Raw genomic sequence first — 270,198 nt, 5'->3', positions numbered from 1 at the left:
CGGAGCACAAAAAATTAATAAAATTTAAAAAAAGAAAATCATTTAACAATTTTATTGATTCAATTATCACCCAGAGAAGGAATATGATCACCTCAAACATGTTTCAAGAGCAAAATGTTATTTTTGGATGGTGACCATGTAACATGTTTGCCGCAACCATGTTATTTTCTCAGAAATTATGTATATGTTTTCGGAAAGCATGTTATGTTTGGCGAGAAAATAACATTTTTGCGACAAACATGTTCCATGGTCACCATCCAAAAATAACATTTTGCTCTTGAAACATGTTTGAGGTGATCATATTCCTTCTCTGGGTGATTATACCCTAAACCACATGGGGTTAGGGTTTAATAACTTTGATCGCCCTAAAAGTATGCCTACCAGAAATATTGATTATAACAGGTTGGCTGATGAGTCCCCGGTCTGACTCATAGATGGCGTTGATAGTATTAAATGCATATTATTTTTATACAGTACCAACCTTCAAATGATTCGTGACAGAATTTGACGTCTGTAAGCCAATTAGTTTATGAGATAGAGCGTCTTTTGTGAAATAAAAATACTGTTTTCTGAAGGGAAAAATACGGTGAAAGCAAAAGCTTGGCTTGATAATGAGTTTCCGGACTCTGTCCCAGGGAAATCAACAATAATTGATTGGTATGCAAAATTCAATCGTGGTGAAATGAGCACGGAGGACGGTGAACGCAGTGGACTCGCGAAAGAGGTGGTTACCGACGAAAACATCAAAAAAATCCACAAAATGATTTTGAATGACCGTAAAATGAAGTTGATCGAGATAGCAGAGGCCTTAAAGATATCAAAGGAACGTGTTGGTCATATCATTCATCAATATTTGGATATGCGGAAGCTCTGTGCAAAATGGGTGCCGCGCGAGCTCACATTTGACCTAAAACAACAACGTGTTGATGATTCTGAGCGGTGCTTGCAGCTGTTAACTCGTAATACACCCGAGTTTTTCCGTCGATATGTGACAATGGATGAAACATGGCTCCATCACTACACTCCTGAGTCCAATCGAAAGTCGGCTGAGTGGACAGCGACCGGTGAACCGTCTCCGAAGCGTGGAAAGACTCAAAAGTCCGCTGGCAAAGTAATGGCCTCTGTTTTTTGGGATGCGCATGGAATAATTTGTTCGATTATCTTGAGAAGGGAAAAACCATCAACAAAGACTATTATATGGCGTTATTGGAGTGTTTGAAGGTCGAAATCGCGGCAAAACGGCCCCATATGAAGAAGAAAAAAGTGTTGTTCCACCAAGACAACGCACCGTGCCACAAGTCATTGAGAACGATGGCAAAAATTCATGAATTGCGCTTCGAATTGCTTCTCCACCCACCGTATTCTCCAGATCTGGCCCCCAGCGACTTTTTCTTGCTCTCAGACTTCAAAAGAATGCTCGCAGTGAAAAAATTTGGCTGCAATGAAGAGGTGATCGCCGAAACTGAGGCCTATTTTGAGGCAAAACCGAAGGAGTACTACCAAAATGGTATCAAAAAATTGGAAGGTCGTTATAATCGTTGTATCGCTCTTGAAGGGAACTATGTTGAATAATAAAATCGAATTTTAACAAAAAAATGTGTTTTTCTTTGTTAGACCGGAGACTTATCAGCCTCACAAAAAATATACCAATCTATTCCGAATCACCTATTGAGTCGATCAAGCCCTTTGTGCCCGTCTGTCTGTCCATGTATTTGTTGTTCGCAGGATTCCGGTCGCAACAATTAACCGATTTTAACGAAATTTTGCACAAAGTGCTTTTTTTTGGAACAAGGACGAACGCTATTGAATCGGATGAAATTTAGATATAGCTCCCATGTATCATATTGTATTACTATCCGATCGTCGTCAAATTTGGCACAAAGTAACCTTGTTAACCACCCATTCAGTGTGCAAAGTTTCATCGAAATCGGTTCAGATTTGGATATAGCCCGATTTTTCCAAATCTTACTCAAATTTGGTGCAAGGTAACCTTCTGTGGTATAATCTAAACCTGAAAAATTTTGGTTCAGATTTAGATCCCATATATATGTATAGTCCGATTTTCAAAAATTTTGCCCTACACTGAAAAAAAGCATGGCCGGTTCCAAAGATTTTGTCTTCACTTTAAAAATTTTGGTATTGATTCCGAGCCTAAGAAGCGGAGAATACAAGTAAGGACACTTTTAAGACACAATTCTCTTTTAAATTTGGGTTTTGTGTACTTGCTTGTAGGAAGCAAATTTTAATTTTTCGCTTTTTCAGTTTTTTTTCTTCATATGCAAAGTTCTTTAAAAACGAGTTAACGACAACTTTATTTTCCAAATTAAGACTCGACTTCCAGTAGAAATTATGCTATGTTTCAAGTAAAAAACGTCTTTAAAATAAAGATATTTGAACGATTTTTTGCTTTGTAGTCAAGATGCCAAAAAAAAACAACAAATTTAAAGACAATTTCATTAAATTTAAAGAATTTTTCTGAATTATTAAAGTCAAGTTGACCTTGCCCCAAACATTTTTTCTTTCACTTAATTGTAAGGACAATACGACTTCATTGAAAAGTTTATCGACTTTTGGATAAGGAAACTTTATATTAGAGAAATGCAAGGTCGTGGGTTCGATTCCTGCTTCGACTGAACACCAAATAGTTTTTCAGCGGTGGATTATCCCACCTCAGTAATGATGGTGACATTTCTGAGTGTTTCAAAGCTTCTCTAAGTGGTTTCACTGCAATGTGGAACGCCGTTCGGACTCGGCTATAAAAAGGAGGTCCCTTGTCATTGAGCTTAACATGGAATCGGGCAGCACTCATTGATACGAGAGAAGTTCACCAATGTGGTATCACAATGGACTGAATAGTCTAAGTGAGCATGATATATCGGGCTGCCACCTAACCTAAACCTAAATTCTTATTTATTAACCGATCTTGCTCAAATTTAGCGCGAGGTAACCTTCTGTGGTATAAACTAAACCTGGAAAATTTCATCCAAATCTTCATACACTAAAAAAAATATTTACGTGATACCAAAGATTACGCAACCTCAATTTTAGGATGCGCAATTTACACACTATTCAGGACAAATTTCTTTAAAATAATTAAATTTTAATTAAGCGAAAGTTTATAATCTTTGCTTCAAAACTTTTTTCCATTAAATTTAGGACACACATTTTAAAAATTTGCGTCCCTTAGTTAAAGTTGCATGTCTTTAAGCTAAGTCAAATTTTGCTTAAAGTAAAGAAACACATTTTTTATTTAAAGAAATCGTCCTTAAATTAACTGAAATATTTAATCTTTAGATTTAAGATAAAAACACTTCAAATATAGGCTAAGACTTATTTTGAGGTTTAATTTTTTTTTTTTGATTAAAAAAATATTTTTTACTTCGAAGTATACGTCATAATTTAGATTTTTGAACTGGCATTTGTTTGTACGTGAATAGCTTTATTAATATACCGGATAAATAGAATGGAAATTAGATAAATGACATGTGTATCCTAATATTAATTATATACATCCTAGATTTAAAGCCAGATAGGTCGCAAACCATTTTCCTTATTTTAAAGAACCCGCATCTTTGGCTCGGAATCAATACCAAAATTCTTAAAGGAAGGTCAAAAAAATTTGGATCCAAGTAAACTTTTTTTTGAGTGTAGATACGTATGGCCCGATTATCAAAAATTTCGGATATGATATAGTCGACCCCATCCGACTTTCTACTTTACGCACTTGTTGAGTGTGCAAATTAGTAATGCTGTATTAAAAAATAACTTCCGTAATTCGTGATATTCGCATCAGACAATACTGAATTTATTCCCCATATTCCGAAATTCGGAATCGTAAGAGTTTACTTCTCCTACAGCGAAAAAATAGAGATACTCGCGTACTTAAATCAAATGCTTAGCCTATATTTCAAGCTATTTTATATCCAAACCAAAAACTCAACAACTCAGTTAATTTAATTTCGTTAGTCCAAAACTGTCTTCTTTATGGCAAAGAACATTTTTCAATTCAGTTATTGAGTATGCAAATTAGTAATGCTGGATTATATCTATCAACCAAATATCAGAATAAATTCGGGTAATTCACTAAACCCAAAGTGAATTACACTTGAACCTCCCGAAAAAAGTCTTTGATAGTCGGCTTTGCCTAAACAAATTTACAAGCTGCAAGTAGAGGATGCTGATGAGGAATGTGGTAATTCCCAAACGGCTGTCCATCAACCAACTTGCAGTCTACAAGGCTTTACCCAAATAAATTTGACAAGCATACTTTTCCTCTGTTGATTAAGCTACTCTTGTAGTTCTGTCAACGCATGGTTTTAAGCTGAAATCAAAACAACAATAATGATTAAAGAATAAACCAACAATAAGAAACAAAACGGCATTCAAAAATGTTTATATTTAAATAAAGAACTGAACCGAAAAAATAAAATTTAGATTATTTTTAGAAAATTTTAACAAAAAATTTTAACTAAACTAAACAAGCGCAGATGTCACGCCGACTTCGGAAAAATATTTAAATATTTTTCGAAAAATTCAAGAAAATTTATTAAACTGAGTACTATGTTCACTTTTCAAGCTGAAAACCAGCTTGTTTTCACGGTTACTTTTTATATACTCCACCATAGGATGGGGGTATATTAACTTTGTCATTCCGTTTGTAACACATCGAAATATTGCTCTAAGACCCCATAAAGTATATATATTCTGGGTCGTGGTGAAATTCTGAGTCGATCTAAGCATGTCCGTCCGTCCGTCCGTCTGTCCGTCTGTCCGTCCGTCCGTCTGTCCGTCTGTCCGGCTGTCCGTCCGTCTGTGGAAATCACGCTAACTTCCGAACGAAACAAGCTATCGACTTGATACTTGGCACAAGTAGTTGTTATTGATGTAGGTCGGATGGTATTGAAAATGGGCCATATCGGACCACGTTTACGTATAGCCCCCATATAAACCGATCCCCAAATTTGGCTTGGGGAGCCTCCCGGAGCAGCAAAATTCGTCCGATCCGGTTGAAATTTGGTACGTGGTCTTAGTATACGGTATCTAACAATCATACAAAAATTGGTCCATATCGGTCCATAATTATATATAGCCCCCATATAAACCGATCCCCAGATTTGACCTCCGGAGCCTCTTGGAGGGGCAAAATTCATCCGATCCGATTGAAATTTGGTACCTGATGTTAGTATATGGTCTCTAACAACCATGCAAAAACTGGTCCATATCGGTCCATAATTATATATAGCCCCCATATAAACCGATCCCCAGATTTGACCTCCGGAGACTTTTGGAGGAGCAAAACTCATCCGATCCGGTTGAAATTTAGTACGTGGTCTTAGTATACGGTTTTTAACAACCATGCAAAAATTGGTCCATATCGGTCCATAATTATATATAGCCCCCATATAAACCGATCCCCAGATTTGACCTCCGGAGCCTCTTGGAGGGGCAAAATTCATCCGATCCGGTTGAAATTTGGTACCTGATGTTAGTTTACGGCCTCTAATAACCATGCAAAAATTGGTCCATATAGGTCCATAATTATATATAGCCCCCATATAAACCGATCCCCAGATTTGACCTCCGGAGCCTCTTGGAAGAGCAAAATTCATCCGATCCAGTTGAAATTTGGTACATGGTGTCAGTATATGGTCTCTAACAAACATGCAAAAATTGGTCCATATCGGTCCATAATTATATATAGTTCCCATATAAACCGTCCCCAGATTTGACGTCCGGAACCTCTTGGAGGAGCAAAAGTCATCCGATACGGTTGAAATTTGGTACATTTTCTCAATATATGGCCTCTAACAGCCATGTAAAAATTGGTCCATATCGGTCTTTAGTTATATATAGCCGATGACTTATTACACAAAAATTGGTCCATATGGCCAAAAATAATCTACCAAAACTTTATTTCCATAGAAAATTTTGTCAAATTTTATTACTATAGAAAGTTTTGTCAAAATTTCATTTCTATAGAAAGTTTTGTCAAAAGTTTATTTCTATACAAATGTTTGTCAAAATTTTATTTCCATAGAAAATTTTGTCAAAATTTTATTTCTATAGAAAATTTTGTAATCTACCAAAACTTTATTTCCATAGAAAATTTTTTAATTTTTTTTCCATAGAAAGTTTTGTTAAAATTTCATTTCTATAGAAAGTTTTGTCAAAAGTTTATTTCTATAGAAATGTTTGTCAAAATTTTATTTCTATAGAAAATTTTGTAAAAAATTTATTTCTGTAGAAAATTTTGTCAACATTTTATTTCTATACAAAATTTTGTCAAAATTTCATTTCTATACAAAATTTTATCAACATTTTATTTCTATAGAAATTTTTGTCAAAATTGTATTGCTATAGAAAATTTTGTCAACATTTTACTTCCATAGAAAATATTGTCAACATTTTATTTCTATAGAAAATTTTGTCAAGTTTTTATTTCTATAGAAAATTTTGTCAAATTTTTATTTCTATAGAAAATTTTGTCAAAATTTTATTTCTATAGAAAATTTTGTCAAGGTTTCATTTCTATAGAAAATTTTGTCAAAATTTTATTTCTATAGAAAATTTTGTCAAACTAGATTATATACGTATTTAATCGGCCTTTTTTTGTTTAATATATACCCCGTATGGGCTAACTTACAATTTAGAAGACAATGTTAAAAAGTTTTACGATACCTTGCCATCGGCAAGTGTTATCGCAACCCAAGTAATTCGATTGTGGATGACAGCCTTTAGTAGAAGTTCCTACGCAATCCATGGTGGAGGGTACATAAGATTCGGCCTGGCCGAACTTACGGCCGTATTTACTTGTTTTAATTAATTAATTTAGAAATATAAAATTATTTGCAAACAATTCCTTGGATCTTTTTCATCCTATATTTGGCAAGACTTGATCAAAATAAAATCGTCTTCATAAATATATTTGTACTTTTAATTTAGTGTTTTGATGAAAAATCCGAACATAGTACTCACCTTTAGACATAATTATTTTTTTTCACTTGTTAAAGAATATTTTGTAGTTTGAAGGAAAAATTGCAAGCATGTCTTTAGTGCGATACGAAGTTAGAGAACTTCCATTTTTTTGTTTGCTGGAAGGTTCTAAAAGGGAGCCTCTTTATATTATTTGTGTATCAATCTTTGTTCATTTTTAGGTAATTTAACTAACTTCGTAAAAAAATATTTTAAACTTTCTCAAATAATATTAATTCCTTGAACAAAATTAGACTTATGTTAAATTGACCTTAGTGCTTTTGAGGGTTCACTTTTTTTTTGAGTATAGTCTTATTACATCAATTTATTATTTTTTTCAGTGCACTTTCATTTTATTTTTGATTTTATTGTGTACACTCAAAAAAAGTTTACTTGGATTCAACGATTTTGACCTTCAATTAAGGATTTTGGTGTTGATTCCGATCCAATGATTCGGCTTCTTTATAATAAAAACGTTTTTGGGAACCTCTCTGGCTTTAAATCTACGATCAATAAAAATAATATTGGATACATATCTCATACATCGATTTTTTATTCTCTTTTTGCGATGTATTCATAAAGATATTCATGTATAAACAAATCCAATTTGTAACAGATATTTCAAATTAAAAAGAGATTTCTTAATTCCAAAAAATAAAACTAAAGATCCAAATCCTTAAAGTAATTCTTAGCCTATATTTGAAGTGTTTTTATCTTAAATATTAAGATTTATTATATCAGTTGATTTAAGGATCCGTTCTTTACATTAAAAATATTTTTCTTTACTTTAAAGAAAATTTGCCTTAATTCAAAGGCCTCCGACTTTAACAAAGAGACGCAAACTTCCAAAAATAGTAATTAAAATCTTTCGATTACAGTGTAGAATTATAAATGTTAAAACATAAGCATACCCAGAGAAGGAATATGATCACCTCAATCATGTTTCAGAAGCAAAATGTTATTTTTAATGGCCATATTTTCTTTGTAAATCAATTTATGTATGTAGAATATTAAGGACTTGAAATTAATCTGGGTATTAAAACTAAATCAATAGCTTTCCAATTAATTTTTAGATTTTAGAACTCAAAAGAAAATAAATTTAGCGTACAATTTTTATTTCCCCACATAAAATTTTCCGCACCCTGTATGTGAATTATTTTCTTATCAAAGCTAACAAATTGGAACATTTGTGCTGGCTGGATATATGTCTCCACATACAGTGTGAGTGTGTTTGTGTGTGCATTTGTTTGGGTCACAGTTGTGTATGTATCCTTCATACGATATATTAACACAAAGACCTGCTTAGCTTCTCTCGCAATCCGATGTAATGAGTTGGTATTTGGCGAGTCATTTATTTGTGCGAGGGTTGCATCCTGATAACTTGACATTTTCTGTATATGCAAAAGAAGACAGAGGCGTATTCGATTCTCATATCATTTGTGAAAGCGCCATACGAAGTTCTTGATGGACGCATTTTTGGTAAAATTGACAAATTTAAGGAATTCCTTAACTATTATATGGAAAATACGTAGGAGATCTCATGCTCCATTTCCGTATATCCTTTCTCTTTTTTAGTTCATTAAACTAGTGTACACCAAAGATTATTAAAGTGTAGGAAACGTTCTCATGGAAAACAAGAAAAGCAATAATTTGGCTTTAGTGCCTTGGTGAGTTCACTGTTTTTTTTTTTGTGGTTAATTGTAGAAAAATTAGATTATTGTTAGAAATTTTTCACTGTACTATACTAAAAACGTACACGGACGAAAAAAACTATATATGTTTGGCTGTAAAAATTATATGTTTAGAACTCAAATTTTTTAACACAATATTTTTAAGTGCAAGCATATAATGTTCATAGACTAGCAACATGTTTGTAAATATAATATGCTTAGATGCAAACATATATTAATTTGGAAATAGCCCATAAACAAATATGTGTTTAGAAAGAGAGACCTAGAGAGTATGATGCAAGTAAAATAATGGAAGTAACCAATTGGCGCCTTTAAAATATATCCACACAAAAAAAATTCCTCTGTAACATATACTCCCAAACATATTCTGTTTCAAGCATATATATTTTCAGAATTTGTACAAACCAAAAATTGTTTTTACTGTGCAAACATATTTTATGTTTCACCATAAGCACATTTTTTTTATTTTAAAGCTCCGAATGCACAATTTTGGTATTACACATTCAGTGGCACACATAAATATTGGCACAGCACCCTAAACCACATAATTGTCATGGTATCTCCGAACAAATGTGCCTACCAGAAATATTGATTTTGAGCTGCATAAAATATATATCGACCGACTCAGAACCTCCTCCCTCCTGAGTCGGTTTAGCCTTTGGTGTCCGTCTGCTTGACCATGTATTTGTTGTTCGCAGTATTCAGGTCACTATTATTAACTGATTTTGATTAAATTTGGTACAGTGTTGAGGTAAGAATGCTTCATTTGTGTATAATTTGTTCCCATTATTAGTTCATTTAACTAAGGAACGTAAAAATTTTTTAAAGTCGAGTAAACTTTCTCAAAATATAATAATTCCATGAACTAAAATAGCATTAAATTGGCTTTAGTGCCATAAAACGAACTATTTGTTAAAGGAAATATATGAATAATCGTAAGACTCTTTGACACCTCCTCTGATTTCCATAAAATCTGAATACTAAATGAACTAATTCTTCGTCACTGAATACAATGAACATGTGATGAACTTTCTTAACAAAGAACGCATTTTTATAATAAATTTTAGTAGCAGCGTTGTTCGTTTGTAAGACGATCCATTGTTTAATTATAGACCAAATTTAAAATTTTTGACAGTGTAACAATTTACGAAACGTTGCCAAAAAGATAATAGTTATACAATCATCCTTTATAACTAGTTTTTAAAAGCATCGTATAATTGTCAGTTGCTCGCTTATTTTCCCATTTAAGGTAATTAAACTTATATGTTAATTTACTTCTTTGAGGTAATTAAGCGAGTATTACTTAATGCCTTAGAGGCTTGGAGATTTTCAATGAGGTAATTAAACATGGGGATAACTCTAGTAGTGAAAAAGTGAAAACTACTTTTATATTTCTTATATGTGTGCATCTTCCGTTAAATACTAAATTTCAAAATTTACCCTTCATTTCGAAAATGTTTTAAACGTTCCCTTTATGCCACGTCTCTGATATTAGTAATAATAATTGTTGATATAAAATACACTTGAGAGTCTCAAACACACCCCTTCAACCATTCATATCATTTACAAATGATGGCCGTAAAACTAGAGGGTTGGTTGTTTACCGACAATCAATTAGGATAAATGCCACAGACACTTCACTTAGGGGGTCGGCGGTTCTTGGTGGGAATTATTGGCGTCATATAAATTGAGGGATTTATCGCTAAATTTGCTTACAACGACAGAGAGTAATTTGAACAATAAATACCTGACAATTGTAATCAAACGCTAACAGACATTTGATTTAGATTCAACGAGAAGCTTGAATAAAAATAGTAATTAATTTATATGGTTGTATGAAATAATCAATGTTTGGTGTGTATGTGAGGGAGAACGTAAACAAAAAGTAATATGGCTCCAATTAGACGCAATAATGATTTGCGAAAATATTATCAGCTGTTTGTTTGTTGTTGAAAACTGAGGACAATTTCTTACGGTAAATATATTTTGGAAGAGAATTCTCTTCATCACAGCTGTAGCATCAGTGATTGGTTTTAATCAGATTGTGAGTTTTGAAACATCCGTTAAACCAGAGGCTGCGTATTCGAAGAGAATGAAGCAACAGGTTTTTTTCGAAAGAGAGAGAGAGAGCGACAAAGAGAGCAATACATCTATGGTACACGTGTTTTCATTCATAAAATATTATAAGAGCTATGTGTACATTTTATTACTTCTAGTAAAATTTTAACACAGAGTCGTAGCATAATGAGGGGAGGGACGAAAACGTGTCAATTGGAAATGATTGAAAATCCACAAAACACAAAAATTTGGGTTGAATTTCTTTCATCCGTCTGGTCTTGGAGGTGAAATTACATTATTATGATATTTAAGTTATTAACTCATTACGACACATTTTCACTAATTAACATAGCGTAAATAAATCATTTATTATTCATCGATAAGACTGATCAATTATGGGTCTTGTACAATGCACCGATGATGTTCAGTTCCATATCTACCTTCAGTAAACGAATATTTCCAGGTTAAAGTTTCATACACCCAGAAAAAAGTGCCTTCGAAACTAAAGGAAAAATGTTCATCAATTTAGTTTAGCCATTTTATTTCCATTAAGTTAAATTTTTGTGTGGACTAGTAAAATTTACTTGTTTCAGTCAAAAATTCCTAAACTGAAAGCAGTTAGGAATAGTTCATAAAATAGGGTAAGGCATGGAATTTTACAAATACTGTTTTCTTCGCTGGGTATAAGAATTTACTACTGAACAAGAAAATTTTATTCACTTATAACAAAGCATTCGTAAAAATAAACAAAAACCGAACTAAAACCAAGTTTCCTCAAATTTAGTAAAAGTTCTTATAAAATGATAATTCTGACTTCCCTTATTATAGAAAGCTTATCATACACTGAGAAAACAGTGAAGCCACCAGGAAGAAAACTTTTGATTAATATTAGAAAATTTTGAATATTTTTAGAAATTTTTAACTAAACAGTATTACACGCGCTGGCATCGCGCCGATATCACAAAAATAAGTAAATATTTTTCGACAAATTCACGAAAATTTATTAGACATAAATAATTTTTTTTCACTTTTTAACGAAAATTTTGTAGTTTGAAGGAATTGGAGTTCAAAATTGCAAGAATGTCTTTAGTGACATACGAAGTTCACAATGGACGCTTTTGTAGTAAAATTTACAAATTTGAGGAAATAATGAACTATTTTATGACATATACGAATTTAGTAAATCTCTGTCCTTAACTTGTGTATAATTTTTTCCCGTCTTTTAGTTCATTTAAATAACGTGCGCAAAAAATTATTAGAATAAATGAAACTTTCACCAAATATAATAAGTTCATGAACTAAAAAATAGTTAATTTGGCTTTAGTGAAATAGTGAGTTCACTTTTTTTTGAGTGTACATACGAATAACACTTGGCATAGAAAAATATTTTAGTTCTTTCGCACTAAGAAGTATTCAATCCTTTCAAAACTTAAGAAAACAACAGGAAATTTTCCTATATTTCGTTTATTACTGCAATCGATATCTGCCATCGATGTAATCGATATGTTTGCGCGTGGAATTTTAATTCAAATAAAGTTTATAATCTTTGCTTCAAAAATTTTTTGAAATTTGCGTCCCTTCGTTAAAGTCCCATGTCTTCGAGCTAAGGCTAATTTTTCCTTAAAGTAAATAAACCTATTTTTGATATGAAACTTTAGTTTTAAGATAAAAACGCTTCAAATATATTCTAAGGCTTATTTTGATGATTTAGCGATCATTTAATACCATAACAGGTTGGCTGATATGTCCCCGGTCTGACAGATAGTTCGCGTCACTAGTATTAAATGCATATTATTTTTATATTGTACCAACCTTCAAATGATTCGTGTCAAAATTTGACGTCTGTAAGTCAATTAGTTTGTGAGATAGAGCGTCTTTTGTGAAGCAACTTTTGTTATTGTGAAAAATATGGAAAAAAAAGGAATTTCGTGTTTTGATAAAATACTGTTTTCTGAAGGGGAAAAAATACGGTGGAAACAAAAACTTGGCTTGGTAATGAGTTTCCGGACTCTACCCCAGGGAAATCAACAATAATTGATTGGTATGCAAAATTCAAGCGTGGTGAAATGAGCACGGAGGACGGTGAACGCAGTGGACGCCCGGAAGAGGTGGTTACCGACGAAAACATCAAAAAATCCACAAAATGATTTGGAATGACCGTAAAATGAAGTTGATCGAGATAGCAGAGGCCTTAAAGATATCAAAGGAACGTGTTGGTCATATAATTCATCAATATTTTGATATGCGGAAGCTCTGTGCAAAATGGGTGCCGCGCGAGCTCACATTTGACCAAAAACAACAACGTGTTGATGATTCTGAGTGGTGTTTGCAGCTGTTAACTCGTAATACACCCGAGTTTTTCCGTCGATATCTGACAATGGATGAAACATGGCTCCATCACTACACTCCTGAGTCCAATCGAGAGTCGGCAGAGTGCACAGCGACCGGTGAACCGTCTCCGAAGCGTGGAAAGACTCAAAAGTCCGCTGGCAAAGTAATGACCTCTGTTTTTTGGGATGCGCATGGAATAATTTTTATCGATTATCTTGAGAAGGGAAAAACCATCAACAGTGACTATTATATGGTGTTATTGGAGCGTTTGAAGGTCGAAATCGCGGAAAAAGGCCCTGTATGAAGAAGAAAAAAATGTTGTTCCACCAAGACAACGCACCGTGCCACAAGTCATTGAGAACGATGGCAAAAATGCATAAATTGGGCTTCGAATTGCTTCCCCATCCACCGTATTCTCCAGATCTGGCCCCCAGCGACTTTTTCTTGTTCTCAGACCTCAAAAGGATGCTCGCATGGAAAAAATGTGGCTGCAATGAAGAGGTGATCGCCGAAACTGAGGCCTATTTTGAGGCAAAACCGAAGGAGTACTACCACAATGGTATCAAAAAATTGGAAGGTCGTTATAATCATTGTATCGCTCTTGGAGGGAACTATGTTGAATAATAAAAACGAATTTTGACAAAAAAAATTTGTTTTTCTTTGTTAGACCGGGGACTTATCAGCCAACCTGATATCATGCACTTTGGCTACAATTTCTGTTGTTGTTACTGTTTTTGGACGTCCACTACGTGGTTCATCTTCAATGCTTGTACAACCCGTTTAAATTCAGCAACCAAATTTTTTACTGTTGCATATGAAGGAGCACTTTCACCTAACACATTCACCATATCATTATGCATTTCTTGTCCCGGTAAACCTTTTTTATGTAATGTATACCTAGGACTCTACTGATAAGATGTTTACATCTGTTAATCTAAAAAGGGACAGTAAAATTAAAGAGAAATGCAATTCAACTAGACATACACTTGAGAAAGTAGATAAGTGACAATTCTGTTCGAATGCTATTTCGAACACACACAGAAAAAATTTCACGAAAATTTTTCAAATTAAAGTATTAATTGAGTTTTAAAAAATATTCAATTAAAAATTTAATTGATTCAACAAATTTTTTAATTGAAGCAAAAATCAATCACAAAAATAAATAGTATCAATAAATTTTTAATTAGATCAATTAATTTTTTACTTGACTTTCAATAAATGTTTTAATTGATTCTATCATTTCTGTGATTGAAGACATTGCAATTAAATATTAATTGGATCAATTAATTTCGTGATTGAAGACAAAAAATATGGTTTTGTATCCCAGCAAAAAAAAAAATGGTAGTTGTTCCACAAACATTTCTTTTAAAGCGCATCCCGGAATCCCCCATCGTTTTTTTTCTTCAACTTCCGATGCAGTTCTTTTGGACAAATCCACAAACATTTCTTCTAAAGTGCATCGTGGGATCCCCCAATGATTTTTTTTCAACTTCTGATGCAGTCCTTTTGGACAAGTCCACAAACATTTCTTCTAAAGCGCATCGTGGGATCCGCGAATGAAGTTTTTCCACTTCCGATGCAGTCCTTTTGGACAAATATTATAAAGTTCGCAATTATGATATTTTAAGTGCACATTTAAGTTTTGGACAATAGAATTTCAAACAAAAAAAATAGAAAATTAATAAAGAAGTAAAAAAATCATCCCCGCTGGGGTTTGAACCTGTGCCGTTTGACTTTTTCGCTTCCATGGAAGTTTTTTTGAGAAGGTTTTGCAAATTATGAGAATTTTTAATTTTTTTGTTGATTTTTAACGGAAAAAATATATTTATACAAAAATATACGACGAAAATAAAAACGTCGTTTTCACGATGTATAAAATAAAAAATAATAATTTTTTAGAAAAATATTTGATAAAAGAAAAAAGGACATCTCGAGGAGCAGTTATAATGAAAGGCCTTGGTGTCGTATTACGATCATATCACAAACATTTGAATTGACGTTTCGACGCTTTGTGTTCATTGGCGTTTGTGGCTGAGTGTACTAAGGCGTTCGGTTATGATGCCAACAAACCCAGGTTCAACCCCTGGTCGGAGCGAAAAAGTTTTTCAAATTGTACAAATTAGAAAATACGAAAATAACAGAGTAATAAACAAGTAAGGAAAGTCTAAAGTCGGGCGGGGCCGACTATATTATACCCTGCACCACTTTGTAGATCTAAATTTTCGATACCATATCACATCCATCAAATGTGTTGGGGACCATATATATAAAGGTTTGTCCCAAATACATACATTTAAATATCAATTAGATTATTAGAGTCATTTTTACAACTTTTCGACTAAGCAGTGGCGATTTTACAAGGAAAATGTTGGTATTTTGACCATTTTTGTCGAAATCAGAAAAACATATATATATGAGCTATATCTAAATCTGAACCGATTTCAACCAAATTTGGCAAGCATAGCTACAATGCTAATTCCGCAAAATTTCAACCAAATTGGGCCAAAACTCTGGCTTTTGGGGCCATATAAGTCCATATCGGGCGAAAAATATATATGGAAGCTATATCTAAATCTGAACCGATTTCAATCAAATTTGGCACACATGACTATACTACCAATTGTACTCCTTGTGCAAAATCAAGCCAATCGAGATAAAACTCTGGCTTCTGGGTGCATATTAGTGCATATCCGGCGAAAGATATATATAGGAGCTATATCTAAATCTGAACCGATTTCTTCCAAAAACAATAGGGTTCTATTCTGACCCAAATTAGGAACATGTGCCAAATTTGAAAGCGATTGGACTTAAATTGCGACCTAGACTTTGATCACAAAAATGTGTTCACAGACAGACGGACGGACGGACAGACGGACATAGTTATATCGACTCAGGGACCCACCCTGACCATTATTGCCAATGACACCATGTGACTATCTCGTCTCCTTCTGGGTGTTACAAACATATGCACTAACTTATAATACCCTGTTCCACAGTGTGGCGCAGGGTATAAAAAATATTGATGCAAATAAAAAGTGAAATTGGTGAAAAATTTTTTTTCGTTTTTTAAATCTTCATTCAAATGAACTTCCAAGGCACAACTTCTAATGCAATGCAAAGGATCCAAAAAGGGAGTACTTCCGTCCTATGACAAGCCCATGTAAAATTCATTGGAGATTCTCCAAGTTTGCACTACTTCCGGATCACATATTGCACCCAGAGAAGGAATATGATCACCTCAAACATGTTTTAAGAGCAAAATGTTATTTTTGAGTGGTGACCATGTAACATGGTTTTCGCAACCATGTTATTTTCTCGAAAATCATGTATCTGATTTCGGCAAGCAGGTTATATTTGACGAGAAAATAACATTTTAGTGACAAACATGTTACATGGTCACCATACAAAAATAACATTTTGCTCTTGAAACATGTTTGAGGTGATCATATTCCTTCTCTGCGTGTGGGGATCCAAACTACTTTTTTGGAAGCTCTTTTTTTTTGGTGAGATGGGTCCTTAAGCTTGCTGTAAACAACACAAATAGCGCTCGTATGCCAAACCTTTCTGAGTACATATAACCTCAAAAAGAAGCTTTACGATAGAGCAGATTGCAACACTAGGGTTGCCCCATCCCGAAATATAAAGGGCAACGCTCTGATCTGGTCATGGTCAAATTTTTAACACAAATGTAGAAATTGATAAGCGTAAAGGTTCTTATGTCTGTCGGATAAAATAAAAGTATGCGTTTTATTAGCCAACAGCAGACCGGCAAAATTTCATAAATTTCGCATTTCCTATTGCAAAAACATTTCCTGATTAATAATCTGTAACTATGCCCCGCAAGATTTATTTGAATGAGATTTTTTTTTGTAAAATATTTGATATAAATTTCAAAAATCTACAGTATTATGTTTACGGTCAAGTACAATGAATAAATGTAAATTTATTTCAACAAATTTAATGAGTATTGAAAATATAAATCCTTAACATTTTTACGTAAATACGTTTTTACAGAAATATTCTTACATACTTATTTATATGTACATCATTGTATGTGGTCAAAAGTGTGTTTATAAATTGAACTCATATTCGATCACATTCATTCAGACCATCCACATATATATGTATGTGTGTGTGTATGGTCTTAATGTATGTTTATGCAATTTGTTTACAAAAATACTTATGTATATACAAATGTATGCGTATACATGAAATTAATGTTAGTTTTTGTTGTAGTAAAATGTTTGTTTTTGTTGTACATATGTATATACAAAATTTTATATCTACACGCAAAGAAAAAAAACGTTTGGAAAACGTGTACCGAAAACGTTTTTCTTTTGTTAGAGTTTTTTGAATTGCTTCGAAAATTTTAAACTTTTATCACCAAAAAAATTCGTTTGTTACAAAATTTTTATTTTTTCAATAAAAAAAGTTATTTTTGAAATAACAACACAGTCCATTTCGTTTATATCAAACACTGTTCTTTTCTGACTTTAGGTCTTTAATAAGACACATTTTACAGTTCAAAATTTAATATAGTACAATGTAATGTTGAACATTTTTTCGGAATCTTCCGAATATATCTGGAATATATGTAAAAAAAAAACAAAAGCAAAAAAAAAAACTTTGGCCGAAGCAGGGATCGAACCCACGACCCTTGGCATGAGAGTCAGACGTAGCTACCACTGCTCCACGGTGCCAAACTAACTGTTTGTTTCTGTTAAATAAACTTTGTTTATTCGGTTCGTGGGCGCCGCAAGCTATGCTATATAAATATAACTTATATGGATATTTATCTATTGATGACCATAACAGGTACATAGCTCAGTGGTTAGTGTGTTGGCTTACAATGTGCATGGTCCGCGGTTCGATTCTCCGTCCAGGCGAAGGGTAAAAAAAAATTTTAAAAATTTATAAAATCGTATAATTTCTTCTACATTGTTGGTATTACAGGAAAAGGTGTTAAGAACTAAAAATCCTCGTGGATGTGAGAAAGACATCCTTCTTCCAAATACACTTCCTTACAGCGAAAAGCAAATGAGAAACGAACTTTGTTTGTCTAAAATTTCGTTTGGGAGGAAAGAATTATTTTTTTGCGTGTATTTTGGCCGAAATACCATAGAGATGACTACGTTGATTGTTCGTTTGTTTTTGCTCTCTATACGGATCGCCCCCTTTTTTATTTCGTGGGTGAGTGGACATACGAAAGAGAAGCCTGGCAACCAAAGTATTGCCAGATCGAATTTAGACATTTATGGCTACGGAATCGAAATGTATAATAGTGCGTTTACATACATCAATACTATATATTTTAAAATTATTTCGTGAGAATTTCCACAAAACATAGGTATATACAATTGTGTATGTGTGGACTTTGACAAGTCATATAGGTGGTATAGGTGCTCAGCCAAGAAATTTAAATGGAAATTTGGCTGGACTTCAAATAGACAAATATTTAATTGTTTTTCCCTATGCTTACGTATATCGATTAGATGCAAAACAAAAATGAAACATTCATTACAGATCCGCAGAAAAAAACTTTATTAGATAAATTCATAATTCTATTTATAGATATATTAGGTGGGATTTTTGTTATTTATATAATCTTAATAATTGTATGTAAGTGCTTCCGCAGTGAAATGTATAATAAATGCTAAAATAATAAATCTGTATTGAAATTTTATACGGAAATGTATGTGGAATTCATAGATATGATATATGAGACCTACACTCAAAAAAGTGTAGGTCCAGGAAGGAAAATGTAGAATAATTTGAGAAACTTAACTTCTAAATACAACAAAACTCATTAAATATTTTTAGATAAATCTTGGAAAGTTTATTAGAATTTTTTTCACTTGTTGTCTGTAGCATCATATGAAGTTCATGATGGGTGCATTTTTTTATTTCCACGGTTTATTAAAATTTTACAGAAACTAACACATTCGTTTAGTATTTCAGGTATTTTAAGAACCAAAACGATAGTAAAAGATTTAGTAATTCAATAGAAACAACAAAACTTTTCTTTATATTGGGACACAATTTCATAATGATGGCTATATATCGGATGAAATTTGCTGCTCCAAGAGGCTCCAAAACCAAATCAGGGTATCGGTTTATATGGGGGCTATATATGATTATGGACCGATATGTACCAATTTTGGCATGGTGGTTAAAGACAATATACTAACACCACGTATCAAATTTCAACCGGATCGGATGTATTTTGCTTCTCCAAAAGGCTCCGGAGGTCAAATCTGGAGACCAGTTTATATGGACCGGTTTGCATGGTTGTTAGTGTCCATATAGATGCACAAACACACAAAATTTCAACTGAATCGGATGAAATTTTCTCCTCCAATAGCCTTCAAAACCAAATCTTCGGATCGGTTTATATGGGGGCTATATATGATTATGGACCGATATGGACCAATTTTGGCATGGTTGTTAAAGACCACATGGGAGCCACCGTGGTGCAATGGTTAGCATGCCCGCCTTGCATACACAGGGTCGTGGGTTCAAACCAAAGCGGTGCATTATCCCACCTCAGTAATACTGGTGACATTTCTGAGGGTTTCAAAGCTTCTCTAAGTGGTTTCACTGCAATGTGGAACGCCGTTCGGACTCGGCTATAAAAAGGAGGTCCCTTGTCATTAAGCTTAACATAGAATCGGGCAGCACTCAGTGATAAGAGAGAAGTTCACCACTGTGGTATCACAATGGACTGAATAGTCTAAGTGAGCCTGAAATATCGGGCTGCCACTATACCTAACCTAACCTAAAGACCACATACTTACACCATCGGATGAAATTTGCTTCTCTTAGAAGCTCCGCAAGCCAAATCTGGGGATCGGTTTATGTGGGGGCTATATATAATTATGGATCGATATGGATCAACTTTTGCATGGTTGTTGGAGGCCATATATTAACACCATGTACCAAATTCCAGACGGATCGACTGACATTTGCTTCTCTTAGATGATCCGCAAGCCAAATCTGGGGATCGGTTTATATGGGGGCTATATAGAATTATGGACCGATATAGAGCAATTTTTGCATGGCTGTTAGAGACCATGTCTAACACCATGTACCAAATTTCAGCAAGATCGGATGAAATATGTTTCTCTTATATACGTAAAAATGGACCGATATGGCCCATTTGCAATACCATCCGACCTACATCAATAACAACTACTTGTGCCAAGTTTCAAGTCGATAGCCTTTTTCGTTCGGAAGTTAGCGTGATTTCAATAGACGGACGGACGGACACTCTTAGATCGACGCAGAATTTCACCACAATCCAGAATATATATACTTTATGGGGTCTTAGAGCAATATTTCGATGTGTTACAAATGGAATGACAAAGTTAATATACCCCCATCCTATGGTGGAGGGTATAAAAATGTGCTTGTTTGTTGTCAATGAACTCGAAGAGCAGTTAAAACCACTTCCTAACTTCAAAGTAAATGAATTTCAATTTCTACATTACACACAAAAAAGTGAACCCACCATAAAAGAAATGTGCACTGAAAAAAATATTGTCGTGAAGTCAAAGATTTCATGTCTTTTAAAATACGATAATAATTCAGAAAAAAATCTTTAGATTTAATGAAATTGTCTTTATATTTGTTGTCTTTTTGCATCTTGACTACAAAACAAAAAATCGTTCACATATAAGACATGTTTTTCAACACTATATTTTAAACTCGTTTTTACTTGAAACCTAGCATAATTTCTACTGGAAGCCGAGTCTTAATTTGGAAAATAAAGTTGTCGTTAACTCGTTTTTAAAGGACTTTGATAGCATATGAAGAAAAAAAGGCTGAAAAAGCGAAAAATTAAAATTTGCTTCCTGGAAGCAAGTACACAAAACCTAAATTTAAAAGAGAATTGTGTCTTAAAAGTATCCTTACTTGTATTCTCCGCTTCTTTAGCTCGGAATCAATACCAAAATTTTTAAAGTAAAGACAAAATCTTTGGAACCGGCCATGCTTTTTTTCAGTGTAGGTTAGGTTAGGTTAGGTAAGGTGGCAGCCCGATGTATCAAGCTCACTTAGACTATTCAGTCCATTGTGATACCACATTGGTGGACTCTTATCACTGAGTGCTGCCCGATTCCATTGCAGCGTCCGACATTGCAGTGAAATCACTTAGAGAAGCTTTGAAACCTCAGAAATGTTACCAGCATTACTGAGGTGGGATAATCCACCGCTGAAAAACTTTTTGGTGTTCGGTCGAAGCAGGAATCGAACCCACGACCAAGGCGGACATGCTAACCATTGCACCACGGTGGCTCCCGTAGGTTATATAGTAAATAGTTTTAACGTGCAACATGTTAAACATAAGCGAATACTTTCTGTCAAATTGAAGAAAATTTATTAAAAATAATAGTTTTTTTTTTCAGTTGGATTTAAGAATTTTTCAAATATCCTTAGCGCTGTACGAAGTTCACGACAGGTACAATTTTTGTAAAATTTACACATTTAGGAGACTTATGAACTAAGTTTAAGCAAACTTCTCCCATTTTAGGGAAATATGAACTATTTTTTTATATTTTAGTAAAATTGTGCACTATATTTGTAAATAACTTTTTTTCCTTATTTTTAGTTCACGGCGTTAGGAACATTTGCTCACATTGGGCAAAATTTAAGTGGAATCATCTAATCTTCATGAACTAAATAAAGTTCAGTTGGCATTAGCGCCTTCTTTTTTTAGGTGCAGCTCTAAAAGAAATCTAAAAATGACTTCCATTACAAATTGATTCAATATTAAAGGAAATTAAATTTTTCAATCCTGAAATGGCATTGGAAGTGGCAATAAAATATAATTTCAATTTAAGTTGCAATGTAAACAGGGCAATATTGGCATAATTTTTTAAAACTCATCGAATGTCTTTTGGCATCCATCACAATATTTATTCAGAATATAATTTGGGCCTAACGAATATTTTCTACAGTAACCGTTGGAGGAACAGAGAAGAAAAATAAGTTAAATGGCGAAATAGTTTCAAATGTTCCTTAGTCATTATAATAGAATGGATTCCAAAACATTTTACAACAGTTTAAACTTTATTAATTTACATTATATTATATTTTTTATATTTATAATAAAGAAACTAAAATTTATACAATAAAATATTCGCCTCACCGCCTATAGGGTTTTAGTGAGGCAGTCGACAATAATAAGAAAGTGCCAGTATTTATGAAATTGAATTTCAAAATAGTAATTTTTTTTTGGAATTTTATTAATTTTTTCCGTAGGCGAAATTGTAGGGAAAAAATATTTGGGTGCAGTGGAAAAAGGGAATTTTTTGAAGTTGCGTAGAGAATTTTCAAAATCCTTCTGGCATCACTGAATGAAGCAAACTTATCACGGTTGTTTTCAAAATCACTGCAGCTGATTGTCTTGCCGTCTTTGGAAATCTCGCAAACGAATCATGGTATCGACTTGAAACTTGGTATAAGTAGTTTTTATTAATGTACACTGAAAAAAATATTGTCGTGAGGTCAAAGATTTCATGTCTTTAAAATACGAATGCAAATTTTGCTTAGCAGAGAAGGCACATTTCTCTAATATAAAGTTTTTTCCTTGTCCAAAAGTCGATAAACTTTTCAATGAAGTCGTATTGTCCTTATAATTAATTAAAAAAATATTTGGGCTAAGGTCAACTTGACTTTAATAATTCAGAAAAATTCTTTAAATTTAATGAAATTGTCTTTAAATTTGTTGTCTTTTTGCATCTTGACTACAAAGCAAAAAATCGTTCCAATATAGGACATATTTTTTAACACTTTATTTTAAAGACGTTTCTTAATTGAAACATAGCATAATTTCTACTGGAAGTCGAGTCCTAATTTAGAAAATAAAGTTGCCGTTAACTCGTCTTTAAAGGACTTTGATAGCATATGAAGAAAAAAAATTGAAAAATTAAAATTAGCTTCCTAGAAGCAAGTATACAAAACCCAAATTTAAAAGAGAATTGAGTCTTAAAAGTATCCTAACTTGTATTCTCCGCTTCTTTGGCTTGGAATTAACACCATCATTTTTAAAGTAAAGACAAAATCTTTGGAACCGGGCATGTTTTTTTTCAGTGTAGGTCGGATGGTATTGCAAATGGTCTGAAATGGCCATGTTAGGTATAGCCCCCAAACCGATCCCCAAATTTGACCAATGAAACCTCTTGGAGTAGTAAATTTCATCCGATTCGGTTGAAGTTATGTTATATATAACCTCCATATAAACCAATCCCAGAACCGTGCAAAAATTGGTCCTTATCGGTCCATAACTATATATAGCTCCATATATAGCCTCATGAAAGAGCAAATTTAATTTGATGCGCTAGAAAATTGGCCCTCTAATTACCATGCGAAAATTGGTTCATATCGGTTCATAATTATTTCTGGGCACTTCTCTAAAAAGATAAAGAACTAAAGAGTCTTAAATAGGTATGTATTCTGCCTTTTTTTATCTAACATAGACTCCATATGTAATAATATACAATTTAGAAGACAATGTTACACTCAAAAGAAATTTTACTTGGATCCAAAAATGTTGACCTTCCCTTAAGGATTTTGGTATTGATTCCGAGCCAAATATGCGGCTTCTTTAAAATAAAGAAATTTTTAGCGACCTATCTGGCTTTAAATCTAGGAACAATAAAATTAAAATAAGGATGCAGATCTCATTTATCAAATTTTCATTCTCTTTTCGCGGTTTATTAATAAAGGTACTCACGTACAAACAAACGGCAGTTTAAAAATCCAAATTATAACGGATAATTCAAAGTAAAAAATGTTTTCTTAATTCAAAAAAAAAAAATCTTTAAACCAAAGACCCTAAATCCTCAAAATAAGTCTTAGCCTATATTTGAAATGTTTTTATCTTAAATCTAAAGTATCAATATTTCAGTTAATTTAAGGACAATTTCTTTAAATCAAAAATGTGTTTCTTTACTTTAAGGAAAATTTGCCTTAGTTCAAAGACATACAACTTTAACGGAGGGACCAAATTTTTCATTATTTTAAGGAAATTTGTCCTTAATAGTTTGTAAATTTAGCATCTTAAAAGTTTGGTTGCGTAATCTTTAAAATCACGTAAATATTTTTTTTTCAGTGTAAGAAATAAAATTATATCTTGCGACGACAGCTGTGATAACAGTATTTAGTATTTCGTATTCAGGATGACAGTCTTTGGTAGAACTTTGTACACAATCCATGGCCGACCGTATAGACTAGTTTTGTTTGTAAGCCAAATATTCGACGTCTCAGTCGATTTAAAGATTATTTCCATAAATCAAAATTTTTTCTTTACTTTAAAGAAATGTTGCCTTACTTGAAGTACACAGAAAACATAGTCCGTAGTTAGAGCTAAGTTAAACTTATTTAGTTGCAAAACTTTTTTTATTTGTAGTTAAATTTTACTTTTTTTCTAGAAATTTTCCACAGCCCAATCAAATTTTCCTTGTCTCAAAAATTTTATAAACTAATCGTGGGTAAAAAGTTCAATGAATTAAAGCAACAGAAAATTTTCGTACGATTCCCAAAAATAGTAAGAACTACTGTATGGTTAAAAGGTGAATGCACTCAAAAAAAAAAATGACCCCAGAAGGAAAGAAATTTTTGGTTAATTTTAGAACCTAAACTGTATTACAAACGCAGTTGTCATGCCGGTATCACAAAACAAGTAAGTATTTTTCGACAAATTCAACAAAATTTATTGGACATAATTACGTTTTTTCACTTGTAAAACAAAATTTCACGAATTTAGCAAATCTTTATACATGAAATCTATAGGTATCTTAAGTGAGTAATTAGTTATGCCAAATTTGGTAGATGTAGATCCTTGCGTTGATATAGTCTTCAAATAGATTACTCTTCCGACTAGACTTCTTTAGGGCATAGAAGCACGGTTGCCACTCGTGCCAAAAATCTAACAAAAAGTGAAAGTTACTACTTCTTTAAAAGGGGAGAACTATAGAAAATGTTGTCAACATTTTATTTCTATAGAATATTTTGTAAAAAAATTATTTCTATAGAAAATCTTGTCAAAATTTTTTATCTATAGAAAATCTTGTCAAAATGTTATATCTATAGAAAATGTTGGCAAAATTTTATCAAAATAACAAATGTTGTCAATTCTATTTCTATAGACAATTTTGTCAAAATTTTATTTCTACAGAAAATTTTCTCAAAATTTTATTTCTATAGAAAATTTTTTCAAAATTTTATTTCTATAGAAAATTTTGTCAAAATTTTATTCCTATAGAAAATTTTGTCAACATTTTATTTCTATAGAAAATTTTGTGACCATTTTATTTCTATAGAAAATTTTGTCAAAATTTTATTTCTATAGAAAATTTTGTCAAAATTTTATTTCTATATAAAATTTTGTCAAAAATTTATTTCTATAGAAAATTTTGTCAAAATTTTATTTCTATAGAAAATTTTGTCAAAATTTTATTTCTATAGAAAATTTTATTTCTATAGAAAAATTTGTCAAAATTTTATTTCTATAGAAAATTTTGTCAACATTTTATTTCTATAGAAAATTTTGTCGAGATTTTATTTCTATAAACAATTTTGTCAACATTTTATCAAAATTTTATTTCTATAGAAAATTGTGTCAACATTTTATTCCTATAAAAAATTTTGTCGAGATTTTATTTCTATAGAAAATTTTGTCAAAATTTTATTTCTATATACAATTTTGTCTATAAACAATTTCTATAGACAATTTTGTCAACATTTTATTTCTATAGACAATTTTGTCCAAATTTTATTTCTATAGAAAATTTTGTAAAAATTTTAAATCTATTGAAAATTTTGTCAAAATTTTATTTTTATAGAAAATTTTGTCAAAATTTTATTTCTATAGCAAATTTTGTCAAAATTTTATTTCTATAGAAAATTATGTCAAAATTTTATTCCTTAGAAAATTTTTTTAAAATTTTATTTCTATTGAAAATTATGTCAAAATTGTATTTCTATAGAAAATTTTGTCAAAATTTTATTTCGTTATTGTTGTTTTTTTGTTTTTTGATCTCAGCTTAAAGCCATGCATTGACTAAACTACAAGTGTAGCTTAACCAACAGAGGAAAAGTATGCTTGTCAAATTTATTTGGGCAAAGCCCTATAGACTGCAAGATGGTTGGATGTACAGCTGTTTCGGAATTACCACATTCCTCATCAGCATCCTCTACTTGCAGCAAAACTATCAACCAATTATCAGAATAAATTCGGGTAATTCACTCAACCCAACGTGAACTACACTTGAACCTCCCGAAAAAGGGTTTGATAGTCGGCTACTGCCTAAACAAATTTGCCAGCATATCTCTTTTCCTTTGCCAAACTCAAATCATTGATTTGTATGTATTTGGCTGGGTTTGTTTTTGAGCGTGCTTCCTCTATCTTCATTCGTTTTGTTTGTTATTGTTGGCTTCTCTTCAATCGTTATTGTTGTTTTTTTGTTTTTTGATCTCAGCTTAAAGCCATGCATTGACTAAACTACAAGTGTAGCTTAACCAACAGAGGAAAAGTATGCTTGTCAAATTTATTTGGGCAAAGCCCTATAGACTGCAAGATGGTTGGATGTACAGCTGTTTCGGAATTACCACATTCCTCATCAGCATCCTCTACTTGCAGCAAAACTATCAACCAATTATCAGAATAAATTCGGGTAATTCACTCAACCCAACGTGAACTACACTTGAACCTCCCGAACCTGCAAGTAGAGGATGCTGATGAGGAATGTGGTAATTCCGAAACAGCTGTACATCCAACCATCTTGCAGTCTATAGGGCTTTGCCCAAATAAATTTGACAAGCATACTTTTCCTCTGTTGGTTAAGCTACACTTGTAGTTTAGTCAATGCATGGCTTTAAGCTGAGATCAAAAAACAAAAAACAACAATAACGATTGAAGAGAAGCCAACAATAACAAACAAAACGAATGAAGATAGAGGAAGCACGCTCAAAAACAAACCCAGCCAAATACATACAAATCAATGATTTGAGTTTGGCAAAGGAAAAGAGATATGCTGGCAAATTTGTTTAGGCAGTAGCCGACTATCAAACCCTTTTTCGGGAGGTTCAAGTGTAGTTCACGTTGGGTTGAGTGAATTACCCGAATTTATTCTGATAATTGGTTGATAGTTTTGCTGCAAGTAGAGGATGCTGATGAGGAATGTGGTAATTCCGAAATAGCTGTACATCCAACCATCTTGCAGTCTATAGGGCTTTGCCCAAATAAATTTGACAAGCATACTTTTCCTCTGTTGGTTAAGCTACACTTGTAGTTTAGTCAATGCATGGCTTCAAGCTGAGATCAAAAAACAAAAAAACAACAATAACGATTGAAGAGAAGCCAACAATAACAAACAAAACGAATGAAAATTTTATTTCTATAGAAAATTTTATCAAAATTTTATTTCTATAAACAATTTTGTCTATAAACAATTTCTATAGACAATTTTGTCAACATTTTATTTCTATAGAACATTTTTTAAAAATTTTAAATCTATTGAAAATGTTGTCAATACTTTATTTCTATAGAAAATTTTGTCAAAATTGTATTTCTATAGAATATTTTGTCAAATATTTATTTCTTAGAAAAATTTTTTTAAAATTTTATTTCTATAGAAGATTTGGTCAAAACTTTATATTTATAGAAAATTTTGTCAAATTTCATTGTTATAGAAAATTTTGTCAAAATTTTATTTCTATAGAAAATTTTGTCAATTTTCTTTTCTACAGAAAATTGTATTGTTCTACTAAAAAATTGTATTTCTATAGAATATTTTGTCAAATATTTATTTCTTAGAAAATTTTTTTAAAATTTTATTTCTATAGAAGATTTGGTCAAAATTTTATTTTATATTTATTATTATTATTTGTATTTATAGAAAATTTTGTTAAATTTCATTGTTATAGAAAATTTTCTCAAAATTTTATTTCTATAGAAAATGTTGTCAAAATTTTTTTTCTATAGAAAATGTTGTCATTTTTTTTTTCTACAGAAAATTTTGTCAAAATTTTATTTCTATAAAAAATTTTGTCAAAATTTTATTTCTATAGAAAATTTGATCTAGATTTTATTTCTATAGAAAATTTTGTCAACATTTTAATTCTATAGACAATTTTGTCAAAATTTTATTTCTATTGAAAATTTTGTCAACATTGTATTTCTATAGAAAATTTTGTTAAAAATTTTATTTCTATGGAAAATTTTTTCAAAATTTTATTTCTATAGAAAAGTTTGTGAAAATTGTATTTCTATAGAAAATTTTGTCAAAATATTATTTCTATAGATTTTATTTATATAGAAAATTTTGTGAACATTTTATTTTTATAGAAAATTTTGCAAAATTTTATTTCTATACAAAATTATGTCTAAATTTTATTTCTATAGAAAATTTTATCAAAATTTTATTTCTATAGAAAATTTTATCAAAATTTTATTTCTATAGAAAAATTTGTCAAAATTTTATTTCTATAGAAAATTTTGTCAACATTTTATTTCTATAGAAAATTTTGTCGAGATTTTATTTCTATAAACAATTTTGTCAACATTTTATCAAAATTTTATTTCTATAGCAAATTGTGTCAACATTTTATTCCTATAAAAAATTTTGTCGAGATTTTATTTCTATAGAAAATTTTGTCAAAATTTTATTTCTATATACAATTTTGTCTATAAACAATTTCTATAGACAATTTTGTCAACATTTTATTTCTATAGACAATTTTGTCAAAATTTTATTTCTATAGAAAATTTTGTAAAAATTTTAAATCTATTGAAAATTTTGTCAAAATTTTATTTTTATAGAAAATTTTGTCAAAATTTTATTTCTATAGCAAATTTTGTCAAAATTTTATTTCTATAGAAAATTATGTCAAAATTTTATTCCTTAGAAAATTTTTTTAAAATTTTATTTCTATTGAAAATTATGTCAAAATTGTATTTCTATAGAAAATTTTGTCAAAATTTTATTTGTATAAACAATTTTGTCTATAAAAAAATTTCTATAGACAATTTTGTCAACATTTTATTTCTATAGAAAATTTTGTAAAAATTTTAAATCTATTGAAAATTTTGTCAATACTTTATTTCTATAGAAAATTTTGTCAAAATTTTATTTCTATAGAATATTTTGTCAAATATTTATTTCTTAGAAAATTGTTTTAAAATTTTATTTCTATAGAAGATTTGGTCAAAACTTTATATTTATAGAAAATTTTGTCAAATTTCATTGTTATAGAAAATTTTGTCAAAATTTTATTTCTATAGAAAATTTTGTCAATTTTCTTTTCTACAGAAAATTGTATTGTTCTACTAAAAAATTGTATTTCTATAGAATATTTTGTCAAATATTTATTTCTTAGAAATTTTTTTTTTAAATTTTATTTCTATAGAAGATTTGGTCAAAATTTTATATTTATAGAAAATTTTGTTAAATTTCATTGTTATAGAAAATTTTCTCAAAATTTTATTTCTATAGAAAATGTTGTCAAAATTTTTTTCTATAGAAAATTTTGTCAATTTTTTTTTCTACAGAAAATTTTGTCAAAATTTTATTTCTATAAAAATTTTTGTCAAAATTTTATTTCTATAGAAAATTTGATCTAGATTTTATTTCTATAGAAAATTTTGTCAACATTTTAATTCTATAGACAATTTTGTCAAAATTTTATTTCTATTGAAAATTTTGTCAACATTGTATTTCTATAGAAAATTTTGTTAAAAATTTTATTTCTATGGAAAATTTTGTCAAAATTTTATTTCTATAGAAAAGTTTGTCAAAATTGTATTTCTATAGAAAATTTTGTCAAAATATTATTTCTATAGATTTTATTTATATAGAAAATTTAGTGAACATTTTATTTTTATAGAAAATTTTGCCAAAATTTTATTTCTATAGAAAATTTTGCAAAATTTTATTTCTATACAAAATTATGTCTAAATTTTATTTCTATAGAAAATTTTGTCAAAATTTTATTTCTATAGAAAATTATGTCAACATTTTATTTCTGAAGAAAATTTTATCAAAATTTGATTTCTATAGAAAATTTTGTCGAGATTTTATTTCAATAGAAAATTTTGTCAAAATTTTATTTCTATAGAAAATGTTGTCAAAATTTCATTTTTATAGAAAATTTTATTTCTATAGAAAATGTCAAATTTTTTTTCTATAGAAAATTTTGTCAAAATTTTATTTCTATAAAAAATTTTGTCCAATTTTTTTTCTATTTGTCCCAATTTTTTTCTGTCAAAATTTTTTTTTACAGAAAATTTTGTCAAAACTGTATTTCTATAGAAAATTTTGTCAGAAAGTTTTGGTAAAATTCAACCAACTGTAACAACTGTGCATGGAAGCCGTCATTTTCATCCGATTTGCTTGGAATTTAATATCTATCTTTGACCTTGTGAACGTTTTTTCCAATATCTGTCCAGGTGTCCCTAACATATTGTAAAGCAGGTTAGATCCATCTAACCGCCGTGCAGCCTAACCAATTTGACAATCACATTTTTACTTCTTTGGTTATTTACTCTTGTGGTTTAAACGACACATGATTTTATGTTCAAATTAAAAAAAAAAATAATAATAATAATAAATATTTTTTTTTGGTGATTAATGATAATTTCGTCTTGGGCATGATTTACATTTTTTAACTAGAAATTAAAATCATGTCGGAATCTTGCTTTGGTTAATTCATCCGTTTGATTTATTTATGCTTGTTTTCATGACAGATTTCTTAAATTTCTTAAATTGAGTCAGATGGATAACTCAATTTAAGGCATTTGGACCAATCTTCCGTATTTTATAAATTAATTTTTAGGAAAAATTGTGTGTGTTATAAAATGACTTTGTTTAAATTTAAGATTATGATAATCATATGATAATTTGTATAACAATTTATTTAGGCAAAGCCGACTATCGAAAACTCTCTTTGGGTAGGTTTAAGTGTAATTTACTTTGGGTTTAGTGAATTACCCAAATTTATTTTAATAATTGGTTGATAGTTTCACTGCAAGCATAGGATGCTGATGATGAATGTGGTAATTCCGGAACAGCCGGAAGAGCTTTGCCTACATTCAATTTGACAAATATACTTTCCCTCTGTTGGTTAAGCTACTCTTGTAGTTTAGACAACGTTTGGGTTTAAGCTGAAATCAAAACAATTATACTGAATTATGATAATCTCTATAAAAATATCATGACTTCCCATGATTGGAAATGGAAAATTATTGATTTACGCATATATTAGACGTTTTAGGAAGAACTTCCAATTATTTGTTTCTAGGAAAACTTTTGGTCTTATATTTGGAATCTTTTGAATCTTTAGAATATTTATATACTGCAAAAGATAATGAAGGAAGCAATCATATAAGAAGAAAGGTATCTACGTTTAAGCGTATCCAATAATAGTTTCACAAAGTTGGGCCAAGTCTAATATATAAGTAATATTAAAAATAGTGCCATTGTACCTAACATAACCTAACCTTAGAATCAAATAATAAAATGTATTTACTTTTATTAAAATAGTAAATTAAAAGTTTTGTAAATTTTGCAATTTAAACTTATTTGTTTTAATAATTTAAAAATGTAATTAAATGGAAAAGGATTGATTTTAGCATATATGGTATTAGAAGTTTTAGGAAGAACTTCCATTCATTGATCTCCGCTCATATTTGGAAATTTCATATATTTATATATTGGAAAAGATATTGAAGGAGGCAATCTTATTACAAGATTTGTACATTTAATCATATTCTATTACAGTTTCATAAAGCGGGACCTACACGCAAAAAAATAATTCTTTCCTCCCAAACGAAATTTTAGACAAACAAAGTTCGTTTCTCATTTGCTTTTCGCTGTAAGGAAGTGTATTTGGAATAAAAGTATATACTTTTTGTGATAAACGTTTATTCTTTTCCAGGATGTAAAAAAAATTTCATAAAGACTACCTCAAAAAAAATTTTTTTTTAGCTAATTGCATTTTCCCTCACACCTTTCTCACTTCCACGAAGTTTTTTAGTTATTAACACCTTTTCCTGTAATACAAACAATGTAGAAGAAATTATACGATTTTATAAATTTTTAAATTTTTTTTACCTTTCGCCTGGACGGAGAATCGAACCGCGGACCATGCACATTGTAAGCCAACACACTAACCACTGAGCTATGTACCTGTTATGGTCATCAATAGATAAATATCCATATAAGTTAAATTTATATAGCATAGCTTGCGGCGCCCACGAACCGAATAAACAAAGTTTATTTACCGGAAAAAACATTTAGTTTGGTACCGTGGAGCAGTGGTAGCTACGTCCGACTCTCATGCCAAGGGTCGTGGGTTCGATCCCTGCTTCGGCCAAAGTTTTTTTTTTTTTTTGTTTTTTTTTTTTTAACATATATTCCAGATATGTTCGGAAGATTTCGAAAAAATGTTCAACATTACATTGTAGTATATTAAATTTTGAACTGTAAAATGTGTCTTATTAAAGACCTAAAGTCAGAAAAGAACAGTGTTTGATATAAACGAAATGGACTGTGTTGTTATTTCAAAAATAAATTTTTTTATTGAAAAAATAAAAATTTTGTAACAAACGAATTTTTTTGGTGATAAAAGTTTAAAATTTTCGAAGCAATTCAAAAAACTCTAACAAAAGAAAAACGTTTTCGGTACACGTTTTCCAAACGTTTTTTTTCTTTGCGTGTAGTTCAATATATAACCTAATTAATTTATTTTGTAGTTGCATTAAAATACAATAAAAATTTTTGTACATTTTCTATTTTAAGCTCGATTGTTTTAATATTTTAAATATGTATCTATTTACAATTTTCATTTTATATAACTTGGCATAGATTAAAGACAATCATAATGAAAACATCGAGTGCAATAGCAATAAAAAGTTGGCAAGGTCATTCTCAAATTATTGAACACTTAAAAGAGACTCATAAAACTCGAACTAATCAACACAAAAAATGGCGGAAAGCATAACAACAAAAAAAAAACCAAATTATTTTCTGGCACAAAGAAGAAAATAATACGAAAAACCAATGGAAAATTATATGTCATAGTAAACTTTCGAAATTTTTAAATAATGATATTCAACACGGTAAGGACAAGAAATTAAAAAAGAAAAACTATAATAACAACTACAACAACAAGATATTGTTAGTATTTCAGCTAGTGAATAACAACAATCTCAGTGTGGCTACATTAACAACAGAGAGTGATGAAAATTATTTTCTATAAAAATAGATCACCAAAGGCAAGGCAAGTTGGAGACGTAAATAGAAGAGCAAAAAAAAAACATTTTTTTTGTTTTAATAGGAAAAAAAATCTACTTGACTGACTGGCAACTACTCATACAAGGTGGAGGTGGTGGCATGAATGTTACCCAAAAATGATTATACATATGAATTATACAGATACCAAAAACATACACACATACAGCCAAACATTTAAACATCTACACGTATTTCTGTATGTTAATGTGTTTATGTATGGACCAAGTCAATAGAAATGCTTGACTAACAATAAGGCTATCTAGCCACCTAGTATTAAGCATTCAACGTTTACTCTATTGAACCAACAACAGGCGGTCGTCTCTTTATTGTTGTTATGTGTTCTTTCTATTTTGCTTGGCGTCTTAGAATAGAATGAAAGAAAACAAATCCAAAATTTCTCTATATGCAGAGCAAACATAAAGGCATACTGCTGCTGCTGCTGCCACCACTATTTGGGTATTTTCGGATGCTTTTGCTATATGCGCAATCTGGTCAATAGTATGTGTATAGTCGGTTATTCTCTTTACTTGACGATCGGTCTCTAGGCAAAACGAAACGATGACTAAATGCCTTCGTTAAATCACAGAGATCCCTATGCCAAATCTCACTATGTATGAACATGTGTACAAGAGAGTATAAATCTTAAAGAGATTTCGTCATTTTATTTTTGTGGATCAAGAGAGTGAGAGTGTATGGTGGGTGGGTTGGGCAACGACGAACTAGCCAAGGTGTGGGGGATATGTATTGAAGTATTTTGCGAAATATTCAGTATGGAGAAAATACGCTGTATGCTTGGCAATACTTAATGGTCAATACTTGTGTGTGTGTATGAGTGTATTGCTCATATTTGTATTGGTGTGAACTTTTGGTATTGGTAGTTTCTTTCCCTGGTATTGGTATCCAAGAATCCACCTTAGAATTACCTTTACAAATTGTTGGCGAAGCAAAGTGTTCAGTCGAGACCGAGCTCATCCGCGAGTTAGTTGCTTTTTCTCAAACAAACATTCAAAATGGTGAGTGTGTTTTGCGTTCAAAAGTGAATGAAGTTGAAAAAAAAAACTGAATAAAATACCAAAGTTCTTTAAAAAAATTAACTAGAAGTGTGAATATTTGTTATATATGAAAAAGAATTTCACAAAGGAAATTCTTTAAAAAATACAATTCTAATAAAGAAAAATCTTAAAAATATAACAAATCTAAAAAAAATAAATAAATGCTGATTTAAAAAAAAAATGTTAACTAAAATACCGCATATTTTTCTTTTTTCGATTCCTTTTACTTCGACATCAATCAAATCTACCTGTAGGCCGATGTACCAAAACGTGAACAAGAAAGTAAGTTTAAAATTGCAACCAACAGCAAATACCAATGGGATATTAAAATAAAACTAAATAACTGAAAATAGTTTGCATCTGCATTACGCAGTCATCTTGGAAAATTCTAACCTCAAAAAAGTTTTTTTAAATTTTTCGAAACCGAAATAAAAAGAACTAAAAGTGTTTAAGTGATAATCAACTAAAAAGTTATGATATCATGGTCATTACAAAAGGACATTTTAGTAATAATAAACAATTTAAAATCAATTTTATATACGATGATATAACCGATATTGAGAAACAAAAGTGTTACCCTATCTCCATACTATAAAACCTACTCTATATGGAATGATCATTTGATCACAGACATACTTAAAGACATTAGAGAATATTGGAAGCTGATGAGGAATATTTTGTGGAAAGTTTGAAAATATGATTCTATTTTAACCTTGTTAATTTTTGTGAATAATAAAAAATATTATATTGTGTTACTTAGAGAAGTATTAGTTACTTTTTTTTTAAGTAACATAATATTATAGAGGTTAATGTTATTTAATTTTAATGCATCATCTAATTTGAAAAATAGGAAATTGGTAAAACTATTGAGAACAATGAGATAAATATTTGATAATTAATTTTTTATAATTATAAATATTAAAATAAAAATAAATTTTAATAACATCATCAAACACATTAACAAAATGTGAAAAAAACAAACAGGAATTAAAATAGGAGCAAAAGTTTCCTTTGTCATAAACCATTAAATTTAAAGGCAAATAAATTAGAATTTATGACAACTATTGTTTCAAATAGAATTTATTAACTCTTTCAGAACGTTAGTTTACGTTTTTGAAAAATGAAAATATTTTTTTTAGCTCAAATAGCTGGATATATAAGATTATTCTTATATTTTTAAATAATATATATTTTTTAATCAAAATATATATTACCTACACCATAGGATTAAAATGAACAAAACAGTTTTTTTTTAACAATTTTTTTAATTGAATAATTTTATTGTTGATAAGTTAAATATTTATTATAACTTGAATATGATAACAACTTCAAGGTCGATTTACGTTATACATAGAGAGGTGTAATTTTTTTATACGGTTACAAAAATATTAAAAATCTTTTTAAACTATTCTCATCTCAAAAAAAAGAAAGAAAAATTACAAGAAGTCGCCTCTTTGAAACAAAATTCTAACCTCACTTTTTTTTACCAAATTTCTATACCACATATAACCTTTGAAAATTTCCTTCTGAAAAAAATGTGCGCCATATATTTTGGCAATGGAGCTTTTAAAAGAGTGGAAATTTCTATTGATTCAGGCAACTAAAAGGCCTATTGAAATGTATAGGATTGAAAAATCTAAAAATGCCTAGAATATACAGAAAAAAACACATACATTTTTTGAGCTATTTTTAAAAGCCTGTGAAAAAACAAACAATCACGAAAAGCAATTATTTTTTCCCCCAAGATTTCTTATTTTCCTTTTTTTAGAGCTTTCCACATAGTTCACATAAACAAAATGAAGAGAATATACTGAAACTACTCTCACACGATTAAAAAGAGCATCATAGAGATTTAAAACAAAAACAACAATCATAACATTTGTATATGCCTTAACATAAGCATTATTTGACCGACATCTGCATCGAATACAGCATCCAAATTATTTGCATATACACATAAATGTTGGGAGCTAACATATATACCAAACGACCCCCAATGCCACATAGATCAAATATAGAACGAACGCATACACGAGCCTCTGCTCACCAAAACGAATGATCGATCATTCGAACGAATAGTGATTGTGTATCCATAAACTACTACTTGTGAATGTATGAGTACGTGTGTGCGATTTTGTGTGGGCCAAAAAAATGTATGTCTAATTTGGGCAAAGCATATGATTGTGAGAATGTAGAGAGAGTCTTTTTCTCTATCTCGCTCTTTAGACTATTGTTGGCCAGAATTATGCTTATATGAGTGTGTTCAAAGAATTTGTAGTATAGACACATTATTTTGGGGTGTCGAATTTCCCGTATTTGTATTTGTATGACATAATACTGAGAAATATAAATACATGTATGTATATGTTTTATATATAATTATATATTATATAGGATATTTACAGCATATATATAACGCCCTCATTGTATTTTTCTGGTATTCATATCTTTCTGCAGTTGTGTATACATATAGAAAGATTTTCACTGTCATTATACAAGAATTTCAAATAATGACCATAGTTTTTTTTCTACAATTTTATTTTTAGAAATTATTAAAAAATGTTTTTTCTTCGAATATTTTAAATATGCAAGAAAATCATATTTTTTTTTTTATTGAGAGGTGAATTTTTTTAAGTTGCATATATTAATCCATTCAATGTGTGTTTACACATAGTTATGCATGTTATGGTATTTAGGCCATGGAATCCCAAACAATACGATTTTATTGATTATGTTTTAATTGAATTTGGCAAAATTTTATTGCAAACAATTTTGTTAAATTTTTGGGTTAAGTATATACGCATAATGGTATAGCCTTTATGTTTTTAATTAGAAACCGATTTGTTTACACTTTGTGCTCCTTTGTATGAGTACGAACTTACGAATGTATTGGCAATTTTAAATAATTTATTATGAGTTTCATAATTTTCGTTTTTGAAATATTTTTCAAAATATTTTGTATTAATTTTTTATGTTAATAAGGAAGGACAAATACTTAAAATCAAAAAACCTTAGTGGACCGGTGCAACGCTTATGCAATTTCGAAAGAATTTTCCAATATTGGATACTCATTTAATTGAAATCCTTAAATATTATGGAAATTCCAATCAATTTTGATATGAAATGCTAATACGCATTTGGGCAAACTCGTGTATACTTATTTCCTTATGAACCAAGTAAACTAATACCATACACATCTCCATGTTTACCATTATAATTGTAGAGAATATTTTTACTATAAGAATCTTCAAGCCACCGTAATGCCTTGAGCGCCTTGAAGTTCAATGTTTATTGATTCTATGCCGGACTCTGATATAACAAAGAAAATGTACTTAAACCTTTCATTAATGTGAGTCACAATCATTACTGATTGTTTGCTAATGCTGCAGTGAATATTCTTGGTTTGTGAAGGGCTAATTTCCATACCGTTCAAAATTTTGAGTTTTCGGTGGTTGCGTATACTTATTACTACATATACGCTAGCTAAATAAAATAAATCATACGCCTAGTTTTACAATTGCATCTTTCTACAGGAAAAAAGTAACATTCAGTTAAAATCAACCAGCTAATTAATTTTTGTTAATTGGCTTGACAGTTAAAGCCTAACGCAACGACATGAAAATGACCGTAAAAGCTCTCTTAGATTTTGCCCCCTACGAATTTTTCTAATTTTTTTCGTTTTCTCTACCAATAGTTTTACAATGCTCGAATAGAATTTTAATGTTTTTATTATAATACATATTTCCCGTTTTGTTTTTTAATGTATTAATGTTTAGTAGTCATACTTTAGATAAAAATATTATTTCTTCTTGAAATATTTGTATACGCCCCAATGCACAGATGTCTGTATAATAAAATAAATCATACGCATTAATGGTCGTCACTTCGAAAATTTTGACGTTTCACGTTTCGAGTTTCGAAATTGCTTTTTTAATGGGACCACCAACTACCAATTATAAAATTGTAAAAACAAGTTTGATTTATGTCCATGCCTGGCTTATAATTAGAAACGTCATACATGCATCGCAAATATTGTGGTTAAAATTAGGTCATAAATTATCAATAATTATTCAATTCCATTTAGTTTTTCTTGCTATTGTGAAGAGTATTTGTCATTATCATAAAGGAGTAACTCGCAATTGTTTTTTATTCAATAACCTATTTTAATTTCTATTTAAGAACAACTTGTATGTTTGATATTTTAAATTAAGTCCACTGACAAAATTGTGCAGGAGTGCGTATACGTATTATAATCTGCTTGCCTGTATAATAAAACTAATTATACGCATCAACGTTCGAAAACATGTTTTTTAGGTTAGAATCCTAGACAATGAATCAAAATTCAAAATCTTTTGCAATCTAATAAAACAAGGCAAACTATTTTCCATAACATATCCTTTTTGGTATAGTTATTATTTCTTCTTATATACATCAACAAATAAATAACATTTTTTTCTATTCTATGAAAACTCTAGATATCGAATTCGTATTCGAAGTCATGGGCACTGGTGCCGATGGTATTGATGCCTACGACTTGGGTGATGCTCTTCGTTCCCTCAACTTGAACCCCACTTTGGCTTTGATCGAAAAGATGGGTGGCACCAAGAAGCGCAAGGAGAAGTACATCAAGTTCGATGAATTCCTCCCCATCTACTCCCAAGTCAAGAAGGAAAAGGAACAAGGTTGCTACGAAGATTTCATTGAATGTTTGAAATTGTACGACAAGCAAGAAGATGGCACTATGCTCTTGGCTGAATTGCAACACGCCCTCCTCTCCTTGGGTGAGTTAATACAAAAATAAAAAAAAAACTGATGAACAGAAAATCTAATGATTGTTTGTGATAATCCACAGGTGAATGTCTTGAAGATGAACAAGTTGAAACCCTCTTCGCTGACTGCATGGACCCTGAAGATGATGAAGGCATGATCCCCTACTCTCGTAAGTTTTCTTCCAATTTTGTTTTCTTAAGGAGGCAAAAATGTTTTCAAACCCGATTGTCATTGTTTTGTTTATATATCAATATCTATGGTGTCCTATAAAATGTTTTTTCTCTATTTTTTGTGTATTTCATGTTTTATTTATGTATGTGTGTGTGATACACCTGGCACCTTGAAAATCCCATTTTGATTTGTACCTGGCACTTGTGGCAACCAACTTTGAATGTGTGTGATCTTGACACCAATTTATTTTAATGTGCACCTATGTTATCCCTCACCTCAAAACAAAACAAAAAAAAAATGAACAAAAATATCGCAAATGCACTTTTTCCTGAACCACCACTATCCATCCCATCCCGATACCCTTGATATCACAATCCCATGAAATTCTATGCACTACCATTCCAACGAACCACAGAATTCATCCAAAGATTGATGAGCGATCCCGTCGTCTTCGAATAAACTGTAAGTATTTTTTTTTTTACAAAACAAACATGGTAATAAAAAAATTTAGCAACTGGTTTAAATGATAATATTCTAACTACGTTGAGGTATGTTTTAGGGATTTAGGTTGAATATGGTGTTGAAATCTACGTTCCAGTTGTATCCCTTAAATGTTATGTTTGTTTTTTCTGTGATCCATCGAATCCATTTGTATGTTCAACAAACATAAAGACATTATAAAAAGAAAAATATGTAGGGATAGCGACATCTATATATCAGAAAATTGTTGATTTTTTTATAATTAAATTTTTTTTCCATAATTCAAATATTAGCAATAAATTAAAAAGTTAAAGTAAAACTTTTTAGTTAATTTCGATATTCAAAAATATAAAAAAGTAATTGGTCTTTAAACAAATTGATTAAAAACATTTTTTCATTGATTTTTTGTTTTAATTAAAAAATCAAATAAATTTTTAATTGGTAATTTTGTAAAATTCAATTAAAAATTTTATTGGATAAAAATTTGGCAATATTTTTTCTGTGTGGGTATCGATGCTTTTACCCAATCAAAGGTATTGCTTTTAGGGATATATGAAATTAAGAAAAGAGGAGATAACTTACAAAATATATTAACATTTGAATTCATTAATTGATTTATGGAAATTAAAAACGTTTTAGAGACATACATATACATATATACATATATAACATATACAGAAAAGATTTTAATTCTTTCCTTTTTTTCAATATTTAAAATAGAGCAGTTATTCTAAGCAAAAATAAAAAAAGTCATGCTATGAAAATTAAGAGAATATTTCTCTTAGGTTAATAAATTGTACACCCAAAAAAAGGGGCTCTAATTCCAACTGAACTTTATTTTAATTCATGAAGATTAGTTGATTTAAATTTTGCACAATATGAGTAAATGTTCCTTATTTGAATAATTTTTTTCTAACTTTAATGACGTGAACTAAAAATAAGAAAAAAGTTGTATACAAATATAGTGCACAATTTTACTAAAAAATAAAATAGTTCATATTTTCCTCAAATGACAGAAGTTTGCTAGAATTGAGTTCATAAGTCTCTCAAATGAATAAATTTTACTAAAATTGTACCTGTCTTGAAATTCGTACAGCGGTAAAGACTTTTTAAATCCATTTTTTTCTTTCAACATATGAAATTTTCTTAAATTACAGAAAAAATTAATTATTTAAAATAATTTTTCTTCAATTTGACAAAAAGTATTAACTTATTTGTAACATGTTGCAATTAGAAAACTATTTTAGTTAAAATTTTCTAAAATAAACCTACATTTTCTTCCACGGGGGGTTCACTTTTTTTGGGTGTAGTATTTTGGTTGAAGCAACCTAAGTTTCGGCGTTCAACTCTATATTCGAAAATTTCTTGCCAATGATTATTCTTTGAGATCTGACATATAATCTTGAGCAATTGGAAATAATTCAAAAATAATTTTTTGATTTTATAACTGATATAGAAAACATTAAAATTATCAATGTAAAATTCCATATGTTAAATGTCAAAGATTGTCAATTATTTTTTTTTTTCAAAACCTTTCTCAATTGCTTTGTATTGAGAGGAGTTTTCACTTTTAGCTATAGTTTTTTATACGATTTTCCAAATGTCAATACTAATATACCCATTTTGTATTTTCTTTTTTTTTCTTCAATTACAGCATTCCTTGCCAGAATGTGTGACAGACCCGATATGCTATAAATTTTTGATCGAACATCTTTTTAAAAATTCAAATAGCTACCCAGATACCATTCTCCATCGATGTTATTCGACAACAACAATATAAAATAACCATCACTACTCTCTCTCGTAATAATTAATTTTAATAATTTAATTAAATTAATTAAAAGAAACATGAAAAAAGAAGAAAAAAAACAAACAAAATCATAGTTTTGATGAAAATCATGAAAAGCAACTACAAACAAAGAACATCATTAAAGTTACAGCTAATTTGCTCGAAACATCTGCAAATTTAAATATTTTCATTTTTTTCTAAGAATTTTTTTTAAGAAAAATAAATCAAATCTTAAGAAAGCAATAATTATTATAATTTTAACACACATAAAACAAATACTTATATGAAACATGATAAAAAATCGCAAAAAAAAGAAGAAAAATTTAAAAAATTATTCTGTTGTTCATTTTTTTCAAAGAGAAAAATTAAATTAAAATACCATATTTTAATAAAAACTGATATAGTAAACCAAAAAAAAAAACCCTAAAAAAGAGAAGAACAATAACAACATAAAAAAGTGTAGGCAAAAATGGAATAGGACTTCAAATGTTGTTTGGTTTAACAAGAAACTACATTCAGCTACTTCACTTCTTCCTCCTCTCCACACACACACAAACACACTTTAGCACTCGCAGATCATTCTCAGATACTCTCTACTTTTTTCCCCACACAGGCTTCACTCGCACACAAGTAAAGTACTTTAAAGTTACCATCTGTGAAACCCAACCCCATTTTTCTTCTCGTAACAAAGAAATAACTACATCATCCAAAGGCCATTTTTTTGAAAAAAATTCTAAATAAAATATCCCATAAATTTGTTTTTGGCTAATTGGTAAAAAAACCAGATCTTCTAACATTCTATAAGTTAGCCAACCAATTGCTTTTGTTACGAGATATTCTAAAGGGTCTGGTTTTTAAGAAAGGTTTAGCTTTTATATTACACTTAAATTAGACTTTTTTTAATTTAATAAATTTCTGGATAAAAACTACAAACACTTCAACACATTTATTTATGAACAAGGTGAAGTTTGTCGTGTGCTTGTTCTTGAAGAAATATATTTTTGTCTCAGAGAAAGGTTGCTATGGTCAAAACGTTTCTAACATGCAATAGAGATGAGTTCTCTTTAATTGGGAGAGTCAATGTTAGGCCTGTAGATGTCACTGAGAGTTATATGAGTCATATATAATATCTCCAAACGTCAATACCCAAGAAAGCACAAAGAGAGAAATGTTCTCCAAGACTCAAATTCATTTATACACACATAACACGATCCCCTTTAATTTGCCTCTTTTGTCATATACTATACTAGTGGTGACATTTAAGGAAACAAAATCGAACATACTGGGCAGTAGAGGGCTTTGCAGCCACATTGGAAACGTATTTGGTGAAAAAACCGAACATAGTACTCACCTCAAAGCATAAATATTCTTCAAACATATAGTAGCTTTAAATTTGGTACAGATTAGTTTTGTTATACCAACTAGGGAACCACCGTGGTGCAATGGCTAGCAAGCCCGCCTTGCATACACAAGGTCGTGGGTTCGATTCCTGCTTCGACCGAACACCAAAAAAATTTTTTTCAGCGGTGGATTATCCCACCTCAGTAATGCTGGTGACATTTCTGAATGTTTCAAAGCTTCTTTAATTGGTTTCTCTGCAATGTGGAACGCCGATCGGACTCGGCTATAAAAAGGAGGCCCCTTGTCATTGAGCTTAACATGGAATCGGGCAACACTCAGTGATAAGAGAGAAGTTCACTACTGTGGTATTACAATGGACTGAATAGTCTCTGTGAGCCTGATACATCGGGCTGCCACCTAACCTTACCTAACCTAACCTATACCAATTATCATGGGATGGTGATGGTGGGAGTATAATAAGTCTTCTATTCCGTTTGTAACACAGGGAAATATCGATTTCCGACTTATAAAGTATATTTATTCTTGATCCGGGTGAATCTATAAGAAGACCTAACAATGTCCGTCTATTGTAATCACGTTACAGCCTCCAGTAACAGGTTGGCTGATAAGTCCCGGGTCTAACAAAGAAAAACACATTTTTTTTGTCAAAATTCGTTTTTATTATTCAACATAGTTCCCTTCAAGAGCGATACAACGATTATAACGACCTTCCAATTTGTTGATACTATTTTGGTAGTACTCCTTCGGTTTTGCCTCAAAATATGCCTCAGTTTCGGCGATCACCTTTTCATTGCAGCCAAACTTTTTTCACTGCGAGCATCCTATTGAGGTCTGAGAACAAGAAAAAGTCGCTGGGGGCCAGATCTGGAGAATACGGTGGGTGGGGAAGCAATTCGAAGCCCAATTCATGAATTTTTGCCATCGTTCGCAATGACTTGTGGCACGGTGCGTTGTCTTGGTGGAACAACACTTTTTTCTTCTTCGTATGGGGCCGCTTTGCCTCTTTCGGGCGTTCACCGGCCTCCGTGCTCATTTCATCACGCTTGAATTTTGCATACCAATCAATTATTGTTGATTTCCCTGGGGCAGAGTCCGGAAACTCATTATCAAGCCAAGTTTTTGCTTCCACCGTATTTTTTCCCTTCAGAAAACGGTATTTTATCAAAACACGAAATTCCTTTTTTTACATTTTTTTTACAATAACAAAAGTTGCTTCACAAAAGACGCTCTATCTCACAAACTAATTGACTTACAGACGTCAAATTTTGACATGAATCATTTGAAGGTTGGTACTATATAAAAATAATATGCGTTTAATACTAGCGACGCCATCTATGTGTCAGACCGGGGACTTATCAGACAACCTGTTAATCACCATGTACATTTTTTTCGTGGCCATTGAATTGTTCGATTCGTTTGTATAAAATACAATATTGTGCATAGTTGTCTCAGTATAACAACCTATTATCGTCCTAAATGCGCTCATATTATAAGACAATTTGTACAACTTTATGGGCATTTTATATAAAACTCCTGACAACGTATAAGAGCATCCATTGGTTTGTTTAAAATCCCAAAATAGTTGCATTTGAACTTGTTATCAGAACGGTGCATAAGCATGAACGAATAAATGTACATGTGTACTTACCAACAACAGATGGCGCCAGTTATGTTTCTTAAATGGGAGATGACATCCAACAAGCTCCTGATATGTAAAGAAAATCTTTTGATGTCTTCATATAATTTTTATAGTTACACTGGAATTAAATTCAAACAAATTAAATTGAGTTAAATATAATTAAACTCAATTGAATTAAACTAAATAAATAAATTTACTACTGTGGTTTCACAATGGACTGAATAGTCTAAATGAATCTGAAATAAAGGGCTTTTATTTCATTATATACAACCTAACCTAACATAAATCAGTCTTTATATTCGGCTCAGTAGCTCCTATTATCTATTATGTATGGTCAACGTACATGCAATAAGAACACCGAAAAAATTTCCGTAGTAAACTAACGCAAAATTTAACTTATTTTTATTTTAAATTTTTTTTGTAGTGAAATTTTATTTTTTTTTCGAACATTTTGACAGCCTAATGAAAATTTCCCTTTCTATGTATGTCTCAAACATTTTATGTACTAAACTTGGGTATAAAGTTCAATGACCGTACACATAAATTCAATATCAACTAAATTCAATATGAACCTACGATTCCCAAAAATATTAAGAATGAACTACAGTATGGTTAAAATGGTCATGGTTTGGCTCCAATTATTGTTATACCCTCCACCATAGGATGGGGATAGCCCCCATCCTATTAACTTTGTCATTCCGTTTGTAACACATCGAAATATTGCTCTAAGACCCCATAAAGTATATATATTCTGGGTCGTGGTGAAATTCGGAGTCAATCTGAGCATGTCCGTCCGTCCGTCTGTTAAAATCATGCTAACTTCCTAACGAAACAAGCTATCGACTTGAAACTTGGCACAAGTAGTTGTTATTGATGTAGGTCGGATGGTATTGCAAATGGGCCATATCGGTCCACTTTTACGTATAGCCCCCATATAAACGGACCCCAAAATTTGGCTTGCGAGGCCTCTAAGAGAAGCAAATTTCATCCGATCCGGCTGAAATTTGGTACATGGTGTTAGTATATGGTCTCTAACAACCATGCAAAAATTGGTCCACATCGGTCCATAATTATATATAGCCCCCATATAAACCGATCCCCCGATTTGGCTTGCGAGGCCCCTAAGAGAAGCAAATTTCATCCGATCCGGCTGAAATTTGGTACATGGTGTTAGTATGTGGTCTCTAACAACCATGCAAAAATTGGTCGACATCGGTCCATAATTATATATAGCCCCCATATAAACCGATCCCCCGATTTGGCTTGCGAGGCCTCTAAGAGAAGCAAATTTCATCCGATCCGGCTGAAATTTGGTACATGGTGTTAGTATATGGGCTCTAACAACCATGCAAAAATTGGTCCAAATCGGTTTGTAATTATATATAGCCCCCATATAAACCGATCCCCCGATTTGGCTTGTGAGGGTTCTAAGAGAAGCAAATTTCATCCGATCCGGCTGAAATTTGGTACATGGTGTTAGTATATGGTCTCTAACAAACATGGAAAAATTGGTCCACTTTGTTCCATAATTATATATAGCCTCCATATAAACCGATCCCCCGATTTGGCTTGCGGAGCCTCTAAGAGAAGCAAATTTCATCCGATCCGGCTGAAATGTGGTACATGGTGTTAGTATATGGTCTCTAACAACTATGCAAAAATTGAACCGCATCGGTCCATAATTATATATAGCCCCCATATAAACCGATCCCCAGATTTGGCTTGCGGAGCCTCTAAGAGAAGCAAGTTTCATCCGATCCGTCTGAAATTTGGTACATGGTGTTAGTTTATGGTCTCTAATGACCATGCAAAAATGGGTCCACATCGGTCAATAATTATATATAGCCCCCATATAAACCGATCCCCAGATTTGACCTCCGGAGCCCCTTGGAAGAGCAAAATTCATCCGATTCGGTTGAAATTTGGTACGTGATGTTAGTATATGGTATCCAACAACCATGCAGTCCATAATTATATATAGCCCCTACCAGTCCATAATTATATAGCCCCTATATAAACCGATCCCGATATTTGGTTTTGGAGCATCCTGGAGAAGCAAAATTCGTCCGAGTCAGTTGGAATTTGGTACATTGTGCTAGTATATGACCGTTAACAACCATGTCTAACTAGGTCTATATCGGTCTATAGTTATATATAGCCCTCAGATAAATCGATCCCCAATCACACAAAAATTAGTCCATATCAAGTTCATAATTGTATATAGCCCCCATATAAGCGATCCCCATATTTCAATTCTGACTCCCTACGTACCGTGCAAAAGTCCATATCGATTCGTAATTATTTGTAGACTTACCTACACATACCTTTTTTTGTCTAATATATACCACGTATGGACTAACTCACAATTTAGAAAACGATTTAAGATACCACAACCCAAGTATTTAGATTGTGGATGACGGACTTTCGTAGAAGTTTCTACGCAATCCATGGTGAAGGGTACATAAGATTCGGCCTGGCCGAACTTAGGGCCGTCTATACTTGTTTTTTTTTCAATTCGACAACAACTTTATACAAATTATTTAATTTTTACGTTATTATTACAAGAAACATAACATATAAAATACTATTACACTGAATGTATTATTCCTTAGTTTATTTTCAAACGTTAATTTTATTAATTTTTTACAATAAAATGTTTAAAATTTGTTTTTTTTTGTTTTAACCCGTTTTGGGCAAAATAAAAAAGCGAAAACCGATTAAAAAAAATTGAGTTTCGGATAAACCGAAAACGTTTTTTTTTCAAAACAAGATTACTTGGACACTCTAATTAGTCCCCACAAATCATATTTTAAAATATTTCGTGGGCAGTTAGTATCAGCGTTGCCAATTTAGCTTTTTTCCCGCTAGATTTGGCTTTTTTTTAAGACGTTTAGCGGGGAAAAAATGCATTTAGCTTTTAGCTTTTTTTCTGGCTTTTTTTCATTACCCTTTTAGCTATTTTTGGCTTTTTTTATTTTCGACATGTTTCTATTGAAATATGGATAAATCGGCGTTTTTATCTAAGCCTTGCTGCAAGTATAAGGGTTTCCACATGTTTCAAAGCTCAGTTGAAATATTAATAATGAGTCCAGCCATTATGCGGGCATTCTTGTAGCAAATACACCTTGTAAAGTTTTTTCATTATATACATAAAAGTTATCGTAAACTTTAAATCTACTATTACCATACAAATTTGTTAGATAAACTGTCAGTAAATTATTGGGAATATTATCATTTGACTCGCTTATCCTTTTTATGTTATTATAATATTCTAAAGTTATTACGATATTACTAAATTAAAATAGTAGATGTGAATAGCTTTGTGCACTGAAAAAATACGAACGCGAATTTTGGTTATAATAGCATTTGTGAATTTCATTTATATAAACTGTTTTCCTTGTCCAAAAGACGATAAAGTCGTTTTGTCCTTATAATTAAGTGATTCAACTTAAAATGGGTATGTTTTCATGAAAGAAGGAAGAATTAATGAAATAGTCTTTAAATGTGTGGAGTTTTTGCATCTTAACCACAAACCAAAATAGCGTTCAAAAAGAGAAGATGTTTTTCAACACTTTATTTTAAAAACGTATATATACAATAATTTCTACTTGAAGTCGAGTCTGAATTTGGAAATTTAAGTTGGCATTAGCACGTTTTTAAAGCACTTTGATAGCTCATGAAGAAAAGGAAAATGTTTTTACTGGGAAATGTAAACTATAGGTATTTTCTACAATTTAAATAAAAGTAATGTATTTCGAATTTTCACAATTTCAAAACCAAACTAAAATTTTATTTAAAAAAATGACAAATCATTTTTTTACCAAATCCAAAGCATGCTTAGATCATTTAATATTTTAAAATAACAAGTAAATAAAATAGAGGTGTTGGGAAGGTAGCTCCCACAAAACGAAGGACTTCCAGTAAAAAATTTGTGATAGTAATCAAAATGTATCGAATACGCAAACAGAGCTAAATGCCTTAGATATTGTTACAGTCTCACAGAAGTGAAATTAAAATGAAAATAATATGCATTGTAAGTGAAATAAAGCCTTTAAGTTTGTTAAATTTAAATCAAAAATGTGACTTTTGATACAAAAAAATTTAGCTTTTTTTCTAGCTATTTTTTAGCATTTTTTAGCTTTTTTTAGCTATTTTTTTGGGCAAATCTAGCGGATTTTGGTGAAACAATTCTGGCAACGCTGGTTAGTATATCTAAATCCTCTTGAAATATAATTAAGTTTTACATCGCTTGTTTACATTAACAATTCATGTTGTCTTTTGTATACCACACCGCCATCTGTGGTGTGTAAACATACTACTGCACTGTTATAACACTATCGACATCTGGTCGTCAACGGGTATATAGAATGTACTAAACTTTAGCATAGAACTGTTAATTTAACAGAGAAGGCATTCAAATTGTATGCCGCGATTTCTTGTATAACCTCTGTTACTAATCTAATGACGGATGTAAGAAAGCTTTTAATATATGTTAAACAGAGCAGCACATAGGAAACTTTTTAGTGGTAATGTTGTGTTAACGTCGACGTCGTCGCATTTCGAACGTTAATTAACAGTACGCTGGTGAAGACAAAATCAGTTGAATGCGAGATAACAAACCTTAAACAGATATTACGGTACAACCTTACGAAAAAAAAAACTAAACGGCGGCTATCAAAAAAATAAGCAGCTTAAAGATATTAACAAAAGAAATAAAATAAGGAAAAAACCCATCTGAAAATAATCTCACCATAACCAGAAGAGGTGCCATAAATACCAAAAACAAAAAAAAAAAAAATAACAAAAAATAGTTTAGAAGCAAAAAAAGAAAAACACGCTAATGAAAATAAAACATATTTAAAAATAATAAATCGTTGTGTAGTCATAAAACTAAAGCAGATATAGCGGCGAAAACCGGTCCAAAATAAAAAATGAAATAATTATCCAATTCTTGAAACAATTTCCTTTGCACTTTGCCAAGATTGAAAAAAGCAACTACACTTTTTTTCTTTTTTGCGTCTTTTGCATATGCCTCATTATCTCAGGTATTTGAGAATAAAAGGAGGCTAGAGATGAGTTTCAATGAAATTTGCGAAATTATTTCATTTCTTTTTTGTGCGTCTTTTTTTTTGTATTGTGTGTGTATTCATTAGTTCTTGTAAAAATTTGCCTTCAATCTTTGCTATAGCTTTTCGATTTTTATCTAAATAACTACAACAATAACAACAGAAAAATAGGGAAATCCCATAAAGTGCAACATCATTCCATTTATTTACAACTACCAAATTATATAATTTATTGTAATAAAAGTACAATAAATTTACAACAGCAAGAAGGAGTATAAAAAAACCGAATATAGAAAATCCAAATAGAGAATTTCTTTGCATATACATACACTTAACACAAAATTAAGACAACAAAGTCCAAAGGATTCTCTTGATACATCACATACCGTTATAATATCCATATTTCCAACCACATCCTCTGTTACTCTCTTTTTTTACTCTAAGCTTCCGCTATTTATCTCGACTGAGAAAAGCATCAACCAGAGTGCTAGATAGCGTGTGTGTGTGTGAGTTAAGAGATATCGAGAGAATCTCTATTGCTGTCTGTGAATTTGTGTTTGTACAACCAAAACAAACCGATTTAACTCTCATCTCTGCTAAGAAATTCCACTAACATCTCTGTACTATGGCGGATGTTATGAATAACGGTTCTGCTCTCTTGGATGCTGCAGTACCAGCTGCTACGGCAGAGGCTCCACTTTTATCATTTGATGATACACCAAATGTTAAGGAGCAACCAAAACAGGAGGTTCCTTTGCAAAAGCAGGACATAGTGGAGACCCAGAAACCCATGCAGCAACAAACTCAGGAGCTTTTAAAAGAGGAAAATCATCAACAGGAACATAAAGTTACCGAACAGCAGCAGCAGCCTCAACAAACACAGCAAATTTTGGATATAAAACAAAAACAAGAGCAGCAGCAGCAACAACAACAACAACAACAGCAGAAAAAAGAGTCAACTCAACAACAGATGTCGGATACAAAACAACAACAACCCCAGCAATTGGAATTAAAAGGTAGGATTTTATTTTATTTTAAAGTGAATCTTTAATGATAGAATTTTTTTGTAATCGATCGATCACCTGTTATCGGGCATTAAGAAATTCATCGTAATTATTGGGGGAAAAGGAACAAATTAAGCTCTTCTCTATCGAAGAAACTGATATGATAATACCCTTTCTTCTCAATAATAATGTTGTCATAGGCTTTTATAAGCTGTTTTAAGATCTCATCAGTACGAAGTAACAGGTTGGCTGATAAGTCCCCGGTCTAACAAAGAAAAACACATTTTTTTTTCAAAATTCGTTTTTATTATTCAACATAGTTCCCTTCAAGAGCGATACAACGATTATACCGACCTTCCAATTTTTTGATACCATTTTGGTAGTACTCCTTCGGTTTTGCCTCAAAATAGGCCTCAGTTTCGGCGATCACCTCTTCATTGCAGCCAAATTTTTTCCCTGCGAGCATCCTATCGAGGTCTGAGAACAAGAAAAAGTCGCTGGGGTCCAGATCAGAAGAATACGGTGGGTGGGGAAGCAATTCGGAGCCCAATTCATGAATTTTTGCCATCGTTCTCAATGACTTGTGGCACGGTGCGTTGTCTTGGTGGAACAGCACTTTTCTTCTTCATATGGGGCCGTTTTGCCGCGATTTCGACATTGAAACGCTCCAATAACGCCATAACTATAATAGTCACTGTTGATGGTTTTTCCCTTCTCAAGATAATCGATAAAAATTATTCCATGCGCATCCCAAAAAAAAGAGGACATTTCTTTGCCAGCGGACTTTTGAGTCTTTCCATGGTTCGGAGACGGTTCAACGGTCGCTGTCCACTCAGCCGACTGTCGATTGGACTCAGGAGTGTGGTGATGGAGCCATGTTTCATCCATTGTCACATATCGACAGAAAAACTCGGGTGTATTACGAGTTAACAGCTGCAAACACCGCTCAGAATCATCAACACGTTGTTGTTTTTGGTCAAATATGAGCTCGCGCGGCACCCATTTTGCACAGAGCTTCTGCATATCCAAATATTGATGAATGATATGGCCAACACGTTCCTTTGATATCTTTAAGGCCTCTGCTATCTCGATCAACTTCATTTTACGGTCATTCAAAATCATTTTGTGGATTTTTTGATGTTTTCGTCGGTAATCACCTCTTTCGGGCGTCAACTGCGTCACCGTCATCCGTGCTCATTTCACCACGCTTGAATTTTGCATACCAATCAATTATTGTTGATTTTCCAGAGTCCGGAAACTCATTATCAAGCCAAGTTTTTGCTTCCACTGGTTTTTTCCCCTTCAGAAAACAGTATTTTATCAAAACTCGAAATTCCTTTTTTTCCATTTGTTTTCACAATAACAAAAGTTGCTTCACAAAAGACCCTCTATCTCACAAACTAATTGGCTTACAGACGTCAAATTTTGACACGAATCATTTGAAGGGTTAGTACTATATAAAAATAATATGCATTTAATACTAGCGACACCAGCTATGTGTCAGACCGGGGACTTATCAGCCAACCTGTTATAATGCATTAAAAATCATAAAAAAAATTAAAAAATTATTTATTTGTCAAAATTATACCAACAATTCTTAATTCACATCCAAAACCCTGAATTCACCTCACACCTTAAGAAGTGATGCAAATTCAGTGCAGCGGCTGCTGAAATGGTGGGCATCCGTCCTATGACAAGTCCATGTTAAATTCATCGTTTCTGCGTCAATTTGGCACCACTCCGGGATCCAAAAAGAACATTTTCACTACTTTTTTGGCGACGCTTTTTTGCTAGGTAACGCTAAATTTAACTTATTTTTATTGGGAAAAATTTATTTGCTTGTAGTTAAATTTTATTATTTTTATCGAAATTTTCCACAGCTTAATGAAATCTTACTTTTTTTAAGTATGTCTCAAAAATTTTATGAACTAAACGTGAGTATAAAGTTCAATGACCGTACACATAAGTTCAATAGGAACTAAAGCAAAAGAAGATTTTCGTACGATTCCCAAAAATAGTAAGAATGAACTACTATATGGTTAAAATGGTCATGACTTGGCGCCAATGATTTTCTTCTGTACTTTTAGTTAATTTTTTCTTCTATGAGATGATGTAATTTCGTGAACTGCAGTTAAAAAGTACAACAGGACATTAAAAATTCCTGGTTTTAACAACACTTTGTGGAAATCTCAAAATGTGAAGTAAAATTTAGTTCAATTTTCGTGCGAGGTAGTTCATTCTTCCTATAAAACAGTTCACTTTTTTTCGGTGTGGGTTTGTCATTGTGGGGGTAAATTTACACTTTAGGACACGTCTTGGACTCATTCAAAAGGACACGTCCTGGGACAATTTAGTAGGAGCACCTCATAGACAGGTACACATGAACCAGTCAAGGACAAACTATTTGGAATCTGTTTCCTTTTTGGCACGAATCACATCAGAAGTGAAAAACTTTCGAACTATTTGAACAATATGTTAGGTTATTCTGATAATCGTAATTTCAAGCGAGTATGGAAATCAATAAATTATGACTATTTTAAAATTGCGACAAACTGGAGCACCGGTACCAGTCCTGTGATATGTCCGTCAGTGGCAATTTGCACCTATTTCCCGTAGGGTACTTACACTGTAGAAGACAATGTTAAAAAGTTTCAAGGTACCTTGTCATCGGCAACTGTTAGGTTAGGTTAGGTTAGGTTAGGTGGCAGCCCGATGTATCAGGCTCACTTAGACTATTCAGTCCATTGTGATACCACATTGGTGAACTTCTCTCTTATCACTGAGTGCTGCCCGATTCCATTTTAGCTTAATGACATGGGACCTCCTTTTTATAGCCGAGTCCGAACGGCCTTCCACATTGCAGTGAAACCACTTAGAGAAACTTTGAATCCCTCAGAAATGTCACCAGCATTATTGAGGTGGGAAAATCCGCCGCTGAAAACTCCGCTATTTTTTTTTTTTTTGTTTCGGCCGAAACTCTTATGTATCCACAATCGTGGCTATTTGGTATATTTCAAGTTTTTAACTGTAGTCTAGTCTAATTTGTCTCTTAAAGGCAATTGCCTATATAATGAACTAATTACGGAGATTGTACCACAAGGACATTCGCGAATGGTAAACCAAGTGCAAGCATACCACACCAAAAGGTTAGCAAACCCGTCTTGTAACATTTCTATCTTTATTGTTCACATCATTCCAGGGGGGAATGATGTGTGGTTATGTATATTCAACCATTTAGAGAAAATGAATTTACATAATTTAAAGCAAGTCATATTTTGTGGGAAATGGGAACGGTATGAAGGTGTGACGACAATGGAGCTATATGGAATTATTTATGTACTTCAAGTGTCGTATGGGACACGTCAAACAGCAGGATGGCAGGATATCTGTCTTTCTCATAATTTGCCTGTCATATGGCTAAGTGTTTAAATTCTGCAAACGTAGACATTTTTCATATTTCTCTTTTTCCCTTAGTTGGGAGTTCACATGCAGCAGGATACTAAAGACAAGGACAATAACAATGATACAGAGACTTACAGAACAAGCCATTGAAATATGATATTAGGAAATGTAAAACAATGTTCATAACATAAACTCATATCCTCTATTACAACCCACCACACCATTTAGTTCTCCAAAGCCACCCTCATATACCCACCCAATCATTGTTTTGACTGAATGTCGCAGACATGTTTTAACTGCTGACTTGACATTGTTCAATTGCTTGTAATCGTTGTCTGCTCCTGGATATCTTAATACCATTGTCACATTACAAATGGACAAAGTTCTATGTAGCAATACACGGAGAAGAGGCCGAGTTGCAATGGTTCGTCATTACAAGTTAAGAAGTCTAGAGTAGACATTTTTAAGCTGAGTCATCAGAGTAGTTACTATCCATATTCCATATTAAGAAAATATTTTCATTGTGATTTAAACATTTCATTTCGCCAAAAGTAATATTCATTGGAAGATAGATTTTCTTTAATATGGGATAATCCATTGCTGACGCTATTCGACATAAGATGCATGAGATCTTGGGAAGTACAATACATTTCCCACAATAGTCGTTCCTTCTTTCATGGAAAATTTCGTAAATCAAAACATTTAAAAGGCGGGTAAATGAAATGAAATGAGATGAATGAAATGAATAGGAACAGTTTTATTCAGAGTGCAGTTGCATGACATAGCAATATCGACACGATAGCGAGAGCTTTAGTAAGTTTTGGAAAAGGGTTTCCCCACGGTCAACCATGGTTAGGATAGTTAGGTTAGGTGGCTGCCCGATATTTCAGGCTCACTTAGACTATTCAGTCCATTGTGATATCACATTGGTGAACTTCTCTCTTATCACTGAGTGCTGCCCGATTCCATGTTAAGCTCAATGACAAGAGACCTCCTTTTTATAGCCGAGTCCGAACGGTGTTCCACATTGCAGAAGCTTTGAAACCCTCAGAAATGTCACCAGCTTTACTGAGGTGGGATAATCCACCGCTGAAAAATTTTTTGGTATTCGGTCGAAGCAGGAATCAAACCCACGACCTTGTGTATGCTCACCATTGCACCACGGTGGCTGCCATGCTCGGCTCTAGAAGAGAGATCCTCGAAATTACAGGAGCATGGGGAAATGCCGGATTTTAGACATCACGTATCGGATCCGATGAAATTTGCTCTTCCAGAAGGCTCAAGGAGTCAAATCTGATAATTTATATGGGGTCAGTATTTAATTATGGACCATTTGTTTCATGGGGTTTCAAAGCGTATAGTAACATCACGCTAGTATGCGACACCAAGAGGCTGGTTGGTTTCAAGGACGATTTAAGGTAATCGCATTTGAGGACCAGAGGTCTATAGAATGTTTTAAAGCTGTTTTATTTGGTGAAGTTTGGGAAAGAGCTGCTCTAGAGTTAGTCGAGAAGAAGAAGACTAACTCTAGAGCAGCTCTAGACCTAAAGCACATGCATGGATACCTGCAAACACTCCTGACCCTGAATCTATTTTAAATAGGCTGAAAGAATGCTATCCAGATCTTCCAACAGCTGATTGGAAGGTTGCCCGTTTGGATAAAGTGGATGGACCAAGACGGCATGAAGTGCTTATATTGAATACTCATGGTTCCTTCTTTTATTTGTCTTCATTTTGTCTGTACAGAGTGCGCATTTTTAAAATGTTACCAGCAACCTAAAAAAATGCTATCATTTCAGCGCGAAGAAAAGAATTCAAAGGAGGAAACAGGGCAATCGCGGAACTATCGTTTGTCGGCAGTGTTGAAAATGCCCGCAATTTGCCTCTATACGTTGCACTATTTTCACAACAGAATTCGAAGCCTTTTCGCACTTTTACCTGTCTTTCTAGAAAAGAACCCAGTTAGTTAGTTAGTAATAGTGGCAGCCCGATATTTCAGGCTCACTTAGACTATTCAGTCCATTGTGATACCACGGTGGTTAACTTCTCTCTTATCACTGAGTGCTGCCCGATTCCATGTTAAGCTCAATGACAAGGGATCTCCTTTTTATAGCCGAGTCCGAACGGCGTTCCACATTGGAGTGAAACCACTTAGAGAAGCTTTGAAACACTCAGAAATGTCACTAGCATTACTGAGAGGGGATAATCCACCGCTGAAAAACTTTTTGGTGTTCGGTCGAAGCAGGAATCGAACCCACGACCTTGTGTATGCAAGGCGGGCACGCCAACCATTGCACCACGGTAGCTCCCTAGAAAATAAGTACATTTTCCTGGCCAAATGCAAAAAAGGTGCGCATTTTTTTACGCGAAAAGAAAACGCCATCAGTCTTTGCTACATCTAGCAAAGTCCCAGGGCCGTGTATGTTATGACTGTCATTATATCCAGATGAAGGTATATAAAAACGATCAGCTAGATGATTCAAGAATGGACAAGCCTCTGTGTGAATCAGAAATAAGCAGATTTTCTTGAGAGGGAGTTGCCAAAGATGCAGAGAGTAGGTTTCTACTGCCTTAAAACTCACCAAGATTGAAACAATGGTTATTGCGAGAGTCACCTGTGAAGAGGACATTCTAGATGACTCGATTTCAATCGATGTGACGGTTGTTAAAGGTCTCGATGGTTCTACGGATCCTCCAGATAAATCTTCACCATTGTAAGACTACTTGTGCTGCCTTAAAAGATCTCCTAATAAAATGGGACATAGATATAGTTCTTATCCAAGAACCATATGTTTATAGAAACAAAATATGTGAATTAAGTACTTCGGGGTTCAAACTATTGCAGTATACTGGTAAAGATGTAAATCGAACCTATATAATTGCTAAAAATGAGCCTAACCTGTTTCTGCTTCCTTTAATGTGCAATGCAGACACTGTCGTTGTCAGTTTAGAAATAGCCAAATGCAGATATTGGGTATCTTCGGTCTACATGGGACATGATAGGGAGATGCCTCCATGTGCCGTTAAGACCTTAGTTGAGGAATCATTGAAAACAAAGACAAAACTCATTATGGGATGCGATGCAAATACACATCATATGTTAGTATATGTGGAAGTGATGGCATTAATACAAGAGGAGAATCACTCCTAGAGTTTAGTTTGCGTACTAATTAGGTAGTTTGCAATAAGGGAGATGCCTCAACCTTCGTCACTAAAGGGTGATACGGTCAAAATTTGGTCAAGGGAAAACGCGTGTAAATCGGTGAAATCGTTTATTTAAAAAATCAAATTAAATTTATTTTTCAAGTTCAATTAGTATAAAATTCAGGAAAAATATTCAGTTAGACTTTCGCTTTTCCAAATCCGAATTGCCGGGCCTCACGCTTGACACCTGCCATCAGATTTTGTACAGCCAACTTGTCCACCTTCTTCGCCGCAGAAAGCCAGTTTGCCTTGAACTGCTCCTCGTCCTTAGCAGTTTTTTGGTCTTCTTTAAGTTCCGCTTGACAAAAGCCCAGTATTTCTCAATTGGGCGGAGCTCTGGCGTGTTGGGAGGGTTCTTGTCCTTGGGGACCACGTGCACGTTGTTGGCGGCGTACCACTCCATGGCCTTTTTTCCGTAATGGCAAGATGCCAAATCCGGCCAAAACAGTACGGAACAATCGTGTTTCTTCAGGAAAGGCAGCAGACGTTTATTCAAACACTCTTTCACGTTGACAGTCCCGGAAGCTATGAAAATGCTGCTTTTCAAGCCACAGGTACAGATGGCTTGCCAAACCAGATATTTCTTTGCGAACTTTGACAGTTTTATGTGCTTGAAAATATCTGCTACCTTTCCCCTTCCTTTTGCCGTATAAAACTCCTGTCCCGGAAGCTGCTTGTAGTCGGCTTCGACGTAGGTTTCGTCGTCCATTACCACACAGTTAAACTTCGTCAGCATCGTCGTGTACAGCCTCCGGGATCGCGCTTTGGCCGTCGTATTTTGTTTATCATCGCGATTTGGAGTCACTACCTTCTTGTAAGTCGATAGTCCGGCTCGTTTTTTGGCTCGATGCACGGTTGTAGACGATACACCCAGCTTATTTGCGGCATCTCGGAGAGAGAGGTTAGGGTTTCGCTTGAAACTACCGGCAACTCTCTTTGTCGTCTCAGCGGCTTCCGGTTTTCGATTTCCCCCCGATCCAGACTTCCTGGCTGTCGAAAAACGTTCCCCAAATACTTTAATTACATTTGTAACGGTTGATTTGGCAACTTTTAGCGATTTTGCCAGCTTTGCCTGCGAGTAGCTCGGATTTTCGCGATGCGTGAGCAAAATTTTGATACGCTGCTCTTCTTGCTTGGACGGCATTTTGACAACTGAAGAGTGAATTCCAAAATCAAAATAGGAGCAACATTCTACACACACACACCTTCAAAATGAGGGGTGTTCAGGTTTTTTAAATGCAAAATTGAAAGAAATACGTCAAGTTTATATTGACTAAGTTTTTACCGTATCACCCTTTAAAAACAGGCAAGAGGTTTTGGCCTCGCAAGCCAAGGTGACCTATAAAACAACTACTTATGCCAAGTTTCAAGCCGACAGATAGATTCATTTGGAAGTTAGCGTGATTTCAACAGACGGATTCACTGATACCATATATACAGGGTGGCTCGTACTTTGGGTTGCTATCATTTCGTCTGACAACTGACAGCCAAGTGACAGTTCATTTCACTATTTATAAGCTTACAAAAGTATTTTGATCTATTACATTCAGAAATAAAGTTATTCGTGATTGAATTCAAGCATAATTGTGTGATTGCTTTATATTTGGCTAGAAATCTACAAGTGGCTATCGTTGCAGCATTTAAATGTGATAAGTCCGTTGCGATATTGGCAGTGTTGCATTGTCCAAAAACTGTAACAACATCCGAAATTATCTGAAATGAGAAGGCCAGATTTGATCAAATCTAAATTTGTTCGTGAACTGAATATATCGCGAGAAAGGATGCAAAACATATTGAAAAAATGAGCCGAAATAAGATACATGATTTCCGAGAAAATAACATGGTTGCGAAAACCATGTTACATGGTCACCACCCAAAAATAACATTTTGCTCTTAAAACATGTTTGAGGTGATCATATTCCTTCTCTGGGTGTGTAATTCAGGTGACATTTCTGAGTGTTTCAAAGCTTCTCTAAGTGGTTCTTCTTAGGGAAAGGCCGTTCGGACTCGGCTATAAAAATGAGGTCCCTTGTCTGCTAAACATCGGGCAGTACTCATTGATAAGAGAGAAGTTCACATGTGGTATCACAGTTTCTCGCTTCATTTCTACCGCACAATAGCCATTCAAAATCTCCGGATCTCAATTCGCTGGACTTTTATTTATTTATTTATTATCTTGGCGAATCTGAGCCGCGAGGCCATATATGGATTCCAAATCTACAAAACCATAGCAACAATTAAAAATTATAAAAATTAAGATCTTAAAAACTAGAAAAAAGTAACATAAATAGCATTAATAACTGACTAATAGAATTTGAAACAAACAGATACACAATAATTAAAACAATTGAAAAAAATTATTAAAATTACGAAAAAACAAGTAAAAAAATAAATTTAGTTAATTATTAATTTAAAATAAAAATAAATTAATTTAAAATTAAAAATAAGAAAAAAAAACATGAATGTAAAACTACTTTTGCGCTTAGAACATTTTTAAGAGTAAAGTTGGCACTAAAAATTACCAAAGTGTCGATCATCTCAAGACGGCAATTTCAAAACCACCTAAGGAGATGAGCTTAACCGAGGGAATTTTTCGTTCTTTGCCGTACATGACTAGTTCTGTCTTTTCAGGATTTACCACTAGACCATTTTCCTTCGTTTTCTTTGAGTTTTTAATAAAGCTGATTAGTTCATGCAATGCGGTCCCTGCCCTTCGAGTATGCATGCTGTCGTTTCGAGAGCAATCTTGAATTGACTTTAGTTCTAAGATAAATACCTATCATCCTCGCCAGAGTCTTAAGAACGCAGAAAAATATTTCACGAAAATTTTTCCAATTAAAATCTTAATTGAGTTTTAAAAAATATTGAATTACAAATTTAATTGATTCAACAAATTTTTTAATTGAAACAAAAATCAATCACACAAATATCAATTAATTTTTTAATTGGACCAACTAATTATTTAATTGGCTCTCAATTAATTTTTTTAATGATACTATCATTTCTTTGATTGAAGACATTTCAATTAAAAAATTAATTGGATCAATTAATTTCGTGATTGAATCAGAATTTTTTTGTTTGAAGGAATGAGGATAAGCTGATTGGTCGGAAATCCTTCGCTGGCTTTTATCACCTTAGGTATGAAAACGACTTTTGTTTCCCTCCACTTTCCTGTAGAGCTATATTAAATCTCAGACAAGCATGCTTCAATTGGCACATTGGACGACAAATTTAAAGCATTTACTTGTGAGATGCCAATATGCCGAAAATTTGACTAAACGGATGGTCCATTTGAGGCGCAGTCCCAGTCATCATTTGTATGAAATAATCTTCACATATTAAATGTACTATCGGTGCAAATATGTATTTGAATCTTATGCGTTGTTTAAAAAAAACTTATAGCTCTTTACAAATCACCCTTTAGAAAGCGTGAAGTCATTGATAAGAAAGAAGTTCAATAAGTGTTGTATCACAATGGAATTAATAGTCTAGGTGAGTCTAAACTAACAGACTGTATTTCATGTTAGCCTGATACCGAACCAGGCAATTGACGTCCAAATGCATTATATCTAATTATAAAATTTTTTTCGAGCTTTATGGACAGATATAGATTAAGGAACATGGTTAATAGAGCCATTGAAAAGAAAACGCCAGATACAAATCTATACACGCCTGGACTGTACATGTTTCGGTTCAGGCGAATGAACCTTTCCACACCCTTTAGTATAGATCTGGCTGGGAGAGATAACTCAATTTTGGGCCCTTTATGCTAACTCCTTATGGAGAAAACATTTGGGAATTTTCCTCTTACAAATGTAATCATCTTTTCTCCCACTGTACATCATCTTTTCATATAACTTACAAGTCCCTTAATCTTATTTTTATTTCGTTTTGTTACATGTTCACCAGACAATAAAGATCGCGATGAAACATTAGTTTGCTTTTCAATGGCAATGATCTTGTCATGTAGAATAATCTCAAGCTAAAACTTGAGGCAATTAAATTATTTAACACAAATTTCCTTAATATCCAATTAAGGAACCCAGTAGTAATCTAATTGCAGCTACTGAAAGTTAGTAACATTTTTTACTTTAAATTTTGGGCATAAACTAATTAAATTGAGGCCAGCGAATTTCCTAAAAAAACAGAAACAAAAACAAGATCACACGACACAATTTAGATAAATGCTAAATTAATTCTAATATCGATAGAAATAAAGACAACAGCAAAAAATTCAACACCTCGCCTCTATTTAGAAGATTTCATGTTTTCTTATTTTGGGTGTGATAAAAATAGCCAATATATTGGAAAGGTGGTCGGTCGGTCGATCTGGTTTCATTTCACTGTCGCACCAATCATCCATTCATGGCAAGTGATGACTCACTCACTCTGAGACTTCTGTCAAATGCCAAAACATCTTTTGTTTTGCGCGTTGTTTTTACACTCTATTGCAATTCACTTAGCACTCGCGCAGTGTTTAAATATTCGAACAATCATCATTTGAATGGGATTTGTTTTTTTTTTGTTTTGCTTTTGTGGCACAGCACTGCCAATAAAATCGGCAATAAACCAAGTTTCAAAGATTAATTAAGCAACTACAACAGAAGGAATGAATGCGAAAAAAACATGACAAACGAATATTTTGTGTAGAAAATCGCTAATAAATGTTTAAATAATTTAATTAACTAAAAAGCATTGCCCCGACGTCACTATGACCTTTGGTCAAGGCAACAAACCCATTTCTGGTTCTGGTTTATTTTTTGGAAAATTTACTTTAACTTGGATATTCATTTTCAGAGTGACACTCCTTGCTTGTATCCTTAGAAAATTGCTGAGGATATTAATGGTGACACACCTCTATTTAACTCCATAGATGGATGATAATCGGGTAGATGGTGTTGGATAGTCCAGAGACGAAGCAACAAAGCGACCAATATTAACTTAAAGCAATAAAATATACAGCCATGAAACCTTCAGGGGTTAGCGGGATCTAATTTATGGTATTTTCAGACGCCAAATGAAAATTTTGGTTTGATGGTTAGTGTAAAACTATTCAAGGATTTGTTATAAAGAAAAATGAAAATATAGATGGAAGATTTAAAATTTGGATACGCATAAACGTGCAGAAATGTATTTGTGGAGATCATATTGTAGAAGTAACATATGTTACACTACTATATGTTTGTCTTTTGCCTTTTACCTTTTGACAAAAAAAGTTTAGACAAAAAAGGAATGAAAATTTCCTTTGTGGATTCGGATGTGGTCAAAATCTCTGGTCCGAATTTGTTACTAATTTTTCTTAAAAAAATGAAAGTTCTTCTAAAGGTACAACTTTAAAAACACTTCCAAAAATGTCCTCCCAAAGATGTTCTTTATTTTAACTCACAGGAAGTCCTTTTAAATTAAATTTTTATAACTATTTTTTCAAATTTTTTATGTGTACATTTAACTTTTTTGTTTTAAATACGTTAAAAACAGAGTAAGAATTTATATGGTTATTATACCCTGCGCCACACTGTGGAACTGGGTATTATAAGTTAGTGCATATGTTTGCAACACCCAAAAGGAGACGAAATGGACATATGGTGTGTTTGGCAATATTGCTCAGGGCGCGTCCCTGAGCCGATATAGCCATGTTCGTTTTTCTGTGAACACATTTTTATGATCAAGGTCCAGGTCGCAGTTTTAGTACGATCGACTTCAAATTTGGCACAAGTTTCTGTTTTGGGTCTGAATAGAATTCTATTGATTTTGGAAGAAATCGGTTCAGATTTAGATATAACTCTCATATATATCTTTCGCCTTATATGCTTTTATATGACCCAAAATTATTTATTTGTGAAAAATATTGCAAAAATTTTTAATTCACATTCAAAACACAACAGCCGAGAAGTGGATAGCAACTCCTTTTATATATATATATATTTTTTTTTTAAATTTCCATCCTTATACCTTATATCCTTATATATATCTTAAAACTTCTTAACTCCGTATATATTAAACAAAAAAAAGACCGATTATATAGGTATATAATTCAGTTTAACAAAATTTTCTATAGAAATAAAATTTTGACAAAATTTTCTATAGAAATAAAATTTTGGCAACATTGGCTACAGAAATAAAATTTTGACAAAATTTTCTATAGAAATTGAATTTTGGCAAAATTTTCAATAGAAATAAAATGTTGACAAAATTTTCTATAGAAATACAATTTTGACAACATTTTCTATAGAAATAACATTTTGACAAAATTTTCTATAGAAATAAAATTTTATTTTGTAGAGTTTGTAAGGCTTGAGGTCATGTACTAATAAAACAAAATAAAATCTTAGTTTTTTTATAGTGTTTTATTTTTGTTTTCTTTCCAATATTTCGAACATCATCGTTGTCCGTCTTTAGGGAAATTCAATTTTGAAACTGGTGGTCCTGTTGTGACTTGCTCGCCACTACGCTTGAATTTACTCAAATTTTCACACAATTTTCTATAGAAATAAAATGTTGGTAGATTATTTTTGGTTCGAGTGGCAACCATGGTTATGAACCTATATGGGCGAATTTTTGTGAGATCGACCCAGAATTTCACCTCGACCCAGAATATGTATACTTTATGGGGTCTTAGAGCAATATTTCGATGTGTTACAATCGGAATGACAAAGTTAGTATATCCCCATCCTATGGTGGATGGAATAAAAACATTACCTTCATGGCCTTAGTCCCTAGATAGTCAAACAAAATGTTCTTTCATGTTAAGATACACATTTTTAAGTCGAATCACTTAACTACAAGGATAAAACGACTTCATTGAAAAGTTTATCGATTTGTCGACAAGGAAAAAACTTTGTAGCGGAAATGCTTCTCCAGTGTTAAGCGAAATTCGCATTCGTATTTTAAGGACATGAAATCTTTGGTCTCACGACAATATTTTTTCAGTGTAGGATGCATCTACTTGATGTGGAGTCTGAATTTGGAAATTTAGGTAGTCGTAAAAATGTAAAAAAAGCTTAAAAAATTAAATTTTTTCCTAGAATCAAGCGCACAGAAGAAATATCAACAAAACATTTCCAATTAAAAAGTTGATTGAAGTTTAATTTTTTTTCAATTAATAAATTAATTGATGCAATTAACTTTTTAATCAAGATAGAAGCATTGAGTTAGTTAAGTCAATGATTGAACATTTTTAATTAAAAAATTAATTGATACAATTAATTTTTTAATCAAACTCGTAAGACTATGCCAGTTAAAAAAGTGACGGAAATTTTTTTAATTAAAAAAAATATTTGAAACAATCAAATTTTTAATCAATCACAAGTCAAATAAGAAAGTAATTGAAAATAGTTACGTTTTTATTTCATGAAATTAATTGAGTTTTTCAATCAACATCATTTAAATATTTAATCGAATCAATTAAAAAATTAATTGAAATTTTCACATCAAATCAATTAATTTTTTAATCAAATAGTTTTTTATGCCCAATTAAAACTGTGATTGAATCAAACAATTTCTTTTGTACAGAAATGTCCTTGTATATGTAATAAATGTATCCTTACTGGGATTCTTAGCATCTTTATCTCGGAACCAATACCAAAATCGTTAGTGTAAAGACAAAATCTTTGGAACCGGGTATGTTTTTTCTTCAGTGTGATTATCTAAAAGTATACAGGTGGATACTTTAGAATTGAATGGTGTATGTCAATTAGGATGTACGATGAATATATATCTAGTGGGCAAAGTTTATGTTTTAAGATGATTTCCGATTTCAAAACATAAAGTTATTGTGTCCTACACGGAAAAAAATTCACGAAAATTTTTACAATTAAAGTGTTAATTGAGTATTAAAAATTTTCAATTAAAAACTTAATTGATTCAAAAATTTTTTTTAAAACCAATCACCAATACTATTGAATTAAGTTTTTAATTGGATCAATCAATTTTTTAATTGACCTTCAATTAATTTCAAATAATTGATACTATCATTTCTGTGATTGAAGACATTTCAATTAAAAATTAATTGGATCAATTAATTTCGTGATTGAATCAGATTTGTTTGTGTGTAGCGACAGGTCAAATTGTTTTAGTACATAACCAACGTTGCGCGTACTGAAACGTGTTAAATAATGTCTTTATCCGATTTTTTTTCTCGTCATTCTTTTCAAATTACTTTGCTAGGTTGATTACTTGCTATTCAATAAGTCTATCATTGTGTCTCATTGCTGGATTTTCAGGTCATCCTTTGATATCATAAAGCAGATCAATTAGATGTAAAATCGAAGAAAAACCTATTCACCTAACCCCCATGAACAATCTAACTAAGAGTAGCTTTTTTCTAACACTGACGTCATTAGCACCGATGGTTTTTGGTAGACTTTAGTGGGCGATTAGCACAATATACAAGAAAACGAACAAAAACAATAGAATTATTTTTCAAATGACATTCACTTCTCGGTGTCCGTATCAAATAATGAAAATCAACGACAAACGGAAGGGGAACAAATTGAATAGGCAGCCGTTCCACATACTGACAAACACACACACACTCATCATGGCACTGCTCAGCTTGTAATGAAGCACAAGACAATTACCCGCCACCTCCATATGAGACCAAATTAGAGGAATAGGGGTCAAGAAACCCAAAGTGTGACAATTGCATACTTTTTCCTACTTTGCGTTTTTTTTTCCTCTTCTTATTTTTAGTCGGCTTTTTTATTTGGATTCGAAACTAATGCCTTCTTATTTTTTTTAACTGAAGACATCAGGCATCATGCGCATATCTAGACCAATGGTAACAATGGTGAAAAGAAGTATCTATTAGATGCATTCTCAGTGGGTTCTGCTCATTAGAAGAAACACACAGTGTAGGGATGTCATGATGAGGATTTATGGCATCGTAGGGAAGCTGAATGATATATTGGAGTATTTGAGATCTGAACATTGTTATATTGTTTTTATACCCACCACCATAGAATGGTGATGGGGCTATAATAAGTTTGTTATTCCGTTTGTAACACATCGAAATATCGATTTCCGATTTCCTGAAATTTGGCACAGATTCGTTTTTTGTTTGCGGACAGGTCAAGTTCGAAGATGGGCTATATCGGTCCAAGTTTTTATATAGTCCCCATATAAATCGACCTACCAATTTGGGGTCTTGGGCTTATAAAAAACCGTAGTTTTTATCCAATTTGCCTGTAATTGGAAATCTAGAGTTATTTTAGGACCATAAAAAGGTGTGTCGAAAATGCTGCCTATCGGCCCATGTTTTGGTATAGCCCCCATATAGACCGATCTCCCGATTTTGCTTCTTGGGAATCTATCCGATTTTCTTCAAATTGAGAATCTAGAGGTATTTTAGGACCATAAATTAGTGTGTCGAAAATGGAGTATATCGGTCCATGTTTTGGTAAAGCCCCCATATAGACCGATCTCCCAATTTTAATTCTTGGGCTTCTAGAAACTTACTATCCGATTTGCCTGAAAATGAAAATCTAAAGGTATTTTGGAACCATAAAGAGATGTGTCGAAACGGACGGTTCATGTAGACCGATCTCCCGATTTTATTTTTTGGTCTTCTAGAATACGTAGTTTTTATCCAATGTATTGCAACCAACTTCAGGTTGCTATCATTTCTAAACTGACATATTTATTGTTTATAAGCTTACAAAATCATTTTGATATATTGCATTCGGAAAGTTATTCGTGATGAAATTCAATCACACTATTGTTCTAAATTTGCCTGGAAAACCTGGCTGACGTGGCCAGATTTGATCGAAATCCACTCTTCAGTGGTAGAAAACTTGCTCGTGAGCTGATCATATAGCAAAAACAGTTGCAACACATATTGAAAAATTAGCTCGGAGTAAAGACTTTGAAATCCCAAAAAGTGCTCAGAACTCACCGATGCACAAAAAAAGTTAGACTGGCATCTTAAAAAGTTCTTAACATCATCTTCTAAGCTAGTCCATGCGGGATATATAGTAGACAAAAGGTCGATTAAATACGAATATATTCAGTTCTTAACCGGTATATATAGGGAAGAAATAATTACGAACCGATATGAACTTTTGTGCGGTAATTATGGAGCCAGAATTGAAATATGGGGGTCGCTTTATATGGGGGCTATATACAATTATGAACACGAGTCTACCAAAAATGGCAAATTTTTTAGTGTTTGTTATATTGGTAGAATTCTTGACGTTTTGAAAGATTTTGCAAAATATTCATCTACAACTATGAAAAACTTAGGTTAGGTTAGGTTATGTGGCGTTCCACATTGCAGTGAAACCACTTAGAGAAGTTTTGAAACCCTCAGAAATGTCACCAGCATTACTGAGGTGGGATAATCCACCGCTGAAAAAGTTTTTGGTGTTCGGTCGAAGCAGGAATCGAACCCACGACCTTGTGTATGCAAGGCGGGCATGCTAACCATTGCACCACGGTGGTTCCCATGAAATACTTCATAAATTTTCTATAGAATTTACATTTTTACAACATTTACTACAGAAATAAAATTCTGACAAAATTGTCTATAGAAATAAAATATTGACAAAATTTTCTATAGAAATTAATTTTTGACAAAATTTTGTATAGAAATTTAATTTTGAAAAAAATTCCTAAAGACATAAAATGTTCTATAGAAATAAAATTTTGACAAAATTTTCTATGGCAATAAAATTTTGGTAGATTATTTTTTGCTCGAGTGGCAATCGTGATTTTTCTGTGATTGGGGGGATCGGTTTATTTGGGGGCTATATATAAATAGGAACCGATATGGACCAATTTATGCATGGTTGTTAAAGACCATATACTAACACCACGTACTAAGTTTCAACCGGATCGGATGAATTTTGCTCCTCCAAGAGGCTCTGGAGTTCAAATCTGGGGATCGGTTTATATAAGGCCTATATATAATTACACGCAAAGAAAAAAAAACGTTTGGAAAACGTGTACCGAAAACGTTTTTCTTTTGTTAGAGTTTTTTGAATTGCTTCACAAATTTTAAACTTTTATCACCAAAAAAATTCGTTTGTTACAAAAATTTTATTTTTTCAATAAAAAAAGTTATTTTTGAAACAACAACACAGTCCATTTCGTTTATATCAAACACTGTTCTTTTCTGACTTTAGGCCTTTAATAAGACACATTTTACAGTTCAAAATTTAATATACTACAATGTAATGTTGAACATTTTTTCGGAATCTTCCGAACATATCCGGAATATATGTAACAAAAAAAAACTTTGGTCGAAGCAGGGATCGAACCCACGACCCTTGGCATGAGATTCGGACGTAACAACCACTGCTCCACGGTGCCAAACTAAATGTTTGTTTCTGTTAAATAAACTTTGTTTATTCGGTTCGTGGGCGCCGCAAGTTATGCTATATAAATATAACTTATATGGATATTTATCTATTGATGACCATAACAGGTACATAGCTCAGTGGTTAGTGTGTTGGCTTACAAAGTGCATGGTCCGCGGTTCGATTCTCCGTCCAGGTGAAAGGTAAAAAAATTTTAAAAATTTATAAAATCGTATAATTTCTTCTACATTGTTGGTATTACAGGAAAAGGTGTTAAGAACTAAAAAACCTCGTGGATGTGAGGGAAGAAAACAATGTTTTTTTTTTTTTTTTGAGTTTGTCTTTATGAAATTGTTTTTACATCCTGGAAAAGAATAAACGTTTATCACAAAAAGTATATACTTTTCTTCCAAATACACTTCCTTACAGCGAAAAACAAATGAGAAACGAACATTGTTTGTCTAAAATTTCGTTTGGGAGGAAAGAATTATTTTTTTGCGTGTATGGACCAATTCTGGCATGGTTGTTAGATACCATATACTAACACCACGTACCAAATTTTAACAGGATCGGATGAATTTTGCTCCTCCAAGAGGCTTCGGGGGCTCAAATCTGGGGATCGGTTTATATGGGGGCTATATATAATTTTGGACCGATGTGGACCAATTTGTGCATGGTTGTTAGAGACCGTATACCAACACCATGTACCAAATTTCAGCCAGATCTGATGATTCTAATACTCATTATAAGATATATATCTTTTGTATTAGGAAACCAAAATAAATAAATGAAATGAAAAAGTGAACCGATATGGCCAATCCGACCTACATCAATAACAACTACTTGCGCCAAGTTTCAAGTCGATAGCTTGTTTCGTTCGGAAGTTAACGTGACGGACGGACGGACATGCTTAGATCGACTCAGAATTTCACAACGACCCAGAATATATATATATATATATATATATATATATATATATATATATATATATATATATATATATATATATATATATATATATATATATATATATATATATATATATATATATATATATATATATATATATATATATATATATATATAGTTTATGGAGTCTTAGAGTAATATTTCGATGTGCTACAAACGTTTTATACCCTCCTATGGTGGAGGGGATAAAAAAAAGGTTTTCGAATTTCTCCCATATTTTTCTAAAATGAGCAAATTTTCACAAATTGTGCCTGTCTTGAACTTCGTATGGAGCAAAAATTATTTTAAAAATTTTCTTAAACAACAGAAACAATTTAATATTTTTAATAATTTTTTTAATTTAATTTTAAATTTAATGTAATATGTTTAATATTTTCTTTCATGGTGGATTTACAAAAACGTATAGACTTTTATTTTTTTAACAGCTTAGGCCAACTTGGTAATATCTGCATTCAAATACCATATCTCTCATTCACCAAAATCAATGGATGGCAACTCTGTCAACTAGTCATATTAAACACAGATTGTAAATGTACCACAGCGTCGGTGTGCCTCTTTGAAAAGAAGCGAAGAATTTCTATTATAATGAAATAAGTGCATACAAAAATACTTTGTGGGTAAAACATCACGAATAACACCACAAAACAAATTGAAACATGCAATTAACGTGCAATCATTTTCACAATTTTATCACCATTCGCTTCACTCGTTTCGCGCTGATAAAAATAATGTTACCATAAAAAATAAATAAACAATAAAAACTGAAGGCAACAGCTGATGATTGATAAAGCAGAGGGTGCAATGCTAATCAGATCAGCATGTTTTCGCCGGTATCGATGATAACAGGTGATTGATAAGTATTGTGGAATTATGCGATCATAGATGAACAATTAATATGTTCAACGATCGAAATATAATGCATGAGTTTAATACCAAATTTCAAAATGTCTTGGGCTTAGGGCGATTGCAGCACCAGCGGACATCCTGGACCGTGTCGTAAGTCTTAGCTCATCCACAATCTTCCTTAAAATTCTAATGACAGGCGAACCGGAGACCTACAAGCGTCGTACGGGGGAATTCTTCGTTTTTCCTTCTATTCGTAGTAGGACTCTAAGAAGAAATATTATGTTATTTGACCTCATCAAGGAGGAGAGCGATGGGTTCGCGCGGGTAGGTCTCGAGGACAGCGGTTCTGAGTTGTTGGTGTAGGCTGCGGGTACATCGTGTGTCGTTTGTTTTGGACGAGTAAGGGTGATGTAGGGTGTGATGGCGCTTGTGGCAAATTCTGCATCCGGATGTAGTGAAGAAGAATCTGCAACATTAACGCTGTAACCTCGATTTTTTGTATTATTTTCTGCATGTGCGTAACAGGTGAGGCAAGCCGCAAAGGCGGCATGTGTAAGATGTAGCCTTGGCTACTTTATTTCCAGAGAATTTCGGGTTGATGGTGATCTGGGCTATAGAAGGAAGAAAGAAAATTTGGTGTTTTTGTTTTGTGGAAGAACAATGATTTTCGTGAGGGATATTCATAATATTATCTTCGCCTGTATAGGGTTTCGCGCCTTAAACGCCAGGAATTCGGTGGAAGATTATCGTCCGGAATAACGACCAGAGTTGGGTCCCTTATACTTCCCCTGTAGTCTGCCACTTGTGGCTTTTTTAAAGCTCACACAAGTACTCTGACTTTCATCTAATAAAACCTAACTGACCTAAGGACCGAAGATAATTCTCTTGCAAAGCCTCAAACAATTGTCAAATATTGGAATGGAATAATTCTTTCCCACAAGACTTGATATTATACCTAAACTTATTCATTGCAATTTTATTTATATGCAAATATCCATTGCAATGTGCTTTATTTGGATTTACTCTATATAGTTATTATTATCAATCAACTCATTTAATGCGAGGAGTACAATCAACATATAACTATGGTCTCTTATTCGCCAAGAACAAAATCAGATGCAAACTCTTTAGGTACAATAATAGAATTGACTTTGACAATGATATGACATTTTCTCAATTGAAAAATTCAAAGAAGAAAAAAATTATTTGTAATGGGTTGCATGGTTGAGATGTGAAAATATATTTTAAATAATAGCCATGTTTTTTTTGGGGATTTAAAAATTTAAACAAAATAAGAAGGCTACAATTGGCTGCAACGCGTTTTTCTATTGCGTTGAATGAATTAAATTTAAGGTGCCAGCTGATATAATGTGATTTCCTAAGAGATGCTTACATCGATTAAATGAAGTAGGTTAGGTTAGGTGGCAGCCCGATGTATCAGCTTCACTTAGACTATTCAGTCCATTGTGATACCACATTGGTGAACTTCTCTCTTATCACTAAGTGCTGCCCGATTCCATGTTAAGCTCAATGACAACGGACCTGCTTTTTAAAGCGCAGTCCGAACGGCGTTCCACATTGCAGTGGAACGCCGTTCCACTGCAATGTTTTCCAAACGTTTTTTTTCTTTGCGTTAAGCCTCGTCAAGTCTTCGTTTGATAAGCCGTTCGAATAATTTTCCAGATGTGTCCAGCAAGTATGCACAACGATGGCGGCGCTGGGTCGCCCTTGCTGATCTTCCACGTTTTGTTCTTTCCATGCTTTAGGGAAGATTCCTCCTATTAGTGTTTGGTACCTATTTCCTTAATTACCTCTGCCATCAGGACCAGGACTTCTTGTCCTTGAGGCTTTTGGCGGCATTTTGCAGTTCCTCTGTTGTAAAGATAGGGATGCTTGTTGGTTGATCCACGACAACGCCAGACCCCATATTGGCCAAGTCGTCAAAACAGCAGTGCCCTTTTTAGTCGAATCATCATGGGAGATAAGAAATGTTGAAGCAAAGAAAGGAGTTTGGGGCCACCCACTAGGGACGCCGAAACCGAGAGTTAAGCTATTTATTCATTCAAAAAGATTGAAGATATTGGAATGCGTGGTACACTGGCGAATGTTCGAACGTAACACCACTATCAATAAGGAACACATTGTTCAGCTGAACCGTGTAAATTAAGCTATTCGCCTTAAAAGACCCGATTGACAAGATCAAGCCATCTTGAAGCACAACTTCAGTTCGACAAAGCAGGAGTCCAAGAGCTCAAATGGGTGATCCTTCAGCTTCCTCCATACATGTCCTTGTACCTACCGAATATCACATTTTCCACTCTTGACCAATCCCTATGGGAATTGGTAAATGGCGAAAGAACCCTAAAATATGGCTCAAAAACTTCTTCACTACACTAGACCGGATATATTTTGGCGAAACGGCACCAACGATTTGGTGGAAAAGTGTCAGTTTAGTTGTTCTAGTTGGAAAGATATTTACCAGTGTATGGCCAATTTAAAAAAATAAATCCTCTGGAACGAAACTCTCCTTTGTTATAAAGCATTTTCTTTTCATTGATTGTATCTAGACTTTTTCTATTTGCTTTTAAAGAAAGTTTTTTGTTTTTTGCGTCAAAAGAAAAGTTCGTTTATCTTAAATTTCGTTCCACAGAAAAGAAAAGACAATGATGCAACTGTCGAATGTTACTAAATGTGTCTGGAATCCTGCACTCCTGGTCGTACATAATTAGTAACCTTTTTACAGTGTTACAATTGAACTCTTATTATATCTTCTATCCCATGTTATGCTTTTAATGACCATATAATGATTACTGGGGCCATGTTAAAAAAACATTGTTGATTTGCGTATAATAAACAAATTTTCACCAATTTTGTACACTCATCTGTTACAAGAAGAAAAATCTAAACTAGGTTTGATTCATTTGCCTAATTGATCTTATAAACCCTCTTCAGAACTGTGATTAATTTATCTTCTATGCAAATTTCAACGACATTCCCATTCATTGATGGACATATGAGCTCATACAGAATAGTTAAAATGTGAAAATTTCACCAAAAAACACATAAAATATTATATGGCGCTATTGTTAAAGAGAATGAAGTGTACTTAGCGAGTCAGTTGGGAAGGTGGCTAGTAAGTCAGTCAATCGGTTATGCGAACAAATTTATTTAAATTAGAAATACAGCTTTTCCCTCTTCCCTCACCGCCTAAACTAGATATTAGATTTCATTGTAGTGTGAATGTAGTAAACATCCACATAAACACCGGCATGAAGTCATCATCACCAACATAGTCGCCGCCGGCGACAACGTTGACGTCTAATAGATTAATAAATAGTCTCGCTGAGAATGGGTCCATATGTAGGTCTAGTGGCTTGTATGCGCCTTTCCTCCAACATGTCTGTCCGTCTGCCTGCATGTCTACCCATAGAAGCTTGAATGTCCCATTTGTAAATAAGAAATATAGTTCTTGAACACGCGTATAAATGCTGTAGTTGATTCTGTTTTTTTTCTCAATTTTCTCAAATTTCTAAATATGTTTATCAGTAACCACATTATTATAAAGCATGAAAAGAATGTTGTACTGCTGCTGCTGCTGCTGACGATGATGCTTGAATGAGAGGGACGAACTATCTACAATGATGATTGATGTCGTTGCTGGTTGTTTCCTATGTTTGATGCACTATCTAGACCATTTGTATTCTGTACAAATAAAAATATGGTCGTACTTTTTTACACAGCATCTAAATTTAGTTTGATTAGAGAAAATAATGTATTAACAAATCAAGGACAATTTTGCGTACATGAAATGACCAAAGATTATTTATTTTATTTATGGTTGACCTTTTTATTAGATATGTCGTCATACTGTTGATTTCTATCCAAAATTGCAATAATTCTGCAATTTTGTATCAGGTTACAGATGCAACTAAGGTAATTTTCTCATTGTCCAGTTATTACACTGAAAAAATATTGTCTAGAGCACATAGACTTCTTGGCCTCAAAAAATACAAATGAGAGTTTTGCATGCAGTTAGGCATGGTAGAGGCATTTCTTTGAAACCAAGTTTTTGTTTGTGACAAAAAGTCGATATACTCTTCATAGAAAGCATTTGTCTTTACTACAGTTGCTTTTTCTATTTCGGGATTAGAGAATAAACAAAAATATATTACCCGAAAATAGCTTTATTGTTTTTAAAAATATTCCCCATTAAGATCTATGCACTTTTGCATGCCTTTGAAACTATTATCGAAGCAAGTTTGTCACTCTGATTGCGGTATCTTCAAAACATGCATTCCGCTTCTTAAGGTATCGAAAAACGTTGATCTTTCAGTTAATTTTCAAGAACGGGAATAAAACGAAGTCATTCGGTGCCAAGTAAGGACTAAATGGTGGATGACCCATAAAATCGATGTTTGAGTACTCAAAAATGCAATTGTTTATGCCGCTGTGTGAGAGCTCGCATTGTCGTTGTGAAGATGTGGAAGAAACTAACATTGCTCGTTTACCGACTGTTCCTAGTACTACATCAAAAAACTAAATGTCGATAAATCAGGAAACGAATTATTTCAACGTTCGATGATTGAATAATAAATAGTCCCACCTGCATGTAGATAACAGGTTGACTGATAAGTCCCCGGTCTAACAAAGAAAAACACATTTTTTTGTCAAAATTTGTTTTTATTATTCAACATAGTTCCCTTCAACGATTATAGCGACCTTCCAACGATACAACGATTATAACGACCTTACAATTTTTTGATACCATTTTGGTAGTACTCCTTCGGCCTCAGTTTCGGCGATCACCTCTTCATTGCAGCCAATTTTTTTCCCTGCGAGCATCCTTTTGAGGTCTGAGAACAAGAAAAAGTCGCTGGGGCCAGATCTGGAGAATACGGTGGGTGGGGAAGCAATTCGAAGCCCAATTCATGAATTTTTACCATCGTTCTCAATGACTTGTGGCACGGTGCGTTGTCTTGGTGGAACAACACTTTTTTCTTCTTCATATGGGGCCGTTTTGCCGCGATTTCGACCTTCAAACGCTCCAATAACGCCATATAATAGTCACTGTTGATTGTTTTTCTCTTCTCAAGATAATCGATAAAAATTATTCCATGCGCATCCCAAAAAACAGAGGTCATTACTTTGCCAGCGGACTTTTGAGTCTTTCCACGCTTCGGAGACGGTTCACCGGTCGCTGTCCACTCAGCCGACTGTCGATTGGACTCAGGAGTGTAGTGATGGAGCCATGTTTCATCCATTGTCACATATCGACGGAAAAACTCTGGGGTATTACGAGTTAACAGCTGCAAACACCGCTCAGAATCATCAACACGTTGTTGTTTTTGGTCAAATGTGAGCTCGCGCGGCAGCCATTTTGCACAGAGCTTCCGCATATCCAAATATTGATGAATGATATGACCAACATGTTCCTTTGATATCTTTAAGGCCTCTGCTATCTCGATCAGCTTCATTTTACGGTCATTCAAAATCATTTTGTGGATTTTTTGATGTCTTCGTCGGTAACCACCTCTTTCGGGCGTCCACTGCGTTCAACGTCTTCCGTGCTCATTTCACCACGCTTGAATTTTGCATACCAATCAATTATTGTTGATTTCCCTGGGGCAGAGTCCGGAAACTCATTATAAAGCCAAGTTTTTGCTTCCACCGTATTTTTTCCCTTCAGAAAACAGTATTTTATCAAAACACGAAATTCCTTTTTTTCCATTTTTTTTCACAATAACAAAGGTTGCTTCACAAAAGACGCTCTATCTCACAAACTAATTGACGTGACATACAGACGTCAAATTTTGACACGAATCATTTGAAGGTTGGTACTATATAAAAATAATATGCATTTAATACTAGCGACGCCATCTATGTGTCAGACCGGGGACTTATCAGCCAACCTGTAAGTTTTGGCTTCAACTATCAAATTATTGCTTTTTCTGAAACCTGGCTTCAAAATAATGTACTAGACTCTAAAATTTTCTGTAGTAAATATCACATTTATAATTGTGTTCGAGAAAACTGGAGGAGGCATTTTTATTACAGTTCGTTTCTTGTTCCTATATTCCACCCTCTTCAAAAGAGGATCTATATACAGAGATGGTCTGTATCAAACTTCTTGAGGTTTGCGACTTTCGCAAAGTTGTAAACGTCACATACACAGAAAAAAATATTACCAAAATATTTTCAATTAAAAAGTTAATTGAAGTTGAAAATTTTTTCAATTAATAAATTAATTGATACAATTAACTTTTTAATCATGATAGAAGCATTAAGTTAATTAAGTCAATGATTGAAAATTTTTAAATTTGTAATAAAAAAATTAATTGATACAATTAACTTTTTAATCAAATTCGGAAGACTAATTCAGTTAAAAAAAGTGCTGATTTTTTTTTTAATTTTTAAGTAAAAATGTATTTCAAACAACCATTTGTTAATCCAAATAAAAACTCTAAGCCAATTCAGAAAGTAATTAAAAATAGTTACATTTTTTAATTAATAAATTAATTGAGTTTTGCAATCAACATCAATTAAATTTTTAATTGAATCAATTAAAAAATTAATTGAAATTAATTTGAAAATCAATTAATTTTTTAATCAAGAATTTTTTCTATGCCCAATTAAAACTATGATTGATACTATCATTTTCGTGATTGAAGACATTTCAATTAAAAAATTAATTGGATCAATTAATTTGGTGATTGAATCAGAAAAATTTTTTTTTGTGTGTACGCGTCGTAAATGTAGAAAAATTAACAAGCGTTCTTCCACAAATTTCTGCAGAAACTGACGGCGAAGAAAAATCACTGCTTAAGAGTGACTTTTTTAGAGCCAATTTCTATAATAATTAAAAATTGTCAAAACTTTAGCTAGTCATTCGTTGATGCAACGAAATCTTGGATGAACATTATGGACCACGCAAAATCCCAATAGTTTGAAGTAGCGAATGCGAGATGTAAAACTACCCAGCAAAAAAAAAAGCGTCGCCAAAAAAGCAGTGACAATGTTGTTTTTGGATCCGGAAGTGATGCAAAATTGGCGCAGAAGCGATGAATTTAACATGCACACAAAAAAATATTTTTTTGATTCAATCACGAAATTCATTGATCCAATCAATTTTTTAATTGAAATGTCTTCAATGACAGAAATGATAGTATCAATTAAAAAATTAATTGACACTCAATTAAAAAATGAATTATTTTTTAATTAGATCAATTAATTTGTGTGATTGATTTTTATTTCAATTAAAAAAATTGTTGATTCAATTAAATTTTTAATTGAATATTTGTTAAAACCCAATTAAGATTTTAAATGAAAACATTTTCGTAAAATTTTTCTCTGTGTGGGCTTGTCATAGGACGGATGCCCACCATTTCAACAGCAGTTGCACTGAATTTGCATCACTTCTTAAGTTTTGATCCGAACTCAGTGTTTTGGATGTGAATTAAAAAATTTTGTGATATTTTGCTAAATAAATAAGTTATATAATTTTTTTTAATGATTTTTATGCATTCTAACGCTTGTCTGAAACGTTTGACTTTAAAAAGTTTAAAAAATTCGAAATTTTTCTGGAATGGATATTGCATTTATTTCGACCACATTTTAGTAATTTGTACTTTTTTATTATTTTTGATTCTATTTTTAACCTATTTGAAACAAAGAAAAAGTTAAAACTACACATTAAAAATATGAAAAAAGCGAGTTATAAAAAATTGAATTAAAGGAACTTCCTCTGTTGTTAAAATAAAGAACATTTTTGGGAGGACATTTTTGGAAGTGCTTTTAAAGTTGTGCCTTTAGAATAACTTCCTGTCACAGAATGCGACAGGCAAACCCTGTCCAAATAGTAAACATGATCCGTCTTCTGTCGTTGGTTTTCCTGAGTTTTTGGAAGACAAATGTCAAACAAATGATTATGTACCACTCAGAATTTACTGTTTTGGGTTGTTCTAGTGGTACTATTGCAATATGTACAGTTTTTCTGAAAAAAAAAACAGGCTATCGTTTGCTTGGAAGTGCTTCGTGTGTTACCAACTTGGATGGCTCAACTTGAAACAGCCGTACAGAGACTGTAAATTTACAGTTTATAAACTATTTGGAGCATCTCTTTCGACAAATCGACACGAGCCTTTTCTTCAACGATTGACAAATTGTTTAGGATCCAACGCGAACTAATTTTTGACGGTCAAATATTCATGCAATATTGATTGTATGCTGAACCCATTAATGGCTAAGGTTGTCTCAATATCACGTCATAGCCACATGACGATCTTGCAATATCAATTGGCGCACTGCATCAACGGTTTCCGGAACAAAAACTGATTAAATTCACTATATTTATTTATTTCATTTTTTATTATCGATAAATACTGGCCCATTAATTTTTGGCGATGAAGCTCCGTCAATCATCGCCAAAAATTGAATTAAGTTCATTGATGAATCTTTGAAGTTACTGTAAACAACACAAATAGCGTTTGTATGTCAAAACGTTCTGAGTACGTATAACTTCAAAATTGCCGAGCTTTACGGTTGAGAGATTGCCTAGGTTAGGTTAGGTATAGTGGCAGTCCAATATTTCAGGCTCACTTAGACTATTCAGTCCATTGCGATACCACAATGGTGAACTTCTCTCTTATCACTGAGTGCTGCCCGATTCTATGTTAAGCTCAATGACAAGGGACCCCCTTTTTATAGCCGAGCGCGAACGGCGATCCACATTGCAGAGAAACAATTTACTGAGGTGGGATAATCCTCTGAAAAACGTTTTGGTTTTTGGTCGAAACTGGGTTTGACCCCACGACCCTGTGTGTGCAAGGCGCCCATGGTAACAATTGCACCACGGTGGCCAGGGTTACAGATGCAACCAGGGCCATTTTCTCATTGTCCAGTTATAAAAGTGGAAAAATATTTATTGTCCTTAAAATATAAATGCGATTTCTCCAATTTTAACTATTTGAACCGATTGTCTTGACCTCAAATGTCCACAACAAAGTCCCTAAGTATCTACAACAGATCCGATATTAACCGAATTTGCACCATTTTTTATCCAATGCAAAAGTGGTTATATGTATGCAGTATATATATCAATCCATTACGAGGAGATGTTTTCAAAGAAAATTATTGTATGCGTTCCGAACTTTTGGTCGTATATATTTTTTCTCCTACTTTAAATGTATCTATGTTTACGAACGACTCGAATATTTTATATCCAACTTTCAATCATCATTCATTAAAAAATGCATTATCGTATTTACCTGTGTGGCTATTACTCATCCATCGGTCATCCATTCATTTTTATTGCCGCGCCCAGCACTTCTAATGATGACAGGTGCTTTCAAATATTCTATTTTAAATTATTAGCGTTATTAAAAAAAATAGGAAAGTAAATAAATAAGTGATACGATCATACTTAACGATAAGAGTGTTGTTGTTCTCTATTTATTTTGATAAGAAGTGAACAGTGTTTTCGTCATCATACTAAAAAAGTTTATTTACATAATTTGCATTCCCCAATACCTATGATTGTTTGAATTATGTTAAAAAGTCTTTATCCACTTGAGAAGTAAATTTTGGTTAATTAAGTTAAGCATAAGTAGCTAATCAATAAGTGGTTGATATGTTGATATTAAATAGGCATTCTAAATATAAATATGATAATTCTGCTAATTCGATCAACTCTGTTTTTAGCATAACTTATTTAAGTTTAGTAATTTAATTGTAAAAAATTTGTGTTTTTTTTATTTTCAGGTTGGTCTCTTATTTATCACCTAATATCAAAAATATATACAAAAATACAATCCTTACTCGTAATGTAAGTATTGAAGAAATATATATCGAAATAATTATTGTCCACTTTTTGGTGCCATGAACCTTCGCCATGAACCTTTGAATACAAGATGGGAATACTACGCCACGATGACATTTACAATACAAGATTCGAAAATATCCCTGAAGGAAATGTCAATAGTGAAACTGTAGTGAATCACTACTGACCATGTCACCAATACTACTGACAAAATATATCCCATACAATGTATTTTGCTATAGACATTTAACATATGCTTGTCATTGAAAATCCACTACTGACAGTAGACCTACTGACTAGATGGTACTTATGAGACCATAACGAGACATTGATACTAATGAGTCAGTAGTACTTTATCGCTACTTTAGTCAACACTTCTGGATTTTTTTTTTTGCAAAAAAGGTTACTTTGTTGACTTAAATTATATTATTTATTTTTTGTTTTTTGCAAAAAATTAACATAAAATCAAATCATACATGGATCCTATAGCTTGTTCAATAAATAGATCATGTTGTCCTCGTTGTCATCGCTTCCATCTTTTTTATGTTGTGACTTGCTTCTAGTAGGCTGCTTGAAATGTAGCTCTTAAACATTTATCTGACAGTGGTGCAGAACTGTAAATAACGACTGAAAATAGAAAAATTAATAATATATACGGTCATTTTCATGTAGCTCCGTTAGGCTTTAACTGCCAGTTTACAGAAGGAAAATTGCAAATAAATTTAACAGAAAAATGTTCAGTTAAGTTCCTATTGGCATATGGAATATATAGGCAAGGTGACAGAAATGTCCATAGTATGGTTTAAAAGTTCGTTAGCTAACGTAGCACTAACGGAGCTTCATGGAAATGGGGGATAATATATTACGTTGTCTAAACAGATTTTACCTATCATAGCCGCAAATAACTAGTCTTTATTTCTTTAACCAGTAGATCCTCTGGGCAAATTCTGGTTGGTGCTGTTTTGATTAACCACTATTTTGACTCGATAATTCTGATTTCTGTTGTTTCTATCCATCAAAGACGCAATAAAATGTCCACCGAACTCTGCACAGGCTCACTGTCCTCTCTTCGAAGTTTTTTTTGCAAAATTTTTATACGATTGTTTTTCACTAGTCTTTTTAAATTTCTTTTGCTCATATTACAGCTGTCAAAAATGTCTACCATCAAACGCAAGTGTAGACCATTTGTTGACTATGTCACCATAATAGTTGACAAAAGTGGTGACTTTAAGATACTAGACCCCAGTCTTCCTACAGGGATACTTTTCGACTATTCGAATTTTTATCCAAAAAAGTCGATGTCGACTTTTGTAATATTCAAACTTGACTAATCGACTTTTGGTATTTTTGAAAATTGAGACGAAGCAAAAAGTCGAAATCTTGTCATTAGATTTGGAACTCTGATAGTATCTGTACTCGACATTATATATTTGAAAAAATATTTTGGAAGGTATACATGTGTCGAAAAACCTATTGTTTCCAAATTTTACAAAAGCCGAAAACTTGACTTAGTAGTAATGTATCTCTTTATTTCTAAGGTAAATATATGATTACATTTTATGGTGTAATAAATCAAGAAATTGTATGATTTCATTCAAATAAAAAAAATAGAGTAAGAGTAAGTTAAAAAGTTAGAGTAAGAAATAAGAAGATATACGGCTCTGACAAATGTCGTCAGCTGGCCCAAATGAATATTGCAGTTCAGTATAAAGTTGAAAATTATCTTTGTATAAGAATTTTAAAATCCAATGATATTCTGTTATAATCAGCTGTCTATAACGTATCGCCGCCTTAATATAAGTAATCAGATTCAACCAAGTTTGCGATTATCCTCCATCTAATATTTGATAACTTCATCCTCCGATAGTTGAGATTTTTCAAAATAATGCTGCCGATATAGACCCAGTAAAGGACATTTTGCAATAAAATGTTGTAAAGTTTCATTTTCCCGCAAATTACATAGGTACATTGTGTGTTCACTTCAGTTTGGTTTGAGTATGTATTTCCGTTGAGGTATAAATATTAGGTCACATCTGGCTTTCATTAGGTCACATCTGGCTTTCATTGACTTTTGCATATCTTGCAAAAGTCGAAAGGTCGTCTTTGTGATTTTTATTACAATCCCTTTTAGGTTAAGTCGTTTTTTTAAGTTTTGTGATCAGACCTTTTTACATCAACCATAATTGGAATAATCATAGAGAGAACTCTCTGCATAAAATTTCTAATTTGTATGGCGATTCCTCTCTGGTTTCAAGTTTCATATTCTCTCCACATGCTATCATCTTTTGATCTACTACAATGAAGCGCCCCAAGCCATCGTGGTAGGTTAGCATACCCGCCTTGTATACAAAGGGTCGTGGGTTCAATTCCTGCTTCGACCGAACACCAAAAAGTTTTTCAGCGGTAATGCTGGTGACATTTCTGAATATTTCAAAGATTCTCCAAATAGTTTCACTGCAATATGGAACGCCGTTCGGACTCGGCTATAAAAAGGAGGTCCCTTGTCATTGATCTTAACATGGAATCGGGCAGCACTCAGTGATAAGAGAGAAGTTCACCAATGTGGTATCACAATGGACTGAATAGTCTAAGTGAGCCTGATACATAGGACTGCCTCCTAACCTAACCTAACCTTGTACATAATATTTCGTGTTTCAGTTCATTCATCCAACATCTCTTTTCATTTCCAAAGCTCTAGCTGAAGTCTGAGTTCTTCTGGCGAACAAGTATGTTTGTATCACAATGGACTGAATTGTTTAAGTGAGCCTGAAATATCGGGCTCTCGCTTAACCTATATTCAGGTCCCTATGTTTCCCGGTAGGATCCCGGTAGGATCCGCTCCATTTTTATAGACTCCTTGATCCATTTGATTGGTAATGTACGATTATCTTCTTTACATAACCTGTTATACGGTGAAAAGTAGTATCTTATCCAATCGTCTCGTATCGATTATGGATCTTAAAGGGTGATACGGTCAAAATTTGGTCAAGGGAAAACGCGTGTAAATCGGTGAAATCGTTTATTTAAAAAATCAAATTAAATTTCTTTTTCAAGTTCAATTAGTATAAAATTCAGGAAAAATATTCAGTTAGGCTTTCGCTTTTCCAAATCCGAATTGCCGGGCCTCACGCTTCACACCTGCCATCAGATTTTGTACAGCCACCTTGCCCACCTTCTTCGCCGCAGAAAGCCAGTTTGCCTTGAACTGCTGCTCGCCCTTAGCAGTTTTTTTGGTCTTCTTTAGGTTCCGCTTGACAATAGCACAGTATTTCTCAATTGGGCGGAGCTCTGGCGTGTTGGGAGGGTTCTCGTCCTTGGGAACCACCTGCACGTTGTTGTCGGCGTACCACTCCATGGCCTTTTTACCGTAATGGTAATATTCCAAATCCGACCAAAACAGTACGGAACAACCGTGTTTCTTCAGGAAAGGCAGCAGACGTTTATTCAAACACTCTTTCACGTAAATTTCTTGGTTGACAGTCCCGGAAGCTATGAAAATACTGCTTTTCAAGCCACAGGTACAGATGGCTTTGCCAAACCAGATATTTCTTTGCGAACTTTGACAGTTTTATGTGCTTCAAAATATCTGCTACCTTTCCCCTTCCTTTTGCCGTATAAAACTCCTGTCCCGGAAGCTGCTTGTAGTCGGCTTTGACGTAGGTTTCGTCGTTCATTACCACGCAGTCAAACTTCGTCAGCATCGTCGTGTACAGCCTCCGGGATCGCGCTTTGGCCGTCGTATTTTGTTTATCATCGCGATTTGGAGTCACTACCTTCTTGTAAGTCGATAGTCCGGCTCGTTTTTTGGCTCGATGCACGGTTGTAGACGATACACCCAGCTTATTTGCGGTATCTCGGAGAGAGAGGTTAGGGTTTCGCTTGAAACTACCGGCAACTCTCTTTGTCGTCTCGGTTTTCGATTGCCCCCCGATCCAGACTTCCTGGCTGTCGACAAACGTTCCCCAAACACTTTAATTACATTTGTAACGGTTGATTTGGCAACTTTTAGCGATTTTGCCAGCTTTGCGTGCGAGTATCTCGGATTTTCGCGATGCGCGAGCAAAATTTTGATACGCTGCTCTTCTTGCTTGGACGGCATTTTGACAAGTGAAGAGTGAATTCCAAAATCAAAATATGAGCAACATTCTACACACACACACCTTCAAAATGAGGGGTGTTTTTTTAAATGCAAAATTGAAAGAAATACGTCAAGTTTATATTGACCCAATTTTGACCGTATCACCCTTTAGAGCATTTTTTCATAGACATTTCGGTAATACCATCCTCACTGTAACATAATAACTTCCATCATCTTAGCTTCGTTTTCGTCTATTCACGGAGCCACCGTGGTGCAATGATTAGCATGCTCGCCTTGCATACACAAGGTCGTGGTTTCGATTCCTGCTTCGACCGAACACCAAAAAGTTCTTCAGCGGTGGATTATCCCACCTCAGTAATGCTGGTGACATTGCTGAGGGTTTCAAAGCTTCTCTAAGTGGTTTCACTGCAATGTGGAAAGCCGTTCGGACTCGGCTATAAAATGGAGGTCCCTTGTCATTGAGCTTAACATGGAATCGGGCAGCACTCAGTGATAAGAGAGAAGTTCACCATTGGGGTATCACAATGGCCTGAATAGTCTTAGTAAGCCTGATACATCGGGCTGCCTCCTAACGTAACCTAACATATCCCTAAGTTTGATGTCCTACTCATCCATCTTCTTTAGACGATCCTTATTGTAAAACGTTCGGGTGTTTTTCACAATGTTTAGAATCTCTTTTTCCTTGCCATCAATGCTTTTACTAGTTACGCCGATTGCACAGATTGATAAAAATCTCAAAATACTATATTTTTATCAATCTTCGATATCCATGTACTGAGATTAATATCAAGTGAATGAAATAGACGAAATTTTTCCGTCAAGGTTATTACCTATATTTGTTCGCCCGGAAATTATTCAGAATTTTGAAATTGGACTTGATCGCTTCTGTTAATGTTAGTACTATCCGAAGCTATGGTGTTAGTTAGAATTGTTTCCTACTAATACTTCGTTACCTGGAAGTTTGATTTCAAATATCAGTTGTTGTAATTCCGATGAAGGTGATGATATTTACGAGTAGTTTTACAAGTAGAATGGTATCATGTTTAATTTTCCATTTTACTTTTTCAGCCCATGACATCCTTTGTTGAAAACTATAAAGAAAAAATAAAAAATATAATTTTTATTTAATTCTCTGAGTTGATCTTTGGAATTTTGAGATTTTTCTTTGATTTAAATCTTAAAATAACGAAAACGCTGTTGCTGTGGTTTTTCTTTATTTTATTCTTGAAAATTTGTTTGTTTTTTCTCGGATATACCGTCGATGATCATTTTTAGCGAAATAATATATTTTACAAAGCAAATAACTTTCAATTTGAATAAGAACAAAATCTTGCCAAATACATTTTGCGTAGGTCAAAGTACTCCCAACATATTATATGTTCACATAAAAGAGATTTTTCGGCATTATAAAAACTATATTTTTGAGACATAGTTATGCTAAAAAAGCGAGAGTGCATAACCAGAATAAAAAAATCGTTGGATTAAATTAGGTCCTTTGGTTTGGTATTTGAATGGGCCATGGATGGTACAAATATTTCAGGATTTACAGAATTTGGGAATCCTTTCATAACAGCTATGGATGTGGTAAACCAACATTTTGTAATCAGCAAGAGATTTTATGATTATTGAATACAGATTACTTCATCGAATAGGCCATGGTGCGTTAACACCACCTATCTCGCAATGGTCACAAGTCAATAACCAGAAATGCTTCTGTTGGCAAACAATCAGACAAACAGACATACGATCGGTCAAAACATAATTCTCTTTATGGTCAGTCAACTTGTCTTACTCACAACCACAATTGGTGAACGATGGAAATATGGCAAATGAAAATGAAAAACCAATAAAAGAAAATTACCTTAACAATTTATGGCTATTAAAAATTATACAGCTAACCAATGTAACTGTACAAAAAGAGTTAAATAGCCAGAAGACAGTTAAAAAGCCGGCATGGAAATGCGTTCAAATATTTATTTTTCTATCTGAGCCGCCAATATTCCATCTACAGTGGCTAGGTCAGTGCATAAGTTTAAGTGGTTGCTGGTGGTAACCACCAAACACCATAATAGATGCCATACCTCCCCCACAGAGACACCCTATCTCCTTCATCATTGGCGTTTTTCACAGCACAATTCCATAGCGAATGGAGAGTAGCAGAAAAAGTAGTCAAGCTGTCAAAACTAGTGGCGAAAGTGCATAATTTGTGATTGCCTTTGCCTCCTAAAAATCAGAAAAAAATGAAAAACTAAACTTGAATTAGTTTCTTTCTTTTTTGGAGCAAAAGGAAAAACATTAGATGACACAGTGGAATCAAATTGAGTGATAAAAAATTAAATAAAAATTAGTGCATTTAAATTTAATTTAATTTAATTTAATATAATTTCAATTTTAATTTAATATTAAAAATAATTTATAGTTCAAATATCCTCATTATCCACCCCTAAGACGTATTTAATCGTTAAATTACCTCTTTTGCCATTCACTGTGCTGCAGTATTTCTTCTTGTAAAGGGTGATTTGTTAAGAGCTTGATAACTTTTTTTTAAAAAAAAACGCATAAAATTTGCAAAATCTCATCGGTTCTTTATTTGAAACGTTAGATTGGTCCATGACATTTACTTTTTGAAGATAATTTGATTTAAATGTTGACCGCGGCTGCGTCTTAGGTGGTCCATTCGGAAAGTCCAATTTTGGGCAACTTTTTCGAGCATTTCGGCCGGAATAGCCCGAATTTCTTCGGAAATGTTGTCTTCCAAAGCTGGAATAGTTGCTGGCTTATTTCTGTAGACTTTAGACTTGACGTAGCCCCACAAAAAATAGTCTAAAGGCGTCAAATCGCATGATCTTGGTGGCCAACTTACCGGTCCATTTCTTGAGATGAATTGTTCTCCGAAGTTTTCCCTCAAAATGGTCATAGAATCGCGAGCTGTGTGGCATGTAGCGCCATCTTGTTGAAACCACATGTCAACCAAGTTCAGTTCTTCCATTTTTGGCAACAAAAAGTTTGTTAGCATCGAACGATAGCGATCGCCATTCACCGTAACGTTGCGTCCAACAGCATCTTTGAAAAAATACGGTCCAATGATTCCACCAGCGTACAAACCACACCAAACAGTGCATTTTTCGGGATGCATGGGCAGTTCTTGAACGGCTTCTGGTTGCTCTTCACTCCAAATGCGGCAATTTTGCTTATTTACGTAGCCATTCAACCAGAAATGAGCCTCATCGCTGAACAAAATTTGTCGATAAAAAAGCGGATTTTCTGCCACTGATTTTGGTAATAAAATTCAATGATTTGCAAGCGTTGCTCGTTAGTAAGTCTATTCATGATGAAATGTCAAAACATACTGAGCATCTTTCTCTTTGACACCATGTCTGAAATCCCACGTGATCTGTCAAATACTAATGCATGAAAATCCTAACCTCAAAAGAATCACCCTTTACTACCTAGCAAACTTGCATGAATGGATGGTTGGTTGGTTAGTTTGATGGCTGCTTCGGTGGTTTTTACGACGGCATACTCAATGTCTGGTTAGTTGGTCTGAAACCAAATTAAGAATTGTCGTTTTGGATGGGTGGTTTGTTTAGCTGTTAGATTATGCGGGAATTTTACCTTTTTCGAATAAATCACCTTACGTTGTACATTCGACGACGACTGCGGCGGCGGCAATGGCATCAACTTCAGACGTATACAACATAAATTATGTGCGAAATATGTGTTTTGGGAATAGAGTTGGGCATTTTAGTGGAGTTTGTGAAAACGTAATTCGATTGTTTGTTACTTCTTTTGGCACCTTGTAATTTTCACGGGATGGTTATGACAACATCGATATACCATATTGGTGCAGGTCGTTGTGCTAGTTTGACGAACTATCTGATTTGATAAAGATATGAGTGTAGATCCCCAAACAAAACAAAATTGGATGGTTTTACTAAAGGCTCTGTTTATTCTGAGACTTATTGAGGTCCATGACTAATTGAGATCTATGACTAATTGAGGTCTATTGACCTAATATCTAATAACATAGATAACTAACGTTTAGCCGCGTTCCGGGTAATACACGGCATCTGATAACTGGAAGTTTTATTCTGTGGTTCTTGGTATGCCCAAAGCACGTAATGTAAATGCAACCCAATCTTAGGGCGTTTTCGTTTCGCAAAAAATATGTTGCCCTGGTGTTACACTACTTTTTCCCCCATTGTATTTTCGCTCAAATAATAGTGTCATTCCAAAGTGATTGTTAATTCATAATATTGCGAGGGATACAGGATCCAAAATCTATGACAGTGTCCTTTATATTTGGCAATCAATTTCGAGAATGTTGCACCTTTTTTTCCCAATCGAAATCGCCATTAGAATACTTTTTAAAACAGCACATGTAAACCTACAAAAATTGACATTTGTCTTGGTAACAACGGGACCCAACCACCATTCTGAACCTGCGACATACAAGCATCTCCGACTGACTCCTCTAGGACTGACTCACAGATTCCCGATCTATGTCAACCATCAAGATCCCTCAATCACAAAATTTGGAAGAGTTACATGTATCGATGCGTTAATCAGTTTCACAAGTAGTTTAATCTATATATGTGGGTGGTGCGATAAACACTTAGTTTCACCGCTTGATGTGAGAATTATTTACTATTCCATTCTAGTAAATGGTTACTACCGTGAGTTTAGCCGGATCGAATCGTATTTGTTATTTTTACGTGTGTGAACGAGAATGTTTTTTTTTCTGTTACCGAGAGCAGCGGTAACATCAGGCTGTTTTGCAGGTATCCATGCATGTGATGTTGTCCTAGCCGGTATATATTTCTACCCGACAAACTAAAAACCTTTGCAAAATCCACCTGTAAAGAGGCTTTATAATATTCTCCATTAACATCGGGACATCAAACGCTATTAGCTTAAATCGCTCTTACAACAACCAGCCAACATCTAGGCTTGGGCGAAGATGTGTTGCAAATAGATCAGATCAGAAAATGAGGACTCAATTTCATTTCATTTGGTTTTTGGAACCATACTATCCGCAGCGTTTATGTTTACAAAGGCCAACACTCCAGGCTGTTTTTGGCAACTGAGAAAAAAAAACGTTCATCCGTTTCAGATATTGGCGTCTAATCTGGTGATCATACTATTTACCAGTTTCAACAAATCTGGCAAATAATCAATTCCAAGGAGTTACTTCCCACATATAGAGCGATTACCTTTTTTTTTGTCAACTCGACGGTTGAATTTCTCGCGTGACTAAAACAAGTTTTAGTAAATCGCATATTAGACGCTGGGTTCGGATGGGTTCAGCGGTAAAAACTAGAAGTGTTTATATGTAATAGGTACTTTTAGTTAATGTGGTGTCACAATGGATTGAATAATCTAAGTGAGCCTGAATTAAATCTGGCTGACTACTTCAACCTAATCTAACCTAACCTGACGAAAATTTAAAATTGACAATATATTGTCTTTTAATGTATAAGAACTCACAATAGTGTATTCGTGTAATGCCGTACGAGAAGTCCTGTCCTTAGAGTAAACCGTTGTGCCAAATTAGAGGCAAATTTGCCACTTTTGTGCTACTTTATTGTTGTGCCACCTTTTTGCCATGCTGTGCCGCTTTAAAATTAATCCCTTTTTTAGTTCAATGGTTTTCGTAAATTAGTATCCTGGATATCTTTAAAATTACAGTGTCTAACGTAAACTCAACCTAATGCGTCCAGTACTACACATTTTCCTTTTCAAACCATAGTGTTATCAAGCGGATAATCATGGCGCCTGAAAATATGCAAAGCAAATTGCATACAGATTTCTCCCATGAACTGTTAATTTCAAGGATTAATTTTCGATAAAATGATTGTTGGATTTATTAAGATTCAATTTGAAAAGACAATGCGATATTTCATAGAAAAAACATACAAAATTCATTTACATCTTATTTCATCTTTATAAAGACGCGTGCCACTTTTTAATAAAAAACTTATTGAAGTATAATCTTTACTTCAATAAATTTTTTATTAAATTTAGGACACAAACTTGGGAATTTTTGCATCCCTCCGTTAAAGTCGTATGTTTCTGAACTAAGGCACATTTTCTTCAAAGTAAAGAAAAACATTTTTGAGTTAAAGAAATCGTCCTTAAATTAACTGAAATATTGAATCATTAGATTTAAGATAAAAACGCTTCAAACGTAGGCTAAGAAGTATTTTTTATAATTTTGATTTTTAAACTGTAATTTGTTTTTACGTGAAGATAATGAAAATTCCATAAATGAGATCTGTATCCTAATTTTAATTTTATGGGTTCTAAAAAATCTCCTTATTTTAAAGAAATCACATCTTTGGCTCGCAAAATCCTTGGAATCCAAGTAACCTTTTTTTTTTAGTGTAGACTCCAAAAATTTTAAATTAAGAAATTGAACTCATGTAGCGACTCTTCTTTTGCGATATATCAACAAAGGTGTTCATGTACAAAAAATCTCGGTTTAAAATTCAAATTATAACAGATACGTCAAGCAAAAAATGTTTTCTTAAATTCAAAAACAACAAGTAAAAATATATACAGCAGTAAGTTCGGCCGTGCCGAATCTTAAACATCCACCACCATGAATCAAATATTAGGGTTTCCTTTGAAATTTCAGAGGGTTTGAGGACAGATCAAGCAGAGCAGTTCAACCAGTACACTTCATGAAGATAAATATAAAGATTTTGCCTATGAAGACTATATCAGATTCTGGATTTATAAGAACCATTTTTGTTTGAGTTTTAGAGGAATTATTAATATCTCTTGTAAGTGTGCAAGAAAATTATAAAATAACATCTTGATTTGAAATCTTAAATCCGTAGATTTTCAGCCGAGAAATAAAATCTGGAAATTTTACATTGAGTTTCAAGCAATTTTCATGATCAGTGCGCCTTCTATACTCTCAAGAAGTGAAATCGGTCTATATGGAGGCATTGCCAAATGGACCGATAAAAACTTAATCTGATACACGTTTTTGTGAACCTTAAATACCAGAATATTTACAATTTCAGGCAAATCGGATAAAAACTACGGTTTCTAGAAACCTAAGGAGTTAAATCGGGAAATCTTTCTTATGGGGGCTATACTAAAATACGGACCGATACTCACCGTTTTCGGCACACCTCTTTATGACCCGAAAATACTTCTAGATTTCCAATTTCGGGCAAATTGGATAAAAACTACGGTTTCTATAAGCCCAAGAAGTAAAATCGGGAGATCGGTCTATATGTGGGCTATACCAAAACATGCACCGATACTCACCATTTTCGGCACACCTCTTTATGACCCGAAAATACCTCTAGATTTCCAATTTCGGGCAAATTGGATAAAAACTACGGTTTCTATAAGCCCAAGAAGTAAAATCGGGAGATCGGTCTATATGTGGGCTATACCAAAACATGGACCGATACTCACCATTTTTGGCACACTTCTTTATGGTCCTAAAATACCTGTAGATTTCCAATTTCAGGAAAATTGGATAAAAACTACGTTTTCTATAAGCCCAAGAAGCAAAATCGGGAGATCGGTCTATATGGGGGCTATACCAAAACATAGACCGATACTCACCATTTTTGGCACACCTCTTTATGGTCATAAAATACCTCTAGATTTAAAATTTCAGGCAAATTGGAGAAAAAAAACTACGATTTCTATAAGCCCAAGACCCAAATCGGGAGGTCGGTTTATATGGGGACTATATCACAACCTTGACCGATATAGCCCATCTTCGAACTTGACCTGCCTGCAGACAAAAGACGAGTTTGTGCAAAATTTCAGCACGATTGCTTCATTATTGAAGACTGTAGCGTGATTACAACAGACAGACAGACAGACAGACAGACAGACGGACATGGTCATATCGTCTTAGAATTTCTCCCTGATCAAGAATATATATACTTTATATAGTCAGAAATCGATATTTCGAGGTGTTACAAACGGAATGACAAACTTATTATACCCCCGTCACCATTCTATGGTTGTGGGTATAAAAAAAAACTTTAAGGAAAGATGCAAAATTCTCCAAATATGTTAACATACGTACTGACGTATTTCGAAGCTTCTAATTTTGAAGATTATTTCTTTAAATCAAACATGTTTTTCTTTATTTTAAGGGAAATTTACTTTACTTCAAAGACATATGACTTTAACAGGGACACGCACATTTCAAAGATTAACGTCCTAAATTTAAAGAAAACATTTCTTAATGCAAACAATTAAGAACTTTCAATTACAATGTTTTAACTTTGAAGAAATTTTTCTTTAATTCTGTGTAAATTGCGTATGCTAAAATTAAAGATGAATAATATTCCATATTAGGTTAATATTTCGTAGATCACTATCGCAGAAGAGTTTTTACCTTTGATTTCATTTTAGAGTGAGCTGCTTAATGTGACTCATATTCATATCTGTTTCGGGGCTATCAAATAAATCCTTCGATGCGTGATATGGTCCCTGTGGAAGTTTCTGACTTTTATTAATTCATAACTCTGTATCTTACCTCATCTCAAATATAATATTTAATGACTACGTATACTAATTAGTACAAGAAGTGATAAACCATCATATTAGAGATCATACAAAATATAGATATATGCATTAATAAAACTGAAATGAGTCAACCGAGACCTTATCACGTACATAAGGGTTAAATTCATATGTATCTTTCAATTAAGTATTGTACGCCTCAACTTTTGTATTATTTTAAATTTTTAAAAAGTCGACTGTCCGCACTGAAAAAACAGTGAACCCATTTCCATTGCAAAATGAACTAAACTGTAGTAATATTGACCATGATTTAGCCCTTAAGATTTTTTTCAACTTGTCTAGTTTATAATTCTCTTAAATTTTAGTTCATCTATAACATTGTATTTTAGTTCATTTTTACAACACCATAAGATTTATATACCCCTACCAAGTTAAAAAGTCAATATTCGTTTGGTTTACTTGCTTATTTTGTGGGAAACCCGATAATAAAAATTGGTTTACAGTCTCCTTAAAATGTCGACGACTAAACTATTTTTAAATCAATCCTTCCACAGTACAGAGAAATTAAATAATTAAAGGAACAACAAATCGTTTTACTATTATGAAAATGTTCATACATTAAAATTAAACTTTCTTTAAGCAAAAGTACTTTATTATAAAAACTTATGATGAATGTTCTTAATACAATGTTTTTTGTGAATAAAAATTATGACCACGTGGAACAGAGAGTAGTTCATTTGAACTCGCTGTTTGGACATTTTGACTTATCCTTTTTTTATTCATCGTAGGTAATTTTTTCACATATCTTGCTGGAAAAAAATGGAAGCAATAATGAAAATTGTTAAAAATTAACACCATGTAATGAAATATAAGTTTTTAATTCTTTATATTAGCTTGTAACTTACCATATTTGGGTGCATTTTATCAAATGGTGTAAGGAATTCAACTTTTCTTTGGAAAACGTATCTCATAAAATTTGTAACTGAAACAATTAGAGAAATAATGAAGTATTTTACATAAACTCATAAAACTGTGTTGTTATCGATGTGAAGGATATAATAAAATAAATATTCTAGTTGAAAGAAAGACAAAGTTTTAATATAAAACTTACCAATTCTCTATTAAATTGTACGCTGAGGGGAAATATAAAAAGTTGTCCAAATTTATTTGGGTTACTCTGAAATTAAATATATATTTTTTACATTAATTAAAATTATTAAATAGGTTTCCAAAAAATCTAATGAAAAATATAATAATATGGATAAAAAACCAAATATTCTGGTTAACCCAGACAGTCATCATTCGTCAAAATGACGACATTTCATTTTCGATTTAAAATGCATTTTAGTCTATTGGGAAATGGTAAATTTAAATTATACTAATTCTACCGTTTTATGATCTTTTTTGTTTTATACTAATTAAAACCAAATTGAATAAGAAAATAAATTCAATTTTCGCTCACGATCAAAATTATAGCGTCTTGAAATGAGCCGTAGTCAAAATGACGAAGGATGACGTTAATGTACAAAAAATAAGGATGACTGTCCAGGGTTAAAAGAATGTCAAAGAATCCTTACCAATTCACTATTAAATTACAAGCAAAGGAGTACTAAAAATTTTTCCAAATGTTTAAGGGGTTATTCTGAAATTAAATATTTGTTTTATACATTAAAAATATTACATTGGTTTAAAAAAAATTATTTAAAAAATACTAAAATAAGGTATTAAAAACCTGTAATTTTGATGATTAAAATGTAAATATTCTAGTTGGAAGAAAGCCAATTTGTAAAAGAAAACTTACCAATTCTCTATTTTTTTAAATTTGTTCGAATCCATCTGAAGTTGTTCTGAAATTAAATATTGCTTTTACAACAAAGAAAAACATTAAACTGGTATCCAAAAAAATTAATTAACAAATAATAATATACATAAAAAATATTATTTTTAAAAGAAAGCCATATTAAAAAAATACTTACCAATTTATGACTAAACTATACGCTGAGATATTACAAAAAATTTTCAAATTCATCTGGAATTGAATATTAATTTTTTACATTGAATAATAAAAATTTCAATACACTTTCAATTTCAACATATTTTCCTAAATATTCTTAATAACTTTTTTCTAAACTACCTTTAAAATATTAATAACTTTCATTTAAAAGGTTTAATAAACAAATACCAATAAATGTCTCAAAAATACAAAATATTCCATGCCTTTATATTTCCTTGTTGCATACCTGCTTAAAAGATGCAACAACCCACGCCAACGCCAACTGTACAACTGAAGCATGCCAAACAAAACCAAGCAAAGCCAAAACATCCCTACAACAACAAAACCACATGTGCCTTTATTGAAAACAACACCTCATCCAGCCAAATAAACCATCCACGAATAACAAACACACACACAAACCACTAAATGAACAAAAATAAAAACAACCCCACGCTCATGTATACACAACAAAACTCAAGTAACATCATCTCTACATTAATCACATTCCACTATGCCGATAAAGATCTCTGTACTATGCATTAGTTCATCGCATCTGCTGACAATTTACTCTAAGAATAATATTCATAAAGGCACACCAGTTTACGAACAATGAAACGTTTAACTTAAAATTTGCAAAATTTTCAAGAAATGTTATCTACCACTTTTTGACGAAAATGTCTATAAATTTAATTACATGTGAACTAAAAATATTTCATTGGGTAATTTTTTACCAACAATTATTAACTATAGGAATTGTCAGTAAGAAATTGCTATCCACTTTCAAGTTCATTTTTCGTAAAAAAATATTTTCTCATACAAAAAAATCTTATAGTAAATGGCACTTATTATTTAGAAAATACTTTACATTTCACAAGTAGTTTTATAGCATGACAAACGAATTTTTAACTACCAGTTAAGAAATTTTTTAAGGAAATTTCCATCGTACTTTGTAGGCCATGAACTAAAGGATTGCTACTTAGAATTTGTAAAATTTCCTTTCGAGTAGTTAATTTTCGTTGAAGATACGAAAAATGAACTAAAATTCTGGAAAATTCTTGTAATAAATTATTGTAAAAATCTTCTTAAATTTACGAGATAATTTTTTTCTGTGCGATTTTTTTTAATAAAGTCATTTAGTCTAAAAGTTTCTATTTTTGTATCCCTCATCTAAATTTCTCACGAAAACTTTTAATATACTACATCGATTCCATTAAGTGCTATTCGTTACACCCCATGTTACGTATTAAACCTTGCAACATACATAAATTACAAATGTTTGCTTAATTTACACAAAAAATGGCTCAATGAATTTTTACAATTATGTGAATTTGAATGTACGTCGTATACGTAAGTATATTGTTTCCTTGTATAAAATTGGGCTAAAAAAATCAACATGCAGTCATGTCATAAAACCTTAAGTTTAATGAACTGTAGTGAGACAACATAAAGGTATACTTGGTGGTAATTACAATTGAAAAGTCATAGAAAAATAAAAAAATCTTAAAAATCAAGGAGTGTAGTTTGTGTTAAAAAGACCACCCATATTCTTGTGCATAAGCACGCACATCCATATGTATTCAACATAAAGTGTATAACAACTATTCATTGTATTGTAATCGTTTATAAAAAAAAATTCAATTAAGAATTTCTTTAAAAAATTGATTTTTACAAGCATCATTTGTGGTTACTACCATGAGCTATTTAATGAAAACCAATCAAGCTATAAAACTAATTTTAAAGTTTTATTTTATAGGGCCCACTCCCCCTATCTGGTACATCCGTCATGTACCATAAAATAATCAATTTATCATTCCCTAACAATTTGACTTTAATTAGAATTGACGAATGAAGAAAGATTTGAAAAAGTTTGGAGGAAATGACACTACAAATGCTAACAATTAAACTTTAACGCTTGATTAGGCTCATCTATTTCTTTTGCTCTTTTTTTTTTGGTTGGTTTGGTTTTTTTAACTGTCTTGTGGAACATTCTCCCTATTAGGAAAACATTGATATCATTAATTTCGTATTGTCTACATTTAAATGACTCCACGGGCAGATGTTCGTGACCTTAAATGGATTATTATATGAGGGTATCATTTCTTTTTGATTGTTTATTATGCAGTTCAACGGAAACATCAAGACTACTTCAAATAATGGAAATATATTAATTTCCTGCTTACTTCATAAATAAATTTGGTGGCTTTTTTAATATTTATTTGTGTACAAAAAATTAGGTTAGTCCAGGCTAATGAGAAATGCTGGCTGGAGTCGAAGCCGCAGTCGAGCAAAAATGGCAAAAACCCGTTGCCAAAAAAATACTCTTTTTGGATCCGAAAGTTGTACAAAACCGCATCAAAAGCAATGAATCTTGCTCAGCCTTGCCATAACCTGGAAGTCGTTTTTTGTATGTAACCGGTGCAGCTAAATCTGCACAACCTAAATTTTAGGATGCGCAATTTGAAAAATATTAATGACAAATTTCAGTAAAATAATGAAATTTTAATTAAAATACAGCTTTGCTTTATTTTTTTCAATTTTTTATTAAATTTTGGACACAAATTTCGCTCGTTAAACTCGTATGTCTTTGATCTAAGGCACATTTTCTTCAAAGTAAAGAAAAACATTTTTGAGTTTAAGAAATCGTCCTTAAATTAACCGAAATATTGAATCTATAGATTTAAGATAAAATCGCTTCAAATATTGGATAAGACTTATTTTGAGGATTTGACATCTTTGGTTTAAAGTTTTTTTGGAATTTTGATTTATAAACTGTTATTTACTGCGAAGAGAGAATGAAAATTTTATTATTTACCGCGAAGAGAGAATGAAAATTCGACAAATGAGATCTGTATCCTAGTTTTAAATTGATCCTTTATTTTAAAGAAAACCCATGTCTCGGAATCAATACCAAAATTCTCAAAGGAAGGTCAAAATTTTTGGATCCGAGTAATTTTTTTGTTTTTTGGGGTGCAGACCTCATTGGTAGGAAACTTAATCACAATCGCGAGAACAGATGCAACAAATATTGAAAAATGAGCGTGGACTAAAGCCATTAAATTTCCAAAAAGTACACGCAAAAAATAATTCTTTCCTCCCAAACGAAATTTTAGGCAAACAAAGTTCGTTTCTCATTTGCTTTTCGCTGTAAGGAAGTGTATTTGGAAGAAAAGTATATACTTTTTGTGATAAACGTTTATTCTTTTGCAGGATGTAAAAACAATTTCATAAAGACTAGCTCAAAAAAAAAACATTGTTTTCTTGCTAATTGCATTGTCCCTCACATCTTTCTCACATCCACGAGGATTTTTAGTTCTTAACACCTTTTCCTGTAATACCAACAATGTAGAAGAAATTATACGATTTTATAAATTTTTAAAATTTTTTTTACCTTTCGCCTGGACGGAGAATCGAACCGCGGACCATGCACATTGTAAGCCAACACACTAACCACTGAGCTATGTACCTGTTATGGTCATCAATAGATAAATATCCATATAAGTTATATTTATATAGCATAGCTTGCGGCGCCCACGAACCGAATAAACAAAGTTTATGTAACAGAAACAAACATTTAGTTTGGCACCGTGGAGCAGTGGTAGCTACGTCCGACTCTCATGCCAAGGGTCGTGGGTTCGATCCCTGCTTCGGCCAAAGTTTTTTTTTTTTTTTTTTTTTTTTTTTTTTTTTTTGCTTTTGTTTTTTTTTACATATATTCCAGATATATTCGGAAGATTCCGAAAAAATGTTCAACATTACATTGTACTATATTAAACTTTGAACAGTAAAATGTGTCTTATTAAAGACCTAAAGTTAGAAAAGAACAGTGTTTGATACAATGGACAGTGTTGTTATTTTAAAAATAACTTTTTTTATTGAAAAAATAAAAATTTTGTAACAAACGAATTTTTTTGGTGATAAAAGTTTAAAATTTTCGAAGCAATTCAAAAAACTCTAACAAAAGAAAAACGTTTTCGGTACACGTTTTTTTTCTTTGCGTGTACAAGAGCTCACCAATACACAAAAAAGTTAGACTGGAAAGAGCTAAGTAGTTACTTCTATTGCACGAAAGTGGACAGTTATCGGTTTTCTGGGATTAGAAACCGTTCCACCAAAAATGTCGGGTTTACTTGCCAAAAAGGTATGCTGAATATTTAAACCTTCGATTGGCAACCATAACTCAAGCACTGCCGATGGTAGCTCGTATTCATTGAACGTGGGGTCAAAATAAATGCCGAATATTATCAGAAAACAGAATTAAAGCCCTGGGCAGACAAACATTGCGCAGACATGTGAAATTCAAACATGGCTCAGCACCACCCAGCAAAAGAATTCCAGAAGATGCACTTCCAATGATGTTCTTTATTTTAACTACCCAGGAAGTTCTTTTAATTCAATTTGTTATAACTTGGTTTGTTCATACTTTTAATGGCCAACTTTAACTTTTTTTGTTTCAAATAGGCTAAAAACAGAGTAAGAATTCATAAAATGGTACAAATTATTTAAATTTTGTCGAAAAAAAAATGCTAAATCCAATCTGAAAAAATTGTGATTTTTTGGAAATATTTGAGATCAAACGGTTCCGACAAGCGTTAAAATCCATTAAAAATGATAAAAAATTATAAAAATTATTTGTTTGCCAAACTATCACAGAATTTTATAATTTACATCCAAATCATGTTAAATTCATCGCTTCTGCGTCAATTTTGCACCACTTCCGGATCCAAAAAGAACATTTTCATTGCTTTTTTGGCGACCCTTTTTTTGCTGGGCAGTGTTGCCAGTATTTTTTGTGGCTCTTGTCCCCAAATTATGATGTTTTTGTCCCCAAAAATCCTCAATTCAAACTTAAATTCCTCACAAAAATCCCCAATACATTTTGACAAGTTTTTTTTTTTCGAAAAAAAAAATAAGTAAAAGGCTCTGTTGTATCAAATCAGTAATGATTTAAAAATAGCCATTTTGTCAAACACAGCACGCTGCAATAAAATCAGGATTTCGAACCACAACACCAAGAGAGTGGTTAGGTTGCACCACGGTGGCTCCCAAATGGTGACTTTATATTTATGAACCAAAATTTACTTCTAAATCTTCACGTAGTAAAATTAGGTGATAGACATGTTGCCAAAGTTGGTAGAATTTCAAAAAAATTGTATATTTTGTTTTTGTAAAATTATTGATGATTTTGAGAAAATTTTCTATAGATATAAAATTAAAAAAAAAAATTCTATAGATATAACATTTTGACAAAATTTTCAATAGAAATAAAATTTTGACAAAATTTTCTATAGAAAAAAATTTGAAAAAATGTTCTATATATAACATTTTGACAAAATTTTCTATGGAAATAAAATTTTGACAAAATTTTCTGTAGAAATAAAATTTTGAAAAAAAATTTTCTATAGAAATAAAATTTTGACAAAATTTTCTATAGAAATAAAATTTTGACCAAATAAATTTGACAAACATTATTTTCCTCTGTTGGTTAAGCTACACTTGTAGTTTAGTCAATGTATGGTTTTAAGCTGCAATAAAAACAACAACAATGCTTAAAGAACAAAACCAACAATACAAAAAGAATGGAAAAAGAAGAGGAAGCACGCCTAAAATAAACCCAGCCAACTGAATTCAAATCGATGATTTGACAGTGGCATAGGAAAAGAAATGTGTTTGTTTTGAATTTATTTCGGCATAAGCCGGCTATCAAGGTAAAGTCTTTTTTCGGAGGGTTCAAGTGTTGTTTATTGTTGGGTTTAATGAACTGCCTGAATTTATTCTGATAATTGGTTGATAGTTTTGCTGCAAGTAGAGGATGCTGATGAGGAATGTGGTAATTCCGAAACGTGCGTCCATCCAACCATCTTGCAGTCTATAGGGCTTTGCTCAAATAAATTTGACAGACATTCTTTTCCTCTGTTGGTTAAGCTACACTTGTAGTTTAGTCAATGTATGGTTTTAAGCTGACATCAAAAAACAACAACAATGCTTAAAGAACAAAACCAACAATAACAAAACAAAACGAATGAAAAAAAGAGGAAGCACGCTCAAAATAAACCCAGCCAACTGCACTCAAATCGATGATTTGACAGTGGCATAGGAAAAGAGATATGTTTGTACGAATTTATTTCGGCATAAGCCGGCTATCATGAAAACCCTTTTGTCGGAAGGTTCAAGTGTGGCTCATTGTTGGGTTTAATGAACTGCCTGAATTTATTCTGATAATTGGTTTATAGTTTTGCTGCAAGTAGAGGATGCTGATGAGGAATGTGGTAATTCCGAAACGTGCGTCCATTCAACCATCTTGCAGTCTATAGGGCTTTGCCCAAATAAATTTGACAAACATTATTTTCCTCTGTTGGTTAAGCCACACTTGTAGTTAAGTCAATTCATGGTTTTAAGCTGAAATCAAAAAACAACAACAATGCATAAAGAACAAAACCAACAATAACAAAACAAAACGAAATAAAATGTTGACAAAATTTTCTATAGAAATAAAATTTTGAACAAATTTTCTATAAAATGTTATATTTTGAAAAAAAAAAATTCTCTGTAGAAATAAAATTTTCTGTAGAAATAAAATTTTGATAAAATTTTCTATAAAAAAAAAAACAAAATGAGAAAATTTTCTATACAGAAATAAAATTTTGACATAATTTGTATAGAAATAAAATTTTGAGAAAATTTTTTATATAGAAAAACAATTTTGACAAAATTTTCTATAGAAATAAAATTTTGACAAAATTTTCTATAGAAATAAAATTTTGACAAAATTTTCTATAGAAATAAAATTTTGAGATAATTTTCAATACAGAAATAAAATTTTGACAAAATTGTCTATAGAAATAAAATTTTGACAGAATTTTCTGTAGAAATAAAATTTCGAAAAAAAAAATTCTATAGAAGTAACATTTTGATAAAATTTTCTATATAAAAAAAAAACAAAAGGAGAAAATTTTCTATACAGAAAAAAAATTGATATAATTTTCTATAGATATAACATTTTGACAAAATTTTCTATAGAAATAAAATTTTGACAAAATTTTCTATAGAAATAGAATTTTGAAAAAATTTTCTATAGAAATAACATTTTGAGATATAAAAATACAATTTTGACAAAATTTTCTATATAGAAATAAAATTTTGAGATAATTTTCTATGTTATACAGATATAAAATTTTCTATAGATATAAAATTCTGGCAAAATTTTCTATAGAAATAAAAAATCCCCACAAAAATCCTCAAATTTAGGGAAATTCCCCACCAAATCCCCAACTCCGAAATTCCGTCCCCTTTTACGAAAAAATATTCCCAATTTGGGGGAAAATCCCCAATACTGACACGCGTTAATATAGAAAGACTAATTTCTACTGCACACCAAAATCTCCGCAGCTCAATTAGTTTTAATTATGCCCGGGGATTTTTTGGGGAATATGGTTCCAGCGCTTATTCTGGGATAGGCCAAATTACCGCGGAGCTACTTTTGTGAAACGTGTGATGGCTTTGTCGTCCTTTTGAAGGTCATAATTTTTGTCAAAGGTGGCCAGTAGAACAAAATTAAACAGATTTAAAAATTTTAAGTTATTTCCGAAATGTTTGCTTAAAAAATATTCGGAAGAATTCTGGCATGAATTATAAGAAAAATGATGCGGGAAGTCAACCCAAGTTCCTAAATATATGCAAGTATGCAATATCATTATTTTCGTTATCTTTTTCAAACGCTTCTGTTGAAAGGGCAATTTTAATTTAACTTAGCAGTTAAATTTTTGGCCAATTACTATAATTTTTGTTTATTTTTTTATTTCCATTATTTATACTTTATAACCCATTTTTTTCAATTAATTTGATTTAAAAGATTTATACATTGAATTATTTTGTTTTGTCTGCTTTCCTCAGGGACGAAAAACGAAATTCCCTTTTGTTATAAAGTATTTTCAAAAGAAATTTTTTTAGCATCAAAAGAAAATTTAGTTGTCTAAAATCTCGTTCCTCAGAAAAGAGACCTCTTCTTTCAGTAGGTGTATATATTTGTGCTAAATTTAATTTTTAAAGTGTATGACTTAATTTTTAAAGTGTAGGATTTGTAGAATCAAATATCATCTGGCACCACTGGCTTGAATAGTTGCATAGACAAATTAGAAGAAGACGCAGTCTCGTCATTGTAAAACTGAAGCACCAGAGACCTCTGCCTACAAAATATCATGAAGTCTGCGTCGACGTGTCTCTCAAATGTACTGCTGTTTGCGTCGGAAAATATCATAACATTTGTGTTTTTCATAAATTTCTGAATTAAAACCCATAAAATCAATACCAAAACAATTATAGAAAATTAAATTAAAATAAATGTTAAAGCGAATATTTATTACGGTTTTATGTAAATATTGCTGTTTTAATTTATTCCTGGGCAGAGCTGCCTTGGAAAAAAATTGACAAATAAAACAACTTTTTTTCATATCCCTCTACACCTTGACATTTTTTTTCTCTTTATAAGAGCACACGGCTTAATCTTGTTATTCTCAATTATCTTTGTAGTTTTTAAGAAAGAGCTAAAAGTACTTTTGGTTCTTTCGTTTAGCAAAGCCGATACCATTATTGGTCCATAATCATATAAAAAATAATTACACATAATTTAACGACACAAAATATTTCTCTGCATTAATCTTCGATTCGTCAGTTCTCGACCCATTGTGCATCGCTCAGATTCGTTCATAACAAAAAAATATATTTATTTCTTTTCTTTAATAATTTAAACCAATCCTTAAAATACTACCAATATGTTTTACACATTTTCAATGTTGTTTCTCCATTATGCATTCGTCATTTGAATAACAAATGAAATGGAAAAGTAGGCTTTCGTTTTACTAAACAATTAAAATTTTCCATTTAAAATGAAACGGAAAGTTCAACTCAAACAAGTTCGCTTGGTAATCGCTCTATACTGAGTAACTTTTTTTTATTAACTGCAACAAAGCAGTTTAACCTGTGGAATTCGCATGTTTATTGGATCAACTTAGTTTTCAGTTTGTAACGAATAATTTTTTTAAACAATTTAAAGTTGTTGTCCATCAAAAATAATAATACAAACACGCAATCTTTTAATTATTAAAAAAAAAAAAAACATATTGATCAAACTTCGTTTTGTTTTTGGTAGTTTTTCGTTTAAGTCATTTATTAATGTAAACTTATGTTGAAAAAAAAGAAATGTTCAAATATCTTGACAGTTGTAAAGCTAAGGGGAGTTCTGTCGCAATTATTAAAATTAATTAGATTGAAAATGCCCTTGGTAATACTGCAATATATGAACAACTTTAATATTTATGTTCGTTTATTAAATTTAATTTTTATATTAAATATAATTTAAATAATATAAAATTATAACAAATTAAAAAAATAATTTAAATGACCTAAATTAAATGAATAAATTAAATGTATTTGTCTTTTATTTATTCTTTTATTTTGTAAGTGTATCACTTTGCCAATGGCTTGTAAAACAAAACTTCAGTTTATTGTTATCCCATTTCATTGCTAGAAAGTGGCTAATTAATTACACGTGCATCTCTTCGTAGACGTAGCCATGGCAGTGACCATTACATTTTAAAGAAAAATCACGTTTTTATTTGAGCTTGTGCCAGCTTCTTTTTCCACTTTGAATGTTCTTTTATGCAAAACACAATTTGTCCACGCTCCAATTCCACCTCCACAATGATGGTGAAGAGCCAAACTAACAATGACGTTGATGGAGACCACTTTTGTTATGCTATTCTGTGTTTTTCCGGACAGGTACTTTCTACATTGATGCTTTACCTTGTCTTACATATTTCTCTATGGTCATTCCTTATTTGTGGTAAATTTCATTATGCAAATTTGAAGAATGCTTGATTCAGAAGCATTGAGTCACGAATTGCTGGAATCTATGAAGATGATTTTTTTGGTTGATGTTATGCTGTAGAGGTGTATTCACGGTTGGCATTCGAACCAAATATAATCTATCAAAGTTTGGAGAAAATTTTACCAAGAAACTACAAAACAAAAAAAATTATTTTGTCAAAATTTTATTTCTATTAAAAATTTTGTCAAAATTTTATTTCTATAGAAAACTTTGTCAACATTTTATTTTTATAGAAAATTTTGTCAAAATTTTATTTCTATAGAAAATTTTGTCAAAATTTTATTTTTATGGAAAATTTTGTCAAAATTTTATTTCTATAGAAAATTTTGTCAAAATTTTATTTCCATAGAAAATTTTGTCAAAATTTTATTTCTATAGAAAATTTTGTCAAAATTTTATTTCTATAGAACATTTTGTCAAAATTTTATTTCTATAGAAAATTTTGTCAAAATTGTATTTTTATAGAAAATTTTGTCAAAATTTTATTTCTATAGAAAATTTTGTCAAAATTTTATTTCTATAGAAAATTTTATTTCTATAGAAAATTTTGTCAAAATTTTATTTCTATAGAAAATTTTGCCAAAATTTTATTTCTATAGGAAATTTTGTCCAAATTTTATTTTTATAGAAAATTTTGTCCAAATTTTATTTCTAAAGAAAATGTTGTCATAATTTTATTTCCATAGAAAATTTTGTCAAAATTTTATTTCTATAGAAAATTTTGTCAAAATTTTATTTCTATAGAAAATTTTGTCAAAATTTTATTTCTATAGAAAATTTTGTCAAAATTTTATTTCTATAGAAAATTTTGTCAAAATTTTATTTCTATAGAAAATTTTGTCAAAATTGTATTTCTATAGAAAAATTTGTCAAAATTTTATTTCTATAGAAAATTTTGTCAAAATTTTATTTGTGTAGAAAATTTTGTCAAAATTTTATTTCTATAGAAAATTTTGTCAAAATTTTATTTCTATAGAAAATTTTGTCAAAATTTCATTTGTATAGAAAATTTTCTTAAAATTTTATTTCTATAGAAAATTTTGCCAAAATTTTATTTCTGTAGAAAATTTTGCGAAATTTTATTTCTATAGAAAATTTTGTCAAGATTTTATTTCTGTAGAAAATTTTGCCAATGTGCAAAAGTCTAAGGGTTTGAGATCCGGAGATTTTGGTGGCCACTGTGCGCTAGAAATGAAGCTAGGAACCTCCTTTTTATGCCATTCGTGGTTGACGTGTAGTGAGTCCTGTTGGCGTGGCTATAGTGTGAGGACTAAATGTTGTCTGCCCATGGCTTCAATGCTGTCTTTAGAAAATTTTTTTCTATAATATTCGGCATTTATTTTAACCCCACTGTCGATGAATACGAGCGGGGAGCCACCATGGGCCATTACGGCGGTCCACGCCGTTACCATGGGCGGTGCTTGAGTCCTTGTGGTCAATCGAAAGTGTACATTTTCAGCTGACCTCTTTGGCAACTAAGCCTGATCATTTGTTTTTTGTTCACAAACTATTCAAATGACTTCTCATCGAAGAACACCAATGAAGATTTCCTTACCCGTCATGGAAAATGAGAAAATGAATTGAGTGATTTTGAATAACAACTGACGTTAATTATTCGAATTTCAAGATTACAAAAATGTGGGGTTTTCGGGTAAGTGCTCATTTTGAAATATTAAGAAATCCAATCCAAAACTCCAGTAACGTGCATGTCTCTGTTGCAACATTGTATGGAAAACTTCATGTAAATAAACCCTCTCCCATTTTCTTACGTTATTTTAATATTCATTGTTTGCTAGACTCACACCTAATGTCTAATCATTAATTAAAGTCTCAATTAAATTAAAAACAAACGGAATCCACGAAGAAAACATCATTCAGTTGTGTAGACCAACATGCATTTCTTAATTGGATTAACGTTTGAGTGAAACTGAAACACAAACAACATCAGCATATATAGGGGTATTGCATTACGTTGGTGTATAGTGAATTTAACCAATATCGTATATACCAATACTTAATGTCATAAAAATCGGGATGAGGAATATTGTAAAGTAGGTTAGGTTTAAGTGGCAGTCCTATTTATTTAAGGCTCACTTAAGCTATTCAGTCCATTGTAATACCACACTAACTAAAAATACTTATTACATATAGGCACTTCTAGTTTTTACCGTTGAACTCTCCCGATTAGTTTTTTCTCTTGAAACAACCTGATTATTGCAAAAACTTTAGCAGACTGTTTAAGTTAACATTTTCCAAAATTCGCTTCAGCCTTACACAAAATTCCGGACATTCACACAAGAGCTCTTTAAATGATTTCGTTTCCTCCACCTCATGATCACGGTTGCCATTCGTGTCAAAAATAATCTACCAAAATTTGAAGAAAATTTTACCAAAAATCTACCAAATTCAAAAAAATCTTATTTTTGATCCATTTTTTGTAGTTAGTATGAAAAAAATGTTTTTTCTTCGAAAGAAATGTTTTATTTTTTATTTTAGTACTTTATTTCAATATTTGCATATTATCTATTATTATTTTTTGGGTGTATCCCTTTATCCCTTACATTGTGTGTCGAATTTTAAATGTTTTACGATTTTAACATAAACCAACAAGGAAAAGTTACTAATTCTACAAAAAGATAGAATTTACAATGAATGACTTTGATAGAATGACCGAAATTTAAAAAAACTAAAATTTTTAAAGATATTGAATTTATAGAAAATTTTGTCAAAATTTTATTTCTATTGAAAGTTTTGTCAAAATTTAATTTCTCTACAAAATTTTGTCAAAATTTTATTTCTATAGAAAATTTTGTCAAAATTTTATTTCTATAGAAAATTTTGTCAAAATTTTATTTCTACAGAAAATTTTGTCAAAATTTTATTTCTATAGAAAATTTTGTCAAATTTTATTTCTGTAGAAAATTTTGTCAAAATTTTATTTCTATAGAAAATTTTGTCAAAATGTTATTTCTATAGCAAATTTTGACAAAATTTTATATCTATTTGGTAAAAATTTTACTTTTGTTTTGTCAAAATTTTACTTCTAAAGAAAATTTTTCAAAAATTTTATTTCTATAGAAAATTTTGTTAAAATTTTATTTCAGAAAATTTTAAAAAAATTAAAAAACAAATTTTTAAAGATATTGAATTTATAGAAAATTTTTTCAAAATTTTATATCTATAGAAAATTTTGTCAACATTTTATTTCTATGGAAAATTTTGTCAAAATTTTATATCTATAGAAAATTTTGTCAAAATTTAATTTCTATAAAATTTTTTTTATTTCTATGGAAAATTTTGCCAAAATTTTATTTTCATAGAAAATTTTGTTAAAATTTTATTTCTATAGAACATTTTGTCAAAATTTTATTTCTATTTTATCAAAATTTCACTGCTATTTTATCAAAATTTTACTTCTAAAGAAAATTTTGTTAAAATTTTTTTTCTATAGAAAATTTTGTTAAAATTTTATTTTAGAAAATTTTAAAAAGATTAAAAAACAAATTTTTAAAAATATTGAATTTATAGAAAATTTTGTCAAAATTTTATATCTATAGAACATTTTGTCAAAATTTAATTTCTATACAAAATTTTGTCAACATTTTATTTTTATGGAAAATTTTGTCAAAATTTTATTTCTATAGAAAATGTTTCAAAATTTTACTTCTATTTTGTCAAAATTTTATTTCTAAAAAAATTTTTGTAAAAATTTTATTTCTATAGAAACTTTTGTTCAAATTTTATTTTGAAACTTTTAAAAAGATTAAAAAAACAAATTTTATAGATATTGAATTTATAGAAAATTTTGTCAGAATTTTATTTCTAGAGAAAATTTTATCAAAATTTTATTTCTATAGAGAATTTTGTCAAAATTTTATTTTATAGATACTTTTGTCAAAATTTTATTTCTGTAGAAAAATTTTTTAGAATTTTATTTCTATAGAAAATTATGTACCTCTTGGTTGGAGAGGTATATTTTGCAAAATCTACCAAAACACCAAGAATTCTACCAATCTACCAAACAGAAAAAATCTAGCATTTTTGGTAGAATTCTACCAACTGTGGTAACCGTGATCATGACAGTTCATGCAGAAGTCAATATACTTCAAGCCAATAGTTTTTGCAAACTCGCATATAAGACAGCTACCCGTTATGGCAGATATCAGGAGTGATATCTGGCGTCTTGAAAACACTACGGTTTAAGTTTAAATGGGACCATATTGCAACCCTTGCAATTCACCCATCGGATATTCGTCATCATAACAGTCTTCACACGCAGTATGATTTTGAAGGTAGCCAGAGACATACCAACAAATTCTAGTTTTCGTGGAATATGTATGTTAAGGTAGTACCTAGCCTTGCTAACACCTCCGCTTTCCCCGATATGTTCCTGTGACCAGGCACCCATATTATATGAATATTATACTACTCAGCCATATCGTTGAGAGATACCTTATTTTTATTTTGTTACATTCCTCATACGATTTCTATCTTTAAATGACAATTCTTTAAAATATGTCACAAAGATTCAACAATCATATTTTCTGGACTTGCAAGTTCTGAATTGTCTGTGCTATGCAGATATCTCTATGGAAAAATATTGGGTGACCAAGTTAGTAATGCGTGATTAACAACAGAATGCGTAGTTCGAAATACACACATCAGACAATACTGAAACTATATTCATGTCATAACCCCATTCCACGTAATTGGGTTGATATCCCGTTTCGACCGAAAGTTTTCCAGCGGTGGTTTATCCTCTAACTAAAGCTGGTGATGCCGGACTGAAACTACAAAAACGAAGTCCATTTTCATGGAGGTAAACATAGAATAGGGCGGCACTCATTGATCAGAGAGAAGTTGACCACTGTGGTATTACAATGTGATATCGTGATATGAGCCTGAAATAATGGGCTACCAATATAACTAAGAGGGCTAACATAATTGTTAGATGCCATAGACTAACATCTCGTACCAACTTTCAATCAGAGGAAAGAATTATTTTTTCCGTGTACCTTGTAGACTTTCCTTACATGTTTTATTATCATGGCGTATTCTAATTTGCGGTTCTTTATCACTTCAGACGAGTAATTTTAATAATGGTGGAAATAATTCCAAAACTGAAACTTAATGCATCATCTATTAGCACATGTCATCTGTCGTCTCATTGTACTTAGAAAACCTCAAATTATATCTAAAACTATAAAAATTTTTGTAATAATATTGTATTACAAAAAAACACTTAACCAAATACACAAATAAGCTGCCGTTTTAATGGTTATGACAGCTGTCATTTATCTAATTCAACCGTAATTATTAAACAAACCTCTTTGGATAATAGTATAATGTCTTGTTTAATTATAGTAGTCAATTGGTATTTGTAGTACTCATATCAAATTCATTGACAACGGGTTGCGGGATATACGATGTAAAAACATGATGACTTTTACATTCGTTTGGGGTCCACTAGACCATTGGGCATATTATCTGCTCCCATGACCTAAGATGTGATAAAGAAAAGATGACAATCTTTAAACAAAAGTTAATTGAAGATTTAAACAAAAGGTTCTCAAACCAATTACTCTTGGGAATTATGCAAATTTTTCGTGTATACATGGATATTTATTATCAGTACATTGTTCCAATTCACATAATCTAATGACCATATGCAGATTTAGATGCAAGAGAAAAAGCAAAAAATTTGGCCTCTCCCTTTTTGAGACAAATAAATAAAGACAATTATAGAGAGAGCTTCATAACATTCAAAATTACTACGAATTATTTTTTATTTTTTGAGTTTTAATTTTTAAATTTAATCCGGACCATTTAATAAGGAAAACAAAATAAATAAACCACACTTGATACATAAAATTGTGAGTTGTAAACAACGTAACAAATCATATAAATTTACGAATAGTATTCTCTCAACAAATAGTATTCTCGGTCTTCATGGCAGCTATGCCAAAATATTGACCAACATAAACCAAATACATATCGTCTTATGGACCTATAATACCTCTTAAGTTGAAAGTCAAAGTCGACTTTTTGTAATCTTGAAATTCGGCTACTCGACTTTTGAAATTTTTGACAATCGAATCATCTCGGCTTGTGGTGTTGGCCAAAATTGACTATAGAATGTCGAGTAGCCGAAAAGATGACATTTTCCAGAGATGGATTTTTACAAATGTAAAAAAAAAATAGAAAACCAAAAATTTTGATCCTAATTTCAGTTGCTAATTCACATTAAAACTTTTTATTATACCATACACCATACACGGACGGAAAAGACTGTTTTTCATATGTTTGAGTATAAACATTATATGTTTGGAACTCAAATTTTTAAACACAATATTTTTGAGTGTAAACATATAATGTTCATAAACTAGCATAATATGTTTGGGACATGTATGTTAATATGTTAGAACATATTATGTTTGGGACATAAAATGTTTGTAAATATAATATGCTTGGATGCAAACATATATTAATTTAGAAATAGCCCATAAACATATATGTGTTTACAAAGAGAGACAAAGTGTATGCTGGAAGTAAAATAATGAAAGTAACCAATTGGCGCATTACAAATATATATACACAAAGAAAATTTCATTAAATATAGGAAAAATACTATGTGTGAATGTAAACAAGTATAAATTTACATATTATGAGTAAACATATATATGTTGTGATATAAGACTTCGCCAAAAATTTTATATGCTTAAGTAAAATATTAAAATGAGTATTCGGAGAGAAAATTCATTTGGAACCAAGATAAAATTATATTTGAAAAAAAGAGCATGAGTTTTGTTTATCATTTTCGCATTACGGACACAATTTTTTTGTTTCGTCAAAACAAATCGGAACGTAGGACGAGTAAGTCAAAATATTCAAACAAAGGTAATTAAAGGGATCTTCATAAAAACTAACGAAAGGGCACTATACACTGAACAAAAAGCATGTGTCTCCACTTCAACAATTTTGATATTGATTCCGAACCAAAGAAGCGGAGAATACAAGTAAGGATGCTTTTAAGACACAATTCTCTTTTAAATGGGGTTTTGTGTACTTGACTCTACGAAGCACATTTCAATTTTTCGCTTTTTCAGCTTTTTTCATATGCTATAAAATGTCCGTTAAAAACAGGACTTCCAGTAGAAATTATGCTATGTTTCAAGTAAAAAATGTCTTTAAAATAAAGTATTGAAAAACATATCCTATTTTTGAATGATTTTTGCCTTGTAGTCAAGATGCAAAAATGCAACAAATTTAAAGACAGTTTCATTAATTTTAAAGCATTTTTCTGAATTATTAAAGTCAAGTTGACCTTAGTCCAAAATTTGTTCTTTCATGTTATGATACCCATTTTTAAGCCAAATCACTTAATTATAACAACAACACGACTTCATTGAAAGTATCGACCTTTGAAGATCTATAAAAACAAAGATTAGTTCCTTTTTATTAATGAGTAGTCCAAGAGGAGTTGACGGATTTTTTCGAAAATAAAAGCGGGCATTGAGTTCGAGTTTTGCCTCTAAAATTATTTCTCATTTTAGCGGCAAAACCAGAATAACATTACAACTTTTTCCGGTAAATTGTATTATAACATGGTGGGGAAAGATCCAAAGCAACAATTGAATAAGTTTATTTTCTTTAAAAGAAATTATTCAAGAAAAGTAAAAGGGTAAACATGGCCATTTTAACGTGATAATGCCAATTTATGCCGGCCTTAAGAATTAAATTAAGTACAAAATTATTCGTTAATAAAAATTCATATTTATTTGTATTTCTAAATTAATGGTGTTACATGCTAGCAAACAATTGTTCACACCAAAATAAATTTATGTGCTGTTTTAAAATTACTGTTTAGAATTTAAATATAACGTGCTTTTGAATGGTTATCGTTAACCTCGACTTCACGTTCTTCTTTTGTAAGAGTTTTTGAATTTCTTCGAAAATTTTAAACTTGTATACAAAAACCTTTATTTGTTACACAATTTTTATTGTTGCAATAAAAAAATAATGTTTGATTCGACATCAGTCCATTTCGTTTATATCAAGCATTTTTCTTTTCTGACTTTAAGTCAGTCAGTCACACTTTACAATTTTGTAGTAAAAATTTAATATAATAGTATGTAATGCTGAAGACCTTTTCGGGAACTTCCGAACGTATCTGGAATATATGTTAAAAAATATATTTAAAAAAAAATGGTGTTGGTCGAAGCAGGGATCGAACCCAGGTCCCTTGTCACGCAAGGCGGACGACCAACCACTGCTCCACGCTGCCAACAAATGTATGTTTAACAATGGTATGTTGTTAAACAAAGTTATGTTTGCATCGGCTCGTGGGCGCCGCAAGCTATGCTATATAAATATAACTTATAATGATAATTATCTCTTGATGACCATAACAGCTACGTAGGCCAGTGGTTAGAGTGCTGGCTTACAAACTGTGTGGTCCGCTGTTCGAATCCCCGTCCGGCAAAAGGTAAAATTAGAAAAATATATAAAATATAATAATTTCTTCTAAAATGTTTGTATTACAGAAAAAGGTGCTAAAAACTCGTGGAAGTGAGAAACATGTGAGGGAATATACAATTAGGCAGAAAAAAATTTGAGCACAATCTTCTTTGGGAGAAAATTCTTCTAAGCATATAATATTTTTGGGTTCAAAGTGTTTTCAAACATATTATATGTTCACATAAGAACATATAGTTTTTTGGAAGACAACATTACTGAATTTGGATGGAAAAATACAAAATGTTTGGAACTTAGACTACCCAAACATATTATATTGTTTAGACAAATATGCTTTCAAACATATTATATATTGGAAGAAATCAAACATATAAATGTTTGGGCAATACCCAAAAATGTATATGCTTGAAGCAAAATATGTTTGGGAGTATATGTTACAGAAGCGATTTTTTTTGAGGGTGTAGGATGGGGATATATTAACTTTGTCATTCGGTTTTTGACACATCGAAATATTGGTCTCAGTGCCCATAAAATATCTACATTATGAGCCGTGGTGAAGTTCTGAGTCGATCTAACGGCCGTCGCAACTAGCTATAGATCTGAACACTTGGCACAAGTAGTTGTTATTGTATTTTAGATATAGCCCCCAAATAAACCGAACCCCAGAATTGGTTTGCGGAGCCTTTTGGAGGAGTGAATTCATCAGATACGGTTTAACTTTGATACGCAATGTTAGTATAGGCTCTCATGAAAAAAATGGTGCATACCGGTCTTTAAATATATATAGCTCCCATATAAATCCTCTTGGAGTAGCTAATTTCATCCGATCCTGTTGAAATGTGTGCAATGTTAGTATATGCTCTCTAGAAACCATGCAATTAGGTCCATATCGGTCTATAATTATATGTATATATATCGATTCCCGAAGTTGCCTTACGGAGCCTCCTGGAAGAGCAAATCTTATCCGATCCGGTAAAATTTGGTACGTAATGTTAGTATATGCCCTCCAACAATTTTGCAAAAATTGGTCCATGTTGGTCCATAATTATATATAGCCCCCATATAAACCAATCCCCAGATTTAACTCCGAAGCCTCTTGAAAGAGCAAATTTCATCTGATCTGGTTGAAATTTGGTAGTGATGTTAGTAAAGGGTGATACGGTCAAAATTTGGTCATGGGAAAACGCGTGTAAATCGGTGAAATCGTTTATTTAAAAAATCAAATTCAATTTCTTTTTCAAGTTCAATTAGTATAAAATTCAGGAAAAATATTCAGTTAGGCTTTCGCTTTTCCAAATCCGAATTGTCGGGCCTCACGCTTGACACCTGCCATCAGATTTTGTACAGCCACCTTGTCCACCTTCTTCGCCGCAGAAAGTCAGTTTGCCTTGAACTGCTGCTCGTCCTTAGCAGTTTTTTGGTCTTCTTTAGGTTCCGCGTGACAATAGCCCAGTATTTCTCAATTGGGCGGAGCTCTGGCGTGTTGGGAGGGTTCTTGTCCTTGGGAACCACCTACACGTTTTTGGCGGCGCACCACTCCATGGCCTTTTTACCGTAAGGGCAAGATGCCAAATCCGGCCAAAACAGTACGGAACAACCGTGTTTCTTTAGGAAAGGCAGCAGACGTTTATTCAAACACTCTTTCACCTAAATTTCTTGGTTGACAGTCCCGGAAGCTATGAAAATGCTGCTTTTCAAGCCACAGGTACAGATGGCTTGCCAAACCAGATATTTCTTTGCGAACTTTGACAGTTTTATGTGCTTAAAAATATCTGCTACCTTTCCCCTTCCTTTTGCCGTATAAAACTCCTGTCCCGGAAGCTGCTTGTAGTCGGCTTTGACGTAGGTTTCGTCGTCCATTACCACGCAGTCAAACTTCGTCAGCATCGTCGTGTACAGCCTCTGGGATCGCGCTTTGGCCGTCGTATTTTGTTTATCATCGCGATTTGGAGTCACTACCTTCTTGTAAGTCGATTGTCCGGCTCGTTTTTTGGCTCGATGCACGGTTGTAGACTATACACCCAGCTTATTTGAGGCATCTCGGAGAGAGAGGTTAGGGTTTCGCTTGAAACTACCGGCATCCCCCCGATCCAGACTTCCTGGCTTTCGACAAACGTTCCCCAAACACTTTAATTACATTTGTAACGGTTGATTTGGCAACTTTTAGCGATTTTGCCAGCTTGGCGTGCGAGTAGCTCGGATTTTCGCGATGCGCGAGCAAAATTTTGATACGCTGCTCTTCTTGCTTGGACGGCATTTTGACAACTGAAGAGTGAATTCCAAAATCAAAATAGGAGCAACATTCTACACACACACACCTTCAAAATGAGGGGTGTTCAGGTTTTTTAAATGCAAAATTGAAAGAAATACGTCAAGTTTATATTGACCAAATTTTGACCGTATCACCCTTTATATGCCTTCTACAGCTTCTACATGTTCAAATTGGTTCATATCGGTCCATCGAGCAAATTTCATTCGATAGGGTAAAAATTTTGATACATGATGTTAGTATGTGCCCTCTAAAAGTTATGCAACATATGTCCATATCGGTACATAATTATATATATAGCCTCCATATAAGCCGATCCTTTGATGGTGGGTCAACCCTGCCTCTCGGAAGAGTAAATTTCATCCGATCGGGTTGAAATTTAATACGAGAAATTAATAGTAGCCCTCTAACAATTATGCAAAAATTTGTCCATATCGTTCTATAATTATATATAGCTTCCATTTAAACCGACCCGCCAAGGTTTAATTTCTAAAGCGTCATGAAGAGAAAAATGCAACTGATCCGGTTGAATTTTGGCCCTCTAATTACCAAGCAAAAATTGGTTCGTATCGGTTGATAAATATTTATAGACTCCTCTATATAAAACGGTCAAGAACTTAAAAGGCTTACATATGTATTTATTCTATCTTTTTTACCTAACTTAAACTCCATGTACACTAACATAAAATTTAGAAGACAATGTTAAGAAGTTTTAATATATCTTTCCATTGGCAACTGTTACCACAACACAATTATTTTGATTGTGAATGACACTTTTTAATAGTACCTTGAACGCAATTCATGGTGAAGCGTACGTAAGATTTGGCCTGGCCGAACTTAAGGCCGTATTTACTTATTTTACTTTAATTTTATACTAAAAGAACGAAGTACAACAATAACTTACCTTTATGGGCTTTTTTCTATGAAATCGGAATTTTGGTCCAAAATAAAATTTCGTTGTGACAACGCAAGCGGACTCCTACGTTTTTTTCTTGATTTCCTGAAATATTTAAAATATATATAATATAAAAAATATAAAACACTACAGAAACAGCATTCAACATAAAATTATACAAAAAAAAACAGTTTTAATAATGTGACTGTAATTTCTTTCAAACAAATTCGATCTTTGTGTAGTCTCTCAGAGTCTTATGCTAATTTAGGAAAATATTTAATAGAGCGACCACACCTTTAGAATTTTAATGTTGGCTTAGAAATAGAGGTATACAACTGTTTAATGTATGCCGGCAAGTTGATTTCTAGAGAGGAAGAGAGAGAGAGAAATATCTTAATGTCTGGCAATAACCATGATCACTATAAATGCCATCGTCGCATAAAGAATGCAGAGCTTCTGACAGCTGGATTTAATTTTTTTATTTACACCCCTTGTTCTCTTTACTTATCATCCAATATATTTTATTTTTGGACAAATATTGTAAATGAGGGGGGGTTGTTCTAAAATGAAATAAATGAGTAATTTAAACCCCCACCATATTTAGAATAAAAAGTGGTGATGTGGATGCCGGTGGTAAATGTGTTCATGGGGATGGTTGTTGTATCTATGGTGGCGAATGGTTTATTTTTCACTGCAACAACAATAACAAAAACAACGTTTATTGTTACTTTTAAAGTGTATAACCGATTTAGATCTGACTACCATCACGGCATTCAACAAAATTTAAGTGTATGAACAATTACAATTACATTTCTATTTTATGTGCCACACAAAAATAATCAATGAAAATTCTCTCGATTAGTATTAGCGAGAGGAAAGTGTTTTTGTTCGTGTTCGTGTATGCGTATGTGTATTTGTGTGCATTAAAAGGGAATGGAAAAATCCCTCTGTCCATAATCCACACCCCCCATCCTGGCATAAACATGGCTTAGTAAGGGAAGCCAACAAAATCGTGTATTTGTCATTTCTTTTTTTTGTGTACTGCTCTTCTCGCATTGTTATTTTCATTTTCAGTTCAGTTCAGTTTTTTTTTAATTTTCATTTTATCCACTCCTCTATGTCCAAGTAAGTTAACGCACCCTTCTACGTGCCTCTGAGCATTTACATACTTAGGCTACATCAATATTCCTCCACATATATGTATCCCCCAATATCTTTTAAATACCTACATACATACACACATTCATACATGTGGACATCCATACAAAATGACATATAATTTCATGAAATAGACAAAAGCAGCAGAACGATAACAACATCGCATCGTGCATATTAACGAAAAAATATAAGAAGGAACAAAATACAAAAAAAATAAAAACAAATAAAGTAAAACAAAACAACAGCGGTCACATTAGACATCCCAGAGAGGGTGGACTTTTATCCAGAGCTGAACTTAACAGACAACAGTGTCATAAGTGTCCATAGTTAACATACATTACTCAAATGCTGTTAAATCACCCACCCTTATCTAGTGCTAAATAAAATATCTACATAATATCTTATGGATACAGATATGGGAAAAAGCTATTGTATGAAAGCATTCATGTACATATGTGCTCTCTATTAACTTTACCTCTCTGTATTAAAGCTTTTATTCATAAAATTTTAGTACAAATTACTGAAAGCTTTAAGTGTTTATTTAGCCAATTTAGTTTGGGAAATAGATAGAAAAATTGTAAGTTACAGATGATTTTTAACAGATGGCGCTGATACATATTTTTGGTTTTTTTGTTGGGATTTGTAATATCCTCTACCATACACGCAAAAAAATAATTCTTTCCTCCCAAACGAAATTTTAGACAAACAAAGTTCGTTTCTCATTTGCTTTTCGCTGTAAGGAAGTGTCTTTGGAAGAAAAGTATATACTTTTTGTGATAAACGTTTATTCTTTTCCAGGATGTAAAAACAATTTCATAAAGACTAGCTCAAAAAAAAAAAAAACATTATTTTCTTGCTAATTGCATTGTCCCTCACATCCACGAGGATTTTTAGTTCTTAACACCTTTTCCTGTAATACCAACAATGTAGAAGAAATTATACGATTTTATAAATTTTTAAAATTTTTTTTACCTTTCGCCTGGACGGAGAATCGAACCGCGGACCATGCACATTGTAAGCCAACACACTAACCACTGAGCTATGTACCTGTTATGGTCATCAATAGATAAATATCCATATAAGTTATATTTATATAGCATAGCTTGCGGCGCCCACGAACCGAATAAACAAAGTTTATTTAACAGAAACAAACATTTAGTTTGGCACCGTGGAGCAGTGGTAGCTACGTCCGACTCTCATGCCAAGGGTCATGGGTTCGATCCCTGCTTCGGCCAAAGTTTTTTTTTTGCTTTTGTTTTTTTTTTTACATATATTCCAGATATATTCGGAAGATTCCGAAAAAATGTTCAACATTACATTGTACTATATTAAATTTTGAACTGTAAAATGTGTCTTATTAAAGACCTAAAGTCAGAAAAGAACAGTGTTTGATATAAACGAAATGGACTGTGTTGTTATTTCAAAAATAACTTTTTTTATTGAAAAAATAAAAATTTTGTAACAAACGAATTTTGTTGGTGATAAAAGTTTAAAATTTTCGAAGCAATTCAAAAAACTCTAACAAAAGAAAAACGTTTTCGGTACACGTTTTCCAAACGTTTTTTTTCTTTGCGTGTAGGATGGAGGTATATTAACTTTACCTTTCCTTTTATAACACATCGAAATATTGGTCTCAGGCCCGAAAGAGGTGGTTACCGACGAAAACATCAAAAAAAAACAAAAAAAAAAAACACAAAATGATTTTGAATAAAATAAAGATATCAAAGGAACGTGTTGGTCATATCATTCATCAATATTCGGAGACGGTGAACCGTCTCCAAAGCGTGGAAAGACTCAAAAGTCCGCTGGCAAAGTAATGACCTCTGTTTTTTGGGATGCGCATGGAATAATTTTTATCGATTATCTTGAGAAGGGAAAAACCATCAACAGTGACTATTGGAGCGTTTGAAGGTCGATATAACTTTGCCTTTCCTTTTATAACACATCGAAATATTGGTCTCAGGCCCCATAACAGGTTGGCTGATAATTCCCCGGTCTGACACATAGATGGTGTCGCTAGTATTAAATACATATTAGTTTTATATAGTACCAACCTTCAAATGATTCGTGTCAAAATTTGACGTCTGTAAGTCAATTAGTTTGTGAGATAGAGCGTCTTTTGTGAAGCAACTTTTGTTATTGTGAAAAAAGGGGAAAAAAGGAATTTCATATTTTGATAAAATACTGTTTTCTGAAGGGAAAAAATACGGTGGAAGCAAAAACTTGGCTTGATAATCAGTTTCCGGACTCTGCCGCAGGGAAATCAACAATAATTGATTGTAATGCAAAATTCAAGCGTGGTGAAATGAGCACGGAGGACGGTGAACGCAGTGGACGCCCGAAAGAGGTGGTTACAGACGAAAACATCAAAAAAATCCACAAAATGATTTTGAATGACCGTAAAATGAAGTTGATCGAGATAGCAGAGGCCTTAAAGATATCAAAGGAACGTGTTGGTCATATCATTCATCAATATTCGGAGACGGTGAACCGGCTAAATAATGGCCTCTGTTTTTTGGGATGCGCATGGAATAATTTTTATCGATTATCTTGAGAAGCGAAAAAGCATCAACAATGACTATTATGTTATATGGCGTTATTGGAACGTTTGAAGGTCAAAATCGCGGCAAAACGGCCCCATATGAAGAAGAAAAAAGTGTTGTTCCACCAAGACAACGCACCGTGCCACAAGTCATTGAGAACGATGGCAAAAATTCATGAATTGGGCTTCGAATTGCTTCCCCACCCACCGTATTCTCCAGATCTGGCCCCCAGCGACTTTTTTTTTGTTCTCAGACCTCAAAAGGATGCTCGCAGGGAAAAAATTTGGCTGCAGTGCAGATACTGAGGCCTATTTTGAGGCAAAACCGAAAGAGTACTACCAAAATGGTATCAAAAAATTGATAGGTCGTTATAATCGTTGTATCGCTCTTGAAGGGAACTATGTTGAATAATAAAAACGAATTTTGACAAAAAAAAGTGTGTTTTTCTTTGTTAGACCTGGGACTTATCAGCCAACCTGTTAACGTATATATATTCTGGAGTCGATCTAGCGATGTTCGTGTATTGAAATCATACTAATTTCCTAACGGAAGAATCTATCGACTTAAAACTTGGCAATTTGCATATAGCCCGATCTCCTGATTTGACTTCTTGGGCTTTTAGCCATCCCAATTTTTATCCGATTTTCCTGAATTAAAAAAAAAATATTATTTATAATAAATAAATTGATCCAATGAATTTTTAATTGAAATGTCTTCAATCGCAGAAATGATAGTACCAATTAAAAAATTAATTGATGCTATTAATTTTTGTGATTGATTTTGGTTACAAATAAAAAATTTGTTGAATCAATTAAATTTTTAATTGAATATTTTTTAAAACCCAAGTAATTAATTGGAAAAATTTTCGTGAAATTTTTTTCTGTGTATCGGTCCATAGTGTGGTGTAGCCCGATCTCTCGATTTACTTCTTGGGCTTCTAGATACCACAAGTTTTAACCGATTTTCCAGATTTAGAAGTATTTTGGGTTCGTGAACAAGCGTGCCGAAGATTGTGTGTATCGGTCCATGTTTTGGACCGATCTCCCGATTTGATCACTTGAGTGTCTAGACATCCCAATTTTTTTCCGATTTGCCTAAAATTCAAAATCTGGAGGTATTTTTATATGCACCACATATAGGCCGATCTCCCAATTTGACTTCTTGGTCTTCTAGACACTGTATTTTTTTCGTTACTCACTACCAAACAAAAAATCTTCAACACACTCAAAAAAAAAAAAAAAAACGTTTTTACTAAAGCCAATTTAACTTTATTTTAGTTCATGGAATTATTATGTTTGGAGAAAGTTTAGTTTACTCTAATATTTTTTTGGTTACGTTAGTTAAATGAAATAAAAAACGGGGAAAAAATAATACACAAATTAAACATAAAGATTTTCTAAATTCGTATTTCTCACAAAATAGTTCATTATTTCTTTAAATTTGTAACTTTTACCAAAAATGCGTCCATTATGTACTTCGTATGTCACTAATGACATTTTTCAACTGCAATTGTTTCCTTCAAACTACAAAATTTTCTTTAACAAGTGAAAAAAAATAATTATGTCTAATAATTTGTGGAAAAATATTTACTTATTTGTATGATATCGGCTTGATGCCAGCGTTTGTAATACTGTTTAGTTAAAATTTTCTAAAAATATTCAAAATTTTCTAAAATTAACCAAAAGTTTTCTTCCTGGTGGGTTCACTGATTTTTCAGTTTCACAATTGACAATTTTAATTCTGTAGAAAATTGTATCAAAATTTTATTTCTATAGGCACTTTTGTCAAAATTGTATTTCATATTTGTTGTTTTGATCTCTGATCTGATTTGGGCAAAGCCCTATAGACTGCAAGATGGTTGGATGGATCATCAAAATTTTATTTCTATTGCAAATTCTGTGAAAATTTTATTTCGATAGAAAATATGGTCAAAATTTTATTTCCATAGAAAATTTTGTCAAATTCTATTTCTATAGAAAATTTTGTCAAACTTCTATTTCCATAGAAAATGTTGTCAAAATTCTATTTCTATAGTAAATTTTGTTAAAATTTTATTTCTATAAAAATTGTGTCAAAATTTTATTTCTATAGAAAATTTTGTAAAAATTTTATTTCCATAGAAATTTTGGTCAAATTTAGTTTCGACAGAAAATTTTTTCACAATTTTATTTCTATAGAAAAATTTTTCCAAATTTTATTTTTATAGAAAATTTTATCCAAATTTTATTTCTATAGAACATTGTATTTCTGGAAATGTCAAAATTTTATTTCTGTAGAAATTTTTCTTAAAATTTTATTTCTATAGAAAATATTCCTAAAAGTTTATTTCTATAGAAAATTTTCTTAAAATTTTATTTCTATAAAAAATTTTGTCAAAATTTGGTTGCTACATATATTTTTGTCATAATTTTATTTCTATAGAAAAATTTGTCAAAATTTTATTTCTATACAAAATTGTGTCAACATTTTGTTTCTATAGAAAATTTTTAAAAATTGTATTTCTATAGAAATTTTTGTCAAAATTTTATTTCCATAATAAGTTTTGTCAAAATTTTATTTCTATAAAAAATTGTGTCAAAATTTTATTTCTATAGAAAATTTTATCAAAATTTTATTTCAATAAAGAATTTTGTCAAAATTTTATTTCAATAAAGAATTTTGTCAAAATTTTATGTCCATAGAACATTTAGTCAAAATTTTATTTCTATATAAAATTGTGTCAATATTTTATTTATATGAAAAATTGTGTCAATTGTTTCCATAGAAAATTTTGTAAAAAATGTATTTCCATAGAAAATTTTGTCAAAAATTTATTTCTATATAGAATTTTATCAAAATTTTATTTCTCTAGAAAATTTTGTCAAAAATTTATTTCTATAGAAAATTTTGGCAAAATTTTATTTCTATAGAAAATTTTGTGAAAAATGTATTTCTATAGACAAATTTGTCCAAATTTTGTACTGCTCTGCCATCTCGATGAGAGATTTATGGTCGTTCTCGAGTTGAGGAATACGGAGTCCCAGGATTTTATTGCAGGTTGCCCGTCTGACCATATACTCGTATTTATGCCAACATTTGTTGGAACATTACTTCTCAGTTAATTTTATTTCTATAGAAAAATTTGTCAACATTTTATTTCTATAGAAAAGTTTATCAAAATTTTATTTCCGTAGAAAATTTTGTGAAAATTTTATTTCTATAGAAAATTTTGTAAAAATTTTATTTCCATAAAAAGTTTTGTCAAAATTTTATTTCTATAGAAAATTTTGTCAAAATTTTATGTCCATAGAACATTTTGTCAAAATTTTATGTCGATAGAACATTTAGTCAAAATTTTATTTCTATAAAAAATTGTGTCAATATTTTATTTCTATAAAAAATTGTGTCAATATTTTATTTCTATAGACAATTTTGTAAAAATTTTATTTCCATAGAAAATTTTGTAAAAATTTTATTTCCATAGGAAATTTTGTCAAAAATTTATTTCTATATAGAATTTTATCAAAATTTTATTTCTCTAGAAAATTTTGGAAATAATTTATTTCTCTAGAAAATTTTGGAAAAAAATTGTTTCTCTAGAAAATTTTGTCAAAAATTTTTTCTATAGAAATTTTTGTCAAAATTTTATTTCTATAGAAAAATTTGTCAAAATTTTATTTCTATAGAAAATTTTGTGAAAAATTTATTTCTGTAGACAAATTTATCCAAGTTTTGTACTGCTCTGCCATCTCGATGAGAGATTTATGGTCGTTCTCGAGTTGAGGAATACGGAGACCGAGGATTTTATTGCATGTTGCCCGTCTGACCATATACTTGTATTTATGCCAACATTTGTTGGAACATTACTTCTCAGTTAATTTTATTTCTATAGAAAAATTTGTCAAAATTTTATTTCTATACAAAATTGTGTCAACATTTTGTTTCTATAGAAAATTTTGTAAAAATTTTATTTCTATAGAAGAGTTTATCAAAATTTTATTTCTATAGAAAATTTTTTGAAAATTTTATTTCTATAGAAAATTTTATTTCCATAAAAAGTTTTGTCAAAATTTTATTTCTATAAAAAATTGTGTCAATATTTTACTTCTATAGAAAATTTTGTCAAAATTTTATGTCGATAGAACATTTAGTCAAAATTTTATTTCTATAAAAAATTGTGTCAATATTTTATTTCTATAAAAAATTGTGTCAATACTTTACTTCTGTAGAAAATTTTGTAAAAATTTTATTTTCATAGAAAATTTTGTCAAAAATTTATTTCTATATAGGATTTTATCAAAATTTTATTTCTCTAGCAAATTTTGTCAAAAATTTGTTTCTATAGAAATTTTTGTCAAAATTTTATTTCCATAAAAAATTTTGTCAAAATTTTATTTCTATTGAAAATTTTGTCAAAATTTTATTTCTATAAAAAATTGTGTCAATATTTTATTTCTATAAAAAATTGTGTCAAAATTTTATTTCTATAGAAAATTTTGTAAATTTTTTTTATAGAAACTTTTGTCATAATTTTATTTCTATCGAAAATTTTGTCAACATTTTATTTATTTCTATAGACAATTTTATCAAGATTTTATTTCTATAGAAAATTTTGTCAAAAATTTAGTTTTATAGAAAATTTTGTGAAAATTTTATTTCTATAGAAAATTTTGTGAAAAATTTATTTCTATAGACAAATTTGTCCAAATTTTGTACTGCTCAGCCATCTCGTTGAGAGATTTGTGGTCGTTCTCGAATTGAGGAATACGGAGTCCCAGGATTTTTTGCAGGTTGCCCGTCTGACCATATACTCGTATTTATGCCAACATTTGTTGGAACATTACTTCTCAGTCAATTTGCCACCTATTTTAGTCCTAATATTTAAGCCTGAAAATACTACAGTGTTAAGGTTATCTTTTTGTGATTTTATGTACCAGTTCTTATGATCGCTTATGATTCAATCTCAAAATTATTTTAAGAGTTTTTAGTTTAAACCTTTGGTTTGACAATTCGTTTTCACAAACATTTTATTCATCAATAGTATATCTTATTTAATTGCATCTATTTATCTTCTTCTCATTTCAGGTAAAATAAATTTTCAAGAAATCGGTAAGAAATGGCTTTAGAATTAAAGATTATTAAAAAAAAAAAAAAAAAAAAAAAAAACAATATTTATTTATAAATCAATCGAAACTTTAACCTTAAAGCTCTTTTCAACTAAAAAAACTATCTCAAATAAAATCATTGAGAAAACGAAGGTTGGGTCTTCACATCCTACTATTTACCGCTATTGATTCATTCTAACAATGAAAAATTCGAATGCCAAGTTTAATTGCTGCACATAGCATTGCTGATTAAGTAACGCTATCAGATATGACCGACAATGAGGTCGAAAAAGTTAAAATAAGTAAAATAACAAAGTAATTTGAAATCTACCTCATCGTCATATATAGGAAATGGGAAACTTCTGTCTGTGTGCACAAAAGAATGTAAGAAAACTATCAGACGACATTCGATATTAGGCAAGGACTACATCCTAGCCTAACCCCATTAGCATTGGAAAATAGAAATCCTTACGTTTCCAAAGGACATAAAATAAATATGCCAATAATACCAAGACTATAAAACAAACCCAGTTGTTTGGGAATATAGGAGAGAAACATGTTTTTGCATTCATATATTCAATGTGAATATATTAAAAAAAAATATTTTTGGAATATGGTTTTTATGCATTGAAAAAAATTGATGGACAAATTTTAGCTAAATCAAATTATGGGTTATTGGTCTAAAACAAACATTAGAGTTCAAAGTTTATGCAAATGTGAATTGTACATAAAATGTTAACAGGCATAGTGCACATTAAAAACTATTTTTTCATCTAAAGTCAAACGAAATTTTCTTTTATTGGTAAAGTTGTCTCTCTAAAGGCAAATAAATCTTTGTTTATCGTGTCCTGAGATATTCCAACAAAAAGTGATTCTCTATTTTAGAAGATGAGGTGATCATATTCCTTCTCTGGGTGCAGTATCGTGGTAACGAGCAATGGTACGAGAATCTTAAGATTTATTCACATTTAAATGCTGAAAGGATCTAACGATATTCACTTGTGGTTTTCCAGTCAAATATAAAGCAATCACACTATCACTCTTCAAATCCATTACGAATAACTTTATTTCTAAATACAATAGATCAAACGCCTTTGTAACGCCTTTTATCGTGTTGAATCGGATCCAAAAAATGCCCGAAAAAACAGCACCAGAAATTATCCGAAAAGTTAAGGCCAGATCGAAATTCACGTTGGAGTGATAGAAAAATGACCTTAGACTGAAGCCCTTGAAGTTCCAATAGATTTAATTGAGTTTTAAACAAGTAAGAAAAGTCTAAAGTCGGGCGGGGCCGACTATATTATACCCTGCACCACTTTGTAGATCTAAATTTTCGATACCATATCACATCCGTCAAATGTGTTGGGGGCTATATATAAAGGTTTGTCCCAAATACATACATTTAAATATCACACGATCTGGACAGAATTTGATAGACTTCAACAAAAATCTATAGAGTCAAAATTTAAGTCGGCTAATGCTCTAGGGTTGAGCACAATGCTAGTAAAGAAATATGGGAAACATTTAAATCTGAAGCAATTTTAAGGAAACTTCGCAAAAGTTTATTTATGATTTATCGCTCGATATATATGTTTATTAGGAAAATTAGAGCCATTTTTAAAACTTTTCGACTAAGCAGTGGCGATTTTACAAGGAAAATGTTGGTATTTTGACCATTTTTGTCGAAATCAGAAAAACATATATATGGGAGCTATATCTAAATCTGAACCGATATCAACCAAATTTGGCACGCATAGCTATAATACTAATTCTACTCCCTGTGCAAAATTCCAACTAAATCGGAGTTAAAAATTGCCCTCTGTGGTCATATGAATGTAAATCAGGCGAAAGCTATATATGGGAGCTATATCTAAATCTGAACCGATTTTAACCAAATTTGGCACGCATAGCTATAATGCTAATTATACTCCCAGTGCAAAATTTCAATTAAATCGGAGTAACAGATTGGCCACTGTGGTCATATGAGTTTAAATCGGGCGAACGATATATATGGGAGCTATATCTAAATCTGAACCGATTTCAATAAAATTTGGCACACTTGACTACACTACTAATTGTACTCCTAATGCAAAATTTCAACCAAATTGGGGTAAAACTCTGGCTTCTGGGACCGTATTAGTTCATATCGGGCGAAAGATATATATGGGAGCTATATCTAAATCTGAACCGATTTCAATAAAATTTGCCACACTTGACTATAGTACTATTTGTTCTTCTTGTGCAAAATTTTAAGCAAATTAGGGAAAACTCAGGCTTCTGATGCTATATAAGTCCATATCGGGCGAAATATATATATGCGAGCTATATCTAAATCTGAACCGATTTCTTCCAAAATCAATAGGGTTCTATTCTGAGCCAAAACACATACATATGCCAAATTTAAAGTCGATTGGACTAAAACTGCGACCTAGACTTTGATTACAAAAATGTTTTCACGGACAGACGGACATGGCTATATCGACTCAAGAGCCCACCCTGAGTATTTTGCCAAAGACACCATGTGTCTATCTCGTCCCCTTCTGGGTGTTGCAAACATATGCACTAACTTATAATACCCTATTCCATAGTGTGGCGCAGGGTATAAAAATTCGCAATTTTTCTAGAATGAATTTGTCATTTTCTTCGGCAAAATGTAAATAATTTTTACCATTTTATTAATTCTTAATATATTTTTATCCTATTTGATACAAAAAATTTTAAAATTTCCGCTACAAATATGAAAAAGGTGAGTTATAAAAAAATTGACTCAAAAGGACTTCCTGTGCAGCTAAAATAAAGAATTCCTTTGGGAAGACATTTTTGAAAGTGCTTTTAAAGTTGTGCCTTTAGAAGAACTTCCAAAATTTTTTCCTGGGTCGCAGAGGCTTGTTTGAATTTTCCAACAGCCATTAAATTTTTTTGTGACGTAGCCATAGCGCAATTTCACACTGTGGTCCCACACAGTAATCATTACCCCGCTTAGCATTATTTCGGGGTGGGGTTTATTTTCTGCACTCGTCAGGATCACCTTTATCTGCTCCTCCGTTCTATGTACGGAATTTTCTCAAAATGTTCTTTGTCACTAAGCACCTGTCATAGACAGAAAGCCACCTCACCATTAGTTCTATTTATCAGGCTCCTAATGTTCAGAATAAGTTTGTAGGTCTATAAACTTTGCCATATATGTCCCATCTCCTTTGCCATTTATCTAATTATTCCGGCGAGGATCATTGATGCGGACGTAGAGACAATTCACAGAAAAAATTTCACGAAAATTTTTCCAATTAAAATCTTAATTGAGTTTTAAAAAATATTCAATTTAAAATTTAATGGAATCAACAAATTTTTTAATTGAAATAAAAGTCAATCGCACAAATTAATAGTATCAATGAATTTTTTAATTGGATTAATTAAATTTTTAATTGACTGTCAATTAATTTTTTAATTGAAATAAAAGTCAATCGCACAAATTAATAGTATCAATGAATTTTTTAATTGGATCAATTAATTTTTTAATTGACTGTCAATTAATTTTTTAATTGATACTATAATTTCTGTGATTGAAGACGTTTCAATTAAAAAATTAATTGGATCAATTAATTTTGTGAATCAGAAAAATATTTTTTTGTGTGTTGCTTCAAACGCCTGCAAAATTGTACAAATCTTAATGGAGAATTGTTTGAAAACCCATAAAGCGATTTTCAACGGTATTTGTTTTTGTTCTCTAATCGCAAAATATAAAAGGTGTCAGTATATACATATTTAAAAAGTTTGAGCTTTAATATGATTATTTTTTCTTCTATTAATTTATCAAAAGTTATGACGCTTCCAACATTGATGCAAAAAAAAAAAATACTATATATGACAAAAAATGGCAAAGAAATTTATCCGCATTTGATTCATGAATTGTGATATTTTACATTAAATTGTCTATGGTAACGATCGAATTAAAATCGAGCATTGAAATGCCGGCATGTCAACTCCATCTTAAACAATATATAATTGTTGCAAATCCTTAAAGATAAAACATTGAAGTTTTCAGGGTGTAGTTGTAAGCAATTGCTAAAATGCGTTTATACGCAGATATATACACTTTCCAATGATAACCACCCTCAACTCTAGCAAGATATTAGATTCCTTCTAATATAGGTTGGTTATTGTAATATTGGTTTGTTGTTGTTTTTTGTTTTTACCGATTTTAGTAGGATCGCATGTTGTCTAGCATTTAATGTTAGCAATTAGCTGCAGTATGGAAATTGTGCAAAATATTTCACAGATCCCCCAACGAAAAGAGAGCTTTCCATTTCGTAGACATACACACACACACACTCACATCCATATGTGGAGTCAACGAAAAGAAATTTGAAGGCAATGACTTTCATGTTAGCCAAGATTTTTTTCGACAACACAAAATCCAAACAAAAGGACTTTGAGCACAAAATAAATACACGGTCATAAAAATGAATGGAAACGCATTTAAGACAAATGAAAAACTAAAATGAGACATGATATCTGACAATAGAAATGATCTGATTTAATATAACAAACATTTTGCCACACAATTTGAATAGATTTTAGGCTTTGAGAAGGATTGGTCTTCTGGGGGAAGGATAACTAAGACTGGGTGGTGATATTTCTCCAATATTACAGGAGAATTGTAGCATTGTATGCAAAAGTTTAAACCCTCTCTTAGGTAGTGATAGCCCCCTTATTTCAGGGTCAATTAGGCTATTCAGTCCCGTTGTTCAAATTGCGGTACAACCACTTATGGCGATTCCGGTTGAGAAAAAAGGTGCAATATTCTTGAAATTGATTTCAAAATATGAGGGATACTCTCCTAGCTTTTGGCACATGTATTCCTCACAATATTACTAATGAACAATAACTTTGGAATGACGGTAACATTTGGCCGAAAAAAATGAGGGAAAAAGTAGTGCAACACCAAGGCAACATAGTTTTAGTGAAAAGAAAACACTCTTAGTGAAGCTTTGAGACCTCAGAAATCTCCAGAAAGACAGAACGATTCTTAGTGGTTCATAAGGCTAACGACAATACTATGTTTGCCCCAAATAGTTTCAAATATTTAGCTACTATCTTAGATGAAACATTCATTGAGAAGTTCCACATAGGAAACAATCGGAAAACAGAGGTTGGGTACTAGGCCGAGAGGCAGTAGATTCAAAATGAGCCCTGAATCGAAAGATGACCCTCGGGAAAACTTAACTAGACGGAACCTAGCATACGAGTCCTGGCATAGAAATGAATTTTTGGCAAAATTTTCTATAAAAATGTTGACAAAATTTTCTATAGAAATTAATTTTTGGCAAAATTTTCCTTGGAAATGAAATTTTGGCAAAATTTCCTAAAGAAATAAAGTTTTGACAAAATTTTCTATAAAAATACAATTTTGAAAAAATTTTCTATACAAATTAATTTTTGGCAAAATTTTCTATACAAATTAATTTTTGGCAAAATTTTCCATGGAAATGAAATTTAGGCAAAATTTTCCATGGAAATGAAATTCTGGCAAAATTTCCTAAAGAAATAAAGTTTTGACAAAATTTTCTAATGAACTAAAATTTCACAAAATTTTCTATTGAAATAGAATTTCTACAAAATTTTCTATAGAAATAAAATTTTGACAAAATTTTGTACAGAAATAACATTTTGGCAAAATTTCCTAAAGAAATGAAGTTTTGTCAAACTTTTCTATAGAACTGAAATTTTGACAAAATTTTCTATAGAAATGAAATTTTGACAAAATTTTCTATAGAAATGCAATTTTGAAAAAAATTTTCTAATGAACTTAAATTTCACAAAATTTTCCATTGAAATAAAATTTTTACAAAATTTTCTATAAAAATAAAATTTTGGCAAAATTTCCTAAAGAAATGAAGTTTGGCAAACTTTTCTATAGAAATAAAATTTTGACGCTATTTTCAATACAAGTAAAATTGCGACAAAATTTTCTATAGTAAAAAAATTTTGACAAATTTTTCTGTAGAAATAAAATGTTGATAAAATTTTCTGCAGAAATAAAATTTTGACTAAATTACCGTAGAAATAAAATTTTAAACAAATTTTGACAAAAATTTCTACAGAAATAAAATTTTGACAAAATGTTCTATAGAAATAAAATTTTGACAATATTTTCTATAGAAATACAATTTTGACAATATTTTCTATAGAAATAAAATGTTGACAAAATTTTCTATAGAAATAAAATTTTGACAAAATTTTCTATACAAATAAATATTTTGACAAATTTTTCTGTAGAAATAAAAAGTTGACAAAATTTTCTGTAGAAATAAAATTTTGACAAAATTTTCTATAGAAATATAATTTTAAGAAAATTTTCTATAGAAATAAAATTTTGACAAAATTTTCTATAGAAATAAAATGTTGACAAAATTTTCAATAGAAATAAAATTTTGACAAAATTTTCTATAGAAATAAAATTTTGACAAAATATTCTATAGAAATAAAATATTGACATTTTTTATAGAAATAAAATATTGACAACATTTTCTATAGAAATGAAATTTTGACAAAATTTTCTATAGAAATGAAATTTTGGCAAAATTTTCCATAGAAATAAAACTTTGACAAAATTTTCTATAGAAATAAATTTTCACAAAATTTTCTATAAAAATAAAATTTTGACAAAATTTTCTATAGAAATACAATTATGACAAAATTTTCTATATAAATAAAATTTTGACAAAATTTTCTATAGTAATAAAATTTAGACACATTTTTTTTTGTAGAAATAAAATATTGACAAAATTTTCTACAGAAATAAAATTTTGACAAAATTTTCTATAGAAATATAATTTTGACAAAATTTTCTATAGAAATAAAATTTTGACAAAATTGCCGTAGAAATAAAATTTAAAAAAGTTTGACAAGATTTTCTATGGAAATAAAATGTTGACAAAATTTTCTATAGAAATAAAATTTTGACAAAAATTCCTACAGAAATAAAATTTTGGCAAAATGTTCTATAGAAATAAAATTTTGCAAATATTTTCTATAGGAATAAAATTTTGACAACATTTCCTATAGAAATAAAATTTTGACAATATTTTCTATAGAAATAAAATTTTGACAATATTTTCTATAGAAATAAAATTTTGACAAAATTTTCTATAGAAATAAAATTTTGACAAAATTTTCTATAGAAATAAAATTAGGCAAAATGTAATGCCTAACAATAGAGAAAAATGGGGATGAGTTAAGCGAATGAAATGAGAATGAGAGAAAATGTATTTGCTTAATACGACAACTGGAAAGAGATTAAAACGAAGATCGCTAGGTCAGAAGATAGAGATTTACGATAAAGAATTTAGGAAGGATGTGGAAGATGGAAAGACAAAAAAGGAAAAGTACCCAGCAAAAAAAAACACAACGGGGCTTATAAGACCCAATTTGTGATTATAAAGTATAGAGAATTTGTATCCTCTCCAGTCAATTAATAATAGTTGTCATAAGACGGAAACGTTATCGGATCTTTCGTATTGCTTTAGAAGTTATGTTACAAGTTGACATTCCAGAATTGTGAACGGATGGTAAGAAAACGAAACAGTAGCGTTCACGAAAGATCAAAACGCAATATTCTCAATTTCATTCAAAATTACCAAAGAATTATTAATTTTAAAATTTAGGCCGATGGTCGGACCAAATGGAATTTAGTTGTTTTTGGTCCATTTTCGTCAATTCGATAATTTTTTCAAAATTTTCTATAGGAATAAAATTTTGACAAAATTTTCTGTAGAAATAATTTTTTTCAAAATTTTGTACAGAAACAAACTTAAAAAAAAAAATTGTGGAAGAAAATTTTATATAGAAATAAAACTTTGCGATAACTTTCTATATAAATAAAAGTTTGACAAATTTTCAATAAAAATAAAATTTTGCCTAATTTTTCAAACTTGTATGGCTAAATTTTCCATGGAAATGAAATTTTGGCAAAATTTCCTAAAGAAATAAAGTTTTGACAAGATTTTCTCTAGAAATGAAATTTTGACAAACTTTTCTAATGAACTAAAATTTCATAAAATTTTCTATTGAAATAAAAATTTCATAAAATTTTCTATTGAAATAAAATGTTTACAAAATTTTCTATTGAAATAAAATTTTGACAAAAGTTTCTACAGAAATAAAATTTTGGCAAAATTTCCTAAAGAAATGGAGTTTTGACAAACTTTTTTATATAAATGAAATTTTAACAACATTTTCTATAGAAAAAAAATTTTTCAGTAGAAATAAAATGTTGACGATATTTTCTTTAGAAGTAAAAATGTGACAAAATTTTCTATAGAAATAAAAAGTTGATAAAATTTTCTATCGAAGAAAAATTTTAACTATTAAATCATATTAATTTAAATTGGAAAAATCTTCCGCTGGTACGAATTTTGGTCCAAGTTTGGAAAAAGGTTGGTCCAAAATAAAAGTTCATTGTGGCAACGCTGTTGAGGATATTAATTTTCTTAATGAGACAAATATGTAAAAAACGGGAAGATAGTATTGATGCGAACAGAAAGACAAATGTGGTCTTAGGTTTATATCTGTCGCAATGAGGCAAAGCACGATCGATTTTCTTTTTCAACTTAGCCTATACTCAAAAAAAAGTTTACGTGGATACAAAGATTTTGTTCTTCCTTTAAGGATTTTGGTATTGATTCCGAGCCAAAGAGGCAGCTTCTTTAAAATAAGACAGTTTTTAGCGACACAGATACAGACCTAATTTATCGAATTGCCATTATCTTTTCGCAGTATATTAATAAAGTTATTCACGTACAAACAAATGCCAATTTAAAAATTCTAAATATAACGGCTGTTTCTAAGTAAAAAATGCTTTCTTTATTCCAAAAAAATCACAATGGACTGAATAGTCTAAGTGAGCCTGAATCTTAATCGGGCTGCCACTTTAACCTAACCTTATTCCAAAAAAACTTTAAACTAAAAATACATCCAAATAAAACTTAAACCATATTTGAAGCGTTTTTATCTTCAATCTATAGTTTCAATATTTCAGTTAATTTAAGGACAATTTCTTTAAATCAAAAATGTGTGTCTTTATTTTAAAGAAATTTTGCCTCAGTTCAAAGAAATACGTCTTTAACGGAGGGACGCAAAATTCCAAAATTTAATAACAAAAGTTTTTGAAGCCAATATTATAAACTTTATTTTAATTAAAATTGCATTGTTTAAACAAAAATTGTCTTTAACGGAGGGACGCAAAATTCCAAAATTTGTGTCCAAAATTTAATAACAAAAGTCTTTGAAGCAAAGATTATAAACTTTATTTTAATTAAAATTGCATTATTTAAAAAAAATGGCATTAATATATTGTAAATTGCGCGTCCTATCACGTAAAAATTACGTAAATTTTTTCAGTTTTAAGCCCATAAAACTAAGGATCGATATCTGTGCATTTCTATCTATTTTGCCTGTATTTAGAAAATTTCGCAAATCATATTTGACGTGACCACTAACAAAAACGGATTGGTGTCCACTTAGACCATATACATCAATTGCGTTAGCTAAAACTGCTTTTATCTGTTTCCACACATCCCAATATTCTATTTGACTTCAATGCCTACATTCATGACATTATTACTCTCGACTATTGACACATGGCATTCATCCTCAGCCAACAATCTTTAACACAATAAAGAAATCAGGACTCTCTATGACAGTTTAACCTATATTTTGCAAAACATTATAAATCAAAAACACAACTAAATATCCCCACTGCCACCACCATGATGATGGCATGTCAATGAATTCGTATTCCACATAGCAAAAAAAAAGGAATACCTTAGAAAAGGAACTAAAAACGTGAGAAAACCAAATGTGGTGAGAGTGTACTCCAAAATAAGGGGTCGGCAATGCCAAACAACAATCAACGATAGCAGGAAGGTACACTGGAACAAATTTAATAAATTCTTTTTTTTCCGCCTATCAATTGTTTAGGAAAGCTTACTTATCAGGGGGTTAGAATAGTTGCGGTTATAGTAACAGACCGTTATATCAGGCTTACTTGGACAGTCAGTCAATTGTAATCACAAACTCACAAACAAAGTTTACATGGATCCAAAGACCTTCCCTTGAAGATTTGGTGTTTATTTTCGGCCAAAAATGCAGCTTCTTTAAAATAAAGTTATTCTAGATAGTAATCTAGATTTTTTTCTAGGTACAATATAAATAAAATATAGATCTCATTTATCGTATTTTCACTCTCTTCTTGTGATATAATATCAAAGCTATTCATACCCAAATAAACGAACAATTAAAAATCCAAATTATAACAGATAACTCAAAATAAACGTGTTTTGTTATTGCTTAAAAAATATATATTTACAGATAAATCCATTATTAGGCAATTTTTCTAAAGTTCATTTATGATTTATCGGCCGATACATGTGCATTAAAGTTAAGGCCTTTTTGACAACTTTTGGTACTTATCTTAACCGATTATGAGAAGCCATTGCAGTAAGTAGAATGTGAATAAAATATGGGGAAATCATCATTGACGTTGTGTGTAAATGTGGGTACATATTATGACTATTTTTGCCTAAATCGGACGTACGTTCACTGAAACAAATATTGTCGTGAGGCCAAAGATTTCTTGTTCTTAAAATACAAATGTGAATTTTGGTTAGCATAGAAGACGCATTTCTCTTTCACTTTATCTTTTAAGATACAACCAGTATTTTTTGCAAAAAAAATTTCGAACAAAATGTGCTATGCAGATTTTTTTTGCATATTATATATTTTTCGGAGGAATCGGTATTCTTGTGCATTTAAGGGTTTAAACAAATTTTGTTTGACTACACTCAACCAATAATTTTGAGATAAAATACTTCAGTTAATTTAAGGACGATTTACTTAACTTTAAGAAAAATTGGTCTTAATTCAAAGACATACGACTTTAACAAATTTCCAAGATTTGTGTCGTAATTTCAACAAAAAAAAATTTTTAACAATGGTGATAAACTTTTTGTACCACATAGTGGCAAAGGTATAATAACTTTGATCTGCCAAAAAATGTGTCTTCCAGAAATATTGATTTAAGACCCCATAAAATATATATCGATCAACTCAGAATCACTATAATTTTTACTATAACAGGTTGGCTGATAAGTCCCCGGTATAACAAAGAAAAACACATTTTTTTTGCCAAAATTCGTTTTTATTATTCAACATAGTTCCTTTCAAGAGCGTTACAACGATTATAACGACCTTCCAATTTTTTGATACCATTTTGGTAGTACTCCTTCGGTTTTGCCTCAAAATAGGCCTCAGTTTCGGCGATCACCTCTTCATTGCAGTCAAATTTTTCCCTGCGAGGTCTGAGAACAAGAAAAAGTTACTGGGGGCCAGATCTAGAGAATACGGTGGGTGGGGAAGCAATTCGAAGCCCAATTCATGAATTTTTGCCATCGTTCTCAATGACTTGTGGCACGGTGCGTTGTCTTGGTGGAACAACACTTTTTTCTTCTTCATATGGGGCCGTTTTGGCGCGATTTCGACCTTCAAACGCTCCAATAATGCCATATAATAGTCACTGTTGATGGTTTTTCCCTTTTCAAGATAATCGATAAAAATTATTCCATGCGCATCCCATTACTTTGCCAGCGGACTTTTGAGTCTTTCCACGATTCGGAGAAGGTTCACCGGTCGCTGTCCACTCAGCCGACTGTCGACTGGACTCAGAAGTGTAGTGATGGAGCCATGTTTCATCCATTGTCACATATCGACGGAAAAACTCGGGTGTATTACGAGTTAACAGCTGCAAACACCGCTCAGAATCATCAACACGTTGTTGTTTTTGGTCAAATGTGAGCTCGCGCGGCACCCATTTTGCACAGAGCTTCCGCATATCCAAATATTGATGAATGATATGACCAACACGTTCCTTTGATATCTTTAAGGCCTCTGCTATCTCGATCAACTTCATTTTACGGTCATTCAAAATCATTTTGTAGATTTTTTTTGATGTTTTCGTCGGTAACCACCTCTTTCGGGCGTCCACTGCGTTCACCGTCCTCCGTGCTCATTTCACCACGCTTGAATTTTGCATACTAATCAATTATTGTTGATTTCCCTGGGGCAGAGTCCGGAAACTCATTATCAAGCCAAGTTTTTGCTTCCACCGTATTTTTTCCCTTTTTATTTTGTATTTTATCATTTTTTTCGCAATAACATAAGTTGCTTCACAAAAGACACTCTATCTCACAAACTAATTGACTTACAGAGTCAAATTTTGACACGAATCATTTGAAGGTTGGTATTATATAAAATAATATGCATTTAATACTAGCGACGCCATCTATGTGTCAGACCGGGGACTTATCAGCCAACCTGTTAAAGACGCACAAAAATAATGTGACCAAAATATATAGAAATAAAATCGGACTTTTTTTCTTTTGTATTATTTTCTTTTCATGTTTCTTTTTGATGTGTATCCATTTATTTTCGTCCTTTGCTAATTTCGTGATTTTACATTGAACTGCGCAAGGATACTAGCACCAACCTTCCATTGGGTTCTGCCAAAAACAAAAAAAAAAACGAACAGTAACAAACATTTATGTTAACATGTATGTATGACGATATGGCTGGTTGAGTCTTTGCCCCCTTTGGAATTGTCTAGCCTAAGTTAGGCTAGGCCAAAATAGGGTGCATGCTAGTCTAGTCTCAACCCTTAAGTTCAGATAGGCTTCAATACATTTTACGTCAGTAATTGGATCTAGTTTCTTTCGAAATCACAAGTAACGAAAGTGTAACCAAACCGTGAAGAAACCAATTTCACCAAAAAGAAGCAAATCAAACTAAAATCACAAGAATCCCCAAACAACAAGACCACTAACAAAAACAACTATAACAATAACAACCAATTGCAAAAAAATAATAAAATAACAAATCCAAAGAATTTCTAAGAAATTCTTAGAGACCACAACATAAGTGCCACGTCCCTGTGGCACATTTCAGTTGAGTTTTAACTCTTCAAGCAGGCAGTCACTACGATAGTTTGTGTTCTCAAATAAAAATAAAAAAATAATAAAAACAATAAAAAAAAAAATAAACAATATTATTGAGCTAAAATTTAACAAAGTGATTTTACCTGTGTACATTTAAATTCGTGAGAAAAAAAGGTTGGCCAAATATCATTGAGTTAAATTCTCAAAAGTGCATTGTCCTATTTTATTCGGCTGGTTATTACTCTCTCAGTGGAGAGTAACAAAACCTAAATAAAAAATAACAGCAACACTAAAACAAGGAAATCGATAATTTCTTCAATTTAGTTTTATTTAAAAATACAAACACGTTGTAAGGATTGCGTGACAGACCATGTGAAATGACCAGTTGCACCCCGGAGTATTAATTAAATTGTCCATAAATGACCGGCATTTAAATTTAGAAAATATTATTGTCATTTTAGTTTGCTGTAAAAATGGGGACTATTAATAGGGGAAGTTTTAACAAAAAAAAATGCAGATATGATCAATGGCCACAACATTGTAGCGAAACATAATGGATACTCGGTTTGGCCAAAACCATTGTAAAAATTTCGTAGAAAATGTTACGATTTCTTTTATTTCCAATATACCCGTATGATCGGGTATAGTGAAAGTCCGTTATTTCAGGCTTATTTTGAATTGACAGTCCATTGTGATACAACAGATGATGAACAGATTCTCTCCTATCAATGAGTGATGTACTATTCCAGGTTTAGCTCAATAATAGAGGACCATCAAAACACTCGGAAATGACACCAAAATTATAAACATCGCTGAAAAATTAGTGTTTGCCCGGAACTGGAATGGAACCCAGACCTTTTATATATAAGACAGGCATGCTAACCATTGCTGTACGGCAGTTTTTGCGAGACATTCAGTTCCGAGGCTTTTTAACAGATACCAAGGTGTAATGGTTCGGAACCAGATTATTGCTTTATTTTGAGGAATGAATAAACCTCATATTCATAAAAGTTAATGACAACTTTAAACCTACTATTACCATACAAATTCCTCCGATAAACTGTCACTAAATTATTATGAATATGGGCATTAGGTTATAGTTTATTAAAAAGGATCTGTTAATATTTTGAGAACCGTACACTGCGCCGCTTTTAATTTTCACACACATCCATAGTTCGCATAGCCTTACAGCCCTTTGGGTGCACTGAAGAAAAAACATGCCCGGTTCCAAAGATTTTGGTTTTTCACTAATGATTTTTGTATTGATTCCGAGCATAAAAAAATCGAAGAATTGAAGTAAGGTTACGTCTAAAACACCTCTCTCTTTTAAATTTGAGGTTTGTGTACTTGACTCTAGGAAACAAATTTTAATTTATTCGTTTTTTTAGCTTTTTTCTTCATGTGCTATCAGAGTTCTTTAAAAAAGTGTTAACGACAGCTTAAATTCCGAAATTCAGACTCGACTTCAAGTAATGGTTAGCATGCCCGCCTTGCATACACAAGGTCGTGGGTTCGATTCCTGCTTCGACCGATCACCAAAAAGTTTTTCAGCGGTGGATTATCCCACCTCAGTAATGCTGGTGACATTTCTAAGGGTTTCAAAGCTTCTCTAAGTGGTTTAACTGCAGTGTGAAACGCCGTTCGGACTCGGCTATAAAAAGGAGGTCCCTTGTAATTGAGCTTAACATGTGATAAGAGAGAAGTTCACCAATGTGGTATCACAATAGACTGAATAGTCTAAGTGAGCTTGATACATCGGGCTGCCACCTAACCTAACCTACGTTATGTTACAAGTAAAAACGTCTTTAAGATTGAAATCCATTTCCTATTTTTTAAACGATTTTTTGCTTTCTAGTCAACACATAAAAAGTAACAAAAATTTAAATACAATTTAATTAATTTTGAAGTATTCTTCAGAACTATTAAAGTCAAGTTAACCTTAGTCAAACCAGATTGTTTTTAATGTGAAGACACCCAGTTTTATGTCGAATCACTTAATCGTATAAGAAAAACACGGCTTCAGTTTTTGGGCAAGGAAAAAACTACCAGAGTACTTTTGTGAGCAATCTTGAATTAACCGAAAATTCTTCTCACTCGAGGAGTTCTCTATTCAATAATGAAATGGGGGGAAATCGTGTCCGCTAACTTAAAATGTTTATTACAGTTTAAAGTCACATTAATGGAGATCCCAATATAATTTCCTTGACTGTAGAAAACCTTGAAGTCTCTATGTTATTGATGGCAGAAGGTTCAGCCATTAACTGGGTGAGACTGGAAGCCAGGGAAGTGATTTCAATAATGCAAAAGTTATGTTGAACTCATTTCAGTTCTAACTTACTCGTATATCTGCCCACGTTGTAGACACAGTCTCAAAAATCGGGAACTTCATTGGACATCGTCTTCTTAGAAGGTTTTCTGCAAAATTATTTCATCCTACTGAACATCATAACAGTCGAGTTTTGCTCATTAATTTTATCCCAGGGCACACTGCTTTAATAGTTGAAGGATTTCCTAATCCGCTTCACAGCTGGTTCGATTATCTCGTATTATATTCTGGACATATTGAATGAGTAAATAAATCATACCCATACTTATTCATACTGCTTTCCCAAAATTTTCTGGAAAAATGGTCTTTGCGTACACCCAGAAAAAATATGTTTCTCGAAATTAATGGAATAATATCAATGATCAATGTCAATTTAAAAATGATGTATTTGGTTTTTGTTTTATTAAAAAAATTTAATTGAAAAAAATTATTATTTATAACGTACATTTAGTGATTTTTTTTTGGGTATTTAATCAAATTAAAAGTGATGTACTGATGATCTGAGAAGCTAAACCCAAATAAAAAATATTTTCCTCCGTGACGACATTTCAATTACAAATTTATTGGATCACTTAATTTCGAGTTGGAAACCAAAAAAAAATCTTCTGCGAATTCTGCAAAAATCATCCTTCCACCAAATATAAGGAAAGCAGATTGAAACAAGAATCGGAATACTTCAATTTTATTATGTTATTCAATATAAAATGATGGGAAAGACCCGAGCTTGTTCGATTATCCATACAAAATAATTAAACAAGCTGTGCAGTGGATTATAAAGTACTTCAATATCTTTCACATAAATCGTTTTGTGCGACTTTTTTAGTCGCACGCATGTGACTAACATAAAGTCGCACAAAAGGGAAGTGCTTCAATTCGAAGCAATTTTTATACGTATGTATTATAAATAAAGGAAAATTTGAGTCACTTTTACAAGTTTTCGACTTAGCAGTGGCGATTTTTTTGTCCCAAATACATACAGTTAAATCTGACTCCAGCTGAACAAAATTTATAATCAATATACTTAAAATTTAAGTAGGCTACCGCCCTGGGATGGTACACTATGTTAGTAAAAAAATATGGGAAACATTTTAATCTGAACCAATTTTGAGGCAACTTCGCAAAAGTGTATTTATGATTTATAGGTCGATAGATATGTATTAGAAATAAAGGAAAATTTGAGTCACTTTTACAAGTTTTCGACTTAGCAGTGGCGATTTTATAAGGAAAATGTGGGTATTTTGGACATTTTTGCCCAAATCGGAAAAACATATATATGGAAGCTATATAGAAATCTGAACCGATTTCAAACGAATTTGACATGCATACTTAGTATTTTAATTGTACTCTCTGTGCACAATTTCACGTAAATCGGACTACAACTTTGACCTCTGTGGTCATATGATAGAAAATCGGACGAAAGATATATATGGGAGCTATATCTAAATCTGAACCGATTTCAATAAAATCTAGCACACTTGACTACAATACTAATTGTACTCCTAGTGCAAAATTTCAACTAAATTGGGCTAAAACTCTGGCTTCTAAGGCCATATAAGTCCATATCGGGCGAAAGATATATATGAGAGCTATATCTCAATCTTAACCGATTTCACTCAAATTTGGCACACATGACTATAGTACTTATTGTTCTCCTGGTGCAAAATTTCAAGCAAATTAGGGTAAAACTCTGGCTTCTGGGTCCACATAAGTGCATTCGGGCGAAAGATATATATGAGAGCTATATCTAAATCTGAACCGATTTCTACCAAAATCAATAGGGTTTTATTCTGACCAAAAACAGGAACTTGTGCCAAATTTGAAGGCGATTGGACTTAAACTGCGACCTGGACTTTGGTCACAAAAACGTGTTCACAGACAGACGGACATGGCAAGATCCACTCAGGGACCCAAACTGAGCATTATTCCCAAAGACACCATGTGTCTATCTCGTCTCCTTCTGTTCCACAGTGTGGCGAAGGGTATAAAAATATTTACATGGTAATAAAGACTATATAACCTAAATTTTAGGACGCGCTATTCACACAATATTATGGACAATTTTTTTTGAAATAATGAATTTTTAATTAAATGAAAATTTATAATCTTTGCTTAAATTTTTTTTATTAAATTTAGGACACAAATTTTGGAAATTTGCGTCTATCCTTTAAAGTCGTATGTCTTTGAATTAACGCACATTTTCCTTAAAGTAAAGAAAAACATTTTTGAGTTAAAGAAATCATCATTATATTAACTGAAATATTGAATCTTTAAGGTTTAGGTTAAAAAGGCTTCAAATATAGTCTAAGACTTCTCTCACCACTGTGGGCTCACAATGGAGCCTGATATATCGGGCTTCCACTAACCTAACACACAAAAAACTTTTTTTCAGACCCAATCACAAAATTAATTGATCCAATTAATTTGTTAATTGAAATGTCTTCAATCACGAAAATGATACTCGTAGTATCAATCACTGTTTTAATTGAGCATAAAAAAATACTTGATTAAAAAATTAATTGATTTCATTAGCAAATTTCAATTATTTTTTAAATTATTCAATTAAAATTTTAATTGATGCTGATTGCAAAATTCAATGAATTTTTTAATTAAAAACGACACTATTTTTAATTGCAATACTATTTTCCAATCAATTTCTATCTATAACCAATTTTAATCCTTTTTAGTTTGACTCCAAAATTTATAGTTTCAAAAAAATTTTAATGAAGAATTAAAAAAAAAACCTATAATTTTTTAACTGTCTTACTCTACCGAGTTTGATTAAAAAGTTAATTGTACCAATTAATTTGTTAATTGAAAACTTAAAGAATTTCAATCATTGACTTAATGTTTCTAGTTTGATTAAAAGGTTAATAGTATCAATTACTTTTTTAATTGAAAAAGTTTTCAACTTCAATAAACATTTTAATTGGAAATATTTTGGTGATATTTTTTCTGTGAACCTAACCTAACCTAGGCTAAGACTTCTTTTGAGGATTATATATCTTTTTGGATTTTTTTCGGTATTTTTTTACTTTGAGGTATCTGTTATAATTTGGAGTGTAAAAACTGGGATTAGTTTATACGTGAATAGCTTTATTAATATATTGCGAAAGAAAATTACTAATATTAATTTTATTGATCCTAGATTTAAGTCTAGATAGGTTTCAAGAAAATTTCTTTTTTATAAAAAAAGATGCATCTTTGGCTCGGAATCAATACCAAAATCCTTAACGAAGCTCAAAAACTTAGAATCCAAGTAAACTTTCTTTTGAAAGCAACAATAGGTGTACACTTTTTTACGTGCATTTCTTATTAAAAGGCCAAAATAGGCGTGTCGCCAAACTAAAAACTATTCTAATTCCTTGGCGGAAAATGGGATAGTATTGTAATCGCTCAAATGATCAAATCATTGTATTTATCACTTTTTCTTGTAATATCTTACCAAATAACAATACGTTACATGTGTTTATTCAAATATTTAAAAATCAGGATATATTGACATCAATAGAAGGAAACGAGGAAATTTTTGCGACAAGGAAGTTCGCTACTGTAGTATCACAATGGACTGAATAGTCTAAATGAACCTGAAATATCAGACTGTCACTATACCTAACCTAACGATGCTTCGCCTACCGCCTATCACTATGGTAATGTTTACATATTAAACCATTTTTTTTTTATGTCAAGATTTTAAAGTTTTGTCACCTATAAAAATTTGAATGTTTGGTTAAGTAAAAAATCTTTGTATCAATGAAATGCGTCTTCTATGCAACGCAAACTAAATGTTGTTCATATTTTAAGAGCATGAAATGTGCCTTAGACAATTTTTTTCCAGTGTATTTGTAGCCGCTCTCTTCGGACGAAATTGAAAGAAAGATACACTGTACAGTATAATTTTTAACTATTTAGTTTTGTGTATATCTTTTCATATAATAACCAAATCAATTTTTTCCAATCTAACCTAAGTCATAACCGTTTACATAAAAATTGAAGCAATCAACATTGCAAACATTTTTTTTCTGTAGAATTCAAGTTATATGAAATTCCATAGACAAGGAATAACTTTATTATTTTATGTTCATTTTTTTATCAGAAATATGTTTTAAAAAATTTCCATAACGTCCCCTGAGGAGAAAAATGGAAAACAATTCCAAGTAAGTGATAAAAATCTCTTGAATGCAACACGGAGACGAGTACAAAGAATATTGCTGGTGACAGCCCGCTGGTTTGTGGGCTCTCAACATGAAAACTGACAGGTGTAGGCTTTTGTAGTGAAATGACATAACCAAGATATGTACGACGTGCCTATACCTTGTTCTCGATGAGTTAGAAGAAAACCACCACTAAAGACTTTTGTTTTGCAGGCAAATAAGACTGTAACAGTTCTAAAGATATTTACAAATGAAATGGAATGTTCAATAGAAATTGAATAAGAATGAGTTCACATAAAGAATATCCATTATAGTCGTTAAGCTAAGAATTATGTTCGAATGCAAATAATAATTGTTTCTTTTTTGGCTTGTCGTGGAGGGTACATTTTTACTACTTTATTTTTAGTTCAGAATCGACTGTGGCGGAAGATGGGATGGGGTTTATCGGTCTATAATTAAAAGGGCACATTATATGAACATTCAGTGAATACCTATGGTCATAGTGGTTTCAATAAAAATGGCTCACTATTCGGAAATGCATTTGACTGTGAAATTAGCCCTATTGGGTGGTGTGGTTGATTTATGACTCTAGCACATGGTATTTGAATTTAAACTCGGGTCTTTATTTAGTATACGAATGATGCGAATGGGAATGTGTGTTAATACAGTCATAATGGGGTTTTTTTATTTTAAGCGAGAAGTACAAGGGAGCGTATGAGCTCTTATTCTTAAGATTCAAATGAATATTCATCATAGGCACACACACACACATACACATACACTTCTCTCAGCCACTCTCGATTGTTTCTTCAACCATGTGTGTATGTACAAGGAAGCGTATGAGTATTGTTTTGTGTAGCGAGTATTGTGTATACGCTCATTACCATATGTCTGTCTCTGCGTTTGAATATTATTGTTTTGTTTCATTCAATGGAATTGAATTCATAATTTAAATAAAAATAGCATTTTACAATTTTATTAAGGTAACGGATGTAATACTCATTAAAATCAATGACATTTTGTAAATGTTTTAACAAGATTTTGCCGGGTTAGGTTAGGTAACAGGTTGGCTGATAAGTCCCCGGTCTAACAAAAAAAAAAAAAACATTTTTTTGTCAAAATTCGTTTTTATTATTCAACATAGTTCCCTTCAAGAGCGATACACCATTTTGCTAGTACTCCTTCGGTTTTGCCTCAAAATAGGCCTCAGTTTCGGCGATCACCTCTTCATTGCAGCCAAATTTTTCCCCTGCTAGCATCCTTTTGAGGTCTGAGAACAAGAAAAAGTCACTGGGGCCAGATCTGGAGAATACGGTGGGTGGGGAAGCAATTCGAAGCCCAATTCATGAATTTTTGCCATCGTTCTCAATGACTTGTGGCACGATGCGTTGTCTTGGTGGAACAACACTGTTTTCTTCTTCATATAGGGCCGTTTTGCCGCGATTTCGACCTTCAAACGCTCCAATAACGCCATATAATAGTCACTGTTCATGGGTTTTCCCTTCTCAAGATAATCGATAAAAATTATTCCATGCGCATCCCAAAAAACAGAGGCCATTACTTTGCCAGTGGACTTTTGAGTCTTTCCACGCTTCGGAGACGGTTCACCGGCCGCTGTCCACTCAGCCGACTGTCGATTGGACTCAGGAGTGAGAGATGGAGCCATGTTTCATCCATTGTCACATATTGACGGAAAAACTCGGGTGTATTACGAGTTAACAGCTGCCAACACCGCTCAGAATCATCAACACTTTGTTGTTTTTGGTCAAATGTGAGCTCGCGCGGCACCCATTTTGCACAGAGCTTCCGCATATCCAAATATTGATGAATGATATGACCAACACGTTCCTTTGATATCTTTAAGGCCTCTGCTATCTCGATCAACTTCAATTTACGGTCATTCAAAATAATTTTGTGGATTTTTTTGATGTTTTCGTCGGTAACCACCTCTTTCGGGCGTCCACTGCGTTCACCGTCTTCCGTGCTCATTTCACCACGCTTGAATTTTGCATACCAATCAATTATTGTTGATTTCCCTGGGGCAGAGTCCGGAAACTCATTATCAAGCCAAGTTTTTTCTTCCACCGTATTTTTTCCCTTCAGAAAACAGTATTTTATCAAAACACGAAATTCCTTTTTTTCCATTTTTTTCACAATAACAAAAGTTGCTTCACAAAAGACGCTCTATCTCACAAACTAATTGACTTACAGACGTCAAATTTTGACACGAATCATTTGAAGGTTGGTACTATATAAAAATAATATGCATTTAATACTAGCGACGCCATCTATGTGTCAGACCGGGGACTTATAAGCCAACCTGTTGTAGTGGCATCGAGAGAATTAAGCAAGATCACTTTTTGTCGGCTGCGGCTGACACTAAGTTTTTGCTAATTTTGGAAATAATTCTGCAACTTTTGAATGCATAAAGGTTTCAATATATTTTTTTCTTTCTGTGAAATCTGAGGACATGCTTATAGGCGTTGGAAGTTGGTCACATCAGGTGTATGAAATATTGTTAATTGGCAATTATGAACCGATTTTCATAAGTTTCTCTTTGCTGGATAGAATTTGGAAACCCCTATAAAAAAGGTTACAAAATTTTAACAAAGTACTATTGGGAGGATTCTGTTTTTTACCTAACTGCATTCTTTACAAAATTCTACGTATTTTAGAAAAAAAAAAACAAGTAAGGAAAGTCTAAAGTCGGGCGGGGCCGACTATATTATACCCTGCACCACTTTGTAGATCAAAATTTTCGATACCATACCACATCCGTCAATTGTGTTGGGTGCTATATATAAAGGTTTGTCCCAAAGACATACATTTTAATATCTCTCGATCTGGACAGAATTAGATAGACTTCTACAAATTCTATAGACTCAAAATTTAAGTCGGCTAATGTACTAGGGTGAAACGCAATGTTATTAAAAAAATATGGGAAATATTTAAATCTGAAGCAATTTTAAGGAAACTTCACAAACGTTTATTTATGATTTATCGCTCGATATATATATGTATTTGAAGCTAAGGAAAATTGCAGTCAGTTTTACAACTTTTCGACTAAACAGAGGCGATTTTACAAGGAAAATTTTGGTATTTTGACCATTTTTGTCGAAATCAGAAAAACATATGTATGGGAGCTATATCTAAATCTGAACCGACTCCAACCAAATTTGGCACGCACAGCTACAATGCTAATTATACTCCCTGTGCAAAATTTCAAGTAAATCGGAGTAAAAAATTGACCTCTGTGGTCATATGAGTGTAAATCGGGCGAAAGCTATATATGGGAGCTATATCTAAATCTGAACCGATTTCAATCAAATTTGGCACACTCGAATATACTGCTAATTGTACTCCTAGTGCAAAATTTCAATCAAATTGGGCCAAAACTCTGGCTTCTAGGACCATATTAGTCCATATCGGGCGAAAGATATATGGTAGCTATATCTAAATCTGAACCGATTACAATCAAATTGAGTACAATTAACTGCACTACTAATTGTGCTCCTAGTGCAAAATGTCAACCAAATTGGGCCAAAACTCTGGCTTCTAGGATCCATATCGGGCGAAAGATATATATGGGAGCTATATCTAAATCTGAACCGATTTCAATCAAATTTGGCACACATGACTATACTACGAATTGTACTTAGTGTGCAAAATTTGAACCAAATTGAACCAAAACTCTGGCTGCTAGGACCATAATAATATCGGGCGAAAGATATATATGGGAGCTATATCTAAATCTGAACCGATTTCAATCAAATTTGGCACACATGACTATACTACTAATTGTACTCCTATTGCAAAATTTCAACCAAATTGGGCCAAAACTCTGGCTTCTGGGGCCATATAAGTCCATATCGGGTCAAAGCTATATATGGGAGCTATATCTAAATCTGAACCGATTTCAATCAAATTTGGCAAACATGACTATACTACTAATTGTACTCCTTGTGCAAAATTTCAAGCTAATCGGGATAAAACTCTGGCTTCTGGGTCCATATAAGTGCATATCGGGCGAAATATATATATGGGAGCTATATCTAAATCTGAACCGATTTCTTCCAAAATCAATAGGGTTCTGTTCTGACCCAAAAAAGGAACACGTGCCAAATTTGAAGGCGATTGGACTTATATTGCGACCTAGACTTTGATCACAAAAATGTGTTCACAGACAGACGGACGGACGGACGGACGGACGGACGGACATGGTTATATCGACTCAGGGAATACCATCTGAAATCCTTAAAATTTCTTGGATGCTAGTGGTTTATGTTGCCATATACATATATTTCAATATATTTTTACAAGTTATCGACTTAGCAGTGACGATTTTACAAGAAAAATTTGGATATTTTGGCCACGCTCAAAAAATAGTGAACCCTATATTTCACTTAAGCCGATTTAATTTTATTTTAGTTCGTGGAATTATTACGTTTTAAAAAAGTTTCCATGACCTCAATAATTTTTTGCGTAAGTTAGTTAAATTAAACAAGTAAGAAAAGTCTAAAGTCGGGCGGGGCCGACTATATTATACCCTGCACCACTCTGTAGATCTAAATTTTCGATACTATATCACATCCGTCAAATGTGTTGGGGGCTATATATAAAGGTTTGTCCCAAATACATACATACGTATCACTCGATCTGGACAGAATTTGATAGACTTCTACAAAATTTATAGACTCAAAATTTAATGGCGTTTTCTTTTCTTGTAAAAAATGCACACTTTTTTTGCATTTTGCCCGGAAAATGTACTCTTTAGGTTCTTTTCTAAAAAAACAGGCAAAAGTGCGAAAAGGCTTCGAATTCTGTTGTGAAAATAGCGCCACGCATAGAGGCAAATTACGGGCATTTTCAGCACTGCCAACAAACGAGAGTGCTGCGATTGCCCTGTTTCCTTCTTTGAATTCTTTTCTGCCCGCTGAAATGATAGCATTTTTTTAGGTTTCTGGTAAGATTTTAAAAATGCGCATTCTGTACAGACAAAATGAAGGCAAAGCACTTTTTTCAGAAAAGAAAACACCATAAGTCTGCTAATGCACTAGGATGGAACACAATGTTAGTAAAAAAATATGGGAAACATTTAAATCTGAAGCAATTTTAAGGAAACTTCGCAAAAATTTATTTATGATTTATCACTCAATATATATGTATTAGAAGTTTAGGAAAATTAGAGTCATTTTTACAACTTTTCGACTAAGAAGTGGCGATTTTACAAGGAAAATATTGGTATTTTGACCATTTTTGTCGAAATCAGAAAAACATATATATGGGAGCTATATCTAAATCAGAACCGATTCCAACCAAATTTGGCACGCATAGCAACAATGCTAATTCTACTCCCTGTGCAAAATTTCAACTAAATCGGAGAAAAAAATTGGTCTCTGTGGTCATATGAGTGTAAATCGGGCGAAAGCTATATATGGGAGCTATATCTAAATCTGAACCGATTTCAACTAAATTTGGCACGCATAGCTACAATACTAATTCTACTCCCTGTGCAAAATTTCAACCAAATTGGAGTAAAACTCTGGCTTCTGGGACCGTATTAGTCCATATCGGGCGAAAGATATATATGGGAGCTATATCTAAATCTGAACCGATTTCAATAAAATTTTGCACATTTGACTATACTACCAATTGTACTCCTAGTGCAAAATTTCAACCAAATTGGGGTAATACTCAGGCTTCTAGGGCCGTATAAGTGCATATCGGGCGAAAGATATATATGGGAGCTATATCTAAATCTGAACCGATTTCTTCCAAAATCAATAGGGTTCTATTTTGACCCAAAACACATACTTTTGCCAAATTCGAAGTCGATTGGGCTTAAATTACTACCTAATCCCTTGGTTACAAAAATGTGTTCACGGACAGACGGACATGGCTTTATCGACTCAGGAGCCCACCCTAAGCATTTTTGTCAAAGACACCATGTGTCTATCTCGTCTCCTTCTGGGTGTTGCAAACATATGCACTAACTTATAATACCCTGTTCCACAGTGTGGCGCAGGGTATAAAAAACTAAACTAAAACAGAGAAAAAAATTATACTCAAATGAAGTATAAAGATGAACTAAATTCGTATCTCCCCCAAAATAGTTCAGAATTTCTTAAAATTTGTACATTTTACAAATAATGAGCCCATCATAAACTTCGTATGGTACTAAAGACATTTTTGCAGTTTTTGACTCCAATTTTTTTCCTTAAAACTTCGATTTTTTTTTAACAAGTGAAAAAAGTGAATTATGTTTAATAAATTTTCTTGAATTTGTTGAAAATTATTTACTTATTTTTGTGAAAACGGCGTGACTGCGTTTCTAATGCAGTTTAGTAAAAATTTTCTAAAATTTATTTTTTTTTCTAAAATTAAAAACATTCAAAATTCGCTCCGATGTAACATGAGTCTAAATCGGGGAAAGATATATATCAAGTACATCGGAGCGAAATTTTAGTCTCTGTGGCCGGATAAGTGTCAATCGGGTGAAAGATATTTATTATTTATCTAAATCTGAACTGATTTCAACCACTATTGATAGTGTCATTCTTTATGACACTATTAATAGTACTCCTTGCGCAAAATTTGAAGCAAATTCAAATGTTGCACAAGGAGTACAAATAGTAATATATTCAAGTGAGAAAAATTTGGAGGAAATCGGTTCAGAGTTCGATAATACTCCCATAAATATATTTCTCCCGAATTAGACTCATATGACCCCTGGAGACCAAAGTTTCACTCCATTGCACCATGGTGGTTGACGTGGTAGTATGCCCGCCTTGCATACACAAGGTCGTGGGTTCGATTCCTGCTTCGACCGAACATCAAAAAGGTTTTCAGCGGTGGGTTATCCCACCTCAGTTATGCTGGTGACATTTCTGAGTGTTTCACAGCTTCCCTAAGTGGTTTCACTGCAATGTGGAATCGGAATCAATACCAAAACCAAAAAAAAAAAATATAACGGATACTTCAAATTAAAAAATATTTTCTTAATTCCAAAAAAAACTTTAAACCAAAGATGCTAAATCCTCAAAATAAGTCTTACCCTATATTTGAAGCGTTTTTATCTTAAATCTAAAGATTCAATATTTCAGTTAATTTAAGGACAATTTCTTTAAGTCAAAAATGTGTTTCTTTACTTTTAGGAAGCTTAAAGACATGTAACTTTAACGAAGGGACGCAAATTAAATTTTCAAGATGTGTGTTCTAAATATAAGAAAAAAATTTAGAAGCTAAGATTATAAAAATTAAAATTTCATTATTTTAAAGAAATTTGTCTTTAATATTGTGTAACTAGCTCATCCTAAAATTGAGGTTGGGGAATCTTTATCATCAATATTTTTTTCAGTGTACTTTTACTATGAATTTTTTTTTTGATTAACTCATGAAATTAAGAGACCCAATTTTTTTTATTCACATCACTGAATTAATTAGAAGTAAAAGCAATTTAATTGATTAAAAACTTCGGCACTCCCAATTATTTTTAACTGCTTCAATTACAAATTTAATTGATTTTTTCGCAAAACGCAATTAATTGATTTTCTACATTTCAGTCTTTACCCAAAGCAATGCTTTTATTGGTCTATTTACTAAGGACCTTATTGTAATAGGGCCTCAATTTTAGTGTAATGATGTTCACAACATTTATAGAAAATGAGTCAAATGTCTTTGGTTTAAATTGGAATTCTTTTGATATGTTTGGGGTTTTCATAAAAAAAAAAAACATTCAGAATAGAAGCAAACCCATAATCATGTATTCATAGTACATCCCCATTACCACCTATATCCTTGTCAGACTTTATTCAATTTCCGAAAAACAAATAAACGTAACCGCATAGGGAAAGCCATAAAGTAACAAACTAAACGGACTACACTAACAACAAACAAAAAACAATGACGATATTCACTAAGCATGCGACACCCTAAGCTTATCGATATAAAAGAAAACTTTCCCTTTTAAGTTTCTCATCCCTACGGAGGGGAAACACATAAACCACATAAGGTTTAAACAATGATATCATTACATAGGATGGGTGGAAAATAGTAAGTGGACTGTTTCCAATTAAAATTAAGTGAAATTTTAATTACAATAAATCAAAAAGAAAATAATAACTAATTTATATTGAAATTACATTAAAATAAAAATAAATTAAAAAATAAGTAATAAAAACAATTTTGAAAGGACTTTTCTACAATACTGGACTGAACAGTCTAAGTGAGCCTGAAATTTAATCGGGCTGCCCGTTGAACCTAACCTAATCTACAACACTGATGACAAGTGCTTAATATTAAAAGAAAAATATCAATGGAAATGGTGTAAATTCATTTGTGCTATAGTAAGACTTTAGTAAAAATTTTTTGATTTCATGATTTGGTTTTTACTTGTTTTTCTTTTTTTTCTACTTCTGCCTTTCCTTTGACTGTTTTTACTAAAGTTTTACTGGGACTGTCTGGTGCCGGGTATTTCACACGTGGTCTGACGTTCAACATAGTTAAACGTTTTTGTATTCCACTAAACTATAATAGAAAACGTGTCAATATTACGAACGAAAGGAAGTAAAGGAAAACCAACTTTATTATATGTACACTTTTCAAACTTAAGAGCCGGTGAATTTAAATTGCGTGTTTTTATTGTGTTGAAACCAACTAGAATTTTGTAAATTTTTCATAAACCTGAAGATCGCCAAACGCCCATATTTCTTTAATCAAGAAATTTACATCAATTTGTCTGCAAAATTTTTAACCACTTTTTGGCTTTCTACCTATTTGGAGTAATTTAATTAAAAAGTTGTTTTCATATAAATTACCAAAAAAAAACAAAATTCAAGCAATTATTTAAATAAAAACAAAACAAAACTTATTTTTTTTGCTTTTCTGGAATTTCCCATTTTATTTGAAATTACGTCGTTGTAACTGTCTAGAACTGCAGCGATTAGTCTAAAAGCAATTCCACACCAATATGGGTGATACCGATGCGGTAAGTTTTGTGCATTTATGAATTGTAATAAAAAAAGAAGTTTTTCACTAAATTCACAATCACAAAAAATATTCAGTGAAGCAAATGAAATGCTATTGCACATTTTTGCACAGTAGTTTGAAACTATATAGAGTAGCTTTTTTTTAAATTTCCACAATTTTCAACCTGTAAGACCAATGTTGAAGAGGATAGCCTAAACGGCAGAGTTCGAAATACTCAAGTTTCCTTCAACCCTTGTCGAGAGTTATATACACAGAAAAAAAATTTGTCTTCGATTCCGGAAATGATAGTATCAATCGCCAACATCAATTAAAAATCGTTCTTCTTTTCATTATTTTAAATATTAATGGACACAATTAGTCGTCACGAAATTTATTGTTCCAATATATTTTTATACCCTCCATCATAGAATGGGGGTATATTAACTTTGTCATTCAGTTTGTAACACATCGAAATATTGCTCTAAGACCACATAAAGTATATATATTCTGGGTCGTGGTGAAATTCTGAGTCGATCTAAGCATGTCCGTCCGTCCGTCCGTCCGTCTGTTGAAATCACGCTAACTTCCGAACGAAACAAGCTATCGACTTGAAACTTGGCACAAGTAGTTGTTGTCGATGTAGGTCGGATGGTATTGAAAATGGGCCATAACGGTCCACTTTTACGTATAGCCCCCATATAAAGGGACCCTCAGATTTGGCTTGTGGAGCCTCTAACAGAAGCATATTTCATCCGATCCGGCTGAAATTTGGTACATGGTGTTAGTATATGGTCTCTAACAACCATGCAAAAATTGGTCCATATCGGTTCATAATTATATATAGCCCCCCATATAAACCGATCCCCAGATTTGGCTTGTGGAGCCTCTAAGAGAAGCATATTTAATCCGATCCGGCTGAAATTTGGCACATGGTGTTAGTATATGGTCTCTAACAATCCTGCAAAAATTGGTCGACATCGGTCCATAATTATATATAGCCCCCATATAAACCGATCCCCAGATTTGGCTTGCAGATCCTCAAAGAGAAGCAAATTTCATCCGATCCGGCTGAAATTTGGTACATGATGTTGGTATATGGTCTCTAACAACCATGCAAAAATTGGTCCACATCGGTCCATAATTATATATAGCCCCCATATAAACCGATCCCCAGATTTGGTTTGTGGAGCCTCTAAGAGAAGCATATTTCATCCGGTCCGGCTGAAATTTGGTACATGGTGTTGGTAAAGGGTGATTTGTTAAGAGCTTGATAACTTTTTTTTTAAAAAAAACGCATAAAATTTGCAAAATCTCATCGGTTCTTTATTTGAAACGTTAGATTGGTCCATGACATTTACTTTTTGAAGATAATTTGATTTAAATGTTGACCGCGGCTGCGTCTTAGGTGGTCCATTCGGAAAGTCCAATTTTGGGCAACTTTTTCGAGCATTTCGGCCGGAATAGCCCGAATTTCTTCGGAAATGTTGTCTTCCAAAGCTGGAATAGTTGCTGGCTTATTTCTGTAGACTTTAGACTTGACGTAGCCCCACAAAAAATAGTCTAAAGGCGTCAAATCGCATGATCTTGGTGGCCAACTTACCGGTCCATTTCTTGAGATGAATTGTTCTCCGAAGTTTTCCCTCAAAATGGCCATAGAATCGCGAGCTGTGTGGCATGTAGCGCCATCTTGTTGAAACCACATGTCAACCAAGTTCAGTTCTTCCATTTTTGGCAACAAAAAGTTTGTTAGCATCGAACGATAGCGATCGCCATTCACCGTAACGTTGCGTCCAACAGCATCTTTGAAAAAATACGGTCCAATGATTCCACCAGCGTACAAACCACACCAAACAGTGCATTTTTCGGGATGCATGGGCAGTTCTTGAACGGCTTCTGCTTGCTCTTCACTGCGGCAATTTTGCTTATTTACGTAGCCATTCAACCAGAAATGAGCCTCATCGCTGAACAAAATTTGTCGATAAACACATTTCGAACCGAACACTGATTTTGGTAATAAAATTCAATGATTTGCAAGCGTTGCTCGTTAGTAAGTCTATTCATGATGAAATGTCAAAGCATACTGAGCATCTTTCTCTTTGACACCATGTCTGAAATCCCACGTGATCTGTCAAATACTAATGCATGAAAATCCTAACCTCAAAAGAATCACCCTTTATATGGTCTCTAACAATCATGCAAAAATTGGTCCACATCGGTCCATAATTATATATAGCCCCCATATAAACCGATCTCCAGATTTGGCTTGCGAAGCCTCAAAGAGAAGCAAATTGCATCCGATCCGGCTGAAATTTGGTACATGGTATTGGTATATGGTCTCTAGCAACCGTGCAAAAATTGGTCCACATCGGTCCATAATTATATATAGCGCACATATAAACCGATCCCCAGATTTGGGTTGCGGAGCCTCTAAGAGAAGCAAATTTCATCCGATCCGGCTGAAATTTGGTACATGGTATTGGTATATGGTCTCTAGCAACCGTTCAAAAATTGGTCCATATGGGTCCATAATTATATATAGCCCCCATATAAAACGTTCTCCAGATTTGACCTCCGGAGCCTCTAAGAGAAGCATATTTAATCCGATCCGGCTGAAATTTGGCACATGGTGTTAGTATATGGTCTCTAACAATCATGCAAAAATTGGTCCACATCGGTCCATAATTATATATAGCCCCCATATAAACCGATCCCCAGATTTGGTTTGTGGAGCCTCTAAGAGAAGCATATTTCATCCGATCCGGCTGAAATTTGGTACATGGTGTTGGTATATGGTCTCTAACAACCATGCAAAAATTGGTCCATATCGGTCCTTATTTATATATAGCCCCCATATAAACCGATCTCCAGATTTGGCTTGCGAAGCCTCAAAGAGAAGCAAATTGCATCCGATCCGGCTGAAATTTGGTACATGGTATTGGTATATGGTCTCTAGCAACCGTGCAAAAATTGGTCCACATCGGTCCATAATTATATATAGCGCACATATAAACCGATCCCCAGATTTGGGTTGCGGAGCTTCTTAGAGAAGCAAATTTCATCCGATCCGGCTGAAATTTGGTACATGGTATTGGTATATGGTCTCTAGCAACCGTTCAAAAATTGGGTCATATCGGTCCATAATTATATATAGCCCCCATATAAAACGTTCTCCAGATTTGACTCCGGAGCCTCTTGGAGGAGCAAAATTCATCCGATCCGGTTCAAATTAGGAACGTGGTGTTAGTATATGGTCGCTAACAACCATACCAAAATTGGTCCAATCACACAAAAATTGGTCCATATCGGTTCATAAACATGGTTGCCACTAGAGCCAAAAATAACCTACCAAAATTTTATTTCTATAGAAAATTTTGTCAAAATTTTATTTCTAGAGAAAATTTTGTTAAAATTTTATTCGGTTCATAATAAAATGTTCATCATTGTCAAAATTTTTTTTCTATAGAAAATTTTGTTCAAAAGTTTATTTCTATAGAAAATTTTGTTAAAATTTTATTTCTGTAGACATTTTTGTCAAAATTTTCTTTCTATAGAAAATCGAGCCAAAAATAATCTACCAAGATTTTATTTCTATAGAAAATTTTGTCAAAAGTTTATTTCTATAGAAAATTTTGTTAAAATTTTATTTCTGTAGACATTTTTGTCAAAATTTTCTTTCTATAGAAAATTTTGTGAAAATTTTTATTTCTATGGAAAATTTGGTGAAAATTTTATTTCTATAGAAAATTTTGTTAAAATTTTATTTCTGTAGAAAATTTTGTCAAAATTTTATGTCTACTTTGTCAAACTGAATTATATACGTATTGGATCGATCTTTTTTGATTTAATATATACCACGTATGTACTTACATACAATTTAGAAGATGGTGTTAGGAGGTTTTAAGATACCTTGCCATCGACAAGCGTTACCGCAACTTAAGTAATTCGATTGTGGGTGGCAGTGTTTAGAAGAAGTTTCTACGCAATCCACATAAGCTTCGGTCTGGCCGAACTTACGGCCGTATATACTTGTTTATATCTGTGTAATTTTAATTTAATAGAGCCTATCTTTAAGGCCAAGTAAATGGGGTGTAGTGTGAACATATGCTAATTATATATAGAACAGTTAGTGGTAAGGAAAGAAGTAACACGCAGAGGAGGAATATACTCACCTCAAACATGTTTCAAGACCATCATGTTAATTTTTCCCGTGACAAAGTAGCATTATGCTCTTGAACATTTCTGAAGTGATCATATTCCATTTCAGGGTGAATATGATCACTTCAGAAATGTTCACGGGGTGGATTTTCTTCTGTACATTTGATGGGATGTGACTTTTCTTCTGTATTTTGACCTGCTGAACTCGACATTTTGTTTTTTTTTTTTAATTTTTCTATGGGAAACATTTTTGAGATATCCCGGTTTTTCGCTCTTTTTTTCACTAAAAAAAAATACATCTCGAGTTAGAAATGTCCGGTTATATCGCTGTTGGTACTTAATGAAAGGAGATATCTCACAAACTGTTCCATAAAAAAAATTTTAACATTTTTTTGAATTCAGCAGATCAAAATAAATAAGAAAAGTCACCTCTCATCAAATGTACATTTTCAGTGTAAACTAGTGTTACATTTTGATTTATTGCATTCAGAAATATATTTAATCGCGTTTTAATTATTAAATATTTTACTGATTTTGGTCGAAAAACTTAATTAGTTTTTTAATTGAGGCAATTTTTATTGTATTTCTGTTTATTTACGCTTTTGAAAAGAATTAATAATTCACCTTTAGTTTCACAGAAAATTTTTCAATTAAAGTTTTAATTGATTTTTAAAAAATATTCAATTAAATATTTAATTGATTCAACAAATGTTTTAATTGAAACAAAAATTAATAGTTTGAATTCACTTTTTAATTGGATCAATTAATTTTTTAATTGATACTATCATTACTGTGATTGAAGATATTTCAATTAAAACATTAATTGGATCAATTAATATCGTAATTGAACCAGAAATTGTTTTTGTGTGTTCGATTTAAAAATGTGTTTAATTTTTTATTTATTTGACAAAACTACAATACTGCCAACATGAAGTCTCGTTAGTGCTAAGTTAGCTAACGAACTTTTAAATCGTACTATGCACATAACAGGTTGGCTGATAAGTCCCCGGTCTAACAAAGAAAAACTAATTTTTTGTCAAAATTCGTTTTTATTATTCAACATAGTTCCCTTCAAGAGCGATACAACGATTATAACGACCTTCCAATTTTTTGATACCATTTTGGTAGTACTCCTTCGGGTTTGCCTCAAAATAGGCCTCAGTTCCGGCGATCACCTCTTCATTGCAGCCAAATTTTTCCCCTGCGAGCATCCTTTTGAGGTCTGAGAACAAGAAAAAGTCGCTGGGGGCCAGATCTGTAGAATACGGTGGGTGGGGAAGCAATTCGAAGCCCAATTCGTGAATTTTTGCCATCGTTCTCAATGACTTGTGGCACGGTGCGTTGTCTTGGTGGAACAACACTTTTTTCTTTTTGCCGCGATTTCGACCTTCAAACGCTCCAATAACGCCATATAATAGTCACTGTTGATGGTTTTTCCCTTCTCAAGATAATCGATAAAAATTATTCCATGCGCATCGCAAAAAAAAGAGGCCATTACTTTGCCAGCGGACTTTTGAGTCTTCCCACGCTTCGGAGACGGTTCACCGGTCGCTGTCTACTCAGCCGACTGTCGATTGGACTCAGGAGTGTAGTGATGGAGCCATGTTTCATCCATTGTCACATATCGACGGAAAAACTCGGGTGTATTACGAGTTAACAGCTGCAAACACCGCTCAGAATCATCAACACGTTGTTGTTTTTGGTCAAATGTGAGCTCGCGCGGCACCCATTTTGCACTGAGCTATATCCAAATATTGATGAATGATATGACCAACACGTTCCTTTGATATATTTAAGGCCTCTGCTATCTCGATCAACTTCATTTTACGGTCATTCAAAATTATTTTGTGGATTTTTTGATGTTTTCGTCGGTAACCACCTCTTTCGGGCGTCCACTGCGTTCACCGTCCTCCGTGCTCATTTCATCACGCTTGAATTTTGCATACCAATCAATTATTGTTGATTTCCCTGGGGCAGAGTCCGGAAACTCATTATCAAGCCAAGTTTTTGCTTCCACCGTATTTTTTCCCTTCAGAAAACAGTATTTTATCAAAACACGAAATTCCTTTTTTTTCATTTTTTTCACAATAACAAAAGTTGCTTCACAAAAGACGCCCTATCTCACAAACTAATTGACTTACAGACATCAAATTTTTACACAAATCATTTGAAGGTTGGTACTATGTAAAAATAATATGCATTTAATATTAGCGACGCCATCTATGTGTCAGACCGGGGACTTATCAGCCAACCTGTTATAGCCCCCATATAGGTCGATCCCTATATTTGACCTCCGGAACCACTTGGAGGAGCAAAATTCATCCGATTCGGTTGAAATTTGGTACATTGCGCTAGTATATGTCCGCTACCACCCATGCCAAAATTGATCCATATCGGTCTATAGTTATATATAGTCGATCCCCAATCACACAAAAATTGGTCCATATGGCCAAAAATAATCTACCAAAATTTTACTTCTATAGAACATTTTGTCAAAATTTTATTTCTATAGAAAATTTGGTCCAAATTTTATTTCTATAGAAAATTTTGTTAAAATTTTACTTCTATAAAAAATTTTGTCAAAATTTTATTTCTATAAAAAATTTTGTCAAAATTTTATTTCTGTAGAAAATTTTGTCAAAATTTTATTTCTATAGAAAATTTTGTCAAAATTGTATTTCTATAGAAAATTTTGTCAAAATTTTATTTCTATAGAAAATTTTGTCAAAATTTTATTTCTGTAGAAAATTTTGTCAAAATTTTATTACTATAGAAAATTTTATCAAAATTTTATTTCTATACAAAATTTTATTCTATACAAAATTTTGCCAAAATTTTATTTCTATAGAAAATTTTGTTAAAAGTTTATTTCTATAGAAAATTTGGTCAAAATTTTATTTCTATAGAAAATTTTGTCAAAATTTTATTTCTATAGAACATTTTGTCAAAATTTTCTATAGAAAATTTTGTCAAAATTTCATTTCTATACAAAATTTTGTCAAAAGTTTATTTCTATAGAAAATTTTGTCAAAATTTTATTTCTATACAAATTCTGTCAAATTTTATTTCTACAGAAAATTTTGTTAAAATTTTATTTCTATAGAAAATTTTGTTAAAATTTTATTTCTATAGAAAATTTTGTCAACATTTTATTTCTGTAGAAAATTTTGTCAACATTTTATTTCCATAAAAAATTTTGTAAAAATTTTATTTATATAGAAAATTTTGTCAAAATTTTATTTCTATAGAAAATTTTGTTAAAATTTTATTTCTATAGAAAATTTTGTCAAATTTTATTTCTATAGAAAATTTTGTCAAATTTTTTTTCTATAGAAAATTTTGTCAAAATTTTATTTCTATAGAAAATTTTGTCAAAATTTTATTTCTATAGAAAATTTTGTCAACATTTTATTTCTGTAGAAAATTTTGTTAAAATTTTATTTCTGTAGAAAATTTTGTCAAAACTTTATTTTATGTTATTACTATAGAAAATTTTGTAAAAATGTTATTTCTATACAACATTTTATCAATATTTTTTTCTATAGAAAATTTTGTCAAAATTTTTTTTCTATACAAAATTTTGTCAAAATTTTATTTCTATACAAAATTTTGCCAAAATTTTATTTCTATAGAAAATTTTGTTAAAATTTTATTTCTATAGAAAATTTTGTCAAATTTTTTTTCTGTAGAAAATTTTGTCAAAATTTTATTTCTATAGAAAATTTTGTCAAAATTTTATTTCTATAGAAAATTTTGTCAACATTTTATTTCTGTAGAAAATTTTGTCCAAATTGTATTTCTGTAGAAAATTTTGTCAAAACTTTATTTCTATAGAAAATTTTGTTAAGAGTTTATTTCTGTAGAAAATTTTGTCAAAATGGTTTTACTATAGAAAATTTTGTTAAGTGTTTATTTCTATAGAAAATTTGGTCAACATTTTATTTCTATAGAAAATTTTGTCAAAATTTCATTTCTATACAAAATTTTGTCAAAACTTTATTTCTATAGAAAATTTTGTCAAAATTTTATTTCTATACAAATTCTGTCAAATTTTATTTCTATAGAAAATTTTGTTAAAATTTTATTTCTATAGAAAATTTTGTTAAAATTTTATTTCTATAGAAAATTTTGTCAACATTTTATTTCTGTAGAAAATTTTGTCAACATTTTATTTCCATAAAAAATTTTGTAAAAATTTTATTTATATAGAAAATTTTGTCAAAATTTTATTTCTATAGAACATTTTGTCAAATTTTTATTTCTATTGAAAATTTTGTCAATTTGTCAAAATTTTTTTTCTATAGAAAATTTTGTCAAACTGAAAGTAATTCGATTGTGGATGACAGTCTTTAGTAGAAGTTTCTATGCAATCCATGGTGGAGGGTACATAAAAATCGGACTAGCCGAACTAACGGCCGTATATACTTGTTTTTTAATTGAAATATCTTCAATCACGAAAACGATAATACGACATAAAAAATTAATTGATTTGAATTGAAAATTTCAATAAATTTTTAAAAATTTAATTGATGTTGATAGCAAAGATCAATTAATTTTTTAATTGAATCAATCAAAAACTTAATTGATGTCGTTAGAAAACTCAATCAGTTTTTTCATTGATTCGATTAATAACCCAGAAAAAATTGTTCTTTTAAATGCAGAACTTTAAAAGCACTTCCAAAAAATGTCTTCCCAGAGATATTATTTATTTTAACTGCACAGGGAGTTCACTTGAGTAAATTTTTTATAGTTCGCTTTTTTTATATTTTTTAATAGGAAATTTCGCAACATAATTTTTTCATGTGTAGAAAAACACTAGGATTTTTAGACATTTTATTTTCGTACTATTTCAGCCATATATTTTCACAAACTCTTAATTGAGGTTGACAAAGATTTTTTTTTGGCATTGACACTTTTAGTGTCTTCACACCGCACTATTCCTTATCGACGAACTTATAAATAACTCTCCACTAATAAAACACAAAAAAAAAAACAATAAAAAGCATAACCCTTTCGCCATCAGTTACAACTCTAATAAATTTAAGGATGTGAAAATATTTTTATTGGAAAAACTTTGTGGTTAGTTTTTGAAACCAAATACCAACCACGAATAAAAAAACACCCAAATCAAAAAAGAATAATAAAAAACAAACAGACCCAAATCGAGAACTTTGTTGAATCAATAAGTGATTTTAACTACAATACAAATTGTATTGGAATCTACGACAACTATGAAGTCAAATTTCCCAAGGAAATATAGAAACCAAGCACCTGACATAATGATTCAGCTCATGTTACAGGGGTAAACAGAATTTCATGACAAAAAAAGTAAATGGATATGAGGACTTGGTTTTTATTTCCTTTGACAATCATACAAATATGGTTTTTATTTCATTTTTGGGGAGGGGGTAGTACCCTCTCCATCAATTCATGCTTTGAGATATGCAAATGACAAAATTTATATGACAGCCATCAAATTGTGAATAGAGTTTTGGTATGGAATAGTAAAAAACAGTGAAATTATTAGGAACGCTCATATGCATCCATTTGCACCGTTTATTAGCAATACACGAATCTAGAATGTAACCACATATGTGTACACATGATCCCACACCTATTTCACATATGAAATACAAAACTCAAGAACTGAAATCATTTGCACCAGTAGCCATAAGCCAACAACACTGTCAAGACAATGGACGGAACTAAACCAATACGAAATACCTATTTCCCTCCACAGATGAGACCACCTGGTCCACCACGTCCACCATTTCCGGGTGGCATGCCTCCAAGACCCATGGGAGCACCGGGACCACGACCAGGAGGTCCTCCTATGCCCGGAGGTCCAGGAATGAGACCGGGTGCTCCTCCACCCTTGCGTACAATGGATAGCCGAGGAAATCTACTAATGGGTCCTGGAGCACCTGGTCCTCGACCTGGTGGTCCCCCACAGAATAACCAGGTTCGACCGCCCAATAGTAATGGACCACAAAGTCCCACGGGCCAGGGTGCACCACGACCCCAAGGTGCATTTCCATGGCCACCTCAGGCGCCCGGACAGCCACAGCAGGCTGGAAACCGACCACCAAATCCATTTCCCGGTAATCAGCCTGGTGCAAGGCCCCCCTTCAATAGGCCTCCGGGAGCACCCGGCACACAACAGCAACCACCTCAGAATCGACCTCCAGCCCCCCAACAACCACAACGACCACCTTCATCGCTGGCGACCAATGATGATGATGATGTGATAATGGGCTCGGCTGTCACACCTCTCAAATCAGCACAGTTCAAAAACGATCCTATGGGTCCATCACTAAACGAAGAGGAGGAACCTTCATTTCAGGATGAGTCTCCCATGTCAATGGTTAAGACCAGCGATCTATCACTAACATCACCCGATTCATATGCAAATGATTCCAGTATTTCAAAATCCCTCAGTGGTGACGGGAAGGGTTCAAACAGCAGTAAGATTTATAGCAAAATAAAGAAATTAAAAATATTCTGAAGCCATTTCTAAATTCAATTGGATTAATTTCATTCGCAAATTATATATTTTTCTAATATAATTAATTCTTTGTTATTTCTTATTTCCAGAGGGTGACAATGACAGTGGGGTCGACGAATCAACTCAAGAGAAGGTAAGTTCTAAACATAATTTGTATCATTTGGTATTTGATTTGAAAAAATAATTTCAATTGATATATTTTCACCTGGGGATCTCGTTCTGTGAAATAAATCGGTTTCTATTAAAAATGAATAAAATGGGTTCCAATGGGTCATTCAACTATCCCGTCACCATATCAAACGAATATGTTTATACTTGAATCGGAGGAGCTCCCCATTTAAAAAATCATGTGAATTTTTGTTTTGTTAAGAACTCTAATTTTGTCTCTTAAAAATACAAATAAATCTGAGTTTTTATGTTGGTCTTGAAAAACTCACATTATCTTCCATTCAAGTAAATTGCTTCGGACAAATAGGTTTTACCATCCATTCCATCAATTCCATATGTGTTCGAGAATATTTCGAGTAAATCGGTTAATCCCTGGCAGGACCACCGGGGAATAAAAAATGAGTTGACAAAAAACCATATCAACCACGTTTTCCTTATCGGCTTACGCCTATGCCAGTATTTAGTTTTTCTACGTTCAAACTCATCGTTTTCATGCTACTATTCCTTCTCTTCTTATAGGAAAACCAAAACCTTAACCTCAATTTGTTTTCACTTATAACAACATTCCAATTTTTTGATACCATTTTGGTAGTACTCCTTCGGTTTTGCCTCAAAATAGGCGTCAGTTTCGGCGATTTTCCCTGCGAGCATCCTTTTGAGATCTGAGAACAAGAAAAAGTCGCTGGTGGCCAGATCTGGAGAATACGGTGGGTGGGGAAGCAATTCGAAGCCCAATTTATGAATTTTTGACATCGTTCTCAATGACTTGTGGCACGGTGCGTTGTCTTGGTGGAACAACACTTTTTTCTTCTTCATATGGGGCCGTTTTGTCGCAATTTCGACCCTCAAACGCTCCAAGATAATCGATAAAAATTATTCCATGCGCATCCCAAAAAACAGAAGCCATTACATTGCCAGCGGACTTTTGAGTCTTTCCACGCTTCGGAGACGGTTCACCGGTCGCTGTCCACTCAGCCGACTATCGATTGGACTCAGGAGTGTAGTGATGGAGCCATATTTCATCCATTGTCACATATCGACGGAAAAACTCGGGTGTATTACGAGTTAACAGCTGCAAACACCGCTCAGAATCATCAACACGTTGTTGTTTTTGGTCAAATGTGAGCTCGCGCGGCACCCATTTTGCACAGAGCTTCCGCATATCCAAATATTGATGAATGATATGACCAACACGCTCCTTTGATATCTTTAAGGCTTCTGCTATCTCGATCAACTTCATTTTACGGTTATTCAAAATCATTTTGTGGATTTTTTTGATGTTTTCGTCGGTAACCACCTCTTTCGGGCGTCCACTGCGTTCACCGTCCTCCGTGCTAATTTTACCACGCTTGAATTTTGCATACCAATCAATTATTGTTGATTTCCCTGGGGCAGAGTCCGGAAACTCATTATCAAGCCAAGTTTTTGCTTCCACCGTATTTTTTCCCTTCAGAAAACAGTATTTTATCAATACACGAAATTCCCTTTTTTCCCATTTTTTTCACAATAACAAAAGTTGCTTCACAAAAGACGCCCTATCGCACAAACTAATTGACTTACAGATGTCAAATTTTGACACGAATCATTTGAAGGTTGGTACTATATAAAAATAATATGCATTTAATACTAGCGACGCCATCTGTGTGCCAGACCGGGGGCTTATCAGCCAACCTGTTATGCCAGTATTCAGTTTTTCTATGTTCAAACTCTTCCTTTTCATGCTACTATTCCTTCTCTTATTATAGGAAAACCATAACCTTAACCTCAATGTGTTTTCACTTACTTCTTCCGAGCTGGACCAGTTTCTTAAAAACCCATTTCCCCATGTGGTGGGATCGTGGGATTAGGTTTAGTGACAGCCCTTAATTATAGGCTCACTTCGACTGTTCAGTCCATTGTGACAACACAAGTGGTGAACTTCTCTTTTATCAATGAGTGCTACCAAATCCTATGTTTAGCTCAATGGCAAGGAATCTCATACACACTCAGAAATGTCATCAGCATTACTGCTAACTTTGATCGTGATTGCATGGCAATGACATACAAGGTGCTCCAAGATCTTATTATAATCACGTCCTATACACAAACATTATCTTCAGCCGCTCCTATTCGCGCAGATGTGGCCGAAACTCTATGGCGTGATTCTTATGGTCCAAGTAACTGTCTCTATACTTTCCTTCAATAGCTCATAGTATTTTTCATATTTCAATCACAGTTGCATTATTTCACATTGCTAAATTTGCTAATTGCCCATTAACTCTACTCAGTCCACATGACATTCATTCATGGGTCTTTCGTCGTTTTTTCCTTTGTACCCTAGCAACACCAAATTGCCGGAATGAAAATGAGTCCAAGAAAATCAACTCATGAGAAATATGGCCTCAAAATTGGAGCGGCGCTCCAATTTCGCCTTCATCTGGCGTTTTCTTTTCAATAACTCTATTGATCAAGTTCCTTCATCTTTCTTGTTCATAAGGCTCCAATAATAATTAATTGTAAATTAAGATCATGCATTTGGACGTTAATCGCCTTTTTCGATATCAGGCTAACATGAAAATGACATCAAATTCGTATTTTGAATGGTTCGTGGTTTAAGATTTTCTCCTAATGCAATTTGGTCTAATGCAATTCCAAAGAGATAAATATAAATTATGAGCTTCTTTAAATAAAGTCTTAAAAGACATCTTCTATATTGTAAAACATTTTATAAACGAACTTGACTATAAGCTCGCCCTTCGACGATGATTTGTAACTTATGTAAATTATCTTACTTTTATGTAAAAGTACCCATTTCAAAATCGAATCCTTTAATCCTATAGACAAAATGCCATCACAAAAAAGACTTAATGTATCCAATCTAATTTTGGTCAAGTAAAAAACTTTGTGTCAGAAAAACACAGCTTCTATACTAAACGTTGCATTCATATTTTACGGACATGACATTTTTGGTTTTTTCGGTTTAGCAACTTTGCCTCATATTTTTCGCATATCTCCTCTCAAACACGAGATTTTAGAATCTCCTGGAATTCAGAACAATGACAAAGGAAACGTTCCAGTTATGGTGTCGAGTTTGTTTTCTCTAAGATTAGCTCCTTGAAAGGATTGGATCGAACTTCTAGAGGTTCTAGTTTATTCCACTTTTTCCATTATATCCTGAAAACCAAATAATGTTTAGTCTAACCTGTTTCATCCTTTTGTATTTCCAATATATTTACCATTGATGCATTCCGATCGTATTACAACTAGGCTTGCCAAATGGTCGGGATTCGCCTGGATTGTCCCTGTACAGTTCTGTACAGTTGTCTCTTATATTTCATAAGTCCTGTTATCTTTTATATTTAAAACATCTTCTTAAGTGCCGCCAGCATAGTTTTCTTTTCCTAAAAATTATTTGTGCATTATGTGAATTGGTGTGCATAGGGACCAGGGATGGAAACTACAATTTTTAAGAAAGTACAAAAACGGTATCTTTTTGAGCGAAAAAATACTTCTCACTAAATTTCAACAAAAAAAAATATTGGAAGATTATTGTCCAGAGCTCCTTGAGACTAAATTTTGTTTGTCAACTCCTCAATTTTAAATATTCTTCTTTTTCTTACAAAGACTACCGTAATTATAATCGCGGTTGCCACAGTTGGTAGAATTCTTCAAAAAATAGTAAAAAAAATAAAAAATAAAAATAAATTTTTGACACAATTTTCTATAGAAATAAAATTTTGACAAAATTTTCTATAGAAATAAAATTTTGACAAAATTTTCTATAGAAATAAAATTTTGACAAAATTTTCTATAGAAATAAAATTTTGACAAAATTTTCTATAGAAATAAAATTTTGATACAATTTTCTATAGAATAAAATTTTGAAAAAAAAATTCCTATGGAATAAAATTTTGGTACAATTTTCTATAGAATAAAATTTTGACAAAATTTTCTAAAGAATAAAATTTTGACAAAATTTTCTATAGAAATAAAATTTTTACAAAATTTTTTAAAAGACCATTAGTAAATAAGTTCATTAAAGACTTTCTCAAAATATTAAAACATTTTGTCAAAACTATTGTAGCATAAGTCTGATATCGGCTCAAAACTGTATACACAGAAGGTACTAAATCATTCTCGGGGGTACTACGGTACTGACCAAGGTGAAAAAGTATTGAAAAAAGTACTATAGTACTGAATTTTCCATCCCTGATATGGACTAGTCTGTAGCTTGAAGTATTATCAGCCGTCTGCTTAACTATAAATAAAACCATTAGAGCTAAGAATATTCAGAAAGATACGCTGCACATGCGCAGAGTAATAAAACCCTTGTGAGGGATATTGTGGACAGGAAGAAGACAGGAACATAAGAGACAACACTTAGGTATAAGTAGGTTAAGAATTATATGACTAGCTAGTATATAAGGAATTGTTATAAATAAAATAATTGAGTTCGAAGCCAAACCCCCATGCGTTAGTGTCTTGTTATTATAGCTCGTAGTCGGATAAATAGTCCCGGAATTTCATATTTAGGAAGTGTCCTGAATCTTTCACAAAATTTGCCAAATATCCCGGAATTTCAATTATTCAAGGCATATATTTTAATTTTTTCCTATTTCCTAGAGAAGAAAACGATTTGTAATTAAATCGTTTTCAAAAATATTTTTGGTTTTCGATTGTCATACTTGTTGAATGTCTGTACCATTTCATTCAATCTCATCGCTAACAGAAACAAATCAAATTATCATCACTGTCTTTCCAGACGTAAGCTGTCACGTAAGCAGTATATATAAAAATGTATACAAAGACGTGAGTCTTTCTGTATTTTTACAAATTATAATAATCAGTTGACATTTAGTGTCCAATTCTATTCAAGTCTGCATTCCCTGCCAACATTTCAAAGTAAGAGTTTATCCCCATCACTACCATAGACTCCTTAGTTACACTATAACAATCGCCAATTACGATGCGAAATGTTCAAATTCTCAGTATCGTAAGGCACTACAAAAGAATAGGGGATTGCCACCTCAGAACTAATGTTTGTTTGCCATAACGTTATCCACAGCTTAATCTACAACAGCATAGATTTATTTATTTACACGGCTAATAGCCACCGTGGTGCAATGGTTAGCATGCCCGCCTTGCGTACACAAAGTCGTGGGTTCGATTCCTGCTTCGACCGAACACCAAAAAGTTTTTCAGCGGTGGATTATCCCACCTCAGTAATGCTGGTGACATTTCTGAAGGTTTAAAAGCTTCTCTAAGTGGTTTCACTGCAATGTGGAACGCCGTTCGGACTCGGCTATAAAAAGGAGGTCCCTTGTCATTGAGCTTAACATGGAATCGGGCAGCACTCAGTGATAAGAGAGAAGTTCACCAATGTAGTATCACAATGGACTGAATAGTCTAAGTGAGCCTGATACATCGGGCTGCCACCTAACCTAACCTAACCTAACCTAACGGCTAATAGCAGCCGGGACATTACAAAATATAACTTATTAATTCAATTAAATATAATTCTATATTCGAAATGGGCCAGAAGGGACCTTATAGGTCAGTATATACTCCAAATGGGCCAGAAGGGACCCTATAGGTGCCAAGACATATGAATCTTGAAAATATAGCCCGAAAGTAATATGGCAGTAAATATGAATTTGGGTTTCCGACTTTCAGGAAATAATAACATTTCTAAAAATTTCGACAAAGTCTGCACACAATAACGACTATGACATGACGTTTATGCAAATTTACCAAAGAGAAACACCAAGTGATAAAATATGGGTATATATTTTCGAAAAATTTGACTATTTTTTCTTGTCCCGACAAATCCCGGAATGTACAGCGCAATGTCACGGATTTCGGAACGCTGTCTAGTTCGACGAATAGAACAGAAACTACCCTAAAGGGTGATACGGTCAAAATTTGATCAATATAAACTTGACGTATTTCTTTCAATTTTGCATTTAGAAAACTTGAACACCCCTCATTTTGAAGGTGTGTGTGTAGAATGTTGCTCCTATTTTGATTTTGGAATTCACTCTTCAGTTGTAAAAATGCCGTCCAAGCAAGAAGAGCAGCGTATCAAAATTTTGCTCGCGCATCGCGAAAATCCGAGCTACTCGCACGCAAAGCTGGCAAAAATCGCTAAAAGTTGCCAAATCAACCGTTACAGATGTAATTAAAGTGTTTGGGGAACGTTTGTCGACAGCCAGGAAGTCTGGATCGGGGGGAAATCGAAAACCGGAAGCCGCTGAGACGACAAAGAGAGTGGCCGGTAGTTTCAAGCGAAACCCTAACCTCTCTCTCCGAGATGCCGCAAATAAGCTGCGTGTATCGTCTACAACCGTGCATCGAGCCAAAAAACGAGCCGGACTATCGACTTACAAGAAGGTAGTGACTCCAAATCGCGATGATAAAAAAAATACGACGGCCAAAGCTCGATCCCGGAGGCTGTACAAGAAGATGCTGACGAAGTTTGACTGCGTGGTAATGGACGACGAAACCTACGCCAAAGCCGACTACAAGCAGCTTCCGGGACAGGAGTTTTATACGGCAAAAGGAAGGGGAAAGGTAGCAGATATTTTCAAGCACATAAAACTGTCAACGTTCGCAAAGAAATGTCTGGTTTGGCAAGCCATCTGTACCTGTGGCTTGAAAAGCAGCACTTTCATAGCTTCCGGGACTGTCAACCAAGAAATTTACGTGAAAGAGTGTTTGAATAAACGTCTGCTGCCTTTCCTGAAGAAACACGGTTGTTCCGTACTGTTTTGGCCAGATGCCAAACATCTTGCCATTACGGTAAAAAGGCCATGGAGTGGTACGCCGCCAACAACGTGCAGTTGGTTCCCAAGGACAAGAACCCTCCCAACACGCCAGAGCTCCTCCCAATTGAGAAATACTGGGCTATTGTCAAGCGGAACCTAAAGAAGACCAAAAAAACTGCTAAGGACGAGCAGCAGTTCAAGGCAAACTGGTTTTCTGCGGCGAAGAAGGTGGACAAGGTGGCTGTACAAAATCTGATGGCAGGTATCAAGCGTGAGGGCCGGCAATTCGGATTTGGAAAAGCGAAAGCCTAACTGAATATTTTTCCTGAATTTTATACTAATTGAACTTGAAAAAGAAATTTAATTTGATTTTTTAAATAAACGATTTCACCGATTTACACGCGTTTTCCCTTGACCAAATTTTGACCGTATCACCCTTTACGGGAAATGAATCAACAACAGAATCGGTACAGGACTAGTCCCTGGTGTGTATGGACCAGTCCCAGTTCTGGTCAAAACGTATGGAAGGGACCGGTCACTTTAACATGGGTTTGTCATTGACAGGGTAAATTTACATTTTAGGACGCGTCTTGGACTCATCCCAAAGGACACGTCCTGGGACAATTTAGCAGGAGCACCCCATAGACAGGTCCTCAGAAACCAGTCTCGGACAAACTCTTAGAAATCCGTTTTAATTTGGGCATCCCAATCGAACCCGAAATAAAACAAAACAAAAAAACAGCTTATATGGGCGTATGTACCATCCACCATGGATTGCGTAGAAACTTCTACTGAAGACTGTCATCCACAATCGAATTACTTGGGTTGCGGTATCACTTGCCGATGGCAAGGTATCTTAAAACTTCCTAACACCGTCTTCTAAATTGCAAGGTAGTCCATATGTGGTATATATTAAACTAAAAAAGGCCGATTAAATACGTATATAATTAAGTTTGACAAAATTTTCTATAGAAATAAAATTTTGATAAAAGTTTCTAAAATAAAGTTTCTAAAAGAAATAAAATTTCTATAGAAATAAAATTTTGTCAAAATTTTCTATAGAAATAACATTTTGACAAAATTTTCAATAGAATTAAAATGTTGACAACATCTCTAGAGAATTAAAATTTTGACAACATTTTCTATAGAAATAACATTTTGCCAAAATTTTCTATAGAAATAAAATTTGACAAAATTTTCTATAGGAGTAAAATTTTGACAAAATTTTCCATAAAAATAAAATTTTGACAAAATTTTCTAAAAAAAAAAAATGTTAGATTATTTTTGGCTCGAGTGGCAACCATGATTATGAACCGATACGGACCAATATTTGTGTGATTGGGGATCGGCTATATATAACTATAGACCTATATGGACCACGTTTGGCATGGTTATTAGCGACCATATACTAACACCACGTTGCAAATTTCAACCGGATCGGATGAATTTTGCTTCTCCTAGATGCTCGGGATGTCAAATCTGGGGATCGGTTTATATGGGGGCTATATATAATTATGGACCGATATGGACCAATTTTTGCGCGGTTTTTAGAGACCATATACTAATACCAAGTACCAAATTTCACCCGGATCGGATGAAATTTGCTGCTCTTAGTGGATCCGCAACCCAAATCTGGGGATCGGTTTATATGGGGGCTATATATAATTATGGACCGATATGGACCAATTTTTGCATTGTTGTTAGAGACAAAACAGTGTCACTATATTTCACTATATGCAGATGTTCGGTCAATATTCCCAAAAGGAATACACCATCTAAGTTTGTAATTAATGTAACTATCATAATAAAAGTTGCCATTTTCATATTTCATAAACACATCATTGTAATAATTATGAAAATATTTTGAAATTATGCAATTGCAAAAGTGCTTATATAAAGTAAAATGACCATTGTTTGTAAAAGTTTAATTAGTCTACCAGCCTATTGGAATGTCGTTTTACACAAATATGACGATAATAAATTAGGAAGAGCAACCTTCTTTTAAACAATTGGGCGGCCGTTAGAACCTGGCTAAAACCCACGACTATGTATGTCGGACAAGGCAACTATTACTACTTGGCAACATATTCAAAAAGGAGAATGCAATTTCGAAAGTATTTGAAAATTTTTACGTAAATTATTTAATTTCCAAAAACAATTAAATTATTTTTTATATTCCTCTCTACTTATGCTAAATTATACCCATTGAAATCCCTTATTTGCAAAGAAAATGGCATTTGAAAAGTAGTTAAAGTAGATTTTGGAAGTGTAATGAGAATGATGTATTTACCAAAAAAAAAAAATGTTTTTGTATTATTTATCCCTCAATTTTATATAAAATAATGCAAAGAAAAATTCCCGGGAATTCCTGCACTTAATTCCCGGGAAAGCGGAAGTGAAAAAATAGATAATTCCCGGGTTCCCATTCCCGGAAAAACAACCAAGATCCATTGGAAGTTAGCATATAGGACCCAAATTGAGACATCTTCACTAGCTATAACATCTATACTAGAGACTATGGAAATAGCCACTCGCCCGGACTGAAAAAGGTATAGTCAAACATGTATAGATTTATATTTGTATCAAGTCCCTTAATCATCTTTGTCCATTAGGACGTGTCCAACAGACTGACCTATCGACGTATCCCCTGTTCTGGTTTACGAATTCACAAAACTCGAAATTGTTCTCAATCTTTATTTTCCGAACCATTACAATATATAATAATTTTTTTTTTTCAGTTTACCCTCAGACATTTTTTATAGCCGATTTACCTTTATTTTAATGCTGGTGACATTTCTGAGGGTTTCAAAGCTTATCTAAGTGGTTTCACTGCAATGTGGAACGCCGTTCGGACTCGGCTAAAAAAAGGAGGTACCTTGTCATTGAGCTTAACATGGAATCGGGCAGCACTCAGTGATAAGAGAGAAGTTCACCGATGTGGTATCATAATGGACTGAATAGTCTAAGTGAGCCTGATACATCGGGCTGCCATCTAACCTAACCTAACCTTTATTTTAGGTCATGAAAAATAGCCAATTTTAGTTAAATTTTTCCAAATGTGAGAAAATGTTCTTTATATTAATTATTGAATTAATGATGTGAACTAAAATTGAGAAAAATTTGTATACAAATGCAATAAGTTTCTGAAATGACTAAATTTTCCTAAAATTGTGTCTGTCTTGAACTTCATATAGCGCTAAACACATTTTAACAATTTTTAACTCAATTTTTTTTCCTCCCAAATGCGAGATTTTCTTAAATAACAGAAAACAAAAATAGTTTAAAATTTTTTAAGTTTCTCAAATTTGATTTGGCTTGCAGGCTCCGCAAGAGAAGCATAAGAGAAGCATATTTCATGCGGTCCGGTTAAAACTTTGTACGTGGTGTTAGTATATGGTCTCTAACAACCATGCAAAAATTGGTCCACATCGCCCCTATATAAACCTATCCCCAGATTTGGCTTACGGAACCTCAAATAGAAGCAAATTTCATCCGATTCGGTTGAAATTTGGTACGTTGTGTTAGTATATGGTCTCCAACAACCATGCCAGAATTGGTACATTTCGGTCCATAATTATATATAGCCCTTATATAAACCGATCCCGAGATTTGACCTCCGGAGCCTCTTGAAGGAGCAAAATTCATCCGATCCGGTTGAAATTTGGTACATTTCGCTATTGTATGGCCGATAACAACCATGCCAAAAGTGGTCCGTATCGATCTATATTATATATAGCCCCCAAATAAACCGATCCCCAATCACAGAAAAATCACTCGAGCCAAAAATAATCTACCAAAATTTTATTGCCATAGAAAATTTTGTCAAAATTTTATATTTCTATAGAAAAATTTTTTATGCCTTTAGGAAATTTTGTCAAAATATAATTTCTATAGAAAATTTTGTCAAAACTTTATTTCTATAGAAAATTTTGTCAGTTTGTCAATTTTATTTCTATAAAAATTTTTTAGCTTAAGTTGATATATTTTAAGAGCATATACATATATTTCTATTATTTACTGTTCGTATATATATTTACTCTAACTAAACACATATAACTAGATTTAAGCATATATAATCTCCCGTTTACCGTATTTAAAGATCAACATTCGTCTCTTTCTAAACTAAACCATAAAGGAACATTGTGACATACATCATGGTAGAGCAGTTAGCTATAAGTCATTACTAAAGTTGTAACCTAACAGTGAAGACGTGCGTTTTGCTTTATTGGAAACCTACTAAAATTCTATGTCTATAGGAAATTTATGAAGCATTTCAAAGTTGGAGAGGAATATTTTGCAAAATCTTCCAAAACATCAAGAATTCTACCAAAACTGCTATTTTTGGTAGACTCGTGTTCATATAAAGCACCGCACAAAAGTTCATATCGGTTCGTAATTATTTCTTCCCTATATATACCGGTCAAGAACTGAATATATACACAGAAAAAAATTTCCGTAGTAAAACGAACGCTAAATTTAACTTATTTTTATTGGAAAAATTTATTTGCTTGTAGTTAAATTTTATTATTTTTATCGAAATTTTCCACAGCTTAATGAAATCTTACTTTTTTTAAGTATGTCTCAAAAATTTTATGAACTAATCATGAGTATAAAGTTCAATGACCGTACATAAGTTCAATATGAACTAAAGCAAAAGAAGATTTTCGTACGATTCCCAAAAATAGTAAGAATGAACTACTGTATGGTTAAAATGGTCATGATTTGGCGCCAATGATTTTCTTCTTTACTTTTAGTTAATTTTTTCTTCTATGAGATGATGTAATTTCGTGAACTGCAGTTAAACAATACAACAGGGCATTAAAATTTCCTGGTTTCATTTCATTCTTCCTATAAAACAGTTCACTTTTTTTCGGTGTACGTATTTAATCGTCCTTTCTTTTGTCTACTATATATCCCGCATGGACTAACTTACAATTTGGAAGATGATGTTACGAAGTTTTAAGATGCCTTGCCATCGGCCGCAACCCAAGTAATTTAATTGTGGATGACCGTCTTTAGTAGAAGTTCCTACGCAATCCATTGTGGAGGGTACATAAGATTCGGTCTGGCCGAACTCACGGTCGTATATACGAGGGCAGTTTGGAAACTCCTTAGCCTAGCACAAAAATCGCAGTATAATCAGAAAAAAGTTAAGTGTTTTGGAAACTTCCATATGAACACATTTTAAATTTTGTTTCGATCTGGCAATTCCTTCATATAGAAAAAATAAAAAATATTTACATAAAAAGGTTTATCGGAACAAGAAATTCATAATGATATGGTGAATCTGTTAGGTGAAAGTGCTCCTTCATATGCAACAATAAAAAATTTGGTTGCTGAATTTAAACGTGGTCGTACAAGCATTGAAGATGAACCACGTAGCGGACGTCCAAAAACAGCAACAACAACAGAAATTGTAGCCAAAGTGCATGATATGGTATTAAATGATCGACTAATAAAAGTGCGTGAAATTGCTAATATCATGGGCATCTCAAATGATCGAGTCCATTTAATGTTGCATGAAGAAATACAGATGAAAAAACTTTCTGCAAGATGGAATGCGGCACGCATTCGTTAACCGTCGATCAAACACGCATAAGAATTAACATTTCTCAAGCTTGTTTGGATCGTTTTAAGCGAAATAAAATGGATTTTAAGCGTCGTTTCATAACTGTTGATGAGACATGGATCCACCACTATACTCCAGAGACAAAAGAACAATCCAAATAATGGACTGAAGCTGGAGGAAGTGACCCAAAGAAGGCAAAAACAATTCAATCGGCTGGTAAGGTTATGGCAACGGTTTTTTGGGACTTCAAAGGTATTTTATTGATTAACTATCTGCAAAAGTGTAAAACAATAAATACAGAGTACTATTGCAGCCTTTTGGATCAATTAAATGTACAAATTCGAGAAAAACGCCCTGGCTTACAACACAAAAAAATAATTTGATATCGACATATACAGTAGAATTCGGTTATAGCGACCGCCAAGGGACGGAAATTATACGTCGTTATAAGCGAAAGTCGTTGTATCCAAATAAGTGTACACAATATTTTTAAGTCTTTTTATATCGTGTATATTCATATTTATTGCGATTGGATATAGTTTAGAATTGTGGTTTGTTTTCTATTTACAAGAATTTCTTTTAATAATTTACTTTCAATAATTTCAACGGAACTATATAAACGCTCTGATATATCAGAACCCCCAAATCGTAAATACAGTTTTATGTGTGCACCGCCCTCAAGGTTTCTGTCCTAGTTGGAATTTTGATTGGCCCATCTTTTTAACGTCCAAGTAAAAGTGCAGCACGCAACCTTACCTGCGTTTAGTTGAGCTGGATTGCAGATTCTTATGTAAATAAAAAATTTCTATAACACCGCTGGTAATTAAAAAGTGAATGTTTATTCGTCCATCAGCTTTTACGACTCAAACTGGTTTGAATATTTCTTCTTTGTCATTTGCACCTCTGTTTGGGATAGTCGAAAACAAATTCTGTGATTCCCCGCAGTATATGTTTCTTTATTTGGTTAATATATGGTTAATGTCTCATTTGATTTCACGCCGATGCTTTGTTTGCGTTGATGGCTCAAAATCTATGGAATATATAGCAACCTCCGGTGTGCCTCAGGGAAGTATACTTGGGCCCTTATTATTCATTTTGTTTCTTAATGATATAACTAGCGCATGTTCTTTTTCTAAGGTTTTAATATTTGCCGATGATATCAAGCTTTTTGCAAGAATCAATTGTGTCGCTGATACACGCTTGCTTCAGGCTGATATTGATGATGATAAACATATCATCTTGGTGTATAAGGAATTTATTGCCACTTAATGTCTCAAAATGCTTTCATTTACCATATACTCGTAGGACACACTTGATTGAGTCGTCGTACTTTATTAATGATAGTGAACTTCAAAAAGTGCTTAGTATTCGTGATTTGGGAATTGTATTTGATTCCAAACTTACATATAAATTACATATTGACTATATAATGCCTAAGGCATATTCTATGTTAGCAGTTGTGAAGAAGAATTGTAAGGAGTTTTTGGATCCCTATACCAGGAAGTCTCTATATGAGGCCTATGTTAGGTCTAGGCTGGAATATGCTTCCATTGTGTGGAATCCTATATATAAATTGCATTGTGAACGGATTGAAAAATTACAGAGAAGATTTATTAAATTTGCTTTAGTATCTGTACCTTTTACGGAGCCTTTGCCCTCATATCAAGCTAGATGCAGATTAATTCATTTGGAATCCCTTGAGAACCGTAGATTAAAATTTTCTGTTTTGTTTATTTTTAAGGTAATTAATGGATTTATAGATTGTCCCCCTCTTCTAGAGATTATTGGTTTTAATATACCAGTACGGAATCTTAGACGTCATGACTATTTTAATATTCCTTTTCATAGGAGTAATTATGCTTCTTGCGAGCCCATTTTGAGAGCTTTAAAAGAATTTAACAAGTTGAATAATATCTTTAATTTAGATTTTTCAATTTCTCTAAATAAATTTATTAAAACTTTAGATTTAATTTATTTTTAAGATTGCTAGTCTGTAAGGATTGTAATCCATAGACTTAAATAAATAAATAAATAAATAAATTTATTTAGTATTGGCTGACGACAAAAAATGGAATGAAACAAATAAAAATTAGTACACAAAACTTACATCGTCGTTATAACCGAATGACCATTCCAAAGCAGACGTGCAAATTGGTCGTTAAAAGCAGATGGTCGCTAAAACCGGATTCGTTCTAAGCGAATGCTTGCGCATGTACAAACTATTAAAAACCAAACTTGCTTTGAAAATCCGTCGTTATAAACGGATGGTCGTTATAACCGAGGTCGCTATAAATGAATTCTACTGTATATCCTAATGTAATCCTAAGGTTGCTAAAATGTCTCTATTTTAAAGAAGTCGCATCTTTGTTCGGAATCAATACCAAAATTCCTAAGGGAAAGTCAAAATCTTTGGATCCAAGTAAACTAAGCGAATGCTTGCGCATGTACAAACTATTAAAAACCAAACTTGCTTTGAAAATCCGTCGTTATAAACGGATGGTCGTTATAACCGAGGTCGCTATAAATGAATTCTACTGTATATCCTAATGTAATCCTAAGGTTGCTAAAATGTCTCTATTTTAAAGAAGTCGCATCTTTGTTCGGAATCAATACCAAAATTCCTAAGGGAAGGTCAAAATCTTTGGATCCAAGTAAATTTGTTTTTGAGTGTAGAAGAAGGTTGCTAGCCAATTAAACATTTTGCCAATGTTTAACTGACAATTGTATCAAATAAAAATTCAATATAAAATAAGAAAATTAAATATTCAATTTGCTTTATAATGTGACAGAAAGGAGTCGAAAAAATTGTTATCCTAAGTGATGATAAGAATATCTTCAATTACTCTTGCGAACCGCAATATATTTCCGCATATTCCGAAGCAACCATAAAAAGCTGTCCAGATTTCCTCTGTTACAAAGTTCCCAATTGCTGGACAATCTTTCAATTTGACTGACAATCAAAATTACAATATGTTGTTTCTGTAATACTGAAAGTACTTTGCTTAATATGCCTTAATGCGTGTATACTACGCCATCTGTTGTCAATCTCGCATTACTGATTTGCACTCCCAATAAATGTGAACAAATATTGAAAATAAATTAAATAACAATCAAAAACATTGATCATAAATCATTTATGGGGTTTTGCTTTTTATCTTCAACCATAATATTGTCGAATCCATCATAAAAAAATGACGTTACACGTCACGCTTAAATAGTTTCATCAAAGACTAGCCCAAGACAAGACAAAAAGTAATAGCTTTCGCAAAGAACATTTAACCACCGAAGTCTTTAGACGCATTGCCAAAAACTTTTTATTCTCGCATTGTAAACTTTCGTTCTTCTCTCTGTATATTTGTGAAAAAGTGTTTATTCGCTTGTGAATAAAAGTAAGAGAAAGAGTTTTCTTGATAATATCGTATAAAATATTTTAGCAATATTGCTACGGATGTACATTTTGTCCAATGAACACAAACTAAATGTGGGAAAACGGTGATAAATCTAAACGTATTAATGTGTTTCACCAGCCAAAACTATATTATAAATAAATAAATAAATATTTTGAAAACTTCATACTCACGTTGTGATGGGAAAGTAATACTATCGTATTTGTACACTGTAAGAAAATATTTAAAAAAAAATGGAAATGTATTAGTACTTAGTGAAAATATTTTCGAAAAATATGTACATTCAACCAAAAATTCCTCATAATTTAAAAAGTTCAACCCTCACAGAGACAATCTGTCTATTAGAATAATTTCGTGTGATGCAGGCAAGTTAACCATTGTACCACAGTTGCTCGCAGTACTTAGGTGCCGGCAGTTTTTTCCGATTTGCCATACAGTGTGATGTATCAGACTTATTTTACAGTGTTGCCAGTATTGGGGATTTATCCCCAAATTCGGGATATTTATTCGTGAATGGGGACGAAATTTCTGAGTTGGGGACTTGTGGATTAGTTGGGGAATTTCCATAAATTTGGGGATTTTTTTTTTCGAGAAATCTATTTAATCTTTTTTAACAAAATGTTATTTCTATAGAAAATTTTCTCATATTTTTATTTCTATAGATAATTTTGTCAAAATTTTATTCCTATGTAGAAATTTTTGTTAAAACTTTAATTCTTTCGACAATTTTATTTCCATAGAAAATTTTGTCAAAATTTTATTTCTATAGAAAATTTTGTCAAAATTTTATTTCTATAGAAAATTTTGTCAAGATTTTATTTCTATAGAAAATTTTGTCAAAGTTTTATTTCTACAGACAATTTTGTCAAAATTTTATATCTTAGAAAATATTGTCAAAATTGTATTTCAATAGCACATTTTGTAAAATTTTATTTTTATAGAAAATTTTGTCAAAATATTATTTCTATAGAAAATTTTGTCAAAATTTTAAGTCTATAAAAACATTTTGTCAAAATTTCATTTCTATAGAAACTTTTGTCAAAATTTTATTTCTATAGAAAATTTTGTCAACATTTTATTTCTATAGAAAATGTTTTTTTTTTGTCAATAAAAAATTTTGTCAAAATTTCATTTCTATAGAAACTTTTGTCAAAATTTTATTTCTATAGAAAATTTTGTCAAATGCGCATTCTGTACAGACAAAATGAAGGCAAAGCACTTTTTTCAGAAAAGAAAACGCCATAAGTCTCAATTTTTTTCAAGCAATTTATTGTTAATAAAACTAATATCACTAAATTAATTCAGAAAGTTATTGAAAATAGTTACCGTTTTTCAAAAATTAATTGAGTTTTGCAATCAACATCAATTAAATTCTTAATTGAATCAATTAAAAAATTAATTGAAATCAAATAATTTTTTCATCACTTTTTTTGCCCAATTAAAACTGTGATTTTTACTATCATTTTCGTGATTGAAAACATTTCAATTAAAAAAATTAATCGGACCAATGTTTTTTGCACTTTTATTTATAGGTGAATACACAGAATACACAGAATTTCAAGAAAATTTTTCCAATTAAAATTTTAATTGAGTTTTAAAAAATATTCAATTAACAATTTAATTGATTCAACAAATTTTTTTATTGAAACAAACATCAATTACAAAAATTAATAGTATCAATTAATTTTTTAATTGGATCAATTAATTTTTTCATTTCTGTGATTGAAGACATTTCAATTAAAAAATTAATTGGATTAATTAATTTCGTGATTGAATCAGAAAAAAATTTTTTTGTGTGTAGCTTTTTTAATCTCGTATCGTAAAAGGGTTAGGAAAATTCGAAAAATAGAATCCATATCCTAGGGCGATATCGTTTCGCAAAAAATATGTTGCCTTGGTGTTGCACTACCCAGCAAAAAAAATTGGAAGTTCTTCCAAAGGCACAACTTTAAAAGCACTTCCAGAGGATGCAATCCCAATGATGTTCTATATTTTAACTACCCACGAAGTTCTTTTCATTCAATTTTTTATAACATGTTTTATTCATACTTTTAATGGGTAATTTTAACTTTTTTTGTTTCAAATAGGTTAAAAACAGGGTAAGAATTCATAAAATGGTACAAATCATTTAAATTTTATTGAAAAAAAAAATTCTAAATTCATTTTGAAAAAATTGTGAATTTTCGAAAATATTTGATGTCAAATGTTTCAGACAAGCGTTAGAATCCATTAAAAATTATAAAAATTATTTATTTGACAAATTATCAAGAATTTTTTAATTTACATCCAAAACATTGAATTCGGTTCACACCGAAGGAAGTGATGCAAATTCAGTGCAACGACTGTTGAAATGGAGGACTTCCGTCCTATGACAAGCCCATGTTAAATTCATCGCTTCTGCGTCAATTTTGCACCACTTCCGGATCCAAAAAGATCATTTTCATAACACTTTTGGCTACGCTTTTTTTGCTGGGTACCTATTCCCTCTTTGTATTTCTACCTTTTAGTTAGAGCCATTCCGAAATTACTCTTAATTCATAATATTGTGAGGGATATAGGACCCAAAAGCTATGTTAGTGTCCTTCATATTTTCAAATCAATTTCGAGAATGTTGCGCCGTTTATTCCAATCGAAATCGCCAGTAATTTGAATTTTATGGCGACTAGATTTAAAGCCACTTAGCTCCCACATCTTTGGCTCGGAGTCAATACCAGAATCCTTAAGTGAAGGTCAACAGCTTTGGAACCAAGTAAACTTTTTTTTTTAGTGCAGGTCCATATTTTGATATGGCTCCCATATGGACCTTTTCGACCCAATGAAATTATTTGTTATTGAAATGAATTTTCTATTAACGAAATATTTGATCACCTCTAACATGTTTCACGAACATAATATTCTGTTTGGAATATGTAACATGTTTGTCACAGCCACCTTATTTTCTCGGAAATTATATATCTGATTTAGGCAAGCATGTTATTTTTGACAAGAAAACAATATTTTTCCGACAAAAACTATTCTACGTTCTACGTTCAAAAATAACATTATGCTCTTGACACATTTTTTAATTTCTCATAGTGTTTCTCAGCGTGTAGCTCCTTGCTCCTTGCTTACATATGCTACCATATAATATTTCTCTTGTTATGCATATTTCCATCAACATTTCGTGTAGAAACCGAAAATGTATCCTTGTATTTTCATATCTAAATGAAGGAATTGTTGAAATTTCATTCATCAAACTATTTGGGTCTTACTTGTTTTTGCCAGCGGAAGGAGGCAATTTGTATAGATAATGGCAATTTATCAAAAGAGTTTCGTCAAAGTTAGTTTGTTGATATTTATTCAAGGTATCCAAAAAAAAGAAAAAAACGTGTATATATTTGCTGAATTCGGCACATATAAAGCAATGTGAATTAGGATGGTTAGAAAATATGGAAAATCACACACGTTACTAAGAAGTTAAATGACATCGAAATATACAAAATATGGTCATATTTTAATCAACTCACAATCACCTAGTGAATGGTTTCTACAACTGCAGCAATACACACAAATTTGGGAGACGGTTATCAAACGTTTGGGAAACGGTTATCGCAAACGTCGCTCTTTTTTTTAATTCTTCAAAAATTTTTATCGCAAAAAAAGCATTTTTTCGTTTTGATGCAAATAAAAAAATGTTATTCCAAATTCCCAACCGATTTCATTTATATAAAGCAACATTCGTTTCTGAGAAATCAACGATTTTATGGCATTGAGGATTCATAGTACTATACAATGCCACACGTCCTTTCGAAAACTTGTAAAATTTTTTCGAATTCATATAACATTGTAATATTTGTATTTCCAAAAGTTGGTGTATTTCGTACAAATTTTGGCGGAAGAGCCTAGTGAGTGATATCGAACCATAGGCTAACACGAACTTCAAACGAAAAGCGTGGCCGGGGTTTAAAATTTCCTCCTAGGGACTGAGTACAAAGTGGGGTTAGGTTAGGTGGCAGTCCTATGTATCAGGCTCACTTAGACTATTCCCGATGTATCAGGCTCACTTAGACTGAGTGCTGCCCGATTCCATGTTAAGCTCAATGATAAGGGACCTCCTTTTTATAGCCGAGTCCGAACGGCGTTCCACATTGCAGTGAAACCAATTAGAGAAGCTTTGAAACCCTCAGAAATGTCACCAGCATTACTGAGGTGGGATAATCTACCGCTGAAAAACTTTTTGGTGTTCGGTCGAAGCAGGAATCGAACCCTCGACCTTGTGTATGCAAGGCGGGTATGCTAACCATTGCACCACGCTGGCATGTGACCTTCGTCCGGGGTTTAAGACTTCCTATAGATAGGGTCTAAAGTGGGCTAATGCGAGCTCAAAGTGAAACGCGTGGTTTGAATTTTCCTCTTATGGACCGGTCATGTTGGTCCGCGAAACAAAAGTGTTACGCGGGTATTTTTTGAAAAGTAATCTCCCTCAAGGATGTTTCTATAGGTGTTTTGTTTAAAGAATTCGTAGGGTACTTAAAATTGGCATAAGTATTATATTGCTTGAACAAGATTATATGAAAGGATTGATATATTGTGCAATAATAGCAAATTCCAGGTCCATTTAATTCGAAAATAGGCCTTTCCAACAAAAAAAAAATTGTCCATAAATGAAGTTTCTTTACAACTGCTTGTGTATGTCCAACAATCTGGTCTATAAATAGAAATAGTGGCATGTTGAAAACATGACGGAGTGGATAGTGTGTTTGCTTACAATTCGTAGGGTCCGCGGTTCGATTTTCCATCCCAACAAAAAGGGAAATTAAAATCGAATATTTGCTGCTAGATTGTTTGTATAACAAAAGAAAAAGTGATGAGATCTAAATAATGAAAATGGATATGAGAATTGAATGAATTAAGTAGGAATTGTAAAAGTTGAATTTACGGCATTTACAAATTTTTGAATTGCGTTTAAACCGAATAATGTTATACTTTTAAATTATTTTTAAAACAAATGATATCGTGTACACTTAATACCAGAAATATCATAAAAACTTTATATTATATTTCCTTTTCCATCCAATGTCGACTTTTCTTTTTTTCATTGAAAGTCGGTTAGTCGAAATCCACTAACCGACATCAAGAGTCGATTTTCAAAAATATCAAAAGTCGATTAATCGAATTTGAAGATCGCAAAAGGTCGACTTCAACCTTTGTTCTTCCAAAGAGTAGAGATTCGACGATTTTTTACAAAAAGTTTGGACTTTTGTATCCTGGAGATGACTTTTGTATCCTGGAAATGACTTTTGTATCCCGGAGATGAATATTTTTACTTAGTTTTTACAAAAGTGTTTTCACGTTAACGTTTATTCCAAACATTTTACAATATTCTTCCAAACTAACATTTTAGTAAATAGAAAATGATGTTCGTTTGTTTAAAATTTCCTTCGGGAGGAAAAATTATCTAATATAAAGCAAACTTGGCTGTTCACCCATCAATTCATATAGTCCTTGTTCGCCAAATAGAGTTCCTAATTTTTATACGATCTTTATGAAACTTGGTGTATAAGAATTGGAATCAGTAGTTTGTCCTACATAGAAAAAAAAATATGAAAATTTTTCCAATTAAAGTCTTAATTGAGTTTTTAAAAACATTCAATTAAAATTTTAATCGATTCAAAAATTTTTTTAATTGAAACAAAAATCATTCACAAAAATTAATAGTAGCAATTAATTTTTAAATTGTGTCAATTAAATTTTTAATTGATACTATCATTTCTGTGATTGAAGATATTTCAATTAAAAATGAATTGGATGAATTAATTTCGTGATTGAAAACAAAAAATATTTTTTGTCTGTATAAATAGAACTGAAGAGGATGTGAACATCTCGATATTTATTATAAGTTTATTTATTGCATGTACAAAAGCTACGTTTTTCATTTCCATTTTATAATATTAAGAATATTTGTGCGGATTTTCACATCCTCATCAGTTTTCTTTAGCCAGACAAAACGGACGAGCTTCAAAATTTTAACTTGTTTAGAAAAGGACATGTTGGGGTTTTGAAGCTTGATCGCTTCAAAACCTTGGTTGGCAACACGTCTAAAAATTGAAATCAGTCCAATAAAGAGAAATTATGAAGATGTGAAAATACTAAGAGCTGTGTTTTCGTCATTTTTTACTGCATTTTTACCCTGGACTACTCTGCAGGGTAAAAATTCAGTGTGATCGACACATGGTGTCTTTGGCAATAATGTTTTGTAATCAAAATCAAATGAAACCTTTTTCGAATCATTTGATATTCATGTAAAATGAAACCTTTTACAATTCAAATGAAATCATTTGGAATATTTCATTTGAAATGAAAAAGGTTTCATTGATTTTGAAAGAGATTCATGGTTTGCAAAAAACTTTAATACGAATTGCAAAATGTTTCATTTGAAGTAAAAATGCTATTATACACTGAAAACAATAATTCCCGGAACCAAAGATTTTGTCATTACACTAATGATTTTTATGTTGATTCCGAGCCAAAGAAGGGGAGAATCGATGTATGGTCAAATTTAAGAGACAATTACTCCTCTTTAATGCTTTTTTATACCCTCCACCATAGGATGGGGGGTATATTAACTTTGTCATTCCGTTTGTAACACATCGATATAGTTCTCTAAGACCCCTTAAAGTATATATATTCTGGATCGTGGTGAACTTCTGACTCGATCTAAGCATGTCCATCCGTCCGTCTGCTGAAATCACGCTAACTTCCGAACGAAACAAGCTATAGACTTGAAACTTGGCACAATTAGTAGTTATTGATGTAACGTATAGCCCCCATATAAACGGACCCCCAAATTTGGCTTGCGGAACCTCTAAGAGCAGCATATTTCATCCGATCTGGCTGAAATTTGGTACATGGTATTGGTCCATATCGGTCTATAATTATATACAGCCACCATATAAACCGATCCCCAGATTTGACCTCCGGAGCCTCTTGGAGGGGCAGAATTAATCCGAACCGGTTGAAATTTGGTATGTGGTGTTAGTATATGGTTTCTAATAGAGGTCTGCATCGAATAACTTTTCAGTACATGTATGCAATTCGCTGTCGAATATAGTACATACACTGTCTTTCTCTCAGAGCGCAAGTAGTGAAGTGAAGAGAACACTTGCTTGTCAAATACCACCAAGTACTTATCCGAAACAATATGTGTTCCGAAAATAAGGAACAATAAAAATGTAAGTACTTGAGAAAAAGTACAACATGGATTCTCTTCACTTCACGTGGTACCACAAGTATTTCTCAGTTATGTGCGAAGCAAAACTTTCCATTATTATTAATCATAGATATGTGTGTATATCACATATTTCATATATTTATATATGTCACACACTTACCTTAACGTTTGCCGTTCTTTATAACAAACCAAAACATATATTATGGAGATTAACTGTTTTTTGTATTTCTGAAACTGCACTTGGTACATGGAGTACTCTAAGAAGTTTTGTTCTCGCAACATACTCGACGTGATCACTCTGAGTACACTTCAATAAGAGAGAAAGAGGAATATGTGTTTGTTGGTAGTGAAGACATCAGAGTAGCAACAAGAAGTTACTCGTGACTTTTGGTGTTCATCAAAATGTGTACCAATAGTTTTGCGACTCTCTCAAATAGATGTACTCATGTAGCAAGTACACGTGTACTCTGCATTTACAAATGGAATTGTGCAGACCTCTAGTTTCTAACAACCATGCAAAAATTGGTCCATATCGATCCATAATCCATATATAGCCTCCATATAAACCGTTCCCCCGATTTCATCTCAGGAGCCTCTTGGAGGAGCAAAATTCACCGATCCGGTTGAAATTTAGAACATGGTGTTAGTATATGACCGCTAATAACCATGCCAAAATTGGTTCATATCGGTCTATAGTTATCTATAGCCGATCCCCAATCACACAAAAATTGGTCCATATCGGTTCATAATCATGGTTGCCTCTCGAGCCAAAAATAATCTACCAGTTCTATAGAAAATTTTTTCAAAATTTTATTTCTGTAGAAAATTTTGCACCATTTTATTTCCATAGAAAATTTTGTCAAAATTTTATTTCTATAGAAAATTTTGTCAAAATTTTATTTCTGTAGAAAATTTTGTCAAAATTTTATTTCTATAGAAAATTTTGTCAAAATTTTATTTCTGTAGAAAATTTTGTCAAAATTTTATTTCTATCGAAAATTTTGTCAAAATTTTATTTCTATAGAAAATTTTGTCAAAATTTTATTTCTATAGAAAATTTTGTCAAAATTTTATTTCTATAGAAAATTTTATCAAAATTTTATTTCATAGCCACCATATAAACCGATCCCCAGATTTGACCTCCGGAGCCTCTTGGAGGGGCAGAATTAATCCGAACTGGTTGAAATTTGGTATGTGGTGTTAGTATATGGTTTCTAACAACCATGCAAAAATTGGTCCATATCGATCCATAATTATATATAGCCCCCATATAAACCGTTCTCCCGATTTCATCTCAGGAGCCTCTTGGAGGAGCAAAATTCACCGATCCGGTTGAAATTTAGAACATGGTGTTAGTATATGACCGCTAATAACCATGCCAAAATTGGTTCATATCAGTCTATAGTTATTTATAGCCGATCCCCAATCACACAAAAATTTGTCCATATCGGTTCATGGTTGCCACTCGAGCAAAAAATAATCTACCAAAATTTTATTTCTATAGAAAATTTTGTCAAAATTTTATTTTTATGGAAAATGTTGTCAAAATTTTATTTCTATAGAAAATTTTGTTAAATTTTATTTCTATAAAAAATTTTGGTAAAATTTTATTTCTATCGAAAATTTTGTCATAATTTTTTTTTCTATCGAAAATTTTGTCAAAATTTTATTTCTATAGAAAATTTTATCAAAATGTTATTTCTATAGAAAATTTTGTCAAAATTTTATTTTATCAAAAATTTATTTCTATAGAAAATTTTGTAAAATTTTTATTTTATCAAAATTTTATTTCTATAGAAAATTTTTTATTACTGTAGAAAATTTTGTCAAACTTTTATTTCTATAGAAAATTTTGCCAAAATTTTATTTTTTATCAAAATTTTACTTTTATCAAAAATTTTAATTTTTTATCAAAATTTTATTTCTATAGAAAGTATATGGCCGCTAATAACCATGCCAAAATTGGTTCATATCGGTCTATAGAACGTGGTGTTAGTATATGGCCGCTAATAACCATGCCAAAATTGGTTCATATCGGTCTATAGTTATCTATAGCCGATCCCCAATCACACAAAAATTGGTCCATATCGGTTCATAATCATGGTTGCCTCTCGAGCCAAAAATAATCTACCAGTTCTATAGAAAATTTTTTCACAATTTTATTTCTGTAGAAAATTTTGCCACATTTTATTTCTGTAGAAAATTTTGTCAAAATTTTATTTCTATCGAAAATTTTGTCAAAATTTTATTTCTGTAGAAAATTTTGTCAAAATTTTATTTCTATCGAAAATTTTGTCAAAATTTTATTTTTATAGAAAATTTTGTCAAAATGTTATTTCTATAGAAAATTTTGTCAAAATTTTATTACTGTAGAAAATTTTGTCAAAATTTTATTTCTATAGAAAATTTTGCCAAAATTTTACTTTTGTCAAAAATTTTATTTTTTTTTCAAAATTTTATTTCTATAGAAAGTATATGGCCGCTAATAACCATGCCAAAATTTTATTTTTTTATCAAAATTTTATTTCTATAGAAAATTTTGTCAAAATTTTATTTCTATCGAAAATTTTGTCAAATTTTTTTATCTATAGAAAATTTTGTCAAAATTTTATTTCAAACTGAATTATATACGTATTCGATCGACCTTTTTTAGTTTAGTTTAGAAGACGGTTTTAGGAAGTTTTAAGATACCTTGCCATCAGCAAGTGTTATCGCAACCCAAGTAATTAGATTGTGGATGACAGTCTTCAGTAGAAGTTTCTACGCAATCTATGGTGGAGGGTACATAAGCTTCGGCCTGGCCGAACTTACGGCCGTATATACTTGTTTCTTTTGAATTCGTTATTCCATTACAACCGGGAATTTTTTAAGTTAATACAATTTCGGTTAAGTTTTAACCTTGACACAGCGCATAAAAAGGCCATAATTTTTAAATATCCGGGCAGTTTGCCGTTCGGAAGTGTTAAAATACACAGATTTTTTCAGTGTATCTCACTCTCCTTTTATATTTTTCTGTTTAACCATAATGGATTTTCTAGAAACTTTTTGGCATTTTTTTTATCCTGGCCATTTCGTAACAAATATCCAACCAAAACGAAAAAGGCAAATTACTTAAGAATGTGACGTATAAAGGTAATATGGTTGAAAAAATTGCTTTTTTTACGCTAAACAAAATTATGGCAAAAATATCGTATCACCCTAACAAATAGTATGATGGTATTATAATATACCAAAAACAATAGTTTTTATACATAAATATGCAATATCACATGAAAACATTCATATAAATCAGATTGAATACAAAAATCACAATGAAATTCTTTGTAATGCCAAAGAAGGTGGATAAAGAGAGGTAAAATCGTAAATGGCTGATACGATAGCACTTTTGCCATAGTTAGGCATAGCATCGATAAAACAATATAAATATTACAAAGATAGCAACAACGAAAAATTAAGAATTTCCATATTTTCGTTGGCTTTATGTCCTAAACAAATCAGGCAATAATAACATTTGCAAAGAAAACGAAGATGGCGGGGGGGCTAGTAGGGTTAAGTTTGCAAAGAATTGAAGATATCACCGTAGTCTTCTTTTTGTGTCGTAGTTTTCGTTGCCGCCATAGGCACATAATCAATTTGAAAAGCAACGATAAACGAAACGCATCTCTGGGTTATTAAATTCCTATCGCAAGTACTCGCAAAAAATTGAACGAAAATATCCTCAATCCATATTAATTGAATTAAATTATATAATAAATTCACAGAGGCTATATTACGATAAAAGGCGACAATTTTTTTAAATAGCCAACAAACGGCATGCAGTTAATTATATCAACTAGCACCAATTGGTTTCTTGTAATTAAGAATTTGAAAAATTTTTATAGATTCTGAAAAAAAAAAATTATTTTAATTTAATTTTATTTTTTTTAGGATCGCAACGGTCCTGGTACACCCAGCTCGCCAGCCAAGACACCCACTTCGGTATCATCCAAACCTGAGAAAACTGCTGCCTCTCGCCCACCCAGCACTACACCATCCAATAAATCATCGAAATCTCGTAGCACTTCACGAAATCGTCTACTATTGAAGACTCCTGAACCGGAACCAGTTAAGAAAGGTAAGATTTTTTCCCCCACATAAGGTACAATCTGTGAAAAGTTTTATTTCTTGATAGTGTCAGGGTAGCCCTTGGGACGTCTCGCAGGATATTTTCCTATGGTGTTCTAACAAAGCGTCTGTTATATGTATTTAAGAATTTTCAATATTCACGTTCTTTACAAAAGTTTTTTGTGGTTTACAAAAAAAAAAATCGAACACATAAAAAAGGCTTGTCCGTTTTCAAAAATTTTGCATCTTCACTAATGATTTTGATATCACAGAAAAAAGTAACTTGTAATTTATGACAAGTTTTGAACTTCAATTTAGTTAATCACACTTCTCTACCCAGTTACTACAAATTTCAAAAATTTTATGAAAATCTCGTAATAATTATTATTTTTAATTCTTTTGCTGTTCGTGCGATTACTTAAAATTAGTTACAAATTTTACTTAAAATAGTGTACTCTGATATAGTTTGAAATTACAAAGATTTGGTCAGTTTTTCGTGCCAGTAACGAAATTACAAAATATTTTCATACCAGTCAGTTCAATTTCATAAAAACTTTTTTTCCTAAGTGATAGTAAAAATGATTTGGCCCTTAAGACAGTTTTACCACCAGTAAGTTTTTTTTTGTTATGGTGCACTTAATTTTTAAAAATGTTAAAGAAATTTTCTACAATTAAGTAAAATCATTAACTTGGTGTAAGTATCGAAAATGCTTTACGATTAACTAAATTGGAGTTCAAATTTGCGAGTTACGTTTTTCTGTGATTGATTCCGAGCCGAAGAAGCAGAGAATTGTACTTAGGATGGATTTAAAACGCAATTTCTTTATGCGAGGAAACAAATTTAAATTCTTTCTTTGTGAACTTTTGTCATTACGTCGCATTAAAATCCTTTAAAAACGTTCCAAATTCAGACTCGTATAAACCAGTGCTGCCGCTACTACTTCAATCGAAGTATTTTGCTTCATTTTCACAAAATTTACTTCGTCACTCCTTCCAAAAATCTGCTTCACTTTTTGTTCTGCTTCAAATTTTTTTTTTTTACACCATGTACCAAATTTCAGCCGGATCGAATGAAATTTGTTTCTCAGAGGCTCCGGAGGTCAAATATGGGGATCAGTTTATATGGGGGCTATATATAATTATGGACCGATGTGGACCAATTTTTGCATGGTTGTTAGAGATCACATGCTGAAACCATGTACCAAATTTCCCCGCAAGCCAAATTTGGGGGTCCGTTTATATGGGGGCTATACGTAAAAGTGGACCGCAACGGCCCATTTGCAATACCATCTGACCTAAATCAATAACAACTACTTGTGCCAAGTTTCAAGTCGATAGCTTCTTTCGTTCGGAAGTTAGCGTGATTTCAACAGACGGACGGACGGGCCGACATGCTCAGATCGACTCAGAATTTCACCACTGGAGTCTTAGAGCAATATTTCGATGTGTTACAAACGGAATGACAAAGTTAATATACCCCCATCCTATGGTGGAGGGTATAATAAAATGAATTCTATTGTTTTGTTTTCAAAAATGTATGCTACTTCAATTTTATTCAATCTACTCCACTTTTTTCTAAAATCTACTTCACTCAATTTTTCACTAGCGGCAGCACTGGTATAAACTATACCATGTCTCAAGTGAAAAGTGCCTTTAAAAAGGTTTTAAAGGACACCTATTTTTGAGTGCATTTTTAGCTTAACAGTAAATATAAAAAATCATCAAAATTAAGGACTATTTTAATAAAGTTGAACATTTGTTTTTTTTAGCACAAATTGTGCTATGTTCAATATGAATTTCTTTTACAGAAAAGATATCCATTTTGAAGTCAAATCTCCTAACTCTAGGGCAAAAATTCTTCATTGAATATTTTTTTGGCATTCGCCAAGAAAAAAACCTTTGTATCAGAGTAATGTGTCTTCTAGCTAAGCAAAACACGCAATCATTTTTATGGAAAAAAATCTTTGTTGTCAAGATAATATTTCTTCAGTTTACTAAATTATAATTTAGTATAGTTATACCCTAAACCACATAGTGGTCAGGGTATAATAACTTTGATCTGCCAAAAAATGTGCCTACCAGAAATATTGATTTTGGACCGTATAAAATATATACCGATCGGCCCAGAATCACCTCCTGACTCGATCTAGCGCTTGGTGTCCGTCCGTCTGTTGGGCACAAGGACGAACGCTAATGAACGCTTCAAGTCTGCTAAATTTCATATATATCTTTCGTCAGATATGTACTTATATGACCCCCGAGGCCAAAGTTTCATATTGAGTTACTTCAAATTTTGCCCAAGAAGTACATCGGTTCAGATATAGATATAGCTCCCATATATACATTTTTCGCAAGATTTAATTTCACATGACATGAGATTAGAATTATTATTTTAAGAATATGTGCCATATTTGGTGCAAATCGGGTAAGATTTGGATATAGCTCCCATATATATCACTCGTTCGACCACAGAGGCCAAAATTTTACTCTGTATGCCAAATTTGATCAAAAATCGGTTCAAATTTAGTTGTGACTCCCATATATGTCTTTTTCCCCATATGGATTTCATTGGCCCCAGAGGCCAGAGTTTCGCCTTGATTTGCTTCAAATTTTGCACAAAATACACAGAAAAAAAATTTCACGATAATGTTTCCAATTAAAAAATATTCAATTAAAAATTTAATTGATTCAACAAATTTTTTAATTGAAACAAAAATCAATCATAAAAATTAATAGTATCAATTAATTTTTTAATTGGATCTATTAATTTTTTAATTGACTGCCAATTAATTTTTTAATTGATAGTGTCATTTCTGTGATTTCAATTAAAAATTGGATCAATTAATTTCGTGATTGAATCGTCAAGTTTGATTTAAATGGCTTCAAATTTTGATATAGCTCCTAACAGGTTGGCTGATAAGTCCCCTGTATAACAAAGAAAAATACATTTTTTTGTCAAAATTCGTTTTTATTATTCAACATAGTTCCCCTTCAAGAGCGATAAAACGATTATAACGACCTTCCAATTTTTTGATACCATTTTGGTAGTACTCCTTCGGTTTTGCCTCAAAATAGGCCTCAGTTTCGGAATCACCTCTTCATTGCAGCCAAATTTTTTCCCTGTGAGCATCCTTTTGAGGTCTGAGAACAAGAAAAAGTCGCTGGGGGCCAGATCTGGAGAATAAAGGGTGATACGGTCAAAATTTGGTCAAGGGAAAACGCGTGTAAATCGGTGAAATCGTTTATTTAAAAAATCAAATTAAATTTCTTTTTCAAGTTCAATTAGTATAAAATTCAGGAAAAATATTCAGTTAGGCTTTCGCTTTTCCAAATCCGAATTGCCGGGCCTCACGCTTGACACCTGTCATCAGATTTTGTACAGCCACCTTGTCCACCTTCTTCGCCGCAGAAAGCCAGTTTGCCTTGAACTTCTGCTCGTCCTTAGCAGTTTTTTTTGTCTTCTTTAGGTTCCGCTTGACAATAGCCCAGTACTTCTCAATTGGGCGGAGCTCTGGCGTGTTGGGAGGGTTCTTGTCCTTGGGAACCACCTGCACGTTGTTGGCGGCGTACCACTCCATGGCCTTTTTACCGTAATGGCAAGATGCCAAATCCGGCCAAAACAGTACGGAACAACCGTGTTTCTTCAGGAAAGGCGGCAGACGTTTATTCAAACACTCTTTCACGTAAATTTCTTAGTTGATAGTCCCGGAAGCTATGAAAATGCCACAGGTACAGATGGCTTGCCAAACCAGATATTTCTTTGCGAACTTTGACAGTTTTATGTGGTTGAAAATATCTGCTACCTTTCCCCTTCCTTTTGCCGTATAAAACTCCTGTCCCGGAAGCTGCTTGTAGTCGGCTTTGACGTAGGTTTCGTCGTCCATTACCACGCAGTCAAACTTCGTCAGCATCGTCGTGTATAGCCTCCGGGATCGTCGTATTTTGTTTATCATCGCGATTTGGAGTTACTACCTTCTTGTAAGTCGATAGTCCGGCTCGTTTTTTGGCTCGATGTACGGTTGTAGACGATACACCCAGCTTTTTTGCGGCATCTCGGAGAGAGAGGTTAGGGTTTCGCTTGAAACTACCGGCAACTCTCTTTGTCGTCTCAGCGGCTTCCGGTTTTCGATTTCCCCCCGATCCAGACTTCCTGGCTGTCGACAAACGTTCCCCAAACACTTTAATTACATTTGTAACGGTTGATTTGGCAACTTTTAGCGATTTTGCCAGCTTTGAGTGCGAGTAGCTCCGATTTTCGCGATGCGCGAGCAAAATTTTAATACGCTGCTCTTCTTGCTTGGACGGCATTTTGACAACTGAAGAGTGAATTCCAAAATCAAAATAGGAGCAACATTCTTCACACACACACCTTCAAAATGAGGGGTGTTCAGGTTTTTTAATTGCAAAATTGAAAGAAATACGTCAAGTTTATATTGACCAAATTTTGACCTATCACCCTTTACCGTGGGTGGGGAAGCAATTCGAAGCCCAATTCATGAATTTTTACCATCGTTCTCAATGACTTGTGGCACGGTGCGTTGTCTTGGTGGAACAACACTTTTTTCTTCTTCATATGGGGCCGTTTTGCCGCGATTTCGACCTTCAAACGCTCCAATAACGCCATATAATAGTCACTGTTGATGGTTTTTCCCTTCTCTTTTGAGTCTTTCCACGCTTCGGAGACGGTTCACCGGTCGCTGTCCACACAGCCGACTGTCGATTGGACTCAGGAGTGTAGTGATAGAGCCATGTTTCATCCATTGCCACATATCGACGGAAAAGCTCGGGTGTATTACGAGTTAACAGCTGCAAACACCGCTCAGAATCATCAACACGTCGTTGTTTTTGGTCAAATGTGAGCTCGCGCGGCACCCATTTTGCACAGAGCTTCCGCGTATCCAAATATTGATGAATGATATGACCAACAAGTTCCTTTGATATCTTTAGGGCCTCTGCTATCTCGATCAACTTCATTTTACGGTCATTCAAAATCATTCTTTGGATTTTTTTTTTGATGTTTTCTTCGGTAACCACCTCTTTCGGGCGTCCACTGCGTTCACCGTCCTCCGTGCTCATTTCACCATGCTTGAATTTTGCATACCAATCAATTATTGTTGATTTCCCTGGGGCAGAGTCCGGACACTCATTATCAAGCCAAGTTTTTGGTTCCACTGTATTTTTTCCCTTCAGAAAACAGTATTTTATCAAAACACGAAATACCTTTTTTTCCATTTTTTTCACAATAACATAAGTTGCTTCACTAAAGACGCTCTATCTCACAAACTAATTGACTTACAGACGTCAAATTTTGACACGAATCATTTGAAGGTTGGTACTATATAAAAACAAGTAAGTAAAGTAGAAAGTCGGGCGGGGCCGACTATATCATACCCTAAACCACCATTACAGAATTAGTAATCATAAGCATTTGTGGGGTAACATATAGGTCTGGGAGATAAACCGCAGTTACATATTTAAGAAAATTTAGTGGTACATGTCTATGGGTGCTTTGTGTCAATCTGACTATAGCTCATAGTCAATGTTGCCAGGGAAAATGTTCGGTTTACCCTACAAGGACAAAAAAAGTTCCCTACTTTCCCATACATTCCCAAACAATTTTCCCTACTATATTTTTCGTTAAATTTAAAAAATTTTACAAAACAAAAATGGTTCTAAGTACTTGATTATCTTAAAACATGAATATGCAACGTATATAACTTAGATTATAAACTTGTATTACCACCACCGTTGCCACAGTTGGTAGAATTCTACCCAAATTAGTAACGTTTTTTGTTAAATCTCTATAAAAATAAAATTTTGGAAAAAGTTTCTATAAACAAATTTTTGTGAGAAATTTTTCTATAGAAATAAAATTTTGACAATAAATTCTATAGAAATAAAATTTTGAGAAAAAATTCCACAGAAATAAAATTTTGAGAAAATTTTTTTATAGAAATAATATTTTGAAAAAAAATTCTACAGAAATACAATTTTGAGAAAATGTTCTATAGAAATAAAATGTTGACAAAATTTTCTACAGGAATAAAGTTTACCACACATTATTAAAGATCAAGCCTTGTCGGCTTCTAATTTCCTCCTCTAGACCCACCAAAATGTAAAAATTATTACAAATTATGTTGAGTGAAAATGTCCTACATTGTGGCCCTACGTCCCTACGCTAAATATTAGAAAAAACCTACATATAGGGAATTTCCCCTACTTCTAGCAACACTGGCTGTGTTGATATTGCACCTACGCAGTTAGTATGCCACTAATATTGAGCCCATTATTAAAAAAGAGAAAATCGTTAAATTAGTGTGGGTAATAAATCAAAATTTGTAAAAATCGAGCAATATTCTTATGTAAAAGCTACAAGTACGTATAAATACGATCGGCTAGTACATCAAAATTTTAAATTTGAGTAACATTGGTTAATAAATAAATAAGCGATGCATATATATGGAAGCTATATCTAAATCTGAACCAAATTGCATAATATTTTGCGGGTTTGATTAATACCACAAAAGGTTACCTTGTGCAAGATTTGAGTAAGATCACATCCTCAAAAAAATCGCTTCTCTAACATATGTTCCAAACATATTTTTCAGGAAGCACATATATTATTGGATACCGCCGAAACATTAATATGTTTGTTTTATGTGACCATATTATATGTTTGGAAGCATTTTGAGTCCAAGAATAGTATATGCTTGGAAGAATTCCCCAAAGAAGATTATGTTCATTCCCTCACATAATTTTCACTTCCACGAAATTTTTGAGTTCTTCGCATCTTTTTCTGTAATACAAATATGCTGTTTTTTTCAAATGTCTATTCTTTTGGTTCCGAATATCTATTCTCTTTATTCCGAATACTCATTCTACTATTCAAATTAAATAATATTTAGACATAAGCATACCAAATTTTTGGCCTTATTATAAAACAGTTTTCCGAAACAACATACATACACAGAAATTGCTCTCATTTCATTCTCTCGCTGTGTTATGTTGATATTTTTTATTCAACCCTCCCGGTTTCCATATCTATTTCTTTCTCTATACTAACTCTCTCTCTCTGTCGCTCTCTGAATAAAGTATCACAACATATATATGTTTACTCGAAATTTGTAAATTTATATATGTTTACATTCACACATATTATTTTTATGAAACATTCATGCCCCAAACATAATATATTCTAACATATTAACATATGTGTCCCAAACATTTTGTGTTAGTTTAGGAACATTACATGTTTGCACTTAAATATATTGTGTTTAAAAATTGTGCCCGAAACACATTTTGTTTATATCGGAACATATGAAAAACATATTTTTCTAACAGTACAGTTAAGAAATGAGGCCTGTATGGTCAAACATAAGGTTATTAGGGGCGATTTTTTCAAAATCGGGTGATACATATGTTGGAGCTATATCTCCATCTGAACCGATTTGGATGAAATTTTGCACATATAGTTAGTACTATAGAGGACTGAATCTAGCAAACTTTTAGTAAGATCGGTTAATAAATAAGGGTTCTATGGCCAAATTTGGGAAAATCGGGCTATACATATATATGCGAGCTATATCTAAATCTGAACCGATTTCGATGATTTTTTGCACATATAGTTAGTGCTATAGAAGACTACATTTAGCCAAATTTGAGTAAGATCGGTTGATAAATAAGGGTTTTATGGCCAAATTTAGAAAAATCGGGCGGTACATATATATGGGAGCTATAGCTAAATCTGAACCGATTTCGATGATTTTTTGCACATATAGTTAGTGCTATAGAAGACTACATTTAGCCAAATTTGAGTAAGATCGGTTGATAAATAAGGGTTTTATGGCCAAATTTAGAAAAATCGGGCGATACATATATATGAGAGTTATATCTAAATCTGAACCGATTTGGATGAAATTTTGTAGAGTTGAAAGGCGATGGAAAAGATTAGCTTTTGCCAAATTTGGTGACGATCCGTTAGAAAAAAAGCGCAAAGTGACCCCATTTGTCGAAATCGGGCGATACATATATATGGGAGCTATATCTAAATTTGATCCGATTTCTTCCAAATTCAATAGCGTTCGTCCTTGTGCCCAAAAAACTCCCTGTACCAAATTTCATCAAAATCGGTTGATAATTGCGACCGGAATCCTGTGAACAACAAATACATGGACAGACGGACGGACGGACGGACACCAAGCGCTAGATCGACTCAGGAGGCGATTCTGAGTCGATCGGTATATATTTTATGGGGTCTAAAATCAATATTTCTGGTAGGCACATTTTTTGGCCGATCAAACTTATTATACCCTGACCACTATGTGGTTTAGGGTATAATAATATGCATTTAATACTAGCGACGCCATCTATGTGTCACACCGGGGACTTTTCAGCCAACCTGTTATATATATATATCTCGTCCATTTTGTTAGATTCATATGTACATCGGAGCGTGGGTTCGAACCCAGTTTCGACCAAACACCAAAAAGTTTTTCAGCGGTGGATTATCCCACCTCAGTAATGCTGGTGACATTTCTGAGTGTTTCAAAGCTTCTCTAAGTGGTTTCACTGCAATGTGGAACGCCGTTCGGACTCGGCTATAAAAAGGAGGTCCCTTGTCATTGAGCTCAACACAGAATCGGGCAGCACTCAGTGATAAGAGAGAAGTTCACCACTGTGGTATCACAATGGAATAGTCTAAGTGAGCCTGAAATATCGGGCTGCCACTACATCTAACCTAACCTAACTGCCAGGTGTAAGTACGCTCGATTTGGAGGAAATATGGTAGAAATGTTCACCCATTTTCAACTAATCGGTTCAGATTTAGATAATGCCCCCATATATATGTGTTCTCCCGATTTAGACGAATAAGGCCAGAATATCAACATTTTACACACAACTTCATTTTACTCTGTAATGACAGACTTTCCACAGAACGGTAAAGATTTAGATAAGCCTTCGACGTGGGTAAATGTCGCAAACCCCACAATTGACCACATATTTTTTTGTCAATTGTGCAAAAGTTTATCGATATTAATATGGAATATTTTGAAAAACAATAAAGCGATTGTCGATGTTTATAATTTGGTTTTGTTCTCTAATTCCGGAATATAAAAGGCAACCCTCGTAATAATCTCTTAAACGAAAGACCCAAGATACTATTTAAAAATTACTTTCTGTTTTATATATGCATATTTTTGATTGTATTAATATTCGTAATATTTTTAATGTTTCAGTTCCAATGAATAAAATTCAAGTTGGACACGCTCCTTCACCAAACCTGAAGGCCGTACGCTCCAAAATTGGATCTCTGGACAATGCCAGTTACAAGCCAGGTGGTGGTAATGTTAAAATTGAAACAAAGAAAATTGAAATAAAAGCAACACCACGAATTGAAGCAAAGAATGACAAGTATGCCCCCAAAGGAGGTGAAAAGAAGGTATGTTCAATATTTCAAGACATTTTAGGTAGTTTAAATTTTAAAATGTTAAATTTATTTTTGATAAACGAAATCAAATGAGGATTGTTTTCAAAATTTCTAAAAAAAAATACATTTTTAAAGGCATTTTTAGAAACATTTTGAAATATCATCATATTTTGATAGAACTCCATCAATAAAATTCGCAATCAGGAAATGTCAGAATACGTTTCCATATGAACTGGTTCACAAGGATTTATGTGGGAATAACCGAACCATAAAAGAGAAACATGTGCTATTTATTTTATAATTACAATGTTGAATTATAAATGTTACAATAATTCCTCATATGTATATTAATATATACGGGTGGCTGATATGTATTGCAACCCACTTCAAGATTCTAAACACTTCTCAATCGCTCGTCTGACAGGTGTATACCAGTGATAGTTCATTTTATAGTTTACAAGCTTACAAAAACATTTCGTTCTTTTGCATTCAGAAATCAAGTAATTCGTGCGTGATAATGTGATTGCTGGCTGTAAAGTGGCTGTCATTAGAGCCCTCCAGAATTTAAATGTGAATATTTTTTTGTCGCATCATTGCTCGTTACCTTGCAACGGGTTGAAATTGTGGATGGAAACAAAACGTAAAAACCAAAAATTATCCGAAAAGTGAAGGCGAGATTTGGTCGAAATTCACGTCACAGTGGTAGAAAACTTGTTCCTGAGCTGAATCGCGAGAACGGGTGCAAGATATATTGCAAAATGAGCTTGACTTAAATTGATGATCCAAAATGTAGAAGAGCTCGCCGATTCCCAAACAGAAATTATACTGGAAAGATCCAAGAAGTTGATTCGAAAGTGTATCCAGAGAAGGAACATTATCAACTCCTAGAGCAAAATGTTATTTTTAGACGGTGAACATTTAACATACTTGTCACAACCATGTTATTTTCTCGGGCATTACGTATCTGATTGCGACAACCGTGTTCCCCATTCAAAATTAACATTGTGCTCTAGGAGGTGACCATGCGTGTGGCTAGTTACCGAATTTGATTTTCTCCAACGAAAAGCCATTCCCGTTTGTGTACAGAAAAAAACGAAATTATTAGGTTTAATTGCAAAACAGCTCAGTCGAAAATTTACAACTTCGATTGTCCAGCTGAACTCAAACTCGGCCGACTGTAATGGTGTGGGCCACCGCAACGGCCGATGGTTGCTCTCCGCTGGTATTCATCGACGGTGGGCTAAAAATAAATGCCGAATATAATCAGAAAAATGGCCTAAAGACAGTATTGAAGCCGTGGACAGTCAAACATTCCGGTCGCAGACCATGAACATTCTAACAGGACTCCCATAATTCCTACCGCGGATATCCGTCTGTTGGACTGTTGACAAAATTTTCTATAGAAATAAAATTTTAACAAAATTTTCTATAGAAACAAAATTTTCTATAGAAATAAAATTTTGACAAAATATTCTATAGAAATAAAATTTTCTATAGAAATAAAATTTTGACAACATTTTCTAAAGTAATATTTTTTTTGTCTTTGATTTTGATTTCAGCTTAAATCCATGCATTGACTAAACTATAAGTGTAGCTTAACCAACGGAGGAAAAGAAAAGAAACGCGCGTCCATCCACCCATCTTGAAGTCTATAGGGCTGTCTCCAAATAAATTTGACAAACATTCTTTTCCTCTATTGGTTAAGCTACATTTGTAGTTTAACCAATGCATGGTTTTAAGCTGAAATCAAAACCAACAAATTTATTGAAGAATAAACCAACAATAACAAAACAAAACGAAATAAATTTTTGACAAAATTTTCTATAAAATAAAATTTTGACAAAATTTTCTATCGAAATAAAATTTTGACAAAATTTTCTATAGAAATAAAATTTTGACAAAATTTTCTATAGAAATAAAATTTTGACCGAAATTTAAGATTTTCTCCAAATTTTTCTATAGAAATGAAATTTTCACAAAATTTTCTGTAGAAATAAAATTTTGACAAAATTTCTGAAGAAATAAAATTTTGACAAAATTTTGGATAGAAATAAAATTTTGACAAAATTTTCTATAGAAAAAATTATATTTTTGCAAAATTTTCTATAGAAAAAAAATTTTGACAAAATTTACTATAGAAATAAAATTTTGACAACATTTTCTATAGAAATAAAATTGTGACAAAATTTTCTATAGAAATAAAATTTTGACAAAATTTCTGAAGAAATAAAATTTTGACAAAATTTTTGATAGAAATAAAATTTTGACAAAATTTTCTACAGAAATAAAATTTTGACAAAATGTTCTACAGAAATAAAATTTTGACAAAATTTTCTATAGAAATAAAATTTTGACAAAAGTTCTTATAGAAATAAAATTTTGACAAAATTTTCTATAGAAAAAATTATATTTTTGCAAAATTTTCTATAGAAATAAAATTTTGACAAAATTTACTATAGAAATAAAATTTTGACAAAATTTTCTATAGAAATAAAATTTTGACAAAATTTTCTATAGAAATAAAATTTTGACAAAATTTCTGAAGAAATAAAATTTTGACAAAATTTTCTGTAGAAAAAATTATATTTTGACAAAATTTTCTATAGAAATAAAATTTTGACAAAATTTACTATAGAAATAAAATTTTGACAAAATATTCTATAGAAATAAAATTTTTGAATTTCCTACAATCTTGACAAAATTTACTATAGAAATAAAATTTTGACAAAATTTTCTATAGAAATAAAATATTGACAAAATTTACTACAAAAATAAAATTTTGACAACATTTTCTATAGAAATAAAATTTTGACAAAATTTTCTATAGAAATAAAAGTTTGACAAAATTTTCGATGGAAATAAAATGTTGACAAAATTTTCTACAGAAATAAAATGTTGACAAAATTTTGTATAGAAATAAAATGTTGACAAAATTTTCTACAAAAATAAAATTTTGACAAAATTTTGTATAGAAATAAAATGTTGACAAAAATTTCTATAGAAATAACATTTTGACAAAATTTTCTAAAGAAATAAAATTTTGACGAAATTTTCTATAGAAATAAAATTTTGACAAAATTTTCTATAGAAATAAAATTTTGACAAAATCTTCGATGGAAATAAAAGTTTGACAAACTTTTCTAATAAAAAAAATTTTGACTAGGGAAATAAAATTTTGACAAAATTTTCTATAGAATTAAAATTTTGACCGAAATTTAAGATTTTCTCCAAATTTTTCTATAGAAATGACATTTTCACAAAATTTTCTGTAGAAATAAAATTTTGACAAAATTTCTGAAGAAATAAAATTTTGACAAAATTTTGGATAGAAATAAAATTTTGACAAAATTTTCTATAGAAAAAATTATATTTTTGCAAAATTTTCTATAGAAATAAAATTTTGACAAAATTTTCTATAGAAATAAAATTTTGACAAAATTTTCTACAGAAATAAAATTTTAAAAAAATTTCTGAAGAAATAAAATTTTGACAAAATTTTTTGTGGAAATAAAATTTTGACAAATTTTTCTATAGAAAAAATTATATTTTGACAAAATTTTCTATAGAAATAAAATTTTGACAAAATATTCTATAGAAATAAAATTTTTGAATTTCCTACAATCTTGACAAAATTTACTATAGAAATACAATTTTGACAAAATTTTCTATAGAAATAAAATATTGACAAAATTTACTACAAAAATAAAATTTTGACAAAATTTTCTATAGAAATAAAATTTTGACAAAATTTTCTATAGAAATAAAATTTTGACAAAATCTTCGATGGAAATAAAAGTTTGACAAAATTTTCTACAGAAATAAAATGTTGACAAAATTTTGTATAGAAATAAAATGTTGACAAAATTTTCTACAGAAATAAAATTTTGACAAAATTTTCTACGGAAATAAAATTTTGACAAAATTTTCTATAGAAATAAAATTTTGACAAAAATTTCTATAGAAATAAAATTTTGACAAAATTTTCTACAGAAATAAAATTTTGACAAAATTTTTTACGGAAATAAAATTTTGACAAAATTTTCTATAGAAATAAAATTTTGACGAAATTTTCTATAGAAATAAAATTTTAACAAAATTTTCTATAGAAATAAAATTTTGACAAAATTTTCCATAGAAATAAAATTTTGACAAAATTTTCTATAGAAATAAAATTTTGACAAACTTTTCTAAAAAAAAAAAAATTTTGACTAGGGAAATAAAATTTTGACAAAATTTTTCTATAGAAATAAAATTTTGACAAAATTGTATATAGAAATAAAATTTTGACCCAATTTTCTATAGAAATAATATTTTTAAAAAATTTCCAGTAGAAATAAAACTTTGACGAAATCTTCTATAGAAATAAAATGTTGACAAAATTTTCTGTAGGGATAAAATCTTGACAAAATATTCTACAGAAATAAAATTTTGACAAAATTTTCTACAGAAATAAAGTTTTGACCAAATTTTCTATGGAAATAAAATTTTGACAAAATTTTCTATAGAAATAAAATTTTGACAAAATTTTCTATAGAAATACAATTTTGATAAAATTTTCTAGGAAAAGAAAGTTTTGATAAAATTTTCTACGGAAATAAAATTTTGACAAAATTTTTCTATAGAAATACAATTTTGACAAAATTTTCTATAGAAATAAAATTTTGACAAAATGTTTATATAGAAATAAAATTTTGACAAAATTTTTATATAGAAATAAAATTTTGACAAAATTTTCTATATACATAAAATTTTGACAAAATTGTATATAGAAATAAAATTTTGACAAAATTGTATATAGAAATAAAATTTTAACAATATTTTCTATAGAAATAAAATGCTGACAAAATTTTCTATAGAAATAAAATTATTGTTGTTTTTGATCTCAGCTTAAATCCATGCATTGACTAAACTACAAGTGTAGCTTAACCAACAGAGGAAAAGTATGCTTGTCAAATTTATTTGGGCAAAGCCCTATAGACTGCAAGATGGTTGGATGTACAGCTGTTTCGGAATTACCACATTCCTCATCAGCATCCTCTACTTGCAGCAAAACTATCAACCAATAATCAGAATAAATTCGGGTAATTCACTCAACCCAAAGTGAAATACACTTGAACGTTCCGAAAAAGGGTTTAATAGTCTATAGGGCTGTGCCCAAATAAATTTGACAAGCATACTTTTCCTCTGTTGGTTAAGCTACACTTGTAGTTTAGTCAATGCATGGCTTTAAGCTGAGATCAAAAACAACAATAACGATTGAAGAGAAGCCAACAATAACAAACGAAATAAAATTGTAACAAAATTTTCTATAGAAATAAAATTGTAACAAAATTTTCTATAGAAATACAATTTTGATAAAATTTTCTAGGAAAATTAAATTTTGATAAAATTTTCTAGGGAAATAAAATTTTGACAAAATTTTTCTATAGAAATAAAATGTTGACCAAATTTTCTATAGAAATAAAATGTTGACCAAATTTTCTATAGAAATAAAATTTTGACAAAATTTTCTATAGAAATAAAATTTTGACAAAATTAGAAATAAAATTTTGACAAAATTAAAAATAAATAGTTAACAAAATTATCTATGGAAATAAAATTTTGACAAAATAAGATTTTTTCGTTTGGTAGGTTTTAGTGAAATTTTCTCCAAATTTTGGTAGATTATTTTTGGCTCGAGTGGCAACAGTGATGTCAAAAATAAATCTATATAGCGCATTACCTATCAGCCACAGTGTAAACTTTTTTATTACACTCAAAAAAAAGTGAACCCACCTGAAGGAAAATTTTGGTTAATTTGAGAAAATGTATGTTAATATTAGAAAATGTTAACTAAACTGAAACGCCGATTTCACAAATGCAAGAACACTTGTGAATTTGTGGAATCATTTTTTTCGTTTGTGAAAGAAAATTTCACAGTTTGATGGGCGCATTTGTGGTAAAATTTAAGAATTTCAGAACTATTTTGTGGAAGCCATGAATTTAGTAAATTTTTATGCTTATTTTGTACAGTTCCCCCTTTTTTAATTCATTTAACCAACGTCCACAAAGAATTATTACAGTCAAGTAAACTTCCCATAATAATTCCATGAACTAATGTAGAATTAAATCGGCTAGAGGGTTCACTTTTTTTGAGTATATAATAAATTTTATTAGTTTAGCGAAAACTATAAAGTAAAATTTATTTACCCTCATAAACATTGTAATTCTCTGAATTTTCCAGTTATTCATTTTGAAACGTATTCTCTGACATTTAACGATGAAGAAAATTAATGACGTGTGAACACCACATGTCTGATATCGTACTGTATTATTATTATGTACTGAGTATTGTAATTGTAGGTGTAGTTGTGTAGTAGTTGAAGGTATTGATTGAAAATCACCTATTGTATAAAAATTATAAGCGCAATAGTTTGAGAACTTCTCCGCAGCCGGAAGCTTTGTATTGACCCTGTATTGAAATGAGTAAACAGACAGCACTGCAATTTTTCCTCAAAAAGAAACAACAACAAAATTTTAACGTAATTTGATTTTTATGATTTTCTTTTATGCTTTCAATCAAAAACCAAAAAATCCAATTTCACGGTTGATTAGAAATTGAGACAGTAAAGTTTCTACATTTTTTTGTATCATTGGCTTTATCACTAAAGAACAAAAAACAAAATTCAAATCTTTGCAAACACTTGAGTTGATTTTTTTCCTATACTTTTTTAAACCTATTTTTTTGTTTTCATTTACCATATTTAAATGAAAAATTGAGCGATAAAACGTTTTTTTATAGTTTTTTTTTAAGTAAGGAGCGACCAAACCATATTGACTTTGTGATCCTATGAATGATAAGTGTACTCTTTATTAAGCTCGAAAATATGCTCATATATATGTGTAGATGACATTGAGTTTTTAGTGCTATTAAGTGGAAATCTTCGAAATATTATGGAAGGCTGATGTAAAATATTTTAAAATGCGGAAATTGTTTATAAGTCTGTTGTCATCTAAAATGAAACAGAGTTTACTCAGAACGAGTATACTTGTTAAAGTATACATTAAAAAGCAAACAGTAACTTTAAAATATCCGTGCAATTTCTCTGAATTCCTCATTATTTTTTAATTTTAGATGACAATATATTTTATATTTAAAATTTATTAGGCTTTAAGTATATAATTAAGTATATAAATAAAAACTAAGTTTATTTTACAGCGATACTGGTACACTATATCAGCGATAAGCGCATCTTCACAACAAAAAATCCATTTATTTTTTGACACGTTTTTTAAACGATAATATTTTGTGCCACAAAATAGCATAAATTTTACATTTTTGTGCCACCTTTTGGTCATGCTGTGACACTTTTTAATTACCCTCATTTATACTGCAATATTTGTTTTTTTTATAAATTTTGAACAAATATCGTAAAGATTACGGATATGAACAAATAATCGAAATCATGAGTTTAGTTTAGTGGCATATTCGAATCGTTCTTAGAAAGATTGTAAAAAATAATTCCTCCTCCCCTTTATCTTATTAAATATATGACCTACGCAGCTGGCATTTTGAAGGGGTTGGCTGATAAGTCCCCGGTCCAAAGAAAAACACATTTTTTTGGCAAAATTCGTTTTTATTTTTCAACATAGTTCACTTCAAGAGCGATACAACGATTAAAACGTCCTTCCAATTTTTTGATACCATTTTGTTAGTACTCCTTCGGTTTTGCCTCAAAATAGGCCTCAGTTTCGGCGATCACCTCTTCATAGCAGCCAAATTTTTTCCCTGCGAGCATCCTTTTGAGGTCTGAGAACAAGAAAAAGTCGCTGGGGGTCAGATCTGGAGAATACGGTGGGTGGGAAAGCAATTCGAAGCCCAATTCATGGATTTTTGCCATCGTTCTCAATGACTTGTGGCACGGTGCGTTGTCTTGGTGGAACAACACTTTTTGCTTCTTCATATGGGGCCGTTTTGCCGCGATTTTGACCTTCAAACGCTCCAATAACGCCATATAATAGTCACTGTTGATGGTTTTTCCCTTTTCAGGATAATCGATAAAAATTATTCCATGCGCATTCCAAAAACCAGAGGCCATTACTTTGCCAGCGGACTTTTGAGTCTTTCCACGCTTCGGAGACGGTTCACCGGTCGTTATCCACTCAGCCGACTGTCGATTGGACTCAGGAGTGTAGTGATGGAGCCATGTTTTATCCATTGTCACATATCGATGGAAAAACTTGGGTGTATTACGAGCTGCAAACACCGCTCAGAATCATCAACACATTGTTGTTTTTGGTCAAACGTGAGCTCGCGCGGCACCCAGCATCGCTAGTATTTTTATATAGTACCAACCTTCAAATGATTCGTGTCAAAATTTGACGTCTGTAAGTCAATTAGTTTGTGAGATAGATCGTCTTTTGTGAAGCAACTTTTGTTATTGGGAAAAAATGAAAAAAAAGGAATTTCGTGTTTTGATAAAGTACTGTTTTCTGAAGGGAAAAATACGGTGGAAGCAAAAACTTAGCTTGAGTTTCCGGACTCTGCCACAGGGAAATCAACAATAATTGATTGGTATGCAAAATTCAAACATGGTGAAATGAGCACGGAGGACAGTGAACGCAGTGGACGCCCGAAAGAGGTGGTTACCGACGAAAACATTAAAAAAATCCACAAAATGATTTTGAATGACCGTAAAATGAAGTTGTTCGAGATAGCAGAGGCCTTAAAGATATCAAAGGAACGTGTTGGTCATATCATTCATCAATATTTGGATATGAGGAAGCTCTGTGCAAAATGGGTCCCGCACGAGCTCACATTTGACCAAAAACAACAACGTGTTGATGATTCTGAGCGGTGTTTGCAGCTGTTAACTCGTAATACACCCGAGTTTTTCCGTCGATATGTGACAATGGATGAAACATGGCTCCATCACTACACTCCTGAGTCCAATCGAAAGTCGGCTGAGTGGACAGCGACCGGTGAACCGTCTCCGAAGCGTGGAAAGACTCAAAAGTCCGCTGGCAAAGTAATGGGATCTGTTTTTTGGGATGCACATGGAATAATTTTTATCGATTTTCTTGAGAAGGGAAACACCATCAACAGTGACTATTATGTGGCGTTATTGGAGCGTTTGAAGGTAGAAATCGCGGCAAAACGGCCCCTTATGAAGAAGAAAAAAGTGTTGTTCCATCAAGACAACGCACCGTGCCACAAGTCATTCAGAACGATGGCAAAAATTCATGAATTGGGCCGGGGACTTATCAGCCAACCTGTTACATTTAAATCTGAAGCAATTTTAAGGAAACTTGGCATAAGTTTATTTATGATTTATCGCTCGATATATATGTATTAGAAGTTTAGGAAAATTAGTCAGTTTTACAACTTTTCGAATAAGCAGTGGCGATTTAACAAGGAAAATGTTGGTATTTTGACCATTTTGTCGAAATCAGAAAAACATATATATGGGAGCTATATCTAAATCTGAACCGATTTCAACCAAATTTGGCACGCATAGCAACAATGCTAATTCTACTCCCTGTGTAAAATTTCAACTAAATCGGAGTTAAAAATTGGCTTCTGTGGTCATATGAGTGCAAATCGGGCGAAAGCTTTATATGGGAGCTATATCTAAATCTGAACCGATTTCAACCAAATATGGCACGCATAGCTACAATGCTAATTCTACTCCCTGTGTAAAATTTCAACTAAATCGGAGCAAAAAATTGGCCTCTGTGGTCATATTAGTGTAAATCGGGCGAAAGCTATATATGGGAACTATATCTAAATCTGAACCGATTTCAACCAAATTTGGCACGCATAGCTACAATGCTAATTCTACTCCCTGTGTAAAATTTCAACTAAATCGGAGCAAAAAATTGGCCTCTGTGGTCATATTAGTGTAAATCGGGCGAAAGCTATATATGGGAGCTATATCTAAATCTGAACCGATTTCAACCAAATTTGGCACGCATAGCTACAATGCTAATTCTACTCCCTGTGCAAAATTTCAACCAAATTGGGTAAAACTCTGGCTTCTGGGACCGTATTAGTCCATATCGGGCGAAAGATATATATGGGAGCTATATATAAATCTGAACCGATTTCAATAAAATTTGGCACACATGACTATAGTACTAATTGTTCTTCTTGTGCAAAATTTTAAGTAAATTAGGGTAAAACTCTGGCTTCTGGGGCCATATAAGTCCATATCGGGCGAAATATATATATGGGAGCTATATCTAAATCTGAACCGATTTCTTCCAAAATCAATAGGGATCTATTCTGAGCCAAAAAACATACTTGTGCCAAATTTGAATTCGATTGGACTAAAACCGCGACCTAGACTTTGATTACAAAAATGTGTTCACGGACAGACGGACATCGCTATATCGACTCAAGAGCCCACCCTGAGCATTTTTGCCAAAGACACCATGTGTCTATCTCGTCTCCTTCTGGGTGTTGCAAACATATGCACTAACTTATAATACCCTGTTCCACAGTGTGGAGCAGGGTATAAATAATATGCATTTAATACTAGCGACGCCATCTATGTGTCAGACCTGTTAGGTTGGGTCTAATATGCTACCCACTTTTCACTTTTAACTCTTCCTATAAAATCCTGCAAATGGACTCACAAAATTGGTCAAAATATACTTAACCAAGCTACGTCCATTGAATCTCCTGAATAGTATTCTACGCCCTTAAAGCTAATAGAAACAATTAAAATTGTTCAAAAACTGGGACCCAGCAATGATTTTTAGTTGTTAGAAAGTACATTAATGCCACTCTTCATTTTATCTTACAAACGAGATCCCAACAAAAAAATTTGGAAGTTCTTCTCAACGCACAACTTTGAAAGAACTTCCAAAAATTTTCTCCCAAAGATGTTCTTTATTTTAACTGCACAGGAAGTTCATTTGAGTAAATTTCTTTATAACTGTCTTTTTTCATATTTTGAATGGGATTTTTTTTTTGTGTTTAAAATAGGTTAAAAACAAATTAAGAATTAATAAAATGGTACAAATTATTTAAATTTAGCAAAAAAAAAATGCTAAATCCTTTATAGAAAAATTTCGAATTTTTGAAAATATTTGATCACAAAAGTTCCATACAAGCGTTGTAATGCATTAAAAATCATAAAAAAATTTTAAAAATTATTTATTTGTCAAAATATCACAAAATTTCTTAATTCACATCCAAAACACTGAATTCGCCTCACACCTCTAGAGATGCCAGAAAATCGGTCTAATTACAAATGGAACCCCCAGACGTAAAACCCCGATACGCCCGTGGAATCGTCACAATTGTATTTTACGCTCTTACACCTAATAGAATCAATTATTCAAAAGCTATGCCTCAACAATGCTTTTTAATTGTTAGAATGTACATCAGTGTCCTTTCCTCTTACAAACTAGATGACCTACGCCGCTGGAATTTTAAGGAGGGACTCTGCTAGCTTGTGGCTAGGATGCTATACCCAATTTTGCCTTTTTACCCTTCCCAGAAATGCCTGGAAATCGACACACAAAATTTTTCTAATTATAATTCAACCCCTCAGACATCAAACCCAGCTACGCCCATGGAATCTTCAGAATATTATTCTACGCCCTTAAAGCTAATAGGATTAATTAAAATTGTTCAAAAACTATGCCCCAGTCATGCTTTTTAGATGTTAGAAAGTACATTAATGTCCCTCCCCCTTTATCTCATAAACTAGATGACCTACGCCTCTGCCATTCTTTCAACTTAGGGCTAATATCTTATACCCACTTTTGCCTTTTAACTCTTCCACAAAACAAAATTGGTTCTAATATAATTTACCTCCCCCGGACTTAAAACCGAAGTACGGCCATGGAATATTCTGAATAGGATTCTAAATTAAAACTTTTCAAAAACTATGTCACACTCCCCTTGCAAATGCCGCAAACTTTGAATAATGGTGAAACCATATTTGTTGGTCAAAAATTTCCTGAAGATCGAGCAAAATGCAACCATTTTCTGCGGTCATAAAAAATTTCCCTTCAGCCATCTAAAATATCTCAATGAGATGACTGAAAAGTTAAATAATATGTGTTTTTAGCTACAGGAACATATGAGTGTATTGTTTTGGAAAGTTGTTTCGATTTGTTTTATTACAGAATTTTTTATCGAAAGAGGAACATAATAATAGGAAGAACTAAATGTGTCGTGTTGAAAAAAGTAATGCGCTTTTGTACTGATATAGTGTGGGGCCAGTATATACACGGGAAAATAGTTTTGTTTTCTCCCCAAAGAAATTTACAACAATTAAATTTACATTTTGTCCTTAAATGATTTCTTAATGGCAATTAAAAGTCATTGTTATGGCTTTATTTTCTCCTAAAGAAACTACTTAACAAAAAAATAGGAAATTTATGATTAACTAATCTTTCTTTTCGGAGAAACAAAACACATTTTCTTTTTGTAGGCTTTATTTACATTTAAGTAAAATTTAAATATTATTCCTTAAAACAACACACATAATTTTCTCACCACACAAACTCGACAATTATTGCACCACACAGATTATTTCAACAAAATTACAATGGAATGCCAAATCGAAAATCGGTTCACTAGAAAATGCCCATCACAAGCCAGGTGGTGGTGATAAGAAAATCGAATCGATTAAAACCGATTTCAAGGAGAAGGCCAAACCCAAAGTTGGCTCCAAGGATAATGTGAAGCATGTTGCAGGTGGCGGTGATATTAAGGTGAGTTCACATATTCCAATTTACAGAAATTATACGAATTAGAATTCTTAGATAGCATTAGACTCTATGTATATGTAAGAAATATTGAAGAAGGTATTTTTATTCAGTGCAAAACAAAAGTGCATGTTAATTCTAAGACTCCAGCATGACATTTCTATTATTAATTAAGATCGAAGATTTTATGCAAATAATTTACTAAAATTCTGAGGAAAACAACAAGTTTTTTTTTAAGAAAACAGATGCATGTACGAGAGTGAATAAGCTGCGATTGCGAGCATGTTAGAATGAAATGCATGTTCTTTGAGTTATTTTATGTAAAGAAGTTTTTCATAAAATTTAAATTTTTGTTTTATCAAGTAAGCATTAGAAAAATAAATAAGGTACATCGATTTGAATTGGCTGTCATTTCATTCACTAATCACTTTATCACTATTGATCTACCTTTCCATGAATTTATGTTAGGTGCCTTTCTCTCTGTATAGTTTATGAGATTCGAGCAAAATTATGTTTTCGTATAAAAATTCCGAGTTCTTCACTATTTTCATAGGATTTTTGATTCTTTGGAGGTGAATAGGAATTTAGATCCGCTTGGCATAAAAGATACGATCAAAATAATGTTTTCACGAATTTAGCTTATTTTTGCTCTTAAGAGATATACACATGTTGCTCTCTCTATGCATTTCCCCAGCAAAAAATGGAGCACTATTTCAGCAGGATTGTAAGGGAGAGAGGCAGTACCAACTGCTTACAAAACAACCGAATCAGCGCTGATTTTTGTGGGCGATGTCCTGATTTGTAGCAGCTTCAACATAGCGCTGATATAATTGCTCGTTTCAATAACAATATTGCTCAGAAGTGAGCAATATTTTTATTGGTATGAAGGAAAAGGTAGTGCTGCCTTTCGCGCATCTATACTGCATGAATTGGTTGCAATAACGTAAACGAATGAACATAAACTTGTTTGATTACTCGTTAACGTATTGCCGCCGATACATGCAGAATGGATGCACTGCCTACTTTATTGTATACCAAAAAGCGCAACTAAATTTTACTGCTGAATTATTTTTTGCTGGATCATAAACTAGTTGGCTTTATAGAAGGCTCACTGGCTGTCGAAATTATAGCTTTTCTATATTGAAGGTAGGAGTATTCAATAGCGTACATCCGATGTCAATAATACACTAAAATGTCAACGTTAAATGTTGCTCAAGGCATACAGGGACAACGCAGTCATATTTAAGCCCTCTTTGTGAACATGGATACTCCGCAAGGAGGAGCTTTAAGCATGTTTGGTATACCAGCTGGAGATACCCTTAATGTATAGTTGCATTTGCTGTAAAATGTTATTACCGTAACAGTGTGTACTTTTTATTCTCCATTTACTTTTTGCACTCTAAATTGTTAACTTTAATATGTGACTGAAGTGATCTGGCTGAAGGGATCTGGATATATTTAAGTTCCGTCTTCCTGAAAAGGGGTAATCCGCAAGGAGGAGCTTCATGTCTTTTGTTATGATGGCACTAGCTAAAAAAAAAAATCCAAATTACTTTAAAGGAATCATATATCATATATCAATCATATAAGAAGTCCTTCGGATGACAGGAAATGTCCGAGTAAGTTGGTCAACTTTTATCCAGATGAAGGATCTTTGTGAGTAAGAGAGCATATGTGATGATGATGAGTCTCATGATGAGTCGGACATGTTTAGCAGGGCAAGCGAACAGAAGACATATGACATAAGACCCGATTCCGGATAAGTACACAGAAAAAAATTTCACGAAAATTTTTCCAATTAAAATTTTTATTGAGTTTTAACCCTATGGGAAATTGGTGCAAATTGCCATTGACGGACCTATCACAGAACTGCTACCGGTGCTGCAGTTAGTTACAATTATTAAATAGTCGTAATTTATTTATTTTCGTACTAGCTTGATATTAAAATGTTAGATCCATTAAGATTTTAATATCAAGCATTTTCACATTTACCCCCATTTTCAGGAAGCTCTGTTAGTGCTACATTAGCTAACGAACTTTTAAACCGTGCTATGGACATGTCTGTCATCTTGTCTATATATTCCATATTCCAGTTAGGAACTTAACTTCTAAAAATTGTTCAGTTAAAGTTAACCGGAGAGAAGATATTTCGATTTTACTTTCTGTTAACTGGGAGTTAAAGTCTAACGGAGATAAATGAAAATGGACGTTAGTGAAATAAAATTATCAGAATAACCTATTGTTAGACATATTTTAAAAGACTTTTTTTCATTTCGGGTTCGATTGAGATGCCCAAATTGAAACAGATTTCTAAGAGTTTGTCCGAGACTGGTTCTTGAGGACCTATCTATGGGGTGCTCCTGCTAAATTGTCCCAGGATGTGTCCTTTGGGTTGAGTCCAAGACGCGTCCTAAAATGTAAATTTACCCCGTCAATGACAAACCCATGTTAAAGTGTCCGGTCCCTTACATACGTTTTGGCCAGAACTGGGACTGGTCCATACACCAGGGACTAGTCCTGTAACGGTTCTATGTTTGATCCATTTCCCGTAGGAAAAAACTATTCAATTAAAAATTTAATTGATTTAACAAATTTTTTAATTGAAACAATTTGATCAATTAATTTTTAATTGACCTTCAATTAATTTTTAATTGACCTTTAATTAATTTTTTAATTGATACTATCATTTCTGTGATTGAAGACATTTCAATTAAAAAATTAATTGGATCAATTAATTTCGTGATTGAATCAGAATCAGGCGTGTATAGATTTGCATCTGGCGTTTTTCTTTATCAATGGTTCTATTAACCAAGTTCCTTAATCTAATTTGTCCATATAGCCCGAATAATAATTAATTGTAAATTAAGATATAATGCATTTGGACGTTAATCGCCTGTTTCAGTACCAGGCTAACATGAAAAATAATAAGTAGCGAAGAGCATGTCGTAAAATTAGGAAAAAAAAACACTACTAATGTACACATTAGAATTGTTGTTGTCTCCTTAAAACCAGTTTCTGTATATTGTTGTTGACTGTAGAAACAAAAGTTTTGTTCGATTGTTCACCACTTAGGCGAATTCAAACAAGTAGCTTCTAAAAATAAATTTCGTCTTGTTGCATTACTATAGTAACAAAACGAAATAAAGATAAGATTAAGGGATTTGTAGCTATATGAAAAGATGATGTACAGTGGGAGTAAAGATGATTCAATTTGTAAGAGGAAAATTCCCAAATGTTTTCTCCATAAGTAGCCCAAAAGGGCCCAAAATTCAGTTATCTATCCCAGCCAGATCTATACTAAAGGCTATGGAAAGGTTCATTCGCCCGAACCGAAACATGTACAGTCTAGTCATGTATAGATTTGCATCTGGCGTTTTCTTTTCAATTGTTCTATTAACCAAGTTCCTTAATCTAATTTGTCCATATAGCTCGAATAATAATTAATTGTAAATTAAGATAAGGCTAATTTTTTTTTGTGTATAGGTGCTTAGGTGACTGCGCTTGCTGAACCATAGTTGGTTCAGCAAGCGTTTCGTTTGTACCTGCAAATTGAAAATAAGACATCCGTACACAGTATAGTGGCAGTTCAGGCTCAATTAGACTATTCAGTCCATTGTGATACCACAGTTATGAACTTATGTCTTATCCCTGAGTGCTGCCCGATTCTATGTTAACCTCAATGACAAGGGACCTCCTTTTTATAGCCGAGTCCGAACGGCGTTCCACATTGCATTGAAACCACTTAGAGAAGCTTTGAAACACTCAGAAATGTCACCAGCATTACTGAGGTGGGATAATCCACCGCTGAAAAACTTTTTGGTGTTCGGTCGAAACGGGGTTTGCATACACGACCCTGTGTATGCAAGGCGGGCATGCTAACCATTGCACCACGGTGCTCCGCACACATAATACTGGACCAAACTTTCTCCTCTCATCCCCATTTACTGGTGAGAGAAGAGTGATGACCTGCTCGAGTCTATGCCTGGAGCTGAATCCATCCATCCACATCCATAAGTCCAAAGACAAATTAATGAGAGTTGTCTGATATTCGACTCCCTAATCCTTCAACATCGGCAATGATATTCTATCCGGACCCTGGATGTTTCGACATCTAAGTTTAGGTAAAATAGCAGCCTGATATTTAAGACTATTTAGTCCACTGTGATACCATATAGGTGGTGAACTTCTCTCTTAACTATGAATACTGCCCAATACTATGTTTAAACCAATGCCAAGAGATTTCCTTTTCATAGTCGAATCCGAAAATGTCAGCAACATTACTAAGTGGGGATAGAGTGGAAAGTTAAGGCTAACATGGTGAATTCGACCAGCGAGTATAAATTGAGCGGTTGTTGTGTTGATGTGGACCCGTAATTTCTTGGACCGACATCGATGTAATGTCGTCCCCATGTGCACGCATTAGATCACCCAGATGCTAAGAACCAGAGGTCTGGATGTAAGTCTATTCGACCTTTCGCTTTGGTCGGAAAAAGAGCAATGACACACTCACAGAAAAATCAAAGATCTGGCAACTGTACTGGTCTGCAGTCCAGAGAGTATTAAGAAAACAAGAGGACGAAAATGTCTCTTCTACAAAAACAACAAATGTCAACCGTATAGATGTCGCACAATGCCTGCAGCTTTAGTATAACCGACGTTGCGGTCGAAGTGCTGTTTTGATTAATTCTTTATTAACCCGAATTGTGCTGTCATTATTTTTTTTTTCAATTCTGAAATGTGAATGGTATGTTTATCAGCGATCAACACGAGAAGATTTAGTGACGGTCTAATGTGTGTGACCATATGGTCACGCTAGTACAGCGCGGGTTAAGGTATCGGAAGTTATAATTTCAAATTGTCTGCCAAAAAAATTAATAGAATGAAAAGATTTATATAAAAGAACATTTGTTACTACAAAGTAGGTTCTAAATCCTATTTTTCTTACGTTTCATAAGGCCGGCAGAGAACTTAACTGGGTGACGCCGACGCAAACTGTATGATATTTGAGAGAAGCGCCGACAAAAACTGCATGACATTAGATACATTTCCTCCACCTACTGTCGCAGTTTCGCTTGGCAGTTTCGTTCTATTGTTTTCTTAATACTCTCTGGCAGTCTAGCCAAGAGACTCCTTAATAGAAACGGGGATTCCCAGCTGTAAAGCGTGTAGATACACAAATGGTTCCAAGCATGGTGGGTGACTAGATGCTTAAGTAGAAAAAATATTTTTTAGCTTAAGTCACGAAATTAATTTATCCATTTCAATTTTAATTGAAATTTCTTCAAGTATAGAAATGATAATATCAATCACCAATTAAACAAATAATTGATGCAATTAAATTTTGTGATAGATATTTATTTTAATTAAAAAATTAATGGAAACAATTAAATTTTTAATATATTTTTTTTAATTCAATTAAAAATTCAATTGGAAATTTTTTTGTGTATTTAAGAAACAAGGTACTTGACATGGCGCATTATTCGGGCATAAAAATTATAAATAAAAAAAGAGTAAAGTTAGAGTGAAAGGAGCAGACTCTATAGGAAATACAAAATCAGATGAGAAAATATCTTCAGCCAATTCAAATGTTAGATTTTTTTTGTTAGAATAGATAGTAATATAATAAATATGAAATTATAAAAATTATATATTCATGTTAATCATAAAAAAATGTATTTATAAGCATATTAAAAAACCATTACCATTTAGGGCTTTATTCATAAACAACAAAAAAATAAATTTAATTGATTTACAAACTAATTTAATAGAATACAATTACTTTTCCAAAAATACCATACACTAAAACAATTATGAACATAGCCCATAGTATACATTTAAATAAAAATTGTTATCATTATCGATGTACAAGTTTGTATTTTAGTTCAAGCCTTATATATCTTTGCCTATGAATGATTTTATTTTTAATTTATTTTTCTCGTTTTCTCTCCTAACCATATATAACATTGAAAAAAAAAACAACAAATAACTGTCATTTTTTAAACAATTATTTCGGTAATTGTTTTGAAAAATTTCCTCAAAACTCACACAATTTTTTTAATATTAAAAACAAAAAAATTTTAAAATAAGGAAACCAATGATCAACCTAAGGATGTAAGTAGTTTAGCAGCAATCTCCACAAAAACTCACACACACATTTTTTACCCACTTTCCAATCTATTTAACACCGATATCCTGTTTCGTTTTGTTCATGTCGATATGTCCTGGCTTTCAGTTTTTTACTCAATGTCCTGTATTGAATTGTCCTTTGTTTTGGGTTTGTTTTAAATTTCTTTTACCATTAATTCAGAAGTAAGTTTTTACTTTCTTTTGGCAAAAAGGAGAACACAACAATTTAGACAACCTTTTTATATAATTTTTTTCTAACAATCTAACAAAGTTAATTTAAAGTTTAAAGTAACATTTGGTTGATTTTGTAAAGGAAGTAATGTTTTATTTTGTTGGAATAAGATTTAAAACTGAAACCAAATTTTTGTCTTTTTGAAAAAACTTTAATTTTTATGAAAAAATCAACAACATTTTGAATATTTTTTTAGGAAATCACTGTATATATTTGAACAAATTTTTAGATTCAAATTATTTTCACACACATAAAAATATATTTTAATTACAATCACCAAATTGGTTAAACCAATTAACTTTTAATTGAAATACCTTCAATCACAAAAATTGTAATATTGATCACCATGATTAGTTAGAAAAATTGATTTAATTAATTTATCGATTTAGTCATTTTTTTAGTTTTTTTATTATTAATTGAGTTTCATTCCAATTGATTAAATTTAATTTATTTTACTTGAACACTTTTCACTTTAATCAATTAAATATATTTAATTAATTGTTAATTGAATATATAACTTTTCATTACAAAAGCGATGATATCTTTGTGTGTATCACAGTTTTAGATATATATTTTTTTAAACATATCTTTTAACGGACAAATATCTTCAAATACAAAATTATAAAATTATAATCGATTCAAAAATTTCTGTTTTTTATTCTTTAACATACAATTTTTATCAATAAATAAATAATACAATAAATCAAACAACTAATTAATTAAAATCAATCAATATCAATTAAAAATATTATTTATGCATTTATTACTTAATCTTCAATCACTTTTTTTGTTTTTCAATTATTAATTGGGTTTCATTCCAATTAATTATAATTACATAAATTAATTGATGATTTTCCAGTATACATTAAAAAATTAAAATTGTCATTGCAAAAATTATTTGATTTTAATCAACTTCAATTAATTAAAATAATCATCTTCTATTAAATTTATTAATTAATTTTGTAACTGAATATAAATTTTTTCATACCCTCCACCATACTCGTAGGATCTAAATATTGCTCTAAGACCCCATAAAGTATATATATTCTGGGTCGTGGTGAAATTCTGAGTCGATCTAAGCGTGTCCGTCCGTCCGTCCGTCTGTTGAAATCACGCTAACTTCCGAACGAAACAAGCTATCGACTTGAAACTTGGCACAAGTAGTTGTTATCGATGTAGGTCGGATGGTATTGCAAATGGGCCATATCGGACCAGTTTTACGTATAGCCCCCGATCCCCAGATTCGGCTTGCGGAGCCTCAACGAGAAGTAAATTTCATCCGGTTGAAATTTGATACGTGGTGTTAGTATATGCTACCTAACAACCATGCAAAGATTGGTCCATATCGGTCCATAATTATATATAGCCCCCATATAAACCGATCCCCAGATTTGACCTCCGGAGCCTCTTGGAGGAGCAAACTTCATCTGATCCGGTTGAAATTTGATACATTGCGCTAGTATATGGCCGCTAACAGCCATGTAAAAATTGGTCCTTATCGCCAAAATGTTATTTCTATAGAAAACTTTTTCAAAATTTTATCAAAACTTGATTTTTATAGAAAATTTTGTCAAAATTTTATTTCTTGATTTCAGCTTAAAACCATGATTTCAGCTTAAAACCTTTTTTCGGAAGGTTCAAGTATGGTTCATTGTTGGGTTTAATGAACTGCATGAATTTATTCTGATAATTGGTTGATAGTTTTGCTGCAAGTAGAGAATGCTGATGAGGAATGTGGTAATTCCGAAACGTGCGTCCATCCAACCATCTTGCAGCCTATAGGGCTTTGCCCAAATAAATTTGACAAACATTCTTTTTCCTCTGTTGGTTAAGCTACACTTGTAGTTTAGTCAATGCATGGTTTTAAGCTGAAATCAAAAAACAACAACAATGCTTAAAGAACAAAACCAACAATAACAAAACAAAAAAATATTTCTATAAAAAATTTTGTCAAAATTTTATTTCTATAGAAAATTTTGTCAAAATTTTATGTCTATAGAAAATTTTGTCAACATTTTATTTCTATAGAAAATTTTGTCAAAATTTTATTTCTGTAGAAAATTTTGTCAAAATTTTATTTCTATAGAAAATTTTGTCAAAATTTTATTTCTATAGAAAATTTTGTCAAAATTTTATTTCTATAGAAAATTTTGTCAAAATTTTATTTCTATAGAAAATTTTGTCAAAATTTTATTTCTATAGAAAATTTTGTCAAAATTTTATTTCTATGGAAAATTTTGTCAAAATTTTATTTCTGTAGAAAATTTTGTCAAAATTTTATTTCTATAGAAAATTTTGTCAAAATTTTATGTCTATAGAAAATTTTGTCAAAATTTTATTTCTATAGAAAATTTTGTCAAAATTTTATTTCTATAGAAAATTTTGTCAAAATTTTATTTCTATAGAAAATTTTGTCAAAATTTTATTTCTATAGAAAATTTTGTCAAAATTTTATTTCTATAGAAAATTTTGTCAAAATTTTATTTCTATAGAAAATTTTGTCAAAATTTACCTTCTATAGAAAATTTTGTCAAAATTTTATTTCTATCGAAAATTTTGTCAAATTTTTATTTCTATCGAAAATTTTGTCAAAATTTTATTTCTATAGAAAGTTTTGTCAAAATTTTATTTCTATAGAAAATTTTGTCAAAATTTTATTTCTAGAAAATGTTGTCAACATTTTATTTCTATAGAAAATTTTGTCAATATTTTATTTCTATAGAAAATTTTGTCAAAATTCTATTTCTATAGAACATTTTGTCAACATTTTATTTCTAGAAAATTTTGTCACCATTTTATTTCTATAGAAAATTTTGTAAAAATTTTATTTCTATAAAAAATGTTGTCAAAATTTTATTTCTATAGAAAATTTTGTCAAAATTTACCTTCTATAGAAAATTTTGTCAAAATTTTATTTCTATCGAAAATTTTGTCAAAATTTTATTTCTATAGAAGATTGTGTAAAAATTTTATTTCCACAGGAAAGTTTGTCAAAATTTTATTTCTATAGAAAATTTTGTCAACATTTTTTTGTTTGTTCAATATATACCCCTATTGTCTAACTTACAAATTAGAAGACGGTGTTAAGAAGTTTTAAGATACCTCGCCATCGGCAAGTGTTACCGCAACCCAGGTAATTCGATTGTGGATGGCAGTCTTTAGTAGAAGTTTCTAAGCAATCCATGGTGGAAGGTACATAAGATTCGGCCTGGCCGAACTTACTAGAGTATATACTTGTTAATATTTTTTTTTTAAAGAGCGATATATTTATTAAAAAACTAGTACATTTATGAAGACAAAAATATCTTCAATTATAAATTAATCAGTCCAATAAATGCAATAATAATCACAACGATTACTATGATTAATTAAATAAATTAATTGATTTATTTTAATTGATTAATTAATCCATTCAATCTTTTCTATATTTTTTTTATAATAAATTGGGTTTTATTCCAACTATTTAAAATTACATATTTATGATAAATCAATAAATTGAACAATCAATTAATAATAAGTAATTTCAATTAAATTTGTTATTTATCTATTAATATATTATTCATTCAATAATGTCTGTATTGTTGTAATGATTAATTAGGTTTCATTTCAATTAAATAAAATTAAATAATTAATTTTAATTGAATATTTTTTCGATTTAAATTAAAATTACTGAAAAAATTATTAAAAATTAAATTATTTTAGTTTAATCAATAAACCATTAAATATCTTTAATAAATCTAAATAAACATTGAATATATTTAATTAATTTTGAATTGAATGTTTTTGGTTTGAATTGAAATTTTTCAAAATGCATTTGTCACAAAACTATGATATTTTTATTAGTGTTTTTGAGACTTTTTATTAATACAAATCAATTACAAAATTAATTATCCATTACTTATTTAAACCTGGCAATCATTTGTTTAATTTTTTATTATAAATTGGGTTTCAATCCACTTAAAATTAAAATTTTTATTGAAAAAATTAATTAAGTTGAATAAATTTATATTAATTAAAATAAAACAATTTCTATTAAATATATTTAAATAATTTTTTAATTGAACATATATATACTCCTTTAATTAAAAATTTCATTAAAAAGCGATATCCTTGTGTGGACATCAGTTTTATAAACTTTTTTATTAAAAAAATATTAATTAACACAAAAATATCACCAATTACAAAATTAATAAGACCAATAAATTCTATAATAATCACAATGATTACCATTATTAATTAAATATATTATTTGAAAATGTAATTAATCAATACCAACACGTCTGTGCTTAAATTACAAAATTTATTATTCATACAAATTTTTAATTGAAATGCCATCAATCATGAAAATATATTAATTACCATCGCAACTCAAATTAAAATTCAAAATGCAATTATTTATAAACTAAGACAAAATATATCGATAGTTTTTTTATTTTTTGCTCAAAATGTTTTCGATTGAAGGATTTTATTTACCTATTTTTTTATTTTTTTAATTTCAATCAAAATTTTCTTTAAAAAAAAATAAAATAATATTTTTTTGTGTGTATAACAGATTTAGAAACTTTTTGGTTTACAAAAGAAAAATGTTGAAAAAATTGTCCCCATTTGTATGTCCCTCTCTGTCCTTTGGTGTAAAAATGAAGTGTATTTTTAATATTTTTCGAAAATTCTTTTTTTTTCTCTCTCTCTCCTTCCATTTTGCGACCCTTCATCCCATTACGATTTTCAGATACAGACACAAAAAATCGAAATAAAGGCACAAAGTAAAATCGGTTCTTTGGATAATGTCAAGCACAAGCCCGGTGGAGGCGATAAGAAAATCTTCGATGATAAGGATTATTTGAAAAATGTTGAACATGGTGTCCCATTGACAACACCACCATCTCAGGTAAAATTATTCGCCCTTTCTGATGCTTTCTTCTGTTAATGTTGTCGCCCGTCCACGCCCCCAAAACCCATAGTTTAACTTCATGCTATTTTATCCACATCACCAACAAACCCACCCACCTATTATTGTTGTTGTGATCATGTATGTTGGTCACCCATTTTTATTGGGTTTTATTTGTTTCTTCTGTTTTTTTTTTGTTCATGTCGATTCCAAATATTTCTTATTTTATTTTAGTTTTTTTTTTAGATTGGGTTTCCCTTGGTTTGTCATTTATTTCGTTTGTTGATATGTTGTTTTTATTTCTTGCGCTTTAGTTGATCAGTTGTCATCTCCTACCCCTACAATAAACCAAAACGCCATCGAAACATATCCAGAAATTTTGTAAGAAATTCATTTAAAACAGAACTATATATAATATTGTGAAGTTATATATTTTGGACATAAATAAAGTACAATAAAAACAAATTCTCGGGCGCCACAAACCTAAGAAATGAAAAACATCAAAGATCCCAGTGACTTATTTAAGGAACTTTTTACCTAACTAAGCTAAATAAAATTATTTTATATTATAAAATAATTTAATTTTCTTAAATATAATATAATTTAATTAATACAAAATACATTAAATTAATGCCTAGAATAGTTCTCAGTGATACTAAAATTCTTATTACCCGTTTATTGAATAAACAGATTACTTCACAATATTATATATGGACATTTTTAGAAAAATTTCCCTTTGTTTTTTGTTTCCTTCAGTTGATTGTTCTTTTTTCGTTTTTTTTACCATTTGTAGTTATATATTGTTTTTGTTTTCAATCAAAATTGTATTCAAGCACTGCACTTAGAAGAAAATTTTTAAATTTTAACTACAATTAAATGTTCTATGGCACATCGTAATGAAAGATTGATAAATGGAAATTTATTAAATTAAATCGAAACCACATTACAAAATGCTTTGGTAAACAATAAAACCCAAAAGTCACAACACTCAGTCGAACTCTATTTCATAGTTTCAATATTTAGTTAAAAATAATAAATTAAATTAATTAAACTAACCCAAGACACCACTAACTCAAACACACAACATAATGAAAATTTTACCAATGCCCAATTGAGTAAATTAAAAAAAAAACAAAAAACACAATAAAATTGCATTACTCAAATTCGTCCAGAATTGTTCATACCTCAAAATTACGCAGCAGTTGCATCTAAGTCATAGAAATATAAATTTAAACCTAAATAAAATACTTAAAATTTTAGGAAAAAATAACTCAAATTAACAAAAATAATTATGGTAAAATCCAAGTTCTATTTCAATCATTAAAATTTAGCTTAGAATTATTTTTTTTTATTTCGAACACACAACCCTTCACTACTAATAATGGGAAAATTAAAACAAGAATCCACTTTTAAAAAAAATGATTAAAAAATCAATCTTAATCCTTTCATTTGTTTGTAAATCTAATCGAAGCCTTTGGATTTAAGCACGTTATAATACACTGACTCAAAAAAGTCTATGTACAAGCAAATTATTAAAAAAACATATTGACTACAATAAAAGAAATGGAGAAAAAACTAAGCTACAAATTAATGTATTAATGCATTATGTTGTCAGAAAAATTTTAGATTGATGAACACCCCACAATAAAATTGAGCACAAATGTAGTGAAAACTGTGCTCGACATCAAAAAAGTCCCATTACAATTCCATTGACAAAAAACTTATTGTTTGCGAACTAAATAAAATGGATTAACTATCTACCATTCGGAGCCCGGAACGGGCTTGGAATAATTAGTGGGGAAAGAAAACCCAGGGAGCCACCGTGGTGCAATGGTTAGCATGCCCGCCTTGCATACACAAGGTTGTGGGTTCGATTCCTGCTTCGATCGAACACCAAAAATTTTTTCAGCGGTGGATTATCCCACCTCAGTAATGCTGGTGACATTTCTGAGGGTATCAAAACTTCTCTAAGTGGTTTCACTGCAATGTGGAACGCCGTTCGGACTCGGCTTTAAAAAGGAGGTCCCTTGTCATTGAGCTTAACATGGAATCGAGCAGCACTCAGTGATAAGAGAGAAGTTCACCAATGTGGTATCACAATGGACTGAATAGTCTAAGTGAGCCTGATACATCGGGCTGCCACCTAACCTAACCTAAAGCCTGTTTAGTTTTTATGAGAATCTAAGATACATTTTGAATGATATTGTAAGATTGCCATTTCGCCATAATGCTGTTGAACACAATTATTTTTATTTGTTGTCTATTTTTTTCTCCATTTCTGTTATTGTAGTCAAAATATGAGATTTATAAAAAATAAAGTTCTTATATAGAGATTTTTTGAGCCAGTGAAAATGACTTTTCAATTGTTGGCGGTAGTATCGTTCATAAAATTCTCGGAGCACTTGTAAAAAAGAAACCGTCTCCTGTGCCTCTTTTATGAGGCCGCCTTGTGATACTCTCTTCACGTTGTCACCGATCAAATACATGATGATTGTTATAATTTCAGTCTCTAAGATTTCGTGAAGAATAAGAACATCCTAATTCTCCATGAAATCTGTTATATCTGTAATGTTTCCGACTGCTCCTACTGTTGAATTGAACTGCTCTTGACAACTCGATGATGAGGAATTGGTGATCCTGTGGGTACTGCTTGAGTGCCATAAACGAAAGGTACACAAAGGAGCGATTCATGAGAATGCGGGAAGCAGTCACACAATCTTCAGTCCCAAAGAATTTGCGGGGAGGCGGTCATACACTTTCTTCAATCCCATACAATGTCGATGTAGACGAGATGGAGTAGACCTCGAGCGGGTATGATTACGAAGGGACTCAGCACACGAAATGTACTGTTCCTTGTTAAGAAGTCTGAGCAAGTTTGGAGACGGCATTGGTAGTTCGATAATACATACTTCTGGCTTCGGGTGGATGCATTCATAGGACCCACAATAGTGAACATTGTTTTGGAATTGTCACGTATTTCTGCTAGTAAGAGCGAATCATATTCGTTTCACCCATAGAGTAACCTCAAACATATCTCATAATATTAATTTTTCGCGCGGAACATGTAAAATGTTTGTCCCAATCATGTTATTTTCTAGGAAATAATATATCTGATTTTGGCTGCGCAAATTAAACATACGAGATTTTTCAATTGAAGTATAGCCACGGATACCGCGATAAAAGCCATTTAGTTTTTTGATTCAATCCGCGAGTCGACCCAATTTTTGACTTCTTTATACCAAAATGCTGATCAACCAGGTCATGTGTCATCAAAGCGAATAAGTGACAAAAAGGAGGAACAATGTTTGGACTATACGGCTGATGGAGGGAGGAATTCTCATTTGAAAGTTTGCAAATAAAATTTTATGGGGTTTGCAACATATGACCGAGCGTTATCGCGCTGCAAAAACACCTTGTCGTGGTTTTGCAAATATTGTGGTCGTTTCTCACGCATTACTTAGTGAAAAAAAAAAACAAATATATACGGCCGTAAGTTCGGCCAGGCCGAATCTTATGTACCCTCCACTTCTACTAAACACAGTCATCCACAATTAAATGACTTGGGTCGCGGCCGATGGCAAGGCATCTTAAAACTACTTAACATCATCTTCTAAATTGTAATATAGCCCATGCGGTATATATATATATTAGACAAAAGAAAGGTGGATTAAATACATACAATACGTATGTTTATATTCAGTTCTTGACCGGTATATAGGGAAGAAATAATTACGAACCAATATGAACTTTTGTGTGGTAATTATAGAACTAGAATTGAAATATAGTGGTGGCTTTATATGAGGGCTATATAAAATTATGAACACGAGTCTACCAAAAATGGCACATATTTTACTGTTTGGTAGACTCTGGTAGAAATTTTCTATAGAAATATCATTTTGACAACATTTTGTATAGAAATTATATTTTGACAAAATTTCCTAAAGACATAAAATGTTGACAAAATTTTCTAGAGACCATATACTAACACCACGTACTAAGTTTCAACCGGATCGGATGAATTTTACTCCTCCAAGAGGCTCCGGAGGTCAAATCTGGGAATCGGTTTATATAAGGGCTATAAATAATTATGAACCGATATGGACCAATCCTAGCATGGTTGTTAGAGGCCATATACTAACACCACGTACAAAATTTCAACCGGATCGAATGAAATTTATTTCTCGTAGAGGCTACGCAAGCCAAATCTGGGGAGCGGTTTATATGGGGGTTATATATAATTATGGACCGATGTGGACCAATTTTTGCAGGGTTGTTAGATACCATATACCAACACCACGTACAAAATTTCAACCCGATCGGATGAAATTTGCTTCTCTTTGAGGCTCCGGAAGCCAAATCTGGGGATCGGTTTATCGGTTCATATATAATTATGAACCGGTAAGGACCAATTTTTGCATGGTTGTTAGAGACCATATACTAACACCACGTACCAAATTTCAACCAGATCGGATGAAATTTACTTCTCGTTGAGGCTCCGCAAGCCAAATCTGGGGATCGGTTTATATGGGGGCTATAAAATTATGGACCGATGTGGACCAATTTTTGCATGCTTGTTACAGATCATATACCAACACAATGTTCCAAACTTCAGCCGGATCGGATGAGATTTGCTTCTCTTAGAGGCTCCAAATCTGGGGATCGGTTTATGTGGGGGCTATATATAATTATGAACCGATATGGACCAATTTTTGCATGGTTGTTAGAGACGATATACCAACATCATGTACCAAATTTCAGCCGGATCGGATGAAATTTGCTTCTCTTAGAGGCTCCGCAAGCCAAATCTGGAGATCGGTTTATTATGTACCGATGTAGACCAATTCTAGCATGGTTGTTAGAGACCATATTCTAGCATGGTTGGTAGAGACCACCACGTACCAAATTTCAACCGGATCGGATGAAATTTACTTCTCGTAGAGGCTCCGCAAGCCAAATCAAGGGATCGGTTAATATGGGGGCTATATATAATTATGGACCGTGGATGTGGACCAATTTTAGCATGCTTGTTAGAGACCATATATCAAAATCATGTACCAAATTTCAGCCGGATCGAATGAAATTGCCTTCTCTTTGAAGCTCCGGAAACCAAATCTGGGGATCGGTTTATATGGGGGCTAAATATAATTATGGACCGATGTGGACCAATTTTTGCACGGATGTTACAGGTCATATACCAACACAATGTTCAAAATTTCAGCCGGATCGGATGAGATTTGCTTCTCTTAGAAGCTCCGCAAGCCAAATCAAGGGATCGGTTAATATGGGGGCTATATATAATTATGGACCGTGGATGTGGACCAATTTTTGCATGGTTGTTAGAGACCATATACCAAAATCATGTACCAAATTTCAGCAGGATCGGATGAAATTTGCTTCTCTTTCAGGCTTCGCAAATCTGGGGATCGGTTTATATGGGGGCTATATATAATTATGGACCGATGTGGACCAATTTTGGCATGATTGTTGGAGACCATATACGTACACCACGTACCATATTTCAACCGGATCGGATGAATTTTGCTCCTCCAAGACGATCCGCAAGCCAAATGTAGGGGTCGTTTTAGATGGGGGCTATACGTAAAAGTGAACCGATATGGCCCATTTGCATTACCATCCGACCTACATGAATAACAACTACTTGAGCCAAGTTTCAAGTCGATTGCTTGTTTCGTTCGGACGTTAGCTTGATTTCAACAGACGGACGGACGGATGCTTAGATCGACTCAGAATTTCAGCAATATTAGAGCAATATTTCGATGTGTTACAAACGGAATGGCAAAATTAATATACCCCCCATCCTATGGTGAAGGGTATAAAAATATATATGTTCCTTAAACTCGTGACAAGTGACCCATACTGAAAATGAATGCAATAGAATGAAGTTATGTCATGAATCTGATGCGTATATCCCGAACTCTGCCATCTGTTGTCTATCTCGTATGTTTGCAACAAAACTGATCCATGTTCTCAGTGTTACTTTATGCTTTGAAGTGATCATATTCTTTCTCTGCGTGTTTTTATGATTTCCCAACAAATGAAGGATAATAAAAATTAAATGTTTATAAGAATTGTTTAGGTATTTCAGTTTTTTTTTGTACTTTTGTTCAATTAAGTTCTTCACTTTTCTCCTCGGTTCTTTTATGTTAATTATGTTCTTCCTTTGTTACGTATTACCTAGATCAATAGCAAACCTCAAATGAATTTCTTCTTTAAAAAAAATCATTATTAAAGAACTAAAGAAAAAAAATAAAAAAATAATTATTCTAAATACGTTCCCTTCTATCTCTCTATCACCGTACGAAATTAATCTACTAAAAACAAACAACAACAACAAAAATTAAACAAACATACCAATATTTGTTCTTAATTTTCTTTCTTTTTTCTTCCCATTCTTTTTTCTTTCACACAAAAATAAAAAAAAAAAACAACCTTAAAACAAAACTATTATGAAATAGAGCTCACAAGGGCGCTTAATAGCGACAATACATCTTGAATTCGGTCTATGTACCAAAGATTGTGTGTGTACTGAAGTTTTTCGATCGCTTTTTAAATAGATCCAGTAGTCTTAGGACCATAAAATAGAACTTAAGCAAAAATTCTAAATTCTGAAAGCTCAAAGCCTCAAAGCCTCAAACACCCTCCGCCCCGCCCCTAATAACCAAAGTCAAAATTCTCACACCCCAAAAAAAGCTAAAACTCTTGTTATATTTTCAAATCCATATTTAAGTTATTATTCAATAATTATTAAAATCTAGTCACAATAATTAAAATGGCCAAATTATATTTAATTAAAATTAAATAAAATATTTGCCTCAATTGATTAGTAAACAAAACCACTACAAATATCATCAGCTACCAACCCGAGTACATTTGAAAGTACCTTTTTTAAATTTTAGTATAAAATAAAATGTCATTTTCAAAATTAAATTTATATATTAAAAACAAACCAACTCCTATTTATCACTATAAACAGAAACTAGAGAGCAGTGAAGAACACTCTTTTTTTATACACTGACAAAAATATATATATATTTGTTATATTTATTCCAAATTTTATTACATTGTTGTATTATACAAAATGAGAACTCAAACAAAGACGTTTTAAAAAATAATTGAAAATATATTAAAAAAAAAACCACAAGGCCAAATTATTTTTTTTAATTCACAAAGCTCACTTGTATGAACGGCTTAGATTTTTTTCATTCTATTTTTCTTTTAGTTTTTGTAATTAATTTTCTCAGCACAATGCTTAAAACTTTTGCTCAACAGAATTTTATTAAAAATTTTTTATTGTTTTTTCCTGCCTCTGATATGTCTATAAATCTTTTTGTAAATAACCTTTAAACGAGAAAATGTGTTCATGAAGAGTTTTGCCAAAGAGAAAAAATAGTCATTTATAGTTTTTTGTTTTGTTTTGATTTGATTTTCTATTGGATAAAATAGGATAATGAAATGTTATATATCAATAAAATAATTTAAAGTTAATTATTTTATTTTTTTTTCAAGTAGTTTAATTATTTCTATCAAATTAATTTATTTATTCTAACTCTCATATCAATAAGTACCACCAAAGTTTATTACGAATCAGGAAACTCGATTAATAGAAGATAGCAAACAGTCGATTTTGACTTTTCAACTTTTTTACAAAAAGTAAATGTTCGACTTACTGTTTAGACCGTCGTTAGAAATAAGTTTTACCCCCATTTTCATGAAGCTCCGTTAGTCCTCCGTTAACTAACGAACTTTTAAACCATATTATAGACATAACTGTCATCTTGCCTATATATTCCATATGCCAGTTAGAAGCATAACTGCCGAAAATTTTTCAGTTAAAGTTGACCGGAGAGAAGATATTTGCAATTTACTTTCTGTTAACTGGGATTTAAAGCCTAACGGAGCTACATGAAGAAATTGGCCGTTAGTGGAATTGATTTAGTTTAAAGTGGCAGCCCGATTTAGTTTCAGGCTCACTTAGAGTATTCAGTCCATTTTTAATTTAAATAAATAAAAAAATACACTCAAATAAAAGCTAGGTATGATGGCAGCCCGTTATTTGGACTACAAAGATTCAAATTCTTGACAAAAATGTCCATATGAAGATTCAATATCAATTTAAATTAAATTAATTCGAGTTAAACTGAAGTATTTTGAATTACTTTAAGATCGCAGTTCAACACCCTGATTGATATCTGCCAGAATTTTTGGGACCAGGCCCCACATCATGTCCGTCCAACTATCTACCCAATAATTTTGAGTTCCCAATTTGAACCGACCTTCATAAAAAAACACAAATTAAACTAGACTAAACAAGTATATACGGCCGTAAGTTCGGCCAGGCCGACTCTTATGTACCCTCCACCATGGATTGCGTAGAAACTTCTACAAAAGACTGTCATCCACAATCGAATTATCTTCTTAGCACCGTCTTCTAAATTGTAAATTAGTCCTTACGGGGTATATATAAAAAAAAAATGGCCGATAAAATACGTATATAATTCAGTTTGACAAAATTTTCTATAGAAATAAAATTTTGACAAAATTTTCAATAGAAATAAAATTTTGTTGTTTTCCTCTGTTGGTTAAGCTACACTTGTAGTTTAGTCAATGCTGAAATAAAAAACAACAACAATGCTTAAAGAACAAAACCAACAATAACAAAACAAAACGAATGAAATAAAATTTTGACATTTTCTTAGAAATAAAATTTTGACAAAATTTTCTATAGAAATAAAATATTGACAAAATTTTCTATAGAAATAAAATTTTGACAACATTTTCTATAGAAATAAAATTTTGATAAAATTTTCTATAGAAATGAAATTTTGATAAAATTTTCTATAGAAATAAAATTTTGACAAAATTTTCTATAGAAATGAAATTTTGACAAAATTTTGTATAGAACTAAAATTTTGACAAAATTTGCTATAGAAATAAAATTTTGACAAAATTTTCTATAGAAATAAAATTTTCTATAGAAATAAAATGTTGATAAAATTTTCTATAGAAATAAAATTTTGACAAAATTTTCTACAGAAATAAAATTTTGACAAAATTTTCTATAGAAATAAAATTTTGATAAAATTTTGTATACAAATAAAATTTTGACAAAATTTTCTATAGAAAAAAAAATTTTGTATAGAAATAAAATGTTGACAAAATATTCTATAGAAATAAAATTTTGACCAAATTTTCTCTAGAGATAAAAACTTTTGACAAAATTTTCTATACACATAAAATTTTGATAAAATTTTCTATAGAAATAAAATTTTGACAAAATTTTCAATAGAAATAAAATTTTGACAAAATTTTCTATAGAAATAAAATTTTGACAAAATTTTCTATAGAAATAAAATATTGATAAAATTTTCTATAGAAATAAAATTTTGACAAAATTTTCTACAGAAATAAAACTTTGACAAAATTTTCTATAGAAATAAAATTTTGATAAAATTTTCTATAGAAATAAAATGTTGATAAAATTTTCTATAGAAATAAAATTTTGACAAAATTTTCTACAGAAATAAAATTTTGACAAAATTTTCTATAGAAATAAAATTTTGACAAAATTTTCTATAGAAATAAAATTTTGATAAAATTTTGTATACAAATAAAATTTTGACAAAATTTTCTATAGAAATGAAATTTTGACAAAATTTTCTATGGAAATAAAATTTTGACAAAATTTGCTATAGAAATAAAATTTTGACAAAATTTTCTATAGAAATAAAATTTTGATAAAATTTTCTATAGAAATAAAATTTTGACAAAATTTTCTATAGAAATAAAATTTTGACAAAATTTTCTACAGAAATAAAATTTTGACAAAATTTTCTATAGAAATAAAATTTTGTATACAAATAAAATTTTGACAAAATTTTCTATAGAAATAAAATTTTGTACAGAAATAAAATTTTGACAAAATATTCTATAGAAATAAAATTTTTATCAAATTTTCTCTAGAGATAAAAACTTTTGACAAAATTTTCTATACACATAAAATTTTGATAAAATTTTCTATAGAAATAAAATTTTGACAAAATTTTCTATAGAAATAAAATTTTGACAAAATTTTCTATAGAAATAAAATTTTGACAAAATTTGCTATAGTAATAAAATTTTGGTAGATTATTTTTGGCGATATGGACCAATTTTTGTGTGATTGGCGATCGGCTATATATAACTATAGACCGATATGGACCAATTTTTGCATGGCTGTTAGCGGCCATATACTAACCCCACGTACCAAATTTCAACCGGATTGAATGTTGCTCCTCCAAGAGGCTCTGGAGGTCAAATCTAGAGATCGGTTTATATGGGGGCTATATATAATTATGGACCGATATGGACCAATTTTTGCATGGTTGTTGGAGACCATATACGTACACCACGTACCAAATTTCAACCGGATGGATCAATTTTTTCATGATTGTTGGAGAACATATACCTACAACAAGTACCAAATTTCAACCGGATCGAATGAATTTTGCTCCTCCAATAGGATCCGCAAGCCAAATCTAGGGGTCGGTTTATATGGGGGCTATACGTAAAAGTGGTCCGATGTGGCCCATTTGCATTACCATACGACCTACATCAATATGTTAGCAACTACTTATTCAAGTCGATAGCTAGTTTTGTTCGGAAGTTAGCTTGTTTCGTGATTTCAACAGGCGGACGGACGGACATGCTTAGATCGACTCAGAATTTCACCATGACCCAGAATATATATACTTTATGGGGTCTTAGAGCAATATTTCGATGTATTACAAACAGAATGACAAAGTTAATATATCCCACCTCCTATGGTGGAGGGTATAAAAAGAAATTAAGTCAAATAAAATTAAATTAAAGGAAATGGTGAGCAAGTCATCCTTTCAGGCGATTTGAATGTGCAGGATTATTGAGCCCAGTCTGTCGGCCTGTCTGTTGTAATCACGCTACAGTCTTCAATAATGAAGCAAGTCAAGTTCGAAGATGGGCTATATCGGTCCAGGTTTTGATATAGTCCCCATATAAACCGACCTCACGATTTGGGGTCTTGGGCTTCTAGAATCCGTAGTTTTTATCCAATTTTCATGAAATTTGAAATCTAGAGATATTTTAGGATCATAAAGAGGTGTGCCAAAAATGGTGAGTATCGGTCCATGTTTTGGTTTAGCCCCCATATAGACCGACTTTCCGATTTTACTTCTTGGGCTTCTAGAATCCGTAGTTTTTATCCAATTCGCTTGAAATTGGAAATCTAGAGGTATTTTAGGACCATGAAGAGGTGTATCGGAATAAGTTTTTATTGGTCTATTTGGTAAGGCCTCCATATAGACCGATTTCACTTTTTGAGCGTATAGAAGGCGCACTGATCATGAAAATTGCTTGAAACTCAATGTAACATTTCCAGATTTTACTTCTCGGCTGAAAATCTACAGATTTAAGATTTAAAATCACGACGTTATTTTATAATTTTCTTGCACACTTACAAGAGATGTTAATGATACCTCTAAAACTCAAATAAAATGGTTCTTATAAATCCAGAATCTGATATAGTCTTCATAGGTAAAATCTTTAAATTTATCTTCGTGAAGGGTACTGGTTGAACTGCTCTGCTTGATCTGTCATCAAACTTCCCTGAAATTTCAAAGGAAACTATAATATTTGATTCATGGTGGTGGGTATTTAAGATTCGGCCCGGGCGAACTTACTGCTATATATATGTACTTGTTTTAATTATTTAATTAAAATGTTTATTGGGAGAATTATCTCAATTAAAAATATAAAAACTTTCAATAATTTTTAATTTGATTAAAAATTTCAATGTTTCTGTCAGTTTTTTGATAATTAATTTTAAATTTCCATCAAGTTTTCAATTGGAAATTTTTTGTGATATTTGTGATTTCTGTATGGACAGTTGTCTGGGGACGTTTGCAATATATTAACCTCTCAAATGTGGACAAAATTTAGGCGACCTTGGATATCCAACTTTCAGAGGTTTCACTGTATATGATATATGCTATTCATTGATTCGCTTAAGAAACAGTTAAATCATATGTTATCTAAAATAATAAAAAAAAAAATCTTAATATTAAATAATTAATTTTATAATTTAATAAATCAAAAAATTAATCGAAAAAGGAATTGAAGTTCAATAAATTTTTTATTGTCTCAATTAAAAATTTTATTGTGTTTGCCATCAATTTTAATTATTTTTTTTATAAATTTCCTGATTTATCCAATAGAAAATAGTGAATTTTGCCAAACTTTCATGAACAATTTAATAAAAAACAGCTCAAGTTATTTTTATAACATATTTACATTTACTTAATTAATTTCTGTTGTTTATTTTCTTTATCCTAATTTTATATGATTTTATGTTTATCTTTTCATTTTCTAGGAATATTTATATAAATTTTATTAGGATTTAAGATTTAAAGAAAAAAAAAACAACAACAAGATTTAAGTGCATTATATGAAAAAGAAACAACTATTTATGAAAAACCCAAAAACAAACGTCCTTAAGAAAATCAAATGTTTTTCTTATAAAACAGTTAAGAAACAAAAAAAAAAAGATATTTAAACAAATATTGATTAAATGTAAGTTATCATTCATTATATTCTCATTGATTGGTTTCATTTATTTATAACAAACATCTAAATGTGCTGTGAGAACTACTAATATATAATAAATATCGTTGGGTTAACACAAAAAATCTACGGAAATATATGCCATCTCAATTAAAAAAAAACATATATTCGTATGTCATGCCATGGCTAAAATTGTTAATTGTTGCTGCATTTTTTTTTCTAACATGTATGTGTGTGCTGTGCTAAAAGTAAAAACCTATTTGCTTGGTCCTAACATCAAAACCCCAAATTCCAAGTGGTATACAAATATCTTAAGTAATGGATTTTCCAACTGCGATTCATACGTTCTTAATTTTAGTTTTTATTTTGTTTTTATATTTTAAGAAATTGTATATAGTTAAACAATTTTAATTTGGTGATTTTTTATTATGAGTTTTATTTAAAATATTATTTTTTATTTTTTGTTTTTTATTATTATTTTTTTTTTTTATTGTCCCTGTTTTTTGTCTAGAAAAAAATTTTATTTGCCTAGTTCTTATTTAATAAAATAAAAATTCATTTTTATTTTTCCAACACACAGAGCCCACTACCAGCATCTATGACGACCTCAACATCTGGTGCCGATGAAAATTTAAATCAGCAAAGTTAAATTTATTAAAATCGGAGTTAAAAAACCATAACAAATAATAATAATAAAACCATAACATATTGAATTATCAAAACAAAAAACAAAACATTAATAAATTTAAAACAAAAGAAAAAACAAAGACCAAAAAAACCCAGCAAATTGAAAAAAATAAAACATGATATATTTCTAAAACAAAAATCAAGAGAAGAAAAACAACAAAAAAGCATATTTATCATCTTCATATTATATTACACGAAAAATTGAAAAAAAAACTTTATCTATTTATTATTCAACAGTTAAAACAAAAAAATCCCGGAAAAATATACACATACCCTCATAGAACAATTTCCTTTTTATATACTTTTAAACATGAATTTACATAAATGAAACTGAAAATGATTTTTTTTTTATAGACAACACATTGTTCAGCTTAGAATAATTAATTATTTTGTTTACTTTTTTCTATACGTAAATTGTGTGATTTTATATTTAATCAAAGTCTTAATAATTCCTAGAAATCCAAAAGTTGATGAATTACTTTCAGATCGTAGCAAAAGTTATCTAATCAATTATCAATATTCATCCATTATATTTTGGCACACATAGCAAAACCAGATATTTTTTGTTTGGAAATATATTGATTTAATGATTTCATTGAATAGTATTTGAAAATCAATTCGTATGCTTTTTTTAAAACTCGTGTAATTAAATATCACATACTATTAATATTACTTATACGGCACATAGTACTGTCACGGAAATGAATGTATCTCGCATAAAACTTTGCACACAAAATAAAACGAAAGACGCTTCATTTTAGAAGATAAGGCAATATTTTAAAGATCAATTCGTTGAGATTGTTAAATTTAAAAAATTAAATATTATACCAATATATGTACTTCTGAAACACTATAATTTGGCAAATTGTTTACACCTACATTTTTTTTTGAAAAGCATTAAAGATTTAACTTATTAACACCTATTTTCATGAAGCTCCGTTAGTACTACGTTAGCCAACGAAAATATGGACATATCTGTCATCTTGTCTATGTGTTCCAGAACTTAACTGCTAAATTTTTTTCAGTTAAATTTAACTGGAGAGAAGACATTTGTAATTTACTTTCTGTTAACTGGCACTTAAAAAGCCTGGAGCCACATGAAAATAGGCTTACATTAGAATTTTTGTCTATATCTGGAAATGACAATGTATTAAATATTTCATCACACAATAGTAGCTCTGTTTTTTTTGAATGATTTTATTCATTACACACACTTAAGTAATATTGTATATTTAAGTTGCCTTAAATTTAGTAAATTTTATTAAAATGTTTATATCATTTTTTTATATAGATTTCAATTTTTCTAAATTTCTCTTAAGTCATTACAAAATTTTTGGAAAATTAAATAAACTAAATTTTATTAAAAACCTGAGAAATTTGCAAAAAAAAAAGAAATTTTGTTTTTTTAGAATTATCTTGTTTTTTTATGTAAAAATTCTAATTTTTCCCTACAAAAACAATGTATTCAAATCAATCAATAATAGTACTAAAATAATGAAGACAAATCTATTGTCATTTGCAACTTAGATACCACCATATTAAATGCATTACCAGTAATACAATATATATACAGCCCAAGTAAACTAGTAAAAAAAATAAATGGATATTGAAATCTTTGTTATTTTATTTTCTTTTTGGTTTTGTTGAGACTTTTTACTCTAATCGAGGAAAAAAACACAAATTAAAATCCTTACAAAATCTCTTTATTATTGACGTGAAACAAAAAAAACAAAACCACATAGATGAAATATTTACCGTTTATAGAAATTTATACGTATTTAAATTATATATAAACTTAAAATAAAGGATTAAAAAAATCAAACAACAAAGCCATTGGCATTTATATTGTAAGGTCTAATGGCGTAAAGTCTTAAACGAAGAATAAAAACCATAATGGAAAATCTTAAAAGATCTAATGAAAAAATTTCAAAGAGTAAAAAAGAAAACAAAATATTTACAAAAAAAAACAAAAAACTAAATGTGCTTCTTAATCGCCCAGCTTGATAAGGAAATATAATTTAATTAAACAACGGAAAAGAAAATAGTCTTTGCATAAATTCGGGATCAGCAAACATTTTCATTTGTAATCATTTCCTTATTATAATATTCATCATATATTTTGCACTACAATATTGTTGATCATACTACAGGGTGTTCTATATTGATATTGCTCATACAACACCTAGTCCTCATGAGGTCTATGGGTCGTATAATTAATATAAATTAAATCTAATACAGTTGAAGCTCTGTTTAACGAATATCCCATTTAGCGAAAATCCAATTTAACGAACGTCAAAATTCTTAACATTGAGTATTCTAAATAACGAACAATTAGACAAAATTTACGTTCGATTTAATGAAAAGGCCTTTAATCTTAAGAAAATAAACAACAAAAAATCAGCAATATTTGACGATTGTGAGAATGGCTTAAATCCTTAGGAAATGTCCACAAAGTACGGCATTCCCAAGATATTTAGATTCCATTAAAATGTTTGAGAACACATATTCAATGGCCGGGTAACTGATAAAGTTAGGTTAGATAGAGTGGCGCAGCTTCGCTACGGGAAATGGATTTGCAACAGAACCGGTACAGGACTACTCCTTGGTGTGAGTAGACCAGTCCCAGTTCTGGCCGAAACGTATATAAGGGACCGGTCACATCAACACGGGTTTGTCATTGACGGGGATAAATTTACACTGCAGGCCACGGATTGACCTGGGAGAACTTAGTAGGACTAGACAGGTCCTCATGAACCAGTCTGGGACAAACCCTTAGGTACCGGTATTATTTTGATCATCCAAATTTCATCAGAAAGAAAACCTTTTGGACTATGTTGGCCCATAGGTAAATGTCTATATTAAATAAAATTTTAAAATAAAGAAAGTATAGAAATCAATAAATTATATGAAAATTTAAAAACTACGACAAACTCGAGCACTGGTACTAGTCCTGTAATAGGTCCGTTAGTGGCAATATTTCGTAGGATTGCCCGTTGGACAGGTGGTGAATTTTTCTCTTAATAATGAGTGCTACCCGATTCTATATTTAGCTCAATAACAAGGAACCTCCGTCTTATAGCTGAAGATAAACTATGAAATACACAGGAATGTCAACATCATTAGTGAGGGGGATAAACAACCGCTGAAAAACTTTTTTGGTGCTCGGTCGAAACGGCAATCTAGTACGTCTATGCCGACAGGAGCAGCGGAGTAATGGTGTATGGAAGACGTTTTAGGAAGATGGCCATTCTTGAAATCGGGCACTGGAAACAAATTAGGCAATTCGTCTAAGACGTTAGAGCACACAAATTATGACATGGGTGTATATAGGCCCCCATACGACAGCGAATCATGGATCCTCTTTTCAATCTAACATAACCTAGATATATCAAGTTCATCAGGATTATTTTAAGTAATATTTTTTAAGTGTCTCTGTGCTTTAATTTTTTCAAATGATTATGAATTTTTACTCATCTGGTAAAAAAACTACGATTTTCAATAAAAGTTAACATTTAATATTCCCGTTCGATTTAACGAATTTTTCTAAATAACGAAAGGGCCTGGCAATATATCGTTCGTTAAACCGAGCTTCGACTGTATTTGGTAATTCCTAAAAAAACACCTATAAACAATTGAAACGTTTTTATTACTTCTTTGATGTTACAATTCAAATTCCTTTATAAAAAAAAAAAACAAATTCTTCTATTTTCCTTTTTTTAAATTTAATGTTTCATAGAGAAAAAGTTTGCTGACCTTAACTCACTATTGGATTTTTGCAAATATATAATTTTATACCATTTACAATATTATTTTATCTTTTATCCATTTAAAGCACTTAATATCCATTATTTACAACAAAATCTCAAATAAAATGTTTACACATAATATTGTTTATTAATTAGCAAAAGAACCACCAAAATTAACTGTTGAATTAAATAAAAACGTAATTAGCCACATAACATTTTGTTTATATAATTATTTTTTTTATTATTGATTATATATAGTATAATATATTTTAAATATTTTTCAAATAAAATCATTTTATTAATTCTTCATTTATCAAATAAATTTAAGAAAGTAAAATTTGTAAAAGACAGAACGAAACTTTGGTTGCAAAATATGAAATTGAAATAAAGATTTATTTCAGGATGTCTACATTAACATAACAAAAAAAAAATGCGTTGGCACTTTTATTTATGGGCATTAATGCTTTAAGATAAAAAAGCTTTGCAAAAGCTTTGCAAATATAAGAAAATTTAGAATGCTTTTTATATTGCACTGTAGGAAAAAACGTGCGTATTTTTTATTAAATGTGCACACATGATTTTTTTACATTAAATTGAAAAAGATAAGAACAAGACTTAATCCTCAGTACAAATATTTCCGGAAATAGCCGTGGCCAGATTTCATCTCGGTTATGAAGTAGTTTACGTCTCCGTGCTTTCTGTTTCGCCATCTGTTATAAAACGATGTGTCCACCTGCCACTTCTATCGTTTAACCAGCGTTCTTAGCATTTCTTTGTCTCCCACTGGATGTTTTCTGTTGGATTTGTCGCGACATGTCGGTTGGGAGGAAAAATCTATTTCCGCTCAGTTATCTGGGACCATTCCCGCTACCACTAGTACGACTTCTCCCGATACTGTGCGGTACGCTCAGGGCTGCTGTTCTCTACATACAGAGAGTAGTTTGTTCGCTCGGGTCTTTGTTGTTCGTTGTAATGTCGGTTCCCAGATTTCGGACCCATATAGGAGTATGCAGTTTGTAGTCTCCATGTGTACTCTCCTTCTACTTGGGGCAGGTTCTCCAATATTTAAAATTATGCGAATGAATCGAGCTGATATTATGACAACATTCGTTGTTGCGTACTGCTTGAAGTTATTTTAGTCGTAGGCCTATGTACTTGATTCGACATGATTGGTTTTGTATGTATAACTACGTCGTCTATTTGCGTCTCTATTTCTAGAGACAAATACGTCTTTTACATGGCTAACTGTAGACCATGCGAGTCCAGACAGGGTTTCGTTCGTATCATCACTTGCATTGGGCCTCTTCCGTGTTTCTAACTTTTATTACCGCTGCTCATCGTCTGCATATTCCACTAGGTATCTATCTTCATGATCTCATCGTACATTAACTTCCGCAGGTGTGGCCCTAACAGGTTGGCTGATAAGTCCCCGGTCTAACAAAGAAAAACACATTTTTTGTCAAAATTCGTTTTTATTATTCAACATAGTTCCCTTCAAGAGCGATACAACGATTATAACGACCTTCCAATTTTTATACCCTCCACCATAGGATGGGGGGTATATTAACTTTGTCATTCCGTTTGTAACACATCGAAATATTGCTCTAAGACCCCATAAAGTATATATATTCTGGGTCGTGGTGAAATTCTGAGTCGATCTGAGCATGTCCGTCCGTCTGTTCAAATCACGCTAACTTCCGAACGAAACAAGCTATCGACAAGTAGTTGTTATTGATGTAGGTCGGATGGTATTGCAAATGGGCCATATCGGACCACTTTTACGTATAGCCCCCATATAAACGGACCCCCAAATTTGGCTTGCGAGGCCTCTAAGAGAAGCAAATTTCATCCGATCCGGCTGAAATTTGGTACATGGTGTTAGTATATGGTATCTAACAACCATGCAAAAATTGGTCCACATCGGTCCATAGTTATATATAGCCCCCATATAAACCGATCCCCCGATTTGGCTTGCAGAGCCTCTACGAGAAACAATTTTGATCCGATCCGGCTGAAATTTGGTACATGGTGTAAGTATATGGTCTCTAACAACCATGCAAAAATTGGTCCATATCGGTCCATAATTATATATATAGCCCCCATATAAACCGATCCCCGATTTGGCTTGCGGAGCCTCTAAGAGAAGCACATTTCATCCGATCCGGCTGAAATTTGGTACATGGTGTTAGTATATGGTATTATTCAACCGTCGAACTGAACGGACGTGTTTTCTAATAGCGGAGTATTTTATCGTAATAAGTACTTATTACGAATTTCACGTGTGGTGGAAATAATAAACCACCATGCAGCGAAATTCAAAGTCATCCACTGGGTTGCTAACTTCAGGGCCCAGTGGACGGGTAACGACTGAAGTTATAAATTTGGGCAGCGACCAAGAGTCAGGCCCAATTAATCGACCTGTAGACGGGTCGACTGGCGGTGACACTTTGGCAAGTCGAACCTTTTCTAAGGTGACAACATCAAAAGGAGGCAATCCCTCTCGAAAGAGATTCAAGGAACGAAGAAATGCTTTGTTTATCCTAAAGAAATTAGGATCAGTCGACCCAAGCACGTTGTCGGCTAAGCAAAGCGATTCCTTAAAATGGGCTCAAGGAATTCTTGAAGCTGGAAAAAGGGAACGATCACCGGATGAGCTACCATCCTCTAAACGGGATCAAAGATCGTTTGCCTCAGTTGCAAAAGACAGCCTTGTGATGGCTATTATTAATAAAGGAGCATTGGACGGTATGATTCCAAGGCAAAAATGGGGGGAAATTGAGAACGCGATGTCTGGTGTCTACTCAGAGGTGCGAAAAAAGTTTCCCGGACCAAGTCCTCGACGGCAAGATGCTGGATGGTATCAAGGACGATATAAGTTAATAGCTTTTGCAGACCAGAGGTCTATGGATTGCTTTAAAGCTGCATTGATGCTAATTGGTGAAGTTTGGGAAGGAGCCGCTTTGGAGTTAGTCGATAAAAAAGACATTCCGGCTAAACCTAGAGCACATGCATGGATACCGGCAAACCCTCCTGATCCTGAGTCAATACTAGAGAGACTAAAAGAATGTAACCCAGATCTTCCAACCGCCGATTGGAAGGTTGGTCGTTTGGATGAGGTGGATGGACCAAGACGACATGCGGTGTTTATATTAAACATAGAGTCGCTGCCACATCTAGCCCAGACCCAAGGACGCGTAAGTTATGGCTTTCATGATATCCATATGAAGGTATACAAAAGCGATCAGCCAAAGGATACCGAAACGGACAAGCCTCCGGTAGAGTCAGCAGTGAAAAAATCTCCTAGCGAAGCCGAAGGAGACATAAAACCTACAGACTATGGCGAAAATCATATGCGGGAAGTTTCTACAGGCTCAAGCCTCACCAAAGCTGAACCGCGGATTGTTGCGAGAGTCACCGAGATCTGTGAAGAGGAAGCCCTTGATGACTCAATTGAAGCGGCTGATGTGACGGTGGTTGAAAATTTGGATGGTTCTACGGTTCCTCCAGATAAATCTTCACCATTGTAAGGCCGCTTGTGCTGCCTTAAAAGTTCTCCTGATGAAAGGAGACATAGATATAGTTCTTATTCAAGAACCATACATATATAAGAACAAGATCTGTGAATTAAGCACTCCGGGTTTCAAACTTTTGCATAATACCGGTAACGATATAAATCGAGCATGTATAATTGCTAAAAACGAACTAAACTTGTTTCTGCTTCCTTCATTGAGCAATGCAGACACTGTCGTAGCCAGTCTAGAGATATCCACATGCAAATATTGGGTATCTTCGGTCTACATGGGACATGATAGGGATATGCCACCCTGTGCCGTTAAGACCTTAGTTGAGGAGTCACTAAAAACAAAGACAAAACTCATTATGGGATGCGATGGAAATGCACATCATAGTATTTGGGGAAGTAGTGATACTAATGCAAGGGGAGAGTCGCTAATAGAGTTTATTTTGCGTACTAACCTGGTAGTTTGCAATAAGGGAGATGCACCAACCTTCGTCACCAGGAACAGACAAGAGGTTTTGGACGTAACGTTGACCTCTCCGGAACTGAATGATAAGATATCTGAGTGGCAAGTTCTGAGGGAACATAGCTTCTCAGATCATCGCTACATCAGTTTCAGATTGGCTGTTCGTACTTCAAAGACCATATTTCCGCCAAATGTTAGGAAAGCTGATTGGAATAGGTATAGGGAATCGTTCAATTTGATGATACCGGAAGTGCCGGAGACAAATATGGGCACTGTGCAAGATATCGAACACGCAGTGGAGCGGATTACTAAGGCCTTCAACATTTCACTGATAGCTGCATGCCCTAGAGGAAAGCCAAGGGGAAAAAATCGGCCGCCATGGTGGACTACGGAGTTAAGTAATATGAGGAAATCCTGCAGGAAGCTCTTTAACAAAGCAAAGTCCACAAGAGCTCCGGAGGATTGGGACACTTACAAGATGAATCTGAGAGAATATAAACGAGAACTGAGAAGGTCTCAACAAAACTCTTGGGATGATTACTGTAGCAGTATTGAGAATACGTCAGAGGCTTCCAGACTACGGAAGGTACTAGCATCCACTAACCCCGCTCCAGGTTTCATTAAAACATCGGAGGGAAATTGGACAACGTCCAGTGAGGAGACGTTGGAGGTACTTTTGGACACACACTTCCCTGGAAATCAGACGGTTGAACCATGTTCCGGCGGTGTAACAGAGGCTCAGCGATCATTTCCTATCGAGGAAATTGTGTCGGAATCTAGAATAAAATGGGCTTTAAATAGCTTTGGACCATTCAAATCCCCCGGTACTGATGGAATTACTCCGGCGGAGTTACAGGCAGTGGCTGGAAGAATTATCCCCTGGTTGACGGTGATATATAAACAATGTGTAAACTTAGCATATATTCCAGAAAAGTGGAGGGAAACAAAAGTCGTCTTCATACCTAAAGCAGGAAAAGCCTCTCACTCGAGTGCGAAGGATTTCCGACCAATCAGCTTATCCTCATTCCTACTTAAGACCCTGGAGAGGATGATAGACATGTATATTAGAACTACCGTGGATTCAGGTTTGCTCTCGAAACGACAGCATGCATACTCGAAGGGCAGGTCTACTGAGACCGCATTGCATGAACTGGTCAGCTTTATTGAAAGCTCACTATCTGTCAAAGAATACACAATCGTGGCGTTTCTAGACATCGAAGGGGCGTTCAATAATATCCATCCGAGCTCGATATTAAATGGACTGACAACTCTGAATGTTGATCCAGGTATTCTTAGGCTGTTAGACGAACTTCTAATGAAGAGACGTATTTCAGCCACACTAGGGCAAGCAAACATACAAAGGTATGTGAACAGAGGCACTCCCCAAGGAGGAGTTCTATCACCTCTTCTTTGGAATGTTGCTATAAACAACCTTCTGGTTTCTCTAGAAAAAGAAAGGATAAAAGTGGTGGCATACGCAGATGATGTGGCGCTAGCAGTCAGGGGAAAATTCCCATCCACAATCAGAGATATTATACAGAGAGCTCTCCGGATGACTGAGAAATGGGCGAAAGATAATGGTCTTGGTGTAAATCCAGCAAAGACAGAAATAGTCATGTACTGCAAAGATCGCAAAACTCCCACAGTTAGGCCCATTTCCTTAGGGGGTACTGAAATTCCCTTTGGTGAGTGTGCAAAATACCTTGGCGTTATTTTGGACAGGAAGCTGAATTTTAGGCTTAATATTGAAGAGAGGGCGAGAAAAGCCACGGTAGCTTTGTACTCGTGCAAAAAGGCAATAGGGAAAAAGTGGGGACTAAGACCAAAAATTGTGCATTGGCTATACACGGCAGTGGTTAGACCTATAATGCTATATGGCGTTGTAGTCTGGTGGCCGGCACTTCAGAAACCGACTTGTTTAGATAAAGTTCAGCGTATGGCGAGCTTATGTATCTCAGGCGCATTTAGTAAGACAGGAACAGACTCCCTTAATGTCATGCTACATCTATTGCCTTTAGACATTTTGGCCAAACAGTCAGCTGCAACAACGGCTGTGCGGTTGCGCGAACTATCGCTGTGGTCGGAAAAAGGTTACGGTCATAGTTCTGTCCTCAAAATAATGCAAGATGTGCCTAACGTAGTGGATTACACTTTGGCGAGTCCACTTTTCGACAAAAAGTTTGAGACTCTAATTCCCAACAGTGAGGCGTGGTGCACACAGACCCCGGGGAATAAAAGATATATAGATTTCTATACTGATGGCTCCAAATTGAATGGACAAGTGGGGTTCGGAGTATATTCTAAAGATCTGGAAATTCGAATAGCGAAAAGATTACCTAATCACTGTAGTGTTTTTCAGGCTGAAATATTGGCAATAAGAGAGGTGGTGAATTGGCTGAGAAGTAATGTTCCAACAAATATTGGCATTAATATATACTCAGACAGTCAACCTGCAATAAAATCCTTGGACTCTGTGTTCCTTAACTCAAAAACGGCCATAGACTGCCGCAAATCTCTCAACGAGATGGCTGAGCAGTACAATATTCACCTAATATGGGTGCCTGGTCATAGGAACATACCGGGGAACTGTGAAGCAGATGTGTTAGCAAGGCTAGGAACTACCTTACATATTCCAGGGGAACTAGAATCTGTTGGTATGCCTCTGGCCACCTGCAAGCTCTTACTGCGTGAGAAGGCTGTTATGATGGCCAATATTCGATGGGAAAATTGCAAGGGTTGTAACGACACAAAGCAAATATGGCCCCATTTAAACTTAAACCGCACACTAGATATGCTAGTGTTCTCAAGGCGTCAGATAGCACTCCTAATATCTGCTATAACGGGTCGCTGCCTGATAGGCGAATTTGCAAAAACTATAGGTGCGAAGTATAATGACTATTGTATAAGCTGTCATGACGTGGAGGAAAAGGAATCAATTAAACACCTCTTGTGTGAGTGTCCTGCTTTTTGTGTAAGGCGTAAGCGAATTTTGGGAGCATATAGCTTTAGATTACTGGCTGACCTGGAAAACGTTAACTTAAGCAGTTTGTTAATGTTTTTGGAGCAATCTGGTTGGTTCCACAAAAGTAAATAATAGAGAAGGTTCAGTGGTTAAGACTAGAAGTGCCCATATGTAATAGGTACTTTTAGTTAAATGTGGTATCACAATGGACTGAATAGTCTAAGTGAGCCTGAAATTTAATCGGGCTGCCACTTTAACCTAACCTAACCTAGTATATGGTATCTAACAACCATGCAAAAATTGGTCCACATCGGTCCATAGTTATATATAGCCCCCATATAAACCGAGCCCCCGATTTGGCTTGCAGAGCCTCTACGAGAAACAATTTTGATCCGATCCGGCTGAAATTTGGTACATGGTGTAAGTATATGGTCTCTAACAACCATGCAAAAATTGGTCCATATCGGTCCATAATTATATATAGCCCCAATATAAACCGATCCCCGATTTGACCTCCGGAGCCTCTTGGAAGACCAAAATTTATCTGATTCAGTTGAAATTTGATACGTGATGTTAATATATGGCCTCAAACACCCGTGCAAAAATTGGTCGATATCGGTCCATAATTATATATAGGCCCCATATAAACCGATCCCCAGATATGACCTCCGGAGCATCTTGGAAGAGCAAAATTCTTCCCATTCGGTTGAAATTTGGTACGTGATGTTAGTATAGGGTATCCAACAACCATGCAGGAATTGGTTCCTATCAGTCCATAATAATATATAGCTCCCATATAAACCCATCCCCAGATTTGACCTCCGGTGCCTTTTGGAGAAGCAAAATTCATCCGATCTGGTTGAAATTTGGTACGTGGTGGTAGTATATGATATTTAACAACCCTGTGAGTTGATATTTGTGGATGACAGTCTTTTGTAGAAGTTTCTACGCAATCCATGGTGGAGGGTACATAAGATTCGGCCTGGCCGAACTTACGGCCGTATATACTTGTTTGATACTTTGTCATTTTGGGAATACTCCTTCGGTTTTGCCTCAAAATAGGCCTCAGTTTCGCCGATCACCTCTTCATTGCAGCCAAATTTTTTCCCTGCGAGCATCCTTTTGAGGTCTGAGAACAAGAAAAGGTCGCTGGGGCCAGATCTGGAGAATACGGTGGGTGGGGAAGCAATTCGAAGCCCAATTCATGAATTTTTGCCATCGTTCTCAATGACTTGTGACACGGTGCGTTGTCTTGGTGGAACAACACTTTTTTCTTCTTCATATGGTGCCGTTTAGCCGCGATTTCGGCCTTCAAACGCTCCATAAACGCCATATAATAGTCACTGTTGATGGTTTTTCCCTTCTCAAGATAATCGATAAAAATTATTTCATGCGCATCCCAAAAAACAGAGGCCATTACTTTGCCAGCGGACTTTTGAGTCTTTCCACGCTTCGTAGACGGTTCACCGGTCGCTGTCCACTCTGCCGACTGTCGATTGGACTCAGAAGTATAGTGATGGAGCCATGTTTCATCCATTGTCACATATCGACGGAAAAACTCGGGTGTATTACGAGTTAACAGCTGCAAACACCGCTCAGAATCATCAACGCGTTGTTGTTTTTGGTCAAATGTGAGCTCGCGCTGCACCCATTTTGCACAGAGCTTCCACATATCCAAATATTGATGAATGATATGACCAACACGTTCCTTTGATATCTTTAAGGCCTCTGCTATCTCGATCAACTTCATCTCACAAACTAATTGACTTACAGACGTCGAATTTTGACACGAATCATTTGAAGGTTATAAAAATAATATGCATTTAATACTAGCGACGCCATCTATGTGTCAAACCGGGGACTTATCAGCCAACCTGTTGATCCCTGCGTGGATTCTGAGGTGATTTCCTTTTTTCTTGGTCCTTGTGTTGTCTCGAATATCAGCACTCGGTCTTTTAGGTAATTTCTAAAGGTGCTCATTAGGAATTTCGGTACACGGAATATACTCTCAAGACATCTACCTACTGTGGTGCAATGTTTAGCATGCCCGCCTTGCATACACAAGGTCATGGGTTCAATTTTTGCTACGACCGAACACCAACAAGTTTTTCAGCGGTGGATTATCCCAAGCTTCTTTAAGTGGTTTCATTGCAATGTGGAACGCCGTTCGGACTCGGCTATAAAAAGGAGGTCCCTTGTCATTGAACTTAACATGGAATCGGGCAGCACTCAGAGACAAGAGAGAAGTTCACCAATGTGGTATCACAATAGACTGAATAGTCTAAGTGAGCCTGATACATCGGGCTGCCACCTAACCTAACCTAACCCACCCATGCATATTTGATGTAATTACGTCAAGCAGTTCATCAATCTCAGATACTCCGTTTTGAGCATCCATACTAGTGTTCTTTTGTTTGCCTATCGCTGTTTGCATTTTCCGAAGTACTGTCTGACACGCTAGGACTTCTTCTTCTCAAAATTTCATTTTTTCCTATATACTCCTGTTTTGTCGTGCAGTAGTTTGAAAAGATCATCGAGTTGTTCGGAGTTTTACAATGCTTGGTATTCGATTCCGCAATAACACCACGTGAAGTATAGACGCCTGACTCTTCTTTACTTACCGGTGCAAAGAACTTGCGGCCTGCCGCTTTCGCCAGCTAACGGAGAACCTTGGAGCTTCTTCTAAAGATAGACTGTAAATCCCTATTCCCAATTACATTTGTCGTTGGACTGTTCATGCGATATGGGTCCCAACTGGCAGTCCGATAATGTAGTCGCCCTTTGGATTAACACCTAGGGTCCTTATGCAAGAAGTGAGGTCCTTGCGAGGGTTTGCACAAGACCTTATGGATATTGGTTTTAGAGCCATGTCGGGAACAGAGAATGAAGCCGACCCATTTATGTCGGCGGCGGCTGACACTAATTTTTTTACTCCGGCGGTGGCGGCTTTACGGCTAAGCCGATATAAATTTGTCTATTCGGCGGCGGACAATTATCCCTTATAAAATCAATTTGAAGTTTTCCGAATGGTAATGAGATTAGTTGTACAACCAATCTTACAATCACATTTACATTTCATTCAAATTTTCTGATCTAAATTTTTGCAAAATTTTTATAGCAACTTGGTACTGACTGATTTTGTTTGGAAAGTTAAATATTTTGACAAAAAAATCAATATTTTTGATTAATTGGCGCCTAATTTTGAGTCGAGATGAGTCGACATATTCGGCGGCGGCTTCGACTGGCAAAAACTGGTCGGCGGCGGCTAAAATCGGCGGAGTGACTCGGCGGCTTCATTCTCTGGTCGGGAACTAATCTGTATGTCGTATCAACAGAACCTACATTGCCAACTTATTGTTTACATGACAAAGAGGGGGCAGTTGTGACATTAGCTTGAAAGCCAAGTTGATGTATGAACGTTCTCCAAGCGCTGTCGGTGGATTAATGGGACAGGGGCAGTTGTAACATTAGCCTGGAAGCTATTTCCCTGCACTAATAGAAAGTTTCGTTGTATTAACGAAATGTGTCGTTAAAAGTCAGCCAATGAAACAAATTCGTTATTACAATGAATTTTTTCGTTAATATAACGAATTTTCTGCAAATCAACGTAACGTTTCGTACTATTGACGAATATTTTCATCATATTAATGAAAACGTTTCATTACATCAATGAACATTTTTCGTTGGCTGACTTTTAATGAATTTTGTGTGTGTGTGTGTGTGATGTCACTCCCAGGTACTCAGTTACTAGAATATCACAACTTTCAGCTTACATCTATTCCGATCCATAGTTCAAAATCCATATTCGTGATTCCATGTCAATACCATTCTTTATTCTCCTTGTTTGACAAGGGTGTCCACGGAGGCATCACTTCCCTTACTGCGCCTATCTCTAGAACACCCTTCTGTATACCTACCTAAATGGCATCATTCGATCTCCATGTCGCAAAGACGTTCTCGGACATACATGCCTTTTTATAGTACATCCTCAATCTTCGACGCTCTTGATTGGGGGGCTACATATTTTTCACAGTTGAGGTCGCCCAGCAATCCACCACCTGCTGTCCCCGATGGTAGCCTCTGCTCAGCCCCATAAAAATTGCCTTTATATATTACACGTCCAATAATAGCATAATGCAAAAGGTAGGTCTTTCAAAATGTATGTCTTTCTCCTCGATCATACGAAAGATGAGGAGACCTACTTTAATTATTGTAAAGCCTTTAATATCCACCTCTACCTACATTGCTCTAAAAATTGGAAAACTAAATTTGAACTCTCCCAAAGCAGCTCAAAGGGTAGGTCTTTCCCTTCGATCATATATCAAAAGATGAGGGACTCTATTTAAATTGTTCTAAAGTCTTCAATATACCGGTTTAGTCTTCGCTAAACCAAATGTCAAATTCAAAACCATATTCAGATTTTATTAAAATCTACATAACTAGTTAACCTATTTAGTTAATATTTTATCACCTGTTTATACATTTTATTCACCTTTTATAAGTACGGCTAATGCCAAATAGATCGCTTACCAGCAATTTTAGCATATATCTTAGGCATAAACAAAACACCGATGAGCCTTTTAAAAAAAATCTGCAAATGTGTAGAAGAGAAACCACTATAGCCGCCATCACTATTCCCAAATCGAAGGCTTAAAAATCTAATTGGAGATATTTGAAAAGCATTGGTAATTTGAGCAAGTTTAGAACACCTATGCAAAAATAAAGTGACTGTAAGTTATTGCAATTTGTTTTATTTAATTTTTTAATGAAAAAAAAAATGAAACCCACCAATTAGTTTTTCTTATACAAAAAGCCCAATATCTTTTTACAAATTTAATTTAAATGTCTATTCCTTTTCTCCTAACATTCCTGTAGCAATATTGGAAAGCCCCGAAAATCCAAAGAGCCACCACTTTATCCACATCGATGTCTCTGCCAGCTGAATGTTTGGTTCTATCCGTTTCAATGCCATCGTTAAGCAATGAACAGAAAAGACCAAAAAGTGCTGGACCCAAAAGGAAACCAGGACAAGCTTCTCACCCCAAGCCATTCCGTTTGTATTAAAAATTAAGAAGAAATTACAAATGTTACTACTACTAATTTATTAGAAAAAAAATACAAAAAATTTATTATAATTTTGAATTACTAACCCCACAAAAAAAAAAAACAAACATTGGAAAAAGAGAGATTTTGCCTATCCACAAGGATAAATAAATCGATCGAACTGAAGAACTTGCGAGCAAATATTCTTATTTACTCACAGATTTTTCCAACAAAATATTCTTATGTACTTCAAAGTGTATAACATTTTGAGTAATTTATAATTTGTACAATTATATTCCTTAAAATTCCATTAACAGTGTGGATTTCCTATATTCTAAAATTCTTCAATATGATTCCAACCATCATTTCCTTTAATTCTACTACCCTAAACTAACATTCCTATATTTGACAAATAAATTTTTGAGCATTTTCAGACCAAAAATTCCTTATTAATACTAAAAACATATTATAATTTTATAAAATCTTAAAATAATACAATAAAACTTTGTAAAATTGTTGATTCTCTAACAAAAAGACATCCTTCAAAATTTAACAAAAACACCCCAATCAAACTCACAACGGTTAAAGAAATCTTGTCATAAATTTCCAAATATCTAAGAAATTTGTGAACAATGCTTTTCAACGATTAATTGGTCGACCATTTGTACACATTAAAAAACAAAATAACCCCCCTTCCACACAAATTCACAAGACCACAATTCATATTTAAAACAAAAACCAACTTTCCCGAAACGAAATCCGAACCAAATTCACTTTATTCACTTTTATAAAAAAGCGATGTTATTGTGTAAAACAATTTAAAAATAAAAAAAGCATTTAATAAAAATTATTGTAACGAAAACATTTAATGTGTGTTTTTTTATTGAGATCAAAAATGGATGGTAAGTAAGCTCACTAAAAATAAGTTTACCAAGTATAATCGGTCGAAAGTTAGGCCAGCCCGAATCTTATGTACCCTCCACCATGGATTGTATACAAACTTCTACAAAAGCCTATCATCCACAACCGAGTTACCTGTATTATGGTAATCCTATAGACCAGCCCGTTGTTCAAACTGTCGATCGGAGCGAAAATTTGAAATTTAAGATACAATTCTCTTTTTGAAATTTGGGTTTTGTGTACTTGACTCTAGGAAGCAAATTTTAATTTTTCGTTTTTTTCAGCTTTTTTTTAAAAAAAAAACAAGTTAATGACAACTTTATTTTCCAAATTCATACACCACTTCCAGTAGAAATTATGATATGTTTCAAGTAAAAAAAAACGTCTTTAAAAGAAAGTGTTGAAAAACATGTCCTATTTTTGAAGGATTTTTTGCTTTGTAGTCAAGATGCAAAAAAGCCAACAAATTTAAAGACAATTTTATTAATTTTAAAGAATTTTTCTGAATTATTAAAGTCAAGTTGACGTTAGCCCATAAAATTTTTCTTTCATGTTACGATACCCATTTTTAGGTGAAATCACTTAATTATATTATAAGGACAATACGACTTCATTGAAAAGTTTATCGACTTTTGGACAAGGAAAAAAACTTTATATTGGAGAATAGCGTCTTCTACGCTAAGTAAAATTTGCATTCATATTTTAAGGACATAAAATCTTTGGCCTCACTATAATATTTTTTGCAGTGTATATATACATTTTTGTCTCAAATACATGCATTTAAATCTGACTCGATCTGGACAAAATTTGTCAGAGTTCTACAAAATCTATAAACCTAAAATTTAAGTCGGCTAATGCCCTAGGGTGGAACACAATGCCGGAACCTTATCTAAATCTTCTGTGGAAAGTATGGGGTCATATTCGCTGACGATGTACCATTTTTCCCTAAATCGGAAGAATATAGGGCGCTTTATCTAAATCTGAACCGATTTGGATAAAATTCGATAAATAAGATTACGTTGAAATGGATATTAAATGTAAAATTTTCTCTCAGGGAAAAATTTCATGTACATCGAAATGAAAATTTGGTCTCTGGTTGTTATATGAATTTAAATCGGGCGAAACACATATATGGGAGCTATATCTAAAGCTGAACCGATTTTAACCAAATTTGGCATGAATAGCTATAATATTAATTCTACTCCCTCTGCATAGCCTCACATAAATCGGAATAAAACTTTGGCCTCTATGGTCATATGAGTCTAAATCAGGCGAAATATATATATGGGACCTATATCTAAATCTAAACCGATTTCATTCAAATTTAGCAAGGATTGGTAGAATTTAAATTTGACTTTCTGTGCAAAAATTTACGTGAATCGGTGTTAAAATTTAGCTCTACGGTAAATCGGGAGAAATATATATATGGGAGCTATATCTAAATCTGAACCGATTTCAACCCAGTTTAGCAAGCATTGGTAGAATGTCAATTCTACTCTCTGTGCAAAATTTCACATAAATCGGTAGTAAACTTTGGCCTCGGTGGTCATATGGGTCTAACCCCCATTTTCATGAAGCTCAGTTAGTGCTACGTTAGCTAATGAACTTATCTGTCATCTTGCGTATATATTCCGTATGCCAGTTAGGAGCTTAACTGCTGAAAATTTTGCAGTAAAAGTTGACCGGAGAGAAGATATTTGCAATTTAATTTCTGTTAACTGGCAGTTAAAGCCAAACGGAGCTACATGAAAACGGCCGTAAATCGTACAAAAGATATGTATGGGAACTATATCTAAATCTGAACCGATTTCAACCAAATTTAAAATGCATTGGCGAAATGTCAAATCTATTCCTTGTGCAAAATTTCACGTAAATCCGTGTTAAACTTTGGCCTCTGTGGTCATATGAGTCTAAATCGGGCGAAAGCTATATCTAAATCAGAACCGATTTCAAACTAAATTTGCCACAATGACGACAATATTAATAGAACTCCTTATACAAAATTGTTGAGCAAATCGGGGTAAAACTCTGGCTTCTGGGACCATATAAGTAAATATCGGGCGAAAGATATGGGAGCTATATATAAATCTGAACCGATTTGGCTTATATTTTGTTTTTCGAGACATAAAATATTCGGATGTACGGAATTTGAAGACAATCGGTTGATAAACATACCAATTATGACCAGATTGGTGATAAATATATATGGCAGCTATATCTAAATCTGAACCGATTTCTTCCAAAATCAATAGCGATTGTCTATGTCCCGAAAAAAGACCCTATGCCAAATTTAAAGACGATCGGACATAAACTGCGACCTGTACTTTGCACACAAAAATACATCAACAGACAGACAGACAGACGGACAGACAGACGGACGGACAGACAGACCGACGGACATAGCTAAATCGACTCAGAATTCAACTCTAAGACGATCGGTATACTAAACGATGGGACTCTGACTTTTCCTTCTTGGCGTTACAAACAAATGCACAAACTTATACCCTGTACCACAGTAGTGGTGAAGGGTATAAATATGGGAAACATTTAAATCTGAACCAATTTTAGGCAACTTTGCAAAAGAGCATTTACGATTTATCGGTCGATATATAAGTATTAGAGGTATGTGAAAATTTCAGTCGTTTTTACAAATTTTCCCCTTAGACGAATTTATTACAAGGAAAATGTGGGTATTTTGGTCATTTTTGACGAAATCAGAAAAACACATTAATTCTACTCCCTGTGCAAAATTTCATGTGAATCGGATTTAGATTTAGATATAGCTCTCATATATATCTTTCGTGCAATTTACACTCATATGACGACAGAGGTCAATCCGATTCATATGGCGACAGAGGTCAAATATGAATCGGATTGACCTCTGTCGTCATATGAGTGTAAATTGCACGAAAGATATATATGAGAGCTATATCTAAATCTAAACCGATTTCAACCAATCTTGTCATGTATATCAATTGCGCTCATTGTGCAAAATTTTAAAGCAAATCAGGTTGACATTCTGGCTTCTGGGGCCCTATTAGAAGATATCGGGCGAAAGATACATATATATACGCTATATCTAAAACTGAACCGATTTCTTCCAAAATCAATAGGGTTCTATTCTGTCCCAAAATACATAACATACTTGTGCCAAATTTGAAGTCGATTGGACTAAAATTGTGACCTAGACTTTGATTACAAAAATGTGTTCACAGACAGATGGACAGACGGACATGGCTAAATCGACTCAGGGGCCCGCCCTGAGCAATATTGCCAAAGACACCATATGTCTATCTTGTCTCCTTCTGAGTGTTGCAAACATATGCACTAACTTATAATACCATGTTCCACAGTGTGGCGCAAGGTAACAAATAAAAAGAGAAATTGGTGAAAAAAATAGTATTAATTTGAATTTCCAGGGCAATGCAAAGGATTTTAAAACAGAGTAGTTCCGTACTATCACAAACCCATGTAAAATGTCTACAATGAATTTCAAAATCCTAATTTCCACTACTCCAAGATCACAAGTTAAGGACCCTACAACTACAACTACAACTTTTTTTTAAGTTTTTTATACCCTCCACCATAGGATGGCGGGTATATTAACTTTGTCATTCCGTTTGTAACACATAAAAATATTACTCTAAGACCCCATATAGTATATTCTGGGTCGTGGTGAAATTCTGAGTCGATCTAAGCATGTCCGTCCGTCCGTCCGTCCGTCCGCCCGTCTGTTCAAATCACGCTAACTTCCGCACAAAACAAGCTATCGACTTGAAACTTGGCAAAACTTGGATCCTCTGAGAAGCAAATTTCATCCGATCCGACTGAAATTTGGTACATGGTGTTAGTAACAGGTTGGCTGATAAGTCCCCGGTCTGACACATAGATGGCGTCGCTAGTATTAAATGCATATTATTTTTATATAGTACCAACCTTCAAATGATTCGTGTCAAAATTTGACGTCTGTAAGTCAATTAGTTTGTGAGATAGAGTGTCTTTTGTGAAGCAAATTTTGTTATTGTGAAAAAAATGGAAAATAGGAATTTGGTTTTTTGATAAAATACTGTTTCCTGAAGGGAAAAAATACGGTGGAATCAAAAACTTGGCTTGATAATGAGTTTCCGGACTCTGCCCCAGGGAAATCAACAATAATTGATTGGTATGCAAAATTCAAGCGTGGTGAAATGAGCACGACAGCCGGCTGAGTGGACAGCGACCGGTGAACCGTCTCCGAAGCGTGGAAAGACTCAAAAGTTCGCTGGCAAAGTAATGGGCCCTGTTTTTTGGGATGCGCATGGAATAATTTTTATCGATTATCCTGAGAAGGGAAAACCCATCAACAGTGACTATTATATGGCGTTATTGGAGCGTTTGAAGGTCGAAATCGCGGCAACCGTATTCTTCAGATCTGGCCCCAGCGACTTTTTCTTGTTCTCAGACCTCAAAAGGATGCTCGCAGGGAAAAAATTTGGCTGTAATGAAGAGGTGATCGCCGAAACTGAGGCCTATTTTGAGGCAAAACCGAAGGAGTACTGTCAAAATGGTATCAAAAAATTGGAAGGTCGTTATTATTGTTGCATCGCTCTTGAAGGGAACTATGTTGAATAATAAAAACGAATTTTGACAAAAAAAAATGTGTTTTTCTTTGTTAGACCGGAGACTTATCAGCCAACCTGTTATATGGTCTCTAACAACCATGCAAAAATTGGTCCACATCGGTCCATAATTATATATAGCCCCCATATAAACCGATCCCCAGATTTGGCTTGCGGAGCCTCTAAGAGAAGAGATTCGGTTGAAATTTGGTACGTGGTGTTAGTATGTTGTCTCTAACAACCATGCAGGAATTGGTCCTTATCGGTCCATAATTATATGTAGCCCCCATATGAACCGATCCCCAGATTTGACCCCCGGTTCCTTTTGGAGAAGCAAAATTTATCCGATCTGATTGAAATATAGTACGTGGTGTTAGTATATGGTCTCAAACAATAATGCGAAAATTGGTCCACATCGGTCCATAATTGTATATAGCCCTCATATAAACCGATCCCCAGATTTGACATCCGGAGCCACGTGGAAGAGCAAAATTCATCTGAGTCAGTTGAAATTTGGTAAATTGTGCTAGTATATGGCTGTTAACAACCATGCTTAACTAGGTCCATATCGGTCTATAGTTATATATAGCCCTGGGATAAATCGATCCCCAATCACACAAAAATCGGTCTATATCAAGTTCATAATTGTATATAGCCCCCATATAAGCCACTCCCATATTTCAATTCTGGCTCTCTAAGTCCATATCGATTCGTAATTATTTGTAGAATTACCTATACATATCTTTTTGTCTAATATATACTACACATGGACTAACTTACAATTTAGTCGACGATGTTAAGAAGTTTTAAGATACCTTACCATCGGTAAGTACACGCAAAAAAATAATTCTTTCCTCCCAAACGAAATTTTAGACAAACAAAGTTCGTTTCTCATTTGCTTTTCGCTGTAAGGAAGTGTATTTGGAAGAAAAGTATATACTTTTTGTGATAAACATTTATTCTTTTCCAGGATGTAAAAACAATTTCATAAAGACAAACTCAAAAAAAAAACATTGTTTTCTTGCTAATTGCATTTCCCCTCACATCTTTCTCACATCCACGAGTTTTTTAGTTCTTAACACCTTTTCCTGTAATACCAACAATGTAGAAGAAAGTATACGATTTTATAAATTTTTCAAATTTTTTTACCTTTCGCCTGGACGGAGAATCGAACCGCGGACCATGCACTTCGTAAGCCAACACACTAACCACTGAGCTATGTACCTGTTATGGTCATCAATAGATAAATATCCATATAAGTTATATTTATATAGCATAGCTTGCGGCGCCCACGAACCGAATAAACAAAGCTTATTTAACAGAAACAAACAGTTAGTTTGGCACCGTGGAGCAGTGGTTGCTACGTCCGACTTGCATGCCAAGGGTCGTGGGTTCGATCCCTGCTTCGACCAAAGTTTTTTTTTGTTTTTGTTTTTTTTACATATATTCCAGATATGTTCGGAAGATTCCGAAAAAATGTTCAACATTACATTGTAGTATATTAAATGTTGAACTGTAAAATGTGTCTTATTAAAAACCTAAAGTCAGAAAAGAACAGTGTTTGATATAAACGAATTGGACTGTGTTGTTGTTTCAAAAATAACTTTTTTTATTGAAAAAATAAAAATTTTGTAACAAACGAATTTTTTTGGTGATAAAAGTTTAAAATTTTCGAAGCAATTCAAAAAACTCTAACAAAAGAAAAACGTTTTCGGTACACGTTTTCCAAACGTTTTTTTTCTTTGCGTGTATTACCACAACCCAAGTAATTCGATTGTGGATGACAGTCTTTCGTACAAGTTTCTACGCAATCCATGGTGGAGGGTACATAAGATTCGGTCTGGCCGAACTTACGGCCGTATATACTTGTTTTTTTTTTGTATTATTTGTTGGGAAGTGCAACATTTGAGGAATTGATTGCAAAATATGTAAGACTTTGTCAAAGCTTTTGGGTTTAACATCATGAAGCAGATATACATTTTAAAAACCATCATTTGGGCAGAAAGACAATGGGGGGAAAAGTAGTAGAAAAGTAGGAAACATTTGTTTACAGGAACCAAATTCGGAACAACAGAACCTTTACCATATATATTTAATTTGAAAAACAACTGATTTCAAATGAAAATATACCAACGAAGGAATGAAGAATTTTATTTTCTTTTCTTTTCTTTGTGTTTTTTTTTTATAATTTTAATTTAATTTAAAAGATAAATGCATAAATTGATAAACATACACCAAAACAAAAGGTGTTTGCTTCCGATTTTGTTATTCACCACTTATTATTCTTACAATAGTAACTATAAAAAAATCAATCTTATTCCTTTGTTCTTCTTTTTTTATATATGTAAATATATGTTTATTTAAAACAGCAAATACATTGTAAAATCATAATCATAACAATAAAAAAAATGGATTATTAAAAAATATGGAAAGAAAACTAAGTCATTATTATTGGCTGCAAGCAAAAGCTGCCTTTGTTCTTTTTCTGTATTTTTCATTGTGTTGTGTTTAAGTTAAATTATTTTGTGCTTAGTATAGAATTTTAGTTTAATTATTCATTTCATTTTGTATACAATTATTTTATTTCTTAAATCAAAAGCTAATTGATGTTTTGATGAGGGGGAAAATACACAAGAGGAAAGATGAAGAAAGTAAATATGAAGAAAATATTTAATGATATGCGCACATGAAAAAAAACTAAATTATTAATTATATATCTATGTATTTTCTGGTTTTAATAATGAATGTATAATCCTTTTTATTTTATTTCTTTTGTTCTTATTTTTGGGGATTCAAAGTTTTTGTTTTTTTTTAGTTTTATAATTAGCATTGTATTTTTTGTTTTTGTTGCTCTTTGCATTAGAATACTTTGATTTGCATTTTGTTTACCATTGTTCTTTTAAACAAATATTCAATTGACTAGATAAGCATTTTTTTTAATAAACAAAAATATATATAAATTTTCTTTTGTTTTTTTTTTTTTGTAATATTATAGGCTTTATTTGCATAGATTTTTTATGAATTCAATAGAAATTTGTTTTAACAACTAATGTGGGATTGATATAGAAGGTAGTATTTCTTTAGTCTCCAAAGAAAACTATTCTCACTCATTGGAAAAAAATAATGGAGAAAAAATAAAATAGAATCTAAACTACAAAAATATATAATAATGAAAATCCATAGAGTTCCAAGTTGGAAATTGTATTCGGAATCAAAAAGTCGTCCTTTTCAAAATTTGAAAAGTTTGACTTTTTCAAAATTTGAAAAGTCGACTGTTCACTTTTTCACAATTTGGGAAGATATATTTTTCTACTTTTCGACTTTCTTCTGCGTTTTTTTTTTTTGACTACAGATCTTTAGGTGTATTTCCGGTAACCTAATAAAATCATTTGTTATACACGCAAAAAAAAATAATTCTTTCCTCCCAAACGAAATTTTAGACAAACAAAGTTCGTTTCTCATTTGCTTTTCGTTGAAAGGAAGTGTATTTGGAAGAAAAGTATATACTTTTTGTGATAAACGTTTATTCTTTTCCAAGATTTAAAAACAATTTCACAAAGACTAACTCAAAAAAAAAAATTTTTTCTGGCTAATTGCATTTTCCCTCACATCTTTCTCACTTCCACGAAGTTTTTTAGTTCTTAGCACCTTTTTCTGTAATACAAACAATGTAGAAGAAATTATACGATTTTATAAATTTTTTTACCTTTCGCCTGGACGGAGAATCGAACCGCGGACCATGCAATTTGTAAGCCAACACACTATCCACTGAGCTATGTAGCCGTTATTGTCATCAATAGACAATTACCCATATAAGTTATATTTATGTAGCATAGCTTGCGGCGCCCACGAGCCGATTAAACAAAGTTTATTTAACAGAAAAATACATTTAGTTGGGCACCGTGGAGCAGTGGTTGCTACGTCCAACCAAGGGTCGTGGGTTCGATCCCTGCTTCGACCACAGTGTTTTTTTTATTTTTTTTTTTATATTTTCCAGGTATGGTCGGAAGATTCCGGAAAAATGTTCAACATTACATTCTACTATATTAAATTTTTACCATGAACTGTAAAATATGTCTTATTAAAAATCTAAAGTCAGAAAAGAACAGCGTTTGATATAAACAAAATGGACTGTGTTGTTGGTTCAAAAATAACTTTTTTTATTGAAAAAAATAAAAATTTTGTAACAAACGATTTTTTTGGTGATAAAAGTGTATACTTTTCGAAGCAGTTCAAAAAACTCTAACAAAAGAAAAACGTTTTCGGTACACGTTTTCCAAACGTTTTTTTTTTTCTTTGCGTATACTCGGTTTTACCAATATATTTTATATTTCCTAAATATAAAATAAGGACAAATATAATTGAAAGTATGTCGATCCACGTTTATTTTATTAATAATTTTTATACCCATAGAATGGTGATCAGAGATGGTCCGAGTAACAAGTTTTGAAAACTCCAAATTAAACAATTTTTTACAATAATACTAGCGTAACCCGGCCCGCTTCGCTGCACCTCTCGAAGCATATTTTCGTTAACTTAGTCAACTATATCCTTCGATCTGAAAACAAATTGGAAAAGATGTTAACCCTTTTAAAGAGTAGGGTCAGGGGAAGTCTGGCACAAAACTGAAGTACTGAGTAATCATTCCACAAACGTTTCCCGTACATTTCAAAAAAAAATCGGACTTCTTGCTTTTTCGTTTATATACAGAAATAGGGCGGTTATGCAGATGTAAAACGGACCGGGTAGGGGGCGTTCCCTTTCAACCATTTTTTTGTTTTTTAATTGTTCTGTATTCAAATCGTTGGAGAATCTTCTACATTTCCTGTGAATTTCAAGCGCGGTTTGTCAGGGGAGGTATACTTCTCCTCAACGTACCGTCCAATAAATTTGAAAAAGTAAAAGTACTTAAAAATTGACCATATTAACGTTTGTTAAAGTGTAAGACTCGGAGAACATGCCTTTTTTACTTAAAAAAGTCTGGCCTGTGGAAAAAATCATAAAATTTATCGACAATCCTCTTTTTTCTATTTTCAAAAATCGTGCAAAAGCGAACCTCCCCCTCCTTCGCTCCTCACCGACCAGATATCGTAAATTCACGTACCCTATATTCATTTCATAAACTACCCAACTTCACTATTCCTCTTCCCCAACCAGACATCAAAAAATCATGTACCCTGAATAAATTTAATCATCTTCTCCTAATTTTTGTAATGGGACGTAACTTTCTCTGCAAAATCCAAGAAAATCTGTAAACTTTCCTTCAAATTTCATAGTGTGGGGCAAGGAGAAAGATCCCGTCCAAATATCCAAAAATCAAGTGAACCATATTGATTTCATAACCTTCCCATACGGTCTTTGTAAATTTCAAGTAAACTTGAAAATTATAGTTTTTTTCAGTTTTAGAGGAGGTCTCCCTCCCCATCCCAATATCGAAAAATGATATAGCGTATATTGTGTAAACGTCCCAAAAAGTCTCAAACAAATTATAAATTTCAAGTAAATTGGAAAAATTTAATTGTTTTCCGGTATGTACTTGAGGAGAAATGAGGTCCCCCTGTGCCCTTTTATTTTCCTTTTCCTCGACCAAATATTAAAATATCATATACCGCATATAAATTTCAAGTTCTTCATAAAATTTCAAGTTCTTCATAAAATTTCAGTAAGTCGGCAAATTTTTGTTTTTTCACTGTACCTCGACCAAATATCGAAAAATAAAGTATCTGTTCTTTGCTCAGACGCCCCCTTCAACCTTCCCTGAACATTTCAAGCAAATCGGATAATTTTGTTCCAATTTTCATAAGGGAGAGGTTCCCTTCCCGTCCAAATATTAAAGAATCATATTGAAAAAATCGGGCAAGGGGATGCCCCCTACCAGATATCATTTTCACCACAGGATTACCCTCTACGTTCTCCGTACATTTTTCATGTGAAAAAATAAAAATATAACAAGAGCAACTGCGATGAATTCAAATTATTATCCCGCTTTTCCGTTGAAACTTTTCTTGAATTTTCTTTGTTATAAACCTTACAGAGCCCAAGACCTCTCCAACGAATGCAAAACCATAGAAATCGGTTCGTGCCTTCTGGAGTTGCATCAGAGATGGCGCTGTATATAAAAAGATTTTCCCGCTTTTCCGTTGAAACTTTTCTTGAATTAAACCTTACGGAGCCCGAGTCCTTTCCAACGAATGCAAAACCGTGGAAATCGGTTCGTGCGTTCTGGAGTTAAAGCGCCAGGAAGGAAAACCCGACTTATTTTTATATATTAGATTTAGAAATTTTTATTCAAAAGAAATTTGTAATTTTTTTCCAAAGAATCCGGCACATGAAAAACGTCTGAAGGCTATGATTTTCAAATTGCTGAAACTGTGAAAATTGTAGCAAAAATCGGAATTAGCTACATCGTGTGGGCATAGAAAATACCAACCACGTCGATTTAGTTTTATATAAGCCCGATTTTCATATGGTTATGTAAAGGCAAACAGGCAATAGAACGCCTTTAAAATTTGGCACAAAGTTTGCCTTTATGTTTCAATATTCGACTTTGGCCGATATTAGCATTTGCCTACTCTTTTTTCTATAAGTGAAATGCATTCATATGTACAAAAATTAAAAAAAACAAAAAAAAACTATAGAATAAATAATTCTAAAAAAACTTCTATTCGAAACTTATACTATTCACTTCCTGTGTCAGTGCCCAGCTTTATCCTTTAGAAGAAACAAGATACTGGGCTCCTTTTTCTTTCAGGCTCGCACTGATCTGCGGGAGTGCAGCTTAAGGAACATACTTGCATTCATCAGGGCCTCTGGTTGGTTATTCTCAGATTTCTTTCAAAGAGAACGAGCAGGTGGAAGTTTCTGGGACAAAGTGGACCGCATCGGAAGGAGAAAGATTGAAAAATCACATCGAGGGATTACAATGGACCTATACTGGTCTAAGTGGGCATCAATTCAAGAACATTGATGTCACCCTCTACAACCTAACCTATCCTATACTATTCAAATTCTTATTTTTGGCAAAAACTAAGTATTTTACGAAGGTTTACGATTATGGTATTTATCGGTCCATGTTTCGGTATATCATTTGACTTCTTGAACTTCTGGACACCCAAAATTTTTATCAGATTTGCCTGAATTTAGAAATTTAGAGGTATTTTATGTCCACATAAAAGGATGCCGAATAAGGTGTATATCGGTCCATATTTTGGTATGGCCCCCATTAGACTGATCTCCCGATTTGACTACATGAGCGTCTAGACATCCGAATTGGCTCAAATTTAAAATCTAGAGTTATTTTGGGTCTATAAATAAGTGGAAGCCACCGTGGTGCAATGGTTAGCATGTCCACCTTGCATTCACAGGATCGTGGGTTCGACCCCAGTTTCGACCGAACACCAAAAGGTTTTTTCAGCGGTGGATTATCCCCTCTCAGTAATGCTGGTGACGTTTCTGAGTGTTTCATAGCTTCTCTAAGTGGCTTCACTTCGTTCGTTCGGACTCGGCTATAAAAAGTAGGTCCTTGTCATTGATGTGAGCATAAAATCGGGCACCATTCAGTGATAGGAGGGAAGTTCATCACCGTGTTACCACAATGGACTGAATATTCTAAGTGAGCCTGAGAAATCGGGCAACCACTATACCTAACCTAACCTAAATAGTGTAGCGAATATGGCGTGTATCAGTCCATGTTTCAGTGTAGCCCAATCTCATGATGTGACTTCTTGGAAATCTAGAGGTATTTTGAGTCCATAAACAAATGTGCCGAAGGTGGTATGTATCGGTCCATGTATCGGTATAGCCAGTCTCCTAATTTGACTTCTTTAGCTTAAATCTAAATTTTTATGCGATTTGTCTGAATTTAGAGATTTAGAGGTATTTTAGGTCTACACATAAATATGTCAAATATAAAGTGTATCGGTCCATATTTTGATATAGAACCCATATAGACCGATATTCCGATTTGACGTCTTGAGCGTATAGACCTCTGACTTTTTATCCGATTTGTCTGATATTCAAAATCTAGAGGTAATATGGGTCCACACATCAGTTTGTCGGATATGGTGAGTATCGGTCCATGTTTTGGTATAGTCTCCACATAGCCCTGATATGACTTCTTCGGCTTCTGGACACCGGAATTTGCCTAACATTGGAAATCTAGAGGTAGGTGTATCGGTCCATATTTTGATATCTCCCTCATATATAACGATCTCTCGGTTTTAATTCTTGAGCGTCTAGACGCATTTGCCTGAAATTGGAAGTGGAGGTATTTTGGATCCATAAACAAGTGTGCCTAAGATGGTGTGTATCGGTTCATGTTTCAGGTGTATCATGGGTATGATCCGATATTCGGAATCGCAAAATTTTCTCTTTGCGATATTTTTTTAACCCTAAAATCGGAATGTGGGGGTATATATTTTCAAGTAACCCGCTACGACGAAGAGTTTTAAAAGAAATAATTATATTTGATTCATGGTGTATTTAAGATTTGGCCCGGCCGAATTTAAGTTCTTATATATTTGTTTTAACTAAATCCGCTGGGCAGTAAAAAGGTGTAGGCAAAATGTATTGAAAATGTTCGTTTTGGATCCGAAAATGGTACAAAATCGGCGCAAATGCATTTCGAAAAAAGGAACCAAAATTTTAATCTAATTCGACTATTTTTCTATATCATCTATAAAACAAAATTTGGTTAAAAACGTAACGTGGCAAATAATGACCAGTCCCCCAGATTACGATCCATCAGAATCATATACAGAAGTTCAACAGAATAAAAAGGACGGCCCTTATTTATATGACTGGTGCAATGAGAACAATGGCAACCGCAGCTCTAATGGTACTGTTGGGAGTCTGCCCACTTGATCTGCATACACAGAAAAAAATTTGACGAAAAATTTTCCAATTAAAATTTTAATTGAGTTTTAAAAAATATTCAATTAAAAATTTAATTGATTCAACAAATTTTTTAATTGAAACAAAAATCAATCACAAAAATTAATAGTATCAATTACTTTTTTAATTGGATCAATTAATTTTTTAATTGACCTTCAATTAATTTTTTAATTGATACTATCATTTCTGTGATTGAAGACATTTCAATTAAAAAATTAATTGGATCAATTAATTTCGTGATTGAATCAGAAAAAAAATTTTTGTGTGTATCAGAAAAACTCTTGAGGCTGAAGAGCCTGGACTCGCTCAGAAACGCGGTATGCAGACACACGGAACTCGTTGCTTCGGTTGGGCGAGATATTAGGACAGACTTTATGACCACTCAGCATGTATATGAGGGCCAATTGAAATCGATTATACCAAGTATGGAGGAGTGGAAAGAGGGACGCATACATTTTGGAGACCTTAATATTTATGCAGATGGTTCGAAAATGGAGGAAGGCACTGGCAGTGGTAATTACTGCCAAGAGTTGGGGATTAGGGATTCATACAAAATGGATGGTGGATGCATCATCTTTCAGGCGGAGGTATTTATTTATTTATTCATTTATTTGCCATCCAGAAGCGATATCAGCTTCTTCATCGACAGTCAGGCAGCAATAAAGGCCTTAGGAAATCCGAACATAACATCGAAGGTAGTTAGCCGCTGCCGTAGAGAGCTTAGAGATCACACCGAACAGCATATCACTCTGCGCTGGGTACCTGGACATTATGGTTAATGAGGGAGCGGAGGTGCTGGCTAAAGAAGGCACACGGGGCCGAATAATATCGTTACAGATGTCTTCCTTCCGCTATCTTTATATACTTACAGGATTAATGTCAAATACAATGACTTATGAAGGGACGTTGGGCTTCGTCTGGAATTTTGACAAATTTTCCGTAGAAATAAAACCTTGACAAAATTTTGTATAGAAATAAAATTTTGGCAAAATTTTCTATAGAAATAAAATTTTGACAAAATTTTCTATCGAAATAAAATGTTGACAAAATTTTCTATAGAAATAAAATTTTGACAAAATTTTCTACAGAAATAAAATTTTGACAAAATTTTCTATATAAATAAAATTTTGACAAAATTTTTTCTATAGAAATACAATTTTTAAAAATTTTTCTATAGAAATAAAATTTTGACACAATTTTCTACAGAAATAAAATTTTGACAAAATTTTGATATTTTCTATAGAAATAAAATTTTGTCAAAATTTTCTATAGAAATAAAATTTTGACAAAATTTTGAAATTTTCTATAGAAATAAAATTTTGACAAAATTTTCTATAGAATTAAAATTTTAACAAAATTTTCTATAGAATTAAAATTTTAACAAAATTTTCTATAAATTCCATATAAAACATTTCTTTGTAATAAAACATAATTTTTTATATACTAACCACAAAAATTTGATCAACAACTTCAAAAAATTATTTTTTTAATTAGGTAGATTTTTGGTAAAATTTTCTTAAAATTTTTATTTTTGGCACGAGTGGCAACCGTGATACTAATACTGTAGATGTAAAATGAGGTGTAGCAAAAACTCTCGCTTGCTGGCTCTAAAAATGTAAACGAACTGTTTTTATTCAAAATTTTTGAACGGAGCTAATATCGTCATTTTTGGGGGCAAAAATCGGAAAATCGGCATTTACTATTTTTGGAGTCAAATATGCCGATAAATCGGCAAAATTGGCAGCCCTGATTACAAGAAACAAGATACTGGGTTTCTTTTTCTTTCACGATATAACGGAACTGCAATCTGAAGAATATACTTGTCTTCATCAAGGCCTCGGAATGGAAGACCTAGAAACCTCTGTTTTGGAACTCGTCCGGAAACTCGAATGCGATTGATGAAGAGGAGAGAAAACAAATATGAGGAAACATAATGGATCAACATGGTCCAAGTGGGAACCAGCCCCTTTTGTTACGGACAGATTTCACTCTCTATAACCTAACCTAACCAT

General features: G+C 32.4%; 2 protein-coding genes and 1 long non-coding RNA gene across 14 annotated transcripts; all 3 read left to right on the top strand.

Annotated features, from left to right (window-relative positions):
- Nucleotides 1–32,946: 32,946 nt before the first annotated feature.
- Nucleotides 32,947–33,328, top strand: LOC142219854 (uncharacterized). Its single transcript, XR_012717812.1, has 2 exons — nucleotides 32,947–33,168; nucleotides 33,232–33,328. It is a non-coding gene; the product is annotated as an uncharacterized LOC142219854 (long non-coding RNA).
- Nucleotides 33,329–34,225: 897 nt separating this feature from the next.
- On the top strand, nucleotides 34,226–41,939 carry Mlc1 (Myosin light chain alkali). Of its 2 annotated transcripts, XM_075292289.1 has the most exons (6): nucleotides 34,226–34,356; nucleotides 34,650–34,677; nucleotides 38,871–39,176; nucleotides 39,248–39,334; nucleotides 39,752–39,798; nucleotides 41,471–41,939. In XM_075292289.1, exons 1-5 carry the CDS (start codon nucleotides 34,354–34,356, stop codon nucleotides 39,793–39,795), a joined length of 468 nt encoding a protein of 155 aa, XP_075148404.1. In that variant the 5' UTR covers nucleotides 34,226–34,353; the 3' UTR covers nucleotides 39,796–39,798; nucleotides 41,471–41,939. The 2 variants fall into 2 exon arrangements, with proteins under 2 accessions (XP_075148404.1, XP_075148405.1); XM_075292290.1 differs by lacking the exon at nucleotides 39,752–39,798 and having other exon boundaries at nucleotides 34,227–34,356.
- A 7,221-nt stretch (nucleotides 41,940–49,160) lies between these two features.
- On the top strand, nucleotides 49,161–254,658 carry tau (microtubule-associated protein tau). 11 transcript variants are annotated; one of them, XR_012718292.1, is made up of 11 exons: nucleotides 138,122–138,272; nucleotides 153,506–153,561; nucleotides 163,438–164,161; nucleotides 164,292–164,335; nucleotides 191,227–191,413; nucleotides 200,640–200,842; nucleotides 213,356–213,541; nucleotides 219,623–219,646; nucleotides 224,623–224,781; nucleotides 237,185–237,384; nucleotides 237,956–240,904. XR_012718292.1 is itself a non-coding variant. In XM_075292279.1 (10 exons), exons 2-10 carry the CDS (start codon nucleotides 153,544–153,546, stop codon nucleotides 253,815–253,817), a joined length of 1,734 nt encoding a protein of 577 aa, XP_075148394.1. In that variant the 5' UTR covers nucleotides 138,119–138,272; nucleotides 153,506–153,543; the 3' UTR covers nucleotides 253,818–254,658. The 11 variants fall into 11 exon arrangements, 9 of the variants coding, with proteins under 9 accessions (XP_075148401.1, XP_075148403.1, XP_075148399.1 ...); XM_075292279.1 differs by lacking the exons at nucleotides 237,185–237,384; nucleotides 237,956–240,904 and adding an exon at nucleotides 253,629–254,658 and having other exon boundaries at nucleotides 138,119–138,272; XM_075292282.1 differs by lacking the exon at nucleotides 237,185–237,384 and having other exon boundaries at nucleotides 138,127–138,272.
- Nucleotides 254,659–270,198: the final 15,540 nt, after the last annotated feature.

Source organism: Haematobia irritans, chromosome 1 (assembly GCF_050003625.1).
Source record: "Haematobia irritans isolate KBUSLIRL chromosome 1, ASM5000362v1, whole genome shotgun sequence".
NCBI lineage: Eukaryota > Metazoa > Arthropoda > Insecta > Diptera > Muscidae > Haematobia > Haematobia irritans.
The sequence above is the reverse complement of the archived record's forward strand: the minus strand, read 5'-3'. Positions and strand labels throughout refer to the sequence as shown.

Bases quoted from the DNA above. Each gene is read 5' to 3' on its own strand.
- tau (XM_075292279.1), top strand. The intron at 164,162-164,291 runs GTAAGATTTATA...TCTTATTTCCAG, and splicing joins CGGGAAGGGTTCAAACAGCA to AGGGTGACAATGACAGTGGG. The intron at 200,843-213,355 runs GTATGTTCAATA...TGCACCACACAG, and splicing joins CCAAAGGAGGTGAAAAGAAG to ATTATTTCAACAAAATTACA.
- Mlc1 (XM_075292289.1), top strand. The intron at 34,678-38,870 runs GTAAGTTTAAAA...TGAAAACTCTAG, and splicing joins ACCAAAACGTGAACAAGAAA to ATATCGAATTCGTATTCGAA. The intron at 39,177-39,247 runs GTGAGTTAATAC...GATAATCCACAG, and splicing joins ACACGCCCTCCTCTCCTTGG to GTGAATGTCTTGAAGATGAA.